The following is a 208,521-nucleotide window of genomic DNA, read 5'->3' on the forward strand; positions in this document are numbered from 1 at the left end:
ACCCACCACGCATGATAGAGCAGATGAGTCACCCACACAGTGCCAGTGATGGAGGGCAGATGTGAAGCCATAGTCTCTCGGGTAGAAGAGTTTTCACTTTTTGTTGATTCCTTCCCCTTAGTATGACTTTGATGTCAAATCATAGCTGTTCTGGGCACCAAGAGAACGTTGATATCTCTGGGCCTCAGGGTGCAAAGGAAGTCCTGTTATCGTCCATCCACAGGAACCGCTAAGACAGGGCTTTGCTGACACTCAACCTGCTGAATCACAATAATTACAAATCCTATATCTGAGGCAAAGAGGATAAAAACTTACACCTAAAACCCTCTGCCTGAATAAACTGGATCTGCTCTCCACTGAAAACCAGCTGATTCAGCCTCTACAGGACTTCAATCAGTGAAGGTAAGCCCAGAGAATGGACAGCTGTATGTCTCCTCTCTTCATGTTGTGAGGAACTTATCATTTAATCATGTTACCTTGTTAAAAGTATCCTGTTTCATAATGTTATAACACTGCTTAAATGTTTCCTGTTGTTGTGACCTATGTACATATAAGTATGACATGATGATGTGATGGACAGAGAGAAAGTTACACATATATCCAGTGAAAATGTTCCAATAGTTCTGTCCATGTTCTGTATTTGTGTTTGTTCTCTGCTAGCACTCATATATTTACAGCACCACTATATCACATTTCCCAATAGTCACAAGTTTTCATGATCAGAAGACTGAGGACAGCAAAGACAATGACATTATAATTCACTCTGTCCATAAAATGGGTGATACCTGATTAGAAACAGGAGATATTATTTCATTTTACAGATGGAAGCATAGACTCATTGCAGCTGAATCTGCTTCAGTGTCCAGTTTTGATGAATACTGCTAATAGGACTCAGTCACTAGTTACTGTCACACATCCCACCCACCCTTAACATCTTCCTGACAAGTTGCAGCAGCTCAATAACAAGATGATGCTACTTCTGCCTTTGCTGCTGACAGGCCAGAGTCTTTTTCAGGTTTGCCTACTGCAAATGTATCAACGGAGGCATTGAACAAACAAGTGATGCTGTCATCTTTTTTGTGAGGACAGTCTTCTTGTACTTATGTTTCTTATGTAAGGACCCTATACGTTGGGGCATGAAGAAAATATACCCAGAGTGTTTTTTTTGACATTTCTGACTTTTCTGTTTGACACACTAGAGGAAAATGGGCAAATGGGAATTATGGGCTGGATTTACAGTATATACAGCTGTTATAAAGCTCATGGACAAACCACTGGTTCTCCAGAATAATCCACACAGAGACTTACGTAAACTCATCCTCCTACAGGTACAGCTACCTGTCACTGGCTTAAGATCTAAGGATGTTTTTAACATAAATGTTAAAACAATAGATCTCAAAAATCAAAATAAGTGGTACAGTTTTAACAATATCATCTCTCATGTCATTTAAAGAAAGAATAAATATATATAATAACATATTCTGCAGTGTGCCAAGTACAGATGAACAATCAGATGAGGCAAACCAACAACACCACTAATCCATTAACCTAAATGTTAGCGAGGCTGTTTGTTTGTTTGAATGGCATCCTCTGTACAGTTTTTTCTTCAGTGAAAACATCTGTTGTTTTAGTACCAATTTTGCCTCCTCACCATTTCTCATACAGATTGATTTTATTATGCTATAATAAATTTCACTGCAGCCAATATAATGCTCGGGAGAACCATGTAATAAAACTCATCTTGCTAACACAGTCAAAAGTGTTTAACAAAAGGGGTGTGTGCATGTTCGTGTGTGTGTGTGCGTGTGGTAGCATGTAATGAAATGCACGTTACTTTTGTAATGCAATTAATTTTTCAATAAGTAATGTGTAATATGAATTTGAATAGGTCACTATTGACCTGCCCAAAATGCCTATATGAACAGCCAACGTACACAGTGAAAAACACGTTTTCTACATGTATTAACTGATGGAATCGAGAAAACAATAAAACTGATTGTTGATTCCAGAAACATTTAAGGGCTCAGGTAAATTTAACAACAAAAACAAAACCCATAAAATCTGCCTTTGCATGATTTATTAAGTAGTTTGACGAGTGCACATCACTATGAAAACATTCCCCGACAGTCCGACAGTAGTGGCTCAACCTGAGTGTCACCACTGACGCCCTGATGCCAGTTGAAGGGAAAAGTAATATCTCTCTTTAGTTATGTGCAGTGACCAGGAACTGTACCACACTGCTCATCACGCAACTGTCATATGAGTCAGATGTCCTGTAATTAATAATAATAATAATAATAATAATACATTTTATTTCATGGCGCCTTTCAAAGTCTCAAGGTCACCTTACAGATAGAAAAGGAAGCATACAGCATGATATACATAGAGTGCATTAAAACAACAGTAACAAGAATACATAAACGGCGGGAGAGAATGTAAAGGCAAAAGGGTGGATTATCTAGGAAGTGGGCGAAGTACAGTAAAAGTAAATTGAAATACAGAAACCCAGATGACAGAACAACAAATATGAAACAGTATGAGACAATATGAAATAGGCAGAGGGTGGTAGGACATCACGGGCTGCTTTGAGAAGTTAAGAGAGTTAGGTGGAAAACGCTATACGGAACAGATATGTTTTGAGTGATGATTTAAAAGTTGATAGGTCCGGAGACGACCGGATGCGATGAGGGAGAATGTTCCAAAGGCGGGGCGCAGTGTGGCTGAAGGATCTAGCGCCCATGGTGGCCAGGCACGCTGTAGGGGTGCAGAGGAGAGTGGAACTGGAGGAGCGGAGAGGACGAGGCGGAGAATAGATATGAAGTAGTTCAGTGATGTATGGTGGGGCAATAGAGTGGAGGGCTTTGTAGGTGAGAAGGAGGATTTTATAGTTTATACGGAAGGACACAGGGAGCCAGTGAAGTTGTTTAAGGACAGGGGTGATATGATGTGAGGATGGAGTTCTGGTGATGATTCGGGCAGCAGAGTTCTGGACAAGTTGAAGTTTGCGAAGTGATTTGAGAGGTAGACCAGTGAGGAGTGAGTTACAGTAATCCAAACGAGAGGTGACAAAGGCGTTAATGAGTATTGCCGTGCTATCGGTGGTGAGTGAGGAACGGATGCGGTTTATGTTACGGAGATGGGAGTAGGCCGACCGGGTAGTGGTATTGATATGCTGAGTGAAGGAGAGAGTACCGTCTAGGATGACACCCAGGCTTTTAACTTGGGGGGAGGGGAGGACAGTATTGTTGTCAATTTGAATGGAGAAGGTGCTGGTTTTAGAAAGGGTGGATCTGGTGCCCACGAGGAGAATTTCAGTTTTGTCAGGGTTGAGTTTCAAAAAGTTATGGGTGAACCAGGATTTGATATTATGTAAGCAGGTAAGGAGGGAGGGAGGGGGGAGGGTAGAAGATGGAGCAGCAGAGAGGTAGAGCTGGGTGTCGTCTGCATAACAGTGGAAATTGATGTTATGTTGCCTAAAGATATTTCCGAGAGGAAGGAGATAAATAATAAAGAGGAGGGGCCCCAGGACAGAGCCCTGAGGCACGCCACAACTGACAGTAGAGGGCTGGGAGTGGAAGTTCTGGAGATGGACGGACTGGGTGCGGTCAGATAGGTAGGAGGTGAACCATGAGAGGACCGAGCCGGCTATGCCGATGGAAGCAAGGCGATGGAGGAGAATATTGTGTGAGATGGTGTCAAAAGCTGCAGTTAGGTCAAGGAGGATGAGGATGGAGACAAGGCCAGAGTCTGCGGCTACTAGGAGGTCGTTGGTGATTTTGACCAGGGCAGTTTCAGTGCTGTGAAGTTGGCGGAAACCAGATTGAAAGTGTTCGTATAGGCTATTGGCGGAAAGGTGGGTATGGACCTGGTGGTGAACAACTTTTTCCAGGATTTTGGAGAGGAACGGGAGATTGGAGATAGGGCGGAAGTTGTTAAGGTCGGCAGGATCGAGACCAGGTTTTTTTAGAATTGGTGAGATGATGGCTGTCTTGAGTGATGGGGGTACGATGCCAGAACTGAGGGAAGTGTGAATAATGTGGGTAAGATGAGGAAGGAGAGAGGGGAGACAGAGCTTGACGAGGTTGGTTGGTAGGGGGTCAAGTTTGCAGGTTGAGGGTTTGGATTTGAGGATCAGGGAAGAGATAACCGTGGTGGGTGGAATGATAAAACTCGAAAGCAGGGAGGATACTGGTAGAGAGGGAAGGGTACAGTGGAGGCAGTTCGCAGTGTCACAGATGGGGGGAAATTGCTGGTGTATATTTTTGATTTTTGATGAGAAGAAATCCAGGAAGTTATTGCACAAGGTGGTGGAGAGTGAAGGGAAGAGAGGAGTATCGGGAGGGCCCAATAAATTTTTGACAGTGGAGAAGAGGGAACGCGTGGAGCCAGAGGCGGATACAATAAGCGAGGCATAGAAGTCAGATTTTGTTTGAGTAATGGTTTGCTTGTACTTCAGTATGTGGTTTAGGTATAAGTCCTTGTGGGTGGATGAACCGGTTTTTTTGAAGAGACGTTCAAGGCGACGGGCTTGGGTTTTGAGGAGGCGGAGTTCGGGTGTGTACCATGGAGCAGAGTGCGTAAAGGATACAGATCTAGTTTTGAGTGGGGCGAAGGTGTTGAGTAGATTTCGTAGCTCACAGTTGAAATTGGATAACATGTTGGAGAGGGACGGTGTGTAATTAGTACATGAAAGGTTGTTGAGAGCAGCAGTGAAGGAGGGGAGGTCGATGTTCTTTAAGTTACGGAAGGTGATGGTGCGGGAGAGGTGGGTTTTGAAGAGAGGTAGTTTGGAGTTAAAGCAGACTAGTTTGTGGTCGGAGAAGAAGGTGTCGAGGGTAGAACATGACTGAACTGTGACGCCAGAGCAGCAGACTAAGTCGAGGGTGTGGCCTAGAGAATGTGTTGGGGAGGTGATGTATTGTTGGAGCCCAAAGCTGTCCAGACAGGAAATTAGGTCTTTTGTAGCGGTGTTGTTGGGATTGTCGAAGTGGATGTTAAAATCACCAAGAAGAATTATGTTGGCTGACAGAGAGATGAGGTCAGCTAAGAGGTCAGACAGTTCGTCCAAGAAGGTCGGGTTAGGTTTTGGTGGGCGGTAGATAGTGGCCAAGAAGGTTGGTGTGTGACCATGAATACGTGCTATGAGAGCTTCAAAGGACTGGAAGGTGATAGTGGGGTGGATGGATATTTTGTATTTAAGGTTGTACAGTATGGCGAGGCCGCCACCGCGTCCCGAGAGGCGTGGATGGGTGAGATATGTGAAGCCAGGAGGAATAGATTGATTAAGTTCAGTGAAGTCGTTGGGCTGCTGCCAGGTTTCAGTTAAGCACAGGATGTCGAGATTGTGTTTAAGAATAATGTCAAAGATGAGGGATGCTTTTTGAGAGAGGGAGCGAACGTTAAGAAGCCCAAAATGAGTGTTGTGGAAAGGTGTCGAGTCCATGTTTCTGGGGATGTTAGCTAGTACAGAGTGGTTGATCTGGCGTATACCTGATTTTCTAGGCTGAGGTCGGGAGGATGACCAGATGGAGGGGATTGGTAGTATGGAGTCAGATAGTCAGGCATGTGGGACAGAATGGACAGATTGTCCAGTGTTAGTGTGTGGGGTACAGTGAACTGCATGTTGAATGTTGGTGGAAAGTATATGGGAGCCCAGGCGGTTAGGATGCAGACCATCTCCTGCAAAGAAGGCAGGTCGGTTCCAGAAGAGGTTGAAGTTGTCGATGAATTGGAGATTGTAGGACAGGGAGACAGACTTGATCCAAGTGTTGAGACTGAGGATTCTACTGAAGCGGCCAGAGCCTCTTCCAAACATGGGGATGGGACCAGACATGAAAATAGTCTTACCACAGTTGCTTAGGAGGTGGAGGAGAGAGATAAAATCCTTTTTAGTCAGTTCAGACCGGTGGAGTGACGTGTCACAAGTTCCAATATGAACAATCACTCTAGAGATGGAAGACGGAAGTGTTGGCAGTAATCCAGGAAGCATGGCCAAGATGTCAGAGGCCATAGCTCCAGGGAGACAGTGAGTAGTGGCGTTGAAAAAGCGTACATTCCTTATAATTGAGTCTCCGATGATTAACGTGGTTGGGGGGAAAAGGGGGCGTGGAGAAGACGCCAGTAGTTGGCCGTTTGAGTCGTGTCGTCTTGCTGACTGGCGGGGAGGCGGGGCGGTGACATCGGGTGCTGAGGTGGAAGATGGAGGCGGCAGTTCGGTTGGTCCGTAGCTAGGGAGCCCGTGAGTGTGCCTGAGCACGGCCTCGCGAAGGATCCTACGGCGCACTGATGTAGTAGCTGAGCGGGATGGAGACTGTTTTCCGCCGTGGCAACGGGCTCCGCGAGGAGCACTTGGACTAAGGCGGGGGCGGCGGGTGTCGTCAGAGGGGAGCGAGAGCAGGTGACGGCGCTGAACGACATTGGCGGGTGACGGGTGTTGTTGGGAAACCGGAGCGGAACGATCCGGTACGTGGTTAGCGGATGAGGCCGTATGTAGGTCCGGGGTGGCAGAAGACAGAGGTGCAAATGGATTGGAGAGGTCTAGAAAGGGACGCGGAGACCCGTGGTGAAATCTTTTCCGCCCACGAACCGCAACCTCGGTCCAGGAGGACCGAAGACATGGTGTAGAAGAGGAGGAGGGTCGAGGACAGGTTGACGGGTCCCATGGGGCAGTGTCCTGGAGAGTGAAGGTAAGTGTGGAGATCTTCCTCGACTGCTCGAGGGCAACGTCCCTGAAGCTAGTCAGTATGGAGTCTTTCTGTTGGAGATCGTGAGAGAGGCGGCGTATTTCCTGCTTTAATTTGGTGATTTCATTGTTTGCTAGACGGAGTAGTAGATTGGCATTGTCCGTGTTGGTATTGTCAGGTAGTGTTGGCGTTGTTGTTGTTGCTCTTGGTGTTGGTGGCGTTGTAGGAGCCTGGCTGGTTGTGTCGATCGCCATCTTGTCGGTCGCCATCTTGTCGGTGATGCAATCATGTCATCAATTGTAATTATCAATTGTAATGATAACTCTGTCTATCCAGTACTGCCAATGAAATCACTGTCCAATCACTGTACTGTACATACTATGTCAGTGAAAAGTGAGTGCTGGGATGTTGTTGTTTTGTTTTTTTCAACTATGTTAGCATCCACATTTAAGTACTTTCTAGTTAGGTGCACTGCTGCACACCGACTGACAAGAGGATCATGGGCAGGTGAGCTTTCATGGTGTATTTATTTAATCTTTTTGACAACCAATGATAAAAAAATCCCCATATTCCTCCTTGTGCTTTAAGTAATATAGGTTATTATTGCCACGGTGAGTAGACTCAGTCTCTTTGTACACATACAGACCCGACTGCTGGCATGATGAATGGATCAGATCCTGGACGCCTACACACTACAATGTGCTTGATCTTTCAACAGTGAGAATGAGAAAGACTTCCTGGCGGTGTGAACGCTCAACCCACTAGTTTCGAGAAACTACAGAGAGAGATGCTTTCTTTAACAAGGTAGTAATACTCACACAGCTTGTGAGCTACATTATGTGGGACCCAGCGCCTTGTCCATAAATGAGCCACAGGCAAGCATGAAAGGATTTTGGAAAAGTATTTTTAACAATACTTGTTTCAAACACAGTGAGATTAAAGTATGGTAGACACATTCAACTTTTAATGTGCTGTACAGTAGTTTGAGAGGTTTTAGCTGAAGTTTTTTAATGGAGATTTCAATAATTTGACAAACATATCACAGTTTAACTTCAGTGCAGCAACCAGAGCTATTAGTGATTAATAAAGGTTGTGAGTGCAGCATTATCCATGCTAGCAGTAGATTGGGATAGATATGGGGTATGATTAGGGATATGAATTGTATTGTACCACACTGGGAGTTGCTGCATATGTATCTTTAATGTACTGGATGGCTGATATCGAGATATGTATTGTATGGGTGCCTTACACCAGAGATGACCTCTCCTAGTAGACACAGACCACTTTTCATTGATACTGATATTAATGAGGGCATACAAAGATTAGTTTCACTGTAATTTTACTGTGCAGAGGTTGAGATTGGCAGATGTACAATACTATATTCTGCATCTTGAACATAAATGTGTGAGTAAAGAGTTAGAGTGTTGTAGTGTGCTCATCACACAACCCTGCCAGCAACAGCACATTTACTGTTAATCCTCTCTGAGACACTGAAATCAATCCTGCTGCATCTACATGAAATATGAATCCCACAGCTTGCTCACACACACAGACACATTGACCCAGGCAGTAAGTTTATGCCCCCTATAAAACACAGTTCAACATCATATTTGATGATCAAAGGCTAATTAGCATGCACATCACATAAATGGTCTGTATTGTGCTTCTGAATATATAATTCATTTTTATAGCGTTTGATTGCCTTAAAATGTCCAGCGTCTATGGCCATCTTTTATCTGTTTCACCTTCTCCTGCTCTCTGTCGATTAGATTAGTTATCCACCACAGAGTGAGGCATGCTACGATACTACTGTACGCTGACACCACATTACAACGACTCCATTACACTATGAAAGAAAAAGGTAATGTAGCTGCTTAAAAAGCATGTTGCCGGTCTCACTAATACTCTGTTGACGACCTCATGCTAACACTGCATGCTGATGCTGCAGCTCACCGAACTCGTCTTGTTTCACATCAGCTGTTTGAATTAAATAATTGCATTCCTGTTCTGTGTCCTGTTGCTGCTAGTTTTCCCAGCTTCCTGGTCAGGCATGCTTTATGTCAGCTATCAGCTCAGACATCACTTTAGGGTGGAAGGTTTAGACCATGTTGATTCTCCTGGAATAGTTTATTCACAGAGATGCTTGTTAAGCTTGTTAAGATAGTCCAATTTAAATGATTGTAAATGTGTTTTAATGCTTACTGAAATCAGTCAGATCTGCACTGCTGAATCTTCATAGCACCAGATATGTTATTAACTAATGATTATGCTAACATGGTATGGAATACAAACTGAATATATACTATAATAATGCCCCAAAGAATTCACATAATTATACACTCAGTAGCTCCATAATGATAAAGTTTAGAATTTTTTGGTTTGCTTTAAATGAAACACCAAAATTTTTCATTTACACAAGTATTTTGCAGTACTTTGTAGAAGCCTCTTCAGCAGCAGTCACAGTGTATTAGGAGTATAAGTCTCAGCTTTTGCACACCTGGATTTATCCCAGACCGCTCCTCCTATGGGGTCTGGGATGTATGGGTTTTCTGCAGTCTTCCCCTCACATCAGGTCCTTCTTTCTTTACTCATTTACACATTCGCTCTCTGTTTAACCATCCTATGGATAACTGAGAACTCCTGGTGTTAGCCACCACAGTTTGCAAATTAAAGTCATTTTCTGAATTTGATCCATGAGGCATTAACATGTGGCCTCAGCCCACATCCTGCTGACAATTACACAGTGTAATGAACATTTGAAACACGAACATTAGTCCTCCATTATGTGTCGCTATGAGCTGTGGTGCAATATAACACATAGTATTTTACTCAAGTACCATTTACTCAAGTACTGTACCTTAACGCAAATTTGACATACTTGTACTTTACGTGATTTGATTTTCATTTTATGTTTCATACTTATGTCACTTTGTTTATTTGACACTGTACTTGCACTTACCATGCATTTCCAAATATAATTTTAGATTTTTTTTTTCCTGATAAACAACTAGTTGCTATGTTTTCCTTCAAGTGACAAACTGTACTAATGCAAAGGTTGTAATAAAAGGCCCTTCAGTATACGACAAAAAGAAACTCATTGCTTTTGAAATATAATCAAAAAGAAAGAAAATATCCACAAAAATACTTTTATTTCGTTTGAAGGGTCGTTGATCAAGCTTTTTTTTATTTCGTCAAATTGACCTTGCTTCAAAGATTTTAGTTTATGTGTTAACAGCTAACAACTTCTCTGAAAGGTGAAGAAGCTGAGTGGAGGTGAAGCTCGTTCAGGAGCTTGTTCTGCCGTTGCTTTGCTGGCAGTGAACAGGGAAGCTGTATGCTCTCATGAAATACATTGTACACCCGAGTGTTCATAGCTGTTCAACCATTTCTGAGACAGCCATTGTGTGCAAAGCCTGGCTACTACCTCAGTGTGCCCAATTTGTATTTTGAAATCTTCACTGAAGACAAGCCAAGCAATTTTTTTTCACATTTGCAAAGTCTGTCTGTTTTTTTTTCCCATAGGGCTCATAAACACATGCAAAGAGCCCTATGAGAGTGCCCCAATGTGTAACTATTATTTCTGCCCCTTCCACTTTTCTCTATTTTCTACAGAGCAGCAGTGTGTCACATCAGTCTTCATTTCATTCTCATGTCTCTGTTATAACCGTCTGGTCACCATCTTTCTTAAGAGAGTTTTTATTCGGCCAGTGTTACACACAATGAATCTTCCAGATTTTAATATAGACAACAAATACAGGAGAACTACAGTCTTGGATGAATACTGGCTTCATTACTATATAATATAGTAATGACAGTACATCCAACTCAGGGTAACTTCTTTGTAGACAAGGTTGTACAAACACCAATACAGAAAAATGGGGTGTCTATGCGCATTAAAAACAACTGAAAATAATTTGACACACAGCATCACAAAATTATAAATGTAATATATGGTAATTAACTAATTAGACAAACTTACACTTTAAATTAACACCTCACTGTGTATATACTGCATATATATTAGTGTAAGTATAACAGCTGACATCCTGCCTGAATTCTATGAATTCTTCCAGTAAAAATCCAGTTGGGCAACAGCAGCAGCCAACTGGCTTCCAACACTAGTCACTGATGTCACAAAGCCACTGAACTGAAAAATAAAACACTGGGATTGAAGCTTTTGTGCTGCAAAAGAAAACTTTGGCATTGAAGTATTAATACTGAAAATACAATCTTCACAGCTTATGTCGATATAACTGTTTTTCAATGCCAAAGTTCAGTCAATCGCTGTTTTTTTTTTTTTTTTCAGCACAAATCCTTCAATGCCAATGTTTTACTTTTCCATTCCAATTTTGCTTTCAGTGCCAAGTGTTATTTTTTAGTGCCAAAGTTTAGCTGTCACTGTTCTGTGTGAGCTCTGGGTTGAGCGCCCAAACGTCAAGAAGTGGGAAGTGCAGACTTTAAGGGATTTGCAACAGGTCAACACAGAACTGGTGACAAAACCATGAACACTACTCTCTTAGTTTATGCTTATTTATGGAGAAACTTTATAGACCTATCGTTATCTTTGTTTTTTAATCACAGCCTTCACTGTACTTCGCCGTCTTAATCTTTGTGTTTGGCTATGAGATTTAACACAGCTAGCCACGGTTAGCTAACAGCATTTTCTAATTATAACGTTATAAATTATAATAAATAAATAATAATGTAACTAATCTGTGCCATGGCTAATATTAAAACAAACATTAAAACTAAGTGAGTGTGAGTTTTGATTGCAGTGTCAGGAACAGCCTTGAAGCCAGTGATGGTTCATACCATTGTCAAACAGTGGTTTGTTAAGTTATACAGGGAAAACAAAGTTAAAGATATTCACCTTGGTGTGGAATGTTTTTCACATTTTCATCAAAATGAAAGTCTTGAGCAGTAGTTTATTTTTAAAAAAACACCTCATGAGATTGACAGTGGCATGTTTCTCTATTGTAGTTTACCTGACTTACTAGAGTTCTGCTAATCAGTGTTTTTGTCAAAAGATGGAAGCGGATTTTTCTGTCTGCGACACTACATCTGATAAACATATCATTTCTGTTGTGGATCTGGATCTATAACTGCTACGTGTTTATCACAACACATATATTTTACACGTAAGTTTTAAGCAGCATCACGTTGTTTGCAGTTGCTTTTTTAGCTTGTCAATCTATCTTTCATACAAATACACATTAATATCTCCTTTAAAACAGGAACAACATTCAATGAAACAAAACACTGCCTTGTGTACTGTCCACCAGTGTCCAGAGGTGGATGCTCTAGAAGCTAAAGTTCACCATCAGAAAAACCACCAGAGCCAACGTAGAAAAGGTATTTATTTGTGACAGATAAATTCTGATTGCCTGACGTCTAGCTGATGTAGTTGTTCCTCCTCCCTTCTTGAAGAGAGGAAAAACATGTAGAAATCTAAGAATATTTCTGGGTGAATTTCTGGTGGAACTCCTTGACTTTGTTCAGCAGGATCTGCAACTTATCAATCGGAGGCAAGATAGTCATTCTGCATGGCAGAGAGGGAGGTGGAGTTAAATGACTGATGTAACAACAGACTTACACATTGAATCCTTTACTTATTTTTTTAAAAAGGCAAGAGAGTGTATGACAGGGACTGTGCCATGAAAATTATTTTCTCTTAGCTGGCAGTTTGTTAGGTACATGAAGCTAAAACTAATGTGGTATTATTAGTGTCCTGCAAAAAAACCATCTACTTGCATGAAGATAATCATGTTCATGAACGGGATAGAAAAAAACAACAAACATAAACAAACATAACTGTATGTTAAGTGGGCTTTATTGCAGCACTGCTGCATTAGGCTGCATTAATTTTAGCTTGGTGTAGCTAATAAACCTTCAACAGCGTGCACTTGAAAACAAAGGAACGAGTCATTACTCGTCTTATTTAAGCAAAAATGTCAGTGAACATTAGAAAATGAAAAAAATGTCTTCAAATATTTTTTTCTGACATTTTTTCATTTTCTGATGTTTCGTAGATCAAACTATTTTTAATAATGAAGATTAAATGAAGCCACAGAAATGTTTGTACCTGAAGTGGTAGGTTCCCTCCTTCTGGCCAAAGCCGCTTCCAGGTATGACACAGATCCCTGCCTCCTCCAGCATTTTCATGCAGTAAAACACATCTGGTTGCTGACCTTGTTCCTAACACAAAGGAAAAGAATCATTACAGCACAGTGTGACAGTACAATTCCCACTGAGATGCTTTCTAGGAACAATTTATTCTCTTTCATTTTGTTTCTGATTTAAGAAATTTAGTAGACAGGATTTTCAATTTACACAAAGTCAAATCCATTTATAGCAGGAGTGGGCCAAAAGAAAGTTAGTACCTCCTTGGAACCAGCAGTCCCTTCATGTGCTTCTAATCTCAAAATGGGCAATAATAATTATATTCTGAAATTTAAAGGCAACAATTTAACCTTCTTTATATCCTCCACAGTTATGTTAGCACAGGTGCCTTCAGACGTTTTGAATGAGGACTTCAGCAGCAATAAGACGACTGAAGTATATAACACAAAAAGAGTACTGATTTAAGATCAAATAAATCTGATATACACATCTGTTACGGCCCCAGGCCTTCTTGGTTCTCGCCTCCCCCCCGTACTGTTTTCTTGTGCTCTGTCTGAGTGCGCCACGAAGAGGATGATTGGGATTCCTGAAATACACCTCCGACTGATAGGTGCAGCTGTTCGGGATTGTCATTGGCCGACGGGGTTGCGAAACAGCAGCTGCAAGAAGATCAACCATGGATCGCGCCTCTTCGCCTGATTGGCCCACCGCTTCAGCCTTCCACCAATCAGCGATCCACCCCTCAGCCCATCGCGCATTTAGAGCTCGGAGAGTTCACTAGCTCGGGGGGAAACTGTGCCTTTGTCCGTGGTCAGTTTCACCCTCGATGTTGTGACTCTTTCTCAGACTTCTGTGTTAGATTAAATAGGTTTGTACACCGCGTGGCGGTTCTAGTTTGTTACCCCTGTTGTGGGATTGTGTTATCTGTGTTTTGGCAACATTTCTTAGCGCTGTTAATGTTATATAGCAGGCTGGTCTAGTCAACCTCCTAGCTCTCCCTTTGTTACTTTATAAGTTGACTGTATTGGTTTAGACCTGGAGTTTGGGGTTGTTTCTGTTTTCTTCTTTGGTTCTTTGTTATTTATTGCTGTTAAAATAGTGTTTACTCCAGTGTCACACCATTTTCCTATTTGTATTTTTCTGTAAGAATCGCTGGTTCGTACCCTGTAAATAAATACCTGATTACATTCCCGTGCCTGGAAACGTATGTTACTCCCCAAACTTCCCCTAGACTATATTGGGTTGTAACATAAGTGGGGGCTCGTCCGGGATCTTAATACTCCTACTTGACCTCCCAAAACCAAAACCCACAGTAGTGTTTCAGGCCATTGGACAGCAGAGGCTGTGTCGGTCTAGTATGGCAACGGATTATGCCGAGTTGTTTTTGGCTTCTCCTACCCTGGAACTACTAGATAAATGTAGAAAGGGGGATCTAGCGCTTATTGCCACAAGACTGGATGTCCCTTTCCCCAAACAAATCGCTAAATGCGACCTGAAATTGTTATTGGCGGAAGCTCTGACCGAGCGGGGTATTCTACTTCCTGCTGTGGTTCCAAAAGTCACTAAGGTAGACCCAAGTGCCAGCACTGTTGTGCCAGGTAAAGAGGCGGGGGTGGAACCCCTAGCCGCTACGGCCAGTGATGGGGACGAAGGTGAGACAGGTAAGACACCATTTACCCTGCCCCGGTTCGATCCCTCATCATTGACTGGTTCCGGGTCTAGGGTAGAGGCGCGGCTGAAGGTCCGCCTCGCCCGCATGCAGGTTGAGGCCCAGGAGAGGGCCCGACAACTACAATTTGACCTGGAAGTAAAGAAGCTGCAGATTGAGGCCGACACGGCTGTGCGAATTAGACAGTTGGAACTTGCGGGCCAGTCCTACGCACGTCCGCATGTAGCCCAGCAGATGGCAGCTCCACAGCATGAAACCCCTGATGCCCCTCGGGTCAGCAGCGCGACTCCTACCTTTGATGTAAGTAAGCACATTACTTTGGTTCCAGTGTTTAGAGAAGCTGAAGTAGATGTGTACTTTCAGGTATTTGAGAGACTAGCTATTGCTCTGCACTGGCCTGAAGAGATTTGGGCTGTGCTTATTCAGTGCAAGATGCAGGGAAAAGCCCAAGAGGTTATTTCGGCTCTACCTTTGCCAGACAGCCTGGACTATGGGAAGATAAAAACTGCCATATTACGAGCGTATGAATTGGTACCTGAAGCTTACCGCCAGAAGTTTAGGAAACTGAGGAAGAGTCCACAGCAAACGTATGTAGAATTTTCACGACTGAAAATGAATCTGTTTGAAAAATGGTGTCATTCGTGTAATGCGAACAGTTTTGATTTATTGAAGGAACTGGTGTTGTTGGAGGAGTTTAAACAGTGTCTTCCTGATCGTGTGGTGACTTATCTGAATGAACAGAAAGTGGAAACATTGACTGATGCGGCAGTGCTCTCTGATGAATTTGCCCTAATTCATAAACATACGTTTGAACCTGTTACAAAGGTTCGTTTGCCAAAAATCTCCAAATTGGGCGATATTGGGTTAACGAGCAATGTGCCGGCGGAAAGACAATGCTTTTACTGTCACCAGGTCGGGCATATCATAGCTGACTGCCCTTCCCTTAAAAAGAAACAGGCCACTGCGAGTGGTGATGCGAATAAAAGAGCCCACGCAAAAGGCGTTGGTTTTACTCAGAACACGGTTGTACATGACGGTAAGGACAAGGTTGATCCATGTTTTAAACCGTTTATCTTGGAAGGTTGTATCTCTCTCTCTGAAAACTCAGAGTGCAAACCCATAACCATGTTACGAGACACAGGGGGATCCCAATCTGTTATACTGTCAAGTGTTCTGCCTTTCTCCGCAGACTCCGCCTGTGGTTATAGTGCCATCTTGAGGGGGATTGAACTAGGCTACACCCCCAAACCCATCCACACGATTTATATAAAATCTAAGCTAGTGACGGGTTACTTTCCTATAGCGGTGAGTGATGAACTACCTATAGAGGGAGTAGCTTTGTTATTGGGAAATGACATAGCGGGTGGAAAAGTACTACCATCGTTAGAGGTAGTGGATGTGCCTATAACGCCTGAAATGTATAATGAGTCTGCCCCATTTCCTGTATGTGCCGTTACCAGATCCCAAGCTCGTGCCAATACTGATATTTGCATTGAGGATAGCTTTCTCATGCCTCTATTTGCAGAGACAGGGAAAACCGAGACCGAGTTTCCGGTAGCTCCAAAGCACCCTTGCAAGCTGAAAGTAGCGGCAGAGCCCCCTTCAGGTATGGAGGAGGTGACAACCGCTGTACCTGCCAAACGGCTTAGCGAGTTACAACGGCTGGATCCCACATTATACAAGTGCTTTGAGGGATTGGAAAGGAAGGACAATATGCCTAGGTCAAACTCAGCCCAACCTAACAAACGTGCTCAGTTATATCTGGAAAATGAGGTACTAATGCGAAAATGGTATGCGCCCGGTGGTAAAGATAATGAATGGGGACACGTGACGCAAGTTGTGTTGCCGCAGAGCTTTAGGCAGCAGGTACTGTCATTAGCCCATGAAAGTTGCTGGTCTGGACATTTAGGAATTACAAAGACGTATCATCACATTTTGCAACATTTTTTCTGGCCCGGGTTAAAACAAGATGTAGGTAAATTCTGTCGTAGCTGTCATGTTTGCCAGTTGGCCGGGAAACCCAATCAGGGTATTCCCCGTGCCCCACTCTGTCCAATCCCAGTAGTGACACAACCATTTGGTAAAATTATTATTGATTGTGTAGGTCCTTTACCTAGGACTCGAAATGGAAATCAGTATTTGCTGACTATAATGTGTACCGCTACTAGATATCCGGAGGCCCTACCGTTAAAGCGAATTACGGCCCCCATTGTCGTTAAAGCATTAATGACATACTTTGCAACGTTTGGACTACCGCAGGTAATCCAAACGGACCAAGGAACGAACTTTATGTCAAAAACCTTTCAACAGGTAATGAAAACTCTGGAGGCCCAGCACGTGACCTCTAGTGCTTACCATCCAGAAAGTCAAGGTGCCCTGGAGAGGTGGCACCAGACAGTAAAAAGTATGCTCCGTAAGTATTGTTTGGAGACGGAAAAGGAATGGGATGAGGGTTTACCTTTTGTGCTATTTGCTGCACGTAATGCCAAACAGGAATCATTAGGATTTAGTCCCTATGAGCTAGTGTTTGCACATACTCCGCGCAGTCCGCTGAAGGCTGTCAAAGAGACTATACTGAATGCGAATGTACCAGCATGTAACGTGTTAAGTTACGTGAGCAAATTTAGGGAGCGGTTGCATACTGCAAACCAGCTTGCCAAAGAGACTTTAGAACATACCCAAACTGCCATGAAACGCCACCATGACCAAACCGCAATACACCGACAGTTTACTGTTGGGGATCAGGTTTTGGTATTACTACCGCAAACGGGCTCCTCCCTAAATGCCCGCTTCACTGGTCCATATACGATTGATAATAAACTTAGCGACACGGATTATTTGATTCACACGCCCGATCGCCGTCGGAAAAAGAGAGTTTGCCATGTAAACATGTTAAAGCGATATTTCTCCCGAGGGTCCGCCAATGCTGACATTCCTCAATCAGTTACAGCACATACTAGTGCCGTAGTCATCGTGCACCATGTTGACCCAGATGATCCTGAGGACAGGGAACATGAAACATACCCTACGGTACGTCAAACTGGTAGACTAACAAACTCCGAGGAGTTAAAGAGTTATTCTAAACGATTGACTCATCTGAATCCAGAGCAACAAGCTGACATAAAACAGCTTGTGAAAGATTTCCCTTGTTTGTTTAATGATGTACCCACTCGCACCAACGTCTTAACACATGACATAGATGTTGGAGATGCTAGGCCAATAAAACAGCATCCATACCGGGTAAACCTCGTTAAACGTGCGGTAATGAAATCTGAAACGGATTACTTGTTACGACATGGTTTTGCTATCTCTAGTCACAGCGCGTGGAGTTCACCTTGTTTGGTGGAGGCCAAATCTGACGGTACCCCGCGATTCATCACCGACTTCCGCAAGGTAAATCACATTACTGTCCCTGATTCATATCCACTCCCTCGCATGGAGGATTGCGTGGATAATGTTGGTTCTGCCAGGTTCGTATCTAGGCTAGATTTGTTAAAGGGATACTGGCAAGTCCCGTTAACGGAACGTGCCTCTGAAATAGCTGCCTTTGTTACGCCTGACTGTTTATTGCAATATACAGTCATGGCGTTCGGCTTGTGTAACGCCCCTGCCACTTTTCAGCGGCTAATGAACATCGTCTTACACGATGTTGAAGAATGTAGTGTTTACTTGGATGACGTTGTTGTGTACACACAAAACTGGCCAGAACATGTGAATGTGTTATGCAAGGTTTTCGAGCGACTCGCACAAGCGTCGTTGACGCTAAACCTTGCCAAGTGTGAATTTGGCCAAGCCACGGTACGTTACCTAGGTAGGGAAGTTGGCCAAGGACAGGTGCGCCCTGTCATAGAGAAGATTCACGCTATAGTAAATTTTCCTGTGCCCACCACACGGCGAATGCTACGTAGATTTTTAGGAATGGCAGGCTATTACCGTGCTTTCTGTCGAAACTTTGCGACAGTTGCTCAACCCCTAACTAGTCTGCTTAGCCCAAAAGAAAGGTTTGAATGGACCCCTGACTGTCAAAGTGCTTTTGAATGTCTAAAGGCTCTGTTATGTCATTCACCTGTGTTACAATCCCCTGACCACTCTAAACCCTTTAGGCTCGACATTGATGCCAGTGATGTTGGGGCTGGAGCCGTTCTACTCCAGGACGATTTGGAGGGCATTGAACACCCGGTTAGTTACTTTTCTCGAAAGTTTAACAAATACCAAACTCGGTATTCAACTGTTGAGAAAGAAACTTTAGCATTAATATTGGCTCTACAGCATTTTGATGTATATGTTGGATCCAGTCACCTTCCTATCCTGGTTTACACCGACCATAACCCACTCGTATTCCTCGCCCGAATGTACAACCACAACCAGCGACTAATGCGATGGGCTCTTACAGTCCAAGACTACCATCTAGAAATCCGCCATAAAAAGGGCTCCGAAAATTTACTAGCGGATGCCTTATCTAGATGTGAGTAACAAAAATTTTGTTTGGTATAGACAAAATAATGTTATTCTTGTTGATAAACTTTTGTGCATGAGTTGCATATGGATTGTGCAAAAATTTTAAGGGGAGGGGTGTTACGGCCCCAGGCCTTCTTGGTTCTCGCCTCCCCCCCGTACTGTTTTCTTGTGCTCTGTCTGAGTGCGCCACGAAGAGGATGATTGGGATTCCTGAAATACACCTCCGACTGATAGGTGCAGCTGTTCGGGATTGTCATTGGCCGACGGGGTTGCGAAACAGCAGCTGCAAGAAGATCAACCATGGATCGCGCCTCTTCGCCTGATTGGCCCACCGCTTCAGCCTTCCACCAATCAGCGATCCACCCCTCAGCCCATCGCGCATTTAGAGCTCGGAGAGTTCACTAGCTCGGGGTGAAACTGTGCCTTTGTCCGTGGTCAGTTTCACCCTCGATGTTGTGACTCTTTCTCAGACTTCTGTGTTAGATTAAATAGGTTTGTACACCGCGTGGCGGTTCTAGTTTGTTACCCCTGTTGTGGGATTGTGTTATCTGTGTTTTGGCAACATTTCTTAGCGCTGTTAATGTTATATAGCAGGCTGGTCTAGTCAACCTCCTAGCTCTCCCTTTGTTACTTTATAAGTTGACTGTATTGGTTTAGACCTGGAGTTTGGGGTTGTTTCTGTTTTCTTCTTTGGTTCTTTGTTATTTATTGCTGTTAAAATAGTGTTTACTCCAGTGTCACACCATTTTCCTATTTGTATTTTTCTGTAAGAATCGCTGGTTCGTACCCTGTAAATAAATACCTGATTACATTCCCGTGCCTGGAAACGTATGTTACTCCCCAAACTTCCCCTAGACTATATTGGGTTGTAACAACATCATTTTGATCAAATGTTTTATACAAATGCCCTATTAAAATCCTTTGTAAACTGTCCCAACCTGAGACCTGCCAATGTACTGAGATTGAGAACAAGCTGAATGGAGAGGACAGCAGCTCTATTTAAATCTCTCATGGTAATGTTGACATAAAAGTGCTGTCTTTTAGTTGAATGTGTCTTTTTGTACAGTCCACAACAAATGAAATTCCACAACTGTGTGATCAAGATGGTGTGCAGTTGTTGGGACTGATCAGGTGTCATTAGGTCAGCTGTGTCCTGGCCTTATCCCTTCTAAGCAGTCAACCTCGGGACATAAGTGAAACAACAAACTATTGGAAATTATTTGCTCCCTTTAGCAAAGAAGGTGGTGGATGCACAGTAAACATGGGGAGACTGGACTGGATAATACGTCCTAGATTAGTATGAGTATTGAGTAAATTCTCATATTGTTTTCAATGTCAATGTCTTTTCCTTGAAACAAAAATACAGTCAAATCATATACCCAAGTACACATGTATACCCTGGCCATACCATAATATTTAGGCAGTAACTGACTCGGCCTAAATGCTTGCCGAGATAATTTTCTCGTTTTCTGAGATAGTGAGCAGGGGCGTCTCCAACGTGGACGACAGCTTGTTCTGCTGAAATTTGGCTGTAGCTCGTCTGTCTTATGGTGGTTTTAAAAGGCATCGTATGTGTTTTAACATTTCACTATTGACTTATTTATCCAAGAACTTCAAAACTCTGAGCAGTAGGATATCTGCTGTCATCGCCCCTGCACTCCTCAGGGCATGCTGCAGTTCACAGCCTGGATAGTGATGTTAGATCTCACACATTTCAAAAATCTGCAAGTATATGACAATTATGAAAATTTGTAAATGTTCCCACCCCTGTTGAGTACTGACCGTGGCCTCTATCATGGCCTTTTCAGGGATGGTTATGCGAGGGAAGCAGAACATGGCACCTTGCACCGGATTGCAGCTGATGCCTGGGACAGTATTCAGAACTTGCTCTGTAAGTTTGGCCTTCTCTTCTAAGGCACTTAAAATAGCTGTGCGCTCCTGGATGTGGGGAAAAAAAAGAGGTTATATAGAAGACAGAGGTTAGAGATTTTTGTGGGAAATACTTTCAAATTAAAAGTGTTTTATTGCAGGTGTACCATGTATAAAACAGTTACTTTGTGGTTGTAAGAATATTGCTCCCTGAATTAGTCTCCTCTGAATCACAAGCAACTCATTTGTTACTGCTAAGCTACAAAGCTTTCTGATAAGGGTGACTAGTATGGGCCTGGCACCTCATTCATCAGTAGTAAGCAAAGGGTTGTTATGGCATGTTGAACCCATGCATGCTCATTAAAAACTTTATTGGGATACAGGATTTTTGTGACAACCTGAACTCAGGCACCCCCTTGTTAGTGAAATCTTTTAGGAGCGTTAAATCACTGATAATCACAGGTGCACATTTGTAATGAGGAGTGGGAAAGTTCCCATGATCGCAGCTGAAATGTCAAGAATAATCTGCAGAGACATTACAGATATAAAAACAGCCATGCAAAGAAACAGCCTTTAGTCCATTATGGCCAGGGCATGCACTCAGGGTATTTATGGTCTTTTTTGTTTCAAGAACACAATAAACCCTTTGCACAGAACTTGGCTCGTATTCCAGTGTTTCATTTTTGAAAAGAGTGTGGGCATGGAAGCGCGGGCATAATTCAGCCACAGTCCCCCACCAAGACCACCTCCACCACCAAAATAAGGAAAATGGAAAGTAAAATTTTTGGGACAAAGAGAGACATCATTAGAATCACAAAAGACTGGAAACAACACCTGCACTGTAATTTATCGCATGGACCAATCAAAACTTTAAACAGGTCTGGAGAAAGCCACAAATAATATTCTTTGTAAGTCCTACAGCAGCACTTACAAATGACTAATTCTGGTAATGTTTCAGTACCATTAAGCTTTCTACAGCCTTTTTTGTTTGTTGGAAAGGAAACAATGGCCAGCGGTGTCTCTCGCCTTTTCTAACAAAGTTTTCTGCTTGAATTTCTCCAGATTTCTGTGAGCTCCTCTGAGATGAAGGGCCATGCAGGATATTATACACTAAATGTAAACAGACTATGAATGACATCAGGTGAACAAAAAATCTTTTACACAGATAATTTCATACCTACAAGTGGTCATGATTTATAAGTCATCCATATTTTACTGTATAAAAATTGAACAGCAGCTGCAGGCATTACATTACAACATTACTGTGTTATGCTGACCATGATAATGACGCTAATATGAATCCACAGAGTCAGTAATGGCAGAAAAATGAAGCCCAGAAATGAAAAACTAATCACTAATGAAAGAGAAATACAATAGGATGTAACTGGATATAAACAATACTCACTGCATCACAAGTGATTTCAGTTTTAGTGAGATTTGTGAGAAAACAGTGTAACTACAAATTATTTAGTAAAATTCATTATACTAAAAACATATTGTAATTAGACTGCGGTGCATTGATGATGATTAACAACAGATCATGTTGGTGTATTAATTGTTTGTTTCACCCCTAGAGTAAATAACGAGAGTAGTAGGATAAAGACTAGGAACCTTGATGAAGTTGTCATATGAGGGCTCTCCAGGCTGTGGAGGGTTGAACACTAGGTCTACTAGAGCCTGACCAGGAACAGGAGAACACAGACGGACTGACAACAGCTTTGTCAGCTCAGCCTTCACCTCATCATCCATGTTGATGACCTCCATGTAGCCTCCACGGAAACCACACCTAAGAGGGAGTTGAAAACATTATGATTGAACCTAGTTGCCCAATAAATTTAGAGATGCAAGGCAAACAAGTTGCAGCAATAACTGAAAGGTACAGTACATCTAAATTCCCTTAATGGATCGTTCCACATTCCCAACTCACCCCAGAAAACATTCTAGTCCCAAGTATCAAGGTACAAACAAAAAAATGCAAATGAATGAAAGTCATTGATTGCTTCTGCTGAAGAAATGTTCTTATTCATTTTTTTCCTATTCTTCTGTTATATAATAATTTCTGTATGTTGTGTTTACGATCTGCAGGGAATGAAGAAGCCTTTTGATGAGATTTACCTGTAAACATAATGGTCTCATCAACATCAAAATAAGACTTACTCTCCCATGTAACCCTTTGAAGTGGAATGGAAGGATACCAGTTCCATTGTATTCGAGTACTCTGGCCCCATCTCAAACAGAACCGTCTTAAAGGAGTGGAACCGGCAACCATGTCCATACACATTATCCTGGTACACCTGAGAGATGTAGACAGAATAACAGATGATGAGGTGATGTGGTGAAGTAGACAATAGAGTGGGTAGATGTTTAGTGAGACGCAGAGAAACTACCTCATCGGCCATGAGGAAGAGACGCTCCTTTGCTGCAAATCTGATCACATCCTCAATGCACTGTCTGGTCTCAACCTGACCTGCGAAAAAACAGGATGCTCATTATGAGACATGGTCTGAAGTGTTGATTTGGCAGGCACATGTGTTGATCTGGTGCCATCTAGTGGATCTGCTTTGAGTAGTGTATGGAATCTATGGTTGTGGTAATGATGTGTACACCAAGGTCTAATCTCAAGCAACGCAAATCCAGGACGTCCTGATGGGCCTAGTGCTTTAGGGAATGTACCACATACCTGTAAGTTTATTTAATAGGTTATCAGAACCACAACTTCTACCAATGTCTTTAAGGTACTTATTACTGTAAGAAAACGTGATGATGATGTTAATTTTGACAAAAAATGTTAAGGGACTTTACTAGTTGGGTTTCCAGGGTTGACGATACACAAGGCTCTGGGGTTGCAGTAATGCCGGGCTTCATCTAGAGCGCGCTTCAGCTCGCTAATGTCCACGCTCCAGCACTTTTCTTCATTAAGATAATAGTTGACCTGCACGGCAGCCAGTTCAACCAATGTAGCCGAGTACATGGGATAGTGAGGTATGGGGATCATAATGCCTGTACGGGTGGGACCTTCACCACACACCAACAGCTTCAGCATGGTCTGAGAGTACAGGAGACAGGGAGGTCAACGTAGAGACATATAATTAAAATTAGACATGTTAACATAATTTAGATTAGATAGACAGTAACTTTGTCTGCATCCAAATTTGAGTAAAAGATTGCGTAAGCTAAATTACCACAAAATGACAAAGACGTGACATAACTTGTTTCATTATTACTGGACTGCTACAATTTTTTTCATATTTCATTAAGAGAACGCAAACATGTGACTATTAGTACAAAAAGGACATTTTCTACCATAATGCCATCACAGGCCCCTGTGGTGAGGAAAATATTGTCTGGGTCACTGGGCACACCTCCATCCCTTCGCTCAATGTAGCGGGCCACATCCTGACGCACAGAGTCTATGCCCTGACTGGCACTATAGGAACCTGAGGGCAATTCATATGGAGATAATTAAAGACGCTATTACAGCTTACAGCCTTGACCCAACATTGCATCACCAGGAAGCATAATATAACACACGAAGAGCTCACAAAACAGACTATAGGCTGATAATTAGAACCTGTTATACTAAACTCATACACACCCATACTGTTCCCTCCGCAGGACTGCAGAATGCGGTATGCTCTACTTTTGGCATCTTCTGGGAATGTACTGTCATTCAACAGTTCAGGGTAGGAACAGATCGCCAAGGCCTTGAAATAAAGAGATGTGTTATTATAAACAGTGAAAGGAACATTATAAAAATCTGCATGGATTATTGCATTAAACTGGAAGCAATGATTTATACTAACATGTTTAAGTAAGAAATCAATTTAGTAGACACTCAGAAGTCAGGTGGGAGCTACTATATTTAGATGATAAGGTGGGGGAAGGGCCTAGGACCTGACCTGTCTGAAAAAAGTGATTGGCTGCTGGCCCATAGCATGTGCATCACCAATGTTTGCCTTGATGACTTCATCAAATGGCTTCTTCATTCCCTGCAGAATATAAACACAACATACAGAAATTATTATATACCAAAAGAATAGGGAAAAAAACATTAACAATAAGAAATATCTTCAGCTGAAGTAATATCATTGACTTTTCTGAGAAAGAGAGTAGGGTTGGCTAAAAACCTCCACTGCACCTTAATAACCTTGACCCCAAACATAAATTTTCTATAAACATTTATACCACATGAGGCTGAGAGCCCAGCAGCTGCAGATTCAAAGGTTTACCCAAAACCTAAATACGCTTGATTGTTGGATTTATCCAATCTAGTCCAGATTTTAAGAAACACATGGTCCGCACAAGGCGTTTCTGTCTAGTTTAAGTGAACCACCCATTCATACATAAAATAACACTTTGACTAATAACAGTGTAAAGGTCAGATACTTTATACTGCATCATGTGTATTTTTGTCAGTCAATACCAAATATGTCCAATACTCAGATCAAGCTCATCATGACATTCTAAAGGTTTTAACACTGACTAGCCTTGTGTGTTTATGATCTGTGCCGTCTCCAGCTAAGTCAAGTAATCCCTTTGTTGTGTTTTTCTACGAGGAGTGGGGTTTTTCTTTGTTGTTTTACTCAAGGGGAATTTTTCATTCATCATATCAAGTCTAGCACTCCTTACGCATTATCTGTCATCTTGCCAAAATAAAGTCAACCTTTTATACCTGAGTCACCAGAGGGCGAATTATTGGTCCTCATTTCCCCTCCAAACGTGACACACCCCTCAGTTTCTGTGTTTTAACACCTAAACTCAAATCCAAATCCTTCTGCTTTTTAAACCTCTAGACATCAATTCAATAACACCAGAAATCCTTGTACAGTTAAGAAGAAAATAAATAAGCCTATCCCACAGAGATAGGACGACCATATGCAAATCTGCATCGGTCAGAACAAACAACATTCAATCACCGTGGCCATTGAACTACCTGTTTAAGGTCACCACTGTCGTTACAGTCCATGCTGACCAAAGCCACTGTGACTTTCACCTGAGCTCGTTCACATACTCGTCCCTTCCTGAGCTCAGCACTCAAGAGATCACACTTTTCACACCAGGCTGCACTTGGTACACTGCCACTCACAATAAGCTGTCAGAGGAAGGGATCAGACAGTGTGCAGATCATCTGAATTTATAGCTCCAGTAATGTGGAAAGGAACTATTATGTCTTGGATATAAAAACAAAATCACTTTAACTTAAAGGCTTTGACTTAGAATAGTGGAGACAAGAGATGAGAGCAAAAATACATTTTCCTGCTATTCTTTTAACTGTGTAATAAAACAAACTGTAATAAAAAACTGTAATAAAACTGAGATGTAAACTGAAGTGACCATACTATTTACTTGGATCACACCAGTCTACAAACTGTATCTCGTGATCATCCATCCATCCATTATCTATACCCACTTATTCCTATGTAGGGTCACAGGGATCTGCTGGAGCCTATCCCAGCTCTCTTTGGGTGAAAGGCATGAAGAGTGTGCTCTTTTGGAATAACCTTCCTACAACAATGGTCGGAACATGGAAACCTAAGATCATAACATGTGAAAGATTAGATATTGATTGGATCAATGCATAAGCATTGACACAAGCATTTATCAGCAGCAAATAAGCTTTCAGACACTCCTTACCTAAATCTAATCTACAATGCAACAGGGTTATTTAAGTTATATGTAAAGTTAAAAGCTGTTCAGGGCACATCCTGACTGATACATTATACATTATATAATTAAAATGGCACTTACTGGGCAAAGTGGCTTATATCGGTGACCAAAAATGTACATAGCTTTGAGCCACAGTCTGCTCAGTGAGATAAGCTTACAGTTTATTGATGTCATAGAAACAGCAGCAATCATTTCACATGAACAGATGAGATGTGGTTGTGGAAAGACAGATGAAGTGGAAAGCAGCAGATGATAAAAGCACTGAGAACAGACCAGGCCAATCGACCAAACCTCATTGAGCTCCCTCTCCAGCTCCGCAGCCCGCGCCACGATGGGCCCCCTCACTGCGTACTTCGCGTTCTTCACAGTGGGGTTCATGGTGTCGATGGTCAACACTTTGGCCCGGGCCACCCTTCCGTTCTCGGACGTTTTCTCTTTAGGGAGACCATAATGGTTCGTACTCAGATTCACCAAGGCTCTGCCGAGAGAGGAGGAGGGCAGGATGGGAGCGGTCAGTGCGCGGACCCTGGGATCACCACCGTGCCTCTGCGCTCCATGGCTTAAAAGCCAGATGTTTCTGAGTGACATTCGTCCCATTCGTGCGGCTGACAAGTCACTGTGTGCTCTTTCAACAGGCTAAGTCACTCTATAAACCTCACCTGCGCCACACCCACGCTTCCCCAGCACAAAATTCAGGTGCATCCACATTTTCTTTTCTGCATTAAATTGTTTACTTTCTGTCGTTTACCAGTTACATCATCAGCCTGTGTAAATCATAAGAAACAGAAGTAATGGTTCAGATAAATTCTTGTCCTTATTCAAACAGCATAATCATGAAACTGAAAACACTTGAATTCTTTTAAACTAAACTTAAAAAGTGCCAATATTGAAATTGCTTGACGAGATGAAATGGTGCGTGGTGGAAATGTCCATGTCCCCATCAATCAATGGCATCTACAAGTTATTGGCGATTTCAGCAGACATCTTTTTTTTTTAAGCTGTCACCTCAATGATGTGGGTACAGATAGTGTAATTACTGTAGTTTGGGTCAATATTCAGGTCTCTTTCATTAGTATTATTTGAGATTTAGCTTTTACAATATTATATGTGATGTTGAATTTAATTATCTCTGCCTTCTCATTGCTGTGGTTTGCTGCTGCCTGCTGCTGAAATGCACCTGTGCTGTCCAAATACTACTACGACATGACGTAGTTTTAACGTGTTTTTTGTTTTTTTTAATGTCTTATTGCGGGAATGTCGATGCACCTGGAGCAAGAGCGGTGCTGTCGATCATGCCTGGTCGCGTTTTTTACATGGCTCTGCAAATCCAGGGGCGTTTTTAGCAACTGAAACGATCAGTGAGGATTGCACTGGGCTGATGTTTGTTTTGGAGGGAGATAGACATCAGACGCTTGGGGAGGTTTACCTACATAATTAATGAAATAAAACACACACATATACTCAAGGGTAATGTGCTACATCTAAAACAGGTTTGTTCACCTCTGGCACTGTCCATTCAGTCAGGATGTTTTTATGTTTTAGTTTTCCTCTTTTTAAGGTGCTTAAGGATTTAATATTTTTTTGTATAACAAACAACAGTCCATCCGCTCATCAATTTTCATTGGTGCAGGGGCACATCTACAAAAGGGGGTAAGCCAGGGGCTTCTTCTGTAGTGTTTACTTTAGCTGTGGGTTGAGCGCCCAGAACACTAAATGGTAGGAAGTGCACTGTAGCTTATGCATATTGAAGACTGATTCCTTTACTTTAAAGGTGGCCTGAAATACCCTTTCATAGCACTATAAAACCAGTTCTCTGATGTCTAACAAAGATCATCCACCACAGGCTGCCTCTCCACCTACTGTTAGCAGACGATCCAGAATTAGCTGTTTTTGGGGTGCATGAATGACACCCTCACCCCTCACCCTCTCTCCCCCCTCGACCCAGCTAAAGGTTAGGCTAAAGAGAACATGTGGCTGCAGGGAAAGCACATTACAACCTACAATATCTGACCCAATGTCCAACCAATCTGGGCTTAAACTGCTTATTTCTGCAAGGTTGGTTATATTCGTTGTCACTTACATTTAGTTTCTGTTTTGCTATGTAGCTATGTTAGCCAGTGACCATGCTGTTACAGTAAGGACAGTTGCATATTAGGAGGAAAACTGCAATAAAGTCAAACATATTGTAATGACTATAGTGTTGCTGTGCCTTGTTCAAAAATTGTCGAAATTGTTTGAAGCTACAGAAGTTACAGTGTTACAATAACATCGCCTACCACAGATCTGAGAAGGGGGTGTCCTGATATTCAGACCACCCTATTATCTATTGCATCCATCTCTATAAAATCCCTACAACACATAACATCCAACCATCCATCATCTATACCTGCTTATTCCTTAACCAGTGTCCCAGGGATCAGCTGGAGCCTATCCCAGCTCTCTTTGGGTAAAAGGCAGGGGTCCACCCTGGACAGGTCACCAGTCCATCACAGGGCCACATAGAGACAAACAACCTCACACACTCACACTCACTCCTATGGGCAATTTAGAGTCACCAATCAACCTGACATAGGTGTTTTTGGACTGTGGGATGAAACCAGAGTACCTGGAGAAAACCCACACAAGCACAGGGAGAACATACAAACTCCACACAGAAAAAATTAAGTTCAGCCATGGAGCCCTTCCTTCTTCTTCTTCTTGATGCAGTGACTTGTGTTACACAGCCAACAACAGTACCCAGTAACCTGAGCTCTGCTCTTCCCTATCCACGGCTGCTGCACCCGCAGCTGTAGCCATCCAGTTAACAAACTGTGGCTAGTTACGTTGCATCACATAGCAAATCCAACTGCAATTTGCACATCTCACTTCTTGGGTTATGGTGCTCAACCCACAGTTCACACAGCAAGCCATAGCTACGGGCACACCCACTAGCATCATGGTCATAGCCAGTGGCTGTGGGTAGAGTTGGAGCTCAGCCCAGATTGCAACAGCAAGCTACTGAAAGTGCACTACAGAAAATGTGATCACATAATGTACAGATTACACATGAAATAAACCAGTCACCTAGTCAGTGAGTTTAACCACCTCCGCTGTGTCACTGCTGCTGCAACTGATGTGGAGGCCTTGCTTCGGTAGAAGCTCTCTTTCTGTTCCCAACCAGGTTCACTTTTGTGGCATTGTAGGGGTGAGAAACAAATACATCCAAAACAAGGATCCTAAAGCACACCCCCCAACCCCACACACTCTCACCCCACATCAATGTTCATATCTTCTGGGGGACTGTTTTCTCCATATCAGTTGCCTGGATGTCACTGGTATCCCCCCAGTCCAACAGATGCATAAGGAGATAGTGAGATGGATAAATAGCTAGTTCCCATGGGTCCATCACAAGAAATGGGGAAGGTGGGGAAGGACACTCATTAATTTTGCAGGACGTGTGTCATAAACCAAAACAATAAAAGGAGCAGCTCAGGAAGATACATACACTTTCTACATGTATATTTTCATAAAGCCTACATTTCCCTCTCTATTAGTCACAATACCTTGAAAAATATGTGATGGCTTGACTACTGAGTGCTGTAATTTCCACTTAACAAGCAACTACAGTTTTGTTTGACTCTTGAGAGATCTCCAATAACAAACCAGATGTTCTGGTTTTATCAAGCATGCTTGACAAATCTGAATATTCAACAGCTTCTAGCTAATTTCATCCAGTGGATTATCCTTTATTCTGCCAGCATCTCAGTAACAACATTTAACACATTACACACCCATTTAACACATTACTAGGTTGCTGTCAATCCCTGCATGTATTGCAAATTGTATCATTACAGCAACCCCATGCCACCATGGATGGTTTAATAATTTATTTAGCAAATCACTCCAAATGAATAATGACTGGTAGGCTCCATCTAGACTCATTATCCTGTTTTACTGTAGTGTTATTTTAAAGTAAATGGTTAATTTGAAGACTTGAAGAAAATAAATGCACCAAATGTCTTGTAGGTTCAAGAAATCTGCCTTTAAAGCAACCTGGACATATAAATGTGAGTTGAGCTTCAAAGATGTCTGGAAGTAATTTACCTACTTTCCTTAGCCTCATATGACTCTTTCTGTGCTTTTGCAACTACCACCAAACCTCTATTTTAAATCATCACAGTGGGTGAACACAGAAAAAAATAATATCTAAGTCTTTAAGAAGTCTGGTGGCATTGCTGTGGCGTTTCACTTCATCCATCCCATCTGTGACTCTGCTAATAATTATATTTTATAGAAAACTGACAGATGGAATAATCCTGTAGACAAGCTAATTTCTCTATGTTTTATATAGCATTTCTATTTTTTAATAAAAGATCTTTGGTTAAGAGCAGCACGATGGCTTGGTGGTTGCCTCACAGCAAGAAGGTTCCTGGTTTGAAACCCATCAGGCACCTTTCTGTGTGGAGTTTGCATGTTCTCCCTGTGCTTGTGTGGGTTTTCTCCAGGTACTCTGGTTTCCTCCCACAGTCCAAAAACATGTATGTCAGGTTGATTGGTGACTCTAAATTGCCCATAGGAGTGAGTGTGAGTGTGTGAGGTTGTTTGTCTCTATGTGGCCCTGTGATGGACTGGTGACCTGTCCAGGGTGGACCCCTGCCTTTCACCCAAAGAGAGCTGGGACAGGCTCCAGTTGGTGGTTCATTCCTTATTGTTAGTCTTCAGTTAGGTCATGATATTTATTTTTGACCATAAAGAGAGGGTCCAGACAATGCCATACTATACAGAATAAAATAATTAACTCTTATTTCTGCTGATGCCCCACATCGGTTGAGTCAGGCTGTTTATGTAATGCAATCTGAAAAGACTGTGAAAAGGCTGGCACACTATGTAACTGTGAACATGTTAAACTGTGCCAACAACTAGCAGTCTCGAGCTAGATGTGCCGAAAACAGTGACATACTAGGCACACTGATCTTTCTTTCCATAATGTCTGTGTTTTTTTATTGTTCTGTTTGACACTTGCTTTATGCTCAGATTTAATTGGTTTACCAGCTTAAACATCCCATCATCAAGAGACACTTTCAAAAGTTATTTGTGAGCCTTGCTTGAAGGTAAATTTGCCTACAGGGCTCTTGCATGAACCCCAGGTGGGATAGCAGGCCGTGGTTACAAATTAAGCAGAAAGGAAACATAATTATGTTTTAGAGATGCTATATGAAGATGCTAATCCCACAAGTATTCAATTTTATCTCCAACTAAGCTTGCCATTCCTATAAGTGCCTTACATGACTTTGTAAATAAACACCTCCAGTGTTTTTTTTTATCTTACCTGAGCTCAGTACAAAGAACTGATTTCTTCCAGTCTGCTTCCCTTTCTTACCTGTCGTACAAATCACAAACCCATTACTCAACATTTTCAATTATTGGGTGGCAAAAATCGTCAAGTGTGCACCCTTCATTTCAGATACAGTGTGTTTTGGATGTTGTCCTTGCATTTAGTTCTACATGAGTAGTGCAGCTGATTGCCAGCTTCCTGTCAAGCCTCTCTACCACTAGCGTCTTTCAGTTCTCTGGGTGTCAGCTCCATAAAGGAGCAACAGTCACCCAGTCCCTTCTTGAGAAAACCCATCTTCTTCTTCTAAAGTCTTCTCAGCCTCGATTAGTCACTCCTTGGAGTCCTCTAAGGTTGTCATTCTCACCTCTCCATCTTCTTCTCCTTTTTCCCTTCTGACCTTCTTCACCCATGTCATCTCCACTCATCCGTCCTTATTGACACACTGCTCTCCAAGATTTTGTCCTATAAATGAGCTTGCAGTAAAAACCTTAAGAGGACAACCCTGTTCTGAACAGTGTAATGTATTCTTTTCCTTAAAAAATAACTTTATTTCAGTAATATTTAGTCTCATATATACTTTAAATATGCAGAAGTTTGAGCATTTTGATTAAATGAAATTGTTATCGGTTTTTTTAGACATCATGTATATCAACAGTGCCTAATATACAGTAGATACATTACAAATTTCATTGTGTGCCAGCATTTATACAAGAATGACTTGTAGGTTGAAATGTATACTACTAAATTTCTCTTTGAGTTGCTGACCTGCAGTACATTCTGTGACATTTGTTAGTATTTATTTATCTCAGTTCATCCAGTTATGTTCATTATTGAGTTCAATAATGTTTTTGTATGCTTGCACTTTCAATCATGACAGTAACTGTGAAGTCTGGTTTATTTTTGTTACTGTTAGTTATAGAGAAGTGTACCTAATAAACTGCTATCTACCAGTATATACCAGTATATACTTACAAAATTCCAATGAACCAACTGGATATATCAATGAATACAAGACAACACACAGCATCCACTAGACTTACCATGAAAGAATTTTCCCAGGCAGTACCATTGTCAATCATGGAGCTCTACCACCATCCAGTGCTTTCTAGTGGGCCTGCAGTTAAGTTGTAATGGCAGGTGATTCAATATTACATGAATAAATTCTATTCCACTCATCAAATCCTGTTTGGAAGTTGGTAAGCATCACAATTAACTTCATTGGAACAAAGGAAGGAAATGTTATCTAAGTTTGAGCATACAAATTAAAATTCTCTTGTTTCTCACACATTACATTGTTGTTTCAGATATTGGTGACATCGAAGTGTAGTGTAAAGGCAGAGCCAAATATCTGGGTGTTGAAAGCTGAGAAGCTGTATACGGACAAAGACACCAGCACGTCTGCACGCAATCAGAGCACCAAGATAAGAGTTTGTAAAGGATGTCATTGATTAGCAGGCTGCTACAAAGGAGGCAGAGCGGTAAAGTCTCTCATTAATGAAAACCAAAACTGAAATGCCCACACTGGCAAGCATAATAAATAGTTTTCTTTTTGTTGTTGTCTCTGCAGCCACTCAATTTTCAACACTTACACTTGGCTGCAATCAACAATCTTTTGTTCTCATTTTTATAGACACAAATTCATCATCGGGGAAGCACTTATCTTTACGACAGAGTAATGTGAGGCATCATTAAGGTATCAACATGAGGGATGTAGCAGCTGCCATCACACTCTGCAGGTGGAAATAAAACAGATTATCTCACAATTGGGTAGTGGAGATTAATAGTTTTGGCACGTTGCGCTTGTACATTGGTATTCAGTAGCATTGACTTTTATTTGATGTGATTTACTTTAATTTCTGAAAAGGGAAAGTGTGTTTTGCCCTCTAGTTGGGGTGCATGATCAGCCAGCTAGTGGGATTAAGTGGGATTCAAGGACACTTCTTTATAGGCAGCCAGGGCTTCAGCTAAAAAGCTTATCTCACCAACCACTAGGAAACTCTGCATCCTAATTCAATACACGGATGGAACAATTAATACGTGTGCAGAACACACTGAAATGATTTTGTTGCATTTTCCATGGCACATCAAATACACAATATATCTACATATGAACCAGTCATGTCTCCCTCTATTCTTCTATCTTTTCAGCATGTTGGATTATCATAGGGCAGCAAAGTTGAGAGTCAACTACCTCCCAACTCAGCCTGTAGTTAGGTAGTTATCTACATAGCATGCCTTGTCCTGTTAAATAAAATAAAAAGCCAGGTTCTGTGTTTATTTACATTAGTACCCTCTAGTGGTATGATTTTGAATTAGTTTGGCATAACTGTTGATATACCTAACAAGCTAACTGTTGCAAGGTGACCCACTCTGCAGGTCCATAAATGTACAGAAACACAGGGTTAACACTTCATATGCAGTTCTGTTATGTGTTTCCAGATATACCTGAACATTTACAGACTATACTGTAATTTGTCAAATGCCCAATTTTAATGGAAATATTTTCTACTGAAGAAATTGTCCACAGTGAGGTCTGTTAATAGCTGCATCTCCACGGCTTTGGTAGTAATCACAGGGGTATAAGTACAAGTAAATGCATATTAAATTTCTCATTATCTCAACTACATAATCTCCTACTGATTATCTGCAGACATGTTTGACGCACTGTGATGGGAGCACAATTATGTGTTGTGAGCACAATTTTGCATTTAAACATGCATAATTGAACTAAAATGAACTACAGCAGGTGCACACCTCAGTAATGGAAGTTTGATTTGTATTTTTTCCCTAAGCAGCAGATGGCAGTATGTTTTCATTTTAGATTTTTAGATTTTACAGTCCATAAAACATGATTGATAGCATTCTGCATGCATTCTAAAAGTGACAACACTGGAGTCTTGTCTCACTGAGATGTTATGTCAAGGCTGATATTATATGAGGGCATGTCACACACATGCGGCTCAGCTGAACCCCAGACTGATAGTTTAATGCAGCTTTATTTACTTCATTCAGGAAAACCTTAAACAGAAACCAGTTACAACCACTTATAATTCATCCTAGTTATCATGTTAAGTGAGAGCCATACTCCAGTAGGCACACTGTGGCCACGATGGCAATGACCATTAAAGGGTGTTGTTTTACGATAATGTGCTACTAAAGTGACACAGTGACTTGGCTCCCTTCTTTTTACTCCACGGCTTTGAAAACAAAAGAATCTTTCCACCTTTTGCCATTGAATGTATTCATATGCAACTCTTATCTATTAGCCTGCCGTCCTTGTGACATGAACTTTTTCACACTATAAAGTGTGTGTAATCCATTTTTATATGTATTTTTATTTACTCCAATTTAATATGAATTTCTACAGTTAAAGTGTATAATTGAATAAAATATATATATATATTTTTTCTACTTATTTATTGCATGACTTTGTTATAAGCCACTGTACCGGAGTCAAATTCCTTGTGTATCCAACATACTTGGCAATAAATTCTGATAATTTTATGAATTTTTTTTTTTTTTTTAACTTTGTACCAGAATTCTCTTTAAGTGGTTTACTACTCTGCCTTATGGACAGTCTTTTTGTCCTTTCCTCTTCACAACTGATTTCCCCCTAATTACTCCTTTAAAAAAAAAAAATCAGTGATTGTGACTGAAGAAAAATGGTCAAGAGGCACAGCAGTGATTAAAAGTTCAAGGAGGATGCAGCTCATTTTGGACTGCCATATTGCTGTCCTGTGGGGACAAGGGCAACTGAAAACAAACCCATAGTCGGTGTCGCAAATTTTTTTTACATTTTTTTTCTACATCATGAGAGAAAGGTGACATGCATGGATGGAAAGCATTAATTGTCATTGCAGTGTCTCAGGTTTAATAATTGCAACAACCCACGTTGTTTGATTATTTCATTACCATGTTTAATTAATCATATTAGGGTGAAAAATGATGAATATTAATGTCAAACTCTGATGTTCTTAACCTAAAAGTTTACCATCATACAGGCTTGCAGGACTAATCAAACATGGCATCTTGACTGGAATAGTTGATAGCACAGAGTCATGTTGGCAGACAGGGAGAAATTGTTACTTGTCAGTCCCAAAGCTACACTGAAAATATTAAATAGCTCTTGCCTTATTAATGTGGATAGTCATATTCACAAATATTAAATAATCCACCTTTGGACTAAAATTGTCACAGCCAGACATGACAAGACTATGAGATTATTTTGACATTGCATTCCAATATAATAGCCACGCATCAAATACTATTACTATTCTTGTGAGGCATAACCTATTATCAAACTTAATAATACCTTGTGGTCTGATTTTGTTCTCCTCGTGTCATTTTTCTTGAGTGCTGGGTCTGAATCGGAGGGGGTGTGTCTGAGTGGGAACATCAAAATAAAGATCACGTGTTGGCTCGAGTTTTTTTTTATTTATTTATTTTAAACTGCTGAGAAACACCGCCCTCCCGCGGAGCACGGCGGTATGGCAAAAATAACAGCAACTGAGGACTAAACCATTAACGCGAAAAGGCCAGTTATGAAGACATAGGGTATCAGAAATCTGGCGAAAATTTCACAAATTCTTAATACGTCTGGATAAAAAAAATGGTCTTTAACCAAACGCAACACAATAACACGTGACAGCCTTTGTAGTATTTGTGATGATTGATTTGTTCCCCGTGCGTTGGAGGCGAGTGGTGCGGTCCGGTAGTATTGAAGGCAAAGCCCAGAGACGGTTTGTTTTCACCGCTGTTTCCGCCGCTGCAGCGCCGATTTGTTTTGAACGGTTCAAACATTCCTTTATATCTGGTCGGGCTTTGGACAGCGGCTTTTTTAGCTCGCCATGGCTCTGTGCGGGGGTGTCGGGGCCATGGCTTTACCCAGCGAGCTTATTGTGCACATATTCTCCTTTCTGTCCGACCGAGACAAGCTCCGGGCCTCGGCCGTGTGCTCACGATGGAGGGAGTGTCTCTTCTACCCTGCGCTGTGGACCGAGCTCAAAATGCGGATCGGTGGTGGTTGTAACGGCGGCGGGTCCAGCTCCGAGGAGACCTCCAGACTGGAGTTTCTCATGCGGAAGTTCGGTTCGTTCGTTCGGGAGCTCCAGCTGGAACTCGCACCGGTGGGAGGCTGCATTAGCCCGCTGAACAATGACCCGTCGACAGCCAGGATGGACCAGCCTCCCGGTCCCGATAGCGACCCTCAGCTGTCCGAGCGATGGAGAGACGCCATGGCCACCTACTTGGACCAGGTGTTGTGTGTGTTCACCAGCATCCGAAACAACAGGTAACGCTGAATTGGCCCCAAAACGTCTTGGTCTGTGTTTATTTTTATTCGGTTTTAGCAATTAACGGGACACATTCTACTTTTGTTTGAATCTCACAGGATCGGATGCGTCGCAGTGGGCTAGCAGCTAACGTTAGCTAGCTCGGTTAGCTATAAACAAACCCTGACATTAGGAGTTACGTAATCGGGTCTTTGCTGAGGCGCTAATGTCGACGTTATGTTAATAAAGTGTCTGAAGACACTGTGAATGTAGTTTACTGTTTAGCTTTAAAGCGCCAGTCATCAGGTAACGAAGTGTAGATGATGTAACTATGTGTCAGTCCCAGGTCAAACGCTTCTCCGCGTTTCCTCTGTGGACAGCTGTGTTGTTGTCTGTGGTACAGTGGGCTCGCCGCACCAGCACATACGATACAACACTGGCTTTTTTTGGGTGGGGGGGGGCTGTGACTTGCTGATATCAGCACTGACACACACCTGTACAGTGTATGTGCATATATACTTAGCTGTGATGCCTCAGGAGCAGTCGTGGCCTAATGGATAGGGAGTCGGACTTGTAACCCGAAAGTTGGGGTTTCGATTCTCAAGTTGAATTATTGGTGGGCTATAGTGAATAGCCAGCGCCCTGTCCATCTTCAGTGCCACGACTGAGGTGAGACCCCTGATCAAGGCACCGGACCCCCAACTGCTCCCCAGGGCCGCAGCACTGGCTCATTTATTGGTCCGGGTGTGTGTTCGTTCACTGCTGTGTGTGTGCACTTTCGGATGGGTTCAATGCAGAGCACAAATTCCGAGTATAGGTCCCAGTACTTGGCCACAAAAGTCACCTTCACTTTCACTCTGTGGATGATGTCCAGGATAGCTACATGAAACCACACGGACTTTCTGCTCTGGAAGTTTCCCTTCTGTAAAACTTTCCACTGAATGCTAAGATTTCTGATTATAGTGCAGAGCTTGTACTAGATCTTCTCCCGCATTCTCCAGTGTTTTCTACAGGGATCTAGCACTGGAGCAGCACTCATCCAGAAGCTGTGCAGTTCATGTTTTATTTGTGCTGACTGCTCTGAAACCTTTTCTATTTTCTGAATCATTCATGTTGAGCAGTCTCTAACCTGTTACTGGGCTGGTATATCCAAATGTCAGCATCCATGCAGAATTTGTTTTATTTTTGAATATGGGGAAATCTAGTTTTTTTTTTTTTTTTAAACGCTGTATTACAGTGACATGGCTTCAGCATCCAATCTGGGGAAGGTTGTACTTTATCTTTAAAAAGCCAACTCAGAAATAAAACAAGGTTGCATGTGTTGGTACATAACTTGTATCATTGCCTGTCAGCCCAGATGATTTCATGTATACTCAGAAGGCCATGAACATTAGTATTTAGTTCATACTGTTAAGTAGGACATTTGTACTGCAAACCTAGTCTGCATTGGAACTCAAATATTAATCAAATTGCTGTAGGCCTTGTTCAGTCTATCAGGTCCCACTAAACGGCAATTAATTTTTTTTTTTTTGTTTTTTGTTTTTTTCCCAGTAGGGAAAAAAGTCAGTTTTGCTTTCAGATGACATTGGTCTAACTCCACTGATACTGGAGCATCCTCAAACCAATGACAAGTGACATGCCACTGTTCCTTTATCTGTGGATTCACATACTAAGTAGCTGCATGAGACTGTTGATGGTTTTACTGCAGAGGCATTTTGTGAAACTTAGCTCTCAGCGGATATGCAGGAAATGAGATGTATCAAAATTACTTTGTAGGTCTGTGTCATATGAATCTGTACCATGCATGTGGTTGACAGTTCTTCCCAACAGCTTACATTGGTGATCTTCCGAACGTCAGTGTCAAAACAGATGTAGACAGCCTGTTTGGATGAAGGTAGTCGGGTGTGTTGTGACCTCTGTGTTTTTCTTAACTGCTTGTCAAAGCTCCTTCTTTTGGCACATAGTCTGCTACTTGATTTTGACCAGTCTATTTTGGGTATAAGGGTATGAAGTGCTCTAGACAGCAGTGCAGTAAAGTGCAGTACTGCCATAATTCTGTGCATACAACTCAGCACAAAACACCCACAGTTTCACTACTAGTCAACCTTTATATGAAGTCTATTTTCCATTTTATTTGTATAGCACCAAATCACAATAAAATCATCTCAAGGCACTTTACATAAAAATCCAACAAATCTCTTATGAGCAAGCACTTAGCAACTGTGGGGAGGACAAACTCCAGGAACAGAGGGAAAAACCAGACACACAACTTGCTGCACTAATGAGTTAAACAAATGTTGACAGAACAAACAGATGGCAATGAAACAATCCATTTCAGATAATTGTCTTCTTATATGGGATATTGCATGGTTACGTTTGGTTCTGTTTTCCAGTGAGCCAGTCAAGAGTTTAACTACAAAAAGTTAATTGTGTTTTTATTGTTTTTCTTATGATACATGTTTCACTGACCCCGTGACAAAGTTTTCCACCCAACGTGATGCTTTATTATTCTAAATCAATAGAGCATCCGGTGTCTTTTCTTTTTTTTTTCTTTTCATCATTGCCTCTCTCTCTCTCTCTCTTTCTCTCTCCCCCATTCTCCCATTCTCTAGAAACCTGCAGAAGCTGAGTCTGTATGGAGACACCTGTATTCTCCAGCAGGAGGGTTTATTGGACAGCTCTAACCTGCACCAAATTCACCAGGGGGACAAAAAGATCAATGAGTAAGCACATTTAACATAAAAAGAACTTTCTGTAATATCTCAGAAATTATTTTTTGTTTCTGTCAAAGAGGGGGAACTGTGTCAGAACTGTAATTATTTTACAAAATGCAGAGATGTGTAGGCCAATTTGTCATCACTCAGAGGGCACACCCACACATCTCCAGCATGCCCACAGCACAGTACACATCATGTCCAGATCAAACACACACAATGCATGTGACCTGCTTTCTGTCAACCAACTGCTGGCATAATGTAGCCCACACTCCATGGGTGTAGACGCTGAGGATCACAGGATAGTTTAGAGGTCGAGAATTGCCAATGATGATCTCATGTTTCATATTAATCCAGTACACAAACCTCTGCCAACATGCAAAGTTGCCAAACTTGGCTCTGATCGACCATTTTGGGAATCTGATGTCAAATGAAAGTTATCTTCATAGGTCTGAGGGGGAGAAAAAAAAAAAAACCTGTTGACACCAGAATTCTTCCAGCACGGACTTTATGTAGCAATGCATGTATGTACGTATGTGTTCACAGTTTCACAACACACTTCAATATACAGACTGTTGCCTGTTCAGAGATTAGTGACAATCCTTTCTTTCTGTATCACAGTACTTTTCATTCATAGCAACCAGTGTGGGTTTGTTTTGTAACTCAGGGGGTGAGGAGGTGGTTGGCATCACGTGAAAATGTCGACCCATACCTTTATAGTCTGGAGGATTTGAAGCAATGTAAAGGCTTTCTAACTGTTTTAATGAACCTCAATTAAATAAAGCTGCAATGTTCACTTTGATTTTTATAGGTCTACTCATCAGCACAAACTACAGTCCCCAAACAGTTGAATCGAAATTGTCATGGCATTTTAAACATACACCTATTAACACAGGATTTAGACAAATGAGCAGTATTGATTCCTTTATAGCTCAAGGATAGCGCGTAATACCGAGTCTCCTACCAAGTGTGCCTCAGCTCTATATTTCCCCTGCCTCTGTACTTGTTGCTTTTACCATGTCTCTGGTTTTTCTTGCACTCTTCCCAAAAGACTATTTCTCACAAAACAGTCTCCAGGTGCAGCTCTTATGTATCCTTTGCTCGCTTCATATAATTGGCAAGATTCATAATGCACACAATGCTTCCTCAGAGCAGAGGAGGCATAAAGGAAACAATAACTCTACACACCGTACAATCTTTTGACCTTCAGTTAGTGCTTCTCTCCCTGTCTTCAGCCCATGAGAACACACTGCTCCGGCTTTCTCAGATCACCTCGAAATAATAAGGCATTATTATTTCATTATTTCAGATCAACACACACACACCTAATGTGCACCAGCTGAATTTTTATATTAAAGAAATTTTTCAAATTTAAAAAACAACTGAACTCGGCCATATAGATATTTTACAAATGTGATCCATCATTAATGATTGTTTTGACATACAAATCTAGTTTATATACTAGTCTCTATCCTGTTTTATTCTTTACTCTCAAAGTTTATTTTATAATGTGTCTTAGATTTCATTTTTCTGCCATGGGCAGGTCTCGGGGTATGTTAAATGAACCTTGTAAGAAGCTGTAGTCATGCTGGAAGAGTGAATTTAAACAAATTTTTCTCTTTCCTCTCTTTGTTGCCTGTCTCCTCTGCTCTCTGCAGAATCCAGCAGTTATTCATGGAGTTTCTGTCTAATAGCAGGCAGCTGAGGTGGTTATCTTGTAGCTTCATGCTGGGTCTGGTGACTCCCTGCTCCTTAGCCTGTCTATCAAATCCTTCAGCTGAGACCCTGCAGCACCTCAGTTTACTGGACCACCAGCTAGGTATGTATTAGTCTGCCATCTCACATCTCACAACCTTGGTAGACACAAAATAGTCCCCTGAAAGTTTAGAAACAGTAGGAGTAGCACAGTGCAGTGTGTCAGCTCTCTTGAATTGTCCTCAGGTCCCCTCATCTCACCATCAGAGTTGGATCGTCTCTCTAATCTTCATTCGCTGGCTCTGGATTTCTCTGACTTGACATCTGAGCTTTGTGCTCTGCTGGCGTCTACACGCCGAACGCCATTGCATCGCCTCTCCTTACTGCTGAATGGTCCTGCCCTAGAGTTCAAACCGTTGGAAGGGACAGCTACGGAGGATGATTGGAAGGCACTGGTAATGCAGCAACTATCTGTGATTGTCTGTGCTATATTCCCTGTATTTTTTGATGATTGGATGTATGTGATTGTTTAAATGCATTAGTTCATGTCGTGCACATCAGTCAAGTTTACCTGAGCACCCCCTGCCCCCAGGTTCGAGTGAGTGCCAACCTGCGAGTGTATATCATGGCTCTGGAGGTCGACAGCTCAGAGCTCCTCAGGGTCCTGAAGCCTAGCCTTCCTCTGGAGCGCCTCCACCTTGACAGTTACAGCACGCTGGTGACTGACGCCACACTGGAGCTCATCTCTCAGCAGTACAACAAAACACTTACTCAGTTCCTGCTCCTGAGGGACGACCCCGACTTCCCTGACCTCAGCGTCAATCGCAATGAAGACCCCTTGGTCCTCTTAGCCTGGAGATGTACTCAGCTGGCTGTACTAGTAATACATGGTGAGTTCACCTTGTTGTTTCAGGGCTATGAAGTGATTTTAGTATGTGTTTGCTGTACCTTATGCTGATTTTTCGAGTGATTCTTTTGGACATGTACAAGTTTGTGCAGGCTAGACCTACCTCCCTGTCTTCTCTGTAGGTTATACAGTGTGGTCCCACAACCTGGTGGCCATCTCTCGGCTTCGAGGCTCCAGCCTTCGTGTCCTGACTGTCTCTGAGGAGAGCATCGATTTCGACCCCGACCAGTCAGTGTGCATGGAAGGCAACCCGGTCCACAACTTGGTCAAGGAGGTTTCCCTGGGCCTTGGCCGTGTCTGGCACCCGTGCCTGGATTCCAGCCTGGTTTTGTCAGAACCCACCCAGCACTTCCACCGCGAGCTGCATGCCTTCAGCATGGGCATGTAGGCAGGGATGGCAAACCCAACACATCATAGCCTAAACTGTGTCAAGACCAGGCCAGACCCTCCCCTGCCCTTCCAAACACAAGGTCAGACCTCTGAGCCACAAATCTAAACTGGATCTTGGAACAATCTATAAATTATTTTCATTTGAGCTGATATGAGCTTTTATTTTATTTTTTGTGTTTCTCTCACAGATGTTTTTAGCACACAATCAAAACCACCAAAAGTTTTTTTGCTTTTCCCTCCATTAGTGATTTTGGAAAAACAGTCTTTCATCTTTAAATAAATTAGCCAATAAAGAATTGCAAACTGGATATTCTAATTAAAATTTGATGTTTATTTAGTTTGAAGGAATGCCAGCTCCAAATGCCCTCTTGTCTGCATGGCCCAGTCTGGTCTGGTCTTGGCCACAGTAAGTGTTCAGAGCGCTCAATGTCTCTCCTTCACCTTAATAACCTCCAGAGCCTTTGTATGATGTAACTTTGATTTTGTTTTCACTTTTTCATTTTTTTTTTTTGAGTGTTTTTCCATCTCTCCCTGCTCTGTGTAGTATCTTGTTTTTCCTATGTGGTGGTTCCCTTGCCTGTATAGGCTTTGTGCATATTTAAATACAAGATATATTATTATCCTGCTCATAGCTAGAGCAGGACAGGCAGGTGGGTTGAGTGATGGACCAGTGGGATTTGGGGGAAATGTGTGTTGAGACACAAGCTACTATCTTTAATTGTGATTTATTATTTTCTTTTCATCTTTTTTTTTTTTTTACCTTTTACTCTATGTCAGTCTGTCTGTCTGCTCCACTTTAGCCAAAGCTGGAGCTTGTAAACTAACTGATCAATCACTTCCTGGGTAACACAACCTTAGCTGCTGCTTCTGTGGCTCTGAAAGAGCACCTTGTGCACTTGTCCATTAGGTCAAGAGCCTTGCCAGCAGGGTGGGAATCTCCACTGTAAAATGGCTGACTGTGGTTGGTGGAAATCAGTTCCAGTGCAGTTTTCAGCAACAGCCATGTCAGTGCCATAGCCAAGATCATTCTCAAGAGAGTGGTATTCCAAAGCCAAGTGGTTTTATTAAAGGTTTTGTTGGAGAATATTATGCCACCAACACACTTCCCACCCTTGCTCACTCTTCGACTTTTTGGGAAACCTCACTAGTCGACTAAACAGGGAGCCTGGTCTTCCAACTGACATCCAGAGCCAAACTTAAAGATTCAACCCCTCACCATACAGCACACCCCTACTGTTTGTGCTGGTAGCAGATCTTCTATAATCAGGAAGACTATAGCTGCCATTGTGCTTCTTTAGAGGTCTCACTTTTCTGACTGGCGACACTGGTTCCAGTATTAAAATGTCATCAAATCAAAAGAACATTGACTGTGCATCACAAAATGACAGACTTTGATATGAAAACGTCTTCAAATAGTTCAGCATTATTCAAAGAGGACGTATTTTTTCATTCCACGATGCCATAAATATCTGTGTTTTCATAAAATCTCTGTGACTGTTTCCATTTTCTTGAAGATGTGCTAAAAAAACATCAGTATTCTGTAGGCGCAGCTTCTTATCGTGGCAAATACTAAACCTAGGCTTTGCCATCATGCCAGCAGTACTGTAGGTAGGAACCATGTTTTTCAGTGGTCATCTTCTTGTTTTGAAGTAAGGCATTTCATCTTTATGAATAGGGAAAAGAAAAACGCATTGAATGTATTTGATCTGTAATTTAACTCCCATTTTCTCATTCTGTTGGCCAGTTAGTCAGGTTTTTGTTATTTTATTCAAGGCTTACTGTATAGTTATATTTGCCACAGAAATTTGGCAGGTGCATATCTTGCCGCAACAGTCAGGGCTGCTGAATAAATGAGGTTGGATATTGTAGGTTCCAGAGACAGCAAGTGGTGTCTTTGTTGGAGAATGGCACCTACGGCACAAGGTTTTGGGTTGTTTGTGGCAAACAGTTCTTCTGTCAGTCTCAGGTAGGCTTTTAACATCACTAAGACCAGGACAGTGGCGGTGGTGATGTCATGGGGGGGGAGGTGTGAAACAATCAGTTAATGTGAGGAATAGTCTTTTTATTTCCTCTTGAGTCACAGTTGCCTTGGAAACAGCCCATTGTTTTCTGAATCCAGTTGTGTGTTACTGATGATGTTGTTATTCATGATATTTATCTTGCCATTCGATGACCCCCTTGCTCCACCTTGGTTGGAGGGTCGTACAAACCTAATCATACATTTGTTTTCAAAGATTAAGGTTGAAAAACTGAAGAATGGCAAAGTGATTCTGCTCATTGCACATGTTTTATACCTCCAGTAGATGTTGCAGGGGGCAGGGAGTGACTGCAGAGCAGTAGAAAATCCATGCTGTCAATAGAGGATCTGCTGGGCCCAATTAGTCTCTGAACTGAATGTAGTCTATGTTCTGGGGTGAAAGGATTTCTGTCTGGCACAGCTGATCTTGTCTGACTGTGCAACTGGCTTGTTCTTCAGGCATTCATTAACAAGGTTAAGGGCGTGACTTTAATGGAGGCTCTTTTATTGTGCCATTCTAAGTTTTGAAAATCAATGAGTGAATGTCTTGGACCGTAAGAACCGCAATAACTCTTATTCAGGCTCTGTGGAAGTGATAGCATGTAATGTTCACAGGGCTCAAGCCAGGCACTGCAGACTAAATATCTTGTGCTCCAGATAAAGCTAATTCTGAGTACCACCAGTCAATACCTGGGCCCAGTGCGGTTGCAGCCGATGCTCCAGTGCTGCAGAGTGGTCGTTACAGCTGTGAACACTGGCGTCTTACAGCTGAGTGGAGTTGGGATTTTTTTTGAAAATCTAAGTTACAACAGGCTTCTTTCCCAAGCAAAGGCATTCAGCTTAACCGTCAACAGGAAAGTTGGTCTCTCCAATGGCTCCAGCTCAGTTCAGGCTGAGGTTAGGGCAATGGCACTGCAGACAGTGAAGGTCCATTTCAAGGTTGATATATTACAAACGCTGACTTAGTGTTTTTTTTTTGGTTTTTTTTTTGTTTTTTTTTTGTTTCCTTTTTGTCTCCCAGACCGATATGGGGCCAGAGTTGCAAGCATGCCAGCACTTTTGCTTGGTTCAAAATGAATAGGTCCTAGTAGTGGGCCAGTGCTTACCAAATGTTTGCTCTTCTGTTAAGGGACCTTAATGGTTTAGCCATGAAAATCTCTCCAGTCCTTGGTCCGTATCTCAGGATAAATGCACTTTGGTACCAAGACTTTCTTTTAATGGCTGTCAGTGGCTGCTCACTCAGAGGGGACAATACCAACATAACGTGTTCAGACCCAAATATGTTGGATTTTTATCGTATCTTCCTCTTCCTCCCCTCCTCTATTTTTTTTTTTTCTTCTCATCACTCTTTTTAGATATGACCTGTTTTTCTTTAGATGCTTGTGTATAGTCATTGCCTGATAAGGAGGAAAGGTCACAGCAATTTTATAGCAGAATGTCTGTGTGTCTGTAAACAGACTTTTACAAACAACTGATTTTAACCATCTGATTTTACAGACCCCACCATGTGTGCTTCCTCCTCTCCTTCCTTTAAACATTATTGGCTCCAACCTAGATGTCACATGTTAGTGTTTCTGCCCCTAATGATTGAGTTAACTCTCACATACACAGTACCTTTCTTATCATAGGCTTCGCTCCCAGACAGCGTTTCCAAATGGATCCCCAGGATAAATGCTTTATCAAAAGTTGATGTTTTGACTATTTATGATATAGAAATCTTTAAGGATTCTTGTACACTCCAGAAGTGAACCAAGAAAAAAAAAAAGAAAGAAAGAAAAGGTGTAGGCAACCCATATAAGAGCAGGAAGGCATTCCACAGCAATGTCTTCTTTCTTATTGCTTATGTTAGTTTTTTGTCCTTCACCTAAACACACCAAACTTCTAGTGAAGATAGTGTGGAAAGAGCTGTGCTTTGTCCATGCAGGGGGAGAAAAGGCGAGCCAAGCTTCTACCATCAGTGCAGACAGATGGCACAAATTACTGTACACTTAGATAGGACTTGACACAGCCATAGTCAAAGCATAGCATAGCCTTTTGAATAATGTCAGCAGAAAAAAAAAGACATGTCTCTGATCTCCATGTGTTCACTCCAATAGCTAAATATTGAGCCGTCTTGTGCCTGATAGCGTCTCAAGTCTCACTGCTTTTCAAGCTTCTCCTCTCCCCCAAGTTATTGGCTTTGTGCTGTTTGTTAGATGTCGCTGTGATTTGAAGTTCACTCTTTAGGGAACTCATCAGTGTTGAGAGCTACAGTAGCCTGGGTTCCAGCATCTGTTTTATTTGTCTTTGAGTGTGCCTGTATTTTCTGTGCAAGACTTCGTGTAAAACGTTCAGGTGTGTCCAGTCGAAATGTGTGAATTAGATGGTATGAATGTGCATATGTTAAAGTAGTCATTTAGCATACATTTTCTGTATGTATATGTGTAAGAGGGGCTTGCTCGTGTTCAGTAGTCTTATCAGTTGCAGTGCAGCAGGAAACAGGAACAGAAAACGTTCGTTCTCAGGGTACAGTCGGTTCTCAAGCGGAGGAGGAGGTTAAGCAACAATAGCTCAGGCATCTAGCTCACTCATATGACTACTAGGAGTCACTGGATCTCTTCTCCTCCCTTGATGTGTTTTATGCTGCCAAAGATCACAGTGGAACAAACATAACCCAGGCACAGCTCTGTCTGAAGTGCCCCGTACATACACACAGACACACATACACACTGGCAGGGAGCTGGTCCAGTATTTTCTTCTACCTTTCATCTCCATCTAGTGCTTTCTATCCTGTTGTTTATTTCTGGGTCCTTGACATACAATGGATCCCACTGTGCTGAGTGTTTGCATTCTATAGATGGATTGAATACAGACCAAATTAAGCCTGTACACAAAAGTGTGTCCTGTGTTGTCAGTGGCTGCACCCTAAAGTGACAAAGTTAAGATTTCACACTAGTTGTATAACATGTGTTGTGCCTATCTCATAAAGGAAAGCAAGGCCTTTCTAGTCCAGCCCAGTCCAATCCAGTCCAGTGCAGTTCTATAGTGTGACAGAGGCTTACGCAGAGACTCATCACCAATGTTTAACACCTCACTTCTCCCTCTTTCTCTTCTCTCCATTGTCTGTTTCACTGTGAGGGCTGAGTGAATGTAAAGACTAATTGCCAGGAGGATGTGGAGTTTGGTTCAAGCTCAGAGCATGTCGGGGAATAAGCACTCCCTCAGATGCTTCCAAAAGCTACTTTGTGACAGACTGTAGCTTCCCAGTGAGAACCAAGACCAGTGTGCCTGGTGCGTTATGTTGTATGGCCTGTAAGGTCAGACATGATGGGAAGTTTCTAGTGCCGGGCTTTTTGGAGCTGTAAAGTGATTTGCTGCTAGAAACAGGACATTCCACAAATAGGGTCACTCAGGTCATCTGACTGGCAAGTGGTTTAGTAGATGGCTGAACTGTCCTGTCTCTGTGTCTCTCTTGTTCCATATGCATAATATTTTTTTGTGATCTGTTTTTAAAAGAATCATGGATATAGCAGCTAAGACTGAAAAATCACACCAGATTGGCTGCTGATCTGAGCAGAGTGAAGCTGCGACACTATTTATAAGTTGTTTAAAAAGTGTCACTCTTTTTGAACTCACGTGTGTTACTCATTACTGTGTATTTCTGCGAGCCAAGCTTCATGCCACCTGAGGTCATTTACAGACCTTTCGTGTCCGGCACAGGAAAGGTCACAAGTGAAAGCTCACAGTGCTAAATATGAGGACAAACCACACTTTCTGTAAAATGAGTTAGCTTCACCCCTGGAGCCGACCACCAGTTAAAGAACGCACAACGCAGTAAGAGGAGCTTGGTCTGCGTATTTAGTACACACATGAATACACACTTACTTGTACACCATATGCACACAGAGGTTTGTGTATGACTATGCTATAAGATGAGGCTAGCAGAGAGCTCTGCTGTTGAATTGACCTGGCTCTAGAGGGGAGAAGGGCTGTTGGTTTTTCAGGAGACAGTTACTAGCAGTCACTGTACAGTGATGTGGTTGCAGCTGGTGCAGTCTGCCCTTTTGATCTGTTATCTGTTTGTTTTGATTTTTAGCTTCTTTTTTTTTTGTTGGTTTTTTTTTTCTGTGCTCTTTATATGCATTTGTGAAGAAATCCTGGATGATAACAGGGCCCCAGTGGCCTTGTGGGTAATTGAATCTGCAGAGCTGGTCTCTAATGTAGTCTTTCGGAGACAGTTGTACTCACAGATGATCAAGGCTGTATTCACACAGACATTTGTCCTGCAGTTAAAAAACACAAGTTTAGTTAGAGGAACGCACTTGTGTGTTTAAGAGCTTATGAGATGCCTGCACACACAACAGTTCAGGAAAGTTATCACAGCAGCAACTGTTTTATATTTCACGACAATCTTGTCACGCTGCTGTGTCTGTGCACTTTGTGCATTAAGACAATTGAGAAAGTCTGTGTTTTGTTTTTTAGTGACAGTCTGTCTGAACACAGCCTAATAAAACTGTGTGGTGACCACAGTACTATAGATATACAGGGATCTGGACATGCCTGTCTGATCAGGCCCATATATACTTAGTAGCCAAATTTAATACCACTGACATGGATGTGTGTGTGTATGTGTGTGTGTGTGTTTCTTTAGTACCAAAACAGCAGACTGTGTCAGATGTGCATCAGTCTAAATACAGGCTCATAGCCACAAACAGACACACATCAGCCATGACCAGTTTCATTTCCTTTGTAATCACTGCTCAAACTCAATGCCAACCTAAGAGTTTGTGGTCTTGGTTCTAAGGATGTTTGCACTTTTAAAAATAGTTGTGGAAAAGAGGTAGTAAGATGGTTCTGGGCCTGAAGAGATTTAGGGAATGTTGATATTAAAAGACAGGGTGTCCTGATCACAGTGCAAGATTTCAAATGCTTCCTGTTTGTTTTGTTTGTTTGTTGTTGTTGTTTTTTTAATAAATATATATATATATCTAAATGCTAAGACCGTAGACTACTACCAGTACATGCAAGACTTTACGCTCACACAGTGCTGGACTTGCACAGGAACGTGAGAAATCCGATTAACATCCTGATAGGTTTCTGTTACTTGGAGAAAAACACTGGACGTGCATTGCACTGGTATTAAAAACAGCTCTGTGTAACAGATACAGATCGATGTGTATGCGGTTAGATATTATCTCAGTGAAGGGGAGGTTCACACAGAGAGAGGTTATTGCTGTTTGCCACACTGAGAGCCTTACAGGAGGTTTGGACTCTCCGGTTTTCAGTCTTTGCCATAGCTGACACGAAAACTGATTTTCCAGCCAGATTATGACGATGATCTCAGCATGACTAGAATGTGAAGTGTCTAGTATCGTGCTACTTCGCAGTGTTAAAGAAGAAACCACAACATGGCACTGATAGCATACCCTGGCCAAACTGTCCGCTCTGGTGCATACCGTAGAGATTGGTCTAGCGCCTGGCTATATCAGGGAACTGATAGATATTCATGCTCAGTGTCAGCCAACTATCTTCATTTAGATCTCAGCTACTGTGGCTCTGATGTTTCTGGCTGATAAACAAAGTCTTTCTTGTCAAGCCTGGAGAGCCAAACCTCCTAATTAGCCAGGCAGGCAGGCCTGCTGCCCAGTCCAGTCTCACAACTATGCAAGAAGAATGCAGATAATCCACTTCTTTTTTTTTTCTTCCTGTTTTTATATTTAGTTTTTCTTTTCTTTTTCTTTTTTTTTTTTCTCCACTGTCACATAGTAGAAATGAAGACGTAAACTAATAAGAACTTGCAATGACAATACTTGGCCTTATGATGATTTCTGAAATCGTATCATTCAGTTTTAAGATCTTTTGATTCTGGTCAGCCAGCCCAGCGACAGCAGCGGTGACGGTGGGCTCACTCTTGGTCTCTGTGAGACTGGCTAGATGGCCCCAGTTTTATCGTGGTACGAATGTTGTGCATTTGTTTAAAATCAGGACAGTTTGCAATAACAGCAGTCTTACTAGTGGCCACAAAGGGGCATAAGCAGTGCTGACAGCGCCCGGCTGCGTCTTTAGAAAACCATAGAGGAAGAGAAATAAACTATATAAATAAATATATTATCTCACACACTGCATATTTGTATAGGTATCAGCAACGCATTACCCTGGTATACTCTTATGCAACACATGTCCGGGTTCAATTTATGAACATGAAGTATAATATGGAGTCACACAGACTTTGTAAATCAGGCGCTGTGTTGTTGTGTGTGTTGCAAAAAATGGTTTTGCCATCCTTAATGTTGAATATTCTGAGCATTATGTTCCTGTGTGCTTGCGTTTGTTAAAGTGAACACTTAGCAGTGGGTTTTACCTTTGTTCTGTAAGCAGGGAGCCAGATGCATCCCAAAATACAGCTGGACAAGATTTACCATGGAGTATTCTGATACAATTCAGGACCTCTCTAAATCTTCTGATCAGTATGTGGTTTTTAAATTAGCCCAGTCTAGCTTCCAACTTACCTGAAAAGGCTAGATGATTGGGAACTCAACAACAACCATTTAAGAATAAAACTGACTTGTAATCTTCCCAGCTGTTTATTGAATGAGTGTGCAAGAAGAGTCCTCGCCGACTGAGAGGACAGTTTTACCAATGAGAACAGTGTTGATCCATGTTTCTGTTGTGCATATAAGGGAGGAGACAATACAAACCTCCATGTGAAATCTCTTAACTGACAGATGGCATACATTTGAGTGGTGAACCTGCCGAATGTTGATTTGAAGTAATGTTGAATGAATGCTTCTCTTCTTTTAGTCAGTGAATAAAAGCATTAAATACGTCATTTGCTTCCATTGTCGTCTTATTTCTTTATTTGGTGTGAAATGTACCAGTGATTTGCAATTCCAGGACCATGTATTTTAACACAACATATTTGCTGACAGTGCATACACCATATTTGTACCCATAGGTTACATAAATACCGACTCCCTTGGATAAATGGCAGTAGTTAAAAAGGCTTTACATAATTGGCCGACACTCCAGACACACTTGGTAACACATTCCTGCTCTGCACCGACTGAGGACGCAACGCAGAGCACTTAAAATTCAACCACTGTCACCATGACAACGCAACAGTGAGAAATATAGGGAGGAAACAGTCGGCTGGTGATGAGTAGGGAGGTGAGAAGGTGAAACAGTTAATGAAGGACTCAACAGACAGGCAGCAACAAACCAGGAGGGATGGTGGTTTCAGACAGAGAAATATGAAGGTTAGAAATAGGACAATGATACACACAAAAGCCACACCTAAAAACTGGAAAAGGTGAGAAGAGTTTTCACCTGTAAGCTTTCAAGTAATTTTTTTTTCCAGATGTCTAGCTGGCATAAATACAGGTGTCTGTCCCTTTCACAGTCAATCAACACCTTTGTGATCACTACAATGAAAGTGAATGAGTCATAAACCACTAACAAGACCTGTCTGCTTGTTTCATTCAGTTATGAAACAGGTAGAGCCGATCTTCTCAGCTCAGACTAGGTGATTGTTCCACCCCAGGTATTTCGAAATGGTCTACTGCACAATACTGTTTCATAGATAGGAACAATTATGCTGTGGATGTTTGCCATTTTTATTTGCATCCAGACCGAGAACTTCAGCTAATATTAGTTTGTTTTCTGCTTTGTTCAGAGCTCAGACAAGGAGCGTGTCTGGGTAATGAGACTATAGGATTATAGTGTTAATAACACATTTCTGCATGTGCCACAGCTACATTGGAAATAACAAACAACAAACACAAAGACATTCAGCTGCTCAAGTTATTAATCTTTCATCCCCAGCAACGAGAGGAATGTTTATATGTGTGTGTGTAATAGGGTGTGATTTCCTTAATATAATTGGAGGGGTAAACAGTCTTGTTGAATAACAGACTTAACTGAGGTGTGTCAGACACTTTCGTGGATCATATGAAGACACTAAATGTAATTTTGAAAGCAAACTATAATTTCATGGATTTCCTGTTGTTGCCTGGAAAGTCAAAAATGTGAAGAAATAACATAAGTGCAAAAATTATTTTGACAAACTTAGAACATATATTCCATATTCAGTCCATTTGATAATTCAAACATTTTCAATGGTGGATTTTTCCTTGAATCCTGACACTCATGTTAAAGTAAATGTCAGCATATAGTCTCCTCTGCAGCTCAGTGTCCTAAATACTGGCTGTAGACATATGACACAATATACATGTAGGCCTACAGTGTCATTTGGCAATCATACACTCAGCTCACTAGATAACACACATACACTGCCACAATGAACTTAGTACATACACAAAATCATGTATGGTTGTTATATACTCTACATTGTATAGGCCAGGTTTGCAGTTTACTAAGCTAGCTCTATGTAAAATAAATGTTTTAAAAACAGGAAGAAGATATGAGGTTTAAAAAGGCATATATATATGTTCTGTAGTGACTACTTGAGGAGAGGACTATGCACTCAGGGTATGAGGGGTCTGCTTGCTCCGTCCCACATTTCCTCACCATAGACTGGTACAGGTCTTGGATGGAGGGGAGATCGTGATGTGGCAGAATGAAGCTGATGAATCATCAATGAACCAGCAAAAATCCAGCAGTGTCACATGCTGATTTGATATGCACCAGAAAATGAGCTGTGGGTTGACGCTTGCTTGGTTCCCTCTCTGATCTGCTCTCAGAGGTTTTATTTTCAGCACCATCACAGTTCAGCTGTGATACTCTCAGGGCTCAGTGCTGTGTGACACAGTTGTAAAGACATGGGCAGCCATACAGTCACACCTGGCTGATGTGCACTGAGACTCTGGAGAATTAAAACAAATGAGCACTTGCTGTTGTCGGCTCTGCTCTTCAACATTCAACAGCAAAGAAAACATAGATAGGTTTTCACAATTAAAGGTTGTTTGAAATGCCACGTAGCTTATTACATCCATGTTCGCTTTTTACAAGAGACAGTCTGATGTTTTCATATAGAGAAGTAGACATTTCCCCATTCAGAGCTGTTTAATTTGCATAGCTTTTATTTTAATGAACATGCTGGAGCAGCAGGTGTCAGTAATGCACTACAATGTCGCAGTCGGCTACAATAAAAACAGACAAAGAAAAAAAGAACAGGCATTAGGTTTAAGCAAGTCCTCTGTTACAACACAGAGCATTACGCATATAACCAGTAGCTATGATAACAACCCGCACTAATGTACTCCTTATAGAGGCAGGTGACACACTGCTGGAGATACGGAGAGAAAAATTGTAAAATCACTGGCATATTGGATCAAGCTTAAAAGAAGTGGTGAAAGAAATCCAGCGACCATGATAATACAGAGCTGTTGGAACGGGTTTGGGTGGAGGGTGAAGGCAGGTGCTCAGAAATATAGAATAGATACTGAGGAGCTTTCACAGTGTTCACCCATGGCCTTTCCCTGAAGTAAAGGTAGACCTGAATGTCCTGGATATGAAAAGAGAATGCAGAATGAATGAAGTGGGATTTAAAACAAGTGTATATCTGAGGAGCACTTATTTTAATTATCCTAAAATATATGCAGATGGCTCTAAGGACACGAGGGGGTGTGTGGAAATAGGAGTGTAGGTAACAGAATTTGAAATTTCCAAAAGCCTGTCAGTTGAGTTGTCTGTATTGACAGCAGAAATAGTAGCAGCCATTATTAGTCTTCAGTGGGTGGAGGAGGTCAGACTCAGTATCAACCCTAGGAAGTTTAAAGTCATCAGTCACGGTAAGAGATGACCTACCTACTGAAATTCAGCACAGTCTGCTCAGACTTCACAGGGGTGGTGTTGATATACATTTTTTGCCGGGTGCCAGCTCATGAAGGAGTAAAAGGCAATGAGGTCTGGCGAAGGAGACAGTGGGAAGGAACATAACAGTCCCTGTCCATTTAGGAAAAGAAGAAGGAAAAGCAAAGAAAGAGAAGGAATACGAGGAGCCAGGAAGGCACTCTTTTACATCCTATACGATGCAGGATCGGTAGGTAGGATTTAAAGGGGGTAGATAGCATGGTGCTGCGCCCTCTTGTACATTTAGGTGGCAGTATACACATGAAAGCTGCTTGCGATCCGTCATTAAATCGAAAGAAGAAGAAGAGGGCGCTCACCATAGAAGAAGAAGGAAAACGTGATTCGCGCTAACTTGAGGCAAGATGGCGGTGGTAGTGCGGAGCTTGCAGGACCAGCTCGAAAAAGCTAAGGAAAGTTTGAAAAATGTGGACGATAATATTCGTAAATTAACTGGACGTGACCCCAATGAATCAAGGTAAAAAGCCGTAGTGATTATTTAGCCTTTGTCTCATTTCGGGTGATCATCCAAGCAGTTTGCTATTGCTCAGGTACCTGGCGTTGTGTGCTAGCATGAGTCGGCTAACGTTAGTTAGCTAGCGTTAGCAGATTTACGTCCACGTCTTCAGCGTTAAACTGTTTGAGGCTGAACTTGGACAAGCTGACTTGACTAAGTCCACAGTGATGAGGTAGTCACGCAGCTATAACAGGTAAACCGTAAATAACCACCCCCCACCTCGGTGTGACGCTTCAATGTAGCAGGCCTGATATAGTTAGGCCCGGCTGTAAGCGTCGCCTGAGAGTCACTACAGGCTCACTGGCTTAGTGTCCAGAGGCTGTGACGATAACAAAAAACGAAAGTAGAATTTTCCTTCGGCGCTTCATGTGAAGACGAGACTTGTTTTGCTTTTGTTTTGACCGTTTGACCTGCTGTGTTTACAGACCGGGTCAGATCCGTCGGCTGGGCGGCCCCATGGCAGGCCTGGGTGGAGGTAGAGGCAGAGGAGTCAACCTGCTCAGGTAATGCTGTAGTTCGCGCGTGTGTGTGCGCTCATTCACATGTTGTCAGATTCAGAGGGTGCTGTGGATTGGCCTCCAAGCTCTACAGAGTGTACTCTCTAAAGAGCAGCATAAAACATTACTGACCCGAGCAGCATGGCAGTCATGTCAGCTGTGAACCTGCAGAACTGCTCCACATGATTTCTTCCACAGGGCAGATGTTTGGTTAGGAGGAGCGTCTGTGGGCTAAATTACCACAGTCCCTAAATGTTACATTTGTGGCAGTTGTTTGATGGATTGTATCATTGCATTCCTGTTTGTATACCTGAGGGTTAACTTCTTAAATTTGTGTGCTAAAGGTCTAACTCACTATCTGTTCACAGGCGTAGTCTCTCAGACATGGGGAGCGGCGGCCCCCCTGCCAAGCAGAGGGACATTGAAGGAGCCTTGCTTAGGTGAGATCCAGATTTTTAATTGACACACTGTTCTATCATGGTAAGGGGTGTGTAACACATTTTCTTGAATTCACTTTAATACCAGAATGCGAGCCTATGTATCTTATAGGTGTTGAGATTAAAATAGATTGATTTCACAGTAGCATCTGAACTAAAAAGTTAATTCCACTAACCAAAGAGCAATGAGAAAATCATTGATTTTAATTTCCTGTTCTGTGAAGGCTTTGCTGCAGGCTTAGGATTATTTTGGTACTTTTTATGTGCAGGCTGGCGGGGGACCAGAGGGCCAGGAGAGACACGCGTAACGACAGCGACGCCGAGGATGAGGATGATGTCAAAAAGGTACAGTTTTCTTGTCTGAGACATGTTTGCAGTTTTGCACATTGGTCATAAAGACAGTCTCAAGAAACCGGCTTGTTGCCTTTCCTTCAGCCGGCGTTGCAGTCGTCTGTAGTAGCTACCTCCAAGGAGAGAACACGCCGAGACCTTATTCAAGATCAGACCATGGATGAGAAGGGCAAACAAAGGTTGGTCCACACGAGTGCTGCACACACTGTAGCTTCAGTTTTACATTTGGGGAAAGAAACAGAGACTTGTGGATCAACATTCAGCTCAGAGCTGCGATTGTGTGTTTAATGGGAGGTTTTTCTTCTTCATTAGGAATCGGCGTATGTTTGGCCTGTTGATGGGGACATTACAGAAATTCAAACAGGAATCCAACGTCTCTTCAGAGAAGGTGAGTAGATCCATCTGGTTTATTAGTGAACTGCTGAGCTCCCTACCAGTCAGCTTGGTAGGTAAAGCAAACAAACCTGACATGTACATTTAAACTGGTCTCTTATGTATGCTGATTTGAGTCTGAAAGACTAAGAGAAAATAGCACTTCAGTGTTTTAATCCAAATGTTTTAGTTATTAAACAGATGGTGGTTTATAGCATATTTGCTATTGAAACAAAATTGAAGTGGAAGTCCTGTGCTACAAATATACTTTTAGTTTAGTCCATATTTAAGCACATTTTCCCCAATTTCTCAAAGAAAGCTAATCTCAAAGAAGTGTAAAAAAAAAATGTTCCAGTAATACAAGGAAAAGTTGTAGGTTTCGTTCTGTCCACAGTAGCATTTTCAAGGACAGACCTGCTGACACAGTATTTATACAATAAGGGGAACGGCAGCCCAGTCTTGTTGTAGTACGCACAGTGTTCCTCTTTAACTCTTCAGACTTGATAGCTCTCTTACTGTCCTCTGCTCTTCACTCCACAGCAAAAGCGGCGCACAGAGATTGAGCAGAAGCTTGAGGTTCAGGCTGAGGCTGAGAAAAAGAAGGTGGAGAATGAAAAAAGGGAGCTGTTTGAAGAACGCAGAGCCAAACAGACTGAGCTGAGACTACTGGAGCAGAAAGTGGAATTGGCTCAGCTGGTAAGAACTAACTAGAAAGTCAGTGGACGATGAAAACATTGTTCAGTTAATATAAAATTATGCTAATATGTAAAGTATGTTTTGATGATACATCTAACAAAATTAAGTTATGATGCAGCTCTCTTCCCAATATTCTTTAAAGAAAATGCAACAGTTGGTATTTTTCAGTAATTAAACACATATTTATGAATATTGTACCATATTTTACAGACTGTCACACTTTTTTTTTTTTTATTCCTCTGGCCTGTCCTACAATTTATGTATATTTTATTTTACAATTTATGTATATTTTACTACTAGTTAGATGGCACTCTTGACTCAGTTGAAAATAATACTGGTACCATTGAAAAGGTAAAAACCTTTGTTCATGCTAAACTATAACTCCTAGTGTAATATAAGTGAAAATACTGTCCAAAAGAAAGAGCTACACTGCAGACATCAGTGCAGGTAATAAAGTCTGTAGCTGAAACAAAGTTTGGAGTGTCAGCATTCAGACAAGCTGAGAGAGGAGGACACGCTGTTTAATCTCACACCCTGATGTTGGCATAGTTGTTCAACATTACTTCACATGGATGAATGAATCTCATAATGCCCTTCTGCTTGTTGACTATAATTAGAAATGCTGTTTGTTTCTTCTGAAAACAGCAAGAGGAGTGGACCAGCCATAATAACCGCCTGGTGAAATACATTCGTACTAAGACCAAGCCTCCCATTTTCTATTTGCCTGGAAAAATGTGCTCCGCCACACAGAAGCTCCTCGATGACTCCACCAAGAAACTAAATGGTTAGTTAAGTTTCTGATTTTGGAAATAAACTGAAGTAGTATTGTCTGAGTGATACCATATGTTTTGTTGGGTTTGTCTGTTAGTCACATCTGGGTTTGTCTTGTGACAGTTGTGTTTGAGGAGAGGCGTGAGGCTTTTGCTGAACACCTCAGCAAGATGGAGTCCCGCCCCCGGCGGCAGCCAAACCGCGACCAGGACGGCAACACAGCGGCAACAGGGACGGACCATTCGGCGGAGGGTAAGCCAGCAGGTCAGGTAGTGAAGGTGATAGGTAATAAAGGGGATGCAGGGATGGAGGAAGAGGAGGATGAAGAGGAGGAGGAGAGCGAAAAGGTGGGGAATAGAAAGGTTACAGAGAAGAACAAGAGGATGGAGGAGGAGGAAATGGAAGGGTTAAAGAAAATAGAAGAGGAGGCAGAAAGGATGGAGTTAGGTGAGGAGGGCAGTGAGGAGAAGAAGGAAGGAGAGGGGGGGGTTAAGGGCAGAGAGGATCAGAAAGAAAAGAAAAACAAAGAGGCAAGTCCAGGTTCAGAAGAGATGGAGGGGGAGGGGGAGCAGGAAGACAAGAGCAGGGAAGAAGTGGGAGAAACAGAAAAACAGGGGCCTGTAGATGTCCAAAACCTAAAGACCAGCGACACACAGGCCTTTGAACCAGCTGTAACCAGCCAAAAAGCAGCAGACACCAGTCAGCCGCCCCAGGCTAGCCCCACTGCAAGGAATCCAGCAGTACAGTCCTCTGAGACCCAGAAGGCCTCTCCTGTCCCAGAACCCCAAACTGCCTCCACCCTGTCTGGCCTAGATTACATCATCCCTGGTCTTGAGGTCCAGGAGAACCAAGCTGCAGAAGGAAAATTAGGAGAGGATACCCCACACAAAGTACCTGATTCCCAGGAGGCCCCGAGCTCTACTGCTGCACCCTCTAAGGGGGATGATGATAGCAGAAGAGGAAGGAAGAGGGAAAAGGAGCTGAGGAAGGGCCGTAGTCACAGTAACAGCTCGTCCTCTTCCTCCTCCGGCTCCTCCTCCAGTGGAAGTTCCTCATCTTCCTCTGGTTCCAGCCGCTCCTCTTCTTCATCCTCGTCCTCTTCATCCTCGTCGTCCAACAGCAGCAGCCGAAGTCGCAGCCGAGATAGTGACAAACGCAAGAGGCCATCGGACAGAGGCAGGGACAGGAAAAAGGAAGAAGAGCGAAGTCGCCACAAGAGAGGGGGAAGTAGCGGAGGAGGGAGAGACTCAAAGGGACCGAATGAAAGGAGGAAGAGGAGGAGCGAGGAAGGGAGGGGCAGGTCGTCCCGGAGCAATAGGGAACATAAAGATAGAGACAGGAAGGACAAGAGACGCTAATGTGGTTTGCACTCAGCCTCAGGATGGTCATGTCGATAACCACAGGAGAAAACAGAATATAAATTGGATTACTTTTTAAACAGAAAATAAAATGCCACATTTTTCAAAGTCCCATTGGAAGTTTTAATACAGAATGTTTCTCAGTGCAGGTATTTATAAGGCAGTGTGTAAAGTGAAATTGTATTTTTCTTTGACTTGGTAAAAGTATGAAAGGGCAGGATTATTCCTTATACCACCTATAACTGGGCCCCTTACAGAACAGGTTGGAGATACTGTTTTAGTTATGTCATGTAACATTTTGAAAACTTTGGCACTACGACAAAATGGTGTTCATTGTTTGTTTTCCTAATCATAATGCCATATAGGCTGGGGTATGGACTTATGGTAGGAGCAACATTAATGTACAGTAGCTGTGTTTTAGAATTGATGTGGCAACCTTTTTTTTTCTTTCCCCACTGTTGGATCGGTGTCAAAACCTTTCATCTTCACATGGGTAGATGTGTGATCTGCTCAAATACTGGGTTTTGAAAGTTTTCATTTTTTTGTATCACCTTCAAATTAAAGAGGAGGTAGAGGAAATGTGTGCGGGTGATTATTTCTGGATTTGTATTAGTTTTCAGCATCGTCAGTGTGGTTTACAGAATATCAACATTAGTTAATACTGTGAAGCAGATGTGGCAAGTCATTAAGCTAGAACATTTTTGACACTTAAATAACTTGGTGATTAAGGTAATTTACAACTTCAGCAATACTTTCAGCTAAAGTCAAGATGACATATTTTGTGACAATGTCCACATAACCAATTTACCATACAAATCATGTTTAATAAATCCATGAAAGCACATAAAAGGTTTCACACCCACAATCATAGTGATCCTACCGCTTTGGCTATTGTCCATTTGTTAAAGCAGAGATCTGTTCAAGAAATCAAATTCAGTACAAACATACAAGCTGTGCTCATGAGCCTTGGTTGGTTTGGTTGTGTCCTCAGTTTTCATGCCAGCATATGCAGAACCATGGCAGCCTCACTGTTTGGTTGTCTGCCTACTACATATTCCTCTTCACTGCCCTGTTGATTGTGTCAAACAGCTCAAGCCTGCGTTCACTCTGGCTGGTCTGCCAGATCGCTCTGCTCAAAGTATCTGCAGGTTAAAAAGAAGGAAATGAGCATAACTGCATGTTCACTGTGTTAAATCGTTTAAACCTGTCATTGTATACACTCCATTCAGACCCCTTCCACTTTTTTCAGTTGTGTTCCAGCCTGATAACATTGTTTAATTTTTTGTTTTATTAATCCACACACAAAAAATCCGATATCAATATATCGGCCAATACTTGTGTATGTTATAGTACAGTACCAGTCAAAAGTTTGGATACACGTGCACAGGCAATTTCAATTCATGTGTCCAAACTTTTGACCGGTACTGTATATAGAACACAGTATACATAAACGCATTTTAAACACATTTAAAAAAATGTTAGACAGCATATTCGCAGATACCAATATATCTGCAATAGGCTGATATAGATATAATCGGTCGGGCTCTACTCAGTATCCCATAATAAGGTGAAAACAGAATTTTGGGAATGTTTGCCTATTTATTAAAAAGAAAATATTACATTTACATACATATTCAGACCATTTGCAACAAGAAATGAAAATGAGCTCAAGCAGCTCATTTTCAGCAGCTGGGACTGGGAGACTGGTCAGGGCTGAGGGAAAACTGAATGGAGCTAAGTACAGAGATATCCTCAATAAAAACCTGTTCCCCACACTCAGGACCTCAGACTGGGCCCAAGGTTCACCTTCCAACATGACAATGACCCTAACCACACAGCCAAGACAACACAGGAGTGGTTTAGGGACAACTCTGAATGTCCTAGAGTGGCCCAGCCACAGCCCTGACTTGAACCCTGTCAAATGTCTCTGGAGAGACCTGAAAATGGCTGTCCACCGACGGTCCCCATCCAACCTGACCAAGGTTGAGAGGATTTGCAAAGAAGAATGGCAGAAAATCCCCCAATACAGGTGTGCAAAGCTTGTTGTGTCAGACCCAAAAACACACGAGGCTGCAATCCTGCCAAAGGTGCTTCAACTAAATACTGAGTAAACGGTCTGAATACTTATGTACAAGTGATATTTCAGTTTTTTTCTTTTTATAAATTTACACACTCCTAAAATTCTGTTTTTGCTTTGTCTTTCTGTGGCACTGAGTGTAGATTAAGGAGGAAAAAATGAATTTAAACAATTGTAGTATCAGGCTGAAACATAACAAAATTGAAAAAGGTGAGAAGCGTTTTAAATACTTTCTGAATACACTTTATATATACAGTGCATATAAGTCACTGATACCTGGCAACAAGACAGATAAGCAGGTTGAGGGCAGGCAGTTTCTCATCATCCTGGGTCTCCTGCGGAATCATAAAAGCAGGAGAAATAAACAAACATCAGCTCTGATATGTCACACACGGTCCAATCCAATTTCCCAAGTGCAGCTCATGTTTACCGTTTCCAAAGAGGTAAAGAAGGAAGCATTAATCTGTGGATCAGTTACTCTCCAGCAAGATGAGCTGTGAAAGCTACAATCATAGGATAAACTAAAGTACCACCTGCAAAAATAGGATGGCAGTAGTAATAGAGTAAGACAGGCTAGAGGACAGTAGTACAGACTGAGCCCTACCAGCGTGCTCCGGAGCTGGGCACATCTCCTGGCTAGCTGTCTGATGGAGGAGTGAGCTTCAGGCAGCAGAGGCTTCTCCAGGCAGGCCAACAAAGCATATAGCCAGCGACCCTATCAAAAAAAAAACAAAAAAAATACATCTTCTCTCATCAGGTTCTGTGTGCAAGCTCCTTCAGAGACATATTCCTTTTTCAAAGTCCCAAATTTATTGGAAGGAGAAAAAAAAAAAATAAAAATAACGAGCATAGCATTCCACCTACAACATCACAATGGGCATATGTGGCGTTGGACAGAATCAGCATTCAAGTGAAGAATGTAGAACTTAAACCAAACTCACCATTTGTGGAACAAATTCTCTCTCTTCAAACCAGCCGATGAGAGTTTCCAACACCATCAGCACTGTGGACTATTGTATACAGAGGGATAAAAGAAAACGTCATCGCACTGAAACATGCTGAGAGTGTGAGCTAAATGACTACATGGGGAAGTAATTTACCTGGTTAAGTCTACTGACGATGCTCAGGAAAGGAGGGAAGCCCACCTTAACACAAACACAAGCTTTGATAAATATGTCAAAAATGTTTTCTTTCCATTCTTATAGACAAATGCTCATTCATACAACCTTGCTATAATCCAGTGCTGGCTCTGGCTCTGGCTCTGGCTCTGGTTCTGCATCTGCATCTGCGTCACAGGACGAAGTGCCCAGATAGACCTTCTCCCCTAAACAAAACCTCTTCCAGCCCTCCTCATCTGTTAGCTTGGGCTGTGGGATACAAGCACACACACATTTAAATACCCTTTACTTTAGAAGTAATAATTCATCAACAAATGCAAATGCAAGTTTGACACATACTGTATAGCATACTTCTAGTCATCATGAATCTCAGGAACAGATGCCCTCAAGGTAAAACATCCAATGTGATGCTAATGAATTTATACCGAGACTGTTCTCTAGTAACTGAACTCCTATTACAGCAGTGCCACCTCCTCACCATTAGCACGTTCTTGTCCAGAGTCTGGCAGCTCCAGTGATTCCTATTCTTTGCGATGCTCTGAAAGCAAATGCAGAACCCAGGAATACTTTGACTAGAAAAACAAATTATAATAGACATTTGCATGAGCTTACAGAACAAGTCCCTTTTGTCAGTCAACTCAGCCTGCCTAAAAGTGTAACTGAAACATTTAACAACAGCCCCTGATCCCAGTAACATATGTCATATCATTGTGTTTATTATAGTGATGTTTCATATTAGGATTTAGGGAAATATATTTTTAAAGGACATGGAAGTTGTTACGCATTTCTTTTACCTGTCTGACATATGAGAAGCTGCTGACTTGTTGCTGCTGCCAACTGAGACTGGGGGAGAAACCCATTGGAGCAGCATGGCAGCCTTCCACCTGAAACACACACAGACAGACACACACAGACAATTAAAAGAGTAGGATACATCTTCATCTCCCCTGGAGATCTGTGTCCCTGGTAGCTGATTTAATACTGCAGCACTTAATTCAGACTGACAAATAATACAAAGCACTTTAGTCACACACTTCTAGACTTTTGTTATGGCCTTCTTTGAATGGTGTTTTAAAATAAAAATACACACAAAACAACAATTAACAGAAGAAACGCGTGTTTGTGCAGCAGAAACATGAAGTTTCAGAGCTCACATTTACTCACAGACGCATTAACTGTTTGTTTCCTCTTCAGTTTCCGCGGGTCAATCTGAGCAACCACCACCTCTGGACACAACGATGCCTCCAGCCTGAAGCACAGGAAACATCCTCAGCACACACTGACTCCGCTGAAATAATACTTAGTTATTACGGCGCTGGTCGTCACAGTGAAATACTACTGTCTGAACCTCTGTGCGCTGTATTTACGGTATGTGCGGTGGTAGTACATGTGACGTTATCCTCCACTCGTCCTAACAGAAATCGGGAATAGTTTGAGGCTGGCTTACTGTACTTGTCGGAGGTATTCCTGGGGGTTCCTCGGTGGTCCATTCAGGTCCACAGCCTCTGGAACATTACTGACTCCAAACTCTACGGGCAGAAGCCTCGGCATCAACTCCTCCACATCCGTCTTCATCTTTTATGAGCGGTAATCAAACTAGAAGGTAGCAAATCCCCTGACGACCAAAACAACGACGTTTTACTATGAGTGTTACAACTACCCGCAAACTAAGCAACCATGTTTCTTGCCAGCGCAGAGTGATGACGCTGTCTTTATGCGCGGCGTTGGTTGTCACGGTAACTAACACCACGTGTGTTGTCAACTTTCCACACTAAGGCCGAAGTCCACGAAATGTCCACGTTTTTGCTTGACAAAACATTTGTCTTTTTATTTATTAAACGTTGAAATGTAGATTTTAAAAGTCTTCTCTAGTTGTAAACTCTAAAATAAAATAAAAACATTTGGTCTGTGACCAGAAATTGTTTTGTATACAGTGTTAATGATTATCCCCGTGCTTGGTCTATATCTTATCTCAGCGCTCGGATTTGATATTGAGTCTTCATGACAGCAAGAGCTTAGAGGCAATGTCCACTTGCCACCACAGCTGTCCGGAGTTATTATTCTCCCACATTATGCACATTTTCTTTTGAATCATTGCTGTCATCAAGCGTCAAACACCAAGAATGGCTTTTTCACAGGCTTGCAAATTTCTGTGGATTACATGCACAGCCTTTGTGACTTTACCTCACCAAAATCTGGGACTGTTGTCTGACTACAAAATCTGTGGAGATTCTGAGTGTGAAAGTAAGTCCCAGACCTACTGAAATATAGACCTACCTGCAGTCCAGAGACTGACACAATGTATTTTGGACTTTTCAAATTTCTTTATATTTTTTAAATTTATACATTGAAAGCATTTATTTTCTGTTTTAATCACCTCTGTATCTCCCTGCCATTTTGTGCTGTTAGGTCCAATGAGCAGGGTGCAGGCTATCAGGGACCACCATGGTAAGGACTGCCGCTTCCTCAGCTTCAGACAAGGAGACACCATCTTTGTTTACCACAAACTGACGGGAAAGAGGGAAGACCTCTGGGCAGGCACTGTATGTCTGATATCTTCATCTATTTGTGTCCCTCTGTGACCTTCTATCTTTAAAGCAGAATATAATGAATAACCCACTCAATCCAAACAAGCCTTTATCTGAGGTTCCAGGTTAAAGAGATTATTACAATACAAATGCCATCACACTGAAGGATAACATCTTTGAGAACACTCCAGCTCATTTATACGAAGATACATGATGCATGAATAATATGTATTCTAGTTTGTTTACTTTAAACGTATTATGTATCAGTGACTCAAATCTCCTTTCTGTGCTCCCTCCTCTGTTTATTTGACAAAGTCTGTGTTGAATGCTTATATTTCCCGTGCTATTTCTTCTTTATTTCAGATTGACAAACAGTTTGGGTATTTTCCAAAGGATGCAGTGCAAGAGGAGCAGGTTTATGCAGCAATGGAGAAAGTAGTGGAAACACAGGTAATTTGATTTCAGCAGTTTTTCAGTTTAGATGCTTTGTATTAAACACATTTATTCATTATAACTACATCAGGTGGCTGTAAAGGAATTTCACAAATGGGTAATAACCTGGTATACTGTGATATGGTAAAGTATTTGTCCCAGAATTAGTAATTGTTGTAGCACCTGTTGTTGAATTTATAAAAAAGTAAATGCCTTAAGTCTCCTTGTGTCTTTTTCTGTTCATTCAGAAATCAGATTTCTTCTGTATGGATGATTTTGGCTACCTTATTGACACTAGTCATCTGGACCGCGATCATGATGATGATCAGAAAATCCTTAACCAGGAGCCAAAAACTACGCAATCCAGCCTACGCACAGATGCCAGTAGTACTGAAAGTCCTCTGACACACGCAGATCGCCCTACAGAATCTCTGGTTTCAACACAGCAACCTGATGGCACATCCACAGAAGAAAGCGAAAACAAAAATGCTGCTGATCCTGCTGACAGGACTCACGAGGAACAACACAAGACGTCCACGGCGCAAAATGAACAAGGTGGGTCTCCCTCCTCTTCCTGGCTTGGTTCTTCTGTGACAGGATGGTTAGGGCTAGGAAACGAGGAACAACCTGCCAAATGGGCTGAAGGAGAGAAAACAGATGAGAGAAAAGAGACACAGGCCGGAGCTTCGTTAAGTTTGTCTGTGACAGGATTGCTGGGGTTTGGAGGAGGAGAAGGAAAACCTGATGACCCAATAAACACTAGAGAAGAAAATAAAGAAACTGATGATTCCTTGACCTCAACTGTGACTGGGTGGCTTGGCTTTGGAGGTGAGAAAAATACAGATTCCATAAAAATACATGAACCAAGAGAAATGGCTGAAGAAAGTGAAGTGATAGAGAAATTCCGAAGCCGAAGGATATCTCTGGACCTAGAAGGGACCCAATTACAAGAAGATGAGAAGGAAGACATGGGGACACTTGATTGGCTGGGAAATGGACTATCAAGTGTGCTGAGGTTTGACACAACCAATCAGGGGTTAGGACACGAGACAAATGGAAGAGAGACTGAGGAGGCAATGGAAGAGAAGGAACAGCCAACGGCTAGTTCTTGGTTGAATATCGGAATCGGGGACATTTTAGGCTTCAGGAAAGATAAGAGTGAAGGTGATGAGAGTACAGGGGTTGGATATGAGGGGAAAGAAAAGGGCACAACCTTAGAGCCACCAATAAGCACGGAGAATGTGGACACCAGTCATTCACAGCATGCACAGACAGAGGAGGAGAAAAGAGAGCCTGAGGAAAAGGTTGAGACAGAAACAGTACCAGAAGTGGGAAGTGAGATTATTAGCAGCAGCTTCAACACATACACTGCTGAAACAAATGTTGAAGATCAAGTTCCTAATTCTGAGGCAAAGGAAGATTCTACCACCTTAGCACCAGTCAAAGTAGATACTAATAATAACAATATAGATGCTTCACATAACAGCAAGGATTTTGTGTTACCTGTGCATGCTGCATCCAAGGTTGATGAAAAAGATGTTTCTCCTCAGATCAGGTCAGAGGAAGTGTCCCACTTGCTAGGTGGACCTGAATTAACAGGAAATGTGGGTGAGTACAATAACAAAGAGTCAGATGTGGAAATTAAAGATGCAACTGATATCAATCAGGATTTTTACACACAATCTGACATCAGTTTGGGGTCTGACCTCTATTCTGTGGATTCAGAGTCTGTGGGACAATCTGTAGGTAAGGTTGAGGAGGAAAACAACGATCAGCTGCAGAGCAAGAAAACACAAAGTGCAGATGAGGAAGGGGGTCAAATCACAAATCAGGAAGAATCCACTGTGGTATCTGCTGCAAATGGCGCAAGTGATAATGGTCCTTTCCATAAGAAGATCAAGACAGATGTGCTTCACAGAGAAATGCCCACCACTCACATGAGTGAATCAGCAGGACAAAGTCAAGTGGGTGGTAATGCAGAAGACAACAGCAGAAAGACTGAGCCTTCTTTATCATCAGCCACAGCTAAGGACAGAAATGAACCAAACAGCAATGAGGATGACAGTTTAATTGTTAATGTGGACAATTCTGATATACCAGTCATGATAAATAATAACTCAGAAACAGAGACACATCATGCTGAGATAGCAGTGAATACAGGAGCCCATTCCATTGAAAGCAACCCTCAAGACTTTGGCTCACCTCATTCCACTGACAGCTTGTATGAAAATGCCCCACAGGAGGACACACTCACTCAAGATACTAGTGCAGACAGCACGGATCAGGACTCTGCATCTCTACAGATGGAACCGAGAATCACGCGTAAGCATGATGTTGCAGACAGGCTAACAGAACCTGAGACAAACACCAGAAAAAACCTCCAACAAGCTCAAACTGAGACAGAGACTCATGGACTTGAGAAAGAGGTTTTGAATGAAACCAACCAAAAGTCATCTATTGAGACTGAGCAGGTGAAGGGGTTAAAGGAAGATGAGAAATTGGAGGAGTTAAAAGAGGTGGAGGAGACTGAGGAAGGGGACAGGCAGCAGAAAATAGATGAAGGAAAGCAGGAAGAGCTAGTTGAGACAATGGAAGAAGTGCTTCAGGAGGACGTGGACGGGTTCAAAGCAGGGGAGAGGCAGGAAGATGTGGAGGAGTTAACTGAGGAAGAGAAAGGGAAGGAGGTGGAGGAAATAAAGGAGAAACAGGCAAAGACTAAAGAGTTACAGAAGGAAGAAAACTGGGGGGAAATGGAGGAGTTTAAGGGGGAGAAGGAGCTAGTGGAGATGGAGGAGTCAAAGGAAGTGAAGAAACAGGAGAAGTTAAAGGAAGTTGAGGAGTTAGAGGAAAAAGAGAAGGAAGAAGGTGAAGAAAGAGAGTCAGAGTCATCTGATTTGGATGTACAGACAGAAACCACTCATGACACTGTCAAGCCAGAGTCAGAAAGCAATGAGAAAGAGACACAGGATGAGAACACAAACACTGAAAAGATGCAGACAGAGCATGAAAAGATGGAGGAGAAAGAGACAAATCAGGAGACAGTAGAAGAGGTGAAGGAAGGGAAATGGGTTGAAGAAATGCAGCAGGTGAATAACATGGAGAGAGAGAAAATGGACAAAAGGGAAGAGGAAAAATGTTTGTATGAGTCTTGTCCTCAAGCTGAAGCTGAATCTGAATCAGCAAGAGACAGAAATGAAATTATCTCTGAGGAAAAAACACAAAATGATGAAATAATAGCAGACAAGATAGGAGAGAGTCAGATGATACTCTCTGAGGGTATGGAGAGAGATGCAGTACAAGAGGAGGAAGAGGAAAAAACAGCAAATGCCAGTACATCAAATGCAATGAATGAAGACATTTCTAGCAAGAAGACTAGTGGCATCTCTGATCTTAACAGTTTGGAGGGTGAGCAGATAGGAGCAACCAAATACACAGACAGTCCTCTGCAACTTACAGGTGACAGCGGCCACAGTGGAATTTCTGATGAAGTGCTACTTGGTCACACAGCTGAAAACAAAGAACATGATCTTTCTTCCAGTGAAGAAAGAAATAGGCTCTGCCAGGGACATAAAATGGAGCTTGAAGACCATGATATGAAATGTGCAACAAGTGCCAGTGGGATTTCCACTGAGAAACTAACAAATCAAATACACTCTGAAGATAAGATAGGAGGTTTATCTCTAACCAGTGACTCTGATGAAAGCCCTACTGGTCCCACTGTTCCATCTGGTTTGCTAGAAAATGAAAGTGAAGGAGCATTTGGTCTTTTCAAAAATGCTCTCAACTTTTTCAGCCAAACACCCATCCCCGAAACCAATGAGTCTACAGAAGCTGCCCCAAGTCTGGATGCCAGTACCGGTGAGACCACTAAGCCACAAGCCTCTCTGACTACCAAACAAGGACTGGATTCTGCTACTAATTTTCAGAAAGATTTTTCCATCACTATGCCCCCGCAGCAGCACACACAACCCTCACCTCCCCTTGCTCGGACATATTCTCACCTCGATACTTCGTCTTCAAACACAGAATCCACCCTCCAAACAACAACCCTCTCCAAACATTACAAAAACCTCCTTGTCCATATGAGCTTAGATGAAATGACTATTTTGACTGAGCTGCTTGGGCGACACAAGCTGCAGTTTTTGGATTATATTTTGAGCAGTTCAGAAACTATGGCTGAAGATCCTGATAATGATGAATCTATATTGTCAGACATAGAAAGGCTTGTGCATCATCACAGGGAAACACTGGTTGCTCCAAGTATGAGGCTCTCTGATGCACCACAGGAGGCAAAAGAAAAGACTCGAGCGCTCATTGCACTTCAGAAACTAGACATGCTGTTGGGAAGAGTGAGAGAGACACTCCTCACAGGAAACCCAGATGTCAGTAAAGCAAATCATCAAGGTATTTTGTCTACATTGCCTCAACAATCATAGCCAATCTTATTGCTATTTTGATCTATTTTAATCAATTTAGCTGTAGTTTCAGATTGCCTTTATGTCAATTAGAATGCATGTGTCCCCCTGTCAAATACAGCTGAGGCCGGCTGTGTTGGTGCATCCTGTTCGACTCACAGTAACGATAAGGGTGTGACCACTGAGAGAGGGACAAGGAAGACACAAGAGTCATCTGTATCTCAAGAGCACAGCATTCTGAGAGATGAGTGGATGGCAATGGAGAAGGACAATGAGCAACACAGTGTTATAACAGTAAAGGAGAGCAAAACTGAAGATGAGAAAAAGGGAGAAAAAAGAATTAAAGAAGAGAGTGAATCCAATTCTCACATTCAGCCACAGCCAGGATCTCCACAGCCACTGGAAGGTATGGATCACTCAACTAGGCCTTAATCAAGATGGATTAAAAGATGATTAAAGATATTAAGCAATAATACAGAATTGGTGCTCGACCTGCTGCATCCTCATTCCTGCAACACACAACCTAACCTGGGACATTATGGCATTATTTGCCCTTTTGTTATGCCAGTACTTCTACATGTAAACAATGCATTGGGCTGAATTCCAACTATATTGTTTGATCAGTATTATTGTGACAAAACAGGAAAGCTGAAATTCTAAACTCTATTGTATCTATGTGACTCTAACACCAGGGGTAATGAAGCAAATTCTGCACATCGTTCATCAGATCAGTGAGGACTCAGCCGCTCATGTTCATGAGGCCAGAGGGCTCATCGTATGGATTACTGTGAAGGTAAGGGTTATCAGACATCCTTTCATGGATCTGCTGGATTCTGACTATTTACACTGATGTAAAACAATAGGATGGATCCATGCTCACCCAGCTTTTGTAATGGTTAGTCACAAAACCTAGGTTCAGAGGTATAAATGGAAATGTTCTGTCCTTGATGGAACACTGTGTAGGGGCAGCATTGGTCTCACATGGATACAGAACAACCGAGTGGCCTAAACTGTTTATGAGAACATCTGTTTTTGAAGTGTGTACAGAGTGCGAGGTCTGGTTCTTTAAGACTCCAGACTTGTGACATGTTGATCTAGCACTGAGCTCTACCTACGTCTCAGCTGTCAAGCTGGCTCGGCTCCGTCAACATCACTCACATTCCTAAATACTGGTGGATCTATTACCCACACGGCGGTCATCGCGGTCGTAAAGGCAGATTGCTTCAAATTATTTTCCAGAGTTGATGATTCTCTAGTTTCAAATGGACGAAAATGAAGCCAGTTCGGTGAGTGTAACCAACCTTTAGCAGCACTTTATGTGGTCAGAATGAGCCTTCACCTGTAGGCCAGCCTATTTTTAGCCTTATAGCTGTGAATCAAAGGAAGTGACACATGGACATACGCCTTTCGAAACACCCCTTTTGTATGACGGTAGAATGATGTATTGTGTTTCAGAGGACTACATTAGTTACTCGGGAGGTCATCACAAAAAAAAAAAAAAAAAAAAAACTCCCGAGCTGTAATTAACTTAGTGACACCTGTTTTCTCCTGGTGTCACTTCGAAAGCACTCCGATGTGCCTGTGTGGCATTATACAATTGGTGACGTTGCGAATGAACCATTAACCCCAGCGGGGGTGTGATATAATTTGCGTGAATTTATAAGTGCAGAAACAAAGTGTAGATATATATGGTGTGATTTATCATACGCATGTCACCCATGTTACTATGAGATTTTGGAATAATCAAAATAAATTTTAGTCGTAACCAGGAATTTGCAGAGAGAATGTATTATTCGGTCCCCTACGACGTGCAGCTCGACGTGGTCTGTTCTTGAACGTCGGTGTTATGAATAGGATGTGAAATCGCCGCTAGTCCGGTTGGCGATACAGTTTCTGTTCTTAATGTCGGTAAAACACAAAATTGTAACTAAAAACCAAATGAAATAATTGGGGTCATGACGGAGCACCCGGCACCCGACCAGTTGGCCAGCAAAGGGGCGGACTTCCACGCGACGGCAGAGGCTTACTACAGTCTCGCTGTGGAGAAAGTGAAGGATGTATGTTTCGTTAGCATTTCTTAACTAGCATTCACAGCCTAACGGACTTTCACGTTATCTGAAAACAGCGCACTGACTACACATTGTAATGTTGTACTCTACTTTCTCACTACACGTGACGAATCGCCGCTGCTAACCAGCTGTCAATACTAATTTGTGATCTAATATGTGTTTGCTCCCAGCTGGCTGATAATACCTGGCTAACAGACTGGGACGTCGGGATATCAGGGTTTCTTCTGCTTTTCTGTTGTTTCTAAATGTGTTCCCCCGTCCGTAACAGCTGTGGTGTAATCGGTCATCTGTAAGAATATTACAACTGGTGGAACATGAAATGAGGAAACTTTTGGTGCTTATTTATAAGAACCATACGCAGGACATACCCTGGCCCTCCTCGAACAAAAGCTGGTTGTCTAATGAAAAAATGCATGCTCTGTCTGCTAGGTGGTGATAAGCTGGTTAAAACTGAAAAATGATTAATCTGTTTATTAGAGCAACACTTCTTTTTCAGAAATACTCTATATAAATAGTAGACAGTATGTAGTACTGAGGCATAGATCCAGATCTCCATAATCAGTACTCCACTGTGTACAGTTAACTGGAAAGGATTCATCTAAGTTTTGTTCCCAGACTACAGAGGGCCACATATATTTTAAAGGTGGAAGTTACACCTGTGATAAACCATGACCTTCTCTCCATCCAGGTGGTCTCATTGCTACCTGATGACATCAGACCCGGGCCAGACCTGTATGGGGTGCCTTGGGAACCAGTCATCATCTCCAGTCTTGTGGGACTGGTGATAATACTGTTGTTTACCTGCAGATGTTACAGCTCTGTAAGTATGAAATAGCATCACACACATTTTATATGTTCGCAGTATACGGCTTTGTAGAAGTTGGATTGGTTCTGACATATACACAAAGAGATCACACTCTCTGCTGTGGCACTCAGCCCATTTGTCATACCAATAGTCTGTTCAGCGACTTCTTATTCCTCATTATTTTCTTCTTTTCTTGCAGGTCAAAAGCAGAATGTATAGAAGTAAGTCTTCACTACATATTCCTTAATGTCTCAATTTCATTTCATGACTGAAGTAAAGCAAGCACATTGCTAATTACTGCCAGTTTAAGCTCTGTCCCCTCGCTGTATATTAACTCACAATGAAAAACATGCTGTAGAAATAACAGAATTTGAATTTTCTTTATAAGCTTTGTATTTCCTTTTTCAGGTAAAGAGCGTTGGATGGCTGAACATGTTGCACAACTACTAGATGAGAAGTGTAAAGTTCTCCAGACTCTAAGTAAATGTCAACAAGAGGTTCGTACTAGTCTCACACACTTCACTGGTTCTTTTCAGACAGATAGATGTGATATGTTTCGTGGCTTAAGAAGCATCTGAATTCAAGGATGTTGTTGGATGTGTGATTAAAAAGAAGAAATTCTGTCATTATTAGTAATTGTAGATAATAATGAACATAGTTTTAATTCCAGATCAGATTTGTTGTGGCTATTGTGAGCTCTGTGCACATAAGATTAATTTCTTTACTGTGTGCCACTTGTAGTATGATGACCTGGAGGACTCATTGAAGGACAATGGTGTCTTGGCCCAAACTCAAAGGACAGAACATCTGGAGGTAAGACAGAAAAAAAGAAGAATAAGCTCAAGAAATATCCAAAAACGTGAAAATATCATGTAGCAATGGGACATAGATATAGAAGTTTTCTGAAGACATGTTGCTTCTACAGGGCAAAGCCAGGCAGTTGGAACGTGCAAAGAGAGAGCTGGAGAGCGACCTAGAACAGCTGAAGGATCAACTGGAGCAGCAAAGAGAACATCGGACAGAGCAAGAAAAAAGGGTAGGGGCACACACACAGCTAGCAACAGTGCTGTGGAAGTTTAGTTAATTGTGCTAACAGAGAATATGGTGCAATGTAATAAAGACTGACTAAACGAGAGTGATGGGTTTTTGTTTTTTTTCATCCCTGCAGATAGCAGTGCTCGAGGAGAACTTAAAAACATTTGAAGAAGAAACCAAAGACCTCCAGTCACAGGAAGAACAGGTGCAGATCTCTTTTGTCTGACCTTTCCTGCTTTCCATCCTTCCTGCTGCTCCCTCTTATCCTCCTTTACTACATCTTCTTTGCGTTTCCCGTGACCTTATTGCTTTCCACTGGTCTGTCTTTAGGCACAAACTACTCTGAAAGTATATAGTATGAACAGTGATAGGCTGCAGAGGAACCTGGAAACAGCTGGAGAGAAGAACACACTGCTACAGGAGAGCAATGCTCAGGTAGGACACTACTCATGTATGCAATTACTATGTGTGGCCTTGCATTTGTAGGGGTAGAATGAAAGTTCTAAGTACTTCTTAGCCACTTTGTTCATTTAGCCCACCTAATCGCATACTGTGCTAGAGTCATGGTTTTCATTTGTGAACTCTTGAAAACTCTTGAAAAACCCACATTGACAGAATTGTTAAAATATGATCAGTTCTTGTGCCTCCCCGTTCATGTGTAACCATTGTACCTCTCTCTTCCCATCTCTTTTCTGTGCAGCTGAGGCAGCAGGTGGAGGGATGGGCAGAAAGAGTGAGTGAGTTGGAGGCAGAGATGCAGAGGTGTGAGATCGCCTATAGTGGGATGCAACAGGATGTGGCCAATAAGGATGAGCGTATAAAGGTACGGTTGGTTCTAGCATTTATTACAATACATTGCAGGTAATTATTTGATATTGTCTCTGAATCTCCTAATGAAAATTGGATTTCAGATAATGGGCATATCTCAATAGCCGATTAAAAGATTGCAAACGATAAAATTTGGGTAAAAGATTTTCTTTGACATGATTAAATTTAATGGCGTATTTGAAACCAAGTACTTGTATACATTCAGTCCCTGACAGATCGCCTGCTGAGGATGAAAGCCTGGGATTCAGACCTGGAGGAAGAGGCGAATGAGAAAGGGGGAGAGAAAGAAAGAATAGATGAGAATGGAAGAGGGAACGTAACAGACACACAAGGCCATCTCCAGAAAGTCCAGAAACTCATTTATGCTGCTAAGGTACAGTATTAGTAATATTATGATGGTTCACAGGCATGCTTAGGTTTGGACAATATTAATAAAAGAAATGGTCTAGATATCACCGAACCTGTGCAACAGTTTATTGGACATGTGTTGTTTGTTTTGTATGTAGCTGAATGCAGACCTCAAATCACTAGATGAAGACAAGGACAGGGTATTTGCCAAACTGAATGATGAAGTTAAAGCTAAAGACGATTTGCAAGGTAAGTAAACTATAGATGACCATAGGAGATTATAGACAGTCCAAGTGAGTCTGTCATTTAAGTGTCTGACAGAACAAATAAGCCAAGGCAAAGTAACAGCAGACACAGTAATGTGTATTGCTATGTAATGTGATGTAGAAATATATATCATGTGGGGCTTATGAAATACATATCACTGATACCAGGTGTACAGCTGTGTCACTCTACAATTTTGCTTTTCCCTGTAGTGAGCATTGAGGAGCTGGAGAAGGAGAAATTATCTCTGCAGTCAGATGCTGAGCACTACTCAGATCAGGTAGCTGACTCTAACCATGTATTAGTTTGATATTGCATTATATTGGTGTCCTGCATTAATCTGTATTTGAAATAATATTCTTTACTTGTGTTCAGGTCCAACGATTACAACAGAAACTCCAGATAATGACTGAAATGTATCAGGAGAATGAGCTCAAGTTGCACAGGTATAGACACATCTTTGGATAGGTTTGAGTGTAGCTGTGACACTAGAACAGTTCAGAACAATAATGGGATTGCTGCTGAATGTGTGTTTGCAGACTGCTGACAGTGGAAGAGAAGGAGCGCCTGCAAAAAGAAGAGAAGTTAAATAAAGCAGATAAAAACATTGCACTGGCCATGGAGGAACTCAATAACTACAGGTAGTCACTTCTGCAAAGCTGTAAATACAATAAGGCTGGGCACACACTAGACGATTTTAAAATCTGAGATGATTTTAAGAAAGTGGGAGACCACAGACATGAAGACAGTTCAGCTGATTCTTAATATTACAATCTTTGGACTGCACACGCTAGCGGATTCAACCAGACCAGGAGACCACACACTTGCCTATTGTAGTATGGCAATTCCACAGACACTCGCAGGATCAAACTTAACGTTGTGACACATGCCTTTTCATTGTCAGCTCTATTGTAGTAATGTTATGTCATGCACTATACGTTAAAAAGACACTTGTGTTGGCACGATTCAACAAGCATGTCTTCATCACGCCTTTTGGCGCTGGTTTTGTTTTCATGTGCTATGATGTTTGTGAGACCTTAAGGTACACGACATCCAGTTAGTGATGTTTTTCGGACTGCTCTCTCTCAATGGCTATTGGGGCCATCTTGTTGGATTCCCCGACCAGGAATCGTTAATATCAAACAAGTCAAACAGAATGCAATAAAATAAAATAAGCAATAAAATAATTGTGTTGACACCATACACATGAGGATTTTTTTTAGACAGATAATCGGTTGCAACAAACCTAGAATTTGGCCACGCCCCCACTGGAGGGGGGCAAATTGGGTTTAAAATCATCTAGTGTGGGGGCACTTGATGAGCCTCCCTTTTAACACACACAGTCTCATCAATGCATTACTGTTTCTTCAGACAACGAGCAGAAGAGATGGAGGATGAGCTGGAGAAAACCAAACAGTCCTACCAGACCCAAATATCAGCGCATGAGAAGAAAGCTCACAATAACTGGGTCAGTAAGACATCAATGCTGACCTTTGTAGAAACACACTAGAAAAATGCTGTATAGTGTGGTCTCAACCAGTGATGACGGGTATTTCCACATTTGCTATCTGACCTATCTGTACTTTTATGACAGTCTATTTATAATACAGAGCTGTAATGAAATGTATCTTAGTAGGTTTTTTTAACACGCTAATCTTGACAGTTTCCATGTACATACTGTATATCATGCTATGTTACTGATCTTGGCTTCATCTTTCAGCTGGCTGCTCGAGCAGCAGAAAGAGAACTTGCAGACATCAGGAGAGAGAACGCCCTCCTCAGACAGAAGTATAACTTTGTGGCTCAAGAACATGAATTCAGTAGAAATGTTTAAGATGTTGAGAGATGTTTTAATATTTTTTGAAATGCACTTATTATGCCCAGAATATATGTGAGTTGTTGACTTTAGGTGTGTTTATTCACAGGCTGACAGACACACAGTTTAAAGTCGATACACTTGATAAAGATCCCTATGCCTTGGACAGTCTTGCTCGCCCACTGCCTTTTCGAGGTTAGCGCACACACCAAACACGCATTATTGAGTGGTATGTGCTTTAGGTGATGAACCTAGTGCGCCACAGATTTCCTTAGCTCTGTACTCACAGTCTCTCCCCCACCTCCAGCTGAGAGGTCATCATATGGTCCATCTCCTCTGGGTCGACCAGCATCTGAAACCAGAGCTTTCCTCTCACCTCCTACATTAATGGATGGACCCCCTGCTAGATTGTCTCCTAGAGGTACACACACACACACACACACACACACACACAAATCTACAGTCAACAAATACACTTAGCTGCAGCTGTTTCCTGTACCGTTAGGTTTTTCTGATATGTAATACACAGCTTATATCTGATTTTACACACAGTAGATTTGCAAATAAAACATGCAGCATGATCGGCAATGAGCTGGCTGTGGCATGATGAATTGTGGATGCTGAACTGGAGATTGGTGGAAGCATGATCTGTATGCTGGCATGCTGAAAAGTCCATGGGGAAAAACAGTGTAATTTGTTGACATGTATGTAGTCTTCTTTTGATTGACATGATATGTTCACACTTTTCTCTTTTCCTTCTCTCTTCTAATCAAACTTATTCTGGCCTAATTGTCTTCACTATCTGATATGTTGTCTTTTGAGCTCCTGATTCTGTTTGTTCCTCTTCCTCTCTCTGTCACTCTTGTCTATGTCAATTCCCACTCATTTCCACCTTCTTTCCCTCCTACTGTCTGTTTTCTTGCTCCTCTGTCTTTTCAACCAAAGTCCCCCATGGCCCAATGGAGCCCCCAGGTGGCCCAGGAGATTTGGAGCGCAGTGGTGGTCCTCATTCAGACAGTGGCTCAAGCTCTCCGACATGGGACAGAGACCGCAGGGGACCCCCGCCAGGGCCCGCTGGGCCCCCTGGACCAGTAGGACCTCCAGGTGTGTGTGTATATACTGAAAGAGAAAGAAGGGATTCTTCTGGTACATAGCTAAAGAGCCTGAACAGAAATTTTAAATCATATTTAACAAAGTGAAATAAATGAATTTTTTTAAGCAGGTAAGTGGTCAAGAGTCTTAATTAAAAAAAGTGATTTTATTTGCAGTGTCCCTTGTGTATCACAATTTCAATAACAATCTAAAAGAAGCTATTCTTTATGATATTTTAGTGATTTCTTTTGTTCTTTTTGTGCTGGAGGAAAACTGTAGTTCATTCAAGGTGACAAAGAAAAAGTACAACAGTGAAAACAGTTCCTGCTCTTGCATATCAAAGTGAGAGTCAACCTTCAGACTGCAGCAAGAACTATTAATTCCTTGATATCCTGACTCTCATGGGGAGATATTTTTATGTGGCACTGCTGGATTTCTGCTGGGTTTATCATGTTAACTGATACATTATTTATGTGTATATAAAAAGGAAAACACACCGTGACCTTTTTTTGCACTGTTTGAACTGTGGCCCAGTGTTTCATGTACATTCTGAGGGCATCAGGGAGCATTGTGTCTGCACACAGGGAAACCTAGAGGTCTGTTCACAGCTGAAATGGTGATGTAGAGCAGTCAGTGCACAGGTGTAGCATGTAATATTAACAATGCCTCTGTTGCCGTGGCGATGAGTCAGCATGCACAGTACCGGGTTCTGGCCATCATTAAGATTATTATTTGCTGGTCTTTGATTATTAGTTGCAGTCATGTAGTGTGCATGTGAATGCTGAATGCATGTTGACAGAGCATGTGTATAGAGTTGAATGCATTTTGAGTTTTGACACCGAAAGCTACAGTTGTCTGTGACACTCTGTGATCAAAGTGGTTGCATTAGTTCATTTACCACGTGATACTAGAAGGGAAGATTCACCTGAAAACACAGTTCGAAGAACATAATCATTTTGCTCCTATGTATGAGTTTCCTGTTACATATGAGAATGGACACACTTTACTGTACCAACAGTATCGTGCCAATTATTCACATTTACAGCTTTGGAAATATAATATTGATAAATCATCACACATCTTTGTGTATTCCCACTCTCTCTCTCTCTCTCTCTCTCTTAGGCTATATGTTCCCTGAACCAGGAGGTCCAATGTACAGGAGACCTCCACCTCTTCCTGGACCCATTGGCGTTTTGCCCCCGCTGGGCTCTCTTCCACCTGGGCCTCTTCTTCCCCATCCCAGGGGTTTTCCCGCTGTTGCTCCAGCAGGACCTCCCCGTCCTATAGACATACCAGGTGAGTCACTGAATTCTCTACAGGAGCTTGCCAATCCTTCATTATGTTCCCATGTGTCACACACTTAATTAAACTTTGATTGTTAACGTGCAAGAGCTGAATGGAAAATTGTGACAATCTACTCATATAATGCAGGAGCTTAATTTGTTTGTCAATGCAGATGGATCGTATAGAGAAAACAGCTTTGGACCAGGTGAACAGCAACACAGAGAGGTAAGCTGTACATGTTTGGGTGGACAAGTTTTACTTGGGGGCAGAACAGTGGCACTGTTGCCTCACAGCAAGAAGGTTCCTGGTTTGAAACCCATCAGGGGCCTTTCTGTGTGGAGTTTGCATGTTCTCCCTGTGCTTGTGTGGGTTTTCTCCAGGTACTCTGGTTTCCTCCCACAGTCCAAAAACATGTATGTCAGGTTGATTGGTGACTCTAAATTGCCCATAGGAGTGAGTGTGAGTGTGTGAGGTTGTTTGTCTCTATGTGGCCCTGTGATGGACTGGTCCAGGGTCCAGGGTGGACCCCTGCCTTTCACCCAAAGGGAGCTGGGATAGGCTCCAGCAGGTCCCTGTGACCCTGGTTAGGAATAAATGGATATAGATAATGGATGGATGGAAATTTAACTTGGATGTCATTGCCATCACTGTGAGAACATTTTGACCAGTCCACACAAAAGGTTCAAAAGATTGTTTGCAGTAATTTTATTGGAATTAGGTTTAGAGTTAAGTTATGGTAAGTGTTGTGGTTAGCCCTTTTAATTATAAAGAGAAGAAGCAAAGAAATGCATTATATGATTGGATGCCCTTATTGACCAAGATAGAGTGTGTGTGTGTGTGTGTGTGTGTGTGTGTGTGTGTGTGTGTGTGTGTGTGTGTGTGTGTGTGTGTGTGTGAGAATGAAATCTTGTGTAACTGCCCTGCATTTTCTATATTCCTGGCATTAAGTTTATATTTTATTTTTATATTAAAAAAAAATTGGTATATGGCAAACCTACAATCTAGCATTCACACGCACGGACCACTGAGATTGGTCAGCTGTACGGAGGTGAAAGTTTTTTTGTTAGTTTGTTTTTTTTCCATTTCCCACACAGCTCTTTGCTTTATGTGAAAAGCCAAGTGCAACATGAAGAATGTCTCCCTGGGGAGAAGGTACTCACTTCTCTTCCTTCCCAGTGTCAGATAACATATGAAGACTGATTGATGACACAATTGGACAGCTGGTTCCAGGAGACAATAAACCCACCTTTAGATTGAGATTTGTTGTTTTAGCCTGTTGACTGAAACAAGACTGAAATATATACTTTTCTGTATCTGTGTCATCAGTCTGGTCCTGGTGATCGGAGGACTCCCCCTGAAGCAGATTCAAGGATAGGTGGCCCACCCCCTCCTGGACCCCCAGTAGGCCCCATGGATGGTCCCTTTCCTCGTAGACCTCCCTATGGGGCCCCGCCTCCTGAATTCTACCCATCAAGGGGACCTGGGGGCCCCCCTATGATGCCTAGTAAGCAGCCGCAGCCGTTTTCATTTCTTGTATGATCATATCTTTAAACATCCTAAATGTAAACTCAGCTGTTTTTCCTTCTGTTCCTCCAGTGTGGGCTGCTCCATCTGCAGGAATGATGTTCCCTCCTCGTTTACCTCCTGGTGGACCTTCTCTTCCACCTGCTCCTCGTCATCACTATTCCCCTTCCATGCGGCCCCCTCCACCTGACGGACTTCCACCTCCTTCCATGGGTCCTCCCCCTATTCGGCCATCGCTCCCCTCCCCACCACATAGCCAGTCAGCAGAGGAACACACCCCCTCGCCTGAAGATGCCATTTGACCCTGAGGTTTCTACTTTAACTGTGAGACAACACTTTTGGATAAAACTCAAATCAGTGGTCGATGGATGGTGGGCAGATTGAAGTTTTACACCCATAAATTTTCTGTTAACATCTATTTATCAATCAGGAGGATGTATTTAATAAAGAGTGTTAGCAGAAGGGAAATGATCAGCCTTCCTTTGACCACTTTGTAGCTATCTATTTCTGCTCAGTCTCTCTCTTTTTTTCCCCAGCCTGTTCTTTCTCTCTCCCCTGCTTGCTTTCTTTCTGTTACTGTCACTCTGCCCTGTCGTCGTCCAGCTACATTCCCTGTGAAGTAGTTTCTGTTGTTGTGCAGTCTGGGACAGCAGTAATCTGTCATTGCACATGGGGATCTTGCCATGTGAGGCAGAATTAGCTGCTTGTTTGCTTGACAGTGTTGGAAAGGTTTTTGATAGACTTGAAATGTGTGCATGTTGAATTGCTGCATGTTTCGGATGTGGCAGAGAAGTGAGTGTTTTACATATGGCATTAGTCAACATTTCATCCCAGTGGCACAGGAAAAGAAATCTAAATGATCATGGGGAAGAAGTGCATGTTTTTAGGCTTAAAATAGTTTATTTTGTTATACCAAGACTCTTGCCTGTGTCAAATACATTTTTAAAGTTTTGCCATTTAGCATTTGCTTTGTTGTACACCTGGAATCTCAAATCAGATCACACCAGGTCTTGTTCTGTCTATGAGTTAATCAAAAGCTTTTTTTAAATATTCCTCAGAGGTCAAATATTTTGTAAAATATAATTAAAATGCAGCAACTTAATTTCACCCACTTCCCTGTGGGATTTGTAGGATTTGGAACACCAGATAAACAATATTATTGATCTTGTTACAATGACTTGCATATGGCCCGTTTTTGAAAAAAGTGGCTGCTTATACCCACTTTTATTGAAGTAAGCTGAGACTCATCCTGACAGTCACAGAGTGGTGAATTATATGGACTATCTGGAAAAGAAACTAACATCAAAGCCAGGAAGATGACAACCATGTGAATTTTGTAAAAAGTGATTAATACATTAATAAAGACTGTTAAATTGTCAGTGTCTCCATATTTCACTGATGAATTACTGTTCCATTTGTTTTGCATGGAATTGTAATGACAAATTACCAGCTTCTGCAGGAAGAAATCATCTGGTTTTCATTGATCAGTTCTGTACAAAGAGACACTGTGGAAATCCTTCTGTCAGGTTAGTAATCTTTCATATATATATATATATATATATATTTAAATTATTGAAGCAGCACCATTCATATATAGGCCTAATGATACATGATCAAATTCTCTTTTAGACAGTAACAGAACATGAACATAAAATTACTGTAATAAATTTGCAGTTTTACAACTTAATTTGCAAGATATGCAAACTATAATTTTGTTTCTCTTTAGATAACACTCCTTATATCCTGGGTGATATATTAAACCAGTGCTGACATTTTGGTCATCAAATGCAGTTTTTAACAAGACAATAAAATGGACCTGCAGTCTATCTCATCAGTTGCCATTACAAATATCAGCACAGAAGAAAATATACTGCAGATAACTAGTTATCTAATGTCACAAATATAAGTATATCGTCTATCTTAAATCTCTGGAAAAGGTTTTGTTTTTTTTGTTTTGTTTTTTTTGTCCCGTCTTCACATTGCAACTCTTCCTATTGTAACAAGTCAATCTGTTGTGAAAGGTGTGTGTCCCATTATGCAGTCTGACGTTACATAATTTGTCAGCAGCAGTGTGTTCTCCATGCATACTATACTAAGAGTTACAAAGATATAGATGATGGACAGCATATTCTCCTAAACAAGGAACTGCTCTGAGCTAAGATCAACAGTACTTTTATTAAGAGGATATATACTCAGGTGTCACACCCTCTCTGATCTAACCTGGTTTGATGGTGTGGCCTCCTAATTAGTTCCTGCATCAGCCACTGCTTCCTTTTTTTTTAATAAGTCTAAGCACTGTAAACCAATGTGGAAACATTTCATTCTCATTAATAATGTAAGGATTAGTTAGATTAAAGCAGGGCTGAAAATATGGAAGCTCCACTTGGTCTGACAGTACATTTAACATTAAGGTTTTACATCAATGCATTTCTTGCTGCCAGTGTGTTGAATACAAAAAAAAATATTGACACAGATTACGCAGAAACCACAAAGTAATTATAAAATGTTTCATTGTAAAACCCATTCACATCAAAAAAGACTTAAATGTACCAAACAACTGGTATAACATGAACGGAAAAATGCCTTTTTTTTTTATATCCCCAACACCTTAATTTTCAAAATCTCCAACTAATACAAATTACTGCTATTAAATGGCAGTTTTGTTTACCATCCTCTATAAACAATATGTTTTATCTGTGAAGACTGAATAATGGGGTATGACTGGGTCTTCTGTACAATTAGCCAGCATTACTACAGGTTAAAAACTTAACCCTGCACAGCTCTACAGTTCAATACCACACTGAACTAAAGTCAGCTTTTGTCAGGCTGGTCACAAAATGGAAGCATACATGTGGATTTTACTTTAAAGAGTCCATGAGACAGAAGAGGTAGATCCATAAGCAGAGAATGTAAAAATACTTGGGGAATAATAACTTTGTAGAAAATGTTTAACATTTTGCCTTCAGTTAAAGTATTTTCAATGCGACTACCATGTCATTGCATTACTGACACTCATGACCATGGGAATCTATATAAACAAAAATATAGGATTTTTATAAAAGGGTTTGGTTAAAGCAGGTTAAAGCAAGATTGATGGATAGGATAGGCATTGTTTTACTTTAATATCTACTGAAATTATATGCTACATTATTAACATCACCTGTTATATTACCAACATATGTGGTGGCACGCAAATGTTCACTGGGGTTTAGAAAAGAGTGAGTCAAAATCTAAAATGTAATATGTCCAGGAAAATCCTGTTATGTCCATTAATCTGGGCTTTTGACTGGAAAATCTTAAGTAATTTTTCTTTGTAAATGTGTTGATGTAACTTAGTCTTGGTGGTGCTCCCTAAAACAGAAAATTGTACAAACTGTCATTTGACCACTACAGAATTTTTCAAAATATCATAAAAAGTAATAAGTGGTCTCATATATCACATTTAAACAGTTTCAAACACATACAAAATGTAGAAAAGTTAAAAATGTTTCATGACCAGGTCCATATTTAAATTAGTATTTGCCTATATGTCACTGAAAGCTTCATCAATAACCTTCTATTTATGAGATTAACAATCTTAATAGCTTCTTCTTGACCTTGTCAGGAGGTATGTAATGATTATCACATCCTAGGTTGAAAGCTTTTTGAATACACTAGTGTGGCCAAATGAAACACAAGGTTTAAATGTTTGCAAAGCCTGTTGATCTTCCAGTATAATGTTCTGATGAGTGGGACAAAGCCAAACTTGCTTGAATGTGGTCACATTCCCACTCATTTTAGCTACAACAGAAAACTAATAAATTCAATGTAGAGCGGATCTATTTGAAACAATAGAAACCATTTGCTACCAGTCATTTCAAAGATTTCAGTCCAAAATGTGATACATTTAGAAGAAAACATGTCATCTAACACTCAGAGGTGAAGCCACTGTCTGAAATGTAGTGCACCTTTAACATGTAAAGATAACTTAAATCCTACGTGAGTCGGAGTTTGACATTATTTTAATTCTAGCAGTCATATCGCATGTAAGCAGAAGTTTTAGTCTCCCCGTAAAAAGATATTGAGACAAAACTGAAAAAGAACAAAAGGACAATGGAAAAAAAAAAAAATCATTGGTCATGATTTCATTAGTTTTAGCATTCAGTGATACCTAAAGGTTCAATCATTGGCTGTAAAACAACACAAATTTGGGATACAAAGTAACTTCTAAAATAACTTCTCACATTGAAAAGAAAGGAAAGAATACTGGAATGAGTTTCAGTAGCTATGACAGACAGTCATAAAATAACCTACTGTATACAGGCTGAACTCTTGTCTGTAAAGAAGAAAACCCTCTTACCTCTCCACTGAGTGGACAGAAACAAACAATGCTATGGACACAGACAAAAAAAAAAAAAAAAAGTATAGCCCAATTCTGAACATGTCAGTGGAAAAATGCTTCTTTTCCCATTTGTCCTTCCCTGGGGTTTCCAACCCATGAGTCCTTATTGTGTTTCCTCATGTGCGGCTGTATGTGTGTATTTGGGTATGCCTGTGTTCCTCAGCAGTTCAGAATAGGTCTGTTTCTGTCTGGTCTGAACGGGAACATGGAGCTGTCAGAGTCGGCCTTTGCTCTGTGAGGACCCAACGTAGCTACGGCCTGGAAAACAGAATATGCGTAACTTGGCTGTTCAAAGATGCCCGCCCACACAGACGCCACCTGGGCACAAACACACAGCTCTGCATGCCAGTGCTCACACACACCTTTCTGATGGCCGTCCAGTCCTCAAGGATGTCCAGGTCAGGTAGCATATAGACAATATATGGTCGTAAGCAGAGTTAAGGACTGTGACTCACACATGATTTAAAATATGATCAATACAGACACATTCTAGACACAAGTGTTTATTTTGTAGCGCTATCAACGTTAAAAATAGAAGTATTAGCAGTAAAAGGATATCAGATACTACTGACGGTCTTCTCCTCTTCTTGTCTGGACTTAAAGCATCTCTCCTCTTCTTCCTCCCTGACAACTCATCATTCCATAGCTCTGACAGAGAGACACAAACAGACAGACAGGCAGGAAAGATTAAAATTATTGCTGTGTACAATGAAGTTAATAAACAGTGCTGGATGCGTGCAGTGTCTTACATATTAGCATATTCAAGCACATTCCTTGAACAAAGTGCTGTAACTCTCTACAACTAGGTACTGGGATGTTTAAAGAAGTAAAATCATAAAAAAAAGCTTAAACTTACATTTCCACACTGACATTCTGACTCGTGTAACCCAGATCAGCTAAAAACAAATTTCAGTGGGGAACTGTAGTTTTCTGTACAGCTAAAATTTTAAGGTTTAACAACTACTGGTAAACTATGCGGGCAGTGTCTTACAATTTAAATTAATTAGTTGCACATGTATGACGTAACATGCTATAATGACTTGTGTATGTTACCTGATGTTATATCAATGCTGTGTCTGTCCTCCTCCAGCCTTCTAATCTTCTCCTCCAGTTCACTTTGTACTGTATCAAACAGCAGCAGCTTCTCACTCTGCACACACACAAAACCATGACATCATATAGCACACACATAAAAACAACACAACACAAAAATGCATCCAAGGCATACATACGCTTCTATGTATGTGTATTTAAATGTGTGTGTGTGTGTGTGTGTGTGTGTGTGTATGTGTGTGTTTCCAACCTCCCAGTGCTGGCATGCTGCCTGGATCTCACACTGATACTTGTTCTTCACAGACTCCAGACACAGCTCTCTATAGATACCTAACAGAGAGAGAGAGAGAGAGACAAAGTGAGAGTTAATGAGAAGACGAGAGTAGCAATCTACACCGCATTTCAATTTTAAGTACAATGATAATAAAGTTTATGAGACTGTATAAGGAGATGTAAGATTAGCAATGCCATAGAGTTCTGCAACATATCAATACCGTTTGGGTGCTACTTCAGTTTTGCTGCTCTAAATTATGTTTGACGAGTAGGTGTCACTAGTGAACACTGTGTTAAACACTGGCTTCCTATCCATCTATCTTCTGTTTTATTTATATATATATATATATATATATATATATATATATATATATATATATATATATATATATATATATATACACACACACATATATGTGTGTGTATATGTGTGTATATGTGTGCGTGTGTGTTGAACTTACCTGCCACTTTGGTGCGAACCTGCATGTTCTCCAGCAGTACTGCCAGAGGCTCGAGGTATTCAGCTGCCCGGCCAGCCTCCACCTCTGCCAGCTTGCTGTTCACTTGGCTCAGGCGCTCACGATACAGCCTGAACACAAACACAGGATATAACTTATTAATATTCAACTTTTAACGAAAAAAAAAAAAACTCCAAAAAAAAAAAAACTTCACAAAAATCAACGTCAGTCTTACTGGTCTTTGAGATCACTGAACTGTTTCTCCAGGTTGGACATTTCATCCAGACACTCCATCCTCCTCCGCTCACAGTCCTCCTCATCCATTTCTAGAACAGCAGAAAGTAACCCAGAGGAGTTTCACAGAGACCCTCTCAACATTTGCAAATATCCACCATGGGCAGTGTCACGGGGTGGACACCATACAACGTATTCCACTCATTGCATTTCCAGTCAAATTGTTGACAGGAAAACTTTTTAATCATCCATTCAAATTATGATTCTCTTTAAGGGATCATTTTTCACAGTTTCTCACCTGAGCTGTCTCCATCCTCAGAGACAGAGGAGGTGTCAGAATCCTCATCCTCTGAGGTGGATGCGTCCTGCTCCTGCTCTTCCACCTCCATCTCCTCTGCTGTGCTCTCCTTCTTCTCCCTGTCACAGTGCACTGGCATGGCAGCAAGACCAACTCAGACTGGTAACGTTAGACAAAAAGACAATGTCAGTTTTATCTACAACAGATACAGCTTTATGTTTTGAGCACATTACTTGATTCTGTTCTGTTTAGCTGCAGGCCTGTGAAAAGGACTTTAAAGCATACCCACACTTTACATCCAGCGGAGAGAACAGTTATGCTTTGACATTAGAAAGTCTTGGCAGTCTATAATGTGCACACTTCTGAATACCAATGTTTTCCCATGTGCATCCCATAAGTAAAACTGCATTAGTGTGTATTAGTTACAAAACAGTCACTTCACATTTGGTATGGTTAGACATGTCTGAACATGAAAGGTCACAACCATTGTTTCGCTGATGTATTCTTGTCATACAGGCATGACAGGAGTGACTTGTTGACCACGATTATTTGTTTTATATTTTAATAAAATGATATATATACAATTGCTGAAAAATCACCAAAGGGTTGTAGGTTACCCGCGCTGTCAACAAATAAGCATTTCATCGAGCAGCTGATTCAGAACATATCATGCATTTCTCTTGTTTTCTTCCATATGACTGTTTCCATATCTCAACTGCTGTCTACAAATTGTAAACAGAGATATGAGGAAGCCACCTGACTATAGCTGTATCAAATCTTCTTTACATGTTTTGGGTAATACGCCAACGATTAAATATGCAATGAAAACAATGAACCCCAGTTGATGGGTTTATAGTATTGCTTCGGATGGATTATTAGTTAAGCAAAGCAACTGAACTATCTGAGCTATGTAGCCATTTCCCCTTTTAATTGGTTAACTATACAAAACAAATAACAGTTAGCTACACCTTAGCAAACACACCAAGTTAGCAATGTGTTAGCACGTTAGCAGGCCATCATAATTATGTAGCAGACATATTCCTTGAACAAAGAAGCGCTGTAACGCTCCACATCTAGGTACTAGGATGGTTACAGGAGAAAATCAGAGTAAAAAAAGATTAAACTTACTTTTCCACGTTGGCAATCTGACTCGTGTGCCCCAGCTAAGCTAAAAACAAATCTCAGTGGAGCGCTCTTATTTGTCTAGGGAACTGTAGTTTTCTGTGCAGCTAAAATTCACCTCATTTAAGGTTTAATAACTACTAGCAAACTATGTTTCCCAGAATTCAACACTATAGCTCGAGGCGGAGAGTTCGAGCAAAGTTGCTGAAAATATGTCAACTTTAGCTCCAGTACATTTAGAAGTACCACATGTGTCAGGAATATATTACATAAAGTTATTCTTCAGAGTGGGTAGTTAAAACGTCCTTGTAGTTGAACTATGATAGTGTTAAATTTTTCTGGCATCAATTATTTTGTTTTCCCTCCTCCCTCCTCCGCCATGATGTTTTCTAAGTGAGCAGTGAAGCTAGTGGCAGCTAGTTTAGTCAGCCTTCAGGTCGCGGACTGTTGTGGCAGGGAGGTGCGATGGATGGATGCTTTGCCCCGCTACGTTTCACACATTTGTATTAGTTTAAGAAGAATGCGCCGTGTCCCGCTGACCTTACCCCTAGATATACCCCGCGTCGCTGCGGAGGGCGTTAATAAATGACCAACGGTTTTTGGTTACACTTTGAAGCTTAGGGCTAGCTGAGGTTGTTTCTGCGGCTACACAGCTAGCTCCCCCTTTCTGTCTACCAGCGCATTCTTGTCTCGCCTTTCTCGGGAATGTTTTCCAAAAAGCCTCATGGGGACGTTAAAAAATCAACACAGAAAGTGTTGGACCCAAAGAAGGACGTGCTGACGAGGCTCAAGCACCTTAGGATCGTCATAGGTAAGTTAAGGTCCTCATTAAGTAGCTAACATGTTAGCTTCTACGTGCCAGGCTGTGTATGCCTCGGTAATCACAGAATTATAATTATAGTTATCTTGGATATTAATACAGGCTTCACCTGTGTTTAAACTCTGGAACCACTTCAGATGTCTGGCACCCACTGGGCACTTTACTGGGATTGGGCATTTAACCTGTGGACAGTTGCAAAGCATTTTTTCCTTGGCATTTGTCAATCGTCAAAAGTTATATCCCTTCCCTGTAGTGAGCCTTCTGTACGCAAGCTAAAATATCATGTGTACAACATGTTTAAATAGTGGGCTGTTTGTGCAGTCAACAGGATTGGCCTTACAGCCGTGGGTTATGCTGTCACTGACAGCTTGTCATATTTTTGAATGGGGTTCATGTTCGGGTCTCTTAGAAATAATAGGCTGTGATGATTTTACCACCGTGTGAGAACATGTGTGTGTGTGTTTGAAATGTAGGCACAGTGACGCTGGTAGTCAGGATGTTGTGATTTCTCCTGGGGTGTGTCTGAGTGCTGGACAAAGACTTGCGTTGTGAGAAATTCTGAGTGTTTTTAGTTTATTAAGATCACATTATAACACCAATTGCAGTGTTTTTTAAGGTGTGGGGAATGGGGAGTATGACAATCTATAATGGGAAAGAATAACTAATAGATGTAGGAGTGCCTGTGCGTGTATTTTTTTTTTTTTACTGACAAACACTTTCACACGTGTACACACATACACACACACACACTGAGCAGACTGGGAAACAGTTTATACTATTGCCTCTCTCTGGCCAGTTCAGTAGCTCACCTTCCTGTTTCTATTGTAGGAGCTGCTGGATTCTGTGTGCGTGTGCATGCGCGTGTATGTGTGTACTAGAAAGGGATGCGTCCGCTCTCTGTGCTCTGTGGGGAACACAAGACCTTGATAACAATCACAAACACACGTACACACAAACACTCTTGCAGTGACATTGTTTGAGAAGGAATACTCAGAAAGTTGAACAATAGCTAACCACAAAGTTTTAATGATTGATGGTGCCATACCACTTCTTGAAAAAAATATATGTGGGTTCTGTTAGTTACAGTACTAACAAAACCAGCCAGACTCACTTCTCCATGTTGCTGATGAGAAATTATTGTAATTGATCAGTTGTCTTTAACCTAAAATAAAAACTGAAATGAACTCCACTAAAAACACATTGGTATTGTAGAAACAGAGTGAGGAGTAGAGTGCTGGTTAATTTTTAAAAGCTTTATAATAGAATAGTTGATGTCTGATGTGAAAGAATGATTCAGTAGATGCTGTTATGATGTTGCAATCCCTTTGATGTGATCTGGTTATTAAGTAACTGCTCTCAAGCCCTTCATGCCTCTTGTTTTTGATGTGAGATCAAAAACCAACGGCTTTAGCTTCTTCTGGCCCTTTTCATGACAACACCACCTCAGTTTACATGGAGTTCAATAAACTCACCATATAGGACAGGTGTACAAGTGTACAAGACTTGTTATTCATACTATTTAACTATAGCTATATTGTTGTAGTCATTGAATGACAACAGTACAAGGTCAGGTTCCCCTTGTTCATACTGATAATTCCTTGTTTCAAAATAATGGTCTTATTCAGAACATTGGTTCAGTCAGTTTGAAACAGTAACCAGAACCGCCATATGTCTGCCTTGTACCAAGTAAAACAGTTTAAGATTACAGTTTCACATTTGTTGACTGTGATGTGTAACAGTAGGTAAATAGACTGTCCAAAATTTGTCAGTTCATGAGAAGAGTGACTAAGTCATTTGCTATGGGATTTGTCAAAGTAATTTCTGTCCAAGCGACCATCTCTTGGACAGAAAGGAAAGGTTAGAGATGTCATTTAAATTGTCACTCTCCAGAGGAGAAGATAAAAAGGCCTAAGCTGTGTCATTGAGACCTTACAAGGACAACCACTGTGGCATTGAGCACAGAGGGCCTCAGTGGTTATGTGTGTGAGAATGGCAGAGGTTCAGGGTTTATATAAACAAACTCAGAAACTAAAGGCCCACAGGCTCTTCTGAGGGTGTGTGTACCTGTGCACATGTGTGTATTAGAGCATAACCTAATGTCATCATGCATGTATAATTTATTCTCAGTTGTCACCCTGAACCATAGTGATGGTTGTATTCTCAATATGAGCATATGTTGTATAGATAGATTCTTCGTTGTCATTTTTTTGTCTCTGTGTCTGAGTCAGCCTGGCTCCTCGATAACAGTAAGTGGTGTCCAGGGAGCGATTCAGCCCAGAACACATGAAGGTTGTGTGTATATAAAGTTGTGCTTGGGAATCAGACTGGGTTGTGAGTCTTTCCGTCAGCTTGACATGCCACATTTTGAGAACCCTGCTACCGCAGTGAGGTTACATTATTCAAATGTACTTCCTGTGATGAAAAGTCAGAAATGTGTGTTAACAACAGTGTCCTTCTCTAATTCTTATATATAGATCTAAGTCTAAATCTTTTGGAGGAGCCAGTTTTTGTTTTTTGTGAGTGGATACAGTTTTGGTGGTGAAGGGAGAAAATGAAGGGTTGTTCAGTGTATACAGTGGTGGAAGTGTGAGGGGAGCATATGTTCTGAAGATGTAATGTAAAGGATGAAATGGGGGCAAACATTGAGAAAGACTGAGTGCAAAGCACTGTTTTCAGCTAGAGCCCGACCAATATGGGTTTTTTGTGGCCGATACTGATATTATGAAGTAAAAAAAAAATCTGATACCAGTCAAAAGTTTGGATACACTTGCACAGGCAATGGCAATTTGTGTGTCCAAACTTTTGACTGGTACTGTATATAGAGTACAGTATACATAAACAGAATATGAATATATATATATATAGACACACACACACACACGGATGTAGCTGCTCTAGGCTCATATCTGCTGATGAAATCGGCAAAACAATATATCAGTCGGGCTCTGTTTTCAACACTGAGGAAGGTAACATTTCTAGAGGAATGAAAAAATGTCTGGGGCCGATTTTGAGTTAACCTTAGCTTTCCTGCTCTGAGTCTGTCTTTCAATTAATTCTAGTTTAATTTCCCCTCACATTTACAGAAAATGCAGAGCCCTCAGAGCTGAAGCAGTTCTTTGATCTGAACTACTCCCATATATACTATGTATTCTTTGAGAACTTTGTCACCATTGAGGTCGGCCTCAAGCAAAAAGGTAAGTTTTACTGATGGTCTGACTCAGGAACAAAGCTTTTATATATACATATAAAGCAACCAGTGAGGGATACTAAAACATTGTTATTGTTCTTTCCTCCAACTACTCTGTTTGTGGTTCAGGTCACAAGTCTCAGAGGGAGGAGCTGGACTCGATCCTCTTCATCTTTGAAGTAATGAACTATGATACATTTCTACATAAAATAGAAGTCTAGAGGAAAAAAAAGCAGGAAGTTCAGTATAATTGTTTATTATGAACAACCTCTGTGTCATATGTCTATATGAAATTAGATGGACATGTTATTTCTTCTGAAATTTGCTTTCATATCAAAAGTTTTACACTATAAATTGTAATGGCAAATGTTGGAATAGCAGTTTTTCCACAACATTTAGTCCTTGTCCTAAATTTACCTTAGTGTAGATTACGGAGGATTTCACACCTGGACATGAATACATTTATTGGGATTTGTCAGTAGGGATGTACGTTTTACTTGTTCTGTTTTGCAGCCACTATCTTAAAAGCTGGATACAGCTTGGCTACAAAATAGAAGAAATAGAGCTCTGACACTTTTGTGCTTCCATGAGCTTTCGCTGGTCTTCATCCATACCACAACAACAGCCAGTGCTGAACTTAGACTAAGACCACACCTTTTGTGTGTTGCATTTAACAACACCCAGAACTGAGTAATGGTGCATGGAGTAGGTAGGTTAAGATAGCAGAGTCAGAATATGTGTGTTACTGACCTCCATTGCCCCCCACACACTCCAAACAATCCTGTTCAATGTCAGAACAGGCCTGTACAAAGCACAAGTGAGTATTTCAATAACAGAATGTGCCTGATATAGGTTTTCTTTTGATAGGTGTGAGTTGAAATGAGGGCTGGACAATAAACTGATTTGATAGAATTATTACATATCACTTATGAATGTCATACTGACTAAAAGGTATTTGTATAACAGTTTTCTCTCCTTAAATTGTCTAAGTCCTGTAAAAAAAATAAACCAGTGAAATCTTAATCATGATCAAGTTACATTAGTTTTTGTCTATTCTTAGTTGAAAGGCCAAATATATAAAATCCATTTATCACACATAAGTGTAACTAACAGTAAAAGGTTTTTCAATATTTTAATCTCTTTTTTTTTGTTTTGTTTTTTTCCAGAAAATCCTCCAGCTCCTGCCAGAGAGAATTCAGAGTCGGTGGCAGTTCCACAGCATCGGTAACTCACAACACACTTAGTCCCTTTCTTGGAACAGTTTATCTTAAACATATGTGCAGCGGGTCTGATTGTCAATAAATCAGCTACTTATTTACGCAGAGCTGGCTTACGTGTTATATTCACTATACTGTAGTTTACTTGCTTACTTATTCATTCACTACCGTAGTTTTAAATGAGCAGGCTGACATGTTTTTCTCCTACAGGGCTGATCCTCAAAAAACTGTTACACACTGGGAACTCTTTAAAGGTACTACTGTCATTTATTGTTGGTACTAAGTTACCTATTTATCATAGCCTCCCTATCTTAATCCTTCCACCACCAGGACGACCACTTCCTGTTACTGTTGTCTTAGTTCAGTCTTAATTTTGAAAAAAAGCCCCAAATAACACGTTAATTTGGATTAATTTTTGATACCAATTACCTATTCTCCAACTGCATTGTAGATCCGTCGTGAAGGCGTGCGCTTGTTCCTGCTGTGGATGCAGGCATTACAGAATAATGCAGAGCGTGAGCAGCTCTGCATGTTTGCCTGTTTGATTCCTGGCTTCCCAGCTCCACTCTTCCACGGGACCCCACGCACCCTGGACACTCTGATCAACCCACCACTGAGCTTAACAGAGAGTTAGTAGAACAAACACAAGCACACAGTGGTGATGAGCTAATAAATGGGTTCAACATTCAACAGCCTGTGACTTATGCAGTTTTGACATGATATATGATTTGCAACCACATACATTTTGCACAAAGGTAATAGAGACATTAAATTAATCACAGCATGTTATACATTGTAATATAAACATTTAGTCTCCCTGCTTCTCTTCTTACAGCTCAGGTGACCCCAGAAGAGATCACTCCACTGGTTCATCCACAGTCTGGTGACAAGAACCAAGAAGACCTCACTGCGTACTTCCTAGAAGCACTACTTAAATACATGGTAAACCAGGTATTATGATTATTTTTTACTAACACCGCTAACACTTCATAATTATACTTTAAATGTACTGCTGACATACTAATGCCACTAATGGTAAACATATTGGCAGTAATCAGGAATTAAATCTTTCTGATACTATTTTATATAAACCTGATTGCCGCTTAAGCATTCACCTTACTGGTTTCATCCCTTACTGTACTGACCTGTTTTTCCCTCTTCCTGCTGTCACACAGATATGCATGGAGTCATAGACACACTGATAACATTCCCCCGTTAAACAATGGCACTCTTCTCCACTTGACCCTATTTTCTGTCTGTAATATTCTTTAAATAAGACAAGCTTGTTTGTCTTTGTGTGTGCCTCCCCCAGGCCAAGTCCCTTGAGTGGCGTTGTAAAGAGAACCATGAGCGTGGCTTCAGCTTCCTGTTTGGGCACTTCAGGAAGTTTTACCTTCCCCACATATTTCCCAACTTTGCCATGGAAACCAGCCTCTACAACCCTTTACTGGGTCAGTCCATTTACTACACCATTAAGAGCCACAAGATACTGTAATTCCCTATGAAACTGCTTGGAGCGATTTGACTAAACAGTAATTATATTCTAATTATATAATTATATTGTTTTTATCTTACACCACAAGAATAAAGATTTTCTTCTTTCCCTATAGACGTGCCTCCAATGCGTCCTAAGCCATACTACAGTGTGGTACGCCGAGAGCAGGATGGGGGTGAAACATTGTACTGCACCAGGGAGAACTTCCTACAGGCCCGAGTCATCTTCATCCGCTGGCTGGTTTCCTTCTGGCTGGAGCCACGGCCAAACGCACATACACACATCCCAGGGACAGAGGGAGAGAATGTCCCCAAGAACATACAGGTAAGTAACACGCACATATTTTGCTGTTGGATATGACCCGGCTGGTTTTAGCTAATGTTATAATAATGTTAATATATGTTAACCAACCAAACCACACTTATGGAGAACAGCAAGGGTAAAATGTAGAACAATATATTTTATAATATGTTTTGCTGTAAATGGAATAAAATTCTACAAATTGTCTATTGGTCCTCCAATTTTGATTTACCTTCTCATCTCACTCTATAATGCAACTCTTGCCCTACAGCGAGCCGCAGCCGGATTGGCAGCTCGCTCTGCAGGCAGCTCAGATGACAGCGGTGGAGGTGGAATTCGGTCTGACAGCCACCTGGAAGGTAGCGGGGCTGCATGTGGGCCTGGAGGAAGCAGTGTAGGGCTTTCAGGGGGTCCAGGGACTGGCGCTGAGCCTGAGCAGAGTCACTCCAACACCTCTACACTGACAGAGAGGGAACCCAGCTCTTCCTCACTCTGCTCCATGGATGAAGAGCAGCTCACAGATATGGAAGTTGTAAGGAGAGTGCTGACCTGCTCCAGAACCAATGTCAACTTTATCACAGAGATTTTTAGACAGGTAAAGGAGAACTGTTAATCAGGAAGTAGGGACTTACATGCACTGTAACTGATATTTCCAGTTTGTTGCATTTTAATTAGCATTTTAATCCAATCTTGTCTGGAGTGGATTTAGGTAATTCTAGATGTTAATGCATTATATAAATTATCCCATTTTCTGACTATTTTTCTGTTTTGTTTTTTTTTTTTATAAACACCATCCATGTACATACCACTGCACATTTAATCAAATAACAATTTATAATAATTGTCAAAGGGTCTCTTAAGCACGGTGACTGAGTGGTTAGCATTGTTGCCTCACAGCAAATTGCCCATAGGTGTGAATATGAGTGTATGAGGTTGTTTGTCTTTTGTCTTTGTGTGGCCCTGTGATGGACTGGTGACCTGTCCAGGGTGTACCCTGCCTTTCACCCAAAGAGAGCTGGGATAGGCTCCAGCAGATCCCTGTGACCCTGGTTAAGGAGTAAGTGGGTATAGATGATGGCTGGATGGGTCTCTTAATATTTATGCCTTTGTCTACCAATATAGGCATTTCATCTTCCCATGTGCGAGGCAGCAGCAATGCGAAAAGTGGTCCGTGTTTATCAGGAGTGGATCTCCATGGAAGACAAGCCAGTTTTTATGAAGGAGCCAGAAGAGGGTCCTTATCCCATAGCCACAGCCAGCTCTTTGGATTCAGGCTCTCAGCTTGGAGACAAAGAGGATGAGGTGAGGAATTACCCAAATTACCCATTGTGTAATCCATTGAAATACTCAAATAAATGGTAGGCCATGTGAATAGCTTTGAGCCCTGAACACCCACTTCTTTCAGACTTCATGTGAGTATATCATAGATTGGAAAGCTCCAAGTATATCTCCAGAGAACATAAAACTGTTTTCAGACTGAGTAGTAGTGTGCAACGCAAACTGAACTGTTCTTATGTCTTCTTCAGGGAATGAACAAGGCAATTGACAGTGAATTGCTGGAGTATAGTGTTCACGCTGGAGTTCAGACTACACTACAGGTGTGGCATCTCACTCATACACACATATGCAGTCTCATTGCTGCAAAATGCTGTTGCTGTTTTTTTTCCTTTACCTTATGGAACATCTTTTTTGTTTCCTGGTCAGGTATTTATCACCCACTCTTCCAATGTTTTCCTGTTGGAGCCAGCCAACGACATCAAAATTCTTTTAGAGGAGCATGTCGACATGTGCAAGCGCGTCCTGAACATCTACCGCAGCCTTGTCATGCATGAGACAATGGACCAGAAAACATGGTAAAAAAAATTTTAAAAAGCTGCTCAAACACCTACAAAATCTGTTGGACTGTTTGATACTATTAAATGCCGTCAACTATAAATAGCGTCTTGTCATTATTTAAAGAAAGCTCCTGTGTTCCTCCTTCACATCTTCATGCTTCTGGTGGTTACAGAAGTGTTTTTTTAGTTTTATCTTGTGTGTCTTTTTTTGAAGGGAGCAAATCTTACTGGTTCTGCTGAGAGTGACAGAATCAGTGATGAAAAGGCCTCCATCAATAATGCCACACGGCAAAAAGAACAACACACTGTCAGGCAGACTGGCTGGACCTATCTTTCAGGTACATTGTCATGACTTTATTACACTGGCGAAATTTTTTTTTTCCACAAGCATCAAACAGAGAGACAGTTTTGTTCTAAGAACCCAATATGCAGTTAGTATTAAGTACACTATAGTGGAGGATATTGTTAAATGTGTAGATTGTGTAAAAGCATGTGATGCACTCATGGCAATGTTATAAAAATCTAGTCAAAAATCAGTTTGCTTAAATAGGATCTTGTGTTTTCGCTGTCTCACAGACACTAATAGTAGCCTGGATTAAGGCGAACCTAAACGTCTACATCAGCAGAGAACTGTGGGATGACCTTCTGTCCGTCCTCGCTTCTCTTACCTGCTGGGAGGAACTGGTCACAGAGTGGTCTCTCACAATGGAGACCCTCACCAAGGTACTGAAAACTATCATATTTTCTAATCTAGCATTAGATCAGTATATATGGATATGAATTTGTTTCTGATTTCAGTACATAGCAGGAAATGTAAAGATTTTTAGCCTTTTAAAGGCAGCCTTCTTTCAAAATAATTGTCCACCTTAATTTTGATGAAAGATTTTGTTGTAGTGATGAATTTCATTCAGAGAAATTCACATGAGTTTCTCAGTTTATCTGTGAATTGTTCTTAACAGAAGAGAATGGCAATAAAGGAATCAGCTGTTTCATTTACGTTTTGTGCTACTTTATTCTTTCTGGCTTCATTTCAGATGCATTTTTCCATTCTGTATTTCCACATTAATTTAAGCCCGGACTGTAGCTAGTTTAGAAACGTTAAAATATCATGTTTGTGTCCTAGGTGTTGGCGAGGAATCTGTACAGTGTTGACCTGAACGAGCTTCCTCTGGACAAACTCAGTGAACAAAAACAGAAGAAACATAAGGGAAAAGGTTGGTCAGGGCCCTTAACACACCTTGAAAACACACACAGAACAGCCTAACAGATCTAAAACACAACCAGCTGTTTCCGACATTCTGTAAGTCTGAGCCAACTGCATCTCTTTCATACAGTTACAGCCTGTTTATGCAATAATACTTAGCTTAATATCTAATGTATCAAACTTTAAACATAGAGAGCAGGACTTTAGTTCCTTTCCTTCTCATCTTCCCTCCATTTATACTCCAGGTATTGGTGCAGAGGGCCAGCGGCAGGTTGTGGACCGTTCCTTCTCTAAAGGCTGGAGCAGAGACCAGCCAGGTCAAGTAGCAGCCATGAGGCAGCGAAGCGCCACCACCGCTGGCTCACCAGGCATTGAAAAGGCCAGGAGTATTGTCCGTCAGAAGACTGTAGGTTAGTACTCTGTTTAGCTGTGTGGCCTCCTTGTGGAGTGTGTCTGTGTGTGAGTTAAGGCCTTATTTATTCACCCAGAAGCTCAGATTCCCAGACGCTTGTGTGTATCCTGGTAAAACTGGCATATGGATGTTGGAGGGGGGAACTCAGTGTAAAACTGGTGTTCTCTCTTTATATCAGTGTAGTATATAGGCCCTAAAAGTCATGAAATGGCATTTTAAATTATTATCTACTTACCCTTAATAAAAGGACTACTGCTGAGAAGCTTCTGTGTATGTACAATATGTGAAAAATTAGTAAACTAATGCTAACCACCATTCTTTCAGAAATACGTTTAGTCATATTTTGTCAGTCACAAATGTTTTTAAACAGTCATAATTAAACATGCGGCAACCTTGTTTCATTCTGATTGCAAATGAAGGGCATTAACAAAAATGTAGTGCTACTGTGTATCGCGGTTTTAAGAGATTTAATTTGTACAATGCCAAGCTGCCATCAGTGTCAGTCTCTCACTGTTACACTGTCCTTCCTCCAGACCTAAACCTGTCTCACTCCCCCTTCACCTCTCTCTTTACCTAAACTCACCCTGGAAATGTCCTCTTTTTTACGCTGTCCTGCCACTTGCCTGTCTTTTCAGAAACTTCCTTCTCTTTAAACTGTCTTTGGATGTTTTCTCTTTCCACCTTGCAATCTCTCTTTTACTTATTTTCACCTATTTGTCACTTATTTATCTCATTCTTTTCCTCCCAATATGTATTTAATTGAACTCTTTGTTCAAGTTAACTTATTTTTTTTGTCTGTACTTTACATTTTTTCTGACATTTTTCCAAAATCTTTGTCATGTCACCAGTTTTCATTCTTTTCACTTTTCACCACACATAAATCCACCTTATTTCACTAACTTCTTCACACGTCAACACACACTTCCTTCCATCCTTCCTCTTCGCTTTCCTCTGTCTCACTCTGTTCCTCCTTTTCTTCTTTTCTCTTATGTTATTCCCACTTCCTCAGCCCTGCGTAGCTGTTCTACGGGGGACTCTCTGCTGTCCTCAGCATTTATCCGTAGTGCTAAGAGTGCTCCTGCTCTGGCGCCGCCTCTTCCTGTCCTTCTTCACCACCACCACCCTTTACTACCCCCCCTTGCTGACCAGCTGGCAGGTACACTCTCTTTGCACTACCTGTCTGCCTGGAAACTGTAGTCGTCTCGTCTCTGTGTCGCGTTTTCTGGCGATTCATTACCGAATCTGCATTTTGCATGGTGTTGGATGATAAGTGTGATTTAGAGTCCTTAAACATCAAATATGGAAACATATTGTGATCGTCATTTTGCATGTAGTAAAGGGATTATCATAACCTGCTGTAATACCCACTAAAAGGTAATTTTGTCATCTGGAAATTTTTTTTCAAACTGGAAGGGGAGGGATGCCAGATTTGTGCTATGCCATTTGAGTAACCGTTGAAGAATTATTTGAAGAATTAAGAATTATTTCCTTCAATTGAAATGAGTATGAAGAGTCATAAGGAATTACAGGCTGGTTGAGATGAAAAATAAAGCATGGCCAGCCTTCCTGTTTGACTTCGTCATACGGTTCACACAGTCCAAAATCTAACCTTAGTCAGTATTTTCATGTAGGTGTAACTTATTGTATAACTGTTAAAAGTGAGTGTATTTAGAAATGAAGTACGAATTGGTGCATTTCAGTTTTGCCAGAATTGCATATTGCCACACAGATGCCAAAGAATGACATCTGTCTTCTTGCCTGACTACAAATATTTCACTATCTCATGTGATTTGTTTCTGTTTACATATCTGCATGAAACTTGATGTACCTTGATGTTTTCTCGTCTGCTTGCCTGTTTTTGTGCTTGATAACCTGCATCTTTAGCGGATCTATCTGCCTGTACACATGCATGTCCCTGTATTTCTGTATTAACTCCAGATTCATTGACTCTTTTCTGCCTAATACAGAGCATTTCCCCCTTTTGTTTCTATGTTTTTCTCTTTGATCTCCATACTACTGATGTCTTAATAATGTGATGTTTAATTTGATGCCATTTATGGGGTGGCATCAGCTCACCAGGAGTGGTAATTTTACTTTATACTAGTCATTGCTAGAATAATGTTACTTAGCTATTGTTTGTTACTTTTGGTATGTGTGTTTGTGAACTTCTCTTAAAGATGACTTCTAATAACAATTTCAGGTACAATAACATTTTTTTTTTTAAATATTGCTTTTAAGCTAAGGCAAGTATCACAGCACACCTGGGCAATATCAATTACAACAACAAAATTTTAGAAATGCAGATGTAGTGTTGTTATTCTTGTCCAGTCACTTCAGAAACATGCTGCCACACATGATCAGCATCACTATAATGACCATATTTGAGTAGACTTATTTTTTTGTCTTATTTGATATTTTTCAGTCTTTATTTACTTGAAGTGTGTGCCTGTATATGTGTACTTAACATGTTTATTTGCTTTTTCCCCTCTTTTAACCTGATTTCCGTTTCCTCTTCTTCCCACAATTACCAGACCTGGAAGACCCACAAATCACGCTGGCACCCCGAGCCTCTCGGATGCGTCACTCCTCCCAAAGTGATGAGGCCCCTCCCATTTCCTGCTCTGAGGTGTTCCAGGGTGGTACTTGTGACCTGGATACCCCCGCCCCATCCTCCCTTGCAAGGAGCAGCAGTGCCTCTGACATCATGGAGCCTTTCATCGCTGAGCGGGTCAAAGGTGAAGACCCTAAGAGGGATCCCACTTCTATCTCGATTCCCCACAACCACCACCACTCCACAACAACTTCTTTACTCTCAGCCAGCAGCCAAGTAGCACAGCTGCTTTCACAGCCCCTCACCTCCCCCTCTCCCACCCCTTTTAATCTACACAATGGTGTTGTGTCCTCAACCTCAGAGGGACAAGATGATGGTAATGTTTATGACCAGTTCTGGCCCAACATTGGCTCTCGAAGCCGAGGTTCTAGCTCTGACTGGGTAAGCAACTGGGATTCTGCCTTCTCCTTACCTTCCGAAAAGGAAATCGATGTAGAAGAGAGTGAAATGGGAGCTGGGGGGGAGGAGGATGATTTATTCTCCTCTATAAGGGAATACCTCACTCACAAAGGAGATGGGAGGAAGGAGGAGGCTGTAGAGGATGGTAGTTGTGGTCATACAGTAGAGAACAGTGTTATTTTACCTACTCCGGTGCAAACAGGGGTAGTGACTACACCATCAGAATACAAAGGACAGTCAGAAGAGGCAAGGCAGGTGGTAGGAGAGGACAGACAGGTAAGTAAATCAGTGAGACACAGTAGTGTGGATTCAACAGAAGAGAATGAGGCAGAACAGCGGAGCATCTATGAGTGCCTGGAGTTGCAATGTCAGTGGCCGTCACCCAATGCCAGGGGAAGTGCTAGTTTAGAAAGGAACACAGGGGAGAAAAAGGCAGGAGGAAAGACAGGAAAGGTTGCAGCATGGGATGGGAAATGTGATGTGTGGAGGGAAATGGGAGATGAGAGGCAGGAGGAGGCGACAGCAAATGAAAGGTTGAGTTTAATTAGAGCAGATACTAACACCGTAGAATCTAGTGTTGAATCAAATCAAACTCCCCAGATTTCCGATTCAACTAAGGCCAGGGTGTTCCGTAGTAGCACCAAGAGGCACCCTTCTGCCAGTGTTCATGTCAGCTTCCGGCCCTCCACTGAGTCTGTCCAGTTCCACAACCCCCTTGAGAATAAGGAGGCTCATTGGAAAGCTAGGCTACGCCGCCTTAGTCACTTCCACACACACAGCCATTCAGCTGGGGAAAGGTTGGGAGCAGGAGGTGCAGGTAAGTTTGGCTCTGTGGCTGGGATTGGCCACAGAGCAGGGACACATGAGAAATTAGTCTCTGGGACTTCGACAGATAGCAGTGGGGCCGGGGGCACAGCAGGCACTGGAGATCTGGAAAACAGGTCCGGGACTGGGGGGGACAAGGACAAGCAACATCCTGGCTCTTCTCTAGGATCCAGCTTTGGCTCTGAGATTCATTCAGAGGTATTATCAAGCACTTCGGGTTCCTCAGGTCTGTCATCAGGGGTACGTGGACGCTTGGGACGTTCCGCCTTGCGATCTCGAGTATCCCGCTCACGCTCCCAGGAGCCAGGCAGCACAGCTTCACGTCACCACCAGGGGGCACTCCTTGGTGGCGTCTATAAGACTGTGGTTCATGCTCTGTCTTCCAAACCCCGGCCCCGAGGACAGGGGTCATCCCAGGGCTCGTCGCCTCAGCGGCAGGGTCGGGCTGCCATGGGTGACGCATCACTAAGAGACCTCTACTCCCATGTCCTGGGCTACTTTGGACGAAAGACGACTGCGCCAGGTGAGGGTTGCAACGAACGACGTGCTCACAAAGGACACAGCAGATAAAACAACTGTGGAGAGACAAATATTCACAAAACACAAACATCATCAACACTCTTCTCTTTTTTGGCTGTTTTTAACTGGTTTGTTTTGATGGAATGATTTTTTTTTTTTTTGGCTGACACTCATCATCTTGCTGCTGGACTGAAATTCAACTCCCTGTTGATGTGTTTCCTCTGAACGTAGCCCCTTCTCCAGCCTGCCTGAAGGACCTCATCCCCCTCCCATACCTTGCCACTTGTTCCTCTACCTGAAAGGCCCCCTTTCCCCTTATCCTATCTTCTTTTCTCTAAGGGGTTTTGGATTTTAACCTCCTCTCCCCCTTTCTTACTTCTCCCTCTCCTCGATGTTGCATGCGGCCTCCTCCCCAGACTTTGGCCCCTCTTCAGCTGCACAGAAGGAAACAAAAGTGCACAGAAATAACTGCCTTGTAGATAGATAAAAGTACAAATAAAAAGAAAATAGACCTGGCTATACAAAATACTTCACAGGAAACCCCTAGATGTTTTATAACATTTTCCACTGTCAGAGCCTTGTTACATTTAGTCGCATGAATACTTATGATGGTTAAGGTTAGAAAAGCAGCAACTTGAGTTATTAGAGGAACAACAGTACACACGTGTAATATAAACATATTGTTGTAGTTTGTCAACAGACCACTAGAATGCAGTGTAAGTCCTTATACAGAATGCCCATCTTTATAATAGTGTTATACACAGAATTTGTATGGATAAGAAAAAGTGCAGAGATTAAAACAAAAATTTGAAATGGTTGTTTGCTTTGTACACTGCCACAAGATAATTTTGCAGTGTTTGGTAAACTGCACGTTTGAATCAGCAGTTTAAATACCTTTTTTCTATTCATTCTAACTCCTCTGGGAAAAAAATCTGCTAAACTGGGTTGAAATGACTTTCTCTTGAGAATCAGATGCTTCATACAAGCAGGGCGATTCATTTCCTGAATCTGTCTTGATGTGGTGTTACTGTTAATCAGCCACATTTATTTTCCTTTCCTGTTTTGTTCAGGTGTTTTTCTTGCCAGCTTGTGTCAGATATTACCTACTGGTCATTTGTGTGTATCATCTACTTCTGTGCCAGATGTGTGGGGTCTGCCACATACAATAAAACGGCACAGATCACAGCATCAAAAATGTGCAAGTCTCTGCTCATTAAAATGAGCTTGCACAACTTAATGGAGACTGCCGCTATAAAAGGGAACCAGGTTCCCATTTCTCATTTCAGTCACTAATGAAGAGTGAATTGACAGGGAAGCTTGTTCTTTTTCCATTGGTGCAGAGAATAAATTACAATGATTTTAGTGAATTATTTTAATGAATTACAATAATTTTAGCCAAACCAAGCTGTGCTGACATTACTGACTACAAAAAACATGAGCTTGCCCTAGTTTTGTTGCCTGTCCATGATGCAAGAGTCACTTGTCAGTTCTCTAATCTGCTCTGCTGCTCAGTAATGTTAGAGTGGATTTGTAAGCCATCCCAGTGTGTCTGATCCTGTTTTGGACTGTTACAAAATATTGGTGATCGGTTCCTTGCCAGCTACTTACTTAGCAGGAAAGCATAGAGTACTGCAGAGCTGGGGAGTTACTGTCAAAAACGTTACTCTGTTGGAGTACAGCATTACTTACACAGAAATGGACATATGACACAGCAGTGACAAGTTGCTAAATCTATACTAGAAGGCAAAGGCTGTGTGAAACTGTAGTGTCAGTTTTACATTATAGTCTAGCATATCTGTAGTACTACTTTTTAATTGAACCATAATAAGTTAAGTTATTACCCTTATTAGTCCCACAGTGGGGAAATTCCATTACTACCCAAAGTGCACACACACAGCAGTGAAAACACACACCGTGAACACACACCCGGAGCAATGGGCAGCCAGTGCTGCGGCGCCCGGGGAGCAGTTTGATGCTGTAGTCCCAGTGTGAACTATGTTATATATGTATGTAGGCATGTCAGTATTTATTATCCCTTTATTGATACAATATTGTCAATGAGAAATCAGCTGGGGTTAGATTTTTCACGTAAACGTCTTCTACCATATGCAAGGCAAGTTTATTTGTATAGCATGATTCATACACAGAGTAGTTCAAAGTGCCTTACAGAAATAAAAGACACGTTTAAAGTACATAGGCAACAATTAAAATGAAAAACAGTTAAATAAATACGTAGGTCTCTTTCATGTTGCTGGTAATGGCATGGCAAATAACCAATGCACTCAAGTAGTTTACCACTAGACAAAGCTAGAGTCATTGTATTTAACATCGAGACTTGAGGACGTATCTGAATAACATACTAATGGTATTGGTCCATATGGACATGTTAAAAATTAACACTTCATAAATGTTAGTTCAGTTAACCTCAATTAAATTAGATTTTGGGCTTTGTTAAATAAAGTTTATTTACTGCTAACTTCACTTTGCTCGTATGATCACCATAATAATATGCTTATTTTCTAATGACAGAAGGATGTCATTGCACTGATCTTTGGGCTGAAAGTTTAGTTGCCTGGAGAGACAAATTAATATAACATTGCATAGCAGTGCAGTTTGCACAGTCTATCTTGTAAGAAAATGGAGGGTTCCAGTTTTAAAGCTTTTTGAGAAATGTGCAAAAATGTAAAATTTTCATTTGCAAGGTGGCAGCAAAATGAAGAATTTCATCCTGTGTTCAGTAACTAAGTTTTATTGATCTAAATCCTGTTATTGAACTCTGGAAGCATCCAGGTTCTGTCAGTTCTGTCAGCCACAGGTTCAAGAGTTAAAGATTAGTTGGTTTATACTGAAAGCAGCAGATTCACACATCTGACTTGGAATTGATGGATGATCACTATCATTTATCAGCTATCATATAAACTAACACTCACTACTATCATTGCCTCCAGTCTAACTAGCATAACTCATAGCAACATAGCTGCACTAATGTAGGCCTCTGGTACGCTGCTTGTTTGGACCTAACAAGGTGATTCTGTCGTTCTGTATGCATGGTGTCAGTTAACGCCTGCGTTGCATTTCTGGTGGGTCTCGATGTGCCTGCTGTGTTGTGGCTTTTTTTTTAACCCAGTCTTTGAAAACCTCAGGGCCTACAGTACATACACATCAGGACTGCTCTTACAGTTCCACCAGTTAAATTTGTTTAGATTTATTATGTGGATATTGTGACATTTTAATGTAATACCTGATCACTTAGGCATCAGTAGAAGTAATACTTATAATAATCCAAGCATGTAAATGATGCTACAGGGGTGGTGATGGGGATAACAGAATTAGTGTATCCTCACCAACAAAATGTCACCATATCCCTAATTTAGACTAGCATAAAGAACATACTGTCAGAAAGTCAGACCTGATTACAAAAGTAGGTTACAAATTCCTTGTTTATTATTGCTCATAGATTTCTGTCTTCTGAGCTGTTTGACTGAAGATCAGTTTCCCAGTGTTGTGAATTATCACACTTCTTTCACTGTATATTTGTCTACATATGTCTGTCTCAGTCTTGATTTTTATTTTTATTTTTTTGTCACCTGTGTATATGTGTGTGTGCTTTCATGTGCCTTAGTCTTTGATTATGACAGTGTAGCTATATCTTATGTGTGTTTGTGTGCATGTAGTCAACAAAGAGGAGGTGGTTCAGAAGGCCCGCCCAGTCTCCAGTGACGTAGGAAGCAGCAACCCAAACTTTTCTGACCTCATGGATGAGTTTATCCAGGAGAGATTAAGGAACAAAGGAACAGTGGTCAGTGCAGCACACACTGTTTGGAGTTTTATTGTCACAAAACATAGACACTACAAACAAATGTTTTTCTCCAATGCACAGGGCCGCCGTGGCAGTAGCCCAGGAAGTCTGGAGGTTCCCAAGGACTTGCCTGAACTCCTGGAGGCAGGTCAGAGTCCGGGGTCACGGCCCTCAGATGATCCTCGGCCTATTGATGATCCAGGGGTTCCCTCTGAGTGGACGTCACCTGCAAGTGCCAGTGGTTCTGATGTCATCAGCTCAGACAGCCAATCAGACTCATTTAATGCCTTTCAATACCCCTGCAAGTTTGATAGTAAGGAATAACAAGGATTACTAATCCATTTTTAATGTAGGGGTTACCATAAATTTGGTAATCTGTGAAACTTTTTGTTTTTTGTTTTTTCAAAAAATGATAAACCGGCTATGCATGAAGATGCAATCTGACAATCTATCAACTGTGCAAGCCCTCATTAGTCTGCCATAACTATGTCACCCCCAGCACCCAAAATAAATAATTTCCTGCATTTCATTACCCAGCATCTATGTGGTAGTGTATTGGCATAAAGGTTGGAGCTGTGTAACTGCAAGGTTGTGTACTTACACAATGCTTCTTTAAATTAATTAATTAGTTTATTTATTTATTTTGTAGATTTTACTTTCAGTTCGGAAGCTTGTGGAGGAGGTGCTGGATCTGGAGGAGGGCGAGGCAGCTCACTAGACCAGGACAGTCTGGGTGGGAGTGTGGCTTGTGAGGAACATGAGGTGGCCAGTTTGACAACACTTCACATCGACTCAGAGACGAGCAGTCTCAGCCACACTGTCACTGTCACAGGTCTCTCTAGCTACATTTCTATAGCTCTGTTCATCTATACATGAACCTGCACCTTCACTAATAGTTATTGTCACTTGTTATGCTTAGAATATAATAGAAATACAGTGTGCATGTGTAAATAGTAGTTCACAATACTTATCTGCCTAACTTCTCTGTGAGCCTTTTTAAAAACTGTACTAAAGCTGTAATGTAACTCATATTTTTGTCTCGTTGGTGTAACGCTGAAACTTTGTTCTTTTTCTTCTGCCTTTTTCCTAAAGTGATGTACACCCCAAAGATGTTTTAAACATGTGGTTAGGTATAAAAGTCTTTATAAAAAGCAGATTTACCCCACATTTAGCTGATAAAATATAGACCGTAAGAAGGTAGAAAGAAGAGTAGCATCTGGTTCTTTGGCTACCTAACCAAGACTTACTGATGTTTTTCCTTGTCATGCGTGTGTCTTTTTGTCTGTCTTGTCTAGGTTCTGAGAGTGCATCTCCAATGCACTCTCTTGGGGGCTCTCGGTCCCAGACGCCATCCCCCGCTACCTTGACGGCAGAGCACGCTAGTCACACACACTCCCACTCACACACACACTTACAGCTGGACCAGAAGCTCCACAACTCTGTCCTACAGACCCCAGATGATCTGGGTAATGCTCATGCACATGCTCAAACATGCAATTATTTCTAGAGTTTTTTTGTTTTTTTTTATCACTAAGGTTTGAGCTATGAATGAGAGTCCAGAGTCACTGACTGATTTATTGATTAACACTAGAAACCAGTGAGTTCCCCAGCGAAGACTGCAGCGTGATGGCGGGTGGTTCACTAACTGGGTGGCATGCGGATGTTGCCACTGTAATGTGGAGAAGGATGCTGGGTATCCTGGGCGATGTCAATAGCATCAAAGACCCAGAAATCCATGCTCAGGTTTTTGACTACCTGTGTGAACTGTGGCAAAACTTGGCAAAGGTAAGTGCTGACACAAACACTTAATACACAAATATGGTGACATGCTTCAGATTGGGATGCTAAATATTATACGTCTCCTTTCAGATAAGAGATAATTTAGGCATTTCTCTGGACAACCAGACGTCTCCCCCACCCCCTGTTCTTATCCCACCTCTGAGAATTCTCACCCCCTGGCTCTTCAAGGTAGGTGTGAAATTACAGGACCTCTGATAATAATTAGTGTTATTATTTTATTTTTTTCATTTTATAATGACACAATTTCCCACTCAAATAAAGGGAGCCCTCCTCAAACAAGCCAGTTAATAGTTTAACTTTTATGAAATATATATATCTTGTCCTTTTATTGCCATATGTATATATATGTTGTTGTTTTTTTTTTTTTGTAAGGCCACCATGCTGACAGACCGATACAAGCAAGGGAAGCTCCATGCCTACAAGCTGATCTGCAGGATCATGAAGCGACGGCAAGATGTTTCCCCAAACACAGACTTTCTCACACACTTCTACAACATTATGCACCAAGGACTGCTGCACCAAGACCAGGTAGAGTCTATGAAAGTGACAAAATACAGGACATTACATAAACATTTTGCTAGACATTCATATACAATCATTTGTATATGATTACATAAGAATGATTTTATAAATACTGTATTTATCACTTATATACTACTTCATAAACAACATGTCATTTATATTGGTTAAAAGTTTATATTGCTTGAGGTTAAAGGATGGAATGTGAGACTGGGACTAGTATAGCTTTCACTCTGTTTATAAAAAAAAAAAAAAAAAAAAAAATGGTTTCTACAGGATATTGTGAACACCATTATCAAGCACTGCAGTCCAAGGTTCTTCAGTATCGGTCTACCTGGTGCCACCATGCTGATCCTAGACTTCATCATTGCAGCTTCTAGAGTTACCAGCTGCTCATCTCTCAACGTAAGAAACACTGAATCACATTTCTGCGCAGTCGTTTGCAGTTGTTCACTGTGGACACACTTAACTTTTTGTGTCTGACCCCAACTCTTCTCTTCCTTCCCAGGCTCCGAGAGTAGAGGCCCAGATCCTTCTTGGATCTCTGGTGTGTTTTCCCAACTTGTATGGGGAGCTTCCTGCTCTCCATCCCACTACAGCTGATGTGGTGCTCACCAAGTTCCCTGACGTCAAGGTGAATGGAAGCAAAAGTAGTCTGCTACCTAGAATGTTTTTTTGAATAAGATCTCTGTCTTCAAAAGTCTGGTTAGTTTGATCTGGGACTGGTTATCATGCTTCTGTAGTTCTGAAGGAGAGAGGAATAGTAAACATACTTTAAGAAAAATACATTATACTGAAAATTCTGCTCTTGCTAAATGAGAATCTGTCAGTTTACTTTAAAACTGGCATCTACCAAAGTATAGGGTCAAACCTGATCTACTTTGTGTTTAATCCAGGTCAGTCTAAACCATGTACCACAGGTCTGCTGTCCATAGGGGGTCTCAGAACCAAACTAATAGGTTAATGCCTCATCAACTATTCTTGTAACAGTCCAGAGCTATGGGAGTAATGTTGTTGTTGTGTAAACAGTTAATGGCATGCGTGGAGGCGCCTCAGGTCCGCTCACTGGTTTTCGTAGGAGGCAGAAACTTGTTTTGAATCAGTAAGCTGCCATTAACACTGACCAGGGGGATGCAAAAGTGAGTTTGTGAAGGTTTCTGAGGGTGTGTGTAGATGTGTCTCTCTGTGTCTGTGTGTCCATATTTAGTGCAGTATGTGTGTATAACATACACAGTGTTATACAAACTTATGTCAGACCCACACTTGATAATTCTGTGAATCCGTTTTCTCATTATAAGGAAAATAGTCAGTGTTTTCATTATACTTAACAGCAGGAGAGACAAACTTTGTACCTGGGACCTGAAATGATATGTAATGATAATGTGTTTTTTGGGGTTGTTTTTTTTTTTTTTTAGGAGCACATTATCAAAACCATCCTGACCTCTGCGAGGGACGAACCCTCAGCTCCGGCTAGGTATTTGCTCTGTCTGTGTGTTAAATACATGTGTAAAGACGTGTGTGGTCATTGATTCTATTATGGAGAACTTGTTTGGATCATTGTATTACTATCTTGTTCTCTCTATATAAGCATGTCTCCACTGGTTGTTTTATCAGGTGTGTGGCTCTGTGCAGTCTGGGTATCTGGTTGTGTGAGGAGTTGGCTCACGGGACTCAGCATCCACAGATTAAAGATGCACTCAATGTAATCTGTGTTACTCTGAAGGTCAGCCACAACTCTGTACTGTTTTACAAACCTTTAGTTGGGTTCCATGTACTTCCTGAATTTCAAACACAAGCTAAAATGAATCACTGGTCAACTCTACTGAATAAGATTACAGCCTTTGCTAGACTTTGTCACTGCACATCACTGTACTCTGTCTGTGATCCAGTGAAATAAAACCAGAGCAGTGACTAAGAGTTAAACAGGCTTCTGACTGGTCTTGTGTTGCACTCATCTGCATAGCACAGTAGTGTCTTATCTGCTCCTCATCTGTCTGGATGTATACTTAGTTTACTAGGTTTTTAAACATGAATCCATAGTGTAATTCATGGTTTACTACAATAATATATGCATTATCTAAGTCATTTATTATTTAAATGTATGTTCAAATTCCTGTTTAATACTGTATATATTGCAGATAATGGAACATTGAAGAACACCCAATACGTTCATGTATTGTGAGTGGTTGGTTTGTGGTAAACAGGGCTGCAAGCAGCCAAAGTCTGATGGAAGACATTGTAGGAGATGGTTGTTGTTGTTCGTGAAATTGCCCCAGTTGGTATTGTCTGATTCAAACTGCTAGACTGGAAAGCCTGCGGATCAGAATAATACTATCCAACATTTACTGTCTCATCTGCAGCCAAGTGGCTTGAGATGGACAGACACACACATACACATCTTTTCTACCTTGGAATCCCCAGCTTGTGTATCGGCAGCCAATGGCCGGTTAAGACACTACAGCAACACACACACTTACATTCACTTACTCCTGGGAGCAAACCCTGGACTGTCAATATGTTTGGTCCTCCTTCAGATAGGAGACTAATCCAGGGGGAATGCTGCAAGCTGTGTCACACACACACTATCACGTATGTACACACATCTTGTCCACTTTGGAATCTCTCTTGCTTTCATACCAGAAGCCAGTAGCTTCAGCCATGGGCTCTACCATGTCTACACACAATTACACACATTGAGAAAGCTTGGGGATTATCATATTTCCATGCAGAGACACTTTTTCTGCTGTCCCCATCCTCCCTCCTTTTCATCTAGAAGAATTTTTTGTTTTGTAGGTGGTGATCCTCATTACAGTATTTATCTTATTAAAGTGTGGTGGCATGAAATTACCTACAGAAAGTGTATTTAACATGAAAACTGTGTTTCATCTCCCAGTACCCCAATAAGAGTGTGGCACTGGTGGCATCAGACATCCTTCATCTCCTCATCAGTTACGTGGATCATCTTCAGCAATTCCCCCCTGACACTCCAAAGAAAATTGTAGAGGTCAGACATGAACTCTCTTTTCAACAAACAATGGAGTTTTTCTCAACATTGGTTTAATTTCTTATTTAAGTCACAATCAGCATCTTCACACACCCTGATGGATTAAATTATATTGTGTAAGTCTACAAAAGATCTGAAGTGCATTTAAATACGCCATGTTGTTTTCAATACATTTCTCCTACTTTCCTTAAATTTTGTTTCAGTATCTCTTAACTTGTAGTGGTAACACTTTTAACACTGAAAATAACTGTCTGATTTTATTTATTTATTTTCAGATTTTAATTGCCACCATCACATTCTTGCTGCCCAGTACTGAGTCTTCTCCTCATGAGCTTGATAAAAGGGTAAAACACAAATATTCTGCTTCCTTAGAAGTAATCTTGTATCGCAACGTCTTATCACAATGTTTCTTTTTGGTGCAGCTTGTAGTTTCCCTTTTGCTGTGCCTATTGGACTGGGTGATGGCTCTGCCTCCAAAGACTCTCCTTCAGCCTGTGCAGACACGAAGCCCTCCAGAAAAGGACCAGCCTAACAAGACTCTGCTCAGTTGTATTTATAAGGTATGTACAGTGGGTACGGAAAGTATTCAGACCCCTTTAAATTTTTCACTCTTTGTGTCATTGCAGCCATTTGCCAAAATCAAAAAAGTTCATTTTATTTCTCATTAATGTACACTCAGCACCCCACCTTGACAGAAAAAAACAGAAATGTAGAAATTTTTGCAAATTTATTAAAAAAGAAAAACTGAAATATCACATGGTCATAAGTATTCAGACCCTGTGCTCAGTATTGAGTAGAAGCACCCTTTTGAGCTAGTACAGCCATGAGTCTTCTTGGGAATGATGCAACAAGTTTTTCACACCTGGATTTGGGGATCCTCTGCCATTCTTCCTTGCAGATCCTCTCCAGTTCTGTCAGGTTGGATGGTGAACGTTGGTGGACAGCCATTTTCAGGTCTCTCCAGAGATGCTCAATTGGGTTTAGGTCAGGGCTCTGGCTGGGCCAGTCAAGAACGGTCACAGAGTTGTTCCGAAGCCACTCCTTTGTTATTTTAGCTGTGTGCTTAGGGTCATTGTCCTGTTGAAAGGTGAATCTTCGGCCCAGTCTGAGGTCCTGAGCACTCTGGAAGAGGTTTTCTTCCAGGATATCTCTGTACTTGGCCACATTCATCTTTCCTTCAATTGCAACCAGTCGTCCTGTCCCTGCAGCTGAAAAACACCCCCACAACATGATGCTCCCACCACCATGTTTCACTGTAGGGATTGTATTGGGCAGGTGATGAGCAGTGCCTGGTTTTCTCCACACATACCGCTTACAATTAACGCCAAAAAGTTCAATCTTGGTCTCATCAGACCAGAGAATCTTGTTTCTCATAGTCTGGGAGTCCTTCGTGTTTTTTGGCAAACTCTATGCAGGCTTTCATGTGTCTTGCACTGAGGAGAGGCTTCCGTTGGGCCACTCTGCCATAAAGCCCCGACTGGTGGAGGGCTGCAGTGATTGTTGACTTTGTGGAACTTTGTCCCATCTCCCTACTGCATCTCTGGAGCTCAGCCACAGTGATCTTTGGGTTCTTCTTTACCTCTCTCACCAAGGCTCTTCTCCCACGATTTCTCAGTTTGACTGGACGGCCAGGTCTAGGAAGAGTTCTGGTCATCCCAAACTTTTTCCATTTGAGGATTATGGAGGCCACTGTGCTCTTAGGAACCTTGAGTGCTGCAGAAATTCTTTTGTAACCTTGGCCAGATCTGTGCCTTGCCACAATTCTGTCTCTGAGCTCCTTGGGCGGTTCCTTCGACCTCATGATTCTCATTTGCTCTGACATGCACTGTGAGCTGTAAGGTCTTATATAGACAGGTGTGTGCCTTTCCTAATCAAGTCCAATCAGTTTAATTAAACACAGCTGGACTCCAATGAAGGAGCAGAACCATCTCAAGGAGGATCAGAAGAAATGGACAGCATGTGAGTTAAATATGAGTGTCACTGCGAAGGGTCTGAATACTTATGACCATGTGATATTTCAGTTTTTCTTTTTTAATAAATTTGCAAACATTTCTACATTTCTGTTTTTTTCTGTCAAGATGGGGTGCTGAGTGTACATTAATGAGAAATAAAATGAACTTTTTTGATTTTGGCAAATGGCTGCAATGACACAAAGAGTGAAAAATTTTAAGGGGTCTGAATACTTTCCGTACCCACTGTAAGTGATTGTGTTATTGTTATATGGCCCTTAACAAGCATAGTGTCACTTATACTGAAATAAATTATGTTCATTCAGTAGAGGTTAGTTGTCACAGAAAGTTCAACTTGACTTTTGACTAAAATCTTATGTTAAAATGTCATTAAAATGTCTCTTCTTTTTTTTTCCTTCTTTTTTTTGTTCTTATGCCGTCTAGGTATTGCATGGTTGTGTGTATGGATCACAGTCTTTCCACAGCGCGAAGCATTACCTACTGCAACTGTCAGACCTCTTGAGTCCAGACTATGACCCGTTCCTGCCGTTAGAGAGCCTCAGAGAACCGGAACCGCTGCACAGCCCAGACTCCGAACGCTCCAGCAAACTACAGCCAGTCACTGAAGGTGATTTGTGTAACACTGGAAACATATCACACTAGCATGGCCAGCCAGACCCACTCCTTTCTTAGTGAAAGAATGTGGGTCTGGCCCCATTGCCATAGAGAGTCTTTTACTTCGGCTTCTAATGAGTCGGGCCAGTCACAGCTGTTTATCTGCAATGGGGCGGGTTTTACACTCCAGTCATCCAACCACTTTTAAACAAGCCTTGACTCACTGACTCATTCGTAACATTTCTCAATGCCAGTCCCAAGTCAACAAATCTTTGTACAACTGGCTTTTGCTGTTTACTCCATTCAAAAATATGCACAAAACTGGCAATAACACCATGTTCTCATGTTTTTACAACAAAAACAACAACAGTCATTCACTTGCGTTTCTACACTACTGCACGCGTCATATCCTTCATTTCTCGGGTTAGTTTATTCTGCATCCATTGGCCCGCCCCCTGGAAATCGATCTCATCTGAAGAGATTCCAGACTAATTCTTTGTATAGAATAGAAAAAGAGCTAGTCTGGCTGGCCAGGCTAATACTACACAGCTTTAGAAGCCATCCTGACCATCATTTGGCTGCATGACTGATTTCCAAGTTGCACAAACAAGCATGTAATTGTGTATTTTGGATCCACATGGTCAGAAATGTATTACAGACAGGACTGCACCTGGTACAAATCTATATAGAGTATTTTATTTCTCTGTAATGCACTGAAAGACACACACAACAAACCCACAATATCTGGGCAAAATTAACCAAACCACTGCTTATCACAGAAGATAGAAGGTTTGTGTTTATGTGTGTGTGCATGCAAGTGCACCTGTCTGCATTCGTGTTAGAGTGTGTATTGTCCCCTGCTGTGGTCTGCCAGGACACAGCGATGAGTCTAATGACTGGAGCAACCTGATAGACCATTCTTCCCTCGTCCTCTCTTCCCTTCTGTCATCTTTTCAGTGTTTTTCTTCTCTTGTTCTTTAAATATTATTTTTTGTTAATATTCCTCTTCATTTCTGCATTGTCCTGTCCTTTCTGTTTTTGTGTTCCTTTGTCTCAACTTTTGCCTTTTTTTCTTTTTTCCTTCTCCCCTGTGCTCACCTGAGCTTTTAAACAGTCATGGAGAATGTCTGGTCAATACATATCTGTACTCTACACCCATGCTTGTCAATAAGGAGCTGTGTGTGTAATGATGTTGATTAGCCAGGATCTGTTGGCAGCACAGTATGTGATGGCATTGGATTCTTCTCAGCATGGAGCAAACTGTGTAAAAGCTGAGTATGTGTTTGTGCCTCTTTGTAGATTTTGTGGTAATTCCTGATGTTCGTTGCAACTTGGAGCGTAAATATCAAGCAATAGTAACAGTTGCACCTTTTAGCCACTTAAATCTCCTCTTTCTGTCTGTTCCTTCTCTAGTTCATAGCCGTATTCAGCAGGGCCTGGTATCTATCGCAGCCAGAACAGTCATCACCCACCTGGTCAACCACCTTGGACATTATCCCATGTCTGGAGGGCCTGCTACTCTGTCCAGTCAGGTAATGTGTGTTTTTGATACTTGTGGGTCCTTAGGGTAATTACTCTACAAAGTTTTTGGTACCTCAGTTCGAGATTGGCATTTTACCAGAGCAACACCATTGCCCATGTTTCTTAGGTGGGTGAAAACCAAGACAACCCATTTTGTGAGAGTGCGGACCTGGGACCAGAGCTTTTCCATTCCCCAAACCTACAGTTCCTGGTTTTGAATGGCACCACACTGCTCTCAGTGCTCCAGGTAACATCAACAGAAGGCAAAATGTGATGGTTTATATGTGTTTAAACTAAAGCTGAGGCGCCAAATTACATGACCTTTAGACTGTTTCACACATTTAAAACATCTGTTTTGAGCTTTCCCTTAAATGTTTCTTGTATTTCAGTGGGATATACAGTATGTGCTACTATAAGGCACGCTAAAATTCTGGATTTAACTGCACTCTAGAAATAATTTTTACCTAATTGCTTACTAACATGTTAATACGTGTAAACAACAACTTGTAATGCTTTGCAGTGTAGCTATATTAGGTTTATTTAATGCAAAGCCCATATTTCTTATAAGTATGTTGATGAAGCTAAAGTGTCTTTTCACATTTTAGTACTTTGTTTCTGTATTAAAGTTCCACCAGTTACAAGAGTCTTGATTCTTGCAAGACAGTAGATATGGGTTGTATGTAACGTTCCTGCAGCTCAGTACCAGAGTGATTGGAAAATTTAGTGTTTAACTGCTGTCCATTTCTTCCTCTATTTTCCAGATACGGTCAGAGTCTGGTGTACCAGGAGGTGGAATGACAGCTGGTTTGTCTTCTGCTCCTGCTTGCGTTCGTGTTATCATCCGAGATGTTGCTGGAAAGCACTCCTGGGACTCTGCTGTCCTCTATGGGCCCCCACCTTATTCCCCAAACAGCCCAGCACACACACTTTTACCACACACACAAATTCCTCACATTGCAAATCTTCATTTACGCACCCCACCAGGAGGTCTACCGAAAAAGATGGGAGTGAAGAGAGATGACAGTGAAGAAGGACAGGAGGAGGGGGAGTCAGAGGAAAGGGGAAGACAGATAGATGGCGAGAGGCAAGAGTTTCAGGGAAGGGGGGAGGAGGAAGGAGAGGAGAGGAAAGTCAATGAGGAGGAGAAGGGAGATCAAAGAGGAGGAGGAGATGGACAAGAATGGGAAGAGGAGGAACAGGAGGAAGAGAAAGAGCAAAGGATGGGTGGGGAGGTGGTGCAAGGGGAGATGGGATTCGAACAGCTTCTGGCTCCACCATTGGCGAAACGTGTGTGTCGTGAGGCAGTGCCAGCGTGGGATTCACTGAGGGAAGGTGATGATGCTCTGGACGAAATGCTGCAATATCTTGGATATGCAAGTCCGGAGTGTCTACAGAGAGCAGGTACACACAAACATATAGTACCTGATGTTTTTGTGTTCTGTTTAATATAACCTTTAAATTACAATGTATAATATATACCTCTAAACCAGCAAACTATTAATGAAACATTAGAATAATATTTTTTTAGCCATTCCTGGAAAATTTCAGCAAACATTTTACAAACTGACCTGGTTCAACTTTTTGTAAAAACTCAATGACCAGCATTAAAGTGAAGACGTAGATGACTAACCAGGATCCTGTTACACAAGTCTTACAATTGTCCTGAAATTCTAAAAGCAAAGTTTTCAACTGACTTTGACTCCTGATTGGTCCCACCAGGCATGCCACTTAACATCCCAGCCCCCCCTCCAGTGTGTGTCTCAGAGAAGCAGGAGAACGATGTGATCAATGCCATCCTGAAGCAAAGTGCAGCTGAGAGAGAGTTCGTCCTTCATGTATGTAGTGTCCCTATTGAAATGAGTAGCTTGAGTACAACCATTTGAATTTTTTACAGGTCTTAATGCAGTGGATACTCAACTACTGGTCCTACACAAGTGCAGAATAAGCAAATGTATAGTTTAGCAAGTACTGCTTAGCAGTACTATTAGGTTCAGTTACTTAGGTCAGAAGTCTCCTTCCATACCAGGTTTTGCTAAACATTATGTGGTGTTTTTTATTTAATTTCCAATCTTCCTGTATAGTTTTTTATGAAAGTGCAATTTGGAATGTTTTAGAGAGGTGAGGAATTGAACATGAGGGCAGTACAGCAGACTGAACCAGAGACCCAGGCACCACAGTCAGCTTTCTACTACTGCCGACTACTGATCAACATATTGGGACTCAACTCCTGGGAGAAGAGGTAAGACCAACAAAGATATTTTAAACAATATCTCAAATAGGCACTTTGGTGTTTGTTTACTTATTATATTTCTTTTAATTTTCCTGCATTTTAATTACCTCTTTGAAATATCACTGTCATCTGTTTTGGTAGGATATGGCCAACTAAGGTCAATGTTTGTTCCATCAAGTTCAGATATTTTTATCTGCTTGAGGACAGTATTAGGTAGGGATGTAAGAAAACATATAGTATGAGTCGCTTTTAGGAAAAACATCCTTGTTTAACAGAAAAAAATCATATAAGTCACTTCGGTATATAAGTTGCATTTCTAATTATACTAAATTAGCCTATGAAGAACATAGGTTAGGCATAACAACAAGCAGAAGTGCATTACGAAATTCATTCATCGTGTCAAGTAACATTGCACCAACATCAGGGTGGGAGAAAATGAAACGGCGTGTCCTCCACCTCATCTCTTGGGTTGCTTGAATGCCGACACTCACTCCACACTTTTTCAGCTGCAGACTTTATTACCTGCACTTTGAAGTCTGCAGTATAGCTCTTTATTTTGGGTGGCATTTTCACTTGTGTGAGTAGTGCGAACATAAGCGTTTTTACTTTTCCAGCGATACAATATTATCGTCAGTTGAGTCAAGAGAGCCATCTAACACTAGTGACTGCTCAACAGAATGACTGTAAATATTCACATGTAAGTCACTTCGCTGTATAAGCCACAGGAGTAAAAAAAATGTGTGACCTATAGTCTGGAAAATATGCTAGATTAAAAGCTAAAATGAATAAATATAAAAACCAATGTTTTTGCACATTTTATGCCGAAGGAGGAAAAGGAACTAGGAGCTCTCTAAACCTTATTAAGAGGCTGCTTTTCAGTTTGCAGTAGGATGTGTGGGAAGTCTTTTATTAATGTTTTTTCTCCACTAGAACAAACCAAATGCTTATTGAGTGCAAATGAGACAAAATTTTTTAAATTCAACACAGTACGTGTTAATTAGACACTGCGTTTTCCCATTAACACACCCCAGCATTTCATCTTCTCAATGACTGGGCTAAAATACACAATGTCAAGGTATCACTTTAAATGTGTCTGGCCAGCTAATGGATACTCATCCTTTTTATACTTCATCCAGGGAATTACACGTTCTGTATTCAGGCTGCACAATAGACTTCTTAACACACTGTGTGTGTGTGTGTGTGTGTGTGTGTGTGTGTGAGAGAGAGCGCGAGTGTGTGATAATGAGTATAGTACTCTATTGATCAAACTCAACCCATTTGGAGTTAGAATAAAAGGCAGTAGTTGAAGAAGAGAATGATGGAGGGGGACGTGGCAAATCAGAAAACAGGATGAATAAAGCACATGTAGATATATAGGGAGGATAAAAACAAAAAAAAAAGATATGGAGCCAAAATGAAGTGGGGAAAAGAGAAAAAATAGAAGGCTAAACAGAAAGGAGTGTAGAGTGAGTATAGCTAATCATCTGTTATTGTCCTCTTGTGTCTCTCCAGGTATTCATATGGGACATTACAGACACTAAGATACTGACAGTCATCCATGTGTGTTTGCGTGCGTGTCTGTGTCCCCTTTTATGCTTTTCCCTATAATCCAGGGTGTAAATGGAGTCTTTGAGAGCAGAGAATGAGGCCATTACCAAGTATCACTTTAATAAAGAGCAAATTGCTGTCTCCCTCTCTCTCTCTATTTATCTCCAGCTCTTTCTTTTTTTTTCTCTGTCTAAGAGTGAAAAGAATGACGTGTCATTATCAGTCCACTCTGAGCTTCACTGCTTGAGTCTTGGTTTTATATCGTTGGTACCAAGGTTTGGGGTCCCTGGGGCATTTTGAATACCCTTAGGACTAGTTAGATTATATGAAAGGCTTTTGTTTTCATTAAACATAAGGCCCTAATCCTTTTCTAATTGGGCCCAAAAAGTGGTGATTACAGTTTTATTCAGCATGAGATTTTTTTGCATCTGCTCATTTATATTACAGTAATAATAATACACAGTAATCTATATTTATAAAGCAAGAGTTGAATCCCTGTGTACACCATCGAAAGCTCTCTCTGCTACACCTCTAAAAATTTTGGATGAGACAGTGCATTAGTCATATTCAGGGAGATTTTAACATAATAAATTGAAAATTAAAAACTATAACATGTGGTTCTAATAGGGTCCTTATGCAGCAACTGACAAAAACTGATTGTGTTTTTACCATTTCTGAAATGTAAAATGAGCCTCTGACAGGTGATAAACTTGGAATAGAATAAATGTTTGTAACAGGAAAACTAACCTGCTTTACTTCTATGAATTATAATTAGATTTGTTAAGACAAATACATTTTGAAAGAAATATTAGAAACAGCCTTTGGATTTTAACTTCTTTTTCAAAGTCAGTTTTCATCCGATGATAGCTTTGATGCAGCATTACAATAGAGTTTATTAGTGAATATGGACAGGGCAAACCTCTAATCCTTACATTTTAATGACAGTACAGGCTGTTTGGTGATGAATTATTCTTATGTCAATGTTAGAGATTTATATTCTATGTGAAGTCTATTTAAATGGCTTGGAGCCTGACATAATGTGTTTTTTCTCTATACAAGGGGTTTGGAAGACTCAAGTGGCAGCCAGATAATGTTAGAGGCAGGTTTAACCATAACATTGGATAATGATTCCTAACCTGTTTCATGTATCTGTGCTTTACAGGAGTCACTTTCATTTGTTGAGAAAGAATGAGAAGTTACTTAGAGAGCTGAAGAACCTGGACTCACGGCAGTGGTAAGGAATTGTAGAAGTTATTGTTATTATGGTTACTTATTCACTATGTTTACAGCTGTTGTTCTGGTACATATAAATGAAACTAGTGGAAGAGTGGGTGGGTGGGGCTGGGCTAGGACCACATCTTCGGTAAGATTTGTGTTGAAATTACTGAGTTGAAGAGTTGCTGCTTTTCCAGTCCTTTGTTGGTTATCTTGCTGGTTATCACTGTTTTCCTTTATTCTGTTGTAGCCGAGAGACCCATAAAATAGCAGTTTTTTATGTGGCTGAAGGCCAAGAAGACAAACACTCCATTTTAACCAACACAGCAGGCAGCCAGGCTTATGAAGACTTTGTCTCCGGACTGGGCTGGGAGGTAAGAACACATATATTCAAATGCTGTTAAATCTACTGACATTTTTCTCTTAGATATTTTCTGACTCTACATTTATTTTGCAGTGCTTTATTAATTTCAATCAAAGAAATCTATGACTGCATCTGATTACCTGAGCTAAAGAGGAGTTTATACTATAGGCTATATAAGGCATTAGATTGACAATTTTCATGTGCCCTGTATGCCATGGTGTGTATTGCAAATAGGTGGACCTCACCACTCACTGTGGCTTCATGGGGGGTCTCCAGAGGAATCGCAGCACAGGCCAGACCACACCTTACTATGCCACTTCTACTACTGAAGTTATCTATCACGTCTCCACCCGTATGCCCCACGACCAGGACCACAATCTCACAAAGAAGGTAACAAGTCTGTCTAACATAACTTTCCATCTTGGGCCGTTAATTGAAATACAGGGATTCCCAGTGTTCATTCTCCTTCTGTCTACTTAATTGAAGGACATTCGTTTGAAGGAACTTACCTATCTTATAGTAGTATGTAATGACGCATGTTGTTTTTGGTCTAATATTACTACTTTGATTTAAGCAGGGCAAATAAGACATATTTGCAGTGAAAGGAGTTAAGAAGAAAAAGCCTCTCCTCTCCTCCCCTTTTTGCTTTTTTCCTCCTACTTCTTTGTCTGAGTGACATTGAAGAGGAGAATAGGTTGCTACAAATGTACACACACACACACCAATCTGTTGATGTCAGTGTGTCTACAGCACACCACCGTTTCCAATAATTCTCAGTAGCAATCATGTCTGTGTTTGTGTATGGTGTGGGCTTGTATCAGTGTCTAGGCAGGCAAGTTTGTGTGTGTGTGTGTGTGTGTGTGTGTGTGTGTGTGTGTGTGTGTGTGTGTGTGTGTGTGTACACCTGTCAACCCTCAGGCACTGGGCACTCTGCACATGGCCATAATGTCCCTTTAATCAGATCATACTTCCTGCTTCTCGGCCTATCACGTTGCTGCAGGCTCCTGATTGGATTATCAGTGCCTGGTCCGACACCATCCGTCTCCCTGATCAGCTGATGGCCCCATCAAACATGCATACTCGCGCACACACACATATGCACTATAAACTGGTTTAACTTGACAGAAACACATTTACTAAGGGTTTCATTCACACCAGCCTGCACAAAAAACCACGCAGCAATAGATTTGTATTACTGTTGGACTGAGAAGCACACACACACTTATACATACACATGTTTGACAAACATGTCCACAGAGAGGTTAAACTGACAGACATACACATGTTCATACTGGCAGGCATTTATCATCCAACCTCCTGTCTCACACACACAACAATACACACTGCTTTGTGAATTTAGCCCATTGCAGGGCATTTGTCCAGTTCTCACTCTTTGTGGTGTATTCTAGTGCCTCTCATACCACATCTGCTTGAACCATGATTAAAAGGATTAAACCTACAGTACACCAACTGATGGTGGCATCAGAAATGACATCACAGTAATATTCATCATTGAAACATTTCTAAAATAGTGATACCACTCAGACACACACCAGACAGTAAGACTCCACTTTGCCTTATTAGACTGTCACCTAATTGTTCTGACACCCAAAAATAGCACTTCATGCTCATAATTCTTAACCTGCAAATGTGATAATGGCAGAACCTTTCAGTTCTCAGTGTCATTGTGAGTTGTGTGTTTTGCTGGCACTTTAAATTGCAAGAGGAAAGTGCCTCTAAAAGATTTATATTAAATAGAACTTGATAAATAAATCTCTCTTTCTCATGTATTTTCCGAAGTCTGTTCAATACATCAACTTAATGTATCACTAGTCAAGCAAATATCAAGTTAATGAGGCATATAACTCAATGCAGTTAGGTAAATTCAGGTAGTGTCATTATGGCAAGTGAATGAAGTTACTTCCAAACATGATGAATAAGGTCATCAAGCCTCCATATTTATTAATGGCTTGTATGAGTTGAGCGTGACGTGCGTACAAAGAAAATTACTTTTTGTCCAGCTGTGCATCCCGACACTCCATCTGATAAAAATAGTGGCAGCTTTTAGGGTTAACAGATCCCGTCACATTCACATTGTCATTCCTACTTAAATCACACTTTGACAGAAGACAAAGTACAAATTCTAGTTAAAGACACATTTAAAAGGAAATGTCTTGTGTTTGTCCCATGGCCAAGGCCAAGATCAGCAGCCTTCTGAAGGTGTGTGACACACCAGATGACTAGAGAGACGTCTATGTGGGGAGGTGGGGGGTGTGCGTGTGTGTGTGTGTGTGTGTGTGTATTTTGGCAGACATCAAGGTTAATGACAAAGCTGTCACCAGCCCTGACTGCAGCCAACTGAGTGAATGTGAACCACACACACACACATCATCACACAGCGTCAGACTCAATCCCATCTGTCTTCCAGCCCATACTCTGTCTTTGTGACCACTTTCCATCTTCGCGCACTCACTCCATCACCTCCAGGGCCACCTATGCTACCTACAAAATCAAAAACCTTGGGGTTATGATGGATACAGTCTATCTCGCTGATTTCATGAGAGCTTATGTGTATGCACTATATGTGCATGCTATTGGCATTCACTTAGTTTGCATTGTTTGTCTTGTATGAACAAAAAGGTGATCTATTCATTCTCCTTTGATTCTTGTGTTAATTTTTCTATCCTGCTTCTTTGTCTTCCCATTTGCCTCTGCCCTTCCAGCTGAGACACCTGGGCAATGACGAGGTCCACATTGTCTGGTCAGAACATTCCAGAGACTACCGTCGAGGAATCATCCCTACTGAGTTTGGAGATGTACTAATCATCATCTACCCCATGAAGAATCACATGTACTCTATCCATATCCTCAAAAAACCAGAGGTAAAAAAAAAAATGTTTTTAATGTTTTTGATACTAATACCTCTAGTCAATTTTGGATTATTTAGCATCTGTATTTTAATTTATTCTCCAGTATATTTATTGGTGGGTAGCTCTGAAACAGCAAGAGAATAAAAGCTCATCATTAAATAAATGGGCTAATCCATGATAATTATGCATGTTATCTGTTGTGAATATGTGATTGTAGTGATTGTCGTTGGCCTATCAATGGGATGTTAGCCATGCTAATAACACTGGTTGGCGCTGTTGTTTGAATGGCCAGGCAACCAATCTGAACCGGACTTTCATATCTCAACAATTAATAGATGGAAATTTGGTAAAGACATTCATGGTAACTTGGTAATCCCATGACTTGAGCATGACATTCACAGTTTTCAGGGAAATGTCTTGAACTTTTGAATGTACTACACTACAATATGGTGCACACAATGTATGTTTCAGGGTGAACTGCAGTAACTTTGTCAGAATATCAATTTGCCCAGTGTTTTGCTTTTTAACCAAATATTCGCAACTGTTCATGTCAGCTGTTTTCTATACTTAGTGCTAATTAGCAAGTGTTGGCAGGCTTTACACTCTGTTAGAGTTATGGGATTTTATTAACTGCAGTGGGGCAAACAATTAATCATTCCACCTCTAGATGTTATATGAATGATAGAGATTTCAAATTGTACGTATATCTGGCGTATATTCCATTGGTAGGAATAAAAATATGAATATACACAGTGTTCAGTACATAATTTTATGTTTTCTACCAGACTATACAGATATGCACCCAGATTGACTAAAATCCTAGAGAGCGTCTTGCCTGGAGTCTGCTCTGGTCAATGTTTCAGTTAGTCAGTAAAACACACAGACATTAATACCACAGCACTGATATCATAACTCTATTTCAAACAAGACCTAACACAATAAAATGCTGCTTTTTCTGTATGACATAGACACCACATCACTAATAGTATAACCTTATTCTGTTTCATTCATTGTACCAGCAAAATTATTGAATTATCATGAATCCAAAAACAAGTTAGATAAGATATTTTCTGTGTTGTGGTCCTGAAAGCACTGTATACAGTCATAGACTGCATGGCAAGGAGACCTGGTCTATAAATTAATTCAATAAAAATCCTGACATTGTTTTCTTTGTGGATTCCACAAGCAGAATATTGAATTAAATCTAAATCAGATATCTTTATAAAAAACAAAAAAACACTTGTCATGTCAGTCATTACTTTTTAGACTCAGTTCAGAAAAACAGTGACTTCCAGAGTGTCCTCTTTCATAAAAAATCAATTTTATGTCTTTGCAAGATGCTGGCATTAAGTTAATTTTTAACTATAAATCAAAAAGTGATTTGACCTGTTTAATGCCTGCATCACTAGTATGTCTTTGTTTAGGTGCCATTCTTTGGTCCACTGTTTGACGGTGCCATAGTGGATATGAAGATTTTACCCACCATGGTCCGAGCCACAGCTATTAATGCGAGTCGAGCTCTCAAGTCCCTCATTCCTCTATACCAGAATTTGTATCCTTTGAAAACCTTACTTACAGGATGACAAGTGAAAGGTAGGCTATTTTTTACTTTGTTGCCTTTGTTTCTTATCTCCTTAAGAATTATTGTTTGTAGATTTTTCTTACCTGTTTTAAGTTGGTAAAATATATTTGTATTAATGTGTGGGTTGCTGAAATCCTTGCACACATTTGTGTGAGCGAGAACGTTGGTTATCACTCAACTCAAGTGTTAAGAATAGCAAATCAATGTCCAGTGGTGTTTGGCTTTTAAAATATGAGGGCTAGTGTGATAGAGCTGTATTTAGTTTGCTCTGAAGTGCTATATATCAAGTGTGTATATTTGTCGTGCACGGCCCAGCACATAAAGTTAGAGTAGACTCTGTGTGTGTGCGTGTGCGTGTGGGTGCGTGCCTGTGCAGGAGAGAACGAGAAACAGACACACAGCATACGTGTGTGTGTGTATACAGTCTGTCTGCTTGATCTGATGCGATGGTAGTCTGGTTGGAACAAGCCCAGCGGTCAATACTTATCGATGACTCTACTCTCTAACGCTTTTTCTAAATGAGGGGTTTTGCTCTCTGGTGTCACACACAAATGTGCACACTCAAGCACACACAAATACACACACTCTTCCTACAGACTCTTCATTCTAACAAATCTAGAGATTATTCAACTCACATGGACACCTCACAAGTACAATAATGCAAGTACACTCTCATATAGATTCATGCAGTGTTGTTAACGTGTATGTACACATCTACACACAACATTGAGGTGACAGTGTCCCCTATTGAAGCAAACTGAGCTACTGACTGATCATTGGAATTTTCTTCTAAGCAGCAATTACAACAATTTGATTCCCTAATGATACCACCTCCCTGTCTGTCTACCTGTTGTTTTTTTTTTTTTTTTTTTTTTTTTTTTACTTCTTCTTTTCTATCCCCATATAGTGCTATGAATTTGCCCCCCTCCTGTTTTTTTTTTTTTTTTTTTTTTTTGCATATTTCTCACACTGATTCAGATCATCAAACAAATTTAATATTACACAAAGACAATCCAGGTCAATACAAAATGACATTTTTAAATTATGATTTCATTTATTAAGGTATCAAAGCTGTCCAAACTGCCTGTCCCTATGTGAAAAAGTAATTGCCCCTATTGTTGAGCCACCATTGGCAGCCACAACTGCAATTAAGTGTTTGCAATAACAGACAATGAGTCTTTCACATCACTGTGGAGGAATTCTGGCCCCCTCTTCTTTGCAGAATATTTTTAATTCAGCCACATTGGAGGGGTTTGAAGCATGATGAGCCATTCAAAGGTGGACCTGCTGGTGTGTTTCAGATAATTTTCCTGCTGCATAACCCAAGTGCACTTGAGCTTGAGGTCACGAACTGATGGTCGGACATTCTCCTTTAGGATTTGCTGGTAGAGCACAGTATTCATGGTTCCATAAATTATGGCAAGTCGTCCAGGTCCTGAAGCTGCAAAGCGGCCCCAGACCAGACGTTCTTTAGATGTTGTTCTTGGTTCTTTTATGAGCTCATGGATGAGTTGTCATTGTGTGCTTGGAGTAATTTTGGTAGGCCAGCCACAATAAAAAGTACGTTTTCATAGTTTGTGGTAAAACAAAATTTGATCTTTTTGTAATTGAGTGAGTTATGGGTGAATGCCAGAAACAGTGCTTTTGTGGGCAATACACTTTGGTTACATTGGACATGTGCAGATCTTGTCATTATATCAGCAGGAATGCAAAGCCCTTCTTACCAAGCTTTTCAAATATCTCTCCTTTGTGAAACTTTGCTACAGTGTGAAACTGCAAACCCTGATGCACTTTCTTCACAGTGCCAGATACATTAGTAAATGTTATGTTCATTCACTCTTACCAGAACTTTTTGCATATATCCTTGAAGTCTAAAAAAATGTGGGCTAAGTTTTTTTTTTTTATTTGAATCCATTGTTTTTTGCAGCCACATATTCCTGCAGGACCTGCTATAGAGCAGAATAGCATGAAACTGAAGCTGGATATATGGTGTGCAGCCTGCGTCCTTGTGTACAGGCTTTGCACATGTATAAAACAGACAAAACTGGGACCTACAATGCTGTTTCAAAGCTCTACTATTTGTCAAAAACTCTACAGGACATCTTTTATGGGGAAGAAGCGAAAAAAAGCGACAAGCTGTAAATAAACAGCAGAAACTTTCACAGCTTTGGCATCATTTGAGTTTGAAAGTGGGCCTTCTCAAAAAGACCTCTCCAGTCAAGGATAAGGTGGCAATAGCAACAGGTGGTCAGGCAGTGATCACTGAAATAGCTTCAACTAACTGTAGCAAACACACTGGGCTAACTTGCTAGCCTGCAATCTGTAAAGCAACCTATAATGAACCCACAATAACAGTGTATTCATTCCATTCATCTGCAGAGCATCTGCTGATACAAATAAGACTCTAGCTGTAATACAGCGCCCACTTTCTAATAGTCTTAGATGCAGAACTTTTTTTTGTTTTTATCCAAATGCCCTGTCTCTTACCCTTAGTCATCCCTTCTTTCTGTCCTTATTTCCTGTGTACCTCATCTTAATTCTCCTCTTGGTGCCCTTCCTTCTTTTATCTCTTCTCACTTATCTCTTGTCCTTCCTCCCTCTGTTTTCTTTCTCCCCTCTTGTGCCACTTTTTTTCCTTCAGCCCTTCTCTTTCTTCTTATCTTTCCCTTCTGCTTTCCCCCTCTTCTCTTTTCAGGAAGATAATATGAGTGTTGGAGGTCCACCCAGGGAGACAGAAATTGTTAGGCCCAGTGTGGGGATGTAGCTCGACCACATTGTGTCAGTGTGTGCACCTTCTTGCACATATTTGTGTGTGCTTTTTTTGTGTCTCCTGCAGTCTTGGCTAACTCTGCTGACATGTAGACTCTACAGTTGTGTTTCCCTACATCTTTTGTGTGCAGCTGTGTATATCCAGATATAGTGCCTACTGCATGTGTGTGCATGTGACCACGTACACGTGCCCGGTGACACACGTGTTGTGCATGCTCGTTTGTAGGTGTTTGTGTGTGTCTGCGAGTGTCCTGTTGTGTATTGATTGGTGGTTGCAGCAGGTCGATGTCTCTGACAGGCTGAATTACAGTAATCAGTCATTATTGACTCCCCATCTCTGTGCTACACACACCTCTCTCCTCTCCTCTTCTGTCTCTCCACCTTTCTCCCCAGTCTGCTGTCTTCTTCTGCCACTCTGTTTTTCTTGTCTTTTCTCTTCTCCCTCTTCTATCTCTGACTGCATCTGTGTCATAACATGGCACTGTCTGCCCCTGTCTTGTGTCACTCTGTGCTTCTTATCATTATTTCTTGATCTTCTGTTCTAATTCTGCCCCTGTACTTTCTCTGCTGTCTCTCTAACTTCCTTATCTCAGGGCATCTCTGTTTCTCCTTCTAACTGTCATGTTGTCTGCTTTTTCTCTTTTTAGATTTTTTTTTTTTTAAACTTCTTTCTTTATTCAGTTTTTGTCTTCATTGTCCTTAACTGAGAGAAACATGTAATAACTAGAAGCTAAAATGTTTCACCTTGTAACTGCTATTGGAGGTTAATAAACACACAAGATAACACAAATATAATCCAATACACATTATGTAAAATGTGAAAGAAATAAGATGTTTAACTTGTTAGTTCTTGAACACAGAGTACAAAACAATCAATCCATTATGTATATCTGCTTATTTCTATGTAGCCTATCCCAGCTGTCTTTGGGTGAAAGGCAGGGGTACACCCTGGACAGGTCACCAGTCCATCACAGGGCCACATAGAGACAAATAACCTCACACACTCACACTCACTGCTATGGGCAATTTAGAGTCACCAATCAACCACCATCCAAGCACTGGGAGGCCAAACATTTGGCTACTCATACATTTTTCTCCTTGGCCAAACTGTATTTGTGAGAGCATCCCCAAACTCCTAAATTTAAAGGAAAGTACAGCAATGCAGTTATGTACAGAAGAAGCAACAGGAGAGGAGCCTTGTAATTTTTGCTCCTGGAGAGTCCTAGAGATTCGGGCACATACCGAACATGAGAGCTAGGTGTTTCTATGTGTGAGGCATCAGAGTATGTGACCGTGTTGGCTGTGTGCTGTATTGTAACATCTAATATGCTCACAGGGGGCCTGACAGAAGAAGAAGGGGGAAGATGATGGAGAGAGATGGGATGATGGTTGGCAGGGTTAAGTATGTCAGTGTTTGACTGGCATTATTCTCTTCTTTCTTTTTCTCTCTCTCGCTTTTTCTCCCTGTCTTCTTCCCTCCCTCTATCTTTCTCTGTCTCTCCGTCTCCTGGCCCTCAGGGCAGTCCATCTGCCTTCTCTCTCTCTCTCTCTCTCTCTCTCTCTCTCTCTCTCTCTTTCTCTGTCTCTCTCTTTCTCTGTGTCTCTCTCTTTCTCTCTCTCTCTCTCTGTCTGATCTTTCATTCACCATGACTAGAGCTATCCAAACGCACACACACAAGCATGGGGTGCCAGGCTACTCAGGCAGCTGTGTGTAAGCACAGCTCTATCTCACATATCAGCTCATTGCAGCAAGAACAGCAATCCAAGACTCTCCAACACACATGCACACACATACACAAGCCCTCAGCTATATGCTTGTATGTATGGGCTTTCTGACCCATGTGAGTTCTTTGAATAGAGCTGCCGTGCATTGGTGGATCTCTATGGCCAAAGTTTAGCTAGCTTCATCTGCTACAGCTGCTCTCTCATTTGGTAATTGTGTGTGAGGGAGTGTTTAAGAGACATGTGGTATGTGGTATGTGGTGTGTGTGTGTGTGTGTGTGTGTGTGTGTGTGTGAGAGAGAGTGAGGGTGTCCTTGTGTGTGTGCGTGCGTGCGTGCGTGCGTGCGTGCGTGCGTGTGTGTGTGTGTGTGTGTGTGTGTGTGTGTGTGTGTGAAAGAGCAAACTGTGGCCATCCTCCATCTGCTCCTGGCTGATTGTGGTTCTGGGGAACAATGTTGGAGAGATATTTAGCTACTACACATTCTGCCAGCAAGTGTGTGTATGTTTGTTGCTACAAATTTCCAAATGTATGTCATCTGTCTATTTACACTTTTTAATTTCAGTATTTCATGGTGTTGATGTTGTGTGAGTATATGTTTATACATTTCACTCTCAAGGATTAGAGCTATTGTTTGTGTGTGTTCGTGTGTGGGGCATCCCCTCTAGTGGTTGATTGGCAGAGATAGTTGCACTGAGGCTGGGGTCAGCATATGGCTCAGTGTGATAGCGATGCTGTGTTTGTGTGTGTGTTTTCTGTGCGTGTGTGCGTGTCACTGCCTTCCCCTCTCTTTCACTCTGTTCCCAGTGAAATGATGGCAGCTCTGGGCATGTAGCGCTATTATCCCCCATATCCACACACACACACACACACACACACACACACACACACACACACACACACCAAGAGCAGCCAAACGCCTAGTGGTCTGCCTGGCTTCTCCTTGCCAGCTCCCACAATAGAGCCTATTGTCCCAGTAAGGCTACAATCTTCTGTGTGTGACAAGGAGTATGTGTTCCTCACTATGGTGGTAAGGTGAGGGCAAAACCTCACAAATTGAAGACATTTTGTTATTGCTGATGCTGTAATGGGGTCATGGTATCCTTAACCTCCCCTTGAGCTCCACTATACCCGCCAGTCATGGAAGGAGCACGTCCTTTGACATCAGTGATAGCTGCATTGCTGCATGCTTCAAAAAGATCTATGAGAAACCAACAGAAATTTCTGGTATATGAAAAAATATTTATTAGTAAGTAAGTATATTAGAAAGTATATATTATTAAGTATATATTTTGTTTAGAAATTGGAACTACTACTCAGGAAACATTGCATCTTTTTAAAATAATAAGCATGAATATAATAGATTTTACTCATCTGGTTTTTGGTGTAAACTGTGCGTTCCCCGAGAGGCTGCAGTGGCAAATTGACAGCAAATCAGCGCCACACACTACACTGGTATTTGATGCTTAAAGATACAATTAGGATTAGGTTTAAGGTCTGTGTATTAGTGGGGGTTAAGGGTAGGGAAATGAATATGAGTGTTAGTGAAAGTGTGTGGAGGGGGATGTGAAGGTGGTTAATTGTTTCCCGTTGGGTAGATAGAGGAAATGAAAAGAAAAGGGTGAGGAGGAGGGGTCACAGCTAATATCTTCTACCACTCCTTTGGGAACTCTGTGTGTGTGTGTATGCAATGATTTTATCTGATCTTGATCTGTTTCGCAAGGACACAGTACTTTTGTGCAGCATGCACTTATAGAAATGTTACAGAACAATTAGCCTGCTGCTGTGTTTGAATTAGCATTCACTCGTCATTCTTTTTCTTTTTGCATTGCTTAAAAAGGTGTTTTGATGGATTTCAGTCAGAAATATTCTACTTACAGCAATTCTTGGGGAACTGGCCCTCCTGACAGGAGTGGTTGACACACAAGTGAAAAGCAGTAATATGTTTCTTCAGTGCTGCAGTAGACTCAAGATACATATCCGTTTTTGGTAACACATATGCACTCAAACCAACTGATTGACAAAGTCCATAGACAGGTCTGAGACAAGTATTATCAAAGAAAAAGGCAAATTACTGGTGAGTGAGGTGTATTACTTTAGATGTTATTCATGTTCTTTCATGTTTTTTTTGCCCTAATTTCTGAAATACATGATTCATGTAATGGCCGTGTGTGTGTGTGAGGGGGTGTGTGTGTGTGTATGTGTTTGTGCACTCACATACATGCCTTGTCACCAAGAGCTGTGCAGACACATGAGTTGTAGCCATCAGTGGCTTGATCATACCTTGTTGGAGCAGACCCCCCTCTGACTGGTAAACAAGCTAATCTGCAGTATGTGTGTGTATATCCGCGTGTGTGTATGTGCGTGTAAATGCATGAATGCAGTTTGAGGTGGGCTGTGGGAGCGTAAGTATTTTTGCGTGACAAGGTGTTTAAGATTCAGGGTGGGATGTCACGGATGACCAAGACCACGACAAAGTGTGTGTCATGAGTTCTAATAGCGTCTTCAGTTTGGCCTTAAAGTGACAGAAAGAGAATAGTTGTCTTCACGGGCTGGGAAGTAGGATATTTATGTATAATTAACAAATGAAAACTGTAAAAAATTACTAGAAAATTACTTTAACAAACAACTTATAAGCTCCAGGTGTCACAGTATTCTCAGAGGCATCAGTTTTATTCCAGCAAATGTTTTCAGTGAGACTTTTTCTTGTCACAATGTATTTAGAGTGTTGTTTGTTTGTAAAATGTTTGTAGAATGCTTATAGAAATTCATGTAAAGGGAAAGATGAGCGCGTAAAGTGTCCTTAACTCTGAATTTCCCATCGGTCCAAAACACCTGTGATATTAGAAATATTTTTCGTGACAACTCATATGCTTATTATGAAGATTTATTGCCGTGTGTATGTGGATGTACATGTGTGGCGGATGAATATTGTCTAACTGTTGTTAGAGCCTGCAGATAAGAACAGGATCCATCACCCTAATCAGAGAATTATTATTATTATGGTCTCAGTGACGATAACCAACACCCACTCTGTGTGTCTGTGCACTTTGCTGTGTGTGTCCATGTTAAATAAAGCTTGTAATTGTGCTGGCAGCTTTAGGGCTCCCCAGTGGTGACAGTGAGGACAGTGTGTGTGGGTGTGTGTGTGTGTACGTAGTCACGCATATGTCAAAGGGTGAAATAGCAGGGTGACAAGGGGCCAATTAATGTATCATGTCTGGTTTTCGCCACAGCCTCTTGTTTCTGCATTGGGTTAAAGAGCAGATGAATAGGGGTAAATATAATTGTGGGTGTGTGTGTGTGGTGTCAGTGCACATAGGCCCCTAACAATAAGTAGTGCATTAAACCAACCTATCTCTGTCCTCATCTTTGGCGTACGTGGACACACACACTCGTAATGAAATCACAAAGCCTCCATATCATTGCTATCACAGAAAGATATAAACCCATTAGCTTGTTCCTTTGGGCAAGGGGACATACACACACACACACACATACACGCTCAGGTTTATCATTACACGCTGTAAAGCTTTTCCAATTGTATTATCCCTCTGATGTCCTTCTCTCTGTTGTCTGTTCCAATGCCTGGGGTGGATAGGACAGATAGAGTGGGTGTGGGTTAGTGTGTGTTGCAGAATGAGATTCAGTGTGTGTATTTCTGAGGAAGCGTAATCTTTTAGGCAAACTATAGACAATGGGCAGAATAGGTTTTGTTGCAGTTTTAATATATTTCTTTCCCTTTTAAAAATAGTCCATTAAATATTTATACGTAACATATCTGCTGTGTTCACATTGGAGCAACGTTCACAATGCTACTTCACCTGAACAGAGATGTTGGTGATTCCAAGTTAAATAATGGTGTGATTCATTCACTTGTCTGAGCAATGGAAATGATTCATAAAACATGAAAGGAAAGTCTGAATAGTATCAAGTGAAAACTGTCCAGAGAAAGCTAGATCCACCGCTCGTGTTACCTTTTTGAAGATTTTCCTTATGCACAGGGGATGGGCATCATGGATGGATTTGTAGTTGCTAAGACTGGTAGTATATCTGGGCAATGATAGAAGAGAATATATTTTAATAATTTGAATGTTTGTTCTTGCAATGTGTGAAAATTTTACTTATCAGTTTTTAAATGTGCACAAAAGTTTATTTTTAGTCTAAAAGTACCACTTAGAAAAGTCCATGGATGAGGCATTATCTGTAGTTACTAAAGGTGTGGTTACAGAACTTGACTCAAGACTGAGTGGACACTACTTTGTTTTGAACATGCATGAAGATGACATGTAGTAGGTGGGGCAGGGTTTTTTTATTGTTAATGCTGAATTAGTGCATGTCGGCTTTCTCTGAGTATGTTTCTGTATTGTAGCCATGGTGGCTTTTGATCCACATTTCTACTACCTAGTTCTTTTGTTATTCAGTCACTGCACTGTTACTGCCACCTGTAATGTGAATCACATCACTTCTTCTATATCAGGGTATTTCCTCACAGAAATAATTCGAACATTTCTAATATTAATCAACAGTCAACTTTTACTTCCCAGCAGTTGAAGTAAGAAATGCTGCTCCACTGTATTTTAATCATTGGTGACAGCAAGGCTTATGATATTGAAAGTAATGCTAGACATTATCCGCTCCGCTGCTTCACTAGGCAGGTCCACTTGAACAGTAGAGAGGGCTCTTACTCAAAGGGTATTGATCTGCTCCCTCAGCAGCATTGTAGCCACTTTCAATGAAGCCATTTCTTCACTGTTAGTACAATGTCCACACATATTGGTGACACTGGCCTGTACGCGTGGCTGTAGGTTCTCTCTCGGGATTTCAGTGCCTTCGAACCCCCTCTTTGGAAAATTTGAGATTTGTATTCCAGCTAGTATCTTGATTGACTAAATTCTTTTCTGAGATTTTCTCAATAGCTCATGTTACAAGAATTTACCACAACTGATTTGAATTATTTCTGACATTAATAGCATTAGATTGTGAATTTCACGTTTAATGTGTTTTGCCAATCACTTCATAATGATCATAAGCCATTATAGGAGCTGAGCTGGCATCCTATGCAACATGTAGAGTTTCTGACTCTTAAACCTAATTCAGACTGAAACACTGATTCAGTTTGATCCCACATCAGTTTTAACTACACACTGAACACATTGTTCACCCAAACTGAATGGGTGAAGAGACCTCAGCTAGCCTGTTGATGATACATATTTATTGCTGAGTGAAAAGAAAGACAGCACAATTAGAGTCTACAAATAGGTCAAAAGCTTATTGACCTTGTTCAGTTGACTCACACCATATAAATAGAGAGCAAGTTGAACACTCTGTAAACTGAAAATGAATTGTAACAGAGTGTTTGGATTTTACTGGTAACCTGTAGCAGGATTAGCTGCTGCACTAACTATTGGGCCTGGCTTGTAACAGTCAATTCCCCATGGGCATTCAGAGATGTTTGCTTTATTGAACTGAGTACTTGTATTTATATGTCTACTGCCTTTGCCAAAAAGACTTTCAACACATACACGCACTTGCAAACAGCCCATGTTAGACTGTTGAATAGTGAATATCATGCGCCCGTCTGTATTTGTGGCTGTGTGGTTCCCTTTCTTTCATACTGGTCTCACTCAGTATAGAAAGTTCCAGTGGTTCCATTTCATCATGAATTTAATGAACCTTGCAAGTAGTTACTGTATTTTCTCGACTATAAGTTGGAATATTAGTCACTTTTAGCAAAAACAGCCTTGTTGAACAGAAAAAAACATATACAAGTTGCATCGGTGAATAAGTTGCGTTTCTAATTATACTTATCATAGTCTAAATGAGCCTTTAAAGAACATAGGCTAAGCGTAACAACAAGCAGAAGTGCATTGGGAAACGTCAGAGTGTAGGGGGATGAAATATGGTGTCAGCCTCCTCTCTTGGGGTGCCTCAATGCCAACTGCTCAACAAAATTATTGTAAATATACACAATGTAAATATACATATATCACTTCGCTATCTAAGTCACACTATGAACCAGAGGAGGTAAAAAGTGCAACTTACAGTCTGGAAAATACAGTACAATGTCTATAGTGGAAACACTGTACAGGCACACACTCCATACACTACATACAACCATTGGCCCACATACACACACGCCCACACTCCAGCAGTGGGCCCAGCTCCTAATGCTCTAACAAACTCCCTTTCTCCTCCCTTCCTCGGTCTCAAGTGATCGCAGGAGTCTAACACCGCCACAATGAACTGCGCTGCAGGAGAGAGTGAGAGAAAAGAGCTTAAATGGAGAGCGAAAGAGAGAGACACAGAAAGAAAGGGGCTGGAGAAGGCACGGACACCTCACTCTTTTAGACACACACAAGAAAATGAGTTTCTGACTCAACACAAAAGAGTCTTTTTATCTGCCCCCTCTCCTCTGTCTTTCTCCTTTCTGCCTTTCTCTTCTCCGCTCTCTCCCTTTTCTCCCTTGCCAGCCTTTTCCTTCTTTTTCCCCTTATTATTTTCCCTCTATTCCCCTTTTCTTCACAAGCTAGAGAGATTTTCTGCTAATGACTTAATAAGAGGAGCCGTCTGAAATTCAATTACAGTATTTTATAGTGAAGACTACCATTTGGATGGAAGCAGAGACGTGTAAAAGCAATCCAGTTCTATTTTCTTTGACCTCTTGCTGGTTTGTACTTCTTTTAATACCAATAAAAACTTTATTTGTATAACGTCCTTCATACAACGATGCCACACAAAATGTGGCCAGCGTTCCATATTAAAAATGATGCAGTTGTTTTTCCAATAGTCACGGGAGTGTTCTTACAAAAAATAGATTGAGGAAAAAAAATGAATTTAAACCATTGCAGTATCAGGCTGCAACAAAACTGAAAAAAGTGAAGGAGGTCTGAATACTTTCTGAATGCACAGCTCAACTTTCCAAAAACATGTGGTTAATCACATTTCATTCAAGATATAACAAGGGGGGGCAAATACTTTTTGACAGCACCGTATCTACTAGGACCTGCCTACTCCCTGTGCCAAAATGTACACTATTTTACTGCTTCACGTTCTGTATATGCCAAAATCACATTTGTATGTGCAGGACCTTTTTGGCATCCTAAATTCTAAAGGTGATTTTTAGTGTTCCAATGAAAGTTTTACATGAGTGCGAATCCATCTCTTGCCTGTTGTTGCCTCTTGCCGGTGGGGATTCTGGTGTTTGTGACACAGTGACATAAGGTCATTGACAGAAAACCATGCTGAGAGGCAGATATGGGGGGGAAGGAGATACAGGAGGCACATGGACAAAGAGCATAGAAAAGTAAAGTGATCTTCTTGTCATTTATCTCAGCAGTGGTACCATGTCTGTGTATTTATTTGTCCGCCTTCTGCTCGTTCTCTCTCAGAGCTACTCTGCTTGTGTAGAATCCTTTCTTTCCTGCGTGTCCTTAAAAACCTTTTCATCTTTTCAGAAATTACAAAACAGTGGACTTTTATGTCTGTGCGTTTTGGAAAATCCTGTGGATACTGTCTTTTTCTTTCAGCTGCAGCCACACATTATTAAAACATGATATAAAGATAATAATGTGTTGTTTGCAGGGACATATAGCGCTTTTTATTCCTAATTGCCTTGCATCCACACATTCCCCCAAACACACACATACATGCGCGCGTTCATTCACCGAAGGGGGAAGTGTGATGCTGGGGAGGGGGAAGCAGGAAGGCTAACAGTGAGATCACAGAGACTTGGTGTGAGCAACACTAGGTTGACACTCATCGTGTGTTCTCTCAGCTCTGACCAGGAGACACACACACACACACACACATACCACATTGTGCTGTTACTTAAATATCCTCTTCTGTGACAGGATTCTCACCCTGCTTCCTCTTCTCCCTTGCTATTTCCTCTACCTTCTGTTACACGTTCTCTTCCTCCCTGGGCATCTTGCTTTCTTTGCAACTCTTAGCTCTTTCCCTGTCTCTCCCAACTTTGTTCCCTCTCTGACTGCTTCCCCCCTTGTTTCCTTGTCAGTATGATTTACCATTATTTTTGAAACAAGATCGTTTTTTTTTTTTTTTTTTTCTTTGGTTTTTGTTGTTTTTTGTTTGTTTTTTTTTTTGTCCTTGAAGTTCCTGTGAATCCAGTAAAATGTTAGACAAACTCTGTCATCTGTTTTAAGTTTATTAAAGTTTCTCTCTTTGCAGGCCCCCCACTCGCCTCCTTTCTCTTCTTTTCCACCAGCGCAGACTGTCCCTGCACTTTAAAGGAGCCATATTGTTGTTGTTATTATTGTCTCTAACTGGATCAGTTACCATTAGACCTGAATCTTTCTCCTTCTGAGGCCCATAAGACCAGCTCTCTAACCCAATAGAAAACCCATGGGCACTATTACAGATTGCCGACCCATTCACAACACACACACACACACACTGAGACACAGATTTCATTCTGAAGATTCATTGGCCTAATCCCATCACACACTCAAGCAGGGATACATGCACTTACATACACACATTGTGCCTGTTCACAACCAACCTTATCAAATACACAGCTGAAGTCCTCTTTTACTGGAGCTCACTGAGCAAATGGTAATGGTAATACTATTGGGAGATGATGGGCCTGAGTTGTGAGTGCGTGTGTGCAGACTGTAACAGCTGCATAAGGCTGTCATTATGGTTGGATGCATGATTAGGGCTAAGGAAGAGAGGATAAATGTCATTCTATCAATGAGGTTAACTCTAATAAATGGACAGCCCTGGTTTCCATTTACTCTGCTTTCTGCATATTCCCAATGGCTCTTGCTAAGAATTTTTGAAATAAGATTGACTTTTTTTTTTTTTTTTTAAGAACTTGAAGTCTTTGAAGTTCCTGTGAAATCAAGATTGGTTTACTTCAGTAAAAGTTGCTGGTTTTGCTTTCTCTGCTCTCTGCTCAACCCTGATGACCCTTTCTTTGACTCCATCACTAAAGTGCTTTGATTTGCTTGCTTTTTTTTCTTTATTTACCCACATAGATTTTCATGGAAAACCAGATATATGGTGTTAACCAGCCTGTGTTACACACTGTTTTTATATGTAGAAAATGCCTTTTCTCATTTAATTTCATTATGTAGTATATGTTTTTGTTCGCTATGTTCTTCTGTGCTTATTTTGTCATTATTTTTTTCAGTTCAGGTGCTTGCAATAGCTGCTTCTCTTTTCAGTGTTGTCTAGTGTATTTTGGTGATGTTATTTTTAATAATTCATAAATTTGAGGGACTCACATGAAGGGAGCAGCTTTAAAGGCCCGTTTTTCCAATCACCTTCTCACTATGAGTTGAAAAGTATCATGACCACTCACGGAGGAAGTGATTTACGATTATCTCCTAAGAATGGTGCATGCCGCAATCTGGGATTTATTAGATGTTAAGTGGCCTATTGGTTCTTGCTGTCCATATATTAGATCTGTGAGAAAGGTGCACATGCAAATCCTGACTTTTAGTTCCCAGTGTGGGTCAAGGTCCAAAACACTTGATCCAACATTTTCCATATTGCAACTGGGTAGTCTTTGATTAGACCACCATGCCTGGTAAACCTGTTTCAGCAACTTCACAGCAACACAGATTGCAGAAAGCTGCTTTCACATGTTGAGTAGGACTCACCATAAGCTATTAAACAACCTGTATGTGTCAAATTTGTTGAGTGCCTCTTTCAGTTTTTTCTGATTTTGTTGTTTTTTTTGGTTGTTGTCCTGTCAAAATGTTTCCAGTACAGCTACAATGGAAACTAGAGAGACCTATATTTTTCAGAATATATCCTGGCCACTGCTTTTTTTGCTTGTTTTTTTACTTCACAGGCAGTACTGTATATTGGCAGGATTTTTTTTTTTAAGTCTTGCAGCCACTTATACCTGTCTTTTATTTTCTTTCTTTGTTCTGTTAACATTTATGCCTTTATGTATTTGGCCTTGACCTTTGACCTCAGCTATGAGGAGCGAGCACGATACCTAGAAACCATCGTGCAGCACCACCAGGAGCCAACCACATTTGAAGATTATGCAGCTCGAGTCTACAGTCCCGCTCCCTGCACACACCTGCCATCTGACACAGGTAGGACCCGGCCTTACACTCCATCCAGACAAATAGCACACCAACACACAGTCAGTCGAAACTTCAATCTTGAAATTGGTACTAATTTACTTGCAAAGACTAATTCTACCACATCATTTTATGTAAAGAGCAAAAGCAAGTCAAGTGATGCTTAACTATGCTGATTGTCCTTCTTTTAAAGTATATAATGATAATAATAATAATAATCTTACAAAGTGCGATACAAATTCAAAATAAATATAGGGCAAACTCAGCCTGATAGTTTTTAAACCACTTGCCCTCTAGCATCACTTTCACACTGGCAGCTCACAGTCACACTCAGAGCCTTGTATCTGATGTGCTCTATTTTCTATCCAAAGCTGTGCTCAGCCTTCTTCTCTCTCCAGAGCGTCTCTGAGGAATTAGCTGACATCTGATCAGCTGTAGAGATGCCAGGCATGCACATGGGCCTTATATTCTAATATAAGGCTCTCATATATGTCCTGTTAAGTTTATTAGACAGATACTGATCTTTTATGTCTGTGTCTAGTTCAATGTAAGTTAAGTCATGTACTGCCCCTTGACTCACGTTTATTTAAATTATTTAACATGCCATTTTTTTTAAATAATTTGATTCCATAGTTAAGCCACACATTTTTTTATTCATAAAGAGGTTATACACATAAAGCACAAAGGGAGACAACTGTGCAACACAAACCTGCGTTAGTCACATATTAGAATTTAATGTTTTAATGCTGTTTATCTTTCTGGTTTAAGCAGAAACTCTGTGCGTGTATAAATATATATTCATGTATATCAATCAATCATTATCTCACCAGCTACTGTGTGAAAAATAATTTTATGATAATCATCACCCTCCGAGAAGAGCCTGATACACTTGTTTTCCTCAAATGTTCATGTTGAATATTGTGTGGTATATAAGACCCTCTTTTGAAGTAGTATATTGCTCTGTATTAGGTTGTCAGTACTATCAGACCCAAATGTTATGCAGAACACAGGATCAAAAATATATTCAGGCTTCTCATTAGGACTCATGATACTTTTCACTTTGCCTGTTGTCTTATTCCTGATAAGTGGTAAAAGCTGAAAATCATAAATATTCCTGTGTCCTGAAGTATCTCTCCCTACCCCCCCTCCCCCATATTAACTCACAGGTTACCCTCCCTTAACAGCACAATGATCAAGCATTCTTCTCTCTTTCTGTTTTTGTTTTGATTTCACCATATTCCTTCTTTTTTTTCTAATTATTTATTGATTTATTTCTATTTGATTTGCTTTGCCTTTTTTTTTTTTTTTACTTTTGTTTTTGTGTTACACTTTTTTATTTGGTCTTTTTTTCTTCTTTTTTTTTTTTTCATTTTGTTCCTCCCTCCTTTAGATCGTAATGTCTCACTTGCCTATAGTTAAAAGGTAAGCCTGGTCACATGATTGACACGTCGCGCTCTGGTTGGCTCTTCTTACTGACATTTCACTCTAACCTACACTTTACTTCAGTGCCACCGCCTTGTTGTGTTTACCTCTATTTCTTCCACTGTGTTGTCACAGGTCTGCATGTGTTTATAATGCTCTTCTCTTAGTATTTAAGAGGAAGTGTCATTTTCATCATGCTACTTTGTAACTTGAAATATGTGTAAAACTTAGTTATGTCCTCCTCCTAGTTTAGGTTTTCTTTGATTTAGTTTTTTTCTTTCATAATATGATTTATTTGGAGTGTTTATGTCCACCTGCTGAATGTAAGTATAATATTCACTCTCCGTATACCTCTGTTTTTGGCCTGCACAAACTCCTGGGTGAAATATTTAGATCTTTACTCCAAGAACAGCTGCCTGCTGTGACCAAAAGCAACACTAATGACAGAGGTTGCTGGTCATAAACCCAATGAGCTCAAAGACACTTAAACTTTTTGTGTGACTTACTACGGGGGAAGTCATCTAATTTTCCTGATTAAAATGACTACGGTTAATTTAGCATTGCGTCACCTAGTGGCATGATGAAAATGAGAGATCCTTGTTATAACAATGTGAAATTTCTCCTCTTTGGTCTGTTCACTCATAATAATTTTCCTGTTTGTTCTGTTGACCTGCACACTGACCTGGTGAAGCTACCTCTAACCTTTTGTATGCTCCTCTCTCTGTGGTTTTGATGATATAATACTACACACACACACACTAACACAAGAATGGGTAAGAATTTCTAAAAATGTATCAACAGATAAACACACAGTTTGAAAACTGTCTTTCTTTTTAGTTATTATTTATTTGTGTATTTTGCATTTAAATTAACTTGGTAATAAGTAAAATTAGGCATAAATGTTATGTCATTCTCAGTAGGTTGTGGTGTGTTTTGTGTATTGCCACTGTTTGTTATTCCATTTTCATCTATTTCTGTTCTGTTGTGAATCTGTTGGGTAGTTTTATTCTTTCTTTGTTCCAACTACTTTTAAAAAATTTCTTTCTTTTCTTCAACCATCCCTCCTGCACCTTCCTCAACTGCTCCTTTGTCCTGTCCTTTGTGTAAACCTTCGCTTTTGTTTTTTTTTCTCCCACTTCCACTTCCATTTTCTCCTCTTCCCTCTATTTTTTTTTTTCCTGGCTTCTGGTGTGTCAATCTTACCTTACTTCAATTTTCTCACCTCTTTTTGATGCTGGCCTTCCTCTCTTCCCCTTTGCTTCTCCTGTCCTGTCCTTTCCTCTCCTCCCTACAGAGGAGCATAGTGTTATGTGTCTGATGGTTCCTAAACCACTAGACAGCTTTAACCTGCTCAGGGTGAAAGGGAAAGGCCTAAAGCAGAAGGTCCTTCATGCTAGCTGTGAATGGTATGCTGTAGAACCAGTAAAGCATTTTGACTTTTACAATCTATAGACTCAGTGGCATTTTTTTTTTCACTTTCTTCTGTAGTTTTCAGGTCTAGGTTCCCAAATTTTCCACACAAATTAAAGCATAATCAAGTGAAAATCTATTTAAGTTACTTGGTGAAGGTGTAGCCAGCAGTGAGCAGCTCTTGACTAACTTGCTAATGTAATGTTTACTGTTTAGTCAGAGACCTGCTGCCTTTAAAAAGGTCTGCACAGTCACTGTGTCATGTAAATCACATCTATTCTCATTATGTCAACATGGTATCAACAATTGTTTTGATCTTGTGGAGTGCAGGTTTAAAAGTATTACCTTTAATCACTACTGCCTTTACCATGAGACCTAAGCTGGATAGAGCCACTGAAAACTAAACAGAGGCCAGAATTAGTCAATGAACACTGACCTTTGACAAAGTCAGTTTCACCTGAAGGTTGAGAGGAAGTTTTAGGAGCGTCGGCACTTCACTTTTGTGTTCTCACCAAATTCAAATAGAACATGTTGCCTCCACAGCAGATTCAATTAGCAGTTTAGTGTGTATTTACATTGTATGTGGCTTTTAATTTCACTTTCAGTCTCAGGGGGCCTCTGTATGTTGCCTGTTTTTCTAGTTGCCACTGTGTCTGTGTGTGTTGTCTTGTGTGTGTCACTTTAGGAGACTGCAGTCTTGTTCAGTAGAACATCATGGAGTGTGATGTAATTTTCTTGTCCTCCCGTCATCCATTTCTGCTCTCATTTACCCCCTCTCCTTTATCCCTGCCTCCTCCATCAATCCATCACCTGCCCCGCTCGCCCCACACCTTCCCCTGCCTCACCCTGCTCCTCTTCAGGCTCCTGCCTAGAGATCCTTCGGGGAGAAAGTCCGGCTCTTGGGGAGGCCGGGAGCGACTCAGCATCTCCCATGTCTCCCCGGACTAGCAAGAGCCGTATGTCCATGAAGCTGCGACGCTCCTCTGGATCAGCCAATAAGACTTAAGATCTGTAGATTACGTGGCCCAGTCAGAACTAACGCAAATCACACAAGCCAAACAGACGTGACATGTTCCTCAAAAGATGTTTCCTCAAGAGGAAATTTGAGCTGCAAATTGTACAGGAAATTTAGCATGAGACAAATTAAAATTAACTGTTGTGGGGAATTTCTCATGGATATTAATTTTCAACAGGAAGAGTAATTTTTCTCTGAATTGAAAGTGACCACCAGGGGGTGTCTGTAGACTCCTCCAGCATGCTGCTGTTCTGATCAGACACTGGCGTTTTTATGTACAGACCGCTTCATCGCACAGTTGTACTCTCAAAAACCTGTAACATTCTGTGGAGCATACTATACTGTAACTTTATTCTGAAATTGCTCACTGCACAGTATTTATCCTTGGCTTTGCTCACAAAACAAATTAGAAACTCGGTGAAGCAGTGCTGCAGCATGCTGACCTTTGCCACAATAGGAGCGTAGTACACTGCAGTATTAATTCATAATAACATGTGCCAAGATTGCAAACGCTCCAGTGTAGCTAGTACTGCAAAAAGTTTAAATGTGCTCCATTATACACTTCTGTGCAAACAGATTTTGGGGAGCACAGCAGGACAAAGAAAAGCAGAGTCTCTTCAGTCTCTGCTTGGTGTTATGTTGGTGAATATTGCTCTGAGGAATCTGTATATTTGTACTATAATTAGCCTGTGTGTACAGACAGAAACACAAGTTTATATAAAAAAAGAAATGAGTGTTGGGTATGAAGTGTTGCATGGAGAATGCACAAATAAAAAGTCTGTCTGTTCTCAGTGCAGCATTAGAACAATAGGAGCAGGGCTCAGTTTCTATTCAGCCCTCATAAAAGAATAAAGACTCATTCAGTCAACAGAAAAAACAACATGCCGCAGAGGTGGGTATACTTTCAAGTCATGTTTCATGTTTGAATTTCCTCTGAACTTGGGTCCTGAAAGTGACTTGACTCTTTCTGAGTGGAGCCATCTAAGGAGCAGTGTTACTGTGTGTAGAGGAATTATGGTGGGCTTATCTGTCTTTTCTGAAGGAGAAAAAAAGTGCTTTCTAGAAAATTAACAAGCAAACTGATCAAAATATTTGTTGCATAAAGTTTTTGTTTTTTGGTTTGTTCATGCTGTAAACTGTGGATGAGCACTGATGTTCATTTATTTTCCTTATATGTCCTTTTTTTTTTTTTTTTTTAAATTGACTGTAAAATGCATTTTGACCTGAACAAAACTGTTGCTGTATTTTTAGTCATTTGTCTGATGCAATGGAACCACAGCTTTTCTTATTTTCACACACACACACACACACACATATTCTGTATATCTATATATGTTTGAGAGTTTGTGTGTGTAAATATATATATACATATATGTATATATATATTTACACACACAAAATGTGTAGTGTGAGGAGGCTTGTTGTGTATATACTGTTCTGTGAGAATAGCTGCCAAAACCAAACTATAGTTTAACCTCGGACCACATATCTGTTAAAAATGGGTTCACACTACAGAATTTTATGCTTGTGATTCTTTGTTCATAGCCAGTTTGTGCTTCATTCTTAAAGAACTTAAAGGTAATTTCTTTTAAGTTCACTCATTACTCTTCCTATATATAACCTTGTCACCACACCTGTTGGAGAAATTCAAGAGAAACTTCCAAATAACAAAGTTTAGCATCATCAGTTTTCATTTTGGAAAGAGAAAAAAAACTTTATGTACAAAAGACCTATTGTAGATCCAAGGCCAAAGAAGGAGAGAACAGAAAGAGATGTCAACTTTTTTTTTTTTTTTTGGTTAATTCCACTCTTATACTAAGACTCATCACCAGTTCCAGTTCTGGAGGGATGGATCAGCCTGTTATCACAACCCAGAAAATTAAACACTGTCATAGATGATGTTCATGGTCGTATTTAATATTCCCATTTCAGCAATCAGTTGATCTCAACCCAGATAAAACTGACAAGGATTCAGACTTGCTTAAATGGTGGAAGAACTGTTTTCATTTCTAAATGTCATGGCTGTTGTTCCAGTATTTACCAGTATTGTTTTTCAGGATTTACCAGTATTGCATGGTCTTCCATTTATTTTACATGTTGGCTTATTTGTCCATTGTATATTTCTCGTAACCTGAGCCTTCATAAAGGAAACATATATGAAATGATATATGAAAGAAATTGTCATTATGCTTCACTGCTTGAAGTACTGTAAGTACTGTATTTAGAGCTGTGCTTTCTGTTGCTGTTTTATATTTTTACTTCAGCCATAGAGTCTCTGTAGAGAGGAAAGGGATTGTAATTGTAATTTTTAACTTTGGCTCCTCTATGGGGTTAAAGTAACTTTTAAAATGTGCCATTGTAAAATTTGGTCAAATTTATGTTTTGTTACTTTGTGTGTAAATATATGAAGGCACCTGAGATTTGAGTTGTCCCTTAAATTATTGCTGCTATCATCATCATCTTTATTGTTATTATTATTATTATTATTATTGCTGAGTTTGATGCATCATTGATTGGTTGACACAGATGGTCTAGTAGCCCCACTGTACTCTGGGACTAATCTGTAAGTGCTCTATATAGACTACAGCCCACCTTCTTGTTTACACCCTTTAACAACCTGAATCTGTTCACATGGCCACATCCCAATCTTTGCCCCCTAGGACTTGACCCACACAGTGATGCCATGTTTATCCTCCTTGGATTAAACTGCAGGTGATTCCCTGATGACCGGCATCCTGTCCCTGCTTTAACTTACCATTGAAAAGTAAGTGAACCTCAAATAGCAGCAACCAAACTATATTGAAAATATACAAAAAGTTACCCAAAGCCTTTTCGTCATTACTAAAAAGAGGAAAAAATCATTAGAAACTTACGCGAGGCTCTGATTTTCTGGGTTGTTTAAGTAGAAATATCATTTATTTTCTTGACAAAATAAGCCATATCAACAGCATAATATTCATCTGCCCTAGAAATTTGCCAACGCCTGCCTGTGTAGACGGATACGGGTTCAGCTGTTGTCCAGATGTGTGGGACAATGCTGATATATATGTAACTGCTGATTATACATGCTGCATGACACCTATTCAGTATAGACTGCACGTGTTGACCATCTAACAGCTCTACCACAACACACGCACGCACGCTTGCACACACACTCATCAAACTATGTTACTGTTAAACTTTGTAGTATGTATGTAAACATGTAACATCTTTCAGACACACACAGAGCGTGGATTTGCAATGATTGAATCTGACAATAAATGATTGATACTTGTCCTTGACCAGTTTTATATATTTGATGTGTGTGTCTGCATGTGTCTACATCAGCTTTAACACAGCAGTAATAAGTTGCAATGCAGGATTGCTAGTTGATCATACTTTATTACCATTTATTGACAGTAATTTAGAATAAATTTTACATTGAGCTTTAAACATATCAAAATAGTACTGTATAGGTTTTATAGAACCACAATTACATTTATAGCATCATGAAGGCATTTTGCAAGTATTTCATCTAATTTATAATAAAGACAAAAGACACTTTACGAGTAAAACTAACATTAAATGTTCCGTTTCTGTATGAAAATATTTTGTAGCTGAGACGTTAACTGGCACATTTACTATAAAAGGCCTGTTAAGGTCTGTCTTATGATTTTCTCTTGATTTATCGTTCAACTGTACATGAAATAGAGTTAGGACATTGATTCTGTCTCCGGTTTTTAGGTTAGGGAAGGCCACTTTCTAAATGTGATTACAGGTCAGTGTCTCACATATTACCCAAATCAGTAATGTAACCCGTGTCTTGTCTCTGCCACAGAAAAATAGTTACCAGGGGTTTGTATGTCTGCTATTTGTAGAAAGAAGTGTGTTATTGTTTGCTTTGACATGTGTAAAAGTGCTGGTCATAATGAAGTCCCTCTGTTCAGTCGCTCCTCTTTTACTGTTACAGTTGAGTTTCAGTATCAAATCATTTACAGTGTGTGGACATAAGAAGACGGAATATACAGTGCCTTATGTGTTCTCTATATGAGAACAGAAATATGGGAACATCAGCAACAGTGTATTTGTGACTGTGGTTCTTTAAGAACATATTTAACACGAGATATATGGTTTTCATCTGGATTTCAGCAAGTGTCAGCAAAAGATCTGGTTTTCCTCAAAAAAGAAAGACTTGACACAGTAGAATTGAAATCCTGCTTGTTGTACAGTTAAACTGCGGACAAGCTCAGTTTGAGTCTGCGGACTGTTCTTTCAGTACTACGGACAGAGGCTGTGGTAAAGCGGTACCGGTTTCAGCACCGCGGACAGTTTTCAGTTTAACTTGACAGTCTTATATAAGTCCTGTTTGTGTCGCTACAGAAAGTCACTCTGTGTAATCTTCATCCCGGAAACCTTCTGACTGAATTTACAGCAGAACCACAGGCGACTTCAGTGTGAACGACTTAGCTTCCCCTGGTGCAGTAATCAGTGGCTCCGTCTGGTGTTACGGTCGCACCGTCATCTGCAGCAACATCACCTGCCGGTTCTCGGTGGGATGGGACTTGTTGATGTGTCTCGTGAGCCCCGGGGAGCTGAAGAATGTGGACGGGCAGTGTTTACACGTGAAGATCTGCTGCTGCTGCTGCTGCTGCTGCTGCTGCTGCTGCTGCTGCTGCTCGCATTCCCCGCTGCCGCTCTCGTCTCTGTGCGCGTGAAACACGTCTGGTCTTAGTCCTCCCAGCGTTCCCGCCAGTAACTCGTCCCTCATCGCGTGCCACAGACGGTGCTTGTCCCTGATTTCGATCGAGGGGAAGCGCGCGCCGCACAGGTGACACAGGAACACCTGGCTCTGTCCGCCGCTGTTCTCGCGCGCCTGGCCGTAAGATGATGGAGGAGGAGGAGGAGACGCTCGCGCTGTCATCTCGTGCGCGGCCAGGTGTTTTTTCAGGTAAGCCTGCCTGCGGAATTTCTTCCCACAGTGCCGGCACTCGTACACCTCATCCTCCGGTAGCGACTGGACAAACGACAGAGGTGGATGCGGGATCGATGGCGGCTGCTGCTGCGGCATGTCCGCGCGCTCGGCTGGATTTCCGTTTAGCAGAAGGAGGCTCGAGGGAGGGCTGTCCGCCGCTCTCACCTGCTGCTGTAGGTCCAAACAGCTCTCCACCGGATTCCGGTAATGAGGCGGTGAATCGTAGTGAGGTGGCGCGAGGCTGTCGCTGTCCGGGCTGTCCCGTGACCGAGCGTGGAGCAGCAGGAGGGACTGCTCGCGCCTGGCACGGGAGCTGTCCGGCGCTCCGTGGTGCTGGTTCGTGTTGATGCGCAGGAGCTCGTTCTCCTTCCCCTCCATCTCTATCGGCTGCCGCTCGTGCTGAATGAGCCCTCGTGCCTCCTTTAACGGCTGACTTTTGTTTGTGGGAGTCTCTCCCTGGTTGTTTACCGGCCGAGGTTTATGCCAGCGGCGGTGGGAGGCCAAGTTTGCGGGACAGCTAAAAACTTTGTCGCACTCGGGACACCGGTACTCCACGCGCACTATGCGGGAGCACTTGTGCTGCGCGAGGGAGAAAGGGTCGGGGTACTCCTCTTTACAGAGTTGGCAGATGAACTCCCCCAGCGGCCGCTTCCCGGCGGAAGCGCACGACTTCTCCCGCTGTCTCCTCAGCTCGGGACTCTCTTTCTTGATCCGCAGACCCAGAACTGGCGAGGTCGTGACCTCATCCTCGAAGTTGAGTTTCCGGTTGACTTTGGGTTTCTTCGGCGGGTTCCCCGCTGACTGTTTGTGGTGTCTGTTGTTGTTGTTCAGGCGCTGGTCCGCTTCGAGAAACGAGCGTTTTCTCGCTGCGGGATGATGGTCCTGGTTCATCAGAGTCAGTGGCGGGAACAGGTGCACGTGAGCCATGCTGGGCTCGTACTTGTCGCTGTGGCCGTAGTACGGCGCGTGGTGGTGGCTGCTGCCCGCGAGGAGCCTCTCTATGGAAGCTGACACTGAGGTCGGCGTGGAGCTCACCAGGAACGGCAGCTCCGGTAACTCAGACGCCGGGGACGATGTCAGGCACCTGCCGGCGAACAGCGGTTGCTTCTCCCCCTCCTCGTGATGCTCAAATAGTTTTGTACCGACCGGTTTAACGGGACTGCGAGACTCCGTTAAAGTCAAATCGCGTGGAGGTGGTGGAGGCGGGTAGAAGCAGGAGAAGTCACCGTCAGGAGTCAAAACGTCCACCTCGCTCACCTGCTCCTCGGTCTCCGGTAACTGTGCTCGCCGGTCCGCCTCCGCCTCCAGCGCGGACTCCACGTGCAGGCTCCACGCCTCTCTGACATCGGCGGACTCCTCGCGGGGCACCGGGGGCTGTCCGTCTGTCCGTTCAAACGGGACAGCAGTCAACACGTCGTTCTCCGCCGCCGCTCCCGGTTTGACGGCTTCACACGTGTCACTGTGGTTCCCGTCGCTGTTGAACGTTACAGGCTTGTTGTTCGTGTTACTTCGTGCCCGGTATGACGCCGAGCATCGCCGGTTTCTCTTCACCAGGAATCCTCGGGGCATGGTGGTGATGGTGGTGATGGGTCTCGGAGCGTGACACCACCCGGAGGAAAGAACAACTACTCTTGTCTCGAGCCCACTTTCGAGGTGTGAAGTGGCGGAGAGAGGCAGAGAGGTGAGCGCAGGTGAGATGGGAGCGAGACGCTGGGACACAGTATCTGAGGGTGCGCGTGTTTGTTTTTATCCACCTCCCTCTCTCTCTTCTCTCTCTCTCTCTCTCTCTCTCTCTCTCACACACACACACACACACACACACACACACACATTACATAGCCCACATAAATAATGAGTTTTCGCCCAGAGCTGCATCGTCCTAAATTAGTTAGGTCGATTAATTCTTGAAATTCAATATCCGACAAGGAGACCGGGCAGATTCGGTGCAGCTTACCTCCCAAAAAGACTTCAAAATGAGGTTTTTCTAGTTTTATTTTGTCGTTTTCACCTGATTCCTCTTGAAATACACAGTCTCATATAGGCCATACGTGGTAAACATGTGAGCTTGGGTTTTTACATATTTTACCTACTCATTTTTTCTTATGGAAATAAGTGTTCACATCTTGTCTTTCTGAGGTAAACAGGAGATCAAAGACAGGCCTGTGTATTATTAACAATTGTTCTGCTCAGTAGAAATAGGCTCTAGTGCCGTTTAGTAATTTTGCTTGTGATGAGATTCTGATCTTTTTTCCCCTTTTATTTCTAGAGTCTGATGCTGCCGCGGGTCTGCATGAACATGGATGTACAGTATTTTGAAGAAGAAAACCTGATTCGGTGTGCGTGCGTGCGCGTGCGTGTTGGAGTCTGTGTAATTAGGAATAGCACCCGTGGGGACCCAGATACAGATAATATCTTTTTAAGACTACTAATGACCGTTTGTGTCCTGCTGAAGTGTCTGATTATCGGTGTCTTTGTTGTTGGCGGTGGGAATACCTCGGGCATGGCTTTCCCTCTGCCTGTGTGTTTGCATGTGCGTCTGCTCGTGCATGTATTTTATCACCCCAGCAGAACAGAAGGGCAGTGGAGTGACACTATAGTAAAGGAGTGTGTGTATGTGTGTTTGTGTGTGCGTGTGTGCGTGTGTGTGTGTTCACACCAGTCCTCCCCCACTAAGCTGCTCTGTATGATAAGAGATCGGAGGGATATTCAACCATCCATCCATTCACTCCCCCCGGGCCCGGCCGGCCCCTCTGCGCGGGCCAGGCGCTCTATAGCTCGGCCAGTGGGCTGAGGCCAGCCGGCGTCGCTCCCTGGAAATCAATCAAGGCGGATGAGTGTGAGCTTGACGAGGGCCGCCTGGGGAATAGAAATGAGATGAGTGGAGGAGAGGCACACTATACAAAAATTGTTTACAGGCGTCAGGCTTCCTGAACCTTAAGACGCCCACAGACAGAAAACCTACTTTCAACTTAGTAAGTCTACATTTTGAAAAGTTAAAGTTTGATTTATTCCAGTAGTTTTGACTTAGTATTGTTCCAATTTTCCATGATGATACCGGTGCCATATTTTACAGTTTGTTGTCACTCCTCACATAAACACTAATTCAGTTGCAACAAGCCACAGATTTTAGCTACACGTTTTTCTGTTTATAGCAATAAATTTGCTTCACCTCTGCAAGTTAAAAACATATTACAGGGTTTGTGCCAGGCAACTAGTAATGTAAAATGTCATTCTTTTCACTGCAGGGGATCTAAATTTCCACAATCCCAGATGGGGCTCAAATAAGCCAAAGTAGGAAGTTACACCATAATAATTTTGAAATCATTTTAATCACAATCATTTTTAGTGCTAACATTTAGTTCAGTTGCTTTTTACCAGGCAGCAGTCAGCTGGAAACCACCACTAATTTTTATTTTGCTACTACTCAGGAGATTTAATATTGCATAATTGTGGACATGTTTGTGCCATGCAAAATACTATCAAATAAAATGATAAAATACTTGCAATCCAATTATAAGATCATGCCCATCAGATGGCAATAGTCAGAGAAAGAAAGAAACAGGCAGCTTTCAGTAGTTTAAAAACAGGATAAATGTTCTCAGTCATTCTCCTGTAAAATATGGATCCACAGACACTGTGAAGAGGCTGCTGGCTGGAGGATGCAATGTCTGTGTGTGTGTGTGTGTGTGTGTGTGTGTGTGTGTGTGTGTGTGTGTGTGTGTGTGTGTCTTTGTGTGTTTAGCTTGCATCGCATCAGTGGGCAGTGAGGTGGATAATCCTCCAGACTGCTGAAAATGACTATATTGATCTGTGCTTCAAAAGGCTTTAAGGCGTGCAGTATTATGCAGCTGAGCTGTCTGTCTGTGTGTATTTACATGGGCTTTACATCTTAACTAGAGCTGATGAGTGTTGATCCACAGGTAAGAAAACAGTCAAACTCATCACATTTCATTTGTTAATTAACACTCTGGTAGTTCAGTTTGGGGCCTTGTAATTATGGTTCAATGTTTTACTTTAATTTAAAATTAATGATATTGTGTTTAAATGTAGCCAAGGGAGGTTCACTAATTTGTAAATTGAAGCTAATTGATGATTAATTAACAGGCTGTTTAGTGTTGATGCGGAACAGAACAACATCCACATTAAACTGGTTCACAGAATCTGTTTGATTTTAGTAAAATATGCCCTAAACTGACTTCTCCTCTCATATTCAGTCTTCATCCAGACGCATTAGTCACTTCATAGTGCTGTGTAAAAGCAAAAAAAAAAAAAAAGTGACTGACAGTACTGAGTGTTTTGACTTACAGAGCAGATTTAAAAAGCTTCTTTCTGCCAACATACGTCTTTGTATAAATGTTGCTGTTGTAATGAATAACAATGCATCAACTTCCTTAAAACCTGTCACATCTCAGTGAAGTGGTCATCTGTCGCCATCTAGTGGTGGGGATTTCCCAGGACCCACAGCTGAAGACCAGATTTCCCATAAATAAATTGCCCATAGGAGTGAGTGTGAGTGTGTGAGGTTGTTTGTCTCTATGTGGCCCTGTGATGGACTGGTGACCTGTCCAGGGTGTACCCCTGCCTTTCACCCAAAGAGAACTGGGATAGGCTCCAGCAGGTCCCTGTGACCCTAAATAAGAATAAGCAGGTGGATGGATGGGATCTGCTGGAGCCTATCCCAGCTGAACTCAGTCTCACCTCAATGTCCTATAACATGATCTGTATCAGCAGATGGTATTTGCTCAGTTGTCACTGAACTGCAAATGTCCAAATTTCCTTTTTATTTTTGTTTAGCACTTTAAGGACCTTTTGTCCACATTGGTGTGAAAATATAGGCTGAAAGTTGCTCCTTGATCTCTGCATGATTCAGGTTTAAATTTAACATATAAGGCACTTGTTAAACACTTTCTTGCACCACCCGCTAACAATGATCCTATCTGCAGAGAAAATATCTTCTTCCACTGACTAATCCTTCCTGGTGACCCACCCTGGTTGTTGGCATTCTTTGTCATTCTGTTCTCTGATGTCTGCACACTCAAGTGAGCAGCTCAGTGTTCAAAAGCTCATAGGAGATCAGCTTTCTTCCGTTGGGACATTGAGATCCTTGTTCAATGTGATGTCCACGAAACTAACATTTGACTCCGGTTCTCTCTTCTCCACTTGTGCTAACTAATAGGAAACTGGAGCTGTGTGTCTCTGCAGAACAATCACAATTTGCACAATCTGTTCAGCAACTTTTTCAACAAAGTGCAGTAAGATAGAAGAGTTTAATAACAATCCTCTTTAGCAAAGTGAAGTACTGCCCATATAAACCACCACAGACTCAGCAAAATTCAGTAAATAAGCACTGCAAAGTAATGAGAACTAAGCCCAGCTGTATCTCAGACTTTAACATATTGTTCATACAAAGCTGCAACTTTAGGAACAGTTAGTAACTAATGGCATTAGTAATACTCCTGTAATTTTTTATAAACTATTTTCAACATGTCCAGTCTTCCACACATGCTTTTTTCATCTTTAGAGAAACTGAACCTCAAAACTTAATGTAATATGTCAAAATATATGTTTGTATGTAGCAAGGCAGAATTAATTTTAATCATAGATCTAAACTCAGATCACAGCTCAGAATAGATATTTATTTGTAGCTCGTAATAGAAAGTGTCATTCTGAATCACTTCTAAAAGGAGAGGTGTATTATGGGAGTGGACTCACGTGACAATAGACGCTGCACATGACTGTGAAAGCCTCCAGGAAATACAGAGGAAAGCCAGGCAGACAAGAGTGTGCAGGAAGCAGAAGATGAAAAAAAAAAGGGAAGCAAGTAAAGACACATGTGGACACAGGTGAACACAGTGAAACTCCACATGGGATTTTTATGGCTCTGTGGTGCTTTCAGTCTCAACACAGTCATAAGTTCAGAATGTGATTGATTTGATGAGTCATTATTCACTTTGACCCTTCACCTTACTGTACTTCACTGTGTATGTGGCTGATTGTGTGATTCATTATGAGTCATTTGCTTCTGTACATGTTTCCACATGTCCAGAGTGCCCAGGGTTTCCCACTGTCAAACACAAATATGCACCTGTGCTGTACATGCAGGTGTCCAAACAGTCACAGTGGAGGTAATAATATATTTACATAATACATTTTTTCAGCCCTAGAATCCTACGTGCTGCACAGTATAGTGAACTGGATGGGCTGGTTTTGTGTTTGCACTGTTAATTGTGGTTTATTGAAGCAACTGCTCATTAACCTCAACCAGGCAAAACTGAATGACATCAACTGGCAATATTGTTTTGTGCCAAAGTTTGCTCTCCGCTCACACTGCTCTTTCATGTGTTCTCTTGTGCAATCCTAGTAGGCTGACAGGAAAATGATCTGCCATTCAATGCGAGTTTCCTTTATGCACATTAACGCACAAATTACCTTTAGAAGCAGAGCTCTTCAGACCCTATAACTGTTTCTTTCCCCCAGGTTTTCCAGTGAAGGCACACTCCAACCATTAATATGTTATCAGGGTAAGAACTGATGACTCAGGCTACATTCAGAAAAGCCTGGAAAAGACACTAAAAGTACTGGCCCCATGCAAAACCCCAGCAACATTCACTGATTTTTGCACTGTAATTGCTTCCCTCTATGTCTTAATACTGAGATGTTTTGGCACTTTTCAGCATGTTGGAATTTTGCTACTGTGCTGTTTTAAGCTGGTTTCCAGTCAAAATGATTCAGTAACACTGGTGATCCAGTATCTAATAAAAAATCTGTGTTGCTGTGAGTGTCCAACATCATTAATGCACTTGAATGCTGTAAATGGGTTTATGAAATGCTGCATTTCCATGTTACCTACCTAAAAAAGTCGACATAGCATAAAAAACTCTTCAAAAAAAGTTTGAAAATATAAATATAGAGTGACTAATCTGGGGGGGGGGGGGGGTAAATATGAAACTTTACATAATGTTTTGTGCACATGTGTGCAAATGGTTTGTTCTGATATGTCCTCCAGTGTACTGTGTGCATTTCTTTCCTCCTGTCATCTGGCTTCTTGTGGTTCAAACAGAGGTCTTGTTTTCATAGTTCTTTGAAAGCTGATTGTGACATGCAGTCTACAAAGATAACGTGTCTGCACCGAATTGTGAGTGTGACTGTGACTTGTATAGGTGGCTGTTCCCAGTACAGTCTTTCCTTGCTTTGTATACTGAGTATTAAATATTGGTGCGGAGTAGATCATATTCATTGTGGCATTGTGTGCTATAGTGAAGAGCTAGTTGAATCTGCCTTTTCCTTCCTGAAATCCTGCTTAACAGCTGCTAACGTGACAATAACAAATGTGCTGAGAATGAAGCCTGAGCTTCCCAGTCTAACTGGTCACATGGGCTGAACAATGGGAGGTAAAACAAGCCTGGAGTTTCCCCCAGGCCTCCAGAACATCTTGTTCAACTTCATGTTTGTTTTTAAAGGGATAGGTCACAGGCTCGTGAAGTCTCATGGCCTTTTTGAGAACTCGGAGTCCTTCCATTTCGTTTGAAAAGGAAATGAATGAGTGTTATTAGCAGCACCTTTTCTGAATCAATGGGGGTTTAAACCACTTCTTTGTAAAATCAGCAGTAGCTTCATTCACTGTGTTTAGAAAAACTGGGCAGGATGTTACGCACATTGAACAAATGCATGCAACCTCTGACAGCAATACTTGCAAGAAAGAGAAAACTCAGTAAGCATAATGTATGCAGTACAATTATAACTTCTGAGAGCAGACATAAACATAAAGCACATATTACAGGGACATGTCAGAAGCTCCTCTGACATAAACAATTATAGCTGTGAGTCTTATATCAAAGTGTGAGAACAAACACATACATTTGACCGTGTGGTCAAGATCTGTGGGTGATAGGGAAACTCCACTGCAGGGCCCTCTGGTTTATTCTTTTGTTCATCATATCGTATTCACCATAAAATACAAATAATTTAAAGTCACATTTGAAGTTTTGGAGGAAGCTCCTGTGCATGCCAAAGCCCCCAGCTGCAGGTCCACCCACCTGAATCAACACAGTAGAGGCTGCAGAGCAACATTTCCTTCCTTAAAATGCTAAGAAGCGTGCATGCAAAACATAAGCTAAACATATGATATATAGTCCATATGTGTGTGTTTTTAAATGAGCTGAGGGGAAAATATACAATGCATGAGCTTGTGTTTCAGCTTGTTTCCTTCTTGCAACATTAACATCTCTGATGCAGCGTAAAGGTTATGACTGCTTTTTAACTTGTTTACTGCTGAGCAGCTTTTTAAGATCAAACTCTGAAGTGTTTTTAAAGTGAATACTGACTGTAAGTTTGACATATACAACAGAGAGAGCATGCACATTCGTCCAAACACTTATTTAAAGGCTGCAGTAATTTTTTAAAAAATGTATATTTTAAGTGCAGCAGATGTAGGCTGCAAAATTATTTTGACCGAGTTGGTGTATTTCTGTGTCTCAATAGAAATCCCCTCTTGGAGCCAGCAATCTGCGTGTTATTCTAAGTGACAGTTTTCTGGAAATCCCCCACCTAGTTGAAGCTCCGCCCCGCTGCAGAGGGTAGTTACAGCCTGCTGCACAGCCCAGTCACAAAACAACCCAGCGCACCTCAGCACGGACAGCAAACCGACATGAACCTCCAAAGGACCAGTACGCTAAACCAGATGGATTATACTCGGGACTCGAAACAAGGGAAGTCGGCCCCGTCGACGGAGGAGCGGCTCGACAGCGGCTTGGACTCGCTGAAAGAGGAAGAGTACCAGGCTGTGGCGGCCGAGATCCGCGGGCTGAAGGTAGACTGTGAGCCGCCGCAGCACAGCCAACCTGCCGCTGCACCAGCAGAGCTCCAGGAGTGGAAAACACAGGTCACGGAGGACGGAGACACGTAAGTGCGACGGACAGTAACGTTACAGAGCTAATATCTTTGAGTTTTCGGGGCTACGGGGAGATTTGCGAGGTAGCCAGAGTTAGGCCCAGCTCGCTGCTCGGAGGTAACCCGATCCCTTTCCTGGGGGAGCGTCTTCCTCTCGTCATTACAATGCACAGGCCCGGGCCTAACCTGCGCGGACCTACGCAGGCTTCACCTTTAACGCGGTGCTGTCGGCCTCACAAAGTGCCACTGCAGCGTCAACACTGCCCAGAGCGGCGGTCCGGTTTGATCTCGGCTCTGGCTGCGGCCACACACGGCGTCGCTGGACGTAAACAAAGGGCTATTATCAGCAGGGAATTTACTATGGCCGCGGGTCAGGCTGGGAAAGTCCCAGGCGCGCCGCCAAGGAATCCGACCGACGCGCGCTCTCGTGAAGCCAGAAGCAGGAAAAACTGTAGAAAAAGTCCCTTAAAGTACTGAAGCATGGAGGCTGAGGGCGAAACCCTGCTCTGAAACAGACGCCTGGGGGTTATTGCTCTCATTGAAGCAGGGGAATACCATGAAGAGTCACCATATGTTATTTTTATTGTAGCATAATCCCTCCGCTGAGAAATATAGTTCACACATGATTTCTGTCACCTCTGGCTCACAGGTGAGATTTCATTACCCAGAGCTAAGGACTGTGGCCTCCACTTAGTGAAGTAGGAAACCACGTACCATGCGTTAACCACACAAGTCAGGGCAGTGGTTCTCAATGCGAGGTTCGGGGAACTCTCGGGTCATCAGCAGCCTGAGTCATATTTTTTAGTTATTGACATCCAGTTACTGGATGTTCATAAAGTAATCCCCATTAACAGATTAAATTAAACTGCTGTATCCTTCTTACCAAATGATAAAAGTGATGTGAAGAAAGTAGGAATAACCTAATTCATTGCTAAATACACATCACTGGACTATATGAGGACTGTTTCCTTAGACTGTTATTTCAATTGATTGTCTCAATTTATAAATTCTTTACACTAATCTGTGCAACCTGCACCTGATTTAATACAAAGTACAACTTTTGTCTGTATCTCTGGTTCATTAAAGTTATGAAGTCCATTCTAAGCTTTCACTGTTCAAACAGTGTGGGATGTAAATGGAAAGCACAATCAGAGATGCCTCTTTGCTGTCATCAAGTGACTGCGTGTCACTGGTTTGTTTCCTTTGTCTCGTCTGTTGAATTGGTTGTGTTGTATATGTATTATAACGGGTTCCTACCTTTCTTCTGTCTCTACAGACTTCTCCACCTGGCAATCATCCATGAGGCCAAAGACTACATCAAATCGATGATTGATTTGTCTAAGAACACAGATTTCCTCAATGCACAGAATGATCTGAGACAGGTACCTAAGAGACGCCTCTGTAGAGGATTATTAAAAAAAACTGATTCATATCTACCCAGTATCATCTGTATCACCTTCTCCTCTCTCCTCTGCCTGTTTGCCTCCACCTATTTCCGTTTATTTACTGTAGTTGTGTGACGAATGTTATCGTCTTTCTCCTCTAGACCCCTCTCCACTTGGCTGTGGTAACGAACCAGGCCGATGTGTGTCAGCACCTGCTGGCGTCCGGCTGTGATCCCACACTGGTGGACAACCGAGGGGACACGCCGCTTCACATTGCCTGTCGTCATGGTAACCTGCTGTGCTTCAGCGTCATCACACAAAACTGTCAGAAAGAGCATCTGCACAAAATGATGGCTGCCTGCAACTACCATGGTAAGACTGCAGTATATAAGGTGTTTTCTTTATACTTGTTTGCATGAGAGGCAGCAAAGTGGTTAAATTTAGCAGACTGTAGGCAGCTAAATTACAGTGTTGGTATTAGAGTATTATATTTTGGGGTGCTGCTGATTTGTGTTCTGTGGTGGGCCACCCCTGCTGCATGGGAACAGACGAGACACTGACCAGTCTACTGCTGGTCTTAACTGCTGTTTAAAAGGACCATTGGTGGGCAGAAAGAGTATTTTATGCTGCCTATTACCCTTGAACACTATGGTTAGGAGGAAGGAAATATTTTGGCAAGCAAGGGGAGTTCCACAGTCCTTCACACCCTCACTGACTAAACCCTTCTATTACATGGCACATGGAAGCAGTAAGGCTCCAAAAGGAAAGGTTCTTGTGTAGGACTTGTGCAGAGACATTTTAAAGCCTTAAGTGTGGCTCAGAATAACAGCATAAAACAATTTTGGCATATTAAATCAAAATCACAAAGTGTATGTCTAAGCTAATAATTTGTCCAGTTCATCTGAGATAACCTGCTCTTCTGCAAAACTGTTACGGCTATTGACCAGTTTCTCTGATGTTTATATGCAGGTCAGAACTGCCTCCACCTGGCCTCAGTTCATGGTTTCCTCTCACTGGTGGAGAACATGGTGGAACTAGGAGCTGATATTAATGCTAAGGTAAAGAACTAACACAGGATATTTCTATGTGAGAATACACACCTTATATACATTCAGAGCACAGAATCAGTAAGAGCATCTGGATCCATACTCAAAATACCAAAATATCTTGCTGTCTTTACACTTTCCCCCTCTTCCTGTCTTGTAGGAGCAGCATAATGGCCGCAGTGCGCTGCACCTGGCCGTGGACCAGCAGAACCTCTCACTGGTCAAACTGCTGCTGAAAAAAGGAGCAGACCCCAACCTCCTGAGCTCTGGGGGCCACACCCCCTACCACCTCACCTACGGTTGCAGCAATGTTGACATCAGGCAAGAGCTGTACTCGCGGACTGATCCTAATCTGAGGGAGCTGCCTGACAGCGAATCAGATGAGAGTGAGGAGGAGGATGAGTCTGATGAGGTTTGTGTTGAAACTCCAGAACTTCCACTATACACTCAGTCTGACATTAATGAAACAAAAACAAAAAATTCCCTGCTTAGTTGTGTAACCATTTTTCTGTCACCTGTGTGTCTGCAGGTGGACTATGATGACATTCAGTGGAACGGACATTAGCAGAAAACAAGACAGAGAGAGGACGTTACAGAGGCTGGAGGCCAGATGACGGCAAAGGACAGGAGAAATAGTTTGCGTACTACTTCCTGGGATGACGACACATGAGCCTAATGGTGTGGGTGGCACGCCGCGGGCATGACTATTAACAGAAGAATCAGACGGGCAGCTGCAAGGCCGAAATCCAAGAGGAAGATGGGGAAAATACACCGATGAGTGGGCTCCAGGCTGAAGCAGAATATACACATGATGAGTTGTGAATAGAATGACACATTATGTGTATTCTGGACTCAGTCATCGTCACAAAAGCATCCACACAGACATACCTGATACCTGCAACAGCGCTGTTGTATGATACTGTAAATGCTGTGTATACAAAGATGTATTTTTTATGGGAGTTGTGTATATGTACAGTTATGTTGGATTGTATATGTCAGACAGCCAACAGTCTGGCACACTCCAGTTAAATTAAAACACACATATTTAAGACTTTGTGTGAATGTATTTGATGAGACTGGGGGGGGCATGGATGGCACTAAATTTAGACAAGAATGCACGTATGTTAGATGTCATAATCTTGGTAATAACATAACATTAAGCTCAGAGAGAACCCAGCCTATAATTGAAAACTGACAATACAATGTAATTATACAGGAAATTCCTTTATCCGTGTGCTCTGTTGCCATCGGTGTGTCTGCGCTTGTATCGGTGCCTCTGTTGCAGCATGACGGCTGAGTTTCAGTTCTGACGAGACACTGCTTAATTCATGTCATGCAGGAAAGGGCAGATGACTTGACAATTCATTTCCCGTTAATGAGGAAGTAGACCCTGTGACAGTTCCTCCTTCTGGGTGGGGCGAAGGAGATAAGAGGCTTTGGGGAATTTTGTGTTCGTGGAATGAGGGCGACTGCTCACTCATCTATATCAGGAAGTTTTTTGGAGGGTGGAGCTAAAGGGGACAGGACAGGAAATTCCCAGGAACATAGTGCCCAGCTGTTGGTGACATTCCTGCTTCTCATCCTCCAAAGAAGAGAATGTTTGCGGAACAACAGGATGTTTCAGTCAAGCCACAGGCAACTGTTTGCCCTGTTAGTATGTGGGCTTTAGAGGGTGAACTGCAGTTGCACATAGAAGATGAATTATACAGAATGAAAAAGCGAAACGGCTATTCAATAAAAACACTGTTTAATATAAGTGCAGTAATGTACAGCAAAGGAGGCGGGGGGAGGAGAATCAAAGGGGGTAAAAACAAGGGAGAGAATAAAACAACTAGTGACTTCCTCTCAATGTTGACCTGAGGAGACCTGAACTGGGCTGTGACGGTGACAACTGGAGAATTCCCACAGCTGTTTCCTGGGTTATTACAGGACATCAGTGCATAAACATTATCCTGGAGCTAAAACAGCAGAAAGGAGGGACTGATAGTAGATCAACAGGAGATTCAGAAAGGTGTGGCAGCCCTGAGTAAAGATGGTTAGGAAGCATTGGTTTAAAGATGCCATTGGAACAGGGTCCATACTTCAGAGGTTCTGTGCCATAGTTGTAGTGTTACCACACCTCAATCTTCCAATCTGCCCATGTCACACCCCTCAGCTGGGCTGAGCTGCATCCAGAGAGGACGCTGTGGTCAGTGACTGTCTGACACACTGTGACCAAGGAACTGATGTGTCATATATGGTGGATATCAATGCCTGGCGTCTGTCTGAGCTCTGTGACATTTGGCAGCTGGTTGCAGTGTGGATGCCTCAGTGTGGCTAGAAGAAAACTGCCGGAGGGATCGAAATGTGGAGAATATTGTGTAAAGTCAGGTGCAGGTTCTGATCAGGCACAATGAAGGGTAAGTGAGGGGTTGATGGGCGAAGTATTCTATCCACCTGGTAAAAGGGATTATATTGTTATTTATTGTTCATCTTTTTGTTTATCACCCTCACTGCTCTTCTGAGCGAGATGATACTGGCTCCTCCTTTATTTTCCATCTAGATGAGACCGAAGTGTGTGTGTGTGTGTGTGTGTGTGTGTGGTGGGGTGAGGTTTTTCGGTTGAATCATTCCTCTTCCTTTCCTTCCTTACTCTCTCTCAGACAAAGCCACCAGGTGAGCATCAATCTCGGACTCGGACAGAATCCTGGAACACACACAGAAGTTAAGTCATAATTTTTCTCTGCATACACTAGCGAATATTTTGAGAACACACTAACCCATGAAAGCCCTCACTCTGAACTTAGCCCTTGTTTTAGGGAATTTCCAGTACATTGATAATTTTAAAAAATAAGTCACATTCTTAACAGAGCCAAGACATTACTATGAAAAACTTCAAAAGGTAGGGAGAACGGTATCTGTTGAGCGCTGCATGTTTTGTCCAACAAAGATTAATTCGCTTTTTATCTGTTTTAAGAAGTTTATCCAGGAGGTTTGACAGAAGAATTTATTTTTTCAGAACTAACCTGTTTCACTTTAGTTCAGTGAAACCCTTTTACAGCGACACCGGTCTTCTTCTACCTGTGGCTATAAAGATATATACTCACTTGAATTTAGGTTCCTGTGCAGTGACAACTCCCACCTCCAGCTCTGTGGGCTTGAAGTCGATGGACAGGACCGTAGACAGGCATGAGATGGCAGTCTGTTTAGAGACGACGGGGAGTTGATGAAAAGCATGAAGGAGAGAAAAACGATCATTAGATATTCCATCATTCAAAGTGATGCCTTTGGAAGGAGCTTTACAATGTTAAATTATCTACAAAGATGGAAAATTGTGTGTAAATGTAAAACAAGCACCATCAGTGTGAGTACATGCACATGGCTGTTAATGTTTCAGAGCAAATACGATGTTAAATGTTTCCAAGAAAGACTAAAGAGGAACAGCTGTGTTTTGACATCTGACCTTTAACAGATGTTTTATTGTCCAGAAAAACAAAATTAGCCACAGCTTTAATGGATTTCGACATCTTCTTGTTGCTAATAGCTTTTTATAACAGCTGATCTGGTTTTTGTTTTGTTAACATCAGGATTCTTACTGACATTTTCACTTTATATAACTAAATCCACTACTCCAACAGCAATGGGCTGCAGCAGTGGTTTCGACTCAGTTTGGCCAGAAAACTGCAAAGTAATTTAGTGATATTCCAGTAAGGTGACACATAATTTCCTGACACGAAACAGAATAAATCAAGAAACTCCCAGACTAGAAAATATCAAGCAAAGTTCCTTGACATTTCAGAAATTCCATAACCAGTGGGAACTCTGAAATGTATGAAATGCATTCTAGTATGGCATTATAGTGTGACCTTATCAGGCTACATAAACAGCAGCTTGGAAACATTGTGTGTGTGTTTGTGTGCACTGTGAAGTGTCAGGGTGTTTTCTGGCAAATTCAGGCCTGATTTTTACTATTGGAGAAATTTTCATATGGACGACCCATGAACAGAGACGTTAACCAGCGCCAGCGATCCCTTTAAACATTTCACTGGTACTCTGAGCTTCTTTTCTGGAGAAACCACAGCACCAAATCATCTCCATTTACAGGCAGTTTGTCAAACTTTTCAGACTACTTTGTGACATTTTCTGGTTCTATCCAAATGAACAATTATTGGACATAAAGCTTCTGAAATCGCTTCTGGGAGAAATCATTCACATTAGCAGATGATACTTGTCAATAGCAAAGTCAACATATTTTTGTATAAATCAACACAGCTCTAACCCAAACCTCCGATATAGTTTCACTGACCAGACTTCAGGTTTACTAACTGCTGATTGTTGTCATTAACAGAGGGGTTCACAGCCTACACTGTGAATATCTGAATTACTCTATATGATACTGTATATACAAATGCAGATCATCTAAAGGGTTCACTCATTTGTGTGTGTGTGTGTGTGTGTGTGTGTGTGTGTGTGTGTGTGTGTGTGTGTGTGTGATCAGTACCTCTACAGTCTGCTCATAGGTCCAGTCCAGCTTCTTCTTGAATTTCTTCTCTAGGAAGCTGGTGGCCTCAGTCTGTTTGACTCCAGCTGCCGTGGCCTTAAAGCCACAGTAGTAGCCAGCAGGATCACACTTGTACAGCTGTGGGCCCAACTCCTCATCTGTTCCGACCACCATCATACCTGGAGGAAGGATGCAAGTCAGAGGGGAATGAAGTGGAAAAAATGAGACGTTGAGATGATATTCAAAATCAAGCTGTGACAAAAAAACCACCTGAAAACTCTAAAGCTCTGTTAAATAATTACACTCAATTGTTCTTAATACACCAGTGAGAAAACAAAAGCCAGTTAATGAAAGAAGAGATTATTTTGGAAGTTGACAATAGGTGACATTGGACCAACTGTTAATTATAACCTTAAGTAAGTGAAACTGTCATGGGGGATGTTTCAGGCACATGGACTCTACTCACAGCAGCCCAGCGGCCTCATCTCAGCATTCTGCGTGTAGACTTGGCAGATGTCAGCCATGCGTTTACACAGCATGTCCACAGGGATCTCATAGCCGTACTTATACATCCAGTTAGCTGCTTCATACCGTGCCCTCTGCACCTGAGACCTGCTGTCAGCTGGGGAGAGGATGCACAAAGAGCATCAGCAAACAGCTCCACAACTTTTACTGATGGATGCACTTCCAGATCTGAAGACCTACACCTCTGTGAGAATAAAGTAGTTGACACGAGACAGCACTGACAATTTACTGACAATTATAGTTGGAAGTAACATTTAACACTCTTAATTCAAAAAAAAAAAAGATAGATTAAACATTTGAAGTTATAACCAACAGCTGAGCGAGACACTTCTTACCAGTCATGCCGGTCATAACACAGCCGATGTTCTCTGTGATTCTGAACAGATGTGTGACTGTCATGGCGTCCAACAGCTTGTCCTAAGAAAGACACAAGACAAAGACACAGCAACCATAATGAAAACTGAGGGATATGACCACACTCTTTGTGAAGACACAGAAACATAAACCCGTGTTACGTGTTTATACTGCGTCCATGCATGAGACTGACCGGGACTTTCTTTTGCGTGACGACCACAACACAGTCCTTCCCTCTGACCGCCACAGAGGTCAGTCCTCCCTGGTTGATTGCTTTGAAGGCATATTCTGAAGACACACAGAAAGCCAAACAGACTGTGGAATACAATGCTAACAAGATACTTTGTGTGTGATTGGATATACACGTGTTTTTGTTTTATCTATTCTGATCTTTAAATATGTCCATTGGAGCCTGTGGATTAGTATTTTAGTTTAAGAGGTTTTGACAAAATTCATCCCAGATCAGAAAATTGTAGGTATGAGAACGAAGGTAAATGGCGTATTCATACTTAGGTTTCTTTTGTTTTGTTTTTTGTAATCATAAAAATTACTGTTTTTCAAACATTAACATTCTCTTGCTCAATCCAGGTTCATAACGTGGCAGTGACTGCACCTTTCATTGGCTGTTACTCAGGAACCACTAACCCACACGTGAGATTTTATATTCTTGTTATTGTTACAACACAACAGGTAACTTAACAATGCAAAACCACTAATATATGACTGCAGTTACATTGACAGCTGTCCATTTGGAGGACCGAAACACCTCAGCTGTCTAAACGGAGCACCGAAACATCTCACCTGTCCACATGGAGCACCGAAACATCTCACTTGTCCAGACGGAGCACCGAAACATCTCACCTGTCCACGTTGAGCACCGAAACACCTCAACTGTCCACATGGAGCACCGAAACACCTCACCTGTCTAAACGGAGCACCGAAACACCTCACCTGTCCACGTTGAGCACCGAAACACCTCACCTGTCCAGACGGAGCACCGAAACATCTCACCTGTCCAGACAGAGCACCGAAACATCTCACCTGTCCAGACAGAGCACCGAAACATCTCACCTGTCCACATGGAGCACCGAAACATCTCACCTGTCCAGACGGAGCACCGAAACATCTCACCTGTCCACATGGAGCACCGAAACATCTCACCTGTCCAGACAGAGCACCGAAACATCTCACCTGTCCACATTGAGCACCGAAACACCTCACCTGTCCAGACGGAGCACCGAAACATCTCACCTGTCCAGACAGAGCACCGAAACATCTCACCTGTCCACATGGAGCACCGAAACATCTCACCTGTCCAGACGGAGCACCGAAACATCTCACCTGTCCAGATGGAGCACCGAAACATCTCACCTGTCCAGATGGAGCACCGAAACATCTCACCTGTCCAGACGGAGCACCGAAACATCTCACCTGTCCACATGGAGCACCGAAACATCTCACCTGTCCAGACGGAGCACCGAAACACCTCACCTGTCCACGTTGAGCACCGAAACACCTCACCTGTCCACATGGAGCACCGAAACACCTCACCTGTCTAAACGGAGCACCGAAACACCTCACCTGTCCACGTTGAGCACCGAAACACCTCACCTGTCTAAACGGAGCACCGAAACATCTCACCTGTCCACATGGAGCACCGAAACATCTCACCTGTCCACGTTGAGCACCGAAACACCTCACCTGTCTAAACGGAGCACCGAAACACCTCACCTGTCCACATGGAGCACCGAAACATCTCACCTGTCCACGTTGAGCACCGAAACACCTCACCTGTCTAACGGAGCACTGAAACACCTCACATGTCCACGTTGAGCACCGAAACACCTCAACTGTCCACATGGAGCACCGAAACACCTCACCTGTCTAAACGGAGCACTGAAACACCTCACCTGTCTAAACGGAGCACCGAAACACCTCACCTGTCCAGACAGAGCACCGAAACACCTCACCTGTCCACGTTGAGCACCGAAACACCTCACCTGTCTAACGGAGCACCGAAACATCTCACCTGTCCACATGTAGCACCGAACCACCTTATCTGTCTAAACAGAGCACTGAAACACCTCAGCTGTGTACACGGCGGCGAATGAGAGCTAGCTAATGTTAGCCTGTTAGCCGGCAGTGATGACGGGGCAGCTTCGCTTCAGCTCACCTCTCTTACTTACCAACTTGGTAGAGTCTTCCCTCCGGGGAGAAGATGGTGATATGGCGGTCAAACCCTGCACTTGAGCCCCGAGACATAACGCCTGGAAACAGCTAAGGTAAAGCGCTGTAACTGATATTGAAATTGAAACTAAGCTTAGAGGGAAAACATGGCAAACCTCTGCACCGGATGTGCTCTGCCCGATGGAAGGCATCTACATCCGGGTCAACTGCGCGGTTTTGTAGTCCATCCTGAGAACGGCTCCTTTGCATTAGCATATATAGATATTTATTACTGTAATAGGGCTGAAGGTTAAATTAAAGAGCAGGACACTTGGTTTTATTGATATTTTTATTTAAAATCAAAGTATTTCAGTAATAAGTGACTGTGGTCAGTGCTTTTTGGAGAGGCACAGCCATCGCTGTGGTACTTCATAGGTGTTCCTGTCCTCTGTGTCGTCATAGGGAATATGCCATGAGCTCCCTGAAGTCTGGACAATGGTGTCATAGCTGGGAATACTCTATGAACACACACACACACACACACAGAATGAATTAGGGTGCTTCTCTCCTCCTAAATGCTCCCTCTCTTCTCTCATAAGCTTCCTCACCTGAAATCGGACCCTCCTCCCTGCTGCGACATATCCGTCCACCACCAGCTGATGGCCTCTCTGCCATTTGAAGAAGAGTCGTCTGGTGGCTCCATCCGGCAGGCAGGCCTTGTGGTCCCTCATCAGATCCCTACTCACAAACCGACAGTGGTTCCCAGAATGTAAAGAGCCGTAGAGCAGGAACGGGTCGTCCTCCGAACTGACACACATAGACAGAGAGGTATTAGATGGACTCGTTACACATGACACCTCATAAGAACAAAAGGCTGGAAATAGGCAGATCTATTGTGGGCTACTATGTGCTGAATGCCACATGTGAATTCATATTCCTTGTTTTAGTTTATTCAATTAGCCAGCCACCCACGGACTGTGGCATTTTTCTGCTGTTATGTCAACAAAAATGCTTTCATTTCAGAGCAGCTTTCAAACGCATGATGAATGCACTGCTGTGGCATGACTGATTAAATTAATTGTGATGACATCAAAGGCTTGTTTTTGCAAAGATGATGCTTCATAAAGTCCTTAACCATTCTCAGTAAATAGCCTGTGTTGCTTTCACAGTGTAAATGTCTTCTCTGTGAAATGTATTCCATGTTATTCTTTTTATTACCAGATACTCACATGTTTTCAGTAAAGAAACAATGGGCTTTCTGCCGGATAAGATTCATGTTGTGTCTCTCCCAGGATCTAGAGGGCCGCAGCATGTGTTTCCTCCCTAGCACCAGAACAGCCAGGCCCTGACGCTCGAGCTCTGTCACCACTGTCAACAACTGAAACGGGCACAAAACGTTTATTTACCCTCACATTAGAAATGAGAATATGAATATTCAATGATGCAAATGTATGATACAGGCGGCAACTCCTACACTGTAGTTTGAAGACTGGTTTTTGTATTTGTTTGCACCTGCTGCTGTTACACTGGCTAATCGTGCATGAACACACACAAACACTGACGATATACAAATGAAGTAGTGTGCAAGAGCATCGGTGTTACAGACACGATATGTAAGTTACAGGTATTCATATTCACACACATAGTAAAAACAACGCAGCCCAGACCATTTACTTCAGAAGACAATACTATGAAGTTCTCTTATCTTCTTACGGTCATAGAAAAAATGACAGCTGTTTATGTTTGCAGCAGCCAGAGAAGTAACATAAAGTCCTGGTAAAATCAGCAGGTACTTTCAGATTTCATAGACAGCTATGCTCTTCATATCTGATTTCATGCGGCGACATCTGATATGTCCTGATGTAAATTTCGATTACTTTTGAATTGAGTGTAATAATTTGCTTGGGTTTTCACAAGGTACACGAGTAGACTGAGAAATGAGTTTGTCAGTTTTGGACTTTCCTTTGCCTTGCAGCTCCATAATGTCTGCAAAAGATGTGACATATTTTGGGCAGAGAAACAGTGTTGACACATACACACACGTATCCTGACAGACAAAAATAAGTAGGCAGGCAGACAAGTAGGTTTAGTGTTGCTAGAATCAGGTACTGGCCAGTTATAAAGGCACCTCCTACACATATCTATCATTCACATACTAACACACTGCAGGTTAAGTCATTGCGAAACTGGCAGAAAAGCCCCTGGGTTGGGCTGACGTACATCTATGTCTAGAATGTAAAACTGTGTGTGTGCAGCTGTGCAGGAGAGAGGATTCTGAACAAGCAGTGAGTTGTATAGAATAAGTGTGTTAACATCTGTAACTGAGCTCTTTTCTTATTTTTGTATCACATTTTGCATGCATGTACATCTGTGTGTGCATTCCCACCATCTCTGACAGCTTGCTTTTGTCCTTGTTGATATTTGCTACATTCAGCCCATCCACAACCACATCAAAAGCTGGCTTCCTCTTAACAAAAGCTTTGAACTGCTCCAGCTCCTAGAACAGGCGAAAATAAAGAGAGACAGGCAGACAAAAGTGATCAGTGTGATATAAGCATGAAAAATAGGTCCTTGAAGGAAGAGATATGAAATTTACCGTTTAGCTCTAAAACAGAAAGTAAAGCTGAGGCTCAGGGAAACAATGAATTGTGCAGGTATTTGGTCACAGCTCACAGTATTTTACAAAGCTGAAATTATGAATTTATGGTGGTGCTGGTCCCAAAAAGTTGGGATTAACTAAAAACAGCAGCAGTGGTTGGTTCCTGTGTAACTGTGCTCCATCTGTGATCTCGGTCGACTGATGGCTGGCTGGTCTTCTCACAGACTGATCACAGACCTGCCAGTAATAAATCTACCTGGCCTTTCCTTCTCGGTACTGGGATGGCAGCATGCCAGCTCCACTGTCACTACCGTCCTCTGCAGTTTAATGCTAAAGTTTAATAGCTTGTAAAAGTAAAGGCTTTTTTTCCTTTTGGGACAGAACAGACACTAATATGAAAAAGTGTAGTGTCCATGGACTGTATTGTATGCATTTTGTCCAACTCTCACACTAACTTAGTCTAAAGGGCCAAATAAATGGGATGTAAGTAAAAAAGTCTACGTCTACATGGAAAGAAAGTAGTGCTGAATCTTGGAATGGGCCAGCACAGGAGCACTGTTGGTGCTTTCACTTTTAGATAGCAGAAATATGAAAATAGGCTGCTGTGAATTCCCCTGGACTTGAAACTTGACTGTGTGCACGCTATCATGCACAATGCACACAATTAAAGTATGACTGTAAACTATAAAAAAGGCTGTGATATCCCTGCTCTCACAGCAATGTGATCTAGATAAAACACCTTCTGGGACCCACTGATTATCCAGTATCTGTTTTGGTAGAGTTAATTAAACAAAAATACACACACGCAGAATGGGACAATAACTAATTCTGCAACACAATGAGCAGTTTCACATTAGAGGGTGGTTTGGGTTAAGATCCGGGGGAGAATTGTGTTTGAGGTGGGAGGCAAAAAAGGTTAGAAAATAAGTTGTTGAAGGAAGTGAGGAGATTAGGAGAACAGGCACTTTTGATGGACTAAGAGTGCAAAAATGTAAAGAAAAATAAAGTGAAAAGATTCAATTAGCAAAGAAAAAGGAGGAGAGAAAGAGCAGGAGAAGGGGGAAGAGAAAGAAGGAGCAAAAGTCCAGCATAATTATCCAGGGACTTTCCAGAGCTGATATGTGAAACCAGCTCATTGTGCTGCTGTGGATAATATGACTGCTTCAAACACACACACACACACACACACACACACTTGTATACATAAGTTTACAGCACCACTCATGTGCCATTATTGCACAAAGCATGACAGCATACCCCACAGAATTATCACTGAGCTACAAGACCAGAAAGAAATAAAACATGACTGAATGCAGAATGCAGCCTATAAATAATTCCACACTTTAATAAGATTTTCCTTCTTTAATCCTATAAATATCTACATCATACATTTTGTGATAAAATAATGTGCCTCTGCAGCTGTACACTGCATATAAAACCTACTATAAACTAGATTAATTAACACTACATTAGAGATGATTTTATCCAATATTTTATCAAAAGTGAATGTAAGAGAAGATAAATTGAACCCAAAGGTTTATGGGATAGATGACCTGTAACAGCAGTGTCAGTAGTAGGAATACCAGATAACTATAAAACCACTACTGTATATAGGGACTAACCTTGTTTGTCAGGACTTCATTTGATATGTGCCATTGCATGCAATGAAGCAATTAAAATAATTTCATAAGACTGTGGGGAAACTAATGTGGCTGTGGAGTTTAAACATGTTATCAGTGGAGTTAAACCATAAATCTCACAAAGGTTCTTTTTATAATGCAGTAGCATCAAAAACCACATCTGCATTGCTAAGACTCTGTATCTCAGTGTCTATACATCTGTGTTTGAAAATGCACCATGCTTTGCTCCTAGTTGTGACAGCAACAGTCATCACCCCACAGACACAGAATGACACCGCTCCTCTTTGCACTGATGTGCTCGCTCGCTCCCTCCATCTGCCTTTGTCCCTCCCTGTGTCTGTTGCTTCACTGTTGTCTGTGGCTTTAAGTGTGTTTGCCCTTTAAATGAATTGCCTTAAATGGGGAATTAATAAAGTCGAGTTAAACTGCATGTCTGTCTGCACCGGCCTGTCTGTCTGCTCAGCGGGAGGTAGCTGTGGTCCAGATTCACATGGTGCTCCACATGCTGGAAATCCCCTCAATTTAACTAACTATTCCACCAACAAACTCCCCCTGACTACTGAAAAACACAACCCAACACATGCCAACTTTCTCTGCGTTCTGACATTAAATATGACATATTATTAACTGCTTACTGCTGATGTTGCCAAGTTTCTGTTTGGAACCATTTCAGGCAAATAAACCTTGTTTTTAAGTTTATTGTCACTGGCATTAGAAAAAAATACAGCCAGAACATTCCAATCCAATGAAGAGCTTGTTCCCTGGATCTCTCTCCACAGACAGTGCACATATAAATGCAGGATAAATTGATAACTGTATTTAAAAAAAGGCATACATCTCAAAAGTACCGCGGTGCTCAGTTGGGATGCACATGCATGCTGCCCTCTTTGCCGGTATAAATATCTTAATTGTATTGGGGCTGAAGCCGTCGATCAAATCCCATCACACATAAAACCACAAATGAAGTGTCTGATGTTTCACTGATAGTCCGAGCCTTCACACACCATGTTTCCTTCCTATGACTGACAGGCGCAATGCTCCCAGCCACCTCAAAACATACAAAATATGGCATTTTCATTTCATATTTCATATACAATTTTATACAATCTGCTGCACAGAGCCGAAAAAAAGTTTGCAACATTTTGGGAAATTCCCTTACGGTTTATTCACTTTCTTGCCGAGAATTAGATGAGAGGACCGATACCACTCTCATTTCTGTCTGTTCATTATGAATTTAGTATAAAGACGGTGAAGAGGGGAAACTGGGTAGCATGGCTCTGTCCAGAGATAACAATCCCCCAGCACCTCCAAAGTTCACTCATTTGCTTAATCGGTAAAAAAACGGAGTGTAAGAATGGCAATTTGTGACTCAATTTTTAAAAACATACTGTTAGATCTATTAGAGCTCAATAATGTAGTTGACTGCATCAAAATGAACTGGTAGATAAGACATTATTAAGCTGAAGTGGACCCTAATAAGGTGTATAAAATGCTACAACTATTTTTAATACTAATACTATTGCATCTTAGCTGAGCTAAGTCAACTTGTGATATGTGCCTCCTTCAATGAACCCATTGTGATATAAAGGAATAGTTAAGCACTTTGTGAAACTTAAGAGTCAGTCTTTTTACTATGCTCTAACTAACTGCATCCCAGTCAACCCAATCCCAACTAAAAATTCCAGGAAAACCTAAAACCCTGAGCCAGAGGGACACCACTGCACCATTTCATCCTCTGTGTCTCTTGTACTAATTACATAATCTGTAAAGTCGTAGCAGTTGAGGGAAATTAATTGATACAGTGTGTGAACCAGGTGAAGGGACAGTGCCTGACTTTGCCTGAAACATAAATGTTCTGAGAAAGTTAGTCAAGGATATCAGCAGAATTTCAGTTCACAGGTTTTACTCCCACTCATCTGGATAGTGAAAGCAACTGCTTGAACAAGAGTCTGAGCCTCGGCTAACCTCGACACATGGTGCTGCATGTGAACTGATGACGCCATCTAGCAGGAGTTACAGACAAGGAGCTAGAAAGATAAAGGACCATGCTTCTTTATAGATTAAGCTAAGACAGTTAGTTTTTGGTTTGGAATAACAAAAATAACACTATTTTACTGCAAAATGAAATTATTATTTAGGATTAAATCATAAAGAGGGCTAAAAAAATAACTAAAAGGTTCCCAGTCTGTTAAAGATGGAACTTACCAAATTTTATTAGTTGTAGAAAAAAAAAATCACATCTTTTTAAGCATGATTAACATAAACTCATCCTCTGTATTAACTGAGACGTCTATAACATATACTGTGGGTCATAACAGATCAAACATAGCAGATCAAGTGTAAAGCAAAAAATAAATAAATAAATAAAAGTTAATATGAACTGTAAATAAACCTATATATGATGCAGTGTGGAGGACCAAATTTAAATTACACTTTTTTAACTAAGATTTATTCACAGGTCTGACTCTGCAAGTATGGGTGTGCATAGATGTACCTCTGGTGTTGTCTTGTTAAAAACATCTTGTCCCCGAATGATGTCAGTCATCACTCTGTCTTTCAGGTGCTGGTACTCCTCAGCAGTCAGCTGAATGGACTCCAACTCTGACCCACAACAACTACACATACCCCTAAAACACACACACACACACACACAAACGTACAAATCACAATTTTGTTCTTCCACAAAAATGGATGAAATATTGTAAGTTGCTATGAAGGTTTTACGTTGAACTAAGTGGTGCAATTACTTTGGAGTGGGGCTGGTCCAACTACCTGTCCACTTCTCTTCGGTCAGACTGTAAGACAGGGTCAAGATTAGGATAGGGAACAGAGAAATGAGAGTAAGGTTTAAGAGGTTGAGGTAAACAACAATGGCAAATTCATACAGACAAACAGAAACCACTGAGTATGAAATATCACCTAAATTTATTCAAAAGCCACATCAAAGTGCAGCTTGTCAGGACAGTATTCAGCAACATCGTTCCTTCCAAATTAGAGCATTAAATGCAACACTTCTGAACCACATAACTGATGATACTGATGAGTTGTGTTTGCATGAATGAAATCATACAATATGCATCAGTTTTACCACTATTACTCTGTTGTACCTCTCAAACCAGGTCTTGATGTTGCTGGCGAGGCTGTGCTGGGGGTAGATCTGGTTGTTCCTCATGTACAGCAGAATGCCCAGCAATCTCTCCTGGTGTTCAGACTGAGACACAGCTTCTGACTCCTTCTCATCTCCATCCTCAGTCTGCCCCGATCCTTTAAATAGGGCGCTCCAGGTCTCCTGGTGCGGATTCAGTCCCTTTTCAATTAATTCATCATAAAGGGCCCAAGCCGTACTCATATCACCATGTAACACTGCTGCCGCAATGACATCACCATAGTTGCGTGATGATGGGGTTAAGACCTGTTGGGATGACAGCAAGATCAGGCAGTGCTATATAAAGTAAGGCATGTCCTCCAGCTTCACTATGAGTTTAATAAGCTTTCTGAACAAACACGTAGCTGTTGACCTTCTTAATCTCATGGAGCATGTCGACAGCTTCCCTCCACCTCACTGTCCGGCTGAAGGACTTGATAAAGAGGCTGCAGGCTCCCGTGTCCAGAGAAGAGAAACTTCCCTGCATGATGTCATAGATGTCAAACACCTCTGCATCATGGCCACCACTCACGCACAGTGTCAGGTAACGTAGTAACAGCTCATAGGACAATGTCCCTGTTTCCATGGCTACAAAAGTCAGCAGGGACCTGTGGCAGGAGATTTTAAAAATTGACATACTTCCTTCAGTTCAGTGATCTTTATATTGTACCACACAAAGCTGGGGGTACACGCCTAACTCTAAACAATCTGCAGAAGTTTCAACTACTATAGAGATATTTGGACATCCACAAAATGTTTTTTTAAAAAAATCATAAACACACTAGTCCTCCTCTCACTTGGCAATATTCAAGTCTGCCCCAGAGGTGAAGAGCGCACACATCATCTGGATGTCAAAGCGCCGAGGATTTGCCAGAGACTCCTTCAGCGTTCTCCACTCAGCAGGAGAGAGCGGCCGGTCAGGAGGCTGCACCTTTCCTGTAAAACAGTCATGCTTTAGTGCAAACACTGAGACAGTTGTCACCATCCAAGGCTTCATCCTAAGACATGAGGAAAGCAACATTTAGAAGACAGTCTGAGTTTCTATTGAACACACATTGAACTGTCATACACAAAATGGATTTTGGAAATGTTGTATTTTGCACTAAAAATGCATGACTGTATGTCCTACCAACTCCTCTAGGTGTCCTCTCTTCAGTGTCCACCTCATGGTCCTCCTCATCTCGAGATGCCAGAGCTGCTTTCCTCTTCAGCATCTCTGTCGTCCTCTTCGCTGTTCCGGCAGAAAACACAGACTTGGGGAAGGAAGGCCTCTGCCGAAAAGTGTCGTTCTTACCTCTTTCCTCCAAAGTGTTATCCCACAGCTCGTCTCGTCTGTGTGTTGTGGTCCTGTTTTTTATTCCACCCTGTCCATCAGCCTGTCTACTGCTCCTCATGTCTGTCAGTCTGCCACCAAGGATGGGCTTACTGTCTCTGGTGCACAGAAATCGTGGTGCAGTAGGCAGCTGTGAGGACTTACAAAGACCAGTCTTTATAGTGAGGAGACCGGGCCTTCCTCGGTTAAACAAAGGCTGTAAGGACTTCAGACATATTCTGACTTTTATTATCATGGTGGAGCCCATACTATGATGTTTAACCTCTGGGTATTATATTATTACTAAGCTGCACATTCACATCAGCTGTAAAACCTAAATTACATGTCATATACAGATTGATATATTTCCCAAACCAATCAAACCAACCAAGCAGCAAACAGATTCTGTTCACTACATCAATCAGTGACATGGAAATGAGACCTGATTGTTTTCCAATAACAGTAGTTACCCAAAGACAACTCTCTCGCTGACTCCATAGATCATCATTAGTTTAGTTTCTTTCGCGCTATTAAACTTCATGGACAAACCGTACAGCCATAGCTATAGGCATGGCTTGAGTCGCACAAATTGACGTCATCAACATTTGACGGCTCAGTTTGCGTCAAGTTTTCAAACTGCAGATAGACCAATTATATTTTAAAAATAAAGGCGCAAAACTTGAACTCTGCTTAGACACCAACGAAAGAGAAAACAGAAGAATAGTTTTTTAAAACATCATTTTTATTAGATTCCTTAAACTTTTGCATATAAGTATGTCAATTATTGCACAAACGTTAAATATGCTTTATATTCTTTGTATTGCTTTATTGCCTCTTATGTTCATCCCATTAAATTGTGGTAATGACTGAAATTAATATTTGTCTTAAACTGAGAGCAACTGTCAACCTCTAGCAAGTTTGCTGAGTTATTTGTTAGTGGGAGCTGAGAATTGTATTTTGAAATTTAAAAAAAACCTCTAACCGGAAGCCATATTCTTGATACCGGCCCATTTTTGCTGTTGCTGTGTATGAAGTCGACTTCACATTTACTGTTCTTGACTTTTTGGATAAAAAGATTTAGAGGTGAAACATTAGGTTCAGTCTGGAGCAGATATGACCAAAGAGCAAGAGCCGCACTGGTCGGATATTCTGAAAAGGAGGATAATAAACTCCACAAAAGGTAAAACAACGTTACTTAGTTAGCTAATGGCTAACGATGGCTGAGCTAGCCTGTTTAGTTAGTTTGGGTTGGGTTATGTTGGTCTCTTAGCTCGGTCAACATTTAGCTTTAGTTTCACTGTATGTTGGTACCTTCGCTGCACAGGTGAGAGGAGTGAAGAGGAGACGAGAGCAGAAGAAACGGAGCTGTTCACCAAATATTACACAGAGTGGAAAGAAGGAGGCGACAGAGACAAGTCCTACAAGGACATCCCACGATTTTACTACAGGGTAATGTTTAAATACAGGACATCTATAAACCATGTACGACACTAATCTCTGTGCCATTACTGAAACTCCGTCATTGCATTTGTAACAGTACATGGATGCTACTGTACAGCAACACAAGCCAATGCAGTTTAGCAGCTCCAGCTGTTAGTTTTGTTATGTTATGGTAATGATGGAGCATTGAAACAATGGGGCTACTAAGTGATGATGATTATGTTATTGCTCAGTATACTTTACTTAAAGCGAAGTATGAGGTGCCATGATACAGACTGGCTGTTTACACATGAAGATGTGAATGTTAGTCATTTGTTTTATCATCACTCAGGAGATTCAGTGATTCATCAGTCAACTGATGATGGTGATGATGATGATGATGATGATGATGTTGTTTGCAGCTTCCAGCAGAGGATGAAGTATTACTCCAGAAGCTGAGGGAGGAATCCAGAGCTGTCTTTCTCCAGAGGAAGAGCAGAGAGCTGCTGGATAATGAGGAACTACAGGTAAATCACAGGCAATTCAAAAAGCATAGAAGTACTCTACGTGAATAACTACACTATATGTTTGTTATGTGGTGTCCCTCTACTCAGTTGTCTTTCTGTTTGACTAGAATCTGTGGTTCCTACTTGATAAGCACCAGGTGCCTCCAGTGAGTGGAGAGGAAGCCATGATCAGCTATGAAGCCTATCTGCAGGTGGGGGACAAGGCTGGGCCCAAGTGCAAGTAAGCAGGAAGGAAAGGTTTTCTCATAACAGCTCAACTCAAAGCCATACAAGGCTCCTTTACAGAGCATGTGTCTTTTTGTTTGCACCAAGGATTCATGTCTGATCAAAGGTCAAATCTGGGAAGTTCCCCCTGTTACCTTGACTTTATATCCACCTGGTATTTATGTATCTCAGTGGATGGAAAAACTGTATGCTCACATCAGGGATAAACGCATCAGATCCTAATTGTACTGAACATGTGATCACACAAACGACCTAGAGGTTGCCAGAGATGCATTTGGCCACCTAAAACAACCCCAGCTACAAAACACACCGTAGCAATACAAATATATTGTATATTACAAAGCTTATCTTATCTTATTGTTTTACTATGGCAAAGAAAAAACTGATCTGATTTGTGTTGCAGATGTATTTAATCTTGAAAAATAATATTTGAGTTAAGATAATTTATTAACATGTCAGTAATAGATGTGAAAGGGGTAACTCCTGATTTCAAGTCAAACAGAGCAACATAATGAAATGCAATGCCTCCCCTCTTTTTGCCTTTCTTTCCTTCAGAAAATTCTTCACAGCCAGAGTATACGCCAAGCTGCTCCACAACGACCCTTATGGCAGGATCTCCATCATGCAGTTCTTTAATTATGTTATGCGGAAAGGTCTGGATTTTTATTGGGCGTTCTTGTTTTGTCTTGTCCCTTTTCACATCTGTAGCAGTGTGGAAAACTAATATGGCTAATGAGTAGGTAGAACAAAACCAAACAGATTTAAACCAAAGAGTTGACCAAACAAACGCTTTCTTTCTGTCAAATATTTCAGTTTTTTAAACTCACATCGCATTAAAATCTGTTTACCTTTGGTTTTGTTAGCATACCTGGGTGTTGTACTGGTGAGTGTTGCTGATTTCTGTTCTCTGTGTGCCTCTAGTGTGGTTGCATCAGACCAGGATCGGTTTGAGCCTGTATGATGTGGCAGGACAGGGCTACCTCAGAGAATCGGTGAGTTTGTGGTCAGTCACCACAAACTGTTCACAGTGGTATACTAAGTTTTTACTGTGTAAAGTTGCAAGTACCTAGTGGAAGAATTTCGGCACGTGGTTGTGGTGAAATTTAAACTGCTAGGACAGTGTGACGCTCTTTATTTTTGTAGGATCTGGAAAACTACATCCTGGAGCTGATCCCCACTCTGCCTCAGCTGGATGGACTTGAGAAGTCTTTCTACTCTTTCTACGTCTGCACTGCTGTTCGCAAGTTCTTTTTCTTCCTTGACCCACTACGAACTGGTGAGTCTGAACCCCATGCTTACACATGTAGTGTTGGTGTTTTTTGCCGAAGTATAATATAGTGATTTTCAGTGTAGAGCCAGAGAGGGAACCTGGGCTCTGGTTGTAGTAATATTACATCTGTGGCTATGCTGTGTGTTCATTTCTATGTGGGACAGGAGGAGACTGGAGGTAGTAACAACAGTTTATTTGTTATGTATTTTTTTCAGGGAAGATTAAAATCCAGGATATATTGGCCTGCAGTTTTCTGGATGACCTGTTGGAGGTACATTATAACACTGATTACTAATTTATGTGCTAGGCTGAATACAGTTTAAGGACCAAAGGAATGAGTTTTCATGGATACATATAAAAACCTACTGGAATTTCGATGGTCCCCCTGAAGTTGGCATCATCATTTAACTCTGTTCTATGTAGTGATGCTGTTTTGGTCAAGTATAACAAATTCATTGTTAAGCCCAAAAGACCCCACACTTGTCCTTTAGATGTAACTGATGTTGCTGATAGCTTCACCTGTTAACACTCTCTTTCCCTTTCTTTCTATACTTCTAGCTGAGGGATGAGGAACTGTCTAAGGAGAGCCAGGAATCCAACTGGTTCTCAGCACCGTCAGCTCTCCGAGTCTACGGTGAGGGGAAAATGTCTGCGTTTTCATTTTCACGTCAAGTGTCAGTGATTGATATTAAACAAACCCCAGCATGTCACATTGTAATATTTTCAGTACTATGGGTCCTGATAAGATTTTAAACAATGCTTACAATTATTTATTATCAGTAAGAAAAAAAATTATTATTTGTGTTAAATAAATTATTACTTTCCTAATGACCTAATTAATAGTGGGTCACTCTTGGCCCAAGGATCAGGTGATTAAATATTAGTGCAAGTGGGGTGTATGTGGGATTTTTCTTTTGAAGTCAAATCTGGAAGGCAGAAGCTTTTTCCTATTAAGCTGTAGCTGTGATACATGTGAAATGACAAAACAATTTTTCTATTTGTGCGTTTGTTGAAGCAATTGCCTCTGTGAAGCTAAGAAACTGCAACCTGTCTGTCTTGTTAATTTGTGGATTTAAATCTGTCTCTTCTCAGGTCAGTACCTCAATCTGGATAAGGACCATAACGGCATGCTGAGCAAAGAGGAGCTTTCACGCTATGGCACAGCCACTCTCACCTCAGTCTTCCTGGACAGAGTGTTTCAGGAGTGTCTCACCTATGATGGAGAAATGGTACAGCCCTTAACATTATCAGCAGCAGTACTAACAGTTGTGGTCAATGTACAGGAAGGTGACAAATCAACAATTCAGATTCTCTAATTCATTTCTATGAGCCTTTACTGGATATTCACTCATTTGGAGATTTGCTGATGCAATGCAGGGCTCTCCACTTTGCTGCAGCCTATGATGAGGTATTATCCCCTGTATGGAAGCATGTTTTAGATGTTATACTTGTCCTCATTTATCCCTAGGGTTCTTTTACTTGCTCACCTGTGCTAATGCAACAGATTCATGAGTTTAATCTCCAGATGCTTATTGAATGAACACAGTGTGTCCTCCCTGGATAGCAAATCACTGTTTTTTTTTTTTTGTTTGTTTTGTTTTTTCTTTAGTGTTGAGAATTATTTGGTTTTGGTCTTTTTCCCATGCATAATATTAGGTGATCGTTATGCAAATTAAGTTTTAAATTGCACTATTTTAAACCTATATTAACTGTCCATCATTTTGTGTCTCCCAGGACTATAAGACTTATCTGGACTTTGTGTTAGCCTTGGAAAACAGAAAGGAACCAGCAGCATTACAGTATATTTTTAAACTTCTGGACATGGAGAATCAGGGATACCTCAATGTCTTCTCTCTCAACTACTTCTTCAGGGTACTGGCCCACACTCCCCTCACACAAACGAAACTATGAGGAAAAGTCAAGGCACACATTCAGACTGTAGCATCCATGCATCCTTGCTGAAGCTTGAAGTACAAGAAAACTCACACACAGTGACACTCATTGTGTTATGTCAGTGTTTCATGATGACTTATTTTTTTCAGGCTATTCAGGAGCAGATAAAGCTGCATGGCCAGGAGCCTGTCTCCTTCCAGGATGTCAAGGTATATTGTGCATGTATATTGTGAATGTTAGAAAAGGTTGAATCACAATAGGGGAAACATTCTCTGATCTCTCCACAGGATGAGATCTTTGACATGGTGAAGCCTAAAGACCCCTATAAGATCACACTCCAGGATTTGGTGAACAGTTGTCAGGGTGATACAGTCACCAGCATCTTGATTGACCTCAACGGCTTCTGGACCTATGAGAACAGAGAAGTCTTGGTTGCCAATGACAATGACAGTAGCAACACAGCTGACCTTGACGACACCTGAAGATCTAAAAGATTGAAATTCAACAGATGGTAACACTGTCACTCCAAAGAACTGAAAACTTTATTGCATGTCCACTGTAGCAGGACATTGAACGTCTTTCCCTGTTGACTCAGGGCCCTTTGGTTTTAGCTGAATATCTACACTGTGAAAATGTTGCGATGAGGAGAGGCACAGGGAGAAAAGAGATGGGAGGAGGAAAGTCAGGGATGCAGCTTTGTGTAAATATTGGTCTTTGTTTGCATTTTGTTTTCCTGTTAAGGAGACCCCTTTAAAGTAAATGTCATTTCATAGCTTGTCTTGACAGTGCCCACACAAAGGACCTCATTTACATTCATCAAAACAAGACATGAATGTAGCAAATAGCCCAAACTCACAAACATGACTCAGATTCATTAGTTCATTAATTAAAGTTCAGAAGATCTACTATAGTAGTTTAGTTTGTACCAGAGTAATAGCCAAGTCTCTAGCCGAAAATGGACTGGGATATAAAAAACTGGGAGCAGGTTAGATATTTGCCTAATATTTTTCATCAATTTCACGTAAGTCTTTCAGTTTTCTCAGTATGGTTACTACTACTCACCTCTATCACAACTTAAAAGTTCTAACACAATGGAGTAGTTGTGAAGTCTTTACATATTATGTGTAATAAAACAACAAAAGCCAGCCTTTTCAATGATTGGGGGTTTTATTAACACACAGAAAATATAAATATGTATTTACAGATTTATTAAAAGTTTCAGTTAAAATAACCAAAATGTTTGCATATGTTGGCTGTTTATTTTTTTAAAGCAAAAATAATGTCATAGTGAATAAGTCCTATTAATATAGGGTTTATGGTCTGATATGTTGGTTTTTCAGTGACAAAGTTTCCTTCAAATATACCATTTTGAAAAGAGGTGTGTGAAGGATTGGAATCACTCCTGACTAAACACAGCCGCCGTGCTCTCTTAAGGCCATCTGAATCCTGCCACACCACCCAGCCACATCAGCAGATACTAAGAATTAATAAGAAGCTTAGGACAGCTCAGGCAAGGACACTTCAAGAATGAACCCTCAGTGGAGGTATTACCATGCATGGCATTCAACAGATATTGATACATACTATATTGATTTTATTACTTAGCTGAAAATCAGCATATTTGGCTCATTTTAACCAAACAATTAGTAATTCATCTCAGGAACACACTTTTTGCAATGTGACAAATGGAAATAAATAAAGCAGATAAATTCTCTTGAGCTTAGCAACATACTGCTGCTTCATGCCAGAACCAACTCACTCACCCTGGCGCCAATTGCTCCAACACACTAAACTGCTTAACGATTATGGGCCCCGGGAGCACTTAATATATGAACACAGTCATAAACAATAAATTGGCCAGCCCCTTAGTCTGACCCTTCAACACTCAACCAAAGCAAATGTGGAATGGACCATTCATTCACAGTAAACACAGAAATCAACACATGAAACATGTCCAGCTCAAACAGCAAAGATACAGGTGTATGCATGGATTGTAGAGGGGGAAGAGTTGTCATTTATATTTGATATTGTGCTGACCACATAAATGTCTGTTCTGGCCATAGTCAAAGCTCATATGTTTTCTGATAAGGCTTGATATTGTTTTATAGGCCTCTTTGTTACTACTTGTCAAGGATTTCTTAAAGAAACATTAAGTGTATTTAAGTACATAAGTAAATTCAATGCCATTTCTTCTTCATAACTAATCACACTTGTAGGCTAATTCCAGTCATAACAGTACACCAATGTGAGGCTGAAATGAAGATAGTTCATCCCCAGTGCAACTTAGCAGAAGGCCAGCTATGGCTACAGACACCATCACACCCTGACTCGTTTGTTTAGCTTGGATGTCAAAAACTACAACATTATCAGCTCTAGATATGAGGCCTTTTCACTTGCTGTTCTAAATTTTCATCTGTACAGGTAGTTTGTGAGAAAAAAAAAACAGACTAATAGGTGTTTCTCAGTAAGATTAAAATCCAGCATTTACCACCTTTAAGTGATGTCAGTTGAAAGTGATGTTGAGTTCAAATTCAGCTTGAACGTGTTGAATTTTTCTTGTCACAAACAGTTATATGTCTCAGTCTTATATAATTTAAGACCTTACACAAATGTACATTCACAGATTACTACCTCCACCTTCCTTTTAATTTTCCCTGCACTGAGTACTGTGATCTCTTCCAAAAACCGAAAGCATAGAAAAATAACAAAAATAATCTATGCAGCTAAGAAATTTAGATTTTGCACACTGACAGAAATGTTAGTATGTATTAGTTTTCAGGAGGGGAGAGGAGAGGATTGTGTGTCTGCAGCACTGACAGGAGGCTCGGGTTCGAGCTCGAAGCTAATGTTGACAAAGGAGGCTCCGGATGCCTCTGGCTGCTCCAGTGTAGTAGGATGATGAGATGTCGGATCACCCTGCTCACTTCTGTGCTGCTCCGCAAACTGGCGCTCCGCCTCCTCAGCCATACGGTTCTCCTCCTCTTCCTCCTCCTCCTGCAGAAAGACACCAGCGTGGATTTTAGAGTGTTAATATTCGGGCTCTTGATCCAGCCTATGTGCAAACAAGCCTTTAAGGTGTGACTGACATCAAACCCAACAATGTGTCCTACCTCTTTCTTCATACGGTAGTACTCGTCTATAGCATACTGATATTTAGGAGTAGTGATCCCAAAAAGAGATGCCAGTTTCTCTCCCATGTAGTCGCACACTACAAGGAGTACACACAGATTTCCATACATAAATATATAATAATGAAAGTAACAACATAAGCAACATAAGTATGAGTAACGCTGCAAAATAAGTTTGAAGATTCTCTAAAGCATCCACTTTGTTTAATTAGATAATTTTTCAGCATTTCTTTTGAAAATTTCCTGACTTCTTCTGTCTGTATGTATATTTATATATGCAGTTAATGTGTGTATTTCAGCACTTGAATGAGTAAAAATCCTGTAGGATAATGGCCATGCCCTGTAAACACCAGATATTCCAGGAAACTACTTTACCTGAGACAGTGGATGTAGCCATTCTCCACATGTGGAACCAGAAATATGGGCCCCAGGTCAGTTTGGACTGGAATATATGTATATATATGAAGAGAGAGAGAGATTTGACTACTACACATTTGCTGGTCACACAAAAAGTTGAAATTAGATTTTTCTCACTATTGAAGGACTTTCAAGTATCTTTTACATTTACTACCTTTATGAGAGGGCTGACACAAAGTGAGGGAAGAGAAAGATAAGAACATGCAACAATGGCTGGATATGACCCAAGGATGGTGTAATTCATAAATAATATAATTCATGTTCGACCCCTCACCACACTCTTTTCTCAAACTCTATAAGGTGTGCCAGGCCACACAGGCCAGACAAAAGGACTGGTCTCATGCAAACACCACCCACAGGACAAGCCCTTACATTTGTGGTTGATTCAGTAGCTGCAAAGTTCTAATTGATCCAGTAAAGTGAGTGTAAATCTTTTATGATCTCTTACCGTATCTACCTCAGCGACGTCTTTCTTCACTGGCTGCTCTTCTTCCTCCTCTTCATCAGTGCTGTACTCCTCCATGGTTTCTCCACTGGCAAAGTGGATGGTCCTGCGGGGAACCTTTACTCTCACCTGCCTGCCCCCAGTGTCTCCCATCTCCACATTCTCAAAGTCTGCCGCCCCTCCTGGACTCTGGTAACAGTGTCATTGATCGCATCACCACCGTCACATAGCCACAATGTTTGTTTGTACGGATGTTTTAATGGAGTTTGACGGAGTTCTTTTGGCCGAATGAAATCATACAAATAAAACATTTAACTAAAGTTATATGCACTTAGATTATTTCTCTCCAAACTAACTAATACGAACTAGTCTTGGAAAAAAAAACTTGTTAACACTCAAAGCACTGACGTTAGTTAGCTTACTTTGTTTGGTAACTTAGCTAGCTCCTCAGCTAAGGAAGTCATTCACTATTAATCTAATTAGTCTTTGCTTTAACGTTCACAAATGCGAAAAGTGCTGAAAGTTGTATCGCAGGGACTAACCTTTTCAGTTTCCACAGCCTGTCCCAGGGAAACGTTGACATTAGTTAAATATAACTGCAAATCCGCCATCTCTATCAGTCAGTCCACCTCAGCTCGCTTTGGTTGCCAGTTTCTGCTAGTAACACTTCCGTCTCATTTCTTCAAAATAAAAGCTTTTCGCGCAAGAAGTGGGTTTGACAGCAAGACAGCTAAAGTGGGCAGTCATTTGTTTGGAGCTATACCAGTTTTATTGATTTAATAATCACCAACATTGTTTTCTTTTTTTGTCTCATTGAATACAGTTTTTCCAGCCAGTGTAATCTGAGTTAAACAACAGAAGTTAAACCGCGTTACTTTTTAAATTCAAGCCATACTATTATCAAAATTCTGACCGCAGCTAAGCAAAGCTTTATTTTGAAAGAAATGGCCGGATATTATGTTCCTGCCATACGGCAGCGACAGGGGTTCTCTGTCGTGGTGTTTTGGTCCAGTCGACCCCACTCTCTAAAATGACAGCGAGGAAGTCTGGGTCACGGCTGGAGACGGAGATAGAGCGGTGCCGCTCGGAGGCCCAGTGGGACAAGATCCCGGAGTTAGTGCGGCAGCTGTCAGCCAAGCTCATTTCCAACGGTAAGACACGTCCGGTTTCTTGCGGTTCGTTCATTCAGTCGAAAAAGGCCTCGAGTCCTCGGTGTTTCCTGAGAGCAGCAGCCGGTGGTGGCTCCGTTAGAGCCGGGTAGCTCATAAAGGTCCAGATAGAGACGTGTTGTTGTTTTTTCAGCGCATTCTGCCGTTTGGGGACAATTATGTTGGTGCCCACTGAGACACCTTCATTTCTAACATGCGAATAAATCCACAGTTAGTTCATTGGTCTGACAGGAGGAAGTCCACTTTAACAAGCTGTCATTGCTGTTTGCTCGGCCTGTAAGTAAAAGCTGTTGACGTTTTAATAGTTGATGTTATCTACATACACCAGCAAACACATTAAAAGTAAAATAACTGGACTGTTTCCACTCCTCTGCCCACACACCCTCCACTACAAAACTGCGTCTCACAATTGAGATTTTACTGGAGTAAAACGGTCCGTTGGGTTTTTTATTGAAGCCGAATTTGTCATAAGGATCAGATTTTTAATTGTATGTGTTTAATTGGCACCTGAGAGCTTTAGTGTTTGCCGGAACCACAGAACATGAAAAAATGGCAGATTTTTAAACTATGGTTTTCATCACCAGTGTATCCATGTTTCAACACCCTATCCCACCTAGCAAAGTTCAGATATCCTCATCACTTTCAGATTTAAGTGTCAGTTCTCAGTCAACACATTTTCCAGACTGCCAAATATCACAATCCTGTCAAGCAGGAGATACAGACTCGACAAAAAGTGTCTTTTTAAAGCAAGTGGATCACAGTAGTTGATATTACTTTCCGCACAAACATACCAGTGAGCACTTAGGCTAAATGATTACAAGACTGAAGACAATACTCTGCATGAAATATACTTTTAAGTAGAGCCATTGAATTTGTTCAGACGATTTGAGAACTTTATGAAGAATAAGCAGGAATTGTTTTATTCTTATTCTGCAGATTTGTACTGTATGTTGTGTCTCTGTCACCACTGAAAATAGTGCAAAACAGTTTGGTGATTATTTCTTGCCGTAAACACTTTCAGTGTAATTAACATCTCCTATATGGTCACTGGCACTTCTTATGAAGATAACTGTGTGGCAGTGCAATGCAGTTATTAATAAGTCAGAGAAGCCAAGTGCCAGTCGCTGAGAGAGTACTCTAGAAATGAAAAGCCTAATATTATGAACTGTGTCTTTTTGCTCCTTGTCTGCAGGAGGATGAGGAAAACTTGTGTTGTAATAGTCTAAAACCAGATTTATTATTTGATTATTGTGTATACTATTGGCCAAAGACAATTCCAAAGGGTTCTGTCTGTAAAAGTGACAAATCTCCAAAATGTGACATTTGCTGACTTATTTTGCGATATTTACATGCTGAGAAATGCTGCAATATGCTGTTAAGTACAGAATAAATGTGATTGTAACATTCACTTAAACTGAATTATTTAGAAAAAATGCTATTGCTTCTCCCGTGACCCTGGTTAGGAATAAGCAGATATAGAGGATGGATGGATGGATGTTAGTGTTTCTGTAACCATAGAAGACTACATGGTATTTTGCGGTTGTGGAAGTTTTGAATGTTGGTGTGGATTTCTGATTGTTGTCAAAGATGCTGCTGTTGTGGGATATGGGAGCTATGAACTCTGGTCACTGACTAAAATCAGTTTAAAGTGCTGGGTAACTCAGTTAGTGATCAGATCAGCATTTGAACCTCTAAATACTGACATAATTCAAGAGTTTGTTTGGGCTTTACATAATTCTGGCTGGTATGCAAGCTGTGGTTCTCTGTTTGTTGATATACATGAGGAGAACGTGTGGACACTGTATTGTCCAAGTGTTTTTTGCCCAGGAATAATCTTACGGCATGTCAGATCTTTTTAGATTACCCTTTGAACCTTTTACAATACATGTAGACTAACCAGCTGTTAGTTGTCCTTATAGTATTGATCTGCCTCAAACTAAATGTACATGCTCATTAACATGCTCCTGCTTTTGGATGTGTATGTGTAGATGACCTAGGGGAGCTGTTGCTAGGAGAATGCAAGCTTCAGTCGTACTTAAAAGAGAATCCCATCAAACAGGGAGCCAGTCCCAGGGGCCCACGACCTAAACTGGTAGAGGTCAGGAAACACCTCACTGCTGCTCTGGACAGAGGGAACCTCAAGGTAACTATTGGAAGGAAAGATGTTGAATAAATTGACTGAAATGAGTTTGGTTCTTTCCTGTGTAGTCACTTTTTAGAGTAGTCACTTTATTTTATATTGATTTGACAAATCTTTATCATCAGAATATTGAGATTTAAGCAACCTTTTCAAATCAACAAATGAAAATCTGAAGATTGAAACCCAAATAAAGACGTTCCCTCTTTTTAATGTTTTCAAATAAATTACTGTTTTCTGCCCTTCAGGCCGATTACCTCCAAGAAGCCAGTCTACTGATGGCAAAACTGTGCTATGTGGAGGGCGAATACAGAGATGCTTTAGGTAATCTACTTTGATTCATGGACTGATATTTACATGTTTTCACTGTGTGAGTATCTCCAAACAACAAAGTGGCATTTATTTTATAGACACAATATATTTATTTATTATCAAATTTTTTTGCTTGTTTGTTTGTTTGTTGTTGTTTTTTGACAGGTCACTATAGCAAGGTGAACTTGGATGATATGCAACTGGTTGGAGCTCCTGTGTATAGACTGTCTATGATAGCAGAGGCTTATGCTACTAAAGGTATGAACAGACCTACACACACAGACAAACATACACACACACATACACATATTGAGACACATACTGAGTCTCACGTATTCTTTGATGACGCCTTAACCGCCATGAGTCCAGTGGGATCTAATCTCTGCAGTCCTGCTTTGCTCCACTTGGTGGCAGGACAGTGCTACTGCTGATTAACTGCTGTTAGGTAACCTGATGTAGAAATGCATACAGACACACATCAGGCATCTCTGTTTGTCCTTTTAATGTATACTGAGTTTAAATTTTATTTTATTCTAGTTCTGTTCTTATATGTGTAATAGAAACAACACAACTGAGATTAATGCAGCTAAATTGACCAACTACACCCTGTCATTCATAATTGAATGTCTGATTGTGTATTATATTTTAAGGCAACTGATCATCAATAATCATCAATAAGAAAAGGTGACCACCCCAGTGAAAAAATTAAATGAAACAACTCAAGTCAAATATATGAAATTGTATATACTAACTTATACTGATCCTGTATTTTGACAGGCTAAAATGAGAACAAGGCACTGAAAACTGACGTGTACTTGTCACTCTGTAATGGTTTTCATATCATTCTGAGCACTTTCTCCTCCCTCTTTCCCCTCAGGATTGTGTCTAGAGAAGGTCCCAGCTGCCTCACCCTCTCTGTCCAATAAGAACAGTGGTTCTCCATCATCTAATAGAAGCACAACAGAGCGGGAGCAAGAAATCATCACTTGCTATGAGAAGTCTGGAGACATTGCTCTGCTCTACCTGCAGGAGGCTGAGAAGGTGTTTGCATGTTTGAGGGTGTGAAAGTGGCATACTTGTATGATAATTACCTACTACAGTATTTTTATCACACCAGTGTTCACCAAATGTCTTGTTAATGCCTGGACTCCCATTTGTTATTCTATCCCTGTGGGTGTGTGATGAGTACTCTGTTGACAGTTTAACTAATTGGACATTACCGTCCATGACAGCCAATTGGCAAAAAAATCTCTTCCTCTTTATTTGGAGAACCTCTCATAGCGCACACAGACTGAGCTGGCAAACTGCAGGAAAAGCCAGGAGGATATAAATTAAACCTTCCCAGCATTAGCATTTTACTTATCACAATGTGAGATATATTGCATAAACCCAAGGTGGGATACTAAAGGTGGGATATAAGGTATTATGAAAAAAGTATAGACAAATCATGATTTACTGGAATTCTTTAAAATATCATAGTTTTATATATAAAGTATGCAGTTATTTTCAGTGTCAGTTAATCTGCTAATTGTTTTGTGAAACTTGTGAAATTGTCCCTTATTAATATTATATTAATTGTTTCCATTTATTGGCCAATACTATACAGTGGTGTGAAAAAGTGTTGGCCCCCTTCCTGATTTCTTATTTTTTTGTATGTCTGTCACATAAATATTAGTCAAAGATAACACAAGTAAACACATCATGCAGTTTTTAAATGAAGATTTTTATTATTAAGGGAAAACAAAATCCAAAACTACATGGCCCTGTGTGAAAAAGTGTTTGCCCCCCCCCCCTGGTAAAACATAACTGTGGTTTATAAGAAATCAGGAAGGGGGCCAACACTTTTTCACACCACTGTATATGCATGGTGACAAAATCCCATCTGTACAGCAATTAATTTTAACCCTATTTTTCATTCTGCCACTCTTTTTCATTTTTGCTGACAGGTTTTTAACCCTGTCCTGTACAGAACACACAGTTTCATTTAGGTTTAGAGGATTTATGCAAAACTTCCTGTGTTTTACCTTAGATGTTGAATTTCTTTATTCATATATGTGTGTTTCTGCAGGCGTTGTCAGCAGGGATTCAGAACCGCAGCCCAAAGCCTGGCCCAGCAACCCAGGACCAGGAGCTGGGCTTCTTCCTGGAGACAGGCCTGCAGAGAGCCCACGTCATCCATTTCAAGAATGGGTAAGAGGGGGAAATAGCTGGTGTCGACAGTGACTGATAGATAGATGCAAGAGAAAGAAAAGCACATCAGAGAGATGAGTGTCACTCAGTTCAGCACCACAAAATGTTTTTAACAGTGCTTGCACTGATCTGAAAGTTTGATCTTTTTTCTAGTTTAGAAAGGGCTTCAGCTGCCCCTACAGAAACCAAGAACAACCCTTTGTAGGCAGTTTCCACCCACTTTGCAGTTTTTGTGCTACAAAGCTGCCGACAGGTGGTTAAAAAGAGAAAAGCGTGAACATGGTTAAATAACATACACAGTGAGGCTGAAAGTAGCACCCACCATTGTTTAAAGTACAGCAGAGATGGGTGCTGTGCTGTAGCAGCTGCTAAAACCTTGTGCTGGAGAAATAGCTTCACAAGGGACTAGATGAAAATTGTAATATTTTGTGTGTATTTTTTGCCCATGGCTAGCTCATTGTTGTTTTTTTTACAGTGAATTCACTCCAGTAATGGGAGCAGGAAAACAGTAAACAATGATGTAGAAACTGTAGATGCACCCTACAGCATTCATACAGAATAAATGAACATATTCATCTTGGCTTACTTAGATCATTTTGAAATGTAAGAAGCTAAAGAGCATTTATTTCAAGGTGTCAGTGTGCAGAATTTCCTGAGACATGTGAATGCAAAAGTAGGGGTTATACTTAACTTTGACTTTTTTATTAGGTTAAAAATTCTGATGCAAAGATGCTTCTAAATAATGAGCCGTTCACTGACTCGCACATGGATTTAAACCTAAAATGTGTTTACACATGCTTGTTTTGAGATATCACATATCCATACATACACATACTGCCACCTCTGAGTTATTCTTCTGTCTTCTGTCTGCATCATCACAGCAACCTGACACAAGGTGTGGGTCGATTCCGGGAGATTCTTCGGGCTGTTGAGACCAGAACCACCCAGAACTTGCGCATGGTGAGTGATAGGTTAGGAGGTTGGCAACTTCTCACTTTCCTCAGACTCCTCACATGGAAATAGTTTTGCATTTTAGTAAATATGCTTATTTGCCTTCTTGCTAAGAGTTGGTTGGTTTAAGTCTCCACTGGCCTGGAACCTCAGGAAGTGATCTTCCAGCCAAGCCCAAGGCCTGCACATAATCTTTGTTTTGAAATTGAACCTTAAACTTAGCTCAGTTCTATCAACATGAATGCAAAACCCAACTGAGTAAGTCAATTTCCTAACACAACTTGTACAAGCCACACCAAATGGATGACCTGCGGAAGCATATCACTTACTAAAAATGCTTCATCTATCGTGCAAAATCAAGTTTTTATGTCATTGATAAAGTCAGCTCTGTCAGAAAGCTAAGTTCTTGTCTCATCGACTACGAACACAACAGGCAAAATGATTAGCCCAAAAGAACAGTGTAGTCAGAGTGTGTTCAGATGTAAACTATGCCTGGGTTCCTGATGAAAGTTTTAAAAATACAGAGGCCTGCACTTTTTTCTGCGTAGCACAGATGATGTTTTGCAAAATAACATGTCGGATAACTAATTGGATTCACATTTAGCATTTCAGTGTTTTTACTGGCACTGACACACAGAACATATAGTAATGCATTTATACAGCACTGCAGAGTACAAAGATAAACATAAATAGAAATGAAGCATAGCAAATACCCCTCAGGATGTGTGTATATGTACCTGCTAACTGCAGGTTCATTTTACAGGTTCAGGTACTGCAGGTTCACCTCTGAGCTAATTCACAGGACTGGTTGATCATTGTCTGATCTAACACTTCCCATGTTCCCCTTCATTAGTGATGGTCACATTCACCTGAGAACAATTCATCACATCTGGACACATTTCCCAGACCTCTACTAGAAATGTATAGAAACCTGTATAGACATATGGTAGACATATTATGAGAACATGTTCAGAAATGTTTCTGTTGTAGGTTTCTGAACTGTAATAATGACTATTTGTATTGAAAGTGTAAGAAACAGCCAACAGTTGCTTGACTAAAAGCCGTTGCTCTTTGTTCTGTTGGCTTTATTACCATAGACCTTGTAGTGATTTTCTGTGTATGATGACAGATGAATCCAGATTACTGGCTGTACAGTGGCAAAAGTGTTTCTAATTATATTAGAAGTAAAGTAAGCTGCCATGTAGGTGCCTGATTATCCTTGCCAAAATGTGTGTGTGTGTGTGTGTAGACTATAGCCAGACAGCTTGCAGAGATCTTGCTCAGAGGAATGTGTGAACAAAGTTACTGGTCTCCTCTGGAAGACCCCCCCACAGTGTCACCATTGGACGATCCCACACGGCAAGGACACACTCACAGCAAGAACTACAGCTTAAGCCGACGCCCACGAGTGTACTCAGGAGAAAAGTAAGTCTTATTGACTGTTTGTTGATGCTAAACTTGGAGTTTCGAGGAAAGTTTCCAACATGGCTCTAAAATTAAATCTGTTGCCAATGTAATTTTTTTACCAGTAGCTTTTTCAATCTTGTCCTTATCATTTTTCTCTCAAATTTTTCTCATTTCCTCTCTACATTTTTCTCAGTCTGTTTTGCCCTCAGGAGAACACAGAAGAAGCTTTGCTGCTGCTGCTTATCAGTGAGTCCATGGTACGACGCAAACACCCAGTGGAAGATATTTCACATGGTCTAAAGCAGTGGATCCTGTACTAAGTCAGCAAACCTTCATACTGTGATGTGAACTAACATCTTTGTGTGTTTCAGGCTAACCGTGATGCTGTCCTGAGCAGAATTCCTGAACACAATAATGATCGCATCATCAGCCTACAGTCTGCCTCTGTAGTGTACGACCTGCTGACTATAGCTCTGGGCAGGAGGGGGCAGTACGAGATGCTGTCAGAGGTGAGTAATCCCTCTGTAGGCTGCATAGTCACAATCACACTGAGTGTGAAAAGCCTCTACTGAACCATAGTACACCCACATTAAATTACCAAAACAAACTAATGTCTTATTACAATCTAATTGTCTTGTATTTGTAGTAAAACCACTAAACTGCAAATAATTGATTAATAATTTGATGCTGCTCTGAACTACGGCACTGTTAAAATGTGTCCTCCCTCCCCAGTGCTTGGAGAGGGCCATGAAGTTTGCCTTTGAGGAGTTTCATTTATGGTACCAGCTCGCCTTGTCACTGATGGCAGCTGGCAAATCAGCTCGTGCTGTTAAGGTCCTTAAGGAGTGTATTCGTCTGAAGCCTAGTGACCCCACCATCCCACTGCTGGCTGTTAAACTGTGTATTGGGCCCCTGCACTGGGTAAGAACCATCCCAGACATGAACACAAAACCAGCTATTTGCTGAAGCATTTTAGCAATTTTACTTATCCCTAGAACTGGGAACTGGGGCTTCTGATAGATGATTTCTAGCTGCACTTCTGTGTATACACAAAATAACTCTATTTTCTCTGGTAATACCCTAATTTCAACACCTTGTGTTTCCCTGTAATCTCATCTCTTTTGTCCTCTTTCTTTGCCTCTCATGTCTGTGCTTTACTCTCCATTTTATATCTGTCTGCCTTATAATCCAGTTGGATGAGGGGGAGTGCTTTGGAAAGATGGTGATTGACATGGGGGAGAAAGCAGCAGAGTTTAGAGCTAAAGGCTACTTGGCCATTGGTCTGGTTTACAGCCTCAAAGCCACTGATGGTAAGTATATGTTTATGCGTAGTTATTGTATATATCACTCACTAGAAAAAAATGAGAATCTTGTCAAACTGGGACATTTAGTTGTTTCTTGTATAATGTATAATGGTTTTTTTTGTTTTGTTTCCCTCTGTCTCTTTAGCATCTTTGCGAAGCACACAGGAGGACTATCAAAGAAAAGCTTTGGGAGCCTTCCAGAGGTTGGGACAAAACCATGTTGCTCCCTAATTTCTCTTTTACACCCACACCCCCGAGATTTACTTGTCATAGCTTAAACTTTTTTTTTTTGGGGGGGGGTCAGTTAAAAAAAAAATCTGGCCTTTCTGGACATTAGACATTAGACATCCTTAGACAAACTCCCTCTATAAAAATGTTCAGACTGTTGGAATATAATGTAAACAACTTTGAACAGAATTACTGTACAGTAAATGTAATTGTTCCTCCTGGACATTGTGGTTTGTAGCCAATAAAGCATATACTCAACTATAAATGGCATATATTAATAACATAAAAATGTCTTAATAGCCTTAAAGTGCATATCATACTCACTATTATAATGTTACAGTGTGTCCTGGCATAGCTTTTAGTCTGTTTGATTTTTGTACACCTCTTATTGCTTTAATATTTTTGCTGCTTCCTTGCTGATTTGCTGCTACATCAACTCCATTTCCTACAGGGATCTCTAAAGATTTAGCTAATCTTATTTATTTTTATCCACTGCACCTGAACACAAACTCTCTCTCTCTCTCTCTCTCTCTGTAGGGCTCAGAGTCTGTCTCCTACTGACCATCTAGCAGCTTTCTACTTGGCACTGCAGCTTGCTGTGTCCAGACAGGTAACACAGTGCAGAGTAACAACAGCATAAATTCACTATGAACATATTAAAACCATGGAGGTTTGAGACTTGAATGCCAGAAGGTGTTACATGGTGTCTTTCATCGCAACTGGACTAAAAAGTTGTGGCTTGCATATGTGTGTTTGTGTGTAGATCCCTGAGGCACTGGGCTATGTTCGACAGGCGTTGCAGCTTCAAGGCGATGATGTTCACTCCCTTCATCTGCTGGCCCTGCTGCTCTCTGCTCAGAAACACTACCACGATGCTCTCAATATTATAGAGATGGCTCTGTCTGAGTACCCTGAGAACTTCAAGTCAGATTTGCGCGCACACACATGCACTACACATTAATTAAAAGCACATACACAGCTCCTTTGACAGTGCCTTTGTGGATGGCGTGTCAGCGTACTGTGTATTTATGTGTGTGTTGGTCTAGTCTGCTGTATACCAAGGTGAAGCTGGAGTCGATGTGTAGAGGACCAGAGGAAGCTTTGCTCACCTGTAAACACATGCTACAGATCTGGAAGAGCTTTTACAACCTTACCAACCCCAGGTACACACACACACTCCCAAAATGCAAATACCAATCCCAATGTTTTTTTCATTCATTCAAAGTAGGGATTACCTAAATCAGGTTGCACTAAAGGCATGTCATATCTTTTAAAGAATACTGTAATGCCAGGGAACATCTGTAATACTGAGCTAAGTGATCAACTACATAATAAGTAGCGTATACATCGCCAGTTGTAACATAACCTTTAATCTTCAATTAAAGTAGTTCCAAATTAGGAAGCTCATGTTAGCTACAGAACAGTTAAACCTGGCATTTACTAGGCCTAAATATTTCAGTCTAACCAGTTTGGGTGGTGAAAATCTCCACTGAGTAAACATCTCTGTTATAACTAGGCTTAGTTTGATCTCAGGATGAGCTGATGCAGTAATCAACAGAACACATTAAAGCTTTGACTCAGAGTTCTTACTGACAGTAAGTGAGCAAACAAAGGGTAACTAAGAAACTCTTTGCTTGTATTAGCTGTTGGTTTTGGAGACCATGTTTTCTTAGTAACTAAAGCAATGCGAAAACCTGCCATTCGTCTGGGTGTATCTGTGCTCATGGATACGTTTGTGTGCGTCTGTGGCAGTGATTCGGGGCGTGGCAGCAGCCTGTTGGATAGAGCCATTGCAGATAGACGACAACTCAATGCCATGACCCTGCCTGACTTTAGCGACCCTGAGACTGGTACGCGCGCACACACATATACACGTACACAAGCTTTTTCCACTCCTACTTAGGACCCAACCCCCTCAGTGAAACAAATCCAGTTATGCTCTGTTTTTGCAGTAAATAAAGATTCATACAGGTTTTATTTCTCTTGCCTAAAAGTGGCCCTGACAACTTTTTGTATTGGAGCAATCACCAATTCACAATAATAATTTAATTATAAAGGTCTCCTGAGGGGAAATTAGGCCTATTCTTTTTTTTTTTTTTTTTTTTTTTTTCAATAATTATATTGATTAATTGATTTTAATTGTAATTTTCTAACTATAGATATTAGACAAAAAAAGATATAAGTTATAAACTTTACAATATTATGGAATTTTAGAATGATCCTTTTTAGGTTGATTTATGTTTATGTTTATGGGTTATATATAAATTGAGAAGCAGAGGTAATTGTTTCTTTTCTTTCTTTATTCCTTGCTTAATTTCACTTATTTCTGTTTTATTTCCTTTGTTTTAGTCTCAGGTTCTTCCTCTTCTCACTCTGGTTCTGAGCCGGTCTCTCCCACCTCCCCATCTACTATTTCTACCCTCTCATCCCCGCTGTCCTCCCCTTCTTCCCCTGTCTTTATCCTCCAGCCTCCTCCTCGTGCACTACCCAAAAACCCATCCTTCCTCCCTCCCCACCATTCTCATCCCCCTGCTCCTGCTCCTCCTCTACTTCCTGCGCCCACCAAGACCAGGACTCACTCCTTTTGCAACCACGTCACTCTCAGCCAGCTCCACTCCAACTGTAATCTGCCTCCATGTCCACTCACCCTGTAGCATGGTGTGGAGCGTGCCCTATAACAATACAGAGAATTCTGGGGGGAATTGGTTTATTGATTACAGTAATCTGTGTGCTTAGTAATTGGAGCATTCCCAGTGTGTGTTTTCTGCTCCAGTGCTTAAACTGTATGTTGATAAAGGGCTATGAACACTAACCATTCAGTTAAAATTCACTGTAGCTGTTACAGGCTGTTTAATTGGTTAAACATTGTGTAGGAAGCTACAGATTGCTGTGTAGTGGTGTTTAGCAGTACATTTTATAGTGCTCCCTATACAGCCACTTTCACTGCTTATGGAAACAGTCAATGTCCATCAGAGTTTCCAATCCAAACCAAGCCTTCCACTCACTGCTGGTAAGGGGTTTCATAGCCCTAGTCTGCATTTGTCTGTCTGCAGACCGATACTGTGAACCAAACTGATAATCGCGTGTGATTACCACACAACTAAGCTCATTACCTCCCTGGCTGAAGTTCATTACCTCAGCACCTTATCTCAAGGGTAAGCCTGACCATAGTCTATAACTGTGCTATTGTCTCATGTGTTTAGCTGGTTTCTTAATACTTTACTTCCCAACCCAATCTGTTACTTAAACTGAGGAAAAATAGTGCATTTCTCTGGAACAGCTTTAAGCCTCCTGGGTGTGTTGTATTAGCAGGGGATAGTGTACAGTGAAACTGATCTACAATGTGAATGTGTGAATACGTCACCAGTGCAAAGGTTGCGTGTTAATGGTTTTGAACAACAGTGGAGCTCTTTGGCAGGTATCAGATATATCAGACTACAGGAAATATTTATCTGTACAGTTTGATGTTGGTTTTAATCCTTGTCTTACTTTTGACAGTAAAGGAAATTTAGAGCATCACCAAGATTTATCTCTTGAGACTGAACTGAATTAGATTTGAGTCCAGACCAGCTGAAGTGCTAGCGACCACATGCTTTAACTGAGTTATAATTCTGAGTTGGCATTTCTCATCTTTTAACTGAGAACGTCTCATTACATGTAGTTGCCACAGCGTTAGCATGGAGTATTATCTGCTTTTGTGTGGTGAAGCCAGCATAGAGCTAAGTACACTTTTGACCTCATTAAAACTTTAGACGAGATAAATCTTTAGGTTGATTTGTTGTTAAAACCTCCTAAGCATGGATGAGTTCATTCTAAACTGACTAACTTTTACAGTTGCTTTGCGTTTTTGTAAGTGGCTCAAGGTCTCAGGTCAACTTGAAACACACAGGTTCAAACACCACACATTCATAGTCAGTGCAGCTATAATTTATTAGATCATTTATCATTTAGAGGTCAGTTTTAACATTTTAAAAATGTTTTTTCCCAAAGTATTGCATTACTGTCTCATTACAGCCATCTGCATTTTCATGCCTTTTTTTCTGTTACTATTTTGCATCCTCCTCCTTCCTGTCTCTGTTTCTGTGAAGATTTTTCATCATAGCCAACTTTAATTTGCCTTGTTTTCCAGTTCTAACCTTCTGTTGTTTCTCCTCGTTGTCATCTGCGCTACTAATTATGTGTCTACTGAAAAATAATCAGGCTTGTTATTGAGTTACATCATCCAGTTGCATAAAACCCACAGTGCAGATTTTCTCCAGAACATGATGTTTGTCAGCCAGCTGGAGAATAGTTACATTATTTAGAATTGTCAATACAAATTCATGAAGATGACTACATTGCTGAAAAATACAGACGGCAGTTTTGTCTACTAAATCATGTCATAGAGGACCGTGGAGAACATGTACTTGAACAGATTTAGATGTTATAAAAAAAGCTAAAGCATCATGTGTCTTTTGATGTGGTCTGAAAGGATCCTGAAGAATGGAAAACCTCCTCGATGTGGTCTTACAGTCCTCCTTTTGAGAGGCTCATCACAAGGAATCAACGTTCTTTTTCTCTCACAATGATTTGGATATTTTCTGTCTGTCTCTTCCTCTCTTTCAACCATTAACAATCGTCTTTCTGTTTTTTCCCCATCCTTGCGTTTTTTTCAAGGCGGCCTTCAGGACGCTAACACTCTTGGTTTTTCCTCCATGTTTTCTGTTTGTAAGTAGCCATCTAACCTCCATCTGATCTTCTTTTTCCATCCATTGTTCCGTCCATCCTTTTGTCCCTGTTGACCTTCCATTTTCCTAATGAGGTTCAGATATATGAAGGATATCTGTACAAAGAAAGCATGTACATATGTCCTCTGCTTTGAATCAATGTCTGCTGCCAGTTTCCAGAGGAAATGTACTGAGTTTTTATGATGTAAGTGGTATAGGATTTAAAGGAATACAGCGACTTAAAGGAATGTCTCCATACAGGAAGAGGGTGCTGCTCCAGAAGTGAGCAGCAGATAAAGATGTCATCTGTGACATGTTTTTTGTTTTTTCCACTGAAGCAAAAGAGACAAAGCAAAAGCAGAAAGGAGGACAAGATGCAGATTCCTGCTTGTGACGCTAATCATCTGTAAAATGTGGCTATAATTGAGAAATAATAGTACTAATGTTATTGCTGGCATGAGGCAAAGGTTACTAATGATCTCATTTGTTTGCAGTAATTTTATCAAAGCCTTATTTTTTGTAATTTGCCCTAACTAACAAGCCATTGAGAAAGGTTTGCATGAGAGAATACACGAAAAGATAAGGAAGTAATTTATTGTTTGAGAGAAAAATGCTGTAGGATTTTGTAGCTGTATCTTTCCTGCAAGTCAGTGTATTCCTTTAACTCAGTGAGCAGCTTTGGTGCATGTGTTGCTGTGTGAAATGTGAGCCACAAATTACTGCAGGAAGCTTCCTCAATGAGCTGTGTGGATATCACTGAGTGAGAGCCAGATTCTGTACATTTAAAACAGATTTCTTAGCCTCCAACTATTTCCAGTTGTATGTTTTTTTGTTTTTTTCGATTTTTATATGCGCATGCAGCTGATGGACTGACTGGATATTAGGGGCACAAAACGGCATAAGTGAAAGCAATTCATATAAGAATATACAGTGGCACTTCTGGACCTCTTTCTCCAGCTGTTGGACTGACTAATCACTGATTGTATAACACATTTTTCTTCCACTGTTTTGGCCACATCTGGTTGAGACAGGCATTGCTGTGCATCAAAACAACACTTTGTTTAGGAATGAAAAAGCTGTGGATATAGTGAGAAAAAAACAGATAAGCAGTTGAAGAATGTAGCAATTGATGAATATATACGGTGTATTTTCTTTAGCTCACTTGTCCTTCACACATTGGTAGTTTCTGTCCCTTAAGACACAAACACACAGTTCATATCAATGCAGTGAGTGGAGAAACAACAGAGCATGGGAGACCAGAATTATAAGAAGGGCACAAGAAATCTTTCTTTTAACACATTATAGCTTTTTTTTTTTTTTTTTCTCCAGTGAGTTGTAACCATCAGTCAGTTTTAATTTTGCACATTTCAGTAGGTAGGAACAGCATCTTAATACTTTTAGGCTGATTATTCAGTAAAACAAAACAAACCCAAAGCAATAAACGCTCTGTCTTTAGATAATTATTGTACCCCTATTAAATTATTTGTGGAATAATCATTTTCTGTACTTAATGAGCTGATTGAGCAACTGAAGAGTATATACTACTGTTAGTAGGCTAAACAAAAAAAGTCACACTGAATTAAATAATCATCTTTGAGTCCATATTTAACTTAAAAACACTTACAGACTTTTTAAGACTGTTTAATATTGTATGAAATTGAACTTTGTACATCTGGACTTAGCACAATTTACTATGCTTCAGGAGTGGATTGAGGTGACTTTGGACAGTATGTACTTCATTATATGCAGTTTGCAGGGTTAGCAGAATATGTGGGAAACATGGGTGTTTACTACACAAATATGTTTTGCTTTCACAGATCTTTTTTGTGTGTCTGCAGTCTGATGTTGTGGCCATTTTGCGTCCCTGTAATTATCTGATGTCATTTAAATGGAGAGACAAAAATACCACAGGCACCTCTTACAGTTACTAATCAGCAGAGTGATGCAGTGTTTATGCATGGTGGGGCAGAAATTAATTCATTTTATCCTGGTTAATCCAGGACCTTAACACTGAGTGTTGCAGCATGTGGAATGGTGTGGATTGATTACAGACTTTAGAGCAGCAAGGAAACTGTGTGCCTGTGTAGGCCCAGTGTTTTTATTGCAAACCAAACCCTCTGCATTTCTCTGATAAGATGCTCTTATCTCTGAAATGGAGGTAATCAGGGAAATCTGTTGTAGTATTTTTTTTTTTTTTTAATTAGAAGCCTGCACTATGGCACATGGGTGCCTAACACTGCTGCACTAGTCTTTTTCTTCAGCAGACGCTGTGGATAATGGTTTCATTCTGTCCCTCCAGGTTCAGTGCACGCTACGTCAATAGCAGCCAGCCGTGTAGAGCAGGCACTGTCTGAGGTTGCATCCTCCCTGCAAAGCAGCGCGCCCAAACATGGCCCCATGCACCCCTGGTTGACCCTGGCTCAGATCTGGCTGCATGCAGGTATGCACATGCACATTCACAGATGTAACAGGTATATGCATGGGGCTACTGTTTTATTTTAAAATGCTATTTTAGCACCTACTAATACAGGATTTGATGAGATAAAAATACAAGATAAGATGGTGATTGTGGTTCCAGTCACATCATAGCTGCAGGATTTTTATTTGCATGAAAGGGTCATTTACATTTAGAGTAAACATTTTTCCATTACACAGTAATAGAAAATGTTCAGCTGGTAGTACAGTGTGCACCAAACAAAGTAGAACAACATAGACTTCATCAAAAGAAGTGTTTTTCTGTGTACTGGTATTACAGCACTTTACTGCTCTGCAATCACACCATATCAGATTACGCTTAGAGGACACTGGAGCCCTGATTCTCATTTCTGCATCAGCAGACACAAACATAAGCAGAATGAAGAGCATACACAAACTGATGCAGACTACAGACACACACGCACACACATACACACAGATGCTGTTTGTGCTCCTGTTTATCTCTCCAGCTGCTTCCTGTCAGAAGTGGTCATTTCCAGCTTGGCGACACAGCTAATATAATCATCCAGTCGCAGTACAACCAGGCAGACAGTTCATCCAGCTCATTTCTCTTAGTCTGTCTCAGTCTACATTTGTATCGTTGTTTCATCACAATCCACTGAATGCATTTGCTGACCTTGGTGCAGAAAATCATTTTTTTCTATGATGCTATTTGAGGTTTCTTTGAAATGTCATATTTTAATATTTTGTTTCTGTTTTGAAAAGCCTAAAAAGGTTATTTGTGATTGGGCAGCATGACTGACCATTGCCTCATTTGTTTACATTGCTTCAAGCTGTCCGTAAATTTGACAAGGGCGTTATTTAAAGCTACTGCAATTAGCACATATACAAAAAAACAAAATCAAACTTGTCTCACTGGTTTAGTTTGTTTATTTCACCTCATAGTTTACTATCTCTCTCTTGTCCATTGTTTTGTAATAGCTGAGGTGTACATCAGCATGTCAAAACCTGCAGAGGCCTCAGCCTGCACACAGGAAGCAGCCAACCTCTTCCCTACATCCCATAACGTGCTGTACATGAGGGGGCAGATCGCCGAGCTGAGGGGTAACATAGATGAAGCTAAGCGCTGGTATGAGGAGGCCCTTTCCATTAACCCAACTCATGTCAAGACCATGCAGAGACTGGTAATATACAAAACATACACATACGCTCACACTGTTCTCTGTTTTGCTGCAGAATTGAAGCATGTGCATAAAACAATGAAGGGAAATCACCACTGTGTTCCTGTATTTGTTAACAGCTCTTTCATATACGGTATATACTTCATTGCACATGAGGCTGTCAGTGAATCAAAGGAAGGGGGCGAATATAGTGTGGGAGGGGAGTGATTTCATGATTGAACACCTGCTCTGAGATCACAGTGAGGAAACTGTGATCTTAGCGTCTTATAACTTTATAAAAATTATTTTCAATTTCTCTTTTTCAATCGAAACAATCAGTGCCATCAGCACCACTGCACATGAACTGACTACGTTCACTATACTGAACCAACTAGGTTCTTAGCATTTGTCTCGCTCCTGGTCCTTATTTTTGCCTGTGTGCCTGTCTGCAGGGTCTGATTCTCCACCAGCTGCAGCGCTACAGTTTGTCTGAAAAAGTCCTGAGGGATGCTGTGCAGGTCAACAGGTAAGTGTGTGTGTTTGTGTGCCAGTGTTGAGTACTTCATTATTGGATTTGATGCTGTTCACTGCATTGTTTCCCTGTACTGTCTCCTTTTGCTCCTCTCTTCTTCCCCTCTGCATCCACCTCTGCTCCACTCTCTTCCTCTATTATTCCTCTTCCTCATGTTTCATCCTCTACTTTCCTCCTCTCTCTGCCTCCTTTTTTTTTTCTCTTGACATAACTCTTTTCTTCACCTCTTTATCCACTTCACTCGCCTTCCTCTCTCTCCTTATTTCCTCCTCTCCTCATGTTTGCCCCTGTTTCCTCCTCTCTGCTGCTCAGTACGGCTCACGATGTGTGGAACAGTCTGGGCGAGGTGTTGCAAGCTCAGGGAAATGCGGCAGCTGCCACTGAGTGTTTCCTCACCGCACTGGAGCTGGAGGCCAGCAGCCCCATCCTGCCCTTCACCATCATACCCAGAGCACTATGAGACACGCTCGGTCGTAGCCTCAGTACTGTAGCACAGTGGCACAAATGATGGACCTGTAAGCTGCACACACCTGCTACACCCACAGCATGCCTGCATGCCACTAACACACGCCTTCCTGTGGTTTTACTGCCAATTGATATATACACACATTACAAATGCAAATAGTACAAATGAACATACATACACACTCTTCCATGCCCAAACCACCATTCTCACAATGCCTTGCTGTGTAAGGGTGGTTTCCAGTAGCCAGTTCTCTTTCAGATCTGACTCCAGGTTGGTAAAATACCTGGATTTGTTAAGGTCTGTGGTCAAACAAATCCCCTGTTGAATCTTCTGTTTAGTTAGTCCTCTCTGACCTACAAAAACTGATGAAAGAAAAAAAGACACACACTTAATTCAGTGACTGGCCAAAACTTTTCAGTGTCAATGAAACAACAAAAGGTTTTAAATATATAATACTGCACTGTATATAGCTGGTATCCATTAAATGACAAAGTAGAGTTAATATTCACTGTTGTTTTGACTGGTGCAGCTGCAGCACAGCCCTCAGTGAGGAGCAAGGTAAGTGAACACAGGGTTAATGAAAGTCACAGAGCAGTGAGGAGATAACATGATGAAAGCCCTTCAACAATTCAGCTCAGCAGAATGTCCATGGTCTAGATTTGTTAGTTCATTACTGTAGTACTAAAAATCTAGACTGATAGTATGTGTTAATATGTGGTAATATGCGAACAGCTAAAATGTGTTTTGCAGCTGCACCCTGAAGTAACAGCAGTACAGTCTTGTACCCAACAAACTGCTTGAAAAGGTTCGACAAAGGGTTTGAAAAGATTCAGATCTGTTCAGCTGATTCAAAAGTGCATTCAGATAAAATGTTGATCCCCCATTCCTTTTGTTGTGGTTTTAACCCCTATGTGTGCACGCACAAGTGTGTGTGAGGCCATGAGTCCATGTGCTGATGCATTCCTTGTGCGTGTTGATATGCGTTTTTGCGTGCCTGTCTGTGTCTGTGCATATACACCCACATTTGTGTGTGCCAATGTGCATATTTGTGTGTGGTTGTCGGTTTGTTTTGTCTGTAAATAAAATTGTATTAGAGTGACTACTCTGGCGTTGCTGGCCTTGAAAAGCCTAAGAGTTTACATATTGTTTACGTTGTTCCTGTTTCTCACACACACACACACACACACACACAATTTTGCTTTCCTCACACATACTGAGGGTAAAGCCAGCAAATTTGACAAAAATGGATTACGTGCAAGTAACCAGTTTTGTTAAGGCGCCCCTTATAAGCCAAATATTACTGATAATCTCATTCCCACATACACAGTTGTTCACATATTGCTGTTGCATATGGACAGGATCACAGTTACTGTATAGCTGCCTCAGAATAGCTAGATCTTTGAGAGCCTATTGAAGTAGCGACAGACATGATCAACAGGTCACTTGAGAATCAGTCAGTAAAGTCTTAATGCCAAAATGCAGGCTGCATTGACACACACAGGGGATCTGTAATTGCTGATGTTTAAGGACTGGTTGACTTTTTATTAAGTTTTACACTGAAGCACATTTAATCCTGTTTCTACAGCCTCTATATGCTTCTATAACCATTTTAAATGACATACATACATTTTTAGTATCAATTGATTGGCTATTGAAATTGAACAAATAGACATGGCTTTTCATGTTCTTATTTTGAGTAGATCAATCCCACTTACTTGCATTTACAATACATACTAAAGATTTTAAAGTAAAAATGACACTAGACTTGGCACTTCTCGTAGTTTAGCACAAAGAGTGAAACCAGCCAGCCTGGTAGCACAGTGTGACTACCAGCAGCTCTAAAGCTCACTAACATGTTAGACTTTATCTCATTTAATCTGTGTAGCAAACATGTAGAAACAAGAAAGTACAGATTAAAGAAAAAAGTTTTAACCGTGAACTTTGACAGCTGATTTTTGTTAATGTTGGCGAGCCTGGCTAGCTCTCTTCAAGCTAAGCTAAACTAGTGCAGGATGTTAATGAAACATAAAATCCTCTCATCTAAATGCAGAAAAAAAAAATCATCTAATGTAACTGTAAAACAAACATTTCATTCTATTTTAATGTTTCCTGTCTAGAAAAATTTGCTGCAGTGGTTGAACAAATAAGAGAACCACCTACAAAAACCAAATGCAACAACACGAGGGATAGCCAGTTACTTTTCATGTACACTCAAGCTCCTGTGTAACATTTAGATTTTTAACAAACTGGGAGGGATCACACACATTTTCCAAAAAATCAGACACTGTTGTGTGTAAGTGCAGCCATAGTAATGGTAATTGTGTCGTCATCATGTCCTGTCACAGACATACTGTACAACCAGATGAATATTGTTTTTTTTATTTTCAAGCTTTGATTCTAAATACAAAGAATTATTGTTGTATATTTGATTGTTCCAAATGTATTATTGCTATTATTT

At 41.3% G+C, this 208,521-nt stretch overlaps 14 protein-coding genes and 1 long non-coding RNA gene across 27 annotated transcripts; 7 read left to right on the top strand and 8 right to left on the bottom strand.

Moving 5' to 3' along the window:
• Positions 1-12,131: 12,131 nt before the first annotated feature.
• On the bottom strand, positions 12,132-27,066 carry LOC113132226 (alanine aminotransferase 2-like). The gene is made up of 11 exons (XM_026310201.1): positions 26,758-27,066; positions 24,699-24,788; positions 24,395-24,503; positions 24,103-24,236; positions 23,602-23,845; positions 23,187-23,266; positions 22,957-23,093; positions 22,411-22,585; positions 20,713-20,868; positions 12,766-12,878; positions 12,132-12,222 (listed from the first exon to the last, which is right to left on the bottom strand). Exons 1-11 carry the CDS (start codon positions 27,061-27,063, stop codon positions 12,132-12,134), a joined length of 1,635 nt encoding a protein of 544 aa, XP_026165986.1. The 5' UTR covers positions 27,064-27,066.
• A 9,448-nt stretch (positions 27,067-36,514) lies between these two features.
• Positions 36,515-43,261, top strand: fbxo33 (F-box protein 33). The gene is made up of 6 exons (XM_026307715.1): positions 36,515-37,070; positions 39,663-39,773; positions 41,423-41,583; positions 41,706-41,914; positions 42,052-42,349; positions 42,489-43,261. Exons 1-6 carry the CDS (start codon positions 36,628-36,630, stop codon positions 42,752-42,754), a joined length of 1,488 nt encoding a protein of 495 aa, XP_026163500.1. The 5' UTR covers positions 36,515-36,627; the 3' UTR covers positions 42,755-43,261.
• An 11,619-nt stretch (positions 43,262-54,880) lies between these two features.
• pnn (pinin, desmosome associated protein) lies at positions 54,881-59,597 on the top strand. The gene is made up of 9 exons (XM_026306526.2): positions 54,881-55,037; positions 55,502-55,579; positions 55,942-56,013; positions 56,280-56,355; positions 56,446-56,540; positions 56,674-56,749; positions 57,274-57,429; positions 58,075-58,213; positions 58,324-59,597. The coding sequence occupies exons 1-9, from the start codon at positions 54,925-54,927 to the stop codon at positions 59,556-59,558; spliced, it is 2,040 nt and encodes a 679-aa protein (XP_026162311.1). The 5' UTR covers positions 54,881-54,924; the 3' UTR covers positions 59,559-59,597.
• A 69-nt stretch (positions 59,598-59,666) lies between these two features.
• gemin2 (gem (nuclear organelle) associated protein 2) lies at positions 59,667-64,453 on the bottom strand. The gene is made up of 10 exons (XM_026306538.2): positions 64,201-64,453; positions 63,918-64,002; positions 63,548-63,637; positions 63,232-63,291; positions 62,862-63,002; positions 62,736-62,780; positions 62,577-62,645; positions 62,240-62,350; positions 61,912-61,970; positions 59,667-60,700 (listed from the first exon to the last, which is right to left on the bottom strand). Exons 1-10 carry the CDS (start codon positions 64,326-64,328, stop codon positions 60,661-60,663), a joined length of 828 nt encoding a protein of 275 aa, XP_026162323.1. The 5' UTR covers positions 64,329-64,453; the 3' UTR covers positions 59,667-60,660.
• Positions 64,454-64,742: 289 nt separating this feature from the next.
• mia2 (MIA SH3 domain ER export factor 2) lies at positions 64,743-82,572 on the top strand. Of its 2 annotated transcripts, XM_026305186.1 has the most exons (28): positions 64,744-64,997; positions 65,163-65,296; positions 65,645-65,731; positions 65,962-70,117; positions 70,250-70,534; positions 70,821-70,921; positions 72,886-73,017; positions 73,202-73,223; positions 73,411-73,499; positions 73,744-73,815; positions 73,928-74,038; positions 74,171-74,242; positions 74,368-74,472; positions 74,738-74,860; positions 75,071-75,238; positions 75,372-75,462; positions 75,690-75,757; positions 75,853-75,923; positions 76,017-76,118; positions 76,849-76,945; positions 77,198-77,265; positions 77,403-77,488; positions 77,601-77,714; positions 78,239-78,397; positions 79,508-79,681; positions 79,842-79,894; positions 80,996-81,173; positions 81,266-82,572. In XM_026305186.1, exons 1-28 carry the CDS (start codon positions 64,877-64,879, stop codon positions 81,493-81,495), a joined length of 7,269 nt encoding a protein of 2,422 aa, XP_026160971.1. In that variant the 5' UTR covers positions 64,744-64,876; the 3' UTR covers positions 81,496-82,572. The 2 variants fall into 2 exon arrangements, with proteins under 2 accessions (XP_026160979.1, XP_026160971.1); XM_026305194.1 differs by lacking the exon at positions 78,239-78,397 and having other exon boundaries at positions 64,743-64,997.
• LOC113129290 (uncharacterized) lies at positions 66,249-71,500 on the bottom strand. Its single transcript, XR_003295597.1, has 4 exons — positions 71,430-71,500; positions 67,420-67,488; positions 67,217-67,300; positions 66,249-66,352 (listed from the first exon to the last, which is right to left on the bottom strand). It is a non-coding gene; the product is annotated as an uncharacterized LOC113129290 (long non-coding RNA).
• Positions 82,573-83,699: 1,127 nt separating the features above from the next.
• On the bottom strand, positions 83,700-89,201 carry brms1la (BRMS1 like transcriptional repressor a). Its single transcript, XM_026307382.1, has 9 exons — positions 89,019-89,201; positions 87,891-88,049; positions 87,594-87,684; positions 87,362-87,489; positions 86,878-86,957; positions 86,628-86,724; positions 86,133-86,222; positions 85,937-86,001; positions 83,700-85,832 (listed from the first exon to the last, which is right to left on the bottom strand). Exons 2-9 carry the CDS (start codon positions 88,027-88,029, stop codon positions 85,734-85,736), a joined length of 789 nt encoding a protein of 262 aa, XP_026163167.1. The 5' UTR covers positions 88,030-88,049; positions 89,019-89,201; the 3' UTR covers positions 83,700-85,733.
• Positions 89,202-89,337: 136 nt separating this feature from the next.
• ralgapa1 (Ral GTPase activating protein catalytic subunit alpha 1) lies at positions 89,338-148,530 on the top strand. 7 transcript variants are annotated; one of them, XM_026307371.1, is made up of 47 exons: positions 89,338-89,823; positions 92,916-93,026; positions 93,149-93,198; positions 94,186-94,243; positions 94,447-94,490; positions 94,688-94,865; positions 95,072-95,187; positions 95,549-95,687; positions 95,847-96,055; positions 96,303-96,626; positions 97,154-97,333; positions 97,558-97,629; positions 97,736-97,884; positions 98,081-98,204; positions 98,443-98,589; positions 98,990-99,080; positions 99,316-99,480; positions 100,492-100,638; positions 102,014-102,217; positions 107,511-107,635; positions 107,717-107,948; positions 108,285-108,467; positions 108,931-109,101; positions 109,227-109,420; positions 109,505-109,603; positions 109,808-109,963; positions 110,231-110,359; positions 110,463-110,588; positions 111,370-111,428; positions 111,569-111,677; positions 112,848-112,958; positions 113,234-113,302; positions 113,381-113,518; positions 115,352-115,535; positions 116,936-117,054; positions 117,171-117,290; positions 117,805-118,444; positions 118,763-118,878; positions 119,158-119,282; positions 121,984-122,055; positions 122,287-122,410; positions 122,635-122,790; positions 125,124-125,282; positions 126,695-126,822; positions 141,290-141,414; positions 144,119-144,230; positions 145,095-145,182. In XM_026307371.1, the coding sequence occupies exons 1-47, from the start codon at positions 89,718-89,720 to the stop codon at positions 145,180-145,182; spliced, it is 6,783 nt and encodes a 2,260-aa protein (XP_026163156.1). In that variant the 5' UTR covers positions 89,338-89,717. The 7 variants fall into 7 exon arrangements, with proteins under 7 accessions (XP_026163156.1, XP_026163137.1, XP_026163146.1 ...); XM_026307352.1 differs by lacking the exon at positions 144,119-144,230 and having other exon boundaries at positions 102,014-103,840; positions 145,095-148,530; XM_026307361.1 differs by lacking the exon at positions 144,119-144,230 and having other exon boundaries at positions 145,095-148,530.
• A 1,202-nt stretch (positions 148,531-149,732) lies between these two features.
• insm2 (insulinoma-associated 2) lies at positions 149,733-151,847 on the bottom strand. The gene has a single exon (XM_026308153.1). It carries the CDS (start codon positions 151,767-151,769, stop codon positions 149,733-149,735), a length of 2,037 nt encoding a protein of 678 aa, XP_026163938.1. The 5' UTR covers positions 151,770-151,847.
• A 2,029-nt stretch (positions 151,848-153,876) lies between these two features.
• Positions 153,877-169,239, bottom strand: psma6a (proteasome 20S subunit alpha 6a). Of its 2 annotated transcripts, XR_003295857.2 has the most exons (8): positions 169,066-169,239; positions 167,073-167,167; positions 166,861-166,942; positions 166,467-166,622; positions 166,001-166,179; positions 164,607-164,701; positions 164,074-164,206; positions 153,877-153,928 (listed from the first exon to the last, which is right to left on the bottom strand). XR_003295857.2 is itself a non-coding variant. In XM_026309660.2 (7 exons), the coding sequence occupies exons 1-7, from the start codon at positions 169,139-169,141 to the stop codon at positions 164,149-164,151; spliced, it is 741 nt and encodes a 246-aa protein (XP_026165445.1). In that variant the 5' UTR covers positions 169,142-169,239; the 3' UTR covers positions 163,251-164,148. The 2 variants fall into 2 exon arrangements, 1 of the variants encoding a protein (XP_026165445.1); XM_026309660.2 differs by lacking the exon at positions 153,877-153,928 and having other exon boundaries at positions 163,251-164,206.
• Positions 158,796-162,571, top strand: nfkbiab (nuclear factor of kappa light polypeptide gene enhancer in B-cells inhibitor, alpha b). The gene is made up of 6 exons (XM_026309532.2): positions 158,796-159,101; positions 160,366-160,471; positions 160,636-160,846; positions 161,444-161,532; positions 161,681-161,932; positions 162,050-162,571. The coding sequence occupies exons 1-6, from the start codon at positions 158,848-158,850 to the stop codon at positions 162,083-162,085; spliced, it is 948 nt and encodes a 315-aa protein (XP_026165317.1). The 5' UTR covers positions 158,796-158,847; the 3' UTR covers positions 162,086-162,571.
• A 137-nt stretch (positions 169,240-169,376) lies between the features above and the next one.
• prorp (protein only RNase P catalytic subunit) lies at positions 169,377-178,320 on the bottom strand. 2 transcript variants are annotated; one of them, XM_026309404.1, is made up of 11 exons: positions 178,212-178,316; positions 177,559-177,660; positions 177,227-177,365; positions 176,803-177,037; positions 176,392-176,696; positions 176,032-176,079; positions 175,779-175,911; positions 171,432-171,542; positions 170,275-170,423; positions 169,654-169,852; positions 169,377-169,563 (listed from the first exon to the last, which is right to left on the bottom strand). In XM_026309404.1, the coding sequence occupies exons 1-11, from the start codon at positions 178,237-178,239 to the stop codon at positions 169,435-169,437; spliced, it is 1,578 nt and encodes a 525-aa protein (XP_026165189.1). In that variant the 5' UTR covers positions 178,240-178,316; the 3' UTR covers positions 169,377-169,434. The 2 variants fall into 2 exon arrangements, with proteins under 2 accessions (XP_026165189.1, XP_026165099.1); XM_026309314.1 differs by having other exon boundaries at positions 177,559-178,320.
• Positions 178,321-178,750: 430 nt separating this feature from the next.
• Positions 178,751-184,252, top strand: ppp2r3c (protein phosphatase 2, regulatory subunit B'', gamma). The gene is made up of 13 exons (XM_026304660.2): positions 178,751-178,921; positions 179,066-179,190; positions 179,583-179,687; positions 179,795-179,907; positions 180,468-180,565; positions 180,834-180,904; positions 181,056-181,188; positions 181,398-181,453; positions 181,741-181,816; positions 182,275-182,411; positions 182,917-183,054; positions 183,225-183,284; positions 183,363-184,252. The coding sequence occupies exons 1-13, from the start codon at positions 178,855-178,857 to the stop codon at positions 183,555-183,557; spliced, it is 1,374 nt and encodes a 457-aa protein (XP_026160445.1). The 5' UTR covers positions 178,751-178,854; the 3' UTR covers positions 183,558-184,252.
• An 83-nt stretch (positions 184,253-184,335) lies between these two features.
• Positions 184,336-187,737, bottom strand: fam177a1 (family with sequence similarity 177 member A1). Its single transcript, XM_026304673.1, has 5 exons — positions 187,608-187,737; positions 187,069-187,254; positions 186,579-186,645; positions 186,186-186,283; positions 184,336-186,069 (listed from the first exon to the last, which is right to left on the bottom strand). The coding sequence occupies exons 1-5, from the start codon at positions 187,674-187,676 to the stop codon at positions 185,851-185,853; spliced, it is 639 nt and encodes a 212-aa protein (XP_026160458.1). The 5' UTR covers positions 187,677-187,737; the 3' UTR covers positions 184,336-185,850.
• A 281-nt stretch (positions 187,738-188,018) lies between these two features.
• On the top strand, positions 188,019-208,123 carry ttc7b (tetratricopeptide repeat domain 7B). 4 transcript variants are annotated; one of them, XM_026333348.2, is made up of 23 exons: positions 188,019-188,216; positions 190,223-190,377; positions 190,620-190,695; positions 190,849-190,941; positions 191,561-191,724; positions 192,752-192,873; positions 193,755-193,833; positions 195,074-195,249; positions 195,425-195,488; positions 195,603-195,740; positions 195,964-196,152; positions 196,424-196,541; positions 196,681-196,738; positions 197,301-197,373; positions 197,527-197,687; positions 197,810-197,926; positions 198,516-198,613; positions 199,113-199,385; positions 201,420-201,470; positions 203,769-203,909; positions 204,887-205,089; positions 205,518-205,591; positions 205,910-208,123. In XM_026333348.2, the coding sequence occupies exons 1-23, from the start codon at positions 188,096-188,098 to the stop codon at positions 206,055-206,057; spliced, it is 2,892 nt and encodes a 963-aa protein (XP_026189133.1). In that variant the 5' UTR covers positions 188,019-188,095; the 3' UTR covers positions 206,058-208,123. The 4 variants fall into 4 exon arrangements, with proteins under 4 accessions (XP_026189133.1, XP_026189213.1, XP_026189295.1 ...); XM_026333428.2 differs by lacking the exon at positions 201,420-201,470; XM_026333510.2 differs by lacking the exon at positions 199,113-199,385.
• The last annotated feature ends 398 nt before the right edge of the window (positions 208,124-208,521 follow it).

Source organism: Mastacembelus armatus, chromosome 22 (assembly GCF_900324485.2).
Source record: "Mastacembelus armatus chromosome 22, fMasArm1.2, whole genome shotgun sequence".
NCBI classification, from domain to species: Eukaryota; Metazoa; Chordata; class Actinopteri; order Synbranchiformes; family Mastacembelidae; genus Mastacembelus; species Mastacembelus armatus.

Coding starts and splice junctions, on each gene's coding strand:
- LOC113132226 (XM_026310201.1), bottom strand. CDS start 27,063: ATGGGACGAATGTCACTCAGAAACATCTGGCTTTTAAGCCATGGAGCG. Junction 23,846..24,102: donor GGGCCTGTGATGGCATTATG/GTAGAAAATGTC, acceptor CTGTACTCTCAG/ACCATGCTGAAGCTGTTGGT. Junction 23,094..23,186: donor TCTTCCTCATGGCCGATGAG/GTAGTTTCTCTG, acceptor TACATCTCTCAG/GTGTACCAGGATAATGTGTA.
- fbxo33 (XM_026307715.1), top strand. CDS start 36,628: ATGGCTCTGTGCGGGGGTGTCGGGGCCATGGCTTTACCCAGCGAGCTT. Junction 39,774..41,422: donor GGGGACAAAAAGATCAATGA/GTAAGCACATTT, acceptor TGCTCTCTGCAG/AATCCAGCAGTTATTCATGG. Junction 41,584..41,705: donor TTTACTGGACCACCAGCTAG/GTATGTATTAGT, acceptor AATTGTCCTCAG/GTCCCCTCATCTCACCATCA.
- pnn (XM_026306526.2), top strand. CDS start 54,925: ATGGCGGTGGTAGTGCGGAGCTTGCAGGACCAGCTCGAAAAAGCTAAG. Junction 55,580..55,941: donor AGAGGAGTCAACCTGCTCAG/GTAATGCTGTAG, acceptor ATCTGTTCACAG/GCGTAGTCTCTCAGACATGG. Junction 56,750..57,273: donor CCAACGTCTCTTCAGAGAAG/GTGAGTAGATCC, acceptor TTCACTCCACAG/CAAAAGCGGCGCACAGAGAT.
- gemin2 (XM_026306538.2), bottom strand. CDS start 64,328: ATGAAGACGGATGTGGAGGAGTTGATGCCGAGGCTTCTGCCCGTAGAG. Junction 63,003..63,231: donor TGGACAAGAACGTGCTAATG/GTGAGGAGGTGG, acceptor TGTATCCCACAG/CCCAAGCTAACAGATGAGGA. Junction 61,971..62,239: donor CCCAGCTCCGGAGCACGCTG/GTAGGGCTCAGT, acceptor ATGATTCCGCAG/GAGACCCAGGATGATGAGAA.
- mia2 (XM_026305186.1), top strand. CDS start 64,877: ATGGCTTTTTCACAGGCTTGCAAATTTCTGTGGATTACATGCACAGCC. Junction 74,861..75,070: donor ATAAGGATGAGCGTATAAAG/GTACGGTTGGTT, acceptor GTATACATTCAG/TCCCTGACAGATCGCCTGCT. Junction 79,895..80,995: donor GTGAACAGCAACACAGAGAG/GTAAGCTGTACA, acceptor CTGTGTCATCAG/TCTGGTCCTGGTGATCGGAG.
- brms1la (XM_026307382.1), bottom strand. CDS start 88,029: ATGCCAGTGCACTGTGACAGGGAGAAGAAGGAGAGCACAGCAGAGGAG. Junction 86,958..87,361: donor GGTTCGCACCAAAGTGGCAG/GTAAGTTCAACA, acceptor TCTCTCTGTTAG/GTATCTATAGAGAGCTGTGT. Junction 86,223..86,627: donor CAGCATTGATATAACATCAG/GTAACATACACA, acceptor TCTCTCTGTCAG/AGCTATGGAATGATGAGTTG.
- ralgapa1 (XM_026307352.1), top strand. CDS start 89,718: ATGTTTTCCAAAAAGCCTCATGGGGACGTTAAAAAATCAACACAGAAA. Junction 111,429..111,568: donor GAACCCTCAGCTCCGGCTAG/GTATTTGCTCTG, acceptor TTGTTTTATCAG/GTGTGTGGCTCTGTGCAGTC. Junction 112,959..113,233: donor CTCCAAAGAAAATTGTAGAG/GTCAGACATGAA, acceptor ATTTATTTTCAG/ATTTTAATTGCCACCATCAC.
- insm2 (XM_026308153.1), bottom strand. CDS start 151,769: ATGCCCCGAGGATTCCTGGTGAAGAGAAACCGGCGATGCTCGGCGTCA.
- nfkbiab (XM_026309532.2), top strand. CDS start 158,848: ATGAACCTCCAAAGGACCAGTACGCTAAACCAGATGGATTATACTCGG. Junction 161,533..161,680: donor GAGCTGATATTAATGCTAAG/GTAAAGAACTAA, acceptor CCTGTCTTGTAG/GAGCAGCATAATGGCCGCAG. Junction 161,933..162,049: donor AGGAGGATGAGTCTGATGAG/GTTTGTGTTGAA, acceptor GTGTGTCTGCAG/GTGGACTATGATGACATTCA.
- psma6a (XM_026309660.2), bottom strand. CDS start 169,141: ATGTCTCGGGGCTCAAGTGCAGGGTTTGACCGCCATATCACCATCTTC. Junction 166,623..166,860: donor TGTTATGACCGGCATGACTG/GTAAGAAGTGTC, acceptor TCCTCTCCCCAG/CTGACAGCAGGTCTCAGGTG. Junction 164,702..166,000: donor CCTATGAGCAGACTGTAGAG/GTACTGATCACA, acceptor GTCTCTAAACAG/ACTGCCATCTCATGCCTGTC.
- prorp (XM_026309314.1), bottom strand. CDS start 178,009: ATGGGCTCCACCATGATAATAAAAGTCAGAATATGTCTGAAGTCCTTA. Junction 170,424..171,431: donor AAAGCAAGCTGTCAGAGATG/GTGGGAATGCAC, acceptor TGCCCGTTTCAG/TTGTTGACAGTGGTGACAGA. Junction 169,853..170,274: donor TGTTTCTTTACTGAAAACAT/GTGAGTATCTGG, acceptor TATGTGTGTCAG/TTCGGAGGACGACCCGTTCC.
- ppp2r3c (XM_026304660.2), top strand. CDS start 178,855: ATGACCAAAGAGCAAGAGCCGCACTGGTCGGATATTCTGAAAAGGAGG. Junction 179,688..179,794: donor TGGATAATGAGGAACTACAG/GTAAATCACAGG, acceptor CTGTTTGACTAG/AATCTGTGGTTCCTACTTGA. Junction 183,055..183,224: donor CTCTCAACTACTTCTTCAGG/GTACTGGCCCAC, acceptor TATTTTTTTCAG/GCTATTCAGGAGCAGATAAA.
- fam177a1 (XM_026304673.1), bottom strand. CDS start 187,676: ATGGCGGATTTGCAGTTATATTTAACTAATGTCAACGTTTCCCTGGGA. Junction 187,255..187,607: donor AGGCTGTGGAAACTGAAAAG/GTTAGTCCCTGC, acceptor CACTGTTACCAG/AGTCCAGGAGGGGCGGCAGA. Junction 186,284..186,578: donor GGCTACATCCACTGTCTCAG/GTAAAGTAGTTT, acceptor TACTCCTTGTAG/TGTGCGACTACATGGGAGAG.
- ttc7b (XM_026333348.2), top strand. CDS start 188,096: ATGACAGCGAGGAAGTCTGGGTCACGGCTGGAGACGGAGATAGAGCGG. Junction 190,696..190,848: donor CGAATACAGAGATGCTTTAG/GTAATCTACTTT, acceptor GTTTTTTGACAG/GTCACTATAGCAAGGTGAAC. Junction 197,374..197,526: donor AGCTTGCTGTGTCCAGACAG/GTAACACAGTGC, acceptor GTTTGTGTGTAG/ATCCCTGAGGCACTGGGCTA.